We start from the raw sequence: 288,358 nt of genomic DNA on the forward strand, positions 1-288,358 counted from the left end.
GAGGAATGGGTTTCCCCTGCTCAGACCTGACCCAAACCTTAAGTGAGGCAGATCCTAGAGATACTGTAGCAAAGGAAACATTCCAGCCAAGTGCTATTGATCTGAGTTGACGGAAAATGGAAGAAAACATACCAGACTGGCTATTTTGTAGTACTAATCCAGAAAAGACAGAAAGGGGGTGGCAGTACACAGAAATCATTATTACCAGCCTGAAATTGCAAAAATCTACAAAAGTGAACCTCCCTAAGTGCCTGTAATATTAACAAAAGCACTATTACTAACACATATTTTAGGGATTTTTTTTTAAAGATCTGTATATGTTTTAACTAATTTCATCTTCACAACAGTCTTATGAATTGGGTGCTTATTTATATTTTATTGATGAGAAAACTGAAACAGAAAATTTGCCCAAAGCCATTCAGCTAGGAAGTGACAGTGCCAAGCTTTGAATCCTGGCAGGCTCTTAACCAAAAGACAATACCTCCCTTTCCTCCCATTTCCCCATCTCACCAATTCACCTCTTCCCCCAAACTGCTAAAAAGGAAATTCATCCTTTTGGACGGAACAGCAATATTTCTGCTTTGGCAGCATTCCCAACTGTGTTCAGTCTCATAGCCCAGGTGTAAAAAAGTTTTAACAAACGTTAAGTAATAAAAGGGAGCTGGGAGGGAAAAAGACCCAGTGGGATGGTGCTTTTATCCCCATCCCTTGAGAAAGGAAATCTGAGAAACAATCAGTGTGGAAGAAAAAGGAGAATAAAAGAATCCTTGGAAGGCAGGGCCAACTGGCTGTGTCTCAGTGCAGAGTTGTCCCATCCGGGCCTTGCCGCAGGGACCTGGGGGTCTGCTTTCAGATGATGGACTTTGGTTTATGGACCCAGGAAGAAGGGGCCCACATACGGCAGGGATCAAGTCATAGCCAGTGACTCACTCCACACAGGGGCCCAGAGATCCAGGAACACATCACAAGATGCTGAGACACGTCTCAAACACTTGCCAGCTGAGTCCATCTGGAACATGAGTTCTGAGCATGAAAGAGCAGGAGCAGGGAGCTGAGGGGAGGCGGCCTGAATATGCTGGTCAGTGAGAGCTGACTCAGAGATGACTTCCAAGGCCAGCCGGGACGATCCTGCCACGTCTCAGGACAAGTCCCAAAGCGCCGAGAGTGCTCATGAGAGTCGTGAGGCTGGACTTCGAGAGGAGTTTCCCAAGCAGGGAAAGAAAAAACAGCTCCAGGGTTGCCCAGCTTCTGCCCATGCCCTCCTCTAGGTCTTTTACTCACGTCAGGGATGTCTGTTTTCCCAGAACAGCCCAGCCCTACATGTGGGAGGCAGAAGGAAAGGACTGCCGTCACAAGCCCCTGGGGCAGTCTCCTTACTGCTCCCTTGAATCCTTCCAAAGAATTCAGAAAGGAGGCCATGAAATCATTCCCACTTGACTAAGCAGAATTTCACACTTGTAATTATTGACTTTGTGGAATTATTTATTCCATGTCTGTCTTTGCCCCTGAGCAGCAAATTTCACCAGAGTCCACTTAGTCTTGTTCACTAGTACCTAGAAGAGTGCCTCCTACACAGTTGGTGCTCAATACATGTTTAATGATTGACAATATATTAATAGGGCTTCCCTGTTGGCTCAGATAGTAAAGAATCTGCCTGCAATGTAGGAGACCTGGGTTTGATCCCTGGGTTGGGAAGATCCCCTGGAGAAGGAAATGGCTACCCACTGTAATATTAATAATAATGACGATGATGAATGTAAATAAGTACATGGATTTATTCCAGTCCTTGAGGATTAGTATGAGCAAAACCCTCCCCACACCTCTATTCAGGGACCAGCTTTCAGAAGCTTCAGATGCTCTTGGGCCCCTCCTGTGCTGACTAGGGCCTTATTTCGCATTTGCATAGCTGGTGGTTAAAGCTCCCCAGAGTTAGAGCCCGGGTCACTTGGCTTCGGCTCCAGGTACAGCTCAGGTATCGGGGTTGGGCTGTGGCTGGACTGGGAAAGCTGGATCTCTGGGAATCGGTTGGGGTCTGAACGGTGAAGAATTTGAGAAGTAGAAGAATCAGCTTTTGAAAGGAAATGTCAGTAACTTCTGGGGAAAAACAAGGAGAAGGGTGAGTTCCTTGGCCACGAGGAAGTATACTGGCTCCGAGTCAAACTGGCTCCCTTCCAGGTTTTTATTTCTGGTGTTTGGTGGTTAAATAAAAAAAGCTTATAAACTTAACTCCAGTTAGAAAAAAAATACAACTATTTCAAATATTGATCCCGGATAATCCCTTCAATCTTGGCGGGGGGAGACCACCCAGTGTGAAGTGGGGGGCAGTTGGGAGGCTGGAGAGGAGGAGGGGTGGGAAGCAGGGAGTCTGGGGCCAACCTAGGCTGGCGACTGCTGAATTGGAATTGCACATTTCTTACTGAACTGGGGTTTGTTGGTCACCTCCCCACCCTCCCACTGGAGTTTAAGGACTAAGGGAACAAAAAGTCAATTTGCAGACATGTAGCCTCCAGCAGTGATCCTCAACCTTTCCAGTGGGCTCACATCCTAATACTGACATGTGACATTTGGTGACTCTTTCTCTCTTGGCAGAAGTAATGTAAAAATATTTACTTTTGAAGTGGAATGAATTTAAAATACTTTTAATGGATCAATAAAAATATGATAAATCCCAAATATATTGGCAAGGGAGATGAACTGGCAGTTCATGAAAGGAAAACAAACACCCAATAAACACCTGAAAAGATATTTACCACCGGCCCCAATATTGTCAAAGAAATGCAATTAAAACAGTGAAGGACCATGTTGTGTCCTTCAGATTGGAAAGGACTGAAAGCAATACTGTCATTCATAAATGTTAACTATTGGAAAGCCAGAGAGACAACTGGAAGATGCAGAACTGAATCACCAGTCCAGTGACTGGTCACAACTTTCTCATTAAAAAGTATAAATATACAGGCATACCCACAGGAGATAGTGTGGGTTCAATTCCAGACCACTGCAATGAAGTGAATATCACAATAAAGTGAGTCATAGGAATTTTTCAGTTTCCCAGTGCGTATAAAGTTATGTTTACATTCAGTGTACGACAGCATTATGTCTAAAAAAGTGATGTATACATTTTAATTAAAAAAAACTTTATTGCTAAAACTGCTAACCATCATCTGAGCCTTCAGTGAGTCATAATATTTTTGCTGGTGGAGGTCTTGCCTTGATGTTGATGGCTGCTAACTGATCGGAGTGGTGGTTACTGAAGGTTGGGGTGGCTGTGCCAATTTCTTAAAACAAGACAACAATGATTGCCACACAGATTGACTCTTCCTTTCACGAATGGTTTCTCTGTAGCACGCAATCCTGTTTGATGGGATTTTCCCCACAGTAAAACTCTTTTTCAAAGTTGGAGTCAGTCCTCTCAAACCCCGCCACTGCTTTCTCAACTCAGAGTATGTAATATTCTAAATCTTTTGTTCTCATTTCAACAGTCTTTATAGCATCTTCACCAGGAGTAGATTCCATTTCAAAAAACCACTTTCTTTGCTCCTCCATAAGAAATACTCCTCATCTGTTAAAGTTTTACCATGAGATTGCAGCAATTCAGTTCCATCTTCAGGCTCCAGTTTTAATTCTAATTCTCTTGCTCTTTCCACCATACCTGCAGTCACTTCCTCCACTGAAGCCGAAGCCCTCCAAGTCATCCATGAGGGTTGAAATCAACTTCTTTCAAATCCTTATGAATGTTGATATTTTGACCTCTTTCTGTGAATCACTAATTCTTAATAGCATCTAGAATGGTGAATCCTTTCCAAAAGGCTTTCAATTTCCTTGGCCCAGCCCCATCACAGGAATCACTCTCTATGGCAGCTATAGCTTTATGAAACATATTTCTTAAATAAGACTAGAACGTCAAAGTTATTCCATGATTCATGGGCTGCAGAATGGACATTGTGTTGGCAGGCAGGAAAACAACCTTAATCTCATTGTACATCTCCATCAGAGCTCTTGGGTGACCAGGTGTGTTGTCAAAGAGCAGTAATATTTTGAAAGGAATCTTTTCTTTCAAATCAACAGTGGGATTTGAATATTCAGTAAATCATGTTGTAAACAGATGTGCTTTCTTTCAGGCTTTTTTATTTCCTTTAGAGAGAGCACAGGCAGAATAGATTAGCTTAATTCAAAGGCCCTATGGTAAATGAGCCTCAGCTTCAACTTCAATTAACCAGCTACTTTACCCCTAGCAAAAGAGTTGGGCTGAACTTTGAAGCCAGGCATTGACTTCTTCTCTCTAGTTATCAATGACCTGGATGGCATCTTCCTCTAATAAAGGCTGTTTCATTTACATTGAAAATCTAGGAATTCTCTGGCAGTCCAGTGGTTAGGACTCTGCCCTCTCACTGCCAAGGGCCCAGGGTTCAATCCCTGGTCAAGGAACTAAGATCCCACAAGCCACACAGTTTAGCCAAAAAAAAAAGGAAAATCTGTTGTTAAACATAGCCATGTTCATTAACTATCTTAGCTAAAGATAACCTGCTGCAGCTCTATATCAACACTTGCTGCTTCGCTTTGCAATTTCATGTTACAGAAATGGCTTCTTAAATCACATGAACCAACTTCTGTTAGCTTCACACTTTTCTTCGGCAGATTCCTCGCCTCTCTGTCTTCATGGGATTGAAGAGAGTGAGGCCCTGGCTCTAGATTAGGTTTTGACTTAAGGAAATGTTGTGACTGGTTAATCTTCTAACCAGACCACTAAAACTTTTCGCCATTATCAGCAAAAACACTGTTTCACTTAATTATCATTTGAGTGTTCACTGGAGTAGCACTTTTAATTTCCTCCAAGAACCTTTTCTTTACATTCACAACTTGACTGACTGACTGGCACAAGAGGTCTAACTTTCAGCCTGTCTCAGCTTTTGACGTGCCTTCCTCACTAAGCTTAATCATTTCTAGCTTTTGGTTTAAAGTGAGTGACGTGCAACTTTTACTTTCACTAAAACACTTAGAGGCCATTGTAGGGGCATTAATTAGCCTAGTTTCAACATTGTTGTATCTCAAGGAATAGGGAGGCACAAGAGGGGAGAAAAATGGGGGGAAGGGCTGGATGGTGGAACACTTAGAACACAAACATTCAGTCATGTCTGACTCTTTACGACCCTATAGACTATAGCCCACCAGGTTCCTCTATCCATAGAATTCTCCGGGCAAGAATTCTGGAGTGGGTTGCCATGCTCTCCTCCAGGGAATCTTCCCAACCCAGGAATTGAACCCTGGGCCCACATCTCTTATGTCTCCTGCATTAGCAGATGAGTTCTTGACCACTAGTGCCACATGGGAAGCCCTAGAACACACACCACATTCATCAATTAAGTTCTCCATCTTAAAGGGACATGATTTGTTGCACTTAAAAACAATTACAATAGTAACAGCACAGATCTGTTATATAATAAAACAAATATTATATAATATTTGTTATATTTATTATATAATAAAACAAATATTATCAAAATGAAAAAGCATGGAATGTTTCAAGAGTTACCAAAATGTGACATAGACACAAAGTGAACACATGCTGTTGGAAAAGTAACACTGTTAGTGCAATAAAATGATTTGCCCATCCTTTCAGTCCTTACATACTTCACACTTGCTGTTGTCTTTAGAAAATAACCATTTCTTCTCCTACCACCATGGACGGCCACATGTCCTTAAGGCTTGAGCTGAGAGGCCTATTTTAACCACTCTAATTCAAGGCACTCATTGCTCTTTAGCCCATCAGCATGTGCATTTCCTTTATAGCATTTAACAAAACCACATCTTATAACTACAAATGTATTTGTTCATTTGTGATACCAGTAGAGAGTTAGAACATAAGGGCAGCATAGGAAGATGCCTACCTTGTACACCAGCATAAAGCAGTACTTGACGCAGAGGATAGCATAGCCAGGAGGCAACGCACATTTGTAGGATGAATAAGCACTCCTCCAGGTGCTGGAGACATAAGAGAAAATGAGATAAAAATCCCAGACCCCTGGAGCTAACATTATAGGGATTGTTTGGTTGGTTGATTGATGTATGGATTGATGAATGAATGAGTAAGCTTGGGTAAGTCTTTCATGATAATGTTCTATAGGAATTACCTTACCTGATTTTTGCCTCTTTCAGGGACCAGACCTTGGCTTGTGGTGGGGTCCAATGATCTTTATCCATTTTAAATCGTACCCTAGTCAGTACCCACAAGCTCCACCCCAAGCACTGCTGCATTCAAGAAAGTAATGAAGAAATTATTGAAAAGGACTTTAATTTGTTCCTCATGTCTTGACCTTCAAGGGAGTCCAATTCATAAACCCTGCAGGACTTTTCATACTCTCTTTTCTCTACCCCAACTCTATACAGCTCCACAAGAATCTAGATCAATCTAGACATTTCTTTACCACCTTCCTCACTTTCCTTCTTTCCCAAGCCCACCCCTACCACATTCTCATGTTCTCCCCCAGCTCAGCTATTGTTAGGATCTAATCTCTTTCAAAATCTTTTCCTTCCTTCAGTCCCCTGGTCTTCAGAACTTCTGAGTACAACAGTCTCTACCAAAGTCTGAGTCATTCTCTTGGGAAGATGGGGGCAGGGATAGGAAAGCAATAATCTGGAAATTAACTGAAAGCTCTCTGGTGGCCTGGGGAGGGAGCAAGGGGAGAGAGGAGGAATCTCTCTATCCATCATCAATAGAATCCCTACATGCCCAGCCTCTTTGGTCTGTCCCTTCATGACTTGCTACTTCTGAACCCTGGCGGCACCCTGAGCACTCTGCCTCTCCTGGGTAGTTGGTCCTGCCACAGCCTGTTCCACAGAGCTTCAGCACTCAAGCCGTGTTTAAAGCCCTCCACTCTGAAGCTCTTGACACTAGATGATACTCCCAACCATCATTCCTTCTTGCAGCCTAGTTCCTCCCTCTCCTTTCTTGCAGCTCTCTCCTTCCCCACGTTAGTCCTATGGTAGACCCTGGCTTTCTCATCTCCTCAGTCCTCAGTCTCCAAATGTTGGAATGCTCTGGGGCTCAGTTTCTCTAACCCCTTCTTTATCTACACTTCCTCTCTAGGTGATGTCATCCAATCCCGAATGGATGGTCTGTACATCCATAAGCTGATAACTCCCAAGTTTCTATCTATTGCTTTGACTTCTCCTGAACTCCATACTGATATATCCAACTGCCTATTCACGTCTCTATATGAATGTCTAACAGATGTCTCCATTGATTTCTCCATGTTAAAAACAAGACAACAGACCCAAACTGGGGTTACTTATGCTAAGCCACACATCACCAAACTGAGACTTAATTGCAATTTCAGCTCTCCCAGAAGTGGAATTTTAAAACCAGTCAATCAAGAATCCCCTGATCAACACTAGTTAGGTAATCTGCCTGCTAGACCCCTGCCATCCCCTAAAGAAAACTAACCCTGTGATAACCAATTTGCTGTCTTGCCTAGAAAAACTTGTTCCTGCTCCCTTCTGCTTGTAAAAGTCTCTCCTTTTATACAGCTTCTCAGAGTTATTCTATTAATATCAGCTGGATCGGATGCTTTTTGACTCATGAATCATTGAATAAGCCAACATGATCCTTAAAATTTACCCAGCTAAATTTGGTTTTTTAACACCCACAAAGCTGTTTTTCTTACAGTTTTCTTCAGCTCAGTAAATGTACCCTTATTCTTCTGTTGCTCGGCCCCAAAACCTTAGAGTCAGCCCTTACTCCTCTCCTTTTTTCACACCCCACATTCAGCCTGTCAACAAATCTTGTCCAGAATCCAGCTACTTCTCACCACTTCTGCCCCTCTCTCCCTTGTCAGGCCACAGCCTCTGTAGCACACACCCAGCATCTTTCTCCTTCATGCATTATCACCTTGGTAAACACAGAGTCCTCCACGCCCCCTTGAAGAACAGAGCCGTTGGCTTTTCCCATTTCATATGAAGCAGCCCCTCCTGCATGCTTTGTAGTCTTCTTCCACCATCTGCCACAGCAGTGTGACATTTAACCTCCGCTTAATGTGGAACGTTGCTTTCTCTGAGCAGCGTGTTAGCACTGCTTCCCAGGATCCTTGCCAGGGTGCTCCATCCTGTATCATGGGAGAAGGCTATCAATAAACTCTCTGTGGCAAAAGACTTGCAGTGACCTCCACGATCCTGATTTCTGGTGCTCACACACTTGTGTAATCCCTCCCCTGGGTGTGATCTGCATGCTGAGATACGTGTGATTACTTTACACAGTATTGTGACATCTGTCTTGCTAGGAGTCTCTCTCCCTTGGTGACTTTGAAGAAGCAAGCTGCCATGTCATGAGCTGTCCCCAGGAAGGAGCCACAGCAAAGAACTGAGGCAGACATCCAGGAGCAACTGGAGCCCTCAGTCAGTCAGAAAGGACCTGAATCCTGCTGACAACCATGTGGATCCTTTCCCAGTCAAGTTTTCGGATAAAATCCCACTCCTGGCTGACACCTTGACTGCAGCCTTGCAGAGGACCCAGTTAAGCTGTGCTAGAACTCCTGAGCTACAGAAACTGTAAGAAAAAGAAATGTATATTGTTTTAATCCACTAAGCCCATGGGAGTATTATCATGCAACAATAGATAAGTAATATACTTTCTTTTATCCAACATTCTGTTCTGCCCAGCCCCCTGCTTCTCACCCCCCTGATCTAGGAGGTTCAGAATTCAGCCCTATCCACACTTTCTCAGTTTCTATCAGCACAGACTGGCCAAGTCCTGAAGCTCCTTTCTTCTCTTAGCAGGCCCAGCACTTCCCCAGGTGGGATTTATTACAACTTGACCCTGATTTTAACAACTGAGTGCTACGTATTGCCAGAGGCTATGAGTAGTTCATCTGCGACTAGTGATGGGGGCTATATATTGCCAAAGGCTATGAGTACTTAATCTACCACCATTGCTGGAGCTTCACAGCCAACCTGCCAATGAATGAGTCCGTTCAAAATCCCACTTTAGAGCCTGCTTCCTAAGACTACTTTCTATTCCAACTCTCATAGCCCAGGTACGCTGAGAAACAGATGACAAGACGCTGAAATTTGCAGGCAGGAGGTTAATTAAGGAGCACTCTCAGGCCAAAGAGCTGGGAGGAGTGCGGGAGGCAGGACTGAACGAGGGAGTTGAACTGCCATGTACAGTAAGCCCCCTACATACGAGTGAGTTCCATTCTGAGAGTGTGTTCATCAGTCTGACAAAGTTAGCCTAGGTACTCAACTCACCATGGCTTTCCTGGTGGCTCAGATGGTAAAGCATCTGCCTGCAATTTGGGAGACACAGGTTCAACCCCTGGGTTAGGAAGATCCCCTGGAGAAGGAAGTGGCAACCCACTCCAGTATTCTTGCCTGGAAAATTCCACGGATGGAGGAGCCTGGTAGGCTACAGTCTATGGGGTAGCAAAGAGTTGGACACAACTGAGTAACTTCACTTTCTATCACTCAACTAACACAACTGGCTATACAGTACTGTGCTGTAAATAGGTAGTTGTTGTTTAGAAGCTAAGTCGTGACTGACTCTTTTTGCAGCCCCACGGACTGTAGCCTGCCAAATCCCTCTGTCCATGGGATTTCTCAGGCAAGAATACTGGAGTGGGTTGCCGTTTCCTTTTCCAGGGGATCTTTCCCACCCAGGGATCGAACACACACCTCCTGCATTGGCAGATGGATTCTTGACCACTGAGCCACCAGGGAGTCCTACACTGTAACAGTACTACACTGTAATAGGTTTATAATACTTTTCACACAAATAATACATAAACAAACAACACAAGAAATACAGAAATCATTTTAAATTTTACAGTACAGTGCCTTGAAAGGTGCAGTACAGTACCATAGCTGGCATACAGGGACTGGCATTGAGTGAGCAGCAAGAAGAGTTACTGCCTGGAGGATAGAGAGGATGTGGAAGATGGCAGAGTTGAACGATTGTCAGCAATAGGAGACGGAAGGCAAACTGCAATTTTACTTATGCCTTTACATTGATGGCACAGGTTCTGTTTCCTTGCTGGATTCAATTCTAGCTACCCTCTAGGGAAAAAAAAAAGATCCAGTGATATCTGGGTAGCAGCTCTTTTTCTCTCGTCATTGGTGACAGTAGCGCTCTGAGCGGCTGCTGCAATTTTCATGCACTGTTCTACATTCAGGTCTGGCCTCAAAGACTAACAGTGCCTCCTGAAATAAAGAAAAGCCCCTTGCCGTTTCCTGCATCGTGAACCTCTTCGGTTCTTTAGTTACTTCTTCCTCTTTTTGCTGTACTCTCTCAATTATTTTCACTTTTGTTTCCATGGTTATCACTTGGCGCTTCTTAGCAGTACCAGCTATAGCACTTTTACTCTTTGTTTGTGGACATTCTGGGCTTGAAATAAAGGTACTGCACTACTGTATACAGTAAAGTACACAAAAGCGCAAAAGTAGAGGATGCAATGCATGTGACAATGTACACCAGACACATGAGCTAACTTACGTGAGTGGACATGCAAACACGTTTGCATCTTTGAAAGCTCGCAGCTTGAAGGTTCACATGTAGGGGACTGCTGTAGCTATAACAAATCTTTCAGCTGTTCCTATAGAGAAGCACACCCAGATGGCCCTTCAGAGCTGTACTGTCTGGAGGCCAGGGCCCAGGACCTTATACTGTACCTCTTCCAGTCTTTGCAGACTGCTCCCAGGAATGGGGCATGACCTTGGCAGGGCGTGAGGGAAATTCCCTAGAGGCAGTCAGTTAAGGGCACAGTCACGGGCAGGCAAAGTGGCTGGGAGATGGGTGCCTGGGTGGAGACACATTCCTGTACCCCTACATTCTCCCTAGTGGTCCTCCTTAGCCTATTTCTCTCCTGCCTCACACTTCTTCAGCCATCCCACACAGATACCAGTCTCTCATATCTTCAGGACAATTCTGTTGTCAGCTCTGTGAAATCAGGCTTTGGGTGTCCCTGTGAGCTAGCAAGACAACCAGCTCTCATGGCCACAGACTGATACTCACCATCTCAGAGCAGATTGAGAAATGATTCCATCTGGATCCATGATGTTCAGGGATGAGACCATGGGAGAAGTAGCCGTTGGGAAAAGAGAAAATTTCTCTCTCAGTGGGCTGCACAGCCGGACCAAACTTTAACTCATTTAACCATCACAGCTGAGAGTTATCTCTTCTCTACAGAAGAAGAGCCTGGGGATCAGAGACAATCAGTAACATGAGTGTTAGTTTCTCTGGAGTTACTGCTCCATCTTGGTCTACTTGCTGCATCCCCCTTTTGTTGTTGCTGTTCATTCGCTAAGTTATCCCCAACTCTTTGTGACCCCATGGACTGCAGCATGCCAAGCTCCTCTGTCCTCCGCTATCTCCTGGAGTTTGCTCAAATTCATGTCCACTGAATCAGTGATGCTATCTAATCCTCTCATCCTCTGCTGCCCTCTTCCCCTTTTGCCTTCAATCTTTTCCAGCATCAAGGTCTTTTCCAGTGAGTTGGCTTTTCGTGTCACATGGCCAAAGTATTAGAGTTTTGCTTCAGCAACAGTCCTTCCAGTGAATACTCAGAGTTGATTTCCTTGAGGATTGACTGGTTTAATCTCCTTGCAGTCCAAGGGACTCTCAAGAGTCTTATCCAGCACAATTCAAAAGCATCAATTCTTTAATGCTCAGCCTTCTTTATGGTCCAACTCTCACATGCATACACGACTACTGGGAAAACCATAGCTTTGACTATCTGGACCTTTGTTGGGAAAGTAATGTCTTTATGTCTTTTAATAGGCTGTGTAGGTTTGTCACAGTTTTCCTTCTAAGGAGCAAATGTCTTTTAATTTCATGGCTGCACTCCCTGTAACATCCTCTTTATCCTGACCCTAAATACTGGACTAACTCACTTACTAGGGAGCCTTGTCCCATTCTATGGCTTTCCATACCATCTTTATGCTGAGGGTTCTAAATTTGCATCTCCAGTTCAAAATGCTTCCCAGAACACCAACCCTGGATATATATTTGCCTTCTCAGCATCTCTGCTTGGATATGTAGAAATGAACCTGATATTCAAAATAGAATTCTTGACCTTCTCTTCCACCTCTCACTACCCCCATTCCATCCATTCCTACCGAGAAATGGCCCTGCCATTCTTCCAATTGCTCAGATGTCAGCTTTGATTTTGCATTTTCTCTTACCCACATCCAATCCATTAACACACATTGTCAGATTCTCCTTTGAAATGTCTGCAGAGTCTGACCCTTTCTTCCAGCTTTGCTGCTCTCATCCTGGTCTAAACCACTGCCAGCTCTCATCAGTACTACTGCAAGAGCGACGTCACTGGCCTTCTCACCTGTTTCTTCTCTACAGCCAGAGTGATCCTTTAAAAACGTGAGATCCTCTCCTTCTGCAGTTCACTCTCCAATGCATCCTGTCTCATCCAGAATAGAATCCAAAGCCCTTGCCCTGGCCTATAAGACACCCAATCTAGTGCTCTCCAACCTCAGTCCTCATCTCTTACCTTCCTCTCCTTACATCTCACCGTTTTTCAACTTCACTCTCAACATTGCGTCCTCCTTGCTCATCCTCCACACCTGTGTGATGCTGCTCCCACCTCAGGCCTTTGCAGTCCTTGTTTCCTCATAGATGTTTCATAGGCTCCCCTCCTTCTTTCTCTTGGTCTCTGCTCAAGTGTATCTTTCTGGGTGCCCCCTCCCATATCAAAAAGGCATTTCTTACCAGCCTCACCTGTTCCCTAACATCTTACCTTGCTCTCTCTCTCAGTACATCATTTGTTTATTTGATAGCTTCCCCTTAGAACATAAGTTCTCTGAAAGCAGGTATGCTGTCCACTGCTGTGTCGCCAGCACATAGAATAGTACCCAACATACAATATGTACTAGCTGCGTGAATAAATGAATAGGTGAGTGAACTGCCATCGACAAGACTTGACCTGGCAAGATTCTTTACAGGTTCTTGGAAAAATGATCTGTGAAAATCCAAGCCACAGAAACTGGTATATCAGCTCCACTTTTGTGCAGTCTAGGGATTTCCCATCCTGCATTTGTTATTGTCTAATCATCTCATTCAAAACACAGTTCTAAAACCTCATGGCTTCTACCCAAACCAACAAGGTTTGTGACACGGTACAACAAAATCCCTTGTTTCTTAACCATTTCCCAAACATACATCCATATCCACACCCACACTGAGCCTTAGCAAACAAATTCCTCACAGAACACGTTAAGCCAACCAAATATATAAAAATCTATATTTACAGAAAGATTAGGAGGAGTTCACACATTTCACAAAAGGATCTTTTGCTTTGGAAAAAGACTCACCACAGGAATTCTTTAAATAACTAGTTCAAGGAATGATTTTAAAATAGGACTTGACTTTAAGCACTCCAATAAGACAGAGAAGAACACAGTTATCAAATGCTCATTTATGTTCCAGTCACTGGGCCTGTACCGTTGGTCATTATTTTACTTAATCCTGACACCCTGTGACTTAGTGACTTACACAGGTATATATCCAGTTATTACATCAGTTTGCATCTTTTGAATTTCTTTGAACTTTATAAGCCATCATATTTTTCAAAAAAAAATATTTTAAAAGATATAGCACATTGGGGTCATTTTGTTTGGTGATGGAGACATTTTACATATCTTGAATACACTAAAGGAGGCAACTTCCATTTCTAGCCATTGTCATACCATACTAGTCTCCCACTGTAAACAACTCTTAAACTGGCAAAAATGTATAAAATAATTGTTCTCAGGTACAAAACAGGGCTGTGATCCTCAAGAGAAGGAAAACAAATGAGATAAATCCCTCAGTTGCCCTACCTTTCTGCCTGAAGGTCCTTTACCCAGTGAGGTACAGGGAGGGGCACTCGGAGCACAGTCCTCTTGGTGAGCTGACAAGACAGTGACCAGCATTCAGGGCTTCTGAAGTGAAGAGCATTCACGGGGCAAAGCACTGGACAGGAAGGAACCCTGCAGACAAAGAACTCTAGACACGTGCTTAGGGGGCTTCATGAATCTCTGGCTGATTATTAAGCTATTTTTTTGTGTGGGGCAAGACTCCACAAGGCTGGGCAAAGAACAACTATTAGAGCAAGAGCAACCACTGGGGTGCTGTGAACTAAACAACTACTGAAACTCAAATGGGACTATGAGACATTAAAGTTGTGACCAGCCAGGTGGAGCAATCTCACAAATCACTCCAGACAGTCAGTCGGTAGAGACCCAGGAAGGTCACATCTTAGGAGAAGATTGAGTCTAACCTTGAGTAAAGGCTACTCTAGACCCATCCTAACAAGGATCAAAATCATCTCTTGAAAAGACCACGTTGATCTACAAATAAATTAACGGCCTGTTAGAACAAAATTCAACCCTCTATCAAAGAAGACAACAAAATCCAGAATTCAACAACATAACATTCATAATGTACAACATCTGATCAAAGATTGTTAGTATGTGAAGAAGCAGGAAAATGTGAACCATAATAAGGAGAACTATCAATTAATAGAAACTAACATTCCCAATGTTTTCCTTGCAACATGGTACAATATTCACTTTTATGAATGAGAACTTTGGTTCAATAAGAAGGCAAATGGTGGTCTGTTTATTTTGCTTAAAAGTTAAAAAGGGTATTGTACTTTTTAGAATTTATGCCCATTCCAAGTGGGGAAAAAAAAAAAAAAAAAAACAGGGAAAGAGTTTGCACTGAGGTAAACTTCATCTCTTGGAAAGTCACTCATGAATTATATGAATAATTTACAACTTCATAGAATTATCATATTGTAAGATGCCACAAAATACCCCTTTCCTTACTTGAAAGGTGAGAAAACCAAAGCCCAGTGACTTGCTATGATGTAGCAGCTGGGTAATCACTGAGCCAGATTAGTTTCCCAGGCCTACATTTTTTCCATGCTGCCTCTAGAGCCATCTTGTTAATTTTTAAATCTCACAGGGTTTCTTGTAGTTCTGCTATTCTAGACACTGGACATACAGCCATGAACACACTAGATAAGGCTCCTTTCTCATGGAGCTCAGATTCTAGTGTGAAAGGCATGCAACAAGCAAGAAAACTAAGAATTTCAGATTGGGAGACGTACTGAAAAGAAAATAAAAGCAGAAAAACACAATAGAGAGTTGTTGGGGTAAGAGAGGTGCCTAATTTGGTTTGTGTGGTCAGAAAAGTCTTCTCTAAGGAGGTCATGTGCCCTGAGGTCTGAGTGATGACAAAGAGCTGGTTGTGTAAAAATCTAGAAGGAAATAATTCCAGACAGAAGGAATAGCAAGTGCAAAGTCCCTGTGGTGAGATTGAGCTTGACATTATCAAGATAACAGGGAGTAGGAAGGAAACTAGCAATAAAGACTCAGAGATTATAGATGTGCATCCTGGACCTACTGCTGATTTACTGTATCACTTAGTTAAGTGTAGGTGACCATTAAGACCCTTTCAGCCTCGGACATATTTTAATTCTTTGACTTATTGAACATGGACAATGTGCCAGTAACAAGTAGATACCATGCAGAAATTTAAGAAGTAAAGTAATGTCCTAGGTATAGTGTAATTAGAAGAGAATGGACATTGAAACCAACTGGCCTCATTTGGACTAGCATATATAATCCACAGGTTCTTGGAGGCTTCTTTGGGGCTTATTAGAGTCTCAGCTTAATAAATAAACATAATAAAAGGGAACATAATGCTGACTAGCTCAGAGTGACCAGAAGGATGAATTGACATGTATAATAAAACCAAGTCCAGTGTTCGGCACATATTGCTATCAATCTTCTTTCTAGGGAATAAGACAGGTGACGCACATTGTAAAAACATGTGAAGATGCCTGGAGAGAGGATGAAAGGATTCATTATTCACACAATCTGTCTGAAACATGCCTGCTATGTTTTAAGCTCTAGGGATAGTGTGATGAGCAAGACAGACCTATTTCTCTTGGAGCTTCCATTCTGGATTGGGAGACACTGATGATAAACCAAAGCAAATAAGAAAAAATACTCATTACAAGTAAGAGCTATGTAAAGAAGTCAACCTAAATGGTGCGATGGAGCAGAACTGGTTGTCTATCATAGACTATGGTCCAGGAAAGCCTTGCCCATCAATATTTCAGCAGAGCTCCGAGTAATAAGGAGGAGACAGCTGTGCAGTGACCTGGAAAACAGCATGCCAGGCAGAGGGACAGCAAATTTAAAGGCCTTCAGGCAAGAAAGAGATCACAGAATATTGAGGTTGGAGCGTAACAGGTGGGAAAGAGATTTACATTAGCTGAGGTCAGAGATAAGGTCAGATCCCTAGGGCTTTAAATGCCAAGATAATCACAGACAAAGGATTAATCTCCCTGATGTATAAAGAATTCTTAAAAGTTGAGAAAATAAAGGAAAACAACCCAATAGAAAAACAAGCAAAAAACAGAACAGACAGTTCACAGAAAGAAAACAATAAATAATCCATATATATATATATATATATATATATAGCACAATTTCATTCATCATAAGAAAAATGCAAATCAAATTAATATTGAGATACCATTTTTAATCCACCAGATTAGAAAAAAATACCAGAGTGTAAAATGGTACAATATCAATAGAATACAACTTGGTAATATTTGTTAGAAATATAAGTGCATTTATTCTTTGGCCTGGTATTCCTACTTCTGGGACTTTATCCTTGAGATCTGCCTGTACACAAACTAAAAAACCTACGTATGAGCCTACACAATGCAGTTTGCTTGAACAATAAGAGAGAGAAACAAATCAATTGTGCACTGAAAGAGGCAGGTTAAGTAGATCATGATACATTCCCTTAGAAGAACCCCACTGTTTAGTCACTAAGTTGTATCCAACTCTTTTGCAAGCCCATGGACTGTAGCTTGCCAGGCTCCTCTGTCCATGGGATTCTCCAGGCAAGAATACTGGAGGGTTGCCCTTCCCTGTTCCAGGGGATCTTCCTGACCCAGGGACTGAATCCTCATCTCCTGTGCCTTCTGCATTGGCAGGAAGATTCTTTACTGCTGAGCCGCCACTGGGGAAGCCCTTTAGAAACTTATAGAGCCATTTTTTAAAAAAGAAAAAAGGAATGAGAAACTGCCTTACATTCTGATATGGAAACAAAATACATCAGGTGAGAAAAGCAAAATTCAGAGCACACATAGTCTGCTACCATTGTATAATAAAGGAGAAAATAAGAAGCAATTCTTACTCATTAGCATTTACTTTAAGAAACAAGACAAATTTGTAAAAGTGGTTACCTGTGAGGAGAATAGAATGGATAGAAACAGGAGTAGAAGCAAGACTTGCTAACAAATTCTTTCTTTCTTATATCATTTGGATTTTCAAATAATGTAAACTATATTTTTATTCAAAATTGTAAAAATAAAAAGTTAAAGACAAAGATGAATAAGTAATAAAACCTATTGCTTGAGCTAAGAAAAAATAAAGGAATTTGGAACTTTTTCTAAATGCAGTAGGAAAAATTTGGAATTTTTCTAAGTGTGATTGGAAGTCGTAGAGCTTTAAACAGGCTTGACAAGACCTAGCGTATTTTGAAGAGAGTTGCTCCAGCAGCCAAGTAAGGAACAAACTTTTGTGTGTGAGACAAGAAGAATAGACGTGATAGTTTATGTCAGAGACCAGGATGACTTAGACTAGGATGAGGTGGTGTGGATGGGAAGAAACAGAATGTGTTTTGGAAGTAAAGTCAACAGGACCTGCTGCTGATGGGGGTGGGAGAAAATAAGAGTTTTATGTCTTGACCAATAGGTAACGAGATGGTGCTACTAGAGCTCCAAAAGTGATAAAGTAACCCACAGATGGGGCGGCTCCTAATGTTCCAGAGAGAAGTAACAGCAGAACTGTGAAGGATGTTAGGATCAGAGGAGATGGTGAGAAGGCAACGCAAATGAATAGGAGGAAATCAAGCAGGCCAGGGCACAGGACAGGGGGTGGGGTTGGGGGCGGGGTTAGATCGCTCTCCTAACTGTTCCTCTGGTTTTCTCCGTTGTGGCTCAGCTCAGACCCTCAGGTGTGAAAGGACTTGAACCCAAATCCTCCATTTTCATTACATGCTTCTTTCAACTGCTTTCTACACTTCCTGTGACTGTTTCCTTGCAGTAACTGAGGAGTTTCTATCACACACATTGGCATTCTGAGAAATATACTAAAAGAGGAAAATCAGCCAGTCAAAATGGGGACTGTCTGCCTGGGTTAAAAATTTGTTGGTTTTCCCTTTGCTGGCTTAATAACTGAATTACCTTCTCTTGGAATGTAATTGTAAACTGTAGTGAAATGGTGAAGTATGGTGCATTTCTCTAGAGTTCCGCTTAGACACTCCAACAGATGCTTCTACTTTTAAGGTTAATCGATAGGTTAAGAAACTTTTTGTTTTCACCTCTCCACTCCATTTAAGGAAAGGATTTGATCTAGACTCTTCAATGGAGAGATTCATCTGCAGATTCTGTACTTATCTTGAAAGCCTAGTAGCCTCAGAAATTTGTGTTTCTAAAGGAGAAGATACCTGAAGCTCTGGTTTCTAATTTTGGGGGCCGATTGTTAATATCTGGGTTGGGTTTTAACATCAACAATCCGGTTTTCTCTCTTTCTACTCTTCATCTCCACCAAACAGAATCCATGTGTTTTTCCCCTTTTAAAATTCAGTGTTATTTCAACATTCTCATGAAGTGCACTGTGTTCTTTGCAGGAACTATGTCATACACAGTTTATGAACTGGGACGAGTAACAGACCAGCAAAAACTGCTCCACCCAAGTTACTTATGAAGACTTTCAGCTCTGGATCTTGGGTTGGTCAAATGGAAGGAACTCCGTTGGTTTTTCAAACTGAGAAATTCTTGTTCTCCTTGCTCATCCTTCTTATACAGATGGTGTGCTGCGGTCTATGAAAGGATCATCAGTTCTGAGGCGTTTGAGCTGAAGAAAAGTATTGAGAACATGTTAACTGTTTTTTAAAAAATAGGAAAATGGTTGAGATGTAAGCCTGTGTGGGTGTGTGTCTGCATGTATGTGCATGCTCACGACCCTCGTTTCTCTTTAAGTCAAGGTAGAGTTAACTTCAGTCATGTAGTTCTACTTTGAAAGTTTTTCTTTTCCTTTTTTATGAAATCTTAGAGGCAATAAACGGAGAAGGTCATTAAAAATCAATTCAAGCTGTGACCTTCTGCAGAAGGAGAGATGATGTCATATGACCTTTATTTTAAGAGTGAAATAAAATCTACATAAAGTGCAGTACTCAGATCCTCTGACAGAGCTGAGGTTGAAATTTAGACATGAAGGCAAAAAATATGCAAAAACTCAAACTGTAGATTATCAATGACGTCTGTAAATCTTAAAACAGCCACTTGCCCATTTTCAAACATATTGTGTTAGGGAAGAGCAATACTATAGGTTTGGCTTGCTTTGAAATAATAAAGTGTCTAATTTTCCTTGAAATTAGCATCTGGTAAGGAAAGATATAAGCATCTGAATGCAGAGTTCCAAAGAATAGCAAGAAGAGATAAGAAAGCCTTCTTCAGCAATCAATGCAAAGAAATAGAGGAAAACAACAGAATGGGAAAGACTAGAGATCTCTTCAAGAAAATTAGAGATACCAAGGGAACATTTCATGCAAATATGGGCTCGATAAAGGACAGAAATGGTATGGACCTAACAGAAGCAGAAGATATTAAGAAGAGGTGGCAAGAATACACAGAAGAACTGTACAAAAAAGATCTTCACGACCCAGATAATCACGATGGTGTGATCACTGATCTGGAGCCAGACATCCTGGAATGTGAAGTCAAGTGGGCCTTAGAAAGCATCACTACAAACAAAGCTGGTAGAGGTAATAGAATTCCAGTGGAGCTATTTCAAATCCTGAACGATGATGCTATGAAAGTGCTGCAGTCAATATGCCAGCAAATTTGGAAAACTCAGCAGTGGCCACAGAACTGGAAAAGGTCAGTTTTCATTCCAATCCCAAAGAAAGGCAATGCCAAAGAATGCTCAAACTATGCACAATTGCACTCATCTCACACACTAGTAAAGTAATGCTCAAAATTCTCCAAGCCAGGCTTCAGCAATATGTGAGCCATGAACTTCCTGATGTTCAAGCTGGTTTTAGAAAAGGCAGAGGAACCAGAGATCAAATTGCCAACATCCACTGGATCATGGAAAAAGCAAGAGAGTTCCAGAAAAACATCTATTTGTGCTTTATTGACTATGCCAAAGCCTTTGACTGTGTGGATCACAATAAACTGTGGAAAATTCTGAAAGAGATGGGAATACCAGACCATCAGATCTGCCTTTTGAGAAACCTATATGCAGGACAGGAAGCAACAGTTAGAACTGGACATGGAACAACAGACTGGTTCCAAATAGGAAAAGGAGTACGTCAAGGCTGTATATTGTCACCCTGCTTATTTAACTTATATGCAGAGTACATCATGAGAAACGCTGGACTGGAAGAAACACAAGCTGGAATCAAGATTGCCGGGAGAAATGTCAATAACCTCAGATATGCAGATGACACCACCCTTATGGCAGAAAGTGAAGAGGAACTCAAAAGCCTCTTGATGAAAGTGAAAGTGGAGAGTAAGAAAGTTGGCTTAAAGCTCAACATTCAGAAAACGAAGATTATGGCATCCGGTCCCATCACTTCATGAGAAATAGATGGGGAAACAGTGTCAGACTTTATTTTTCTGGGCTCCAAAATCACTACAGATGGTAACGGCAGCCATGAAATTAAAAGATGCTTACTCCTTGGAAGGAAAGTTATGACCAACCTAGATAGCATATTGAAAAGCAGAGACATTACTTTGCCAACAAAGGTTCGTCTAGTCAAGGCTATGGTTTTTCTTGTGATCATGTATGGATGTGAGAGTTGGACTGTGAAGAAAGCTGAGTGCCGAAGAATTGATGCTTTTGAACTGTGGTGTTGGAGAAGACTCTTGAGAGTCCCTTGGACTGCAAGGAGATCCAACCAGTCCATTGTGAAGGAGATTAGCCCTGGGATTTCTTTGGAAGGAATGATGCTAAAGCTGAAACCCCAGTACTTTGGCCACCTCATGTGGAGAGTTGACTCATTGGAAAAGACTCTGATGCTGGGAGGGATTGGGGGCAGGAGGAGAAGGGGACGACAGAGGATGAGATGGCTGGATGGCATCACTGACTCGATGGACGTGACTCTGAGTGAACTCCGGGAGTTGGTGATGGACAGGAAGGCCTGGCGTGCTGCAATTTATGGGGTCGCAAAGAGTCGGACACGACTGAGTGACTGAACTGAACTGAACTGAATATTTCTTCACTTTACAAACTTGTTATAACATTCAAAAATGGCTGGAAGAAACCAGTTTATCAATATTTTATAAATGATGTTTGATTAGCTAATGTTAATTTTTCTATAAACATTTATGTGTAAGGAGGAAGAGGAGGAGTAGCAGCAAATCATCATGCAAATCATTGATTTCTCTCTTAGCTTGGGCTGCTACAACTACCATAGAATAAATGGCTTAAACAGCACACATTTATTTCTCACAGTTCTGGGAGGCTGGAAGTCCAAGAACAGGTACTAGAAGATCTGGTGTTTGGTGAGAGCCTACTTCCTGGTTGGTAGATGGCTGTCTTCACATGGTATCCTCACAGGACTGAGAGAAAAGGCAAGTTCTCTCTTGTCTCTTCTTCTATGAGCACTAATTCCATCATGAGGGCTCCACCCTCATGACCTAATTATGTCCTAAAGGCCCCCTTTCCAAATAGTATCACCCTAGGAATTAGGGCTTCAACATATGGATTGTGGGAGGACTCAAACATTCAGGCCATAGCATTTCACTCAGCCCCCAGCCACCCCAATCACGTCTTTCTCGCATGCCAGATACATTCTACCATTCCAACAGTCCTCAAAGTCTTAACTCATTCCCACATCACCCTTAAAGTCCAAAGTCTTATCTAATTATTATCTGATCGTCAGTGAGGTAGGTACACTTCATCCTGAAGTAACTTCCTCTTCAACTGTGAACCTGTGAAGCCAAACAAGTTAAGTGCTTCCAAAATGCAACAGTGGGACAGGGATAGGAGAGACCTTCTGAAGGGCAGCAGAACATGCCACCCCAAGACACGTCTGTTGAAGTTCAGGAGTCATACTACTCCAAGTTATGCAATTTTGGTATACTGACTGTTTTGATCTATAAGCACTTTGAAAAATAGCAAAAAAAGTTTAAAATAGAGAAAAAGTTTACTCTGCTCTCCCTCTTATCTGCCTGAAAACAGACTCTCTGAAAAGGAACTCAGTTGTTGTAAATCTTCTCCCTGGGAGTTTTATCAACCAGGGGAGATGACTCATCACAGGGAAGGAGAATAGAGGTCAACATCAATCTCAACCGTTATCATCACAGACTCTCATATATTCTTCTAAGGGCCCGTTTATCTTTCTTAAAAATTATTTAATTATTTTGCTTCTCTAAAAATTATTTAATTATTTTGCTTCCCCTCCTTTCCCTAAGATGGTATCTAACCCTGAATTCAGGCCGCCTCCTTGCATTACTCATTTTTCCCTGGGAGTCTCCCATGTACATATGAGGCATACATGTTAATAAACTTCTGTTTGTTTTTCTTTTGTTAATATGTCTTTTATTAGAGGTCTCAGCTAAGAACTTAGAAGGGTAGAGGGAAAACCTTTTCCCTCCCCCACAATTCTCATTCCAAAAAGGAAAAATAAGAAAACAGAAAGCATGACAGGACCCAAGCAAGTCTAAAGCCTAAAAAAAAACCAAACTCCATGTGATCTTAAGGATCCAAAACAATCCCTTTTGGCTTGATGTTCTGCCCTCCAGACCCAGCGAGGTGGCAACCTCACTCCCACAAAAGCTTGCTGCTGCTGCTGCTGCTGCTGCTGCTAAGTCGCTTCAGTCATGTCCGACTCTGTGCGACCCCATAGTCAGCCTCCTACCAGGGTCCTCTGTCCCTGGGATTCTCCAGGCAAGAACACTGGAGTGGGTTGCCATTTCCTTCTCCAATGCATGAAAGTGAAAAGTGAAAGCGAAGTCACTCAGTCGTGTCCGACTCTTAGCGACCCCATGGACTGCAACCACCAGGCTCCTCCCTCCATGGGATTTTCCAAGGCAAGAGTACTGGAGTGGGGTGCATTGCCTTCTCCGCACAGAAAGCTTAGGGTAGACCTAACATTAATTACATTTTTCTTTTTCAGGTAAATTTTTCTCTAGATTTTTTAAATACCAGGGGAATAAAATCAGATTTGGTTACATACAATGAAAATGGGACAACCTATATCTCATACTTTGGGTCTTGACTTTGTAACCGTTTTGGGGTCACGGAATCCTTTAAGAATCAAATGGGACTTCTCTAGTGGTCCAGTGGCTAAGACTCCACACTCCCAGTGGTGAAGGCCCGGGTTCGATCCCTGCTCAGGGAACTAGATCTCACATGCTGCAACTGAAGATCCCATGTGCCACAACTAAGACTCCATGCAGCCAAATAAATAAATACTTTAAAAATCCAAAGAATCAAATGACAACTGCAACTAGTTGTCATATGTTAATGAATTAGATCTCTTTCTGAATGCTCTGCCTGTTTGAGAAATCTATTTAACTATCCCTATGCTAATGTCATACTATTTTTATTATAAAATTTCATGCTAAATTCTAATATCTGCTAAGGGCAAATCATAGCCATCATTCTTTTTCAAAAATCTTAATTTAGTGGGGAATGGATGAACTTTTAAATAAATGCTCTGGTAAAATTGAGTAATCATCTGGAAGAGAACAAAATAGACCCCCTACCCTCATACCATCAAAAAATAATAAAGATCTAAATTTGAAAAGCAAATTAATAAAAGTAATAGAGTTTGTGTATGTCTAGAGTTAGAGAAACCCTAAGAGAGGAAGCCCAGAACCCAAGAGGAAAAGGTAGACATATTCAATTACACAAAAATTAAACAGTTTATCTTGGTGATATCCGTTATAAACAGAATGAAAGAAAAGATCATCATGGATTAGAAAAAAAATATTGGTCATACACAACATACAACATATAATGTCCCTAATATGGAAATTATTAAGAAACAAATAACTGAGTAGAAAAGTGGCAAAGGAAATGAAAATATACAGAAGAATCTGGAAAAGGCCAATCATTTATAACAACTTAAAACTCACTGGTTACCATGATAATACAAATTCAAATAAAGAGATACAATTTATCAACCATCAGACTGGCAAAATTTAAAACATTGTAACCTAATGCTGGTAACAATAATAGTAGATGATATTAAGTGATTAGTATATGCTAAACACTTTATGTGGATTATCTCATTTAATATTCATGATAATGCTAAGAAGTAGATTTATTTAAATTAAGGATATAGCTCAGCTAGCAAATGGCAGAGTCTAGATTCAAACTTGTGCAGTCTGGGAGGCCAAGCTCTGTTTCAGAATGCCCCATGCTGATAGGGAGATCTATAGCAATGTGATTTGTTACATACTTTAGAAAAAGAAATGTGGTAATAGACACTAATAGTTTAAAAACTTTTTCTCTTTGACGTGCCATCCCCAAAATAACCATTATGATCCTGGCATTATCCATGATCAATTGACTACTTGGTATAACCTACATAAAAACACCTGGGCTTAGCAGTATTAAAAAAATTTTTTTTTTAATTCTGTTTTGTTGTGAGTAGATTTTAATCCCCTGATTTTCTTAATGGTTGAAGATGCAGTTTCAATTTTCTGTTGCTGCTTGAAGTAGTTTTAGAAAATTGTATTTTTCCAGGAAATCATCTGTGCCATTTACTAAGTTTTTGTTTCCCAGATTCCCATCTTTCCTCTCTACCTTCCTGGGTACTAGGACTCTGCAAATCACCCCTAATTTCACCTTCTGACAATCCCCAGTCCCAGGGATGCAACTATTTCTACATTTACTAACTCTGTGTTATCTGAGTGTCTTCTCTTCACCTTTCAGCCATCCAACACCCGCTTAACCAATTCCTGTTATTGACATCTCTCTATTGAAATACCCAGTGTGGTTTCTGCTCACCCACAGGACCCTAACTGATATATTACCCAAGTTACCTAAGTTTTCAAATTTATTAGAAGAAAATTATGGTGAACCCTTATTTATTACAGTCTCTGTAGTTTCTGCTGATTTGTCCTTTTCCACTCCTAATTCATGCTTTTATTTTTACTTAATTTTGTCTATTTCTGGTAGTCTTTTAAAATAATTCATTTTTTGACATTTTTCCTAATTGCAATATTGAATACTCTTTCACTTTCAACCTTTCATTACTCACCAATAAATTTCTCATAAAGTACTACTTCAGTTGCATGTATGAATTTAGTAATTTAATTCTTCAACTCTATATATTTTCTGATTTCTAGGTACTGCTTTGAAGCAGGAATACATTTTTTAAATTTCCAAATATATTTAACTTTTAAAAATTACTCTTTGCTTATTGATTTCCAAATTATTTGCATTATGGAAAAAGGACTTGACCAGTATGACTAAGTACTCTGATATTTGCTGAGAATTCCATTATGGCCTATTAGTGGTCAATTTTTATAAATATTCCATATGTACAAAGTTCTCAAATTTGGGGTCACATATTCTATGTATGCCCAGTATGTCAAGCTTAATTGAACTGTTCAAATCTTCTATATCCAAATCTTTTTTACTTATCTGCTTCTGAGAATGATATGGGCTTCTCTGGTGGCTCAGCAGTAAAGAATCTGCCTGCAATGCAGGAGATGCAGGAGACTCACGTTTGATCCCCAGGTTGGGAAGATCCCCTGGAGAAGGGCATGACAACCCACTCCAGTATTCTTGCCTGGAGAATCCCATGGACAGAGGAGCCTGGCGGGCTAAAGGACTGCCAAGAGTTAGACATGATTGAAGTTACTGAGCATGCACAATTGAGAATGATATAGTAAAGTTGTCTACTGTGATGATGAATTTGTCAGTTTCTCTTTGCAGTTCTGTCACTTTTTTTCCTTTAAAGTGCTAGAATGCCAGCACACACATATACAAGGATATTAACTGCAGCAGAGTATCTCAGCAAAACTCTGAAAACAATATTTCTAAAATGTTGATCACACTGAATTGGCTGAATTCATTGTATGAAATATTCTATAACCATTAAAAAGCATGAATTTGTTCTATATCTACTAACTAGAAGGAGGTTCACATTAAATGAAAAAGGAAAGTTTCAGTGTATGTATATACACAGTGTAAACGAAAAAATGTCCTCTATTTGTGAACACGTAAGGCAATGGCACCCCACTCCAGTACTCTTGCCTGGAAAATCCCATGGACAGAGGAGCCTGGTGGGCTGCAGTCCATGGAATCGCTAAGAGTCGGACATGACTGAGCGACTTCACTTTCACTTTTCACTTTCATGCATTGGAGAAGGAAATGGCAACCCACTCCAGTGTTCTTGCCTGGAGAATCCCAGGGACGGGGGAGCCTGGTGGGCTGCCGTCTATGGGGTCGCACAGAGTTGGACACGACTGAAGTGACTTAGCATAGCATAGCATCAATGTTTGAGCTAAAATAAAGGCTGTCAACATCAGTTCTTCCAGGGAAGTGACTAGAGGGGGTGGGAAAGAGCATTAACAAATAACTTTGTTCTATTTCACTTCCTCTAATGGCCACCTTTTACTTTGGCAATTTAAGGAAAGTTTAGTGCAAAAGTGATAACCATCACTCATCTCATGAAGCCTGATAGGAAGATATGCCATGTGGAAAAAGCAAGTTAAAATGTTATAATGAGATCTTATTTATTGTAGTAACATTTACATGTTGATACAAATATAAGGAAATGTCTGGGAACACATTCACTAAATCAGTACTGTCTCTAAATTTGAGGATCATGGTACTTTTTCTCTGTTACATATGTCTATTGTTTGTGTTTATTTATACATACTAGATCTTATAGACAGAGTGCCTTATGAACTATGGACAGAGGTTCGTGACATTGTACAGGAGACAGGGATCAAGACCATCCCCATGGAAAACAAACGCAAAAAAGCAAAATGGCTGTCTGAGGAGGCCTTACAAATAGCTGTGAAAAGAAGAGAAGCGAAAAGCAAAGGAGAAAAGGAAAGATATAAGCATCTGAATGCAGAATTCCAAAGAATAGCAAGGAGAGATAAGAAAGCCTTCCTCAGCGATCAATGCAAAGAAATAAAGGGAAACAACAGAATGGGAAAGACTAGAGATCTCTTCAAGAAAATTAGAGATACCAAGGGAACATTTCATGCAAAGATGGGCTGATAAAGGACAGAAATGGTATGGACCTAACAGAAGCAGAAGATATTAAGAAGAGGTGGCAAGAATACACAGGAGAACTGTGTATCAATGCAGAAAAGAGCTTCACAACCCAGATAATCACAATGGTGTGATCACTGACCAAGAGCCAGACATCCTGGAATGTGAAGTCAAGTGGGCCTTAGAAAGCATCACTAAGAACAACGCTAATAAGGAGGTGATAGAATTCCAGTTGAGCTATTTCAAATCCTGAAAGATGATGCTGTGAAAGTGTTGCACTCAATATGCCAGCAAATTTGGAAAACTCAGCAGTGGCCACAGGATTGGAAAAGGTCAGTTTTCATTCCAATTCCAAAGAAAGGCAATGCAAAAGAATGCTCAAACTACTGCACAATTGCACTCATCTCACAAGCTAGTAAAGTAATGCTCAATATTCTCCAAGCCAGGCTTTAGCAATACATGAACCATGAACTTCCAGATGTTCAAGCTGGTTTTAGAAAAGGCAGAGGAACCAGAGATCAAATTGCCAACATCCGCTGGATCGTCGAAAAAGCAAGAGAGTTCCAGAAAAAACATCTATTTCTGCTTTACTGACTATGCCAAAGCCTTTGACTGTGTGGATTACAATAAACTGTGGAAAATTCTGAAAGAGATGGGCATACCAGACCACATGACCTGCCTCTTGAGAAACCTATATGCAGGTCAGGAAGCAACAGTTAGAACTGGACACGGAACAACAGACTGGTTCCAAATAGGAAAAGGAGTACGTCAAGGCTGTATATTGTCACCCTGCTTATTTAACTTATATGCAGAGTACATCATGAGAAACGCTGGGCTGGAAGAAACACAAGCTGGAATCAAGATTGCCGGGAGAAATATCAATATGCAGATATGCAGAAAGTGAAGAGGAACTAAAAAGCCTCCTGATGAAAGTGAAAGAGGAGAGTGAAAAATTTGGCTTAAAGCTCAACATTCAGAAAACAAAGATTATGGCATCCGTTCCCATCACTTCATGGGAAATAGATGGGGAAACAGTGGAAACAGTGTCAGACTTTATTTTTTTGGGCTCCAAAATCACTGCAGATGGTGATTGCAGCCATGAAATTAAAAGATGCTTACTCCTTGGAAGGAAAGTTATGACCAACCTAGATAGCATATTCAAAAGCAGAGATATTACTTTGCCAACAAAGGTTCATCTAGTCAAGGCTATGGTTTTTCCAGTGGTCATGTATGAATGTGAGAGTTAGACTGTGAAGAAAGCTGAGCACCGAAGAATTGATGCTCTTGGACTGTGGTGTTGGAGAAGACTCTTGAGAGTCCCTTGGACTACAAGGAGATCCAACCAGACCATCCTAAAGGAGATCACTCCTGGGTGTTTATTGGAAAGACTGATGCTAAAGCTGAAACTCCCAATATTTTGGCCACCTCATGCGAAGAGTTGACTCACTGGAAAAGACCCTGATGCTGGGAGGGATTGGGGGCAGGAGGAGAAGGGGACGACAGAGGATGAGATGGCTGGATGGCATCACCAACTCGATGGACATGAGTTTGGGTGAACTCTAGGAGTTGGTGATGGACAGGGAGGCCTGGCGTGTTGCGATTCATGGGATCACAGAGTCAGACACGACTGAGGGACTGAACTGAGTGCAAAAAAGAAAAAAAAAATTCAGTGGGCTATGGACACTTTCAACAAAGAAACTCAAAACCAGAAAAACACTCCAGACACATCAATGCAAAGCTTTACACGTAATTTCAGGTGATTAATAGACACTCTGAAGCTCATTTATGGATCACCTAGTTTTCTGCTCTAGCAAATACAGAGTTTAACAGCAGAAAAATTGGTAAGCTATCAATTTCTCCCTTTATCCCCTGAGGGCTGGCTCCAGGGCACACTCTGGGTACTGGACATTGGCTGGACTCTCTTCAATGGGGACTCCAACCTCGCTGGAGTGAGATGTGGCTTAAGCCCATCTCATGGCTCCTGCTGTGTGGACAACCTACCTGTGTGAGATGCGAGGCCTGGCCCTCTGTTCTTGATACCTTTTTGGGTCTGTTTCTAACCATGCATGCATGCTACGTTGCTTCAGCCGTGTCTGATTCTTTGAGACTCCATGGACTATAGCCTGCTGGTCTCCTCTGTCCGTGGAATTCTCCAGGCAAGAATACTGGAATGGGTTGGCATTCCCTCTCTCAGCGGATTTTCCCTACCCAGGGATTGAACCCATGTCTCCTGTGGCTCCTGCATTGCTGGTGGATTCTTTACTGCTGAGTCAGCCAGGAAGCCCATTTCTAACCATCCAGATCACTAATTCTTAAAAGGAGAGAAGGCAGGGATATGGGAGTGCAGTTTGTAAACATATATTCAGTGTTATCATTTCATCTCTGATAGTAAAAGAAAGCTATTCTTTTCATAATATAAATGCGTCTGGTTGGGGATATGCCACATTGGACTTGAGTTTTAGAGAGCTGAGAGAAGTAGGTGGGAAAGTAAGCAGATTATTCTCTTTCAACTATGCTAAGGAGGTTGAAATTTGTTCCGAAGGCAAATAGAGGAATTACTTAAAGGCTCCAGGCTGGAAAGCGACATGACTTGAGACAGCTCAAGACTCCTTTGGCTGCGTGGTGGAGAGAGAGGGTTAGAGGGGAGCAGGCCAGGGAGTGGGCTTGTGCAGTGATTCAGTTTAAGAGATAATGGGTCTTGGATGCTGGGTAACAGCAGAAGGAGCAAAAATAAGTCAGTGGTTTGGAGAAAGAGACATTCCAAAGGTAGAATAAGCTTGGATTTATTAATTTGGGGGTGTGGTAGCCAAAAAGAGTCTAGAGAGATTCCTAGGTTTCTGGCATGGGCAGCTGGTAGATGGTGATGGCATATTGATAGAGGATGCTGGAAGCAGCACTGGGGAATTTGGAGGGGATGGAAATAGTAGATCCGAAATACATATTATTTCTCTTTCCATGCCTCCAGGAGATTGACAGAAAGCCCTTGGATGGATGCCAGGGCTGACACCCACGTCCAGGTCTCCTGCCACGTTTTCCTGAAAAGAGTGGAAGCTCCACCATGCCCCACTTCAGTCTGTCACCCCTCCCCTCTGCTATGTGAGCCTTAGCCCTTCCCCTCCCTCCTCCTCAACAACTTGCCACCCCGTGGACTGTAGCCTCCAGCCTCTTCTGTCCATGGGATTTCCCAGGCAAGAGTACTGGAGTGGGTAGACATTTCTTCCTTCAGGGGATCTTCCTGATCCAGGGATCAAACCCGCATCTCTTGCATCTCCTGCATTGGCAAGTGGGTTCTTTACCACTGAGCCACCTGGGAAGCCCCAACACAGTTGTAGCAGATGATAAATTTAGGAGAAAGGCCATGAACAAGGGTTATATCAGCCCGAAGGGAGGATTTAATGATAACCAAGCAAGACACATATTAATAATTGATATATATCTTTTTATTATGCACAGATAAAGGATTTAAAACTGTGGTTATCAAAACTATACATCTAAGCATGTTCACAAAATTGTTGACACGTTGAACAGAGAAAAAGAGTACAACAGGGGTGCTCAAACTGGCCACAGGGATTTTCAGGGTACTCTTTTTACCCTCATAGATGAAAAACAGCAACAAAATCAGGCTCATTCAGGAAAAACCAGAAGAGAGAAGTATTGTATTTGGAAACTGATAATAGTCCTTTTTAGAAAAACATCTGTTGGTTTCATGAACAACCCCCAGCTAGAACAAACAGGAAAAAATCACACGCACGAGTCACCCAACAAAATGTGCTCTGTTAACACAATCAGCAGTACAACCATCACTCAAACCATGAGGTAGTTACAGTACAAAAGACCGGCACGCAGGTGCGCACCCCCACACACACTCACAACCACGCCCGCTACAGAACACACACAGGAAACGGGTTTACAATCTCATTACAGACAAGGAAAAGATCTTTTGTTTTGTTTAGAAAATGCTATAGAAACAGCTTTGACAGAAGGAATCCGACTTTTCAAATACAGAGTACTGGCTGGTACACACCACAAGGTAAAAGCTGTAGGGTATTACACAGACAATCTGCCTTGGAATTTAGAGCATTTCAACAACAGCTTTAGCATAAAACAAACAAAACAAAATGGCCTCTAAGAATGAAGGGTGTAACCTGCAGCAGTAACAAAAGAGTTTTCAGATAGAGAAATGTAACTGGAATATAAAAACAGTTTTAAAGAAACCTACAGGATGTGTTATAAAGTAGAGCTTATACTTTGTATTCATTAAAACTGTGAAGTATGAAGCAATTGGAAATGCTATAACAGGAAGCTAGGGAGAAAACACAGTATTTTTTAAATGTTCACTTTTTAGAAACATTTCAGAAATACTTAATGACATTCACTCTCCAATAACACAGGATCAGGTTTCATCAACATGAATTTTTTGATCTGAATAATACTTCTGGATAGTAAGACCCAAACACATAAAGGTTGACTTCTTCTCTTTTAAAATCTCTTGGCTTACATCCATAAATTTGTAAATTAATTTTAAATTATTTATAAAATCATTGGCAATGCAGCATCTCTCTCAAAAATATACATTTGAATATATTACAAAAAGTTTTAAACCCTGTCCATCTAAGAATTGAATCTTTTAATACCTCTTAATAGTTAATTTTCTTTTTAACAGGATGGATAGGGATTTTTAAAAAGCAAAGAACTGATCAAAAGAATTCACAGTAACTGAAATTAAACATTTCATATGGAGTAACTTAAATTTATCTAAAACACTTAAATATATCTTTATACACCGATTTTTGTAGTAAAATATAGCTATAAGTGACTTAAAGACTCTAGTCTTCTTTGAAGACATCTTTAAACTTTTTTATACATAGAATATGCTAAAACAATACATTCTGCTGAAGGTTAGGCAAAGCGCATTATTTTCAAACACAGGTAGCGTAATCTAAGTCCTCCATGCTGATACCTTTATGTTAAAAATATAGTTAACTGAAGGCAAATTTTTTTTTTTCTAATCTATCTTTATTTGTAGAAATCTGCAAAATTATCAATGTAGATAGCCTGGAAATCTTAGCCCTCAATCTGTTTTGGTTAAAATCATCTTGATTGAATGTTTATAACTATCAAATCAATCGGAACAGGACTCTATGGTGGGGCAACAATGACTGTCAATCTCCACCTCTTTGCCTTGTAGACACTGCCCTCCAGTCTCGGGCAACACCAACATTTCCTACTTAAGGCTCCATTCACAGAGAACCAGGCACAGCTTCCTTATTTTTAGAGCATTTAGATTTGCTTGTGAGTATTTTAGATGTAGAATCTAGCCTGTTCTATTTGTAGAGTTCTGAGTTGTTTGGGAGAATTCTGGTAAAAGAATAATACTTACTGGCAATCAAGTTATCTTCAGTAGTAAGTGATTTGGCATGGACGCTTTCCTCTGGCATTGTTTTTGTGTGTGTGTTTGTTTTTTTTAACATAGAGGTATCAGTTGAGCTTATTTTAGCTGCAAAGTGGCATATTATTGATACTCGATTTTAATAAAATTTACCTCAAATTCTTTTTGAGTTTGGTGATATATTTAAGGCAAGAAAACGAAAGCATCCAAATGAGTGCCTTTTTCCATATCTCATCACTTTCTTGGCAGAATTGGTGACACTGTTCAGATAACCAACAGAAAACCAAAAGAATCTGCCATACATTTGCAACTTATAAGAGCCTGGTGCTTACAAAAGAGTCTTTTCAAAAGGCTGACATGTTTTGCATGGAAACACTAATTCTCCCAGAAATGTTTAAGAATAAACAACTCTGAAGGTGTAGGACATTGTCCAAATGGGAATGAATTTTCTCTTCTTCAACTGAAAGAACCAAAGTGCCAAATGACATATAATATACATGTACTGGTGTATATATCACTGTGCAAATGCCTCCTGAGCTTTACAAGAGAATTTTGCCCCTGTTTACACATTAATTTAGTAGAGCACAGTGTCATAAATGAGCAGGAATCTGCAGTCCCAGATTTTGGCCATTTTCAATTTCTATATGCTTATAAAGAAATACGAACTTTGCATTAAGACATTTTTGCAGTTGGTGTGTGAGCCTGGGGGGAAGGAGGAAGCTGATAAGGAACTCAGCACTGGTTTTGGCCCAGGGCACAAGAAGGAATGTTGCCTTGATGTGTGTCAGGATGCAGTCCACGAGGGGAGCACCCATCAAGCTGACACAGCGGTCCCACAAGTGTGGCAGCAAGGTGAGAAGTGTGCATCCTGAAGGTGCAAATTAGACATGGAGGAACACACTTAGAAAGTCCTGAAGCATTTCTTTTGTTTTACATCTTGGTTCGGTTAGAAAATAATCTTTGGCCACATCTCCTCACTGGCTCTGCTATCTGGTTATTCCTTTTACCAACTCCTTGTATCTGGGTAAGAGGCAGGGCTTCAAATTATGGATGTTCTTACCTGGACAAAGCAGCATTTTAAAAACTGGCATGTGTTTCACATTGAAAACCCCTAAGCCTGTGAGGGGCTGGTGGAGAAGGCCACCACCTTAGCTTTCTCACATGAATCTAGTGTGTTACAGAAGTCCAGGGGGCCCGAGTATGTCAGCCCTGGGTGGGGGTGAACACGACAGGTGACGGTTACACTGAAATTCACTCTCTTTACAAGGGAACCGCAGTTGAGCCTTCTGGGCCTGGAATCTGGACACAGGTGTGGCCCCAGGCCTGCCCTGGTGGTGGGCGGGGCAGGCTAGGCTGTGCTGCTGCTGGAGCAGGGTGTGCTCTGCGTGCTGCCAATGCTGTGGGCTGCGCTGCTGTTCTCTGAAGCTGGCGGGGACGTGGGCACTTGCTGCCTTCCTGCTGTCTCTCCTGCAGTCAGTACAGAAAAGGATAGACGCATGTTACATGTATGCATTTCTGAAAAGACCATTTCATCTGGGGCTCTTTTCAACCATGGGCAGAGCAGCTAGATCAGAAGGCCTCCCATCATGATGCTGTTTCTGCTTGTTGCCGTTTTGTTTTGTTTTTAAAGCCCCTTGCACAGGGAAAAAAGAATGTTTTCAAGGTGATTGACAGACAGTTAATAGGGGCAAAGACCCCCTAATAGTTGAGGATGAATGCCCAGGATTTCAGCGCCTACAACCTTTGAAGAAACTACCGTCACCTGTACTGTGTGATCCAACTGACCAGCACCTGTATTCAGAGAACATCTCCTCTCATAAAAGTATCAGAGCGTTTGGAGAACGAGACCTTTAAACTGTAATGAGATCACCTTGGCAATCTGGAGGCCTTTTTCTGAATACACCTGGTCAAAATAGGGGTGGTGATGCTGAGGTTTCGCCCTAGCTGTAGCAGAGAATGCTGTGTGACGAGCACAGGACCCACACCTGAGAAATGGAGGTGGGAAGACCTGGTGCTCCGAAAAACCTTTTGAAGAAGGGGTTTAGCTGTTGCACAAGGGACGGCAGCTGCCAGGAACACCCCTTCCATCCTGAGGTTTGCAGCCGGAGTATCCCCTCACACATCAAGTGCCCTACTTTTCATCACACACCCCACTGCATTTTAGCTAAGCCCATTCCTTGCGCCAAGTGACAGGACTGTGGGGAGGGAGGAGACCTTGGGTCACACACATGGTTTGCATTTAGCACAGCAAAGAGCTCTAGAGCTATCTTTTCTTCAACAAAACTGGCCTCAGAGCAGCCCTCAAAAAAATGGCTCTAGGTAGGGAAAAGCAATCAAGGCTCTCCGATGACAAACACAGCATTTTCTTTGAAAAGTCAAAGCATAAACTTCATAAACTTCTGGTCAGTGGTCTCCCCGCTCCAATGTGGGAAGCCCCAGAGGGCCAGGTCTGTTTATGAGTGAGCCTCCTCTTTCCTGTCGGCCTGAAATACACAGCTCTCTGCCGGAGATAAGCAACCCTCTGGCCTCTTCGTTAAAACAAAACACACCAGCAAAGGCTCTGCCCTCCAAGCACAGGAACTCGGCCCTTTACTCCTCAAAAACCTCTGCCAAAACAGCAGTTGCACAAAACAGAGAAGCAGCTTGTGTGGTACAGCTTTCCCTGTCACCCATTTAGGAACCACCCAGTGACACACATTGAGGCTTCAACCTCTGGGTCTTCACATGCTTGTTGCATATTTGGCCCATGCTATATTTTCTCTGATTATCTATTCTTCTGGGATTGGAGGGATGGAGAGGGAATTCTGGGTCAATATTTCTCAGAGGCAGAGAAACACTGTATTTTCATTCTTCTTCTTTTTTGGCAATCTATATTTTGGACCCTTTCCAGCGCTGCCCTCTACCCTTCTTGTGTGCATTTAATTAAAGGCGGGGACGTTTGCCTCAATGACAGTGACTTTCTGCCAGAAATCCACTTTCCCCAGAGTGGGAACTTTCTTTCTAAAAGGAAATTAAATCTGTTAGCTATTCTGAATTCTTATGTCTATCAAAAAAAAAAAAAAAAAAAAAAGCCCCAAACCTCTAGAGACTGGAACAACTCGTGATCAACTTGAAAAATTCAGCCCCCTGCCAACCCACATGTGGATCCACACCCAGTCTCATTGTTATCAATTAGCAGGACTAATGTGACTGTTGTGAAGGACATTTTAAAAATACCTCTTCCCCATTTAAATAAAGGATACATCAGAAAAGCAGGAGGTAAGTCAACACACCACCCTCCCCACTTTGGCTCACCTGGGCTTCGTTTGGCCTGATAGCGGCTAAATCAGCAAGAAGGCCTTGGCTTGTCCTACTGACAGTGAACAAGTCTGTCTCATCCCACATGCAACATGTGCATGATTAGTCACATTCAGGAAAAGTGCCAGTACTACGCCCTGCCCAGGAAGTCTGAATATTTGCTTTCCGATGTCTATTTGCCAAATACAATTTGTTGCCATGTCAGTTTATTTTAATCATTACCCATTAAAAGGTCTTTCAACTTCCAGAGTTTTGGAAACTCTTGTGCTGCTGATACAAAACACTGTCCAAAATGAAACCCCAAGCAAAACAAAACAAAGAAGTCCCCTATACTCAAGATTGCAGGATCCATTTCACCAGGGTGGACAAGTCAACTTAACCCAATAATCCCCTGGCTTTGAGCCAACAGTGTGCCAAGGAGAATCTTTGTCTGACAATCTGCTTGGAAATGTTGAAAACATCCTCTTTAGACTATCCCTTCTAGCCCTGGGTCTATTTTCACATGTAAGATGAGAGATTTCTCATTATAACCAAGTTGTTAAAAAACTTTTACCTTTTGAGAAATCAAGAGAAGTTTTCTCACTGTCAGATGCAAGTGGCACTACAGAAAAATTCACCACGAGAAACAAAAGTTTAATGTGCAGATGTTTCTGCTTAAAAAGCCAACAGAGTCCCTTAGGTTTTCCGAGATGTGTCCTTTGGTTTTCTGCTCTCTAGCACAGTGACCTCTGATGTCTTGGAGCATTGACTTTCTTCAGAATATCCCTTGGGTGACAAATACAACCAGCTTCCTTCTGGAGAAGACGGGCAGTGAGGACTGCAGGGCTATGCAGAGCAGGCCCGCTTAGCGAATGCAAGTTCAAGGAAGGCCCCCTGACCATGGATTTCAAACTTGGCCATCAGAAGAAATGTGTTTAGTCTTCATGCTTTGCCCCTAAAATCTCAAACCACAGAGGAAGAGACCCTTGGGAAGGAGAGTGAGTAGGGAAAAGACACATCTGGCACATGTTGTCCTCAGGAAAAGGGTGTGTTACAACAAGGATTCATCCCACTCAGCTCACGTATTAGGCTGCGGCTAAGCCTCGATATTGCCAGAGACGTCCTTAGAAACAGAAAAAAACATATTTTAAGGGATAACCTGTTTCCTTTCTTCAGTTTAACATGGAGCTGTTCAGATCTGATTTCCTGCCACTTTTTGGCAGTTTACAACTGGATTCTTATCCCTGTGTTTTTAGTATGGCAGGTCCTAGGGGAGAAACTTTAAGATGTGAATAACACAGAGAAGCCCTATGGGGAAACAAGAATAGAAGAATTTTAAAGAAAAGTGAGAGGAATCTCGATTATTTAGCCCAAGGCAGATAGTTTGCAAACACTGGCCACAGAGAATTATTACCGAGAGGAGCAGACAGGTGTTCTTTATCTCCCTGGAGGGCAGAACATGAGGAAATGAGTTTAAATGGCAGTGATAGAGATTTAGGTCACACAGAAGGGAACTTGCTCATTCTGAGGACTGGCTAGTTATAGTGGGAATTTGTGGAATTTCTTTCTTAGGAGATATTTAAGCACTGGATTGAAGACCATGTGCCTGGGGGTGACTCATACTCAACATTACTTGACAGTGCAGAGAAAACAAAGATATTTCCCTCTTAGGCCTATGTGTTCGTTGCAGTTTTGTACCAATTGTCTCAATCTCTTGATATCCTAATTGTAACTATTTCACAAACTCACTCTAGTAAGGATACTGAACTAGACCAACCTTTAGAGAAGCTTTCCATCACTATTCACCATTTTCAAAAATTGCCCCTCCTTTTTCAAGCTAAAAGACTTTCCTTTTGCAGGCAAAACTTTGCAGGAGGGGTGAATTAGATGTTGTTATAAGTTATGGAGAAAGGGAGAAATGTTCCAAGGAAGGAAGCAAAATCTTTCAAAATATTCCGCTTCCCACTTTCTTTCAATATTACTGCAATGTGACCAGCCTGTTTCACACTTGCACTTTGGTTTTCCATGGGCATCTTATTTGAACTCAACCCGAGCACTTGGGTGAAAAGAGTGGATCCTGCCTTCTTTCCAGTCATACAGAGTTTCCATCTATTCCACCTGCATCTTTCTGATCCCTGTAACTTAGCCTCTTGCCTCCAACTTTAGTCACACTTTTGCTGATCTTCTTGCTGTTTCTGAATTACATTTGGAAGCATGGAGAAACTTCAGACTTCTAGAAGTATCTGAAGCCTCCAGAAACACTCCTAAGTAAAAGACATGATTCAGGTGGACCTGGGTATGTGTTTGACTTCTGCTTTAAGAATACACACAGTGTATTCAACTAAGGATTGTTGAACAGAAGCCTGTTAAACAGAAGTTTACTCTCTAAAGAGAATGAAACTAGGGTTCTGGGAACGACCAACACCAGCACAATTGAGGGTAGAGAAACACAATGACAGAGGAGAACAAAATTAACGCCTACATGCTGAATGTTGTGACCCCCAGAATGTTGACAGCCTGATCTATAACCTCCAAGAAGGAAATAGGAAAACCTGTTTCACAGAAAACATGACGAACTCAAGAGGAAAGATCCAAAGATGTGATATCAGGAGTTCCTCAATAAAAGGCCCAGCTAGATCACCCTAAGTAAAGTTCAAAATCAATATGTTCCACCCACAAGCTCAGAACTTCCCTATTCTTAAATAATTCTATATTAATATTCTCAGAGAGATAAGATATTGTACCCATAAGACAAGAGTAGGACATGTTTCTTTAATTCATGGGAAAAACTTCTTGGAATTAACAAACTTGAAGGCAATATTAAAAATGCAATAAGACTTCGACCACAAGAGACGGAGTAACCCCAACTTCAAGAACAGGCTGCGAGAATGAAGAAAGAAACAGAAGCTTGCCAAGGAGAGAGCTGGGCTTTCCAAGTTACCTGACCTTAAATATGCTGAAGCCGTTCAGAAATTCTTTGTAGAAGAAATACAGCTTGGTGAAGAATTACTAGCTCAAGGTGAATATGAGAAGGGTGTGGACCATCTGACAAACGCGACTGCTGTGTGTGGACAGCCACAGCAGTTACTGCAAGTATTGCAACAAACTCTTCCACCACCAGTGTTCCAGATGCTTCTGACTAAGCTCCCAACAATTAGTCAGAGAATTGTAAGTGCTCAGAGCTTGGCTGAAGATGATGTGGAATGAGAAACAAATGTCAACATAATGATCTCAATTAAAACATTTTTAAAATCTTAACTCAGAAGATGATCGGCTCTGGGGGAGTAATGGCAGATAAGCTTGTTATGGACTGTCCTCCACAGTGAAGTCTACCAAAGTTAATTTTTACTTTGTGTAGATCCATTTGTCTGTTTTATTTATTTTTCCCAGTGAAAAGTATATTTTGATAGAGAGCTTTTCATTTTATAAATACACTATGAATTACTGAAATATGTATTTTGTTTACTCTTAAAAATGTGTGATTAGAATGTACATATAACATCCCATTACTTACATTAAAAATACCCGGTGCTCAGTTTTGAAAGATAGGCCCCCAAAAATGTAGAAGAAAACTGAAGAATATACTTGTTTTGCTCTACATCAGAAAGTTGGCTGGAAACTTGTATTGATCAAAACTGAGCATTAAGAGATTATTTCTTTCCATTTAATCTCTTAAATATGTGTAATGTGCTGCTATGCTATAATAACAACTTCACCCCCTCCCTTGAAATGTTTTCTTTAAATCAGTGGGTTTGATGTGTTCTGGATATTTACCTCCTTGTATTTTAGATACATGTAGTTGCAGATGGCACCAGGAATTGGATGTCTATACATTCTTAATCTGGCTGAGTAAGCTTTACCAGTTAATGTCTGCCCACTTGCCTCATATATAAACTGAGGAAATGGGTGTGCTAATTCAGCTTCTAATTCCTTTGGTTCTGTGCAGCATTTTCAAATCCCTCTTTCTGAGGGAAATACCTGTTTGGGCAGCCAGCCCTTGCGTTTTTTTAACTCTGAATTTCGCATGCTTGCCTGACGTAGTATTTCTGGTTTTTTAAAAGGTATAACGTGTTGATTTTCACTGAAATCACGGTTCTGTCACTACTTTTGTAAATTAACCTGAAACGTAACCTTCACGGTAACTGGGACGATATGCTTGTAAAAGTGTTTGTTCCCTTTTGCTTTTATCCTCAGTGTACCTCCTTAATCCCCTACCAACCCTTATCTTGTATGAGAATAAGGTGTAACTTTGTGGCTGAAGACTTGAATGAAGATAATGGGACCTTTTATTCTCTAAATAGTGACATATTATCTACAGCCACAGATTAAATATCAGACCTAAGAATAAAGATCCTTGGTACTTAAAAAAAATAAAAATAAAAATGCAATAAGAAACTAAAAGATAAAAATGAAGAAATCTCCTAGAAAAGAAACGAAAAATATGGAAAACAGAAAAGGAGAATTGCAGCACAATTCAAGAAGTTCAACTCTGAAGTAAGAAGATTTCTAGAATAAGAGAACCAAAAAAAAAAAAACATGGGCAAGAAAAAATAAATAATTCTAAAAAATCTCAACAATAAAGGACATAGTTTCTAGACTGAAAGGCCTCAATTAATGCCCAGCATAATGAATGAAAATACACCTACATCAAGCACTATCATTGTAAAGTTTCTTCCAGAAAGAAAAAAAATAAAAGATTAGAAATCTGAATGACTTTGAATTTCCCAAAAGCAATCTTCAGAGCTAAAAGTCAGTGAGGTGTGCTTTCAAAATTCTGAAGAAAAAACACTTGAAGTCTAAAATTCTATACCGTGGCAAACTATCTATTAGTGTTTATATAAAATGAGGATATTTTCAGACATGCAAATGCTATTTTCACACATGTGAAAAACATTTCTCTCTTATGTTCCCATTAAACAAAGGAGGAGGAAGACACAGGAGCCAGAACACAGGACATCTACAACTCAAAAGTATTGAGGAAAATGAGTCAGTAGAATACCTGATGTGTGACCGTGTGCGTGTAAGAGGAGACTGAGACAACTGGAAGAGTCAACAGACAAATTCATGGCGATGGCTTAGCTGCTAAGTCGTATACCAGTATAATTCTATTTGGAGGATGATTTTGGCCTTTAAACTACGGACATGTTGTGATAAAGCTAAAAAGTTTACTGAAAAATAGAAATAAATGCTTTTGCTCCTCTCCTTAAAAAAAAACAAAAACAAAAACAGATATAATATTGCACACAACTTTTGGGACCTTCATGAGTCAGTTTTGGGACTCTGACCCTGTCAGGTCCCCAGGAGCACGAAGATTCTGTGACTCCATTCCAGCACCATTTCCACCCTCACTGCCCCTCCTCTCTGCACTATCTTAGTGGAGAATGTAAGTTTTAGGAATGGGGTTTTCCAAACAGTGAATATAGCTTTCAGAAGTATCCATTATTATACCGAAAGCTGACATATGATAAAAGCAGGGATACAGATTTTTTGGACTCACATGCATTCCATGTATGTAAGTAGATCACAGTTCAAACCTAAGGCTTGGTTCTGTGCTCTGTGCTGCAGAGTGGAAAGCACAAAGGGAAATATCTAAGCTGAGCACTATTTTAGCCACAGAGGCAGATGTTGCCTGAACCCCCAAATATACCATATAAGGCCTGAGTTCCACAGCTTAGATTATTGTGGAAATTGAATGGACTGAGTCAGTGTTTGTATAGACACATCTTTCCATTGGCCACCGCATTATGATCTTTTCATCTAAATTTGCTGCTGGCTGATCCAGGTAATAAACAAAGAGAGTTCTCAATAGGAAACTACCACTTGGTCCTGCAGTAAGTCTTTCTTTTTTGTGTGATGCTGGTATTCCTTAGGAGTGGTCTTTAAAGTGAACCAGAGGCTACAGCTTTTAATAAAAAGCCATTTCAAGCTGTGATGCTAACAGGTTTAGAATCCAAATGACTAGAGTTTAGAGTCTAAGTGTCTATAAAGCCTTTCAGCTTCCAAATGAGCCTAATTTATTTTGCTGGAAACCATCACAGGAAGGGCTTTGGATTTTTGTTTTTAAATCTACTTATAAATCTATTTCTATATTAACAAAACTTTAAAACTCCTTAAGTCTCTGTTTTTGGGGAGAAGGGAACATTAACAACACATCTCAGAATTCAATGAGCAGCAGCAATGCATGTCATAAAGCCAGGTTTTGCTCTTTCCCAGGTCAGTATATCTGTGGACAAGAATCTGGGATTATCAGAGGGAATTCAGTGGGGTTTGTTCCCACAGTGACACCATTTGGTTGCCCTTTTTTGCTTCTAGCTGGCTTCCTGGCCCTCCTGGCCTGAGATCAGACTTCAGAATTTGGGAGTGTAGCTCTATTACCAAGGCCAGTCATGATCAGCAGGTATGTGGTAAGCATCTGTGGGTGACTACCTTGTAGAAATCTTCAGGGCTACAGAGTCTTCTTGGAGTACTTTCAAGTTCATTCCTAATATATATAGCATAAGCTGCCAAGAACTCTAGAACTTACAACCATGCAGGAGAATGGGGAAAGTTGCAAAGAACTGTGAGTCTGAGATTTGGATGTGTTAGTACTCCTGTAACAGAATTATTCACTCAAAGATGCTCCTCTGCTAAACATTGTCCTTCCACTGCTTGTGTAAGCTATTCATGAAGAACAACATTCCTAAATGGATTCACAGATGTCCATATATCCTCAGTCTAACACTTAACAGATTTATTTCCTTTTGCTCACACGAAACAGACAGTCGACCCTTGGACAACGTGGGGCTTAATCTGCATATAACTGATAGTCTGCCTTCTGCATCCCAAATTCTTCTGCATCCGCAGATTCTACCAACCATGGATCACGACAGCAGTATTTACTCTTTATAAAAATAATCGCATATAACCCACACTGTTTAAGAGTAACTGGCTTCACTCAAAGATTGTTGATTAGGAACAATAATCTAAGGACTTAAAGCCCTACTGTTAAACTCCTAAAATTTGCTTTGGACTGTGTGACTTTCCTATGCTTGGCACCATAGGGTTCATTCTGCTTCTTCTGCCATAATTTAAAATAACTCAGAGAATGCAGTATTTGAAGGGAAGATTCTGATGAGGATTAAGATATGACTTCTCAAAACACCCTTCCATACTTCTCTTTCCTTGAAAGCAGTCATTGCTTCAGCTTGGCCAGTTAGACAGCCCAAGGTAAGGCCAAAGATGGTGGCATGCACTGGTTCAATGGAAAATAAATGAAACTCTAAACAGAAAGTCTGTGCCTGCCACTATCTGACTGATCAATTCAGCACCTTATCCAGGTTCACAGCGTAAATAAGCATACAAAAACAGACAATACCAACTAGGTTGCTAGACATGTCTCAAAATGCATGTCTTTCCTTCCCATATTTACAAGGAACCTAAGAAAGATGTTATGAATCAGCAATCCATTTGTTCCTTCCTCTTGCACTACAGACACCCCAAGCCTGGCTTGCATTCTGTCTTGGGGTCAGAACAAGTTTTCTTTCTGTTCAGGCCAGAATGTTTCTACCTTGGGACTCAGGGGTAAGGGTCAGGAAAAAAGGCACATGATAATTTTTAGGGGTGGAAGAACATAACTTGAAAACAAACTGCTTTGTTTTACTATTTCTATTTACAATTCATGAAAAAATACTTTAAATTTTTAAATAACTTTCAAGAGAAGAGAAGAGAATTCAGTGTTTATCAAAGAAGAGATGGTATGGGTTTAAAAAAGGTTGAGAAATTCTGGTTTAAGCCATTGATTAGGGCCTCTGGTGGACAGTGCTCAGCATCTTAGCAGATGTGGTAATAAAATCTTGGCTTCCTCACTTACTTCCTGTCCATTTATATGTCTATTCTGAAGTCCTCAGCTTTGGGTGAATGGTTTATGTTTCCGGTTTGTCTACATTAACTTTAATTAAGTCCTAACCACAAAATAGTTTTATTAGAAGCTAAACTTCAGCAACATCTCAAATACAATTAACGTAGTTTAAACATTCCTTTTCCACAACTGCTTAAAACAAATTATAGTTTTACAAAACCCAGTTCATGCCAAATACATACATGTGAAAATGGTGGGAATGAACTCTCTCTCTCTTTTGTTCATTATTTCATCCACTCATCCATGCAGAGAAACACCAAAGGTCTGCAGTGTGCCAGGCACACAGGATGTGCACCATCTGACAGGCAGCAGCCACACTCACCTGTGTGAGAATAGATGTACCACAAGGCCCCCGTCAGCAGCGCTCCAATCACAAAGGCTGCGAACGCGATGCCCATCACAGTTAGGGTGTCCAGACCATGGAAAATCTCTATAATGATAAGAAACCAATGCAGACTTTGAGTGAATCAGCATCACACGCTACAATTTTATATTTGTTTCGCAAGTATTATCAGAAAGGCTGAGAACCAACTAACAAACTCTGAGGATAAAAAGTGGATTCCAACAAAATACACTATATTTGTAACTTGCAAATATTTTCTCAAAAGAAAAATGAAATTCTCAGATTTCCAAGACACCTTCAGTTTGCAATTTACTTTGAGCGTCAAATTTACTAAAAAGTCAGATTTGTCAACTCTGTAAAACTTAGGCTTGTGGTTCATTGCCTCAGTCTGAGGACATACTATTTGAACAGTAAAGGGGCTTGAAAGTCAAAGCTCAAGATGCTTGGGAAAATAAGGTAAACTTCCATTATCAAAATCTGGCTTCTTATTCATTGAACATTGAGACCCTACACAAAATACAATGAGACACTACACAAAAACCACAAGCCAAATACTTTACAAATATACTTCCATGAACATTTAAAACATGAAAGATAACAGGAAGGAAAGTGGTGAGAAGGAGAAAAAGTAGAATATAACTTTCACTGATCTCACATTTAAACCTTCCATCTCAATAATTACCTATTGTGTCATTTAACACAACCTACTTTTTAACACTTTTCCAACCATGACCTTTCTATGAGGGGAACAGAAATACTCCTCAGCGGGGAGTGGGTTAACAATTTTATGGTTAGCAAAACATATAAATAGAATCAATTTGGCAAAGATTTTTACATTTGAAATTAATTCCAGGCCACAGATACAGAACATTTCCTTTCGTTTAAGAGAATTACTTTGAATCACTTATAAAAAGCAAAGATCAGTTTCTAAGAGAGACAGGTTTTCAGTGGAATAAAATTTCTAAAGTTTCTCTTTAAAAAAAAAAATTAAAGTACAGGATCCCTCTGTTACTTCAACACTGTTTCTGTGCTCCTCTCCAGTCAGAAGTGACTCCAGCTGATCTCTATGTAAATTCATTCACTTTGCCTTTCAACTCACTTCAGTGTAAGATACATGTGTAGATAAATGTGACCCTGGAGCAGCCCCAGCACTCAAAAGGGCTCAGGAAAAGTATGACATTGTGGAGAAGATTCTGAAAGATCCAAATTCCCAAGTTCTGGTTCCTACTCCTCTAGCCATGTGCCCCTTAGTGTTCATTTAACTTCTAAAAAATGGGACAGCATTATCTTATCTTCTGAAGGCAGGGGGTAAACAAAAGGAGTTTGCAAAGAGGCTGAGGATCCCCTAGGAGGAGTAAGAACTAGGAAAAATTAAATTAGCCATCAACCTAATTTAATTTAGTCTCTAGGACAGATATTAAAAGATGTCTTTTCATGCCTAAGGTGAAAAGTAGGGCGTGATTAAAAGTTTTGAGTGAAAATACACTAAAGTGCTAAAGATGGAGGTGTCATTTAAGAGAATCAGAGTAGGGGAGTATAGGAGAATGTGTCCATCTGCATCTCTTTCTGGGTTCATAATACTGTTCCATGATATTGTTAAAATAAATACTCTTAATAGAACGGTTTATAAAGTATTTAGCATAAACTCTCCAGGCTAATTCTTATGTATACGTGATGGAATTAGCCATGGAGACTAAATCTGGAAAGTCTTAAGGAGGAAAAAAAGTAAAGCTTCTCCCCACAGGCAACATTATCTAGATGAGTTCTGGGTGCACAGCCAGAAAGCCAAGGCTCTAGTTCTGCCTCAGTGCCAATTATAATTGTGGGGAAGTCACTGAAACACTTCTGGGTCAGAGTTTTCTTCTGTATAAGCAATGAAATCGCCCCAGATAATTTTCAACGTATCATTTTGTAGCAGTCGGTCTCTCTCTCTCTTTGTCTTCCAAGTGTTCTCAACACCCCTTGTCTAGTGATTGCCTTAATGGTATAGCAACTAGTTCCTTCAGCACTGCTTCTCTGAGCAGGAAGATACCCTTGATGATACAAAAAGCAAACCACTCCCATAGCTCTATGTTAAGTCTTTCAGATTACATCCACTAAAGGTAGGTAAATGATGAACTTCTCCAAAATTAAGAAGCTACTACATTGCATTAAGGTGATACATACCAATGGGTCAACAAATTCATATTTTAAAATGGCAACAGTAGAGAGGAAAAAAGAAAGGAGAATGCAGGGACGGAAAAGAAAATATGAGAAAAAAGGGGTGAGGGAGAATGAGAGCAGAAGTCTCCTTATCAAAATGCAGGGTCTGGCAAATGTTCTATAACCAACTCATTCTTATAAAAGCCCAGGAGGCTTTATTTCAAAACAGTTGCATAAAGACTTACGTGGAGTAATTGGAATCGGTTCCTTAATACTTGGACCTGTTTCTGAAACAAAAACATAAATCACGATGTATTCTACAGAGAAACCAAGTTCTAAGTAAGAGGTTATCAAAATCTCAGTAGAGGCTGACATTCTTCTATTTGTGAATACTTATTTTGTGAAAAGTCTGTCAATTATTCTATTTAGGTATCAAGACTGTAACATGGATTACTCAGAAATTTTAAGCACTGTACTTCATTAATGATCAATTGTATACTTTCTCTAACCTGAAGAAAAACTGAAAGCAAAAACCTAAACTTAAGAAATTTGAGTCTGATAATTCATGCATGTGTATATGCGTGTGCACACGCACACATGTGTATATACTTTTCTCTTTATTTACAAAAGGATGCAGTATCTTTAAGTATCATGTTTCTCCAGTGTATTTAATATCATTCCACTTTCAAAAAGTCTTTTAACATACAGTTTGTAAAAGCGTCTTTATTCCTCCTCCTAACATTGCTGTCCTACAGTTCAGCTCCTGTTCATGCATCTGCATTATTACAAAGCTTCTCTAACTGGTCTCCTGGTCTCCACTACTGCACCCAACCCAAATGTTTCCTCCCCGATATGTGCCCCCAGAATGACTTTTGCAGAGTCCAGGGCTGATTATATTATTGCCCTGATTAAACCATTCAATGGTTTCCCTTCATTTACGGGAAAAAAGTCCAAACTCTCGAGCATGGCATGGAGTGATCTGCCTTCCTCTCCCCACCTCTCTCCAGCCTCCTTTCCTAATTGTTCCTCACCCATGCTGGGCTCCTCGAAGTTAAGTTCCCCCACTTCTCCAGGCAGTTCCATGTCATCACAAGTTGCAAGCCATTCCCTCAAGTACCCTCCCTGCACGACCTGCTCTGCTTGCATTTTCAGGGGAGGCGTTCTCTGACTCTCTCACAGCCCCATACCCACCCCAGCAGGGAGAATCTCTCCCACTTTTACTCATCCTCTCCCTCTTTTGTTATAAAGGTGCTACATCACATCTAATTCTCTTAATTTTTTCCATCTCCAGGGTAGAGCCTAGATCTTATTCCTCTGCAGACCCTCAGGGTGCGGCCGGGAATAGAAGAGCCTTTACCAGAAAGCTTAGTGAAGGACAGTTAGAATGCTGCTGTACTTTTCGATTCATCAGGCTTCCCTGAGGGCTCAGACGGTAAAGAATCTGCCTGCAAATGCAGAAGACTTGTTTTTGATCCCTAGGTCAGGAAGATCCTCTGGAGAAGGGAATGGCAACCCACTCCAGTATTCTTGCCTGGAGAATTCCATGGACAGATGAGCCTGGCAGGCTGCAGTCCATGGAGTCGCAAAGAGTTGGACACGACTGAAGCGACTTAGCATGAACACACTGTTTTGTAAACCGAGGCAATAGCGGAATTTTGGAATAAGACTGAAATACGCTTTGACATTTCTATAATGCCTTCATGTTCAGAGAGTGCTATAGAGCCTGATCTCATTTGAGGTTACAACCAGCCCCATTAGGGAGGCAGAAACAGAATTCTTATCACTATCTTACAAAAAAGCAGCCTGAAATTCTTTATCATGTGACCAACCCAAGGTCACAGCTGGAAAGCATCAGGGTAGGGGCTGACCCAGGATTCCACATTCTGCCTAGCAGGCTAAATGACTGGTGAGTGTGGCTCTGTCCTTAGCTAGAGAAGCACTGATTAAGCAGCTGCTTGTGCACAGCTATGTGCTCTTCTCAACAGTGAGAGTATCACTGGCCACAGGGCAGCCTATCACAGTCCACCATTTATTTTTGTACAAGTGAACTAAAGATGAATTTTATATTTGTAAATCATTGAACAAAAATCAAAATGTTTCATGACGTGAAAATTATACACAATACAAATCTATTCGTAAAGTTTTATTTGAACATAACAAGGCTCACTCATTTATATACTGTCCACGGTCACTCTTAGGCTGCAACAGCAGTTAAGTAGTGAGGCAGGGACTCCATAAGCCACAAACTGGACATATTCACCATCTGGCTCTTTATAGAAAAAGTGTGTTAAGTCCTGGCACACAGACTCTACCCCTGTTCTCCAGAGTTTAAAAGTAACATGTTTAGTGCCTCTCCTCATCTCCACTTTTATTCAATAAAAAAGGAACACACACCTTGTTCTGGAATCCAAAGTAAGGCAAAAAAAAAAAAAATTGTGAAAAATTGACCAAAACAAGCAGCATTTGAGTTGATGTTTATAAAAATAAGAGAAGCTAGACAGGATTGTTAAATCTCAGGATTAAATCGTGAAGCATGGGGTATCACAGTCTAGCTCCAGGGGGAGGAATGCTATGGGATGAAACAAAGCCACTACAGTTGAAGGGTACCCCCTGGAGGTGTGCAGCATAGTGCCCCTGGGCTTAGGATATATGAGAAAGTTATACTTAAAATCACTAAGAAAACTAAAATAATTGTGTGTTTTTAAGAAAATGTATTTCAGTGTGCAGAACACATACCAACTACACAAGGCACATAAGAGACTGTCTCCTGGGAGGTTGGCCCCACCAGCCTTATTGGCAGCAATGAAGCAACAATGATGCCTTAACATCTGTACATTGTATAGTGTTTTACAGTCAACAAAAAAGCCTTCACTTATATTTTCTCATTTTAAATTCCCAAGGGTCCTATGAAGTAGGGGCATCTAACCACAAAATTCTCCTATTTGTAAAAAGTAGTGGTTTGATACGCTGAACTAAGTCCAAAGGCATTTAAAGGTCTCTATAGGGTTCATCATGCGAGAAATATACACACTTCTGGGAAGAGTTCCATCCAATCAACCACCCATGGTTAAACTTTGTCACTCAGAATCCCCAAAAGGTTTCAAATAATGATTCTCCCTTAAGGAGACCTTGTATGTGAGAATGTAGGTTTTACAGTGAAGCCTGTGTGATAGATGACACTGTTTGAAAATTCTTAATGGATTTACATTATTACCTAACCCTCTTACCCCACCCCAAATAGGGGCCTTCTCACTCAGCTAAGCACAAACAGTTGTTGCTCATTTCCCCAGAGGTGAAGTTCCTCCACGCTTTCTGCGCATAAACAATAACAAGCACAGGCTGCAGAACCAAGGTTCAAGGATTTTATCTTCTTACTTTTGTGTTCCAAAATTCCCAATAAACCCCGACTATAACTAAAATAGTTTGATCTCCACTGGAACCCTATAATTGAGTTGGCATGCTGAAAGGAAAAGAGTGGACCCAACAATATTTACTTTTGGTTTAAGGGTACGATTGCAAGAAAGGAATCCTAGCCATTGCTGTAAAGAGAAATGTTAACAATAAAGATTTCTGTACAGAAGAACAAACTATAATCAACATTCTGAATTAAATCTTTTCATGTACTCTGAGCAAACTTTGGTCTGCCTCTAGAACCAAAACTTCCCTCCTCAGTTGTTTAGTCGTGGTTTTCATAAAAAAGTTATTTCTCGGGTTATGCATGAGTAACTGACCACAACTTCTGTCCTCCCACTTTCAATTCAGTTCTCCTAAACATGGCAGGACTGGGCAGGCCCATAGGGAAATGAGGTGTGTCTAACTGGTACCCACATCTATTAGTATTTGGCACAGAGGGCAGATAAAGAAGCTTGTGCAGGCCACCAAAGATACAGTTTTTACTAACTTAACCACACTGTAAATTAATCCCTTCTCTGGCTTCTTTCAATATTTATGGCATTCACTGTAATTGCCTTCTCACTTCTCTGTATCCTTCTACTAGATCAGTGGTTCTCACCCGGGAGTGATTTTTGCCCACTAGGCTCTCCAGGGGACATTTGGAAACATTCAGACACATTTTGGGTTGTCAGAACTGGTGGTGAAAGGGTTTGCTAAGGACATTCAGTAGGCAGAGGCCAGGGGTGCTGCTTAACATCCCACAATTCACAGGTCAACACCCCACAGCAAATAGTTATCCAGCCCAAAACATCAGTAGTACATTAGATTATATCTTCATATTTATTTTAAGCTATAATGAAAGTAGGGAAAGTGTTAGTCGCTCAGTCGGGTCTGGCTCTTTTTGACCCCTCACCTGCCAGGCTTCTCTTTCCATGAAATTCTCCAGGCAAGAATACTGGAATGGGTAGCCATTCCTTTCTCCATGCATTAGATTGTAAAGGCATCAAACATAGGAAAATTTGTATACTATATGCCAAGCATATAGTAGATCCTCAATAAATGTTTTTGGAATAAATAACCATAAATATGTGGCTCAGCTGGTAAAGAATCCACCTGCAATGCAGGAGACCTAGGTTCGATCCTGGGTTGGGAAGATCCCCTGGAGAAAGGAAAGGCTATTATTAATAACACTCCAGTATTATGGCCTGGAGAATTCCATGGACTGTATAGTCCATGAGATTGCAAAGAGTCAAACACGACTGAGCGACCTTCACAAAAAAATCATATATTTTTTATTATTGCATACAAGCTCTAGCAACTTAACCTCCATGCAGCTTTCAGAGTACTCTTCCTAAATGATCTGATGCTCGGTTCTCTACTCAAGATCTTTTGATGGATCTCAGACTTTAGAGGTGCATATTGGAATATTTGTGAATCAAATGAAATGTCTGGGTTTCCTTCTAAACAATCCAGAGACAGGAAGTAATAAAACAAAATTGGCTATGAATTGGTAATTGTGGAAACCAGATGAGTGGTTTGTAGGAGTTCATTCTACTATTTCTTGTTTTTGTTTAGATTTGAAATTTTTGAAACTATAAGGTTTTCAAAATGTGAAGCACACTGAATAAAATTAAAAAAAAAAAAAAGAACCTATGATACCTCTCCCTTACTGAATAGACTGAATGTCTTGATCTGCTAACTAAGCATTTCTACCATCTTTCTCCTTGGCTTCCCCTCATCTTTACCTCTGCCTGAGGACAAAACCTGGCTGGTGCTTTAAAGTATATTTTTGTTCTGGAAAAATAAAATGTGTTCCAAAAAGCAACGCCTCTCTTGGATTAATTTCCAACTGACATTCACAACTTGCCCTTTCACTCCCCTCTAATCCCCTCAGAAAGCCTAGTATGGCTGAGATGTTAAGAGGAAGGAAAGGAAATTAACATTTACTGAGTGCCCATGATATGCCAGGTGCTGTCCTGAGCGTAGTTTAATATTTAAAAAGTTATGTGGTGGAAATATGGAGAAAATTCAGTATTTTAAACACTTAACTTGCTAAGAATTATAGATTGTACATAAAGCATGGCAAATTTGGGAATGTCCTTTTGTGCTCATTTTCCCCCATATATATATATATATGCCCTAAACTTCAGAGAAATGATTACTTTTCCCTTTCACCATTTAAAAAAAAAATCATTGCTGACGTGGTGTAATCATTTTCATTATGTAAGCCCAAGTGTTCTCAAATGCTGTAAAAAGCAGTCACAGCATCCAAAGAAAATAGCACTAACATGCCTATATTTCAAGATACTTCAGAAAATATGGTAGGATGGCACCACCTCAACTATTTTAATTGTTTTGCCATAAACCATAATATGCATAAACTATTCACGTTTCCTGGGCTTTTCTTTGAGTTACAATTCAAAGTCACAAAACTTGTCCTAAACTTTAAGACTCTTAAATAGTTTATTTGTTTCCTAATATCTTAACCCTTTGGTGGAACAGATGTTTTTCCCTAAAACTCTTCACCTTCTTTTCATAATTATTAGAGCATTTGGGTACTAACCTGCATACCAATGTGATATGGCATGAACTGGGGAAGAGGCCAGGAAGAGGCGTATGAAAGGACAGATGACTGTGTTGCTTGTAGATTTTATTAAAAACTAGAATCAACATAAAGGAAATCAGTCCTGAATATTTATTAGAAGGACTGATGCTGAAGCTGAAACTTCAGTATTTGTGAATCAATTGGGCCATCTGATGCAAAGAACAGACTCATTGGAAAAGATCCTGATGCTGGGAATGATTAAAGGCGGGAGGAGAAGGGGATGACAGAGGATGAGATGGTTGGATGGTATCACCAACTCAATGGACATGAGTTTGAGTAGGCTCCAGGAGTTGGTGATGGACAGGGAGACCTGGTGTGCTGCAGTCCATGGGGTTGCAAAGAGTTGGACACGACTGAGCAACTGAACTGAACTGAGAATCAACCTCCACCTAGGATAAGGCATAAAGATTTAAGAGCATAGGCTCAAAGTTCCTTGATTTGAATCCCAGACCCACCATTTATTTATGTGGTGTGACCTTGGCCAAGTTACTTACCCTTACTCTATAATAGACTTACCCACAAACAACATTTAGGACAAAGCCTTGCACTAAGTAAATGCTCAATAAATGTCAGATCAACATTATCATCATCTCCATCTTCATCATTACCACTAGCATCATCATTATTGAAAATTTAAGCAAAACAATTCTAGTCCCAGAGTTGGTTCCCAAGGGACTGAGAGATCAAAGGTGGCAAAGATGTGCTGTGAAACTCAGGAAAGTTCCATTAATAACAGTGCCTCCCCCCACCAAAAAAACACAACAGTGGCCCAGAGGAAGGACTCAGAATTACTTACTTACTTTTGATGGCCTATTCTGCTTGCCCAGAGAAGAAAGAAACATCACCTGAAATGAGCCCTTGCTACTGGCAGTGGTAGCCACAAAGCAGCTCTCTGGCTGACTGTGAAGTAGACAACCTCTATCTGCTGCCCCAGAAAAACCAAGTGTTGAGAAATAAGATGGACCAAATGGCCAGGGAGAGCTGGAACTTCGGCCAGGTCTCCAAAGAGTATCCATGTAGTCAAAGGACAGTAAACTGTCCCATTGGGAAATTTTTAGTCCCAAAGTTATTCCCAACAAGAGATCTGCCCACTTCCAGAGATACTGTGTGTGCTAAGTTGCTTTAGTTGTGTCCAACGCTCTGCAACCCCATGGGCTGTAGCCCACCAGGTTCCTCTGTCCATTGGATTCTCCAGGCAAGAATACTGGAGTGCTTTTGCCATGCCCTCATCCAGGGGATCTTCCTGACCTAGGGATCAAACCTATGTCTCCCGTCTTGGCAGGCAGGTTCTTTACCACTAGCACCACCGGGGAAGCCGACGGATACTGGGGTATTTGTTATCTTAATACAGTAACACATAAGGCTGTCTGGCAGGAAGAACACTCATGATCCTGTTATTTTTCAAAGAAACCAATACTATCAGGCAAATAGTCACATTCCTCTTATAAATGATTATTCCAATTCCCTGAGAGGTAGAAGGAGAGCACAGATTCTAATTGTCTGCACTGAGGAGAAGTGCTTCTAGAGTCAAAGGGAAATAAACATCAAAGATGAGTGGAGTCACTCAAACAGGCTAAAAACTGCCAGGAAACCTACCCCATTCAGTGTAAAGTTAGAAAGAGCATTTGCATACAGCCCCTGGGAAGCCAGCCTACAGCCTATCCTTCTCAATTTGTTTAACAAACCTAGGCAATGAACTTTCTTCACCGCATGCGTCTCCACTAAAACCTAGTCTCAATTAGCAAATCTCATGAAATCGCTTTGATATTTGGTAAAACTTTCCTCTTGAACTTTTATGTAAAGAAAACATTGAACTTTCAGGGTAATTATACATCAAGTTTAAATAAAGGTAATTACCTAATTTACAAGAGGAATTACTTAAAAAAATACCACCAGACTTAAAGAATGAATGAATGAATTACTGGAAGTTATACTGCTGCAATATTAATGCCTAATTATTGTCTGGCACAAGAAAAAGCAAGCTGCTGCCTTCAATTACGGGCAGAATTACCTCTCTCAAAATAGGTAAGAGTAACAGATGGAGTATGGGGTGGCTGTTGCTGCTGTTACACCATTTTCACAGTACAAAACAGAGCCAGCTGTTGCCCGATTATGATATGCTTTGCAACACAATTAATTTATTCTTATTTCTTTTCCCTTGGACCCAATAAACAAGGAACTACTTGGGCAATCCATTTATAGAAAGACTGCAGCTATTATAACTGCTTCAAATGGCTAAAAATTAATGAATAAAGTTAAACAAACAACAACAAAAACATTGATGAGAAACCAATAAACATCTAATACGTATATCTCCCACCAACTTGAGGACGGCTGGGAAATGAATGAAAAATTGTTTTGCCTCTTCAAACAGTACAGCTGAGTGGTATGGCTGAGAAGGCCTTTGGGAGTCATATGGTCCAACCCCCTCTTTCTCCAGATAAAGAAAATGAAACCCAAGGACCTGAGAGGAGAGCTCCAGAGTCCCACAGCCAGCTAGCAGGGAAAGCCTAGAGCTGTGCATAAAATTCTAAAATTGAAATGATAAAAACACATTTGAACAGTGGTTTTCAATGTCCTTCTGCTGTGACACCTAAGACAGATGGTGTTCACGTACATGGTACCCTCCCAAAGGCATCTGTGATCCCTGACAAAGCACTCTAATAGCTTGTAGCCAGCACAGCCTTTACCAGCAGGTCAAAGAAAGATGGGCTGTGGACTGCATGCAATTCCAGAAGGAACTCTAACCCTCTCCAACATGCTCGAGGAAGCATATCTGCATGCAGGGCAAGTGACAGCATCGTCATAACAGACTAACCAAGACTTTGCTCTAATATTTAAAGAGGAAGTCATTGGCAAAGGTATCATTAATGCACAGCAGCAGGAGAACCAACTAAACAAAAGACTCTGTGGGCAAAGAATTCTTTTCTAAAGCTACTAAATGGTCGTTAATTTATCTTTCAAATAAAACTGGGCTTTGATTTACAGTATTCCAGTCTGTGGGGTCGCACAGAGTCGGACACGACTGAAGCGACTTAGCAGCAGCAGCAGCAGCAGCAGCTTCTTTATGAGTAGCACACAGGTCGCTGTTCTCTGACCGAGCCTCCGCAGAACACACCTTTAAATGGTACTTCGTGGTGGATAACAGCGAGGGGCCTGGTGAACGTCTTCTTATTCTGCATCATGGCCCAGATCATTGAGGCATCCAGCGAGGTGCAGGCTTCATCAGGAAGCACACACTGCAGAGAGAATAGAGTCAGGGGGTCACTCAAAAGGGCCAGCATGGTTGTCCTGTGGCCCCTTATCAGACAGCTCACAGCTATTTACCCCAGAAAAACAGGGTACCAGGATGGTTTTCAAAGAACCACCAATAATCTGAGAGTTATGAGAGCAGCCTCAGTGTATTCTCAGTTGCACTTGAAGATGCAAACATTGCTGGATGGATTCCCAGAAAACAACTGGAGGTTTTAGTGTTATTTAGTCTGAAAAATAAAATAACTATATGACGAACATTGGCCCTTCATCAAGCTGGCTTACACACAAACGGTTCATGTTTGTGATTTGTGATGGTAGGAAACTTCATGTATTGCATTATGAGGGTGACAGATTTTACATCTGCTGTCCAAAAAGATAATCATGTTGTCGAGTGCATTTGATTTTTTTAATTACAGTATAGGCTTATGCAAAATGAAGCTTTCCAGGGTCATCTGCTTTTAATGTTCCAAAATGAAGTCCTAGGGAGTTGTGCCTAGGGGTGGAGGCCATGAGATCAGCTGTTTCCAGCTATTTTCAGTCTCCAAACTTAGAACCAGCATGCCCAAGCCTGGTGTATCTGTTTCCATTACCTTTTCCTTTAAAATAACTTTGGCTCCTTGTCTATGCCCATCAATAGGTGAAATGCTAATGTCAGTGACATCCAATCACTTTTGTTGGAAGGGGAAACATATCAATTATTTTTTAAAAATCTATATATAGCAAGGTATCCAGAAAAGTTAACTAGCTTCCAGATCTTCTAGTCACAAAAGAGCAGAGACTTGTGGCTTTATTGTCATTGCTGCTCTGAGCAACATCAAAGTCAGATACATGTTATACGACAGTTCCCCTCTCTTACAACCCCTGCCCCAAACAAACAAGAAAAGTCTTTACAACAGCCCTCCGGTAAAGGGAAACAATGGGTTTTTCATGGAGAGAACTTGTTGAGAAGATTTGCAGTTTAGGAAGAGCTTTCTTACTTTCCTTCTAGTTTCCTTGGTTAAGCAAGAGTCTACAACAAATTTCACTGCAAGATCCCGGGCAAGTCACTGAACACTCTGCTCTCAATTTCATCAGCAATAGGCAGGGCTGGACTCAACAGTCTTTGAGAATTCTTCCTAGAAGAATCTTTGGCTCGGTCTATTGTCATAGAAAGCAGTCATAGGAGTGTGAAAATATTAACCATAGGCCGTAAACAGAGGAACAGCGGTAACAGCTCTATAAATGGTCCACTGTCCTCACCTCCACTGTCTCACCTGCTCTTCTACCTAGGAAGGAAGGCTATGCTATTACTCCAACGGTACAGACAAGGACACGGAGGTTCTGAGAGGTCAGGAACTTGCTAATGTCCTGTTAGGAAGAATCAGGCCTGCCTTCTCGGCCCCCATGCTCTTTCCACTCTACCTTGCCTTGGATATAACCTTAGGCTTAGGGCCACATCCCATGTCAACCCCAGGTACTTAGAACTTTCCTTTAAATGTTATAGAAGGAAATATTAGGACTAATTTTCACAGACTGACACACTATGAAGCTGGGTTGCTACAGGCCAGGCTCACTGAAAGGTGAGTGCTACAGCTATCAGTAAAGACAGGGGTAACTGCCAGGCCTCCCCTCCTAGATCCCCAACTCCTAAAGTTATTCTCTGGGTCCCACAGCCACTCAAGAAGTTCTGCATGGCTCTCGACCACTGTCCACTATGGCCCAAGCTTGATGGCCACTGGAAGGTGGAGGCCCACAAGGCTAGGGTACCAATGTTCCCTAAGGCAACCTAAAGAACACAGCCTAAATCACTTTATATATATATATATATATATATATATATATATATATACACACACACACACACACACACACACACACACACATGCGCTCCCTGAGGACTAAGAGATCAGATTCACTACATTTTCAAATGTATTATAAAATTTCCTGTGGTCTAATGGAGAAATTGATGCCCAGGAGAATATAATAGTGCAAAGGATACAGATAAATGACAATCCATCTCATAACAATAATTTTTCCTTCTCCTTTTACACCCATCTCTCACAACCTATGTACCAGGTGAGAAAATTCTGTCCCTATGAGACAGTGTTAATGACACAGCTCAATTATTGGACTTTCAGACGCTAACTGATATGCAAGTGTAAAAGGATGAGAAGTCAGCTTACACTGTGTGAGATATCTAACCAAAATAAACACACATACGAAGTTATACATAATTACGGCAGATCACAGAAACAAAACCAGACAGAAGATACCCTTCATGCAAAAAGCCAAAACAATGAGGTCATTACCCTTGCGGATGCCCCCTACCATAGCCACACCAACAAGGTCAAAGGGTTCTGATTTCTGTTGTGGCAACAGCATGTACTAGTTCTATGTGGGGAGCAACATGAGGCAAACATGACGAACCACAATATGAAACCAAGAAAAATTAAAATATTTGTTAGTTTCCCTTAGAAGTCCTCATGAGACAAGTCAACCTTATAACTCACACAGAGAAGGTCAAAAAACAACTGCAATACAAATCTCAGCGGGACTTGGAAAAATTAATCCTCACGTTGAACTTGTCCTTCGGCTCTCTGTACTCTTGGCACTGTGTACTATTAGAATAGCAAAGATAAAGCCAGACCTCTCCTTCAATGGAAAACAGTCTTGATTTATCGTTCATAAGATACTACTGAATAGCATGCATGGAAAAAAAAAAAGCATACGGTCAGGACTCATTCTCCAAGACTCCATAAAACTCACAGTTCCCTGCTAACATGAACTTTATGACTTTGACTGGGCAGTCCCCAAACCAAAAACCTCAACCTGCAGCAAGCTGTGATTAAACCTTTCTGGTAGGTCACTGCCTCACCTAAAGATGTCAAAATAACAGGAGAAAATAGATGAAGGCCCACTAACCTTGGGTAGCTTCTGGGGGTCCTTTTCCTTTTTGGTACACAGCGTGAGCTCACACTGGAGAAAGAGCAGGGAGGTATTGAAGACAGGCTTAAAAACAAAGCTGAACCGTTTCTTATCTATCTCGGCTTGTGGGATAGGAAAGTGCACTCTCTTGGGATTGTAGAATTTCACAGATTCATCTTTAGGACAAATGTTCTCAATGATAGTATAATCAGACATCCTATCAGGGTTTGAATACGGAGAGATAAAGCACGTTTGGATGGCAAATCCCAGTTCTTGGTCAGCCTTGGTAACAGACACCTAGAACAGAACAGAAAGCTCAATTCAGAAGTGAGTTAACATTTCACGCTCACTGTAGGTACAAGGACAACATACCAACGTGGCCCTTCTGATGAGAGACATTGCGTGATTTGTGTAACACACCTATATAGTCTTCTTTCTAATCACAAAAGTGACACACTCATTGAAGAAAGAGATATTTTCCATTTAAATCTGGTATGGATGATGACAGTGAATTATTTAGTTTAAGTGCCAGCCTGGATTCTAATATTCTAAGATTCTAATACAAGATAAATAAGTCTCTTTGACTTCCTATGAGTCCTCTGGGAAATAAAAATAAAAGTATATCATGCACCTAGAGTAGACTTTCCAAAATAAATAAAACACCAACAGGTAAAAACCCTAATGTCATAATAGGATTATCACTTGTGAGGCAACCTCTCTTAAAAATTACTCAAAAAATAAAGGACAGAGCTAGATGTACTTAAACCAGGCAGGGAAGAGCAGACTTCTAAACTGCAGCAAGTCAGAAGGAGCCTATACACTGCAGTGAAGTTACTGATTCATCTAAAGTCCTGCTTCACGGTGAGTAGCCAGAGCTGGCTTGTGGGGCTGGATGTTGGGCATGGTGCAATCTGGTGGCGATCACGAGCCTGGCAAAGTGTCCCAGCTCTTCAGAGGTCCAAACCAGACCTTGCCAAGGACTCTCCCCTCAGTCTTTAAGCCCAAGGGTATTTTAAGGGAAATCTAATCTGGAAACGTTTCCGACTCATTTACACTTCCCTCTTACAAAACATTTGTATGGGCTATGTCCAAACCTTGTTGAGGTTCTTTTCTTTAGAAACAGGAAGTAGTGTGTGGCCAAGTGTAAACAGAATTCAAATCTCAACCATCCTGAACTCAGCTAAAATCTCCAAACCAGACTGGATTCTCCATCTGGTGACACATGGATCACTGTGTGAACTGCCTCTCCCCACTATTGCCTCATTCCTTGACTAAACTAAGAATCAAAATAAACTTAAACACTTTAGAAATAAAGTTGGTCCTTAACCATAAGCCAATAGCCCCAGAATCCTTTCAAAGGCATGAAGCTATAAACACACTTTGCATTCTGAGATACCCACGGGAAATCCCTGACATCACATGGGGCTTTTAGCCCACAGCACTATTTTGAAAGATCCCTATGTGGTTAACTGCAAGACACTCAACAGTGAAGATGATGAAGATGATAATGACATTTTGCTGTGCCTTAAAGCTTAATCCCTGAGAACAATCTTATAAGTATTTTCATCTTCATTTTATAAATGGAGGGCAAACGGAACACACAGGATAGATAACTTGTTCAAAATCATAGCTAGCAAATACTGGGGAAAACCAAGGCTTGAGCCCAGGTCTTCTGAACCCAAGTCCATTTTCTCTTCACTATTTCACTACAGCTACAGGGTCAGTTCAAGCTGCCCATGATGTGGTCAGGGAGGGTGCTTAGTAAGACATCTTTCCAGGAAGTAGTATTTAGTAGTCTGAAAATATTCACAATTCATTACTTTTACAGTATTTCTGAAAAATGAGATATTTAATCTTGGAAAAATGGCAAACTACATATACTCTATTTACTCATAAGTGCCCTTTAATATGAACTCAGAACCCACAATGCAAAAACGTGTGATAGAAGAAATGCAAACCTTTTCTCTAATCTCAATGATCAATGATCTGCAATGGCAGAATAGCTAAGGTACTCCAAAAAATTGTTTGAGAGGAAAAAAAGACTATTGTCAATAAGTCTTTTACTCTGAAATGGACTGGAAATGAACAGTGGCAGGACTCTGCTGCTCACTCGCCATGAGCACTGACCCTTGGTTTCTGCCCCCACAGAATGAGGGCACTGACTAGATACAGCAACTGTGACAATCTGTAAAGTCAAAATTATATGCATACCACACAGCTCTCTGATAGTTAGGAAATGCCAGCTAATACTAGCAGTACTAATCTACATTTACATTTGGGGGGTTATATTAGACATCAACCCTGAATATTCATTGGCAGGACTGATGCTGAAGCTGAAGCTCCAATACTTTGGCCACCTGATGAGAAGAGCTGACTCAGTGGAAAAGCCCCTGATGCTGAGAAGGATTGAGGGTAAGAGGAGAAGGGGGCAACAGAGGATGAGATGGTTGGCTGGCATCACTGACTCAATGAACGTAAGTTTGAGGAAACTCAGGGAGATAGTGATGGACAGAGAAGCCTGGCGTGCTGCAGTTCATGAGATTGCAAAGAGTGGGACATGACTTATTGACTGAACAACAAAAACAACATATAGACTTATATTTTTAACTTCCCAAGACAAATGAACTAAAAGAAAATGTGCCAACTGTGTGACCAACTATCACCCAAAGATGACCAAAGACCAAGTGGCAAAACTGGTAACGTCTTGGATTAAAGGAAGAGATCATGATCTAGAGGAAATAGGAGATTCTGGGAGGCGATGTGATAAGAATGGCCACAAGAGGAAACATGGAAATAGCTCTTTAGACCAAGTCAATGATTAAGTTTTACTTACTTTCCCCAAATAAAACATTTTCTTATCAGCGGTGGAGTCCAAAATGAGACAAAAAAGACTAGGCATGGCTACTATCCTATTTAGCAAAATATATACCAATTCTCTCTCATATTTTAGGTGGTTTAAAACAATTTTAAAATAAAGTAGTTTATAACAGTTCCCCCTTCCCCAAATTCTCTTCAGTGTATTATTATGTATTTGCCCTGGTGGCTCAGCTGGTGAAGAATCTGCCTGCAATGTGGGAGACCTGGGAAGATCTCCTGGGGAAGGAAACAGCTACCCACTCCAGTATTCTGGCCTGGAGAATTCCATGGACTGTATAGTCCATGGGGTCGCAAAGAGTTGGACACAACTGAGCGACTTTTACATATCATTTTAATGATGTTTAAAATGGCATAGCAAAAAGACTTGGTTTGTTTTTTTCCATCACTTTCACAATGTCTTTGATTCAATTCAATTATGAACAATATAATCTACAAATGGGAGAATAAGAATGAAAAAGAAAATATATTTCAAATAAGCCAGCACTGGGGGTTGGGGGAGGCAGTTGGGGAGGAGGGAGAAAACCCAAAACATTCAGAGTTGGATGTATGAGGAAGATTTAAGGCAGCAAAGCCACAAATTGGCAAAGCCAGGCACACATCTGGAAAAGAACAAACTGCAGTTAAGCAGCGCCCCTAAAACCTATAGTACAATAGTGCATCACTGACCAACCACACATGTGGATGGAGCAGCCGGAATAGCAAGAAGAAAACACCAGTGTTGGATTAGGAGAGAGCTCTGATCAGGGACAGCACATAGAAAGCAGTATATCTTCCCTAACAGAGAAAGGAGTACCCAATGAAAGAGAAGATCTCTCAGAAGAGGGAAATCAGAAAGCAGGAGATGATCCAAGAAAATGTCTAGAGCCTGTGGGCTCCGTCCCAGAATCAGTATAAATGTGAGTTATTTGTCTTTCTTAAATAGAAATATGTGTACTGAAGTCATTTTTAATATATGGAAGTATCCCATTTTGGCCCCTTAAGCTTCTCCCTCCTCCCATAGTAGAGAACACCAGCCTGCATCTTAGCACCAAAACCAGCTCGATAGAGGACGACTTTCCTGTAAGACCAGCAGACATTCTGGGGTCATGAGCATAATTATCTTCTCTAGAATCCACTCTGTGAACTTGGGTATTGGCACTGCAAAGAGGTTACATTTTCTCCCTCTTGAAAATGGCACTTTGAGGATAAATGATGGCATCCTGTGGACAACAGTGTGGTCTCTGGAGCCAGATGGACTGAGTATGAACCCTGACTCTGAACTCAACTAGGTACTAATTGTGCGACCTTAGACAAATTTGGGCCTCAATTTCCTCATCCACAAAATGGGGATATGTTGGGGCCCAGAGTGAGGTACTCCGCCCATGGCAAAGGTCATGAGGAAGGAGGCTCGACATACGCAAAGGCGGGATCGAGCCTCAGGAGTCCCCCTGGAAATCCTCAAGCATCTACCCCCATAACCAGAGCCTGCCTACTTTACTACTTTGTGCTCTTACCTACACCTCTGACTTTATGGGGGGCTGTCCCCCACCACCTCTTTCGGAGAAGGAGTTAACCTAGAGCTCCAGTCAATAAAAACTCTTGGGTGTGACAAGAGTGTTTTAACCTACAAACTCCTCTGAAGGTTCTCTAGCCTGCCTGACAGGCTCGTCCGGCCACATGTGATTGCTCACAGCCTCCCAACCGTGAGAGGCACGAGATGCTTTAAACCCTCTAAAAACAGGTTCTTTAGAGAAGTTAGAAAACTATAAGTATAGTGGGCTTATTAGAAATTGTGTTGGTGAAGGGTTTTTCATTTGTTGAGCCAATGTTTGTTGCTAAGTCTCCATATCCCCTGCCCTTACACCCATTAATGAATATATAGAAGGAATAAGTATTAACCTTTGATATTAATCACGTTAGACCTTAGGCTAAGTAAATTCTTTCCTTAACTAAAACCCACTACACCCTCACCCTGTAGGAATGTAACTTTATTTGGGTGGCGTCTGTTTTGAGAATAATCAGCCCTGGAAACATAAGTGTCCTGATTGACCGCTGTCACAAGGAGAGGGTCGTAAATTGTCAGCAGGCCCCCCTGGCCAGAAGATGATGTAACACCCCTAAGACCTCTGCATACATTTGTGTGAAGCACCTGACTTTAATAAAAGTCAGGACTGCTGTCCCCACGTGACTTTTGTATAACATCTCAGTGTATAAAAACAGACTCTGGAAAATAAAGAATTGGGATCAGTTTCTCGAAATACTGGTCTCCCCATGTCGCTCTCTCTCTCACTCTGGTTGAGTCTCCATCTGGAGCGCGGAACCCACCATGCTTACTAATTATGCCTGGGCTTCTAAGATCCGACCGGGGAGGCCTCAGTGTCTCCTCTCCTTCGGGAGAACGGAAGGATGCCTGCGGCCTACGTAAGTGGTGCAAACTTCTTGTCTTGAAGTTTTATTGGTCTCCCGCGTAAACCAAGCTACTCAGCCTCTTTTCTCCACTGAATTTTCCTACTGAGCTATCCTCATTCTATTACTCTTTATATCCTTAATTAACGTTTAATTAAGCTATCGTATCCTGATCCTCGCCTACGCCGTCTCTCCTTCGAATACCCTGGATCAGCCGGGGCTGGTCCCCGGCAGGGATATTAACAGTCCTGTGTAATAGAACTGCTCAGAAGAATACGAGTCCTTATAACTGAGAACTTATAACTGAGCTTGGCACAAAATAAATCTACAATAAACTTTAGCTGTTGTTATTTCATTATTACCACCACTACCTAAGAGTTCTGTAGTCACTCCACAGATTTACATTATGTCTGGTTATTACTGTTATACACAGGAAATAATTTTAATAAATTTATAGATACATTGGGGCTTCCCTCATAGCTCAGTTGGTAAAGAATCTGCCTGCAATGAAAGAGATCTGGGTTCGATCCCTTGGTCGGGAAGATCCCCTGGAGAAGGAAATGGCAATCCATTCCAGTATTCTTGCCTGGAGAATCCCATGGACAGAGGAGCCTAGCAGGCTACAGTCCACGGGGTCGCAAGAGTCAGACTGGACTTGGCAACGAAACCACCAAACCACCGCCATAGATACATTTAGATAATGATCTAGGAAAAAAACCAATTTTCATGAGCTATGGTAACATACAGTATTTCACTCAAAAGTATGCACAGTTTAAAAGATAGTCTCTAAGGGGTTTGAAATATTCCCTTGTTAACTCTGATACTGCAACTACTGAACGAATGCCCTTGGCAAAAATACAAAGGACAAAGTAAGGACAAGGCTTTATAAGAATTTATGCCCCTGATTAAAAAAAAACAAAACATTTCATCCATTCATCTATAAAATGCTCTCTCCATTTAGCATAATGCAATGAATCCTGAAATTTCCTGCTTTGGTCAGAAACCAATGTGGAAGCGTCTTTTGAGTGAAGCCTTCATCCAGAGCTGGTCAAGGCTGAGGAAGGCAGGAAAACATCTGCCCCCAGGGGCTTTCACTCATGTTCAGGAGCCACTAAGAATCTCCGCTAACCTAACAGCCCAAGGCTAACATACGGGTCTCACCTCAACATAAACGTGTCCATTCTCTGCCACAGAGAAGACCCCCTGGGAGGGCACGAGAAAGAGGTCAGTGTTGTACAGCTCCATGTTGAAGGTGACGTTCCTGTTGGGTTCGTCCTGGAAGGTACGGGGATTCCCTACCTGTCGCAGGCTACAATTAAACTGGAGAAAAGAAGAAAACAGATGGAAACAAATCACAGTCAAATGAAGCATGTAGCTTTAGAAGCTTTAGCCTTTAACATCTGATTTTATTTTCCAATGGTCCCCGACTAAAGCCAACCAAAAAGACAACAATCTCTACAAACTACCTCCTACAAACAAATACATACCACCACAATTTCAAGTCGGCTGAAGAAGGAAGTGTCCCCTTCATCCATGTCTCCTGGAAATCCATTATCACCAGACTCTAAATCTTCATAACCATCTGGCCAACCACTACTATCCCCAGAGGGTGGAATCTGAATCACAATCTAAAAGGCAAGGAAAGCACAGTGTTATGAAAACACCCAATCACATACTTTGGTTCCACCTCACATAAACACCCATGTAATAAATTCTGAGGTGAACTGAAAATCTGACTTAATTAAAAAAAAAAAAACTCCAAGTTTTTTTTTAGGATTTTATCCTCAAAGAAATGAAAAAGAAGAAGCCCAATGCATAATAAATTAAGATTTAAAATAAAATATGTATTTCAAATAGTGTGAAAACACCAGACACTGAAATGGGGTTGGGTGGGGTTTTCAACAGGCCCACCTGTACTGTAGTGGGTGGGGGAGTTTCTCCTTAGGGGCCTTTATACTGAAAACTCTAAGAAACACTGATTTGGCTAATCCAAGGAGTTCTTGTAAGCTGTGTCTGTCGAGATTTGATAGGGACTTCCCTGGTGGTCCAGCGGCTTAAGACTGAGCTCCCAGTGCAAGGGGCCTGTGTTTCATCCCTGGTCAGGGAACCATATTCCACATGCTGCCACTAAGAATTTGCATGCCAAGGTCCCACACAGCCAAAAAAAAAAAAAAAAGATTTGGTAAAGTTTGGTTTGAGTCAGAAGCAAAGAACCTGATGTTCACTATTGAACCATTCTTTCCTTACCCTTCTCCTATATGTGTCCATCTCCCCCACTATCTCCTGTATGAGGTATAGATGCAGGAAAGAACAACAAGTTCTATGCCATGAAAACCTATCTTAACACTGGTAGAAGGTTAGTTCTATGTAAGATGAAAAAATTCACCCAGGAATTAGGACTCCTTAACTCCTAATTTATTTGCATACATGGGATAGTTACAATTTTTGTTTGATTTTATGCTCCACCTCCTTAGATTTTGAATATGTTGTAAAATGAAAATAGATATTAAGTCTGAAAACTACTACAAACAATTATAACTAGAAGAAATGGTTAAAATAGCCACTGAGAGGAGAGCAGAACGGGAAAGAAATGAAGGAAAATTGCCTCTCTATTCTTTTCCAGGTCCTCAAAGAAATTAGTGATGCAACTGAAGCAAGTTAGGTTATTACTTACCCTATAATAATTTTTTTTAAAAAGAAGAAGAAGCAATATACTTTTCTCTCCTGAGGTAGATGGCACTTTTTTTTTTTTTTTAACTTAACCAGTTATCATGGCCTCTTATTGGCATTAATTCAAATCAAAGTTTAAAATTCCAGGGCTTCCCTGGTGTCTCAGTGGTAAAGAATCCACCTGCCAATGTAGGAGACATAGGTTTGATCCCTGATCTGGGAAGATCCTGCTTGCCTCAGAGCAACCAAGCCCATGAGCCATAACTACTGAGCCTGTGCTCTAGAGCTGGGAGCTGCAACTACCGAGCCCACATGCTGCAACTGCTGAAGCCCATGTGCCCTAGAGCCCGAGTTTCACAGCAAGAGACGCCCTGCAATGAGAAGCCTGTGCACTGCAGCTAGAGAAAGCCCGCACCGCAACATAGACCCAGCACAGCCAAAAATATATAGAAATATTTTTAAAAGAGTTTAAAATTCCAAAATCACGTATACCAGTAATATATGACACTCATTACATCTGGAAAAACTGGATAATTGCAAGAAAATGAGTGTTGGAATTGGCAGAAGAGTGTTCATCACAGAAGTCAAAGGTTAATAAATAATTTCAGTAACAAAGCGGAGTAGCTGCTCCAGCCTAGGGCTGGGGGAAGATCAGTGGATGAGAGGTCGGGAAGCTGGATTCAGTCCTGGCTCTCCCACTAACTCGTCTCTCAAATCCAAACAAGTCTCGTAACTCCCTGGAGTTCAATTTCCTCACCTGTGAAATGAGGACGCTGAATGAGATCATCTTAGGGTTCTTTCCAGCTCAAACATTCTAAAATTGTCTGAGGAACAATAAACTTGGCTCACAGGAGAGTCAGTCCCTACATGAGCCATGCTGACCAGAAAGCCAGTCTCCTCCCTGGCTGGGTCCTATCTGTGGACCAGGAGTGGAATAAACAGAGTAGTCGGGGCCTCCCCAGCCCATGCCGAAGCTGGGTAGGCCCTGAGCACAGACACACACACACGCGTCAAAGCTGGACGCGGGGATCTTGGAGCCCTGTTTCTATCATCAAAAGTACAACTCAAATTGCAAAATTATCACTTTAAAATCCTTTTGAAATTTCATGTTCAAATTCTTTTAACGTTCACTGTGTAGTATCCGCCTCTACACAAACAGATTTAATCTGAAAAGATTAAGGTGAACTTCCAAGAATGATGTCTGGAAAGTGAAGGGTAGCTACTGCAATGACTATCATTGGGGAATCTGGGTAACTTCGAAAGTAGGAGATGTTCTTCAATTTAGGGTCTTTCCTAAGGATGGAGAGAGATTTAATAATTTCTCAAAGGACCTTTTCAGACTTCTCTCTTTTGGTTCTTTTGTTCATGAGGGAAGGAAAAGTTCTCCTACTTCTAGACATGCCTCAGATGAGGCCATGGATCTCAGATGAACCATGGATCTGGTTAGCTCAGTTGTACAGAGGTGCTCATTCATAGCCTTGGAGTTTGTCCTCATGTGAACCAGGCCATCTGAGCCTGCAGCTTAGCCAGAAAAAGCCATAAGCACCTTGCCAGTGAACGCTTTGCCACCAGGAGATGGAAGGAAGGGTGGGAAAGATCATCACAAATGTTCCAGCCGAGAAAACAGGGCCTCCCAACTCCCACACACTCACCAACAAAACAAAAGTGTTCAGGGTCAGAGTACATCCCATTTTGTTGAGAACCAACACTGGGCTTCATTCAAGTCTGGGGTACATGGCCCTCCTCACTTTCATAGAAATCTTAAGACTAATTTTAAGGTAACACCCAGCAAGGCTCAGGCAAAGGGAAAGCTTTGTCCTGGAGAACACTCACGGAGTTGTAGTAAACCACACCATCAGGGGCTGCTCGCCGGAGCCGAGTCCCACAGCCATTCAGGGGAGACTCCAAAATGAAGTGGGTGTCATTTGTCTTGGCCTTGCAGGTGGGATCCAACAAGGTGAGCTCCATCCCAGAGTAGTCGCTGGCCTGAAACAACCACCACCAAAGACATAAAGAGGGGTCCACAGACCATTCTACAGCACGCAGTTCACACATTTTGCCTGGTCTTCCAAATAAAGGTCACTGGAAGCCTGCACTCCCTCTCCCCCCTTACCTCCTTTCAGCCTACCATCTCTCAACAGCCCCAGATTTGTGTTTGTTGGCCTTGGAAATTCAATAGCAAAATATTGACACACAAGGATCTGGAACCCCCCCTCACTGAGAACAACAGGAACCGGGTGAGACTCACAGCCAAGGGGAAGTGAGCCCATCCAACTGAGAAAACAGTATCAAATCTCCAGAGTTCAAAAGTGAAAGAGCTGGAAATAACTCACACAGACTGAGGTGAGATGGACAGCGAGGTAACCTCCCATTCTCTCCTTTAAGAAACTGCACCAACCTGAAAAGAATCTTTGTCTACAGCCACAGTCATCTTCTCATTGTCACACTTGACGGATAGGGCAACATCTGTGCTGCCCTGCACCTCCTCTGGCTCTCTGGGATCAGGGAACAGGATGCCAGGGATGACAGGGTCCTTTGGCCGAGGGATCCCATCTTCTCCCCCTTCCTTCCGGCCTCTCCTGGAGATGTCGGGGAAGGGAAAAGGGAAACCTCCATTTCGGCTTCCCCCTCCCCGAATGGGTGGGTTGTCCAGGGCAGGCAGAGTACCAGGGCCCAGCAGGATCCGTAGCTCAGGAGGGACGGTATGGACCTCCTCATCTCTCATCTCCTCTGATGGTAAGAGAAGAAGGCAGAACATCATCAGTGTTTGATGCCAGGTCACAATCATTATCATGAAAGGTGAGAATAGGAGGAATGAGCACAGAATGGGCATATGTAAAATTATCCCTAATGAGCAATGTATAAAGGAGATGTGAAGTCTGTCTCGAAGCCCGAATTCTAGTCCTGATGTTCTTTCTAACTGGTCTGGCAGCTTTGGGTAAGTAGCTTACTTCTCTGTGCTTTGGTTTCCCAATTTTTTTTAAATAAGAGGTTGAACTAGATCAGTGGTTCTCAACTTTGGCTACACACTGAAATCACTCTGGGAGCTTAAAAAAAAGCATCCCTATGCTCAGGCTGTACCCCAGCCCAATTAAGAACTGAACTCTCTTTAAATCATTATGTTTTAAAGCTCCCCATGTGACTCCAATGTGCAGCCAAGATTAAAAACTGCTGGATTAGATGATTTCTAAGGCCCTTCAAGCTATAAAAAAATCTACTCTTTGAATAAGTTATGTGGGATGATATTATTCCATTCAAATGCCAATGAAACACTTCCTTGAATCTAGAGATTCTTTAGGACAGTATCTAAAGATTTCTTGAAACAATACTGCTATTTTGAAATTATTTTGCTACCTCCTATTTCACTGCTAAATTCTAACAGATATCTAGGTACCTTTTAGAACCTAGTCCCCCAACAAAAAGAAAAAGCTGCTTAGCTTCAATTATCCCTTCAAAGTCAACTGATATATACTTGAGGTTAATCTATCCTGCAATGGGAGTTGGAAAAGATGATGACAGTAGACCTTAGCTCTCCTTCAATACCATTTTTTTTTAAAGGATGGCACGGTTAGTTGTATGGGTCCAAAAGAAGTAAGAGGTTTGGAGGTTTTTAATTTGTTAACAAAAAACCTTCACAACCACCCTGTGAGATGGGTCCTACTGTTTCCCTCATATGGCTGAGGAGGAATCAGAGGCTCAGAAGTTAAGCAACTTCCAAAAACAGTGATCAAATATCAGGGCTGGGACTTGAACCTGGACTCCCAACCTTCATTCTACCAACCCTGCACTCAGTTGTAGTACCATGCAATGAGCAAGAGATCTAGGGATCAGAAAACCTGGGGTTCGAGTCTTAGTAGCTATAAGACTCTGGAGAACCTCAAAGAACTTATTAAGCCTCTGCTTTCTCCTCCATCTAAGTGGGGTAATAACGCCTATATTCCCTCTGGGTGAGGATGAGAAAGCACAAGTATGAGTCCTCGTGACTTCCTATGAGATCTGGCCTGACCTAAGACTTCTCTCCTGCTGTCCCAACCCCTCTGTATCTCAGCCCAAAGTGATCACTAAGCTCCTCTGAGAAAAGAACCCAGACTAATTTATCCTTAATATATGCAGAGAGAAAGTGATCTATAACAAAGTTTTCTGATATGCAATTGACTCTATGTTAGTAAAAAGTCTGTATTCAAGATAGTTTCACCAAAATAATCTAGCACAATTCTACGTAACTTTAAGCTTTACAGTAAAAAGTAGTCAAATGAATTGTTAAAATTTGCAACAGAAAAACAGCACCATATGAGTTGAAATGAAAGTTCTTCATTGGAAAGCACATGGGGGGGGGTATTTTTTATACAAACAATAACAAAAAAATCATACTTACCATTGCTTTCAAGCCGAAGATGGAATCTATTAGCCATAGGAGCCACTGTGTATGATGTTACTGGACTATAGCCATTGTCCAAAGCCCACTTGACCAGACTCTCCTGGGTTGAAGGAATGTCATCTCTTTTTGATTTGGTCATTATCATAGATCTTTCACTTTCTTTCCCAAAGCCAATACTATTAGGAGCCTGAAGATAATAATAAAATTTCACTCATGAGTCTATAAAATTAAACAGTACCTTAATACCTGAAACAAATAGATTCTCTATTGTGTATGAGCAAACTATTTATTCTTTTGATCCCTACTTTCCTTGGGCTGAGAATGCTGATGTGAAAACTTGTAACAGAAGATTAAAGAAATATCTATTCATGCTGACTGGTCACATCATTTGGGTTGCTTATGTTGATACAAATAACAATCATTTTTGTTATTAGTGGATAATCTAATTATCATAAGCATGATTAGCACGTCACTAGAGTTAATGTTTAAATTAACACACATCAAATATGATACAAAACTTTTATTATTTTTATTTAAAATTATATATACAGTATTCAGAAATGTGTATTCTATATTATCCGAACATGCCTGTGTTCTGCTTTCTATGTTGTTGTTATTTCTATGTTGATGCTATGTCGCATCCAACCCTTTTGCAATACCCGCCAGGCTCCTCTGTCCAGGGGATTTTCCTAGCAAGAATACTGAAGTGGGTTGCTATTTCCTTCTCCAGGGGATCTCCCCCACCCAGGGATCGAACCTGCATCTCCTGCATTGGCAGGTAGGTTCTTTACTGCTGAGCCACCAACGAACCCCCTAATTCCTATATCCTAGATTTAAATGAAAGAAGGCACAGCCTAGTTACTTCACTGTGGAGACTATCCTCTTTGCAAACTATGAATGACACAAGGTGAAACAACCAAAGTCGATATTTCACTTATAACTTATGATCAATTTAGCAATCCTGTAACTATAGACACTTGCCAGTTCTATTAATGGAATATGGTTAGATTTTATGGTCTAAAATATTAAATTAAGCCACCATGCCTCTAAGTACCAATACTTTTATCCCACAATACAAATAACTCTTAAAATTAACTTTCATTTGGTAGTCAGTTAAAAATTAAAACTGAGTGATAAGAATCTTTCCAGGAAAGAATATTGAAGGACTCTGAGTACTAAGAACATGGAAGGTAAATTTCACATTACACTTTGATCCTACTGCAGTGCTCTCCTCAGATGGGGAGGGAAGCTGAATGCTGCAGGGAGCACCCAAAGGGAAGTCACCACATTTTCAACATCTGTTCCTACAGGGCTGGAAGGCCCTTCTAGCAAGTGGATTATGCCATTTCATGTCGTATAAAAATCACTTTAATTTCCATGCCCAATTATTTTCTTCTGCATAGATGCAGCATTTTTCCTAAATTCCCCATTTGTTTCCCATTCTCTTTGCCCTTAACATGACTAAATATTAATCCTTTCCCATTATAAAACCATAGAAGATTCACAGTCTCTGCGTTCTCTTGGCCTCTCTGGTTGTGGGATACTGGCTGAGGACACGCATTTTCAATTCAAAGCTGAAAGAACCTCACCCAGTATATTTTCCTACTACCCGAAGTGCTCATCAGAGTAGCAAGTCACAATAATGCACGCGAAGGGACCAGAAAGAGCTGTAACCAAGTTCTGTAGCCATTAGCAAAAAAAAAAAAAAAAAAACACCTCAGTTCCACAGATTTGGATTATTCTGCTCTTACTGGGATTCAGAAAACATTCCTTAAGGAAAGGGAAAGAAGAAAGAGGAGAGGGAGAGGAGGAGGACGGAAGGAAACTAAAATGAAGTAAAGAAGGATCCAATTAGTTCTTAGACCTTTTTACTCATTGAGTCAACAGCAGTTTTTTCAGCACAGCTCCTTCCGGGCTTTCAAGGCAGCCTGTCGTTTTGATTGGCTGGAGTTGCAACACTGGCCTAAACAATACTGTTTGGCCTCATCTGCCCTAGTCTTTCATGTTGTTGGACAGCTGAGAAAATACTGTATTTCCAGAATACTGTCATCGTAACTGCCACCTGTTCTTTTTGTAGCAATATGGAATGAGTTGTTTACACCTTTCCACATGAACACTAGGAGCTGTCAGCACAACTCATATTGATTACACCTCAGGATTTACAAGGCTAGAAATCTATCTATGCATTTGTAAAGCAGCAAGGTTTGGGACAATGGCAGGCAAGTTGGTTCCCAGCAATGAATGGGTTTCTTATCCTGTATTTCTGGGAGTTCCCAGGCTCCCAAGGCCTCGGTATAGCTACTCCATTAGGGAGTATTCAAGGAGGTCTCAAATACCACCGCCATCTTTCCTAGCCATATCTTCACGAAGGACAATGAGTTAAGTAGAGTCTGAGTACCTTTCCCTCTCCCCACCATCCACACACCTGCATCAAAACTGCTGGTATCTGGGAGGGCAGAGGCTGGAGGAAAAGTCAGGCAGAGGGTGCAGTCCATACTCCCAATGGGATTAAAAAATATCTCTTCTAAGAATAAACTCACTATTTGCAAACTTGAAGCCCTGAGGCCCTATGAAATCATACAACAGAAAATTTCTAACAAGTTATCTCCATCTATTTTATGTTTTGGAGTCTTTTCCAAAATGTGATTATGCATGGTCCATAAGGGCCCCGAATTAAAAGCCAGAGCTGGGCATGATGATGTAATGTGGACACTTGTAGTAATCCCATCTGGCCCAGCACAACCCTCTGTGCCTCTTTGGACCATCCTGTCTTTTAGAGGGTTCATTCTGCCCACGTCGTATCACACACACACATACATACCCGACCTATGTTTAATGGTGCTTTTCTTTAAATTTCCCCATCAAGTTCCACACAATTCCTTTAGTAAACATTTGTCATTATCTTCACTTTGTTAATTGTCCCTACAAACTCTTAAAGAATTGCTAATAGAAGGAAGATAGAAACCTACTCCCTACCACCATCCTTTATGGCAGGCACTGTGCTAAGTGCTTAATATATGTTTTCTTATTTAATTCTTCTCCAAAATATAAGGAGTAGGCATTACTATTCTTTTCTAGAGAAGAGGAACCCGAGGCTCACAGAAGTTTACTAGTACATGTAGCTGAGAACTCATCATGTGCAGGCGTATGCTGACTGCTTTAGATGAAATACCCAGGGCACACTTAACAAATATTTGTTGAATGAATGAATGGACCCTGCTAAACCTCATAAGAACTCTCAAGGTGAGTATTATCATTGTATCCATTTCACAGGTAAGGAAACAGACTCAAAGTTCAATGAAATTGCCCAGGATCAACTGGGATAATAGCAATTGGAAATAGGATTTGAATCCAGACCTGGCTGGCCTCAAAGCCAGCATTCTCTCCACTCCACCTTTTTATTAGCAGGTAACTTTCCCTCCCAGCACAGTCAGAACTCACATCTGAGACAGGAGTTAAGAAATCACAAAGCATGAAACTGATTGGGAGAATAGAAAGGAACATCATGAAACATTACCTAATTGTTTAGTAATGTTGTCATGCATTGTCCAAAATTGGCCTGGAACAGGAGTACAGCCAAGGAGAGCAATATAAACAGATCTTGCACTGAGATGAACAATCTCTTTTTCTAGCCTCTCTGATTCATAGGAGAAGTGGGGACCTTCAGAGTGAACTCCAGGACTGCCCTGGACCAGGCACACATGCTCAGGGAGAGAAAGAGCCATCGAAGGGTCAGGGCCAAGAGAACATTTACACAAGAACTCCAGCAGGGAATTAAAATGTACCGTATGTTTCTGCCTTTCAAAGCATGATTCCCTTTCCTGTTTTTGTTATTCTGAAATTAAAAACATTTGGCTGGTGTGCCAGGCAGCAAAGGCTGCAAACAGCCCAGGTCACCAACACTGCTCATGCCATGCCAGGGAAAGCATTCACAACAGCTCTGACTTCAGAAAATCACTGCTGGGCTTTGTGCTCAATACCAAATTGATGTATCACCACTACACATGATGGTTTATTGGGATCCCCTAAAAGTTAAAAAAAAACAAAAAAAAAAACCCACAGGAACCAGAGATGATTACTTTAAAATTAAGATGTGTGTGCTCATGGCTGTACCCACTGCCTCTGGCAAATGCTCATACAGGATGTTGCCTAGGGGACTATTGGCTCTGTTCACTGTGTTGTCACACAGAAGGTGCCATGAATGAATAATACTAATGCCAAAGGCATCCCTCTCCCAAAACATGAACCCACTGAAAACATAAATCCCACTCCAACTGATTCAGTGCAGGCACTGAAAGAGGAACTGGCCACAGTTTTTAAAAAAGACAACACACAGGACAGATGCAGATGCACAGGATGGAGATGCAGATGTACAGAAGAGACTTGTGGGTACAGCAGGGGAAGGAGGAGGTGGGGTGAACTGAGAAAGTAGCACTGACACATATACACTACCAACGTGTAAGACAGACAGCTAGTGGGAGTTTCTGTATAACACAGGGAGCTCAGCCTGGTGGTCTGTGATGACCTAGAGGGGTTGGATAGTGGAGTGGAAGGAGGCTCAAGGGGGAGGGGATATAGGTATACTGATGGCTGATTCACACTGTTGTATGGCAGAAACCAATACAACATGGTAAAGCAATTATCTTCCAGTTTAAAATTTTTAATTTAAATTTATTAAAAAAAAATTTTTTTAAAAGACAACGCACTAACATTTAAGCCCGCAAAAAGAGATGCTGAAGATGTAATTGGCTTCCCAGGTGGCGTTAGTGGTAAAGAACCCGCCTGCCAATGCAGGAGACGTAAGACACAAGGGTTTGATCCCTGGGTCAGGAAGATCCCCTGGAGGAGGGCATGGTAACCCAATCCAGTATTCTTGCCTGGAGAATACCATGGGCAGAGGGGCCTGGTGGTCTACAGTCCATAGGGTCACAAAGAGTTGGACACAGCTGAAGCAACTTAGCACGCACGCATGCATCCAAAGAGATAATTATCTTTTTAAAAATGAGGAAAGGGAATTCTTTAACTTTCAATATAATTTGCTGCAATATTCTGTCAAATAGCTATCTCCCTAAACATACTTGGAAAAAATGGATTCCACCAAATTTCAACATTTAACTTTTCGTGAAATGAGCTATTGTCTGCCCATCATGCCACCCAGTTAAACGTCTTACATATATTTCCTTCATGAAACAGAAGGCTTAGGAAACAGGCTGGGGATACTTTTCCAGCATCATCTCACTAACCTGTGCACAGCTGTAATTCTTTTATCAGGGTTTTATCCTTAGGAGCAAGCAAAAACACATGCCAATACCAAGTATTTGTCTCGAAAAGAAAAATCAGCTGGAATTAGCTCATTTCCCACATCTTTCGTAAAGACCCAACCCTAGAGTAAGAGCTGATATTCACAGCCATGACACTGAGGCCCCCACAGGATTCTCAGCCATGAAATGCTTGTGTTCATTGTTTTATATTTACTAAGACTGGAAATCCCAGGGACAGAGGAACCTGGCAGGCTACAGTCCAAGGGGTCGCAGAGTAGGATACGACTTAGCAACTAAACAACAACACTGGGATGACCCAGAGGGATGGTACAGGGAGGGAGGTGAGAGGGGGGTCAGGATGGGGAGCACGTGAACACCCGTGGCGGATTCATGTTGATGTATGGCAAAACCAATACAATATTGTAAAGTAAAAAATAAATAAACTGATACAAAAAAAAAAAAAAACACAAATAGACATTAACTGAAAAACAACAACAACAACAACAAGACTGGAAAGCACACTAATAGATTTCAGGAATTTCACAAATGAAGCTCGTGGGATCCAGAGAGGTGAAGGGACTTGCCCAAGGTCACAGTTCATAAGTGGCAGAGTCTGAACTTGAACCCAGGTCTGTATTGACCACAAAGACCTTTTTTAACTACCACACTGCCTGTCCTTGACAGGAGAAGCCAAGGAACAGCCTGTTTTATAAAGTGAAAAATAATGGAGAAAAACTTCACAAAAATAACACATACAAACACAGCTTAAATTACTGCCATTCATCAAAACAAAGAAATGCTTAACCAACTTACAATAGCTTTCAGGTTTCCCTTAATATCGAAAGATTTGATCACCCAGTTGACAGACTTTTTGCATTTCAAGATCAGGATCAGATTTTTGACAACCTCAGGATCCTTCCGAGAAGGTCTTATGTCAATTATGATATCCACCTGGAAAGCACTGTGAGTGGAAAACAAAGGCAGAGTTAGGACCCAAATGCCAGAAAGTTGCAACTCCCCTCTTCCAAGTCTTCATGTTTCCAGTGTCTGGCCAGTTGATTAAAAAGCTGGAGTGGATCCCAGGCAAATGACATGTGCAAAACAGATTGTTTAGTGCACACATAACAAAATGATTTTACATAACAATAGAAAAATACGCCTGTGGTTAATTAGCCACTAAACTTTTTCTCTTCATTGGGAAAAAAAAAAGGTGGTTATTTCATGTGGCCACTGTTTGAAATGGACTTGAACAAACCACAAGAGTTTACTTTTGAAGCAGAATTGTTGCTTCTTCAGGCTCAACACCTTCGATATGTAACATTCTAATTTGTTATACGCTCAAAATCCTTCAAACCAGGAGTGGGTGGCAGTTTGGTGAGTGGAGGGTGGCAGGGTGGACGCAAGAGGGAGGCAGTAAAAAAGTTAGAAAACTTCAGAATAAAATAAGAAGCAAAAGGCTAGAGCATTTCTTGACTTATATAAGGTTTGCTTAAGCCATCAACATTTGTTACAAAATCATATCTGCATAAACTTCCCCAAACTTCTGGAGATAGCTATTAAAATAAAAAAAACAGATGGTCAACCAAGTGATTATTGGAAAATTCATGAACACAATCCAAACTTCTAAGAATCCAGTACGAAAGAGAATTCTTACCAAATAATAACATCTCTGGCATTCTGGATTTAGAGGAAAGTCTTTATTTCCATCCTGGTTTTACACACTTGGAAAGCATAAAATGAGTGGTATATAGTACTCAAATGAAGCCCTAGGGCTAATACCGAAGTATACATGCTTCCATTACTTCTATCCCCATTCCCTTTCAATTTTCCACAGTTCTTCACATGGGACAAAATTTCCATTTTCAAAAACCAATCTGTAGTTTATTCACTTTTGAAATCAAAGTTTGATTAGAATTTTAACTGTAAAATCCTTCTATAATATAAATTAACAGTTTTACTCACTAGTCCCTATGAAATGCAAGTGGAAGTGGGAGAAAGGCCTACTTTCTCCCTTTTCTTTCTTAAGTAAATTCCCTAATCATTCTTGATAAAGAGAGTTAAATTTTCAGTCCTGGACAGGATGCTGAGGGTTGGAGAGAAAGGCAAGTATCTAATAGTTCTCTGATGTGTCACCATGAAGGGCCATTCCTCTGACACACATACACACACTCACTCACACATACACAGTCACACAGCTTCAAACAGTTATGAGCGCCTAAAGTGCTCTGAGGACACTATAAACAGAGATTTGTTTAAAAAAAATTTGTTAAAATGATAACTATGCTAATAAGGCACACTTTGTAATTTTCTTATCAGGGATAACCTCAGTCATAGGTGATAATAATGGAGTAAGACTGTCTGTTCTATAACTAGTACTGTCCATCTTCTGTGTCTCCAGGTTCCACATTTGCAGATTTAACCAACCACAGATGGAAAACATTGGGGGAAAAAATTCCAGGAAATTTCAAAAAGTAAAGTTTGAATTTGCTCCTTGCAGGCAACTATTTACATAGCATTTATATTGTATTTAATATAAGCACAAGCTGGATAAAGCACAAGCTGGAATCAAGATTGCTGGGAGAAATACCAATAACCTCAGATATGCAGATGACGCCACACTTATGGCAGAAAGTGAAGAGGAACTAAACAGCCTCTTGATGAAGGTGAAAGAGGAGAGTGAAAAACCTGGCTTAAAACTCAACATTCAAAAAACTAAGATCATGGCATATATGGTCCCATCACTCCATGGCAAATCGATGGGAAAACAAGGGAAACAGTAACAGACTTTATTTTCTTGGGTTCCAAAATCACTGTAGATGGTGACTGCAGCCATGAAATTAAAAGACCTTTGCTCCTTGGAAGAATAGCTATGACCAACCTAGATAGCATATTAAAAAACAGAGACATTGCTTTGCCAACAAAGATTGGTATAGTGCAAGTGGTGATCTTTCCAGGAGTCTTGTATGGATGTGAGAGTTGTACCATAAAGAAGGCTGAGTGCCGAAGAATTGATGCTTTTGAACTGTGGTGTTGGAGAAGACTTTCGAGAGTCCCTTAGACGCCAAGGAGATCAAACCAGTCAATCCTAAAGGTAAGCAGTACTGAATATTCATTAGAAGGACTGATGCTGAAGTTGAAACTCCAATACTTTGGCCACCTGATGTGAAGAGTCGACACACTAGAAAAGACCTGATATTGGGAAAGATTGAAGGCAGGAGGAGAAGGGGATGACAGAGGATGAGATGGTCAGATGGCATCACTGACTCAATGGACATGAGAATATGAGTTTGAGCAAGCTCTGGGAAATGGTGAAGGACAGGGAAGCCTGGTTTGCTTCAATCCATGATCATAAAGAGTCGGTGACGACTGAGTGACTGCACAACAACAAATATTGTATTTTCAACTAATTAGATAGCATTTACATTATAATAGGTATGATAAGTTGGAGAAGGCAATGGCACGCCACTCCAGTACCCTTGCCTGGAAAATCCCATGGACAGAGGAGCCTGGTAGGCTGCAGTCCATGGGGTCGCTAGGAGTCGGACACGACTGAGTGACTTCACTTTCACTTTCCACTTTCATGCACTGGAGAAGGAAATGGCAACCCACTCCAATGTTCTTGCCTGGAGAATCCCAGGGATGGCGGAGCCTGGTGGGCTGCCGTCTATGGGGTCACACAGAGTCGGACACGACTGAAGCGACTTAGTAGTAGTAGTAGGTATGATAAGTAATCTAGAGGCAATTTCAAGTATACAGGAGAATTCGTGTAGTTTATATGCAAATACTATGCCATTTTTATAAAAGACTTGAGCATCTATGGATTTTGGTATCCGAGGGGTATCTGAAAACAGTCTCCTGCAGATAACAATGAATGACTGTACCAAGAAGTTCAGATTATGCTTCAGAACTCATCTGGGATATATGAAATCTAGAGAGAGATCAGAAAATAAAATACGACACTGGTATCTTTACTGTTTTCTTCAAAGATTCTGTGAATAGAAGCTGCTCCCTCCCTCTCACACGAGGGAGGGGTGAGCCTCTCCCTGCCTCAAGTCAGAATTTTGTCAAGTCACATCATGTCTTTGTTTTCATCTCTTGGTTCAGAAAACACACACACACTCACACTCACTCACCTGTAGGGGTTAGAGTTGGGGGTGATCAACTCAATGATATGTACTTCCTTATCCTGGGGCTGGCTGGACATCACACACCCTTCTGCAGCTTTGGGCTGAAGGTACTCAGCAAGATAATTGAGGGAGAGAAAATTCTTCCCTATGTTGCACGTGGGAGGGAACACTTGATCTGAAAGTAAAAAAAGAAAGAAAGAAAGAAACACACACAATGAGCTATGTGGTAACCAGACTCAAAGGAGAGAAGGTAAGAGGGACCCTGGGCAAGTGCAGGACACAGGGAACCTCAAGCTTCTGCCCTCAAGTGCTTCCTCTGTGGTCATCAGTGGGCTCCTTCTGACCAACTCCAGTGGCCTCTTCTAGTCTAAATCCTCTCCCTTCCTGTTTTCTTTGATTCTGCTTTGTCCTCACCCATTTCCTCTGATCTGTCTTTCAGTCTTTCACGGGCTCTTCCTCTGCTCATCCTTTAAACATCTGTGGTCCTCAATCTTCAGTGCACATCAGAAGCCACCTATTTGGACTCCACCCCGGAGAGTCTGACTCAGAAGATCTAGGTGGGACCTAGAAGGCTTTCGTTTTGAAAAGCTCCACAGTTAACCCTGATATAAACCAAGGCTAAGAATATCAGTTGCTTCCTCAACTCTTTTTATTTCGTCTTCTTCCTAGATGATCTCAATCACTCCCACAGCTTCAACTTGTACCTAGACCATGGCTCCTGAGCTGCACACCTGCACAGCCATCTGCCTACCAAGCACCCCCCACCTAAAAACCCAACAGCTATGTCACTCAGCATACTCAACACTGAATCCAATGACCTATCCATCCTAGCCCCAAGGATGCTCCTCTTTGGATATTTGCTATTTCAATGAATAGAAGAACCAGAAACCTAATTAATTCTCTGGCCCATGCTGTAGAATTAATCATTCCTTCATATTTCTTCCTCAGAGTCATTTATACTCTAAAGACTGTTAGAGTGAGGGCAGACTTCCACTCTTTCTTATAATCTTGACACAGACAGCGAACGTTTATATGGCACTTAACAGTTTGCAAGGTGCTTTCACAAACATTATCTCATTGTGCTGAGGGCTGTTCATCACCTCTACCAGGGAAAGTGATGCACTTATGAAGAGTTCTAAGATACTCCCCCAAGAGCACATGCTGCTTACACAGCACCATGGCTGATGGGATTTCCATCGAGTGGTTTAAATGTTTAAACAGAACTTGAAACTGCTGGCAGTGTGACAGCTGGGACCGGTGTCAAGGAAGTTCTAGGTGCAGCAAGCTTTTTTCAGAAGGGGTAATTAATCAGAGACCTGGCACTTTAATGAAACAGACTTCTGCCTTTTTCATTTAATGGACAGGATGCCAGGGTTCAAATTCATATGCAAGTCTCACTTAGGAGTGAGGCCTCAGCCCAGGAGTTCCCCAGATTGGGTTGATACTGCCCACCCAACTGCGCAACGCCCCTGTGCTGAAGTCTACAACACACACTGTAGCTTTCTGGCTCCAGGCACCAGGGCATCCCCCAGTGTCACCCCTAGAACAGGGGGGACCCAGGGAGTTCACGGGGCCCCTGCTTAAAGGTTCACTTCAAGAAAGTGTTGGCTGTGCATTCTGTCTTCTTCCCTAAAGACCCCCTTAAAGAGGCCCAGGCTCTGCTGACTCTGGCTGCTGGAGCAGCACCCCCTCCACATCTGCTAAGGGTTTTGCCAGATGAGCAGATGAGGAATGCACACCCTGCAGCTGTAGCCCTGTGAGCGCCTCCCCCAGATCACAGGACAGAAAGTGATGTCGGGGTGGCAAGGCTGAAACTCCATCAAGCGTCAGAGGATGGAGACATGGGCCAGGGACAGCCCTGTCTGGAACTCAGGAGACAAGGACCCCCTCCTGGGACTCTGGCCTGTATTCCTAGTTCACAGATGAGCCTGGGGTGCATCTGGCACATACACAGTAGGCACGTGGCATAGGTTTTCGGAATTAACAAATACTGGTGTGAGATTTGAGACAAGCAACAAAAAGCTCACCCACACTGTGACCCTCCAAAGCCACCAGGAAAGGTTTAATTGTTTAAAAGTTGCTGCTATTAAGGGCTTAAGTCCCAGATGCCATTGTCACTAAGTTGAGTAAGCTGATCACTTTTTGTTGTGTGTGCATGCATGTATGTGGGGTTTTTTTTTTTTTTTTTGCCCCCAAATGACCTTCCGCATGCCTGGCATCAAAACTTATACCAACTGCCAAGCAGAGAGGAAACCACAAAGGGGAATCCCCGGGTAGAAACCTGGCAAGTGTGGGGGAGGGGGGAAGTCACATGCTTATTTGTATTTTAGGAAAGGATTGACAAACCACTGTGAGAGCTAGAATAACATACTCGAAGAACCTGAGGGGTAACGTAAAGACCTCATTTTCCTACTATGGAAACTGAGGCTCTGGTGGTAGGTAAATCAGAATGTTGCTTGAAGCCTTGCAGATAATAAGCCCAGCTGGGATAAGAACTGAAAGCCCTCAGTTCTTCCACTCTAAGCATATAGGTCAGAGCAGTAGTTCTCAAACTTTACCAAGTAATAGAAGCACCAAGGGCTTCCCAAGTAGTACAGTGGTAAAGAATCTACCTGCAGTGCTGGAGACACAGGAGACGGAGGTTCGATCCCTGGGTCAGGAAGATCCCTTGGAGGAGGAAATGGCAACACTCCAGTGTTTCTCCTGGGAAAATCCCATGGACAGAGGAGCCTGGCAGGCTTCAATCCATAGGGTCGTAAAGAGTCAGACACAACTGAGTGACTGAGCACGCAGAATCACTCTAGAGTGCCTGCTAAAACACAGATGGCTGGACCCTACCATCAGAGTTTTTAAGTCAGTTGGTCTGGGATGGGCCCGAGAACCAGCATTTCTAAAAGTTCCCAGGTGATGAGGATGCTGCTGGGGTGGGGACCACACTTTGTATAGAATAAGAAGAGGCCCATGGCCTAGGATCCCTAACTCAGCTGGGTAGAGACAGGTCAGGTTTTGGGAAACCAGTGGATGAGGTCTGCTCAGCAGAGTCTAATCCATGGTGACAGACAACAGCGCCTCGTGGTCCACCAACCTAGCCAAGGACCCTCACTTCCCCAGCTGCTCCTCTCCATGGTGTGGGCCAGTGATTTACACCTGACTGGTATCTGGAGTCAAGTTTTAGGATCTCTAAAGGTGTTTACAAGAAATTAAAGTTTTTATTGGGCAGGACACAAGGTCCTTAAAGTTCTTCCCTGATCCAGTGTGCAGCCTTGGGGAAATCATGGGACCCTTCACTCTTGTGCACTGAAGCTCATGCCCTCTTAAGAGAATAGAATAGAGCCCAACCTTCTACATGTTACCATAACACATGTTCTTATTCTAACAAATTCCAGGGAGGTAATCAATATCCAGTCAATATGCACTAAAATTCTGCTTCAAAAAGAGACCATGGTCAGGGCCTAGAACCTTTATTAAAAGAGATTTTTTGTTTGTTTTGTCCCAATGGGGCTTGACCTCTATGATTAGCGACCTGAATACCATGAGAGTTTAATAACAAACTTCAAGTTTTTGAAACTTGCTCTCCTTTAAACTCCTCCTCCCTCTATTCAACTAAACAAGCCTTTTCATCTAGGTAACCTACTTTTATGTTTGTTGTTGTTCAGTTGCTAAGCCATGTCTGACTCCTTGTGACTTCATGGACTGCAGCATGCCAGGCTCCTCCTATCTCCTAGAGTTTGCTCAGATTCATGTCTACTGAGTCAGTGATACTATCTAACCATTGTATCCTCTGCTTCTGTATTCTCTTTTTGCCTTCAATCTTCAATCTCACTGGGCTAAGACTTAAAATGCAACATCAGGCAATAAGCATTAGACTCAAAGGTCAGAAAACCTGAGTGTGAGTTCTAGTTTTGTCACTTGCTAATAATAATGTGGATTTGAGCAAGTTAGCTTAACCCTCCATTGACCCCTCTGCAAAATGGTCAAAATAATGGTTTCCTCCTAGGATTACTGGCAGGGTTAAATGAGGGTGCATGTAGAAATCCCCTGATACGGCCTCTGCACACAGCACACACTTAACATCAGTGTCCTGAGTCTGTCAAACATCCCAGATCCGGAAAAGGGCTGGGAACGAGCATTCAATAACTCACTCATGCTTCCACAGAGTCTATGATAGAGGAGACAACTGCTATAGAATTCAGAAGAAAGCAGATGGACCCAGAGGACCTGAAACGCCATTTTCACACAATCACCTGACTGTAACAAGGGCCCGTTCACAAGAGTTGTTATTTCTAGTAACTTATTTGGGAGTTCCAAATATACTCAACTAAAAATAATGATAAAGAAGTTATTTGAGAAATAATATACTTTCAAAATTGAATCACCAGATATTTATATCCCTCTGCAAGGCAAGGAAATTAAAATAGGCCATTTCTTATCAAGGCTAAACAGCTCCTTTCTCCAATAATTTGTCCTTGTAACAAGCATTCGTATTAAAAATACATTCAAACACTTGCTCTGCTATTGTTCAAAAGTAAACTGATGTCTCGAGGCCATAACACTGACACTGGCTTTAAATGTTTGCAGAATAACAGGTGGGAGGAAGCTCTAACTGCTGACTCACCACGCTAACTCTCCTTGCACTCCATCAGTTAGCCCTTCCTTTCCCACACCTCAGCTTGTCAGCTTCCACTCACCTCTGACTTCTGTGCCTGGGTGTCTTCTAAATTCTACACAACAACTTCCTCCTCTCTCAACCAGGCTACTCCCCACTTCTCCCCCATTACCAGGCCTATCTCCTCAGAAGGAAAAAGGGAAGGAGAGGATGTGGTGGGGAGCGGGCCCCAGCGATCTCTCAGGTCCTGCCAGCTCCAGCAATCTGTAATTCTCTGATTCCTTGCCCTAGCCACCTGGTCTCCGAAAAGAAAACAACTGACTGTCATAAATCAGTCATTAATTGAGACCACATAGAATTTACCTTCCCCCACTTTAATATAAATGTTTCTTGCTATCTTGAGTTCAGTGAATGAAGTGACCGCTCCATATTCCTTTCGGGCCCAATTTAACAGATGTTCGTTTCCATGGGGGAAGCTCCTTTCTTCTGTTTCTGCTGACAAGGAGAAGTTTCTTGATGAAAAATGGACCAGAGAACCTTCAGACACCTAGAAGAAACAGAGTTGCATATTTAATGTGGTGCAGTCCCCTGGAGCTAAATCATTATCAGAAAATGCTCTTGTCAGACAATTAATAAATATCTGTCAATCTAACCCCTTCCTTTTCTTACACAATGGCAACAGCTTTCTTCAGCAGCTCATTCAAGAAATAATCCCAAGCCTACCTTCTTCCAGGTAAGACATAACTGCAAACAACGCAGGACGGCCCTTTGAATTGTTAAAGAACTTTGTGACGAGACCACAGAGTGCTTTGTGAGGAATCATAAGACTTCTCAGCCTATTTTCCAGGTATCTAAATTGAAGCCCACCCTTTCAAATAATGTGTTTCAAGTCAAATAGGAAGCCTTGGTGAGTGTTTTCATGGACTTGTAATGGATCAGTAAAAGTGATCCCAAAGGCTTGACCTCGATGTCCACGTCTTCCACAGCTGCAGCCTCTGCCAACAGTCACCACCACGGGAACACAGCAAGAGTCCCTTCGGTTTACTGGCTTTTGAGCACTGAGATAAAATACGACCAGAGCTGGCTAGTCTTCTACCACTTTACACTGCTTTCCTCGCAGTGAGATGAATGTGTATTACAGTTTATTTTGTAAGACCCCCAAATTCCCATAGATAATGAAGTCAAGAGGCCGTTAGACTGATCCTCATAAAATGTCCGGGATGATTTATGCAAGACCCAATATTTGCTTGGATGTATTTAGACCACTGCTGACCTAGCATACCACGGTATATATAATTAACACAGACAAAGGGGGGAAATTATCATCTAGCTGCTACACTATAATTAAATTCATTTGCTGGTGAAAGTACGCATGTCATCTTTATTGTCCAGCAACTGGTTTTATCAGTGTCAGGGCGGAACCTCAAAATGTGAGCAGAAAGGCTCAAAACCTCCCAAGCCACAGGACTATAAACGTTTTGTACTGAATTTCACATTAACAACAGAACTACCATGTGATCCAGCAATTCCACTTCTGGGTATTTATCCGAAGACAATGAAAACACTAACTTGAAAAGATATATGAACACTGCAGCATTATTTACAATAGCCAAGATATGGAAACGGCCTAAATGTTCACCGATGAATAAATAAAGATGTGGTATAGATACACGATGGAATATTTTCAGCCATGAAAAAGAATAAAATCTTGCCATTTGCAACAACATGAATGGACCTCAAGGACATTATGCTAAGTGAAATAAGTCAGATGGAGAAAGACAAATGCCAAATGATCTCACTTATATGTGGAATCTAAAAACAAAACAAAAATCCAGATTCACAGATACTAAGAACAGACTGGTGGTTGCCAGAGGTGGGAGATAGGGAATGAGTGAGATGGGTGAAAGGGGTCGAAAGGTACACACTTTGGGATTTCCCTGGTGGTTCAGTGGTTAAGAGTCTGCCTTGTAGTGCAGGGAACACGGATTCCATCCCTGACTGGGGAACTAAGATCCTACAGGCAGTGGAACAACTAAGCCCGAGTGCCACAACTAGAGAGCCCATGCACTGCAACAAAAGATTCCAGTTCCCACAACTAAGACCCAATGCAGCCAAATAAATAAAATAATTAAAAAATACATATATATATAAAAGGCACAAACTTCATGTTATTAAAAAATATGTTATGGGGATTTAATGTATAGCATAGTGACTATGGTTAGTAATATTTATTGCATATATGAAAGTAGCTAAAGACCATAGATATTAAAAGTTCTCACTATAAGATAAAAACTTCTCTACATATGGTGACAGATGTTAACTAGACTTATTGTGATGATCATTTTACAATATATACAAATATTGAAGATTATGTTGAATACCTAAAACTAGTATAATGTTATATGTCAATTATACTTCAATAAAAAATGTTTTCATGTTAACTATCATTAACAACAAGAAGCAAGCAGTTTCTGAAGTGGTTACAGCCAGACTAAAAGCAAGTTGAGGGCAGGGATTATGCTTATGGCTCTACCCTTTCCAGCAGTGTTTTCAACCTCAACACGCATACAAAATAGTTGTTGTTATTGTTGTGTTTAGTCATTCAGTCGTGTCTGGCTGAACATGACTTTGCCACCCCATGGACTATATAGCCTTCCAGGCTCCTCTGTCCATGGGATTTCCCAGGCAAGAATACTGGAGTGGGTTGCCATGTCTTCCTCCAGGGGATCTTCCTGACCCAGGGATAGAACCCTTGTCTCCTGCTTGGCAGGCAGATTCTTTACCACTGAGCCACCTGGGAAGCCCCATATAAAATACTTCTTACCCTTAAATACTGTGCTAGGCATTAATATTTTCTCTTCAACTATATATACTTATTGGAGAAGGAAATGGCAACTCACTCCAGTGTTCTTGCCTGGAGAATCCTAGGGACGGGGGAGCCTGGTGGGCTGCTGTCTATGGGGTCGCACAGAGTCCGACATGACTGAAGTGACTTAGCAGCAGCATATATACTTTTTAAATGCTAGCAAAGCAGTACTTCACCCCATTGACTCCATCACCGACTCATGCTGTGGTCTCCCTCTTGGCTGAAAACCAGAAGCATCTGAGGAGTTTCTAAATATCCTGAGACCCAGGCCACCACCCCCCAATCAACTAGAATTTGGGAGTGCGAGCCAGGCATCAGCATTTTTTAAAGCTTCCTCGACAATTTCAATGTTCAACCACAGTTGAGAAGCCTGGCCTTAATGGGTACTGAGTGATCCACAGTTTGAAAAGCCCATCATGGGCACCTCACAGCTTCCTCTACACCAGTGGTTCTTACCAGGGGTCATTCTGCCCACCAGGGAACATGCGGCAACATCTGAAAACAGTTTTGATTGTCACAAACAGGAGGGAAGAGCTACTGGAATCTAGTGAATAGAGGCCAGGGACGCTGCTAAACATCCTAAAATGCACAGGATGGCCCCCATGACAAAGAATTATCCTAATCGTCAACAGCACCACAACTGAGAAATCCTGGCCTATGCTTTGGACTGACTGAATGTTACTGCTACTCGAAGAGCTACTGGATTCTCAAATCGGATCTCCAAATTGACAGCTCTTTCTATCCTAAAAACTGGGCCACTATGTACTTTACAAAGAATAATAAAAACTTTCTGGTTTGTATTGGCTCAGGAAACCCAGAACTAATCACTAAGAAGCTGGGTGTAAACTATGACCACCTATAACAGTGACCACTCATTACACCTACTATGTATCAGGCACTATAGAGCGCTACCAAATGTGGCAATGACACTTGCTACACGTCCCAATGCCAGTTATAAACAAAACCAGTGGGGGAGCATTTAGCTCTGACCTTGTTTTGACATCGCCTGCATAAGGAAAAGCTCCTGAGCCATCTACCTGCCAACAATAACCATGCCAACGTATTCATAAATCCTCTGAAGCTTAGCTACTCATCAACACTGAACTTCAGACAATGCTTATCTGATTTTCTGACTTAAGCACTGTAGTAAAATCACCTTTTCACTGAAAAGCACTTGCACTAAAAAGTCGCTTTTCTCAAGCCTGTCACCGCAAAAACCCACAGCAGCGCAGAGGCCTTTGTCCCACTGCCAGCACAGTTCTGAATGTTTAGGCAAGCCTCCCTGGATGTTCCGTTCTTTCCTTTTTTCTCATTCATGTTACAACCGTAAAATAAAACACTAGGGCTTTAAATATGTTATGCAGAGAATACATTTCTCCAGAGTGGAAGGTGGGATAGATCACCCTGGTGCATTCCAGAGGCAAGAATGTGAGCAGTGTAAATAAGAGAAGAAATGGGGAGCAACCTGGGAATGTATCCTGAAGTCATTAAAAGCAATGCCATCGTGGAGCTGACTCCTCGAGAAGGGGGAGCGCCCTTCACTCACCATCTGCCCCACTCGTCTGGCTTCTCCAGGGCCAGCAGCAGCACAGATCACACACTCAGGGCTGAGGAATTTGGAAAAGGAGTCAACTGCCACTCCTCAGGCGAATTCCAACGAGAAGAAAGCAAAGCTGCCAGGGGCAGTGAAGCGTCCCTGACTGCAGGTCAGTGGAAATTTTCTGCCGCAGCAAGGGGTTAGTCAGCGCTCCTCCTGACCACCCATTCTCTGACTTGACACAGCAGCTCACACACAAAGGCCTCCCCTGAGCCCCACCGAGTTTTACAAGGTATGGTTATTTCCACCTGATCTTCAGGATGACCTCTGATGCAGGCTACTCTGATTTCCACAGAGAGAAACTCAGAGAAGCTAAAGGCCTACCCAAGGTCAGAGAATCAGCACCCAGGCCGGATCAGAACAGGCGACTTCTGACTCCTGGTCACAGCTGGCCCTGCCTGCACCCTTCCAGAAAGGAGACTTCACTGGCTCTCAGAGCAGGAGATGTCCCTTCTTACTTTAGTTGCCTGTAAAATTTGCCTTCCGCCCACTTGTCTGAGCTGGGCTTTCCAAACCAAAGAATCCCTTCCTCTTTCTTCCATGAGACAAACCTTCAAATGTTTGTAGATGTCACTCAACCCTGACTACCACTTCACTTCTTGAGGGCAACAGTCCAACTCCCTGGACTCCTCCCCAGACACCACGGTTGTCATATCTTCATCAGCATAGTCTCTGGAATGTGGTGCCTGGGACGAGACCCGGGGTTTGGGGTGTGGTCTGATGAGAGTACTGTGAAGGTTAGCTTCAGGTGTCAGTGTGATTGGGGTACAGGGTACCAGTTATTTGGTCAAACATTATTATGGGCATTTCTGTGAGGGTGTTTTTGGATGAGATTAACATTTCTTTTTAATTAATTTATTTTTGGCTGTGCTGGGTCTTCGTTGCTGCGCGTGGACTTCAGCTGCAGCAATCAGGGGCTGTTATTTGTTGTGGTGCACAGGCCTCTTGTTACGGTGGCTTCTCCTGTTGCAGAGCACAGGCTCTCGTAGCTGTGGTTCTCAGGCTCAGCAACTGCAGCTCACAGGGCAGGCTCAGTATTCGTGGCACATGGGCTTAGTTGCCCCAGGGCATATGGAATCTTCCCAAACCAGGGAATCGAATCCATGTTCCCTGCACTGGTAGGAGAATTCCCAACCACCTGACTACCAGGGCAGTCCAGAATTAACACTTAGATCAGTAGACCAACTAAAACAAATTGCCCTTCCCAATGGGTGTGGACCTCACCCAATCAGTTGAAGGCCTAAATGGAGCAAAAGGCTGACCCTTCCCCTGAGTAACAGAGAATTCTCCAGCTGACAGCCTTGGAATTGGGACATCAGCTCTTCCTGGGCCTACAGCAGTCTGCTGTCCTTCAGTATCAAACTGAGATGCTGAGTCTGCAGAATTTGTAGCCTCCATAATCACGTGAGCCAATTCTTTACGAAATATCTTTCTATGGACACTGCATGAGGCCCAAGATCACATCAGCTTTTATATCAGCTGAACCCTACTATAATCTCATATCCATTCATTTATGCTTTAAACAAACATCCAACAAATATTTATTGAAAGCCAAGCATTGTTCGAAGAGCTGGGAATATAGTGGAGAAGGCAACAGACAAAATTCCCTGCTTTGTGAAGCTTACAGTCTAGCAAGGAAGTCAGAGGAACAAAATAAACAATTAAAATACATGTTAACAAGTGTGAAGGAATGATATAAATTAAGAGAAGAGAAGAGGGGCACTCTACTTTTAAGTGTAAAATCTGACTGAGAAAGTCACTGGGCAGGTCAAGAACTGAAGGAGATGACAGGCAGCCATGGACATCAGGGGAAGGGTGCTGGGGAGGAGACAGCAGCAAGTGCGTACGTCTGGCATAGAAAAGAGACAGCAAGGAGGCTGGCGTGGCTGGAGCACAGGGCTGAGATGGAGATGAGCAGGAGTAAAGTCAGAGAGGCCACAGAGGAGACCAGTAGGTCCAACAGGACCTTACAGACCATTGCAAAGGACTGTGGTGTTTAGTCTGGGTGAGATGGGCCGCCACTGAGGATTCATGAAAACATCTAACAAATCACTCTGGCTGCTGTGGCCAGTCTAGACTAAAGACAGACAAGGAGCAGGAGACTAGTAGTAGACTTCTGGAATAACCCAGGGGAGAAAGTACTGCAGTTCACACCAGGGAGGTGGAGATAGGGATAATAGTACCTCAAGTCTCAGGTCTTGATTTTATCAGCTCAAGGCTCTTCTCCTCCTTCCCCTACACTGGTGTATCTTTAATATAAATCAAGGTCTTTAGACTCATTTCAATTCTGTAGAGACCATATAAAAATCTATTCTGTTGATTGTCAAAAATCTCTAAACTTCATGTGTGTGCCATCTCCACACTCGTCTAAATCCCTGAGATGCTGACCCAGACAAGGCTGAGGTCTGTTGACTTGCAGGCACATTCCCACACTGACCTGAGCACATGGAACAGAACTTGCAGGAGCCCACGCTATTTTCCAGGGCTTCCCCAGTGGTGCAGTGGTAAAGAATCCACCTGCAATGCAGAAGCTGAAGGAGATGTGGGTTTGATCCCTGCGTTGGGAACATCCCCTGGAGGATGGCATGGTAACCCACTCCAGTGTTCTTGCCTGGAGAATCCCATGGACAGAGGAGCCTGGTAGGCTACAGTCCATAGGGTCGCAAAGAGTCAAGACACCACTGAAGTGACATAGCGTGCCTGCAGGCTGTTCACCAACTACAAAGTGATCTCATGGAATAGTCCACATCTCGTTTGCAAGGGCGTCATCCTAGGACCCCTTAACAGCTCTCCTGAAATAAAGACATGACCGGCCAGTGCCACTCCTCTGCCAGTCAGCACTCCAGTCCCTGCCTGATCTCCCTAGAGTGCAGTCCTTGCTAGAGTCTGGTTTGGACTAAAGTTTGTGGAATAAAAGAGATGTACAGAGAATAGCAAAAAAAAAAAAAAAAAAGATAGAGGGGAAAATAGTATGTTTCTACCATGACGAGGGGTTACAATCACTATTACAAGGATAATTATTACATGACTGAATATGGAATTGTTTTTAAAAATGTTAAGAGCAAGCGTTTTACATTTGGATAAAATGGCAGAAACTTTTCAAGGCAATTCATTCCATCCTCCACCTTATTTGCGGGTCCTTGCCCTGCTACCCACCCCACTGCTGGCTCTTACATCTCAACCAACCTCACATCTCAACCATTACAGTAACCTCCTGCTGTGTAAGCTGCCAATCCTATCTCGCTCCACTCCTCATCCACACCATCACCAAGGAGATCTTTCTAAAAAGTAAAACACATGATGATGGAGGATAGCACCTAAGCATCTTAACTGGCACACGATCAGAGAGGGCTTCTGCTCGCCCCACTTCCCGGAACTCCCCCAAGCACCTGCCCTGTGAAATCACTCACAGTGGCACAACACATCATGCTGCTTAAGATCTCCTGGGTCTTTTTACATTCTGCTCCCTACCTGGCTTGCTCATCCCCTACCCTGTGCTCACCTTGTAACTGCTCCTTGTCCTCCACAGGTATCACCTTCTCTGTAAAACCTCTCAGACTCCCTTTCTCTCCTGGAGATGGAGCTGCCCACGGCAGATGGAGCTGCCGTTGGCACACCACGAGCCCAGTCCCTCTCTCACATGAACTGCTACCACTGACCAGCAAACCTGCTGCCATCCTACCTGACAAGCACCACAAGGGCCAAGAAAGCACCTAGCTCGTTCTGAATCATCTCCTGGGCCTGGCAAGGTGCTTGGCACAAAGTAGAGACTCAGTAACCACTTGCTGAATGAAAGCTCAATGGTGTTACTTACAGGAAAGGCTAAGCCATAATATCTTTATTCTTATAAACCTTGCTTCCCTCACTGCCCAGGAAATGATCTTTTGCCAGGCTTTAAAACTAGTATTTGATTTTTCACCTACTAACTCCCCTAAAAACCAATTATTAAATCATTTAGTAGTTCCGTGCCTTCCTGCAGAAACCACTGAACTTTTCTCCTGCTTACTAATTAAAACCCAGTCCTCTGACATTCCAACATGACAAACGTTTTCCTGTGGGAACGAACAGAGCCCCAAGCTCTGAGAATCCTGAACCTTAGCAAGTGTCCACTGAAGGGATAAACATGAAGCACCGGACTGTCCAGCAGGCCCCAGGCTTTGAAATGCACTGAACCACCCCCTCTCCTGACTGCTCTTCCCTACTGAAACCATGCGCACCATTTGTATCTTAAATTCTGATTATGCTACCAGACTTTTTTTTGTAAAGAACATTACTCTCTCTGCCAGTGCTGGGAGTTTTATTACAAGAACTTACGGCTAGGCAACAAGAGCCAAGTTTGTTATTTTTTCTGGATCAGATTCAACAACCTTGTCCAAAGAGCAAGAAAAAAAGCAAAAGAGGCAACCAGCCCTTTTGTTTCCACACCTGTGTTTAAGCTTTAACTCTTAAAGTCCTAAGCAGACCCACTGAAGCCTCAAGATGGATCTCTCCAGGCCCAGTGAAGGGAAGCAATGCTGGTTAATGGGTGTGTAGACGTTATTTTCCTGGAACTGGGGCTCCTCATCTTAGCACTTATCTCAGCACATCAGCTGACTCAGAGGCCTGGCGGTTGCCTCACAGTCTCTCTCTGGCCTCCCCCAAGCTGGTGTGATCTCTTCAGTGTGGAGGGAGACAGAATCGTTGCTGAAGATAACGCCATATTTTAAGTCCCCACTCAGTCCTACCTGCCTTCTCCCACCTCATCCATGCTCCCAGATGAAAACGCAGGCTGCGCTTAACTGCCTGGGTGGCAGTTAAGTTTTCTCTGAAGTTTCCACCTTCATGTCTACTCACGTTACCATCTCAATGCGGCTTATATAAAATTACAATCCAACCACCCCGCAACCCCAACTCTAGCACCCAAACCTGAGTTACATATTCTTATTTCTAGAGTATAATACAGTAAGCTTCTAAACTACCATGTAAATTACTTATATATTATGCCTATAGCCCATCTCCTCCCATTAGTATGTAAGCTCCTTCAGAGGCTGAGATTTTAGACTGCTTTGCTTATAGGAATATCAAAAGCACAGTGTTGGATATAAAAAAGACACTCAATAACTATTTGATGAATGCATGAATCCTGAGGTCCCATTAACTGGCAGCGGCTGCCTAAAGCTCTGTGCTGGTAAGTATTCTGAGGTCATATTTAGGAGCAAGGGAGAGAGGGGAAAGAGTGCCATGGTCAATTTTGTGTCTGCCAGAGGGTCAAGCCCTCCTTGCTCTACGGCTGTTCAGTACAGTAGCCACTAGCCATTGAGAGCCTGAAATGTACGTAATTAATTGATCACTGTCGTAAATGTAAAATACACACCAGATTTTGAAGATATAGTAAAACCAGTGATAAGAAGATGTCTCAGAATTCCCTGGTGGTACAGTGGATAAGAATCTGCCTGCCACAGGTTCCTTTCCTGGTCAGGGAAGATTACACATGCCGAGGAGCAGCTAAGCCTGTAAGCCACTACTACTGACCCCGACTGTCACCAACTACTGAAGCCTGCGTGCCCTAGAGCCTCTGTTCTGCAACTAGAGAGGTCACCACAGTGAGAAGCCCATGCACCATAATGAAGAGGTGCCCTGGCTCGCCACAACTAGAGAAAACTGCAGCAATGAAGACCCAATGCAACACAGCCTAATTAATTAATTTTTTAAAAAAGGAAGACATCCACCTCTTTCAGAAGTGTGATCCTCAAACCAACGTATCACCACAGAAGTATGTTAACATGCAGATTCTGGGGTGGGGTGGGAATGTAGGGTCCAGGAGACTGCTTTATAATCATCTGCCTGCCACCCCATGGTGGCCAGGCATACTTGAGGATCACTGCTTTGGGCCATAGACAAAAACATTATGTAATCTTTGTAAAACATGAATAGGATTGCTTGGAGAACAAGCAAGAATTTTCTCCTGCACACTAGTTTTAAAAAAGCCAAGAGAGATACAGTAAAGCAAGTCGTTTTGGGAGCCATCTTCTTATATGTCAAAAAAGATAGAAATGTGCCCTGTGAAATGAGGAACCATAGCTCCCCAATGATAAAGAAATGCCTGCTGAAATGTCAGAGGAAAATCTGTTTCAAGAATCAATCAATCAATCTTTCTCTGTGTGTCACACACACACACACACACACACACACACACACACCCCCAATAGCTGGGCTGTGGTCCATTTGGAGCTTGAGTTATCACTTGGGTGAGTGCCTGCTATGCTATTCAGGTTACAGCTCCATGAGGCTGCTCTAACGCACATACCCAACTTCATACATTTACATGACTTTGGCATTGCTGAAAGTTCAGCACTTGCACAATCAGGGTCAGCTCCTCTCCCTCTTCTGACCTGCCTTACACGCAACCTTTACTACTCCTATTCCTTTTGCCAGACACTTGCACCAGCACATCTCTTTCTGGAGATGCCTGCTTAAGAGAACAGAAGAAGTAAAATAAGGAAAATAAATAAAGCAAAGAAAAATACACGGTCATTTCAGAAACACCTACCATGCCAAGAATTTGTTAGTTCAATTCTAGGGGGGAGAAAAAGACTTATGATAAAGTAGGAGAGGCATTTCTCTAGAATTTAGGTTTTTGCATAAGATCTATGCAGATCTGATCTGCCCTAGAACTCATAAGAGTGCCCACACAGAAAGGCACTGAGGAGATGATGCTTTGATGTATTTCATGCACCGAGTCCAGCAAAAACAAACTTACATAAAGTGCTGGAACAGTATTGAAACATTTACCTCCCAAATGAGGACAGAACCCTACATTCTGAAAGGAAAATCACACATTCTCCCTACTCCAATTCCTGGTAGGACTGTGTTTGCCTATTTCCTCCTGTCATGTGATTTGAAACCTGTTTTCTATTAACCATATATCATAACTTTGTGTTTTTTTCAAAGTTTTTTTAAAAGAAATAATAACTTCCATGTCCACTGAACCTACAGGCATAATTTACAAAGCTAAATATTCATGAGCCATGTGATTGTGATCTCTGCCAACAGTGCACTCAAGAAACATGAATCCATGTGACCACTTAAAAATTTTTGGATGCTTTAATTTTGTATCCACAACCAGATTACTCTGTCCAACAAAATGACTTAAAACATATTCAACAATTTTTCTCAAAACATTCATGGTGATCATCCTCTGCTTTTAATTTTTATTTCTGTTGAAATATAAAGAACTAAAGGATTGAAAGTACCCTCTGTTCTTAATGCCCTACATATTTACACATGTCCAAGAGGAAAGCTCTGAGATGCTACCCACAGAATAGAAACATGCACAAACTTGAACATGAGCCAGTACAAAAGCAATACTCTAATCTCCCATGGAAATGTTACAAAAATGAGAGTATATATGAACACGCACATATACAAAGACAAGCAAAATAACTCACTGATTCTGAAAGACGAACTCAGTCCCCACAGGTTACCAAATTAATGAAGTGCAAGCTGGTTTATAATATAGAGTTTTCCAAAGTAAAGCCCCAGGCCACACAGGGATCCTCGATGACCTTATGAAATCATCTCTCAAGACTCTTATATTTACCCTTTCCCATCTTCCAATATAGCATGATGTTAGAAGGAATGTGACCCAAAATTTAAAGTGTATTTATCATCTAGAGTGTTTTCCAGGAAGTAAACAAAATGCTGGCATCATTACCAGTCCTTGCCGTGATCCATAATATTCTGTGGCCCACCAAACGTGCTTCTGGGAAATTCCTCACTAAGAAGGATTCTTTCTTCTATTTTTCTTTTAAGGTATATCCAATCTGCCAATGCAGGTTCAAGGGAACAAACTGAACTTTTCAAACACTTGACTCCAAACAGGCACCTGTAATTCCCTCTACAGAGTTTTTCTTTATCAAGACTGGACAATCTAAGTTCGAAACAAGGAAACTAGGGTTCAAAGAAGTTAAAGAGTACGCCTGGGGCACAAAGTTGGTAGAAAGCAGGGTTGACAAAAAATCAAACACCTCTCTTCTCACTCTAGAGCTCTTTCTACTCCACCTCCCTGGAGTAGTAGCTACTAAGCTCAAGAAATCAGTAAAGTAAGGTAGATAGGAGCCCCCTGGGAGAGAAAATCATAAAAGCAATTACAGGTCACTCAGTGCACATTTCATAGATTCTGAATCCTCACATCTGACAACTCTGTTGTCAGAGTTCCTACTGAGAGGTTAGGTAAAGCCCCAGCTTACAGAAATTTAGCAAGGGACAAGTGCATGCTCAAACTGCACCTGCAGAACTCCAAAAGCTACTCAACACAAACCCAGGTTTGTACAAGAGTGACAAAGGAAAGCAGTGGGGCAGAGCTGGGGATCACGCCTTCTCTGCCTCTTCTACAGTCTCCCTGTCTGGTTATTTCCTTCTCTCTCTGTCCATCTCTCTGTCTCTCTCTCCCATTTCCCAGAAGCTGGAGGAGTCGTACTGGCAGCAGTGGAGGAGAAACAGAATGGAAGGGGCAGATAGAAAATAATAATGACTGATATGGAAGCAAAAAACAGCTTGGCTGAAAGAAGAGAGATCTGTTATGGTAAAAGACAGTGATAAAAAGTGCCACAGGATCTGAAAATGACTGAATAGAGACTCTAGTGGATCTAGGATGACAAGAACATCAGGCTGTAAAAATGTTAAATACAAAAGCCTCTGTGACATTCACTTTTATATGTCAGTTTGGCTTGGCTATAGTCTCCAATTATTCAATCAAACAATAATCTAGATGTGCTGTGAAGGTATTCTGTAGATGTAATTAAAGTCCATAACCAGGTGACTCTAAGTAAGGGACTATTTTAGCTAATCTGTGTGGGTCTGATTCAATCAGTTGAAAGGCCTTAACAGCAGAGCTGAGGCTTCCCTAAGGAAGAAGGAATTCCATCTGTGGACAGCAGCTCCACTCCTGCTGGAGAGTTCCAGCCACCCTACCTGACTGCCGGCCCTGTGGATGTCTGCCTTGCTTTGCCTGTGCCCACAGTGGTGCAAGCCAGTTTCTTACAATAAATCTCTCCCCGTATATACCTCCTACTGGTTTCCTTTCTGGATAACCCCTGACTGATACAGCTTCTGTTAAGGGCTGATGCAAGCTCCAAGAGAATGGAGCTGCATATTCTGACCCAGAAACCACAGACCTCAGAACACTTTGGGGAAAGGGGTTCTAAAGGGACATGTCCTTGGGTGCCAGGATGGAGTGGGGCCTTCAATCCAAACCACTGGCTGGAGCCCTCTTGAACTTCCTTCAGCTTAGCTTCTAACCAAAGGCAGACTGCATAGTTTTCCAGTGTACAGTTCACAGTCTCTGGAGAAGACTAAGGTGATCTCCTATGCCAAAGCTGGGAAGGCGGAACTGAACACATTTAACATCAGTGAAGAAATGATCCCCAGAGGGCTAAGGACAGATACAGATATTAGAGCCGGGCATCCTGGTGGGGTTGATCGAGAGAGAACAAGCGTAGGAACCCATGGACTTAATGTTGCTGGAAAAGCAGTCAAGAAGCAGTTTTTAAGTCGTTACCTGAATGATGCCCCTTAGGAGAGTCACCTTCCTTGTACTGTCTATGACTGAGGGACAATGGCAAAGGTGCCAAACTAAAGGGGAAAATATCACAGAAAGAAGGGCTCAAAACACCAGTAGCGGGGGCTTCCCTGGTGGTCTAGCAGTTAAGACTTCCCCTTCCAATGTAGGTTGTGTGGGTTCTGTCCCTGGTTGAGGAGCTAAGATCCCACATGCTTCTGGGCCAAAACACCAAACAATATTGTAACAAATTCAATAAAGACTTAAAAAAAAATGGGGGTGTTTCAATCCCTTTTAGAAGGCTTTGCTACTTTTAAGGTATCAGCCACTATAGCTCCCTTCCAGCCATGGGTAGAGCACCGGTAACACTATTTCAGAAGCTTCACACAGCATCTGAGAATACTGTTGTTATGTACAGTCAGACACAGTCAGGACAACCTCTTGCAACTACGTCTTGGGGAAAACTATTTATCCTACGTTTGGCTGCCTCAAATAACTCCAACGACTCTGCCTAAGAAGGAGTCAGAGTGTCCTGTGGTCCTTTTGAGAAACAGTGAATATCAGCTCCCTGTGGGGAACGCTTACCAAGGACCTCAATGTCTGCAGTTCATGAGAGGACCAATGCACGCCAATGAGCTTTCAAGTCAGCCTCACGAGTACTTCCCAGGAGACAGAGTTCCCCCAACTCATGACATGGAAAAAATATTCTTCAATCTCCCTTAACAAAATATTTGCTTTTTCTACCAAACAGCTCTCTGGAGGCTGCCTACCGCATTCACCAAGGGCACTGGAGATGTAACATTTGATACAATTGCCCAATGCTTGGGAAGGGCAGATTCCTCACATTACCAGATCAGCCTGAAACAGTAAAGCCTTAAAGGACACCATGGGATTTTACACAAAGAAACACCAGCCCTCTCCCACGCAGACATGGCACAGCAAGTCCAGCAGAGGCAGGAAAAGTCTATGTTTGCGTGAAGGCTTCAGGACAGGATGTCTTGATCAGGAAGAGTACACCCAGGCAAACCTCAGAAGGCCAAGGGGCCACTCACTGGCAGCATTCACCAGCTTTCATACAACGAGTTAGGGTAAATTCTAGGAAGTCTTTCAAGAACTCTTTCTGGACCAAGATTACTAGCTGAAACTGGACTCCTTCCAATGCTCTTAATTACCTCCGTGACATTTAGGAAGAGCTCTCTCGCCGCAAAAGGGCAAGAAACTCACTCCTAGGAAATATGGTAGTTGACCGACTCCAGTGCATGAAAGGACCAAGCCCCTTATAATTAAGGCTCTTATGGACAAGCCACAAAACCAGGAGATAAGCAGCCTCTGGAACAAAAGTGCCTGGTACACAACCACTTGGAATATCCCACAGGACACAGTGAGTCATTCCACAAGAGATATTTTTAAAAAAGAAAAAGGAAGAACCAATCTTGAAACATTTAGCTATTTAATCTGCCTTTAAGAGAGAATTTATTTGGGGAAAGACCTCACTGGAAAATCCAAAATGGCATATCTGGACCCCTAGTATATAGGGGTGACACTTCTGGCTTAAGCACTTCTGGTGCTTAGGTAGGCACCCCTAAGCCCTCAACCACACGCTACTCCGGGGTCAGCCTCACAGAGGGGGCTGCCTTAATTGCACTTGAAACAAGAGGATTCGCACATTCTCCAGTTTTCAGGATCCGACAGTGGTACTTCCCAGTCTCATAACCATCTTTCCCATCTTACTTGAGGGCAGGCAATCCACCCCATTTCTCTCTGGAGCCTCCACACTTAGCACAGTTCCCAGTGTCCTGCAGGCACTGAAAACTGGGTGTTGGATGAATGAACAAGTAGCTACAGAAACCGTCACACCAAGTATGCTAACACCATGTTTTTCTAAAGGTGGGGAGAACTGCCAAACAAGAGAAAGGAGGAAATTCAAAAAGAAAAAAAGAAATCATGTCCAGGTTTTTTAACTGCAACACAGTAGAGAATATAGAAATTTTTTAAAAGTTCCCTCCTCCACAAGCAAACTTGAATGTCTGAGCTACTCAGAGGGTATTTTTGGATGCTCAGGACTCAGTTACACATCACTTGGATTCAGAAGAGGAATTTCTGGACATGCGCTGTGCTACAGGCTGTGCGTGTCCCTTCCTAGAGCAACGCTAAGCACACATCTGGGGCTATTTAACAACCGATTGGAAATTTCGCCTTCTGATTTCCAGTTAAATACTGGGCACAGGAAAACAAATAGCACTTGTTTTTCACTGAGCCTTGTCAGTCATCCAAACTGCCGCGCAGACCAGAGAACTGCCTGTGGTTTGGTGGCAGAGCCCCAACATATTTGGACCTCTTCCCCAACCCCCCCCCCGACCAAGTTTAAGTGACAGGGATAAACCAATTTTGGCAACCTTAGCCTCTTTACCCAACCCCCGACCCCTGTCAGAAACACAAAACTAGGTTTTAAATATTAAGCATGGTCCTGGTATTAATTTACATTTTTCATTAGGGTTAAATTTTTATTTGTTTTTAATCCAAAGAGCATAGAATTTGGTTTCTCTCATTTATTTCAATTGCCCTGCCCTGATATTTACTTGGATTTGCTGAAGGGGCAATGTTCAGATTACCATTTTCTGTTTCCAGTTAAACTGGGATGTAATATTAGTATGTAGCAGTTGTACTATCATTCTTGGAGAGTGAAAACTGGGAGGAACTTCAGAGATTGACTAGTACCACCTCCTAACTTTAGAGGTGAGGAAACTGAGACCTGGGTAGTGAAGTGATTTTGTGTAGTGCTTGATGTATAATTAATTAGTGATGGAAGAAAAGATTAGTACTTGGGCCTCCTGACATCCAGGCCAGAGAGTGAACTAGAAACAAAAATCTGAGTTACTTCTGGATAGAACTGACAGATAAAATCAGGACACTTAGTTAAATCTGAATTTCAGACAAACAATGAATAATATTTTGGTGTTAAGTATGCCCCAAGTACTGGAAACTCTACCTTTAAGGGGGCCCCTTTGACTCACCACCTTCGTTCAAACACACATATTTACAGGCATTTCTTTCCTGATTTTACTGATAAATGGCTGGAAAAAACAAATCACAGCACTGTTATCCCAAGAGTGAATGAGGTTGGAAGAAGTTGCTGCTTATCTCTCTCAAGTACCCCAACAAAGAGGAGCCCCCACTCGCCACAACTAGAGAAAGCCTGTGCAGCAATGAAGACCCAGTGCAGCCAAAAATAAATAAATAAAAAACAAAACAAAACAAAGGCTGCAAAGACCCCTGGATTAGACATTTCATGTTACTAGAAACCAGGCATTTGAGAACGTCTGCTTGTTCTAGAGTTCTAAGTCTACAGACCTTGCAGGAGAGAATGCTCAGGTTTGTAATACAAATAAAGCAAGGTTTTTTATTTTTCTTTTTAAATAAAACTCACAGAATAAAGTAAAATGATTTCAAAGTTGGGTTCACTGATTTTACAGCATCATTTTGAAAAGAATTCTGTAGCAATTTTTTTTTCTAACAGCTTTATTAAGATGCAATTCAACCTTATTGTAATTCTATTCTGTAAATTACATAAACAAAATTATACAATTTACCCTTATAATTCATTTTATTGAGATATCATAATATTCCTCCTTTTAAACTGTATAAGTCAGTGTTTTAAGTATATTCACAACTGTGGTAATAATCACCATTATCTAATTTCAGAACATTTTTCACCCCAAAGAAACTTCATACCGTTAGTAGCCATTTCCTGTCCTCCTCTCCCACTAGCCTCTGGCAACTACTGATTGTCTTTCCATCTCTATGGATTTGCCCATTTTGGACATTTCATATAAATGGAATCATGCACTGTAGATTTTTGTGTCTGACTTCTTTTATGGAGAAGTAAATGGCACCCCACTCCAGTACTCTTGCCTGGAAAATCCCATGAACAGAGAGGCCTGGTAGGCTACAGTCCATGGGGTCGCAGAGTCAGACACAACTAAACGACTTCACTTTCTCTTCTTTTATTTATGTTTTCAAGGTTCATCCATATTGTTGTATGTATCAGTACTTCATTACTTTGGTCAAATAATATCTCAGGGTATAGATATACCACTTTTTAACCCCTCACCAGCTGATGAGCATTTGGGTTGTTTTCACTTTTTTATTACTACGAATTATGCTGTTATGAACAATTGTGGACAAGTTTTTCCATGCACATATATTTTGTCCAATTGTCTTCCAAAGCACTATTTTACCTTCCTACCAACAATGTATGGGAATTCCAATTCCCCTAAATCTTCAGCACCACTTGTTATTATCTGCCATTTTTATTAAAGCCATTCTAGTGAATGTGAGGTAGATTCTTATTGTGGTTTTATTTATTTATTTGGTTTTGTTTTTCTTGGTTTTCTTTTTTTTCTGTTTATTTATTTTACTTTACAATATTGTATTGGTTTTGCCATACATTGACTTGAATCCGCCGTGGGTGTACATGTGCTCCCCATCCTGAACTCCCCTCCCACCTCCCTCCCCATCCCATCCCTCTGGGTCACCCCAGCACACCAGCCCCGAGCACCCTGTATCATGCATCTTTGCATTTTCCTAATGACTAATGATATTGAGCATCTTTTCACACGTTCATTGGCCATTTGTGTTTTTTCTTTGGAGAAATGCCTATTCAAATTATAGCATGTTTTTAAAGATAATCCAGTATTGTGGCTCTGCTCAATCATTTTTAGCAAACTTAGATTAAAAGTTCAGACATTTATTGCACTATTTTGTCTTTGATGCAGAAATAATTGCATAAATAAAAATGTTTAGATGATCCTTCTAAGAGAGTTTGTACTTGTAGTTTCAACGTGACAGGTTGAGAAAGTAGGATTATTTTTATTTCAGGTTGCACTTAAGGATAACTCTAACCGACCCAATCTTCTCTGGGATATCCCTACACCTTGCAAAAGAAAACCTATAAGGCTGTGACAACTCGATCGTGTGTGTGTGTGTGTGTGTGTGTGTGTGTGTGTGTGTGAGAGAGAGAGAGAGAGTGACATACTCAAAGATCTACTACTTGACACTCAGCCTGAAATAATCACTCTCATCCACTCCCATTTCCGAGGTAACCAGAACAACCAGATAAAAGAACTGCAGTTGCAGAGGAAACTCAATCCCACTTTCTCCCTACCTGACACACTCCCTCTTGCCTGCACAGTGGAATCAAGAGGAGGACTGAAAAGATTTGACAGTAGAAAACAGATAAACAGATACCTTCTTAAGATGGCATTAAAATATAATGTTTTCAGTCACCCTCGTAGGTGTCTGAGACAGTCTGTGTAACACAAGATCCTGCTAACTAATTATGAAAGGTTTCCTTTTGTAAATTGGGCAGTTATAATAATGCAGACTTGACAACTTAAAAGGTCACCATGGTTGTAGATGAGTAAATATCATTACTTGAACTTATCTCACAATCCTGGGCTTCCCCTGAAGCTCAACTGGAAAAGAATCTGCCTGCAATGCAGGAAACCCCAGTTCAATTTCTGGGTCAGGAAGATCCCTTGGAGAAGGGATAAGCTACCCACTCCAGTATTCTTGGGCTTCCCTGGTGGCTCAGATGGTAAAGAAACTGCCTGCAATGTGGGAGACTGGGGTTTGATCCCTGGGTTGGAAGATCCCCTGGAGGACGGCATGGCAACCCACTACAGTATTCTTGCTTGGAGAATCTTACCTGGCGGGCTATAGTCCATGGGGTCACAGAGAGTCGGACACGACTGAGCAGCTAAGCACAGCACAATCCTACTTAAAAATAATAACTGTTGGGAATTCTCTAGCAGTCCAGTGGTTAGGACTCCGTGCTTTCACTGCTGAGGGTGCCCCAATCCCTGATCAGGGAACTAAGATCTTGCAAGTCACACAATGCAGACAAAACACACACACACAAAACTTTTAAAGTATTATAACTCTAAAGTAAAGACAGCTTTAGGACAGTAATACAAATCCATCAGCAAAGGACATGCACATCTTAGACTGAGAATCATGGGACCTACCCTCTCTCCTCAGCTCCCTTGAGCTCTCCAGGTAACCTGGGAAAAGAGACTGAAGGAGATGGCTAAGCCTCAGTTTCCAAAGATTCCAGGGACCTTCTGAAGTGTTTGGATGAAACACTTTATTTAAAATAATTTAGTTATCTTATCCCTTACTTCTAACTACAATGAATGAATAAAGGAAACACACCTGCAATTATCTATCCAGATCCCTCTGCCCCAGTAGCTGTCAAGTCATTCATTTCAAGTTACAGAGAACAAGAGAAGAGCTCGCCTTGCCTCCTTCCCTTCAGCACCATCTCTGTTAGGGAGAGTTGCCCAGCTTGTGAGAGAACTTGTACCCTTTCGTTGTCTAATGATCTAAGAACAGGAATGAACAACAGATGCTCCACCATCTCTTCCAGGTCACGAGGAAATGCACAGATAGAGAAAACCATTTTCCCTAAAGAAAGCCTGTTGGATAGCAAGGCACAGTTAAAGTGCCCCAGAATTTGAATCCTTGACTTCTCCCAATGCTGCCTCCCATGTGTTGGTAATTTGAGTTTCATCACTTTTCTACAATCTCCTTACATGGGATAAACTCCAGATAGGGCTGATGTTCAATTGTTTACTAAAACCATCTCCTGCGGTTTATTGTTAGCGTGTCATAAGCTGATGGCCAAAAAGCAGTTCTTACTGATGTTAAACAGAATTAAAGCAAATAAATAATAACTAGGAGTAAGATACTTTCCCTTAAAAGTCACAGAGAGGCAGTTTGAAGAAAGAATCCAGAAAGCGATGGGTGCAACTACAATATATGTGACCCCCACTTTTCATCTGGCCCTACAGCCCAAAGAAATGGGAACTCCTTTCAGTCTGGGGCCGGCCAAGCTAGTTGTTGTTGCTGTTCAGCCGCTGAGTTGTTTCGCCTCTTTGCGACCCCAAGGACTGCAGCACGCCAGGTATCCCTGGCCAAGCTAGACATTTCATAATTAGAAATGTAAATTCAACATCCTTCCCAAGTGGTCTTTACTAATGACTAATAATAAATAGCAACAAAAATGGTAGTAATGTTTATGAAATTATCCATGCCAGGTCCCACACTAAACATTTTACATGTAGTCGCATTTAATCAAGAGAACAACCTCATGATGTAGTGACTATTATCACTCCCATATTACAACTGAGGAAAGTCAAGCTTAGAGAAATTAAATACTTTTCCCTTGTTATTGCTTAGATTCAAACCAGTGTAGGCAGAAGTCCTTGCTCATAACCTGCCCAATGTAGTAGCTCCTGAAATTGAGCTCCTGAAATGGTTAGGGTGCTTAAGGAATTGTATTTCTGACTTTACTTCATTTAAATAGACATACACAGCTAGTACCTACAGAATTGGACAGCGCAACTCTGCACAATAAGGGCAAAATGCGTATAGATTTTATAATAATGACTATTAATCTTACTATCACAAATGCCTTTAACTATAGGAGACTGACAGTGCTTTTGAGTATGAAGGGAGCCAATTTAGTACAAGTGCTTGTAGAGTTAAGTCCTTTCTGGATTTGAATCTCAACTCTGCTAGTAACTAGCCAAGTGATTTGGGTCACTACTTAACCTCTCTAAATCTTATCTGATTCCTCATCTGGAAATGCATCTGTAAATATCCCCATCATCATGGGGTTATTGTGAGAATTAAATAAGAGAAAACATTAGAGCACTTATGCAATATCTGGAACATACTAAGTGCTAAATAAATGTGCTGATAACAAGGTGTGTATGCATGTGTGTGTGCTCATTTGTGTCTGATTCTTTGCGACACCATGGACTTCTCTGTCCAAGGAATTCTCCAGGCAAGAATACTGGCATGGGTTGCCATTTCCTGCTCCAGGGGATCTTTCCAACCCAGGGCCTGAACCTGCGTCTCTTGTGTCTCTTGCACTAGCAGGTGGACGTTTTACCGCTGAGCCACCCGGGAAGCCCAGTAATGACTAATTTTGACTTTTGGCCTTTTAAATTTAGAAGTAATGAGAGTTTAAATTCTCAGAAAAGGCTATAATTTAACTTACTAGTAACTCCTATCTTGTAAATGTACTTTGGGGTTTAAAATGTTCACATTTACAAAGTTGCAAATACAGTACAAAGAACTCATGTATATCTTTAACTAGATTTGCCAGTTTTCAATATCTTGCCATATTTGCTTTATATTCTACCTATATATGAATTTTTCTCTGAACTATTTGCCCCTTTAACCCTTAATGCTTAAGTGTATTATGTTTACTAAGAAGGATATTCTCTTGAATAAGTACTATTATTAAATTCATGAAATGTAACACTGATACTTTAATCTATAGGCTCAATTTCCATTCCTCCCGTTGTCATCATAATCTTCCTCATAGTGACGGTGCCACTCGTTACACAGGGATCACAGATGTCTTTTTAGCCTCCTTCAATCTGGAATGGCTCTTCAACCTTTCTTCGATGACCAACATTTTTGCAGAGTACAGGCCGGTTACTCTACAGAACGTGACCCAATTTAGTTGTCTTCAGCATTTGCTCATGATTAGACTCAGGTTATATGGATTTGGGGCTAGAATAATAACTAATTTAAGACTATGTAAATATACTGTTCCTCAAATACCCTCCACCACCGCTAGATTCAGCATCTATTGATGACTCCTGCCTAATCAGCTTTTACTATGACAGTCACAAATTGATGATTTTCTAATTCCATCATTTCTTCTATAGCTATTCATTGGTATTCTTCTATAAAAAGCTTTCCCTTCCTCCTTTTTAACTCATTTAATTATCTACTATATAATTGTATTGTCTATGGAGTCTTATTGTATTCAGTGGGTACCTCTGAGTTTTTAAAAGTACACTTCCTATACAAGTGATAAGAAACTACAGATCTGAATTAAGAATCATTAATTAGGCAAAATGTATTCATTGTGCAAGATGAACACCATTAACTGTGGACTCTTCTCGTTTTGATTGCTTGTAGGCAAGAGAGGTTTGGGAGTCTGAGGCTCTGCAGTTGAGGACATTAGCATGTATCCCCAGCAATAGACAATGTGAGTTATCACTGTGCAGTGTTGCTCATCATCAGACATGATATCATACCCCAAAAATTCTATCCAAACAACCCGTCAATTTCTCCACAACTAGCGAGCTTGGATGTTTCTGGCAAACTCAAAAGGACATGATTTACAAATAGTAGGTAATATTTGGATCCTTCCACAAGAGCTGGGTTCCAGCTTTTTTATAAAATACAAATGTTTTCATTTTGGAGCTCACTGTGTCACTTTCTCAACAAACAGATCCTACAAGCACTTACGCTAAACTGGCTCCCTTCATACTCAAAAGCACTATCAGCCTCCTATAGTTAGGCCCGTGTTATATATGAATAAAATGGGTCTGTACATATTTATTTTGTGGTCAGAGACCACACATCTAATGGCTACTTACAATATTTACAATCTCCTGGTACTATGGGGAGGAAGGAGGGGAAGACTGAGACCAAAGCTCAGGCCACACAGAGTATGACTACAGATCCTGCTCAAACATGCAAGCATGACCAGACTCTTCATGCATAGAAGAGGACATGTGAGTGTTTTCTGTGAATGCTTATCAATGCCACCCAAATATCACTAAGAGCAAAATCCAACTTTAATACACTGTGGACTCTGCTATTATTAACATTTCAATGAAATAAGCCTTTTTAAAAGCCTTGAAAAATTTAGGGTCATTATACCCTTATGCTCAAGGATCACGTTGGGAGGGTTTTAAGCACTTACCAAGAAAAGTCTGGAGACCCCAGCTGCCAGTCTCTCTGTCTTCAGATGCCAAACCAGGGGCTGTGGGGAATTGAGCAGGAACACGACAGGCTTGTGGTGAATGTGGACTGAGGAGATGGGATTCAGGTGCAGAGTGACCTAGGAAGAAACAGAAAGAGAAGTCTTAGCACTAGCTTTCCATTAAAACCACTCAGCACAGCACATGGCATACTGTTTCACAGCTCACCACTAACAGAAACAAGCTAAGAGCTAGTTCAGATGCTATAGATAAGATATATTAGGTTGAACTAGATGATTCTGCCAATATTTGACCTTTTTTAACTACAAAAAACAGCTGTATCATGTGGTTCAATCCATACTAATCTCAACAAAACATGAACCAGCTCCCAGTAAAAGCAGAATACAAGTAAACAAAACACTTTTTTTTATTTTTCCAGAGTTGGCAAAGGCAAAATAAAAGTTACCTTCCCTCAGGGCTGCCTTATCCTTCATATCAAATGACTAAATTTAAAAGTGGAGAATAGAATCACCTGGGGGCAGGTTATTCCTCTGAATCGTCAAAGAAATGACTTTGTTCTCTTCCAGGTAAGTTCCAATCTCTCTCTATAAAGTCAAGTGAGTTCTGCCAAAGAAAAGCGCCGAAAGCTAAGGGAGAGGGGCTGCCAAAGGGAGCTGCCAATGCTTTCATCATCCCAGCTATTAGCTCGAAGGGGTTTTCCAAAGAAATGAGGCATAGAGAACACACAGAATAAAAATTGACTGTATACAGTTCCAATCCCAAAAAAGAAAAAACAGAGAAGAAAACCACAAGTTTGGATAGGAAAACTGTGGCCAGTTTTGATAGCAGATCAAGGACTACTGTAGGGTTACACTGTCATCATTAGCATCACCCAAAAGCACCTGTGAGGAGATCTGGACACAGAGGGTTCAACAACACCCTCCCAGAGCACATCAGTCAAGGTCAGTCAACACGAACATGGAAAAGAAAAGGATGGATAAATACTGAACAGACACTTTCATATAAGTATGTCTCCACTGGCTTTCTGTCCAGAGGGGCGAGGCAAGACCCAAGAATTACTTGTATTTAAATAAATTGAGGTGGTGCTAGTGGTAAAGAACCCGCCTGCCAATGCAGGAGACGTAAGAGATGCAGGTTCAAGCCCTGGGTCAGGGAGATCCCCTAGAGGAGGGCAAGGCAACTGACTACAGTATTCTTGCCTGGAGAATCCCATGGACAGAGAAGCCTGGTGGGCTATAGTCCATAGGATCTCAAAGAGTCACACGCGGCTAAAACGACTTAGCATGGGTGCGTGCATGCGTGTTAAGTCACTTTAGTTGTGTCTCTTTGTAACCCCGTGGACTGTAGCCCACCAGGCTCCTCTGCCTGTGAAATTCTCCAGGCAAGAATACTGGAGTGAGTACACACACACGCAAACAAGTTGAACTCACCAAAAAGCACCCTAAAGTGATTAGGCAAAAAAACAAAAATGAACTGTAACTTGAAAGACACAGACTGAGAGATACACTGGAAATAATTTTACATCTCAGCCATAATCCTTATGAGGATTAAATGGGCTAGATCTATGATCTGAATCTATACCGTCATTAGGCATAGAGCTCTCAAAGCTGGATTACTTTACTCGATGTCTTCCCAATGGCTGCTGGACCACTCTATTTCAGGGTATCTCTGCCTTTCATTGCAGAACTGCCTAGGACACCAGTGTCACTTATTATAGTGTATCCTCAGGTCACTGATAATAAGACACTGAACTATCAATCTCCATGCCTTAGCACAGGGTAGGCACTTGGTAAATGCCAATTGGATGTTTAATTCTCTGCTTTTCAAGGCCACAAAAGTATCTTATTCTATGAATAATTTGCATTGTGGTATATAATACCATTTGGTTCATTTACTACTGAGAATATGTGTCTTGATTTTCAAAAAGACTATAAATACCCAGTAGGCAAAGATATGTCTTACATTTAATACTGTGCTTAATATAGAGTAGATAATTTTTAATGACTGATTTATCACAACAAATTCATCAATTTATGTTACCTAAAAAGTTTTTTTTAATCTGAATAGACTCAAAGGTATTTAGCTAACTAACTTACAGAAAAGTGAAAAAACACAGAAGCAAGACTCCATCATGAGCTATTGCAGCAACACTGCTACGGTCAGTTTAGTATCGGCATAAGCATAGTATTAAAAGCAGAGTACTAATGAACAGCGATGTTGGGTACAGCTACAGCAAAATAACATGTTTTCTGATTCTACAGAATCAACTTCACAGAATTTTGGAGATGTGTCCACGTCTAGAAACAGTCAGATTGATCACCCCTATAAACAGGAGAGGCGGCAGAGACAGAGCAGGGGCAGAGATTCATATTGCTACACTAACTAGAGAGAGAGATACCCACTACAGAAAGCACACACTATAGAGAGTGGGGAAAGGAGAGGTGAAATCATTCCTTGTCTAAGAGTACCTGACAACGGCAAAGAAACACTCTGTCACTACTAATGTGTACAAGTTTCCAGATTTATTCATTACAAAGCTGTTTATTGAGCACAAAGAATAGTTGCAGTCCTCAGGCAGACGATTCTTCTTGGAGTTCACAGATAAAACAGTAATAAATATATATCTCCAATGAACAAGAATTTAGGGGAAAAAAAAAAAACCTTAGGAAATGAAAAGAAAAATATGTATGAGACAGATACTGGTGCTCAAGTCCAAAATTTTCCAGATGGTCCAAAGTGTCAAGGCCTGGCTCACACCATCAAGGAGAGATTTCTAGGAGCCATGGCCCTCTGAGCTTTCCTGGAATCGGTTCCCTCTTCAATATGTGGCAGTGTCTGGCCAAGATGAATCCCCGACTCTGGCACATGGGGCCCAGGCAAAGCCCCAAAAACCATTTGGCAAAGAAGAATTGACACTACAATTGGGAAATTAAAAGAAAAATACTCAATACTTTTTAAAAAGATCAGTTGGCAGCAACAGAGAGTCCCCCCCCAAGCACCTGCTCACCTAACCCTGCAGCAACCTTCCTCCACTTGAATAAATCATGCTGAAGGGAAGATAGAGGACAACCAAAAACAACCAACAAAGAATGAAGGTAAAAAAGCTCCCAGAAATGTGGGGAGAACATACCGAGAATAGCTCTTAAAGAATTCCTGGCTAAGGTGCCTAATTTCTCTCAGGCTGAAAAAAAAGAAGGGGAAAAAAGGAGAAGAAAAAGAACGAGAAAAAGAAAATCCCTTTAGAATCAACTATAGATCAGGACAGACTATAGTTACAAAGATAAGAGCGTTGTGCTAAAGCTTTTTGCCCCCTGTGTAAACTGTCCAGGGATTACAGTCGGAAGATCAGAGGTGAGACAGGCTTCAGCAAAGAAACAGCAGTATATCCAATAATTTCCAACTTGGACGTCCAAACAAAAGTTTAGAGAGTTGACTCTCAAGCCTATATCAAATTTACACATAAAAATAAGGGTCATCTCTTAGTCCACAGGTTTCACATGTGTGTGTGTGTGTGTGTGTGTGTGTGTGTGTGTGTAAGGAATAACAAACTGAACCCAGAGGCCATGTGGTGGTGAAGGCAAATGGAGGTAAACTTAAAGGGGCTGCATCTCAAATAAGGGAACAGTGACAAATCTCTGTATTAGTGGCTTCTTTCTTAACCTCTTGAGAGCTTAATGTAAGTTATGAACCCCCCCCACATACACCCTCCATACATACACACACCAAAATACCCCACAGACACATAAAACTTTCTGACCGTGTAAGGGAAATACATCCATGCAGGACCCATGAACTCCAGGTTAAGTAACCATTAACCAAGGAAATGGCAACCCACTCCAGTGTTCTTGCCTGGAGAATCCCAGGGATGGGGGAGCCTGGTGGGCTGCCGTCTATGGGGTCGGACAGAGTCAGACACGACTGAAGTGACTTAGCAGCAGCAACCCATGTTAAAGAATATACTATAGAAGAGCAGGAAAATTCTAATCACAGAAACAGAAACAAAATTAGTCTCTCTAATCAAACTAGAAATTACACCTCTATTTTTAAAACATTATCCCCTCAGGGAAAGAACATAATAGTTTACAACTCAGAACTAAAAGAGGCTTCCCAGGTGGTGCTAGCAGTAAAGAACTCGCCTGCCAATGCAGGAGACATAAGAGACAGGGGTTCAATCCTGGGTCAGGAAGATCCCCTGGAGAAGGTCATGGCAACCCACTCCAGTATTCTTGCCTGGAGAATCCCACGGACAAAGGAACCTGGAGGGCTATAGTCCATAGGGTCACACAGAGTCAGACATGACTGAAACGACTTAGTACACATGCAGAACTAAAAAATTTTCACATGTAGCTTCTGTAATTTCAGTGACTTCTTGAAACCATACTTGATCACACAGCAGTCCAAAAAGCCCTGTCCAAGAGTTTCAGTGCTAATCAGGTTTGTCTCAAACAGTGCTGAATATTCAGTCTTCTGAATGTCATGAGAAAATACCAGTAAATCTGATCTGTCACATCTCTGATGTAGACATTGTTTCTCATACACTACTGAAACTACAGGAAAACCATTTAGTCTAATCTGCTCCATGACATCTGTTGATATTAGGTCTTATGAGGCTATCTGTGCACTTCAACAAACTATTAGATGTAAGTAATGTAGTTCTATTTTACAAAGAAATTCAAAGTAAATCTTTTTTGAATACTCTTCTGGGGAATCTGAACACAGTTTTGACCAAAGTCAAGGCCAACGCTCAGGAGCATAAAGCCTCCGAGTGGGAAGACAAACTTCCTGTTTCCCATTTAGGAAGTGTGTCCTTGCCACGTTATCACCAGAAAACAACAGGAAGGGCTTTCTTTGGACCTTGTTTGGGTGAAGACTCAGTTCTCCACAGATTATCTGTGATAAGCAAAAACCATACATTGCAGCAAACCCTGTAAATCACTTTATCTAAATGAATTATGTACTTTCTTACAGAAAAGAACACCACTCTCTTGATGGAAAGATGCCATATGAAAACTTGTTTTGAATTTTCCAGGATTCATGGCAGAGATGCAAGATTATTTCTACCACAGTGATTTCAAAAATTTCTTATTAGTTATATCCCCTCCTCTTGGGGTTTGTTAAAACAAACAAAAGCAAAGCAAGCGAAGAAACTGATACAAAAGTCTAACAGTTGTCTAATTTTGCTAACGTGTCAGTGAAGTTCCATTTCAACATTTCTGATTCTTGTAAGAGCCCCTATGGACCCATGAAACAGTGAAGTCATCCAAAACACAACCAGAGGGACTTCTGTTCTCTAAAATCAGACCAAATACTGGTCTGAAATGGATGATCCAACAATCAGTTTACACGAAGACAGATAAGAGAAGCACTCCAGCACTGTGTCTATAAACAAGACCCATAAACTCCCACCCTAGTGTGTGTATAGCCATATCTATGCCCTCTTTAGAAGTAAGCAGACAACCACTTAGCAACGGCGTTGGCAGTAACTGAAAACATCCTACATCTGATTCCCATCATCATTTACACAGCTGGACTCAACCTACTTCAGGACACCAGGGTAACTACAGCTGAACTCGAATTTCCCTTACATTTGGGCAATGGGACTTTCAGGAACTCAAATCTGACTCAGATGCACTTGAAATATGCAACCAGTTGCCGGGAGTGGGGAACGGTAGTTAGTTGCTCTGCTGTGTTTTAAAGGGTATTCCAATCTGAGGAACCCCTACAGCTGCCATTTTATTTACCATTGCTTGTCTTTTGCCATCTGGGAATTGGTATAAAAAGATTCCCTTAAAATATTCTTGAAGGATTGGATCTGGAACTTTAAAAAATTTCCTTATGATTTTATTTTTACATTTCTCTGAATTTCTAGAACATCAATCAGTTAAATGTTAAATTCAAGGAATTCTGACCCCTAGTGTCTCCACCCTACCCTAAGAAGTCAATTGACCATTCACCTTAGCCTCATTGGCATTAAGGTTTTGAGTTCTTTTGACTTCACCTCTATGACAAATGACATCATGCTCCTTCCCAATGGTTTTGTCTTGAGACATTTAACATGATGAGAGGGACACAGCCAGTCAATTCCAAAACTAAGTCTTCCTCCCCTCAGCAAGGACAGGATTCAGGATTCCCCAGGAGACTGTGAAAATAATCTAATAAAACCACAAAATAGGGAAGAAAGGCCCTCAAATGAAAGTCTGAAATATAATGCAGAAGTAAGTCTGCCTGTCTATATTTTGAATGCCCTGGAAAAACATTCGGAACTAAATTTGCATTGGGGGTTGAGAGACAAGAGCTCGTATAAACAGAGGAATATTTCTAAAGCTACAGGTCATGACCCTCTAAAGGAGTCTTGGCTGGGAGAGTTGCAAGGGGATTCTAGGGACCCTGGCCCTGCCTCCCAGAGCGGCCCACTGCTTAGTCACTATAGGAAAAAGAGGCTGAGAAAGGGGAGACTCCAGGTGTCCCGAGGTATGGATGGGGCTGACAGTAAGGCTGGGAACACGGAGAGTCACTTTCCCATTGTCCTTGAGCACTAAGCATCTGCCATATGAAAATGGAACTGTCTCTGTTACTAACACACCACAGTCTTTCAGATTCTCGCCTGCAGCACCCTCCAGCCAGCCCCTGGACCAACAAGTGCACCCAGCTCAAAATGCAGCCTGCAGTGAAATCCTCCCTGCCCCACAGACAGAGCCGGGTCCAGGGCCATGCCCACAGACCACGCTCCAGTTTCTACTCTGCAAGACACTGACTCCCCGCCTTACACTGTGAAACCCTCGGGGCACTCTTCAAGGGCAGAAACTAAGTCACACTCATTTCTGCATCACTGGGGCTAGCACAGGGCTAGATATCTAGTGAGCAGGCAACACGGTTTCTGAAAGATGAGTAAAAGGAAGCACCAATGATAGCCATTCATGAAATGTGACTCAAGTAATGGTTACAGAGTCAAATGGTTGCATTTTCCTGGCCAGAAAGTGATGGAGGGGCGATGCATCGATAAGGAGGACATTAATTTCACTATCAAGTTCTATTTGAACTTTAAAACACAGTCAAGAAAAGCAAACAGACACCAACTCATGCTCCCAAAACAAATGGTGGGGGCTGCCTGGAACATGTGCTGGACAGAATTTCGAGGCCATGCCTAGGCTTTGTGAGAATAAACACCCTGATTATCCTCCTCTGTTGTGTGTACAGGACAGGGCAGAGCACCACCTATGCCATAGAGGGGAATCACACTAGGCAAACAGTGAGTGTATGCCAAGAAAACAGAATGATTTTACTTATTATTTTTTATAGTTATGTGAATACAAATACATGAAACATGAAGAAAACCCTGGAGCATGTTCTCTTCTCAGGGATAGATAACAAAGACAAAAATTTGACCAAAAGTTCTACTATCTTTTACAGGCATAGAATTTTAAGTGATTTTCATTCAGGCAAGTCAAGTGTATTAGAACAGTTAGGAATTAAACTTCTAGAAAAACTGAAGGAACTTAATACTGGCAAAGTGATTAACATGAAAAAATGTTTGCTTAGATTGATAGATCGATTCCAAACACTCAAAGCTGCATATTGTCACCCTGTTTATTTAACTTATATGCAGAGTACATCATGAGAAACGCTGGACTGGAAGAAACACAAGCTGGAATCAAGATTGCTGGGAGAAATATCCATAACCTCAGATATGCAGATGACACCACCCTTACGGCAGAAAGTGAAGAGGAACTCAAAAGCCTCTTGATGAAAGTGAAAGTGGAGAGTGAAAAAGTTGGCTTAAAGCGCAACATTCAGAAAACAAAGATCATGGCATCTGGTCCCATCACTTCATGGGAAATTGATGGGGAAACTGTCAGACTTTATTTTGGGGGGCTCCAAAATCACTGCAGGTGGTGACTGCAGCCATGAAATTAAAAGACGCTTACTCCTTAGAAGGAAAGTTATGACCAATCTAGATAGCATATTCAAAAGCAGAGACATTACTTTGCCAACAAAGGTCCATCTAGTCAAGGCTATGGTTTTTCCAGTGGTCATGTATGGATGTGAGAGTTGGACTGTGAAGAAAGCTGAGCGCTGAAGAATTGATGCTTTTGAACTGTGGTGTTGGAGAAGACTCTTGAGAGTCCCTTGGACTGCAAGGAGATCCAACCAGTCCATTCTGAAGGAGATCAGCCCTGGGATTTCTTTGGAAAGAATGATGCTAAAGCTGAAACTCCAGTACCTTGGCCACCTCATGTGAAGAGCTGACTCATTGGAAAAGACCCTGATGCTGGGAGGGATTGGGGGCAGGAGGAGAAGGGGATGACAGAGGATGAGATGGCTGGATGGCATCACTGACTTGAAGGACATGAGTTTGAGTGAACTCCGGGAGTTGGTGGTGGACAGGGAGGCCTGGCGTGCTGTGATTCACGGGGTTGCAAAGAGTCGGACACGACTGAGTGACTGAACTGAAGTGAACTGAACACTAATATACAACCAAAGCTTTCTGTAATATGTACTATGTTCATTTGTTTCCTCTCAATGTCTGCTTTTTACAATGGGCTCAAAATTGTTTCTGCTACCTGTTTAGTAAGCCACTCCTTTGACATGTATATGTCTATAATTACAGGATGTCAGGATAGCTTGTTTGTCATTACTATGATAAATAGACTTGTACAATAAAGAGAATCATGGAGTGACCAGTAGAAGCCAACTTAAAAGGTAGGCATAGCAAGAACCCAGTGTCGACGTGATGTGAGTACTGGATCAATCATTTCCATCTTCAACCTGCAGTTATGAATCTCAATAAAAATTGCTGCTTACACACCCTCTTCAAGTTAGCACATGTACCACTCAGTGTGCAGGGAGTGATTAAATTTAATTTGATGCTCTAAATGTTAAAGAATGGGATTTGGATTTCCCTGGACTAGTACATTAACCTGAAGCTGGTAAGCAATTCTGAATGGGCATACAGTGTTTCCTTTCTAACACAAAAGAGAAATCTAGAGAGGAGTAATTACTAAGATACAGATGTTCAAAATCACTATACTCGGTTGCCGTGTTAATAGGAACAGTAGTGAGAGGCATTAGTATCATCTATCAGAGACAGTAAGCAGATTCATCGGTTTATCTACTGGGTTAAGATTTGCTATTCTTATCAAGAGTTACTTTGCATAATTATAGAGTTATCCCCATTTTAAAGATGAAGAAACTTGTGCTTAGAGATAATTTTGGCTAGATAATTTCTAGCCAAAGACATATGGCTAGAAAGTGGCAGTGCTAAGAAAAGAATGAACTTGTTTTATTCTTAAAAATATTCATAGTCTATTCATAAGAACAGAATGGAATGTTTGTCTCTTTCCTTCTCCCTACCTTCCCATCTCATTCTTTTTTTTCACAATAGTAAAAGGTGTTTATCAGTCTTCATAATCAATTGCCAAACAAAAATAGAAGGTAATTATAGTTTCAAGCCACAATGGAAGCATGATTAACCTAAGAATATAAAATAATTATATACAATTTGGAGGGTTAAGTAATGTTGTAAGTGGAACTGCATACATGAACATGTTTCTCATCCACCCAGCCAATCTATGTCTTGATTCCCACCTCATTCTTAATCTTGGGTTTGGCCATAGCGCAGAGGGGGTGATGGGGAATTGCTCTAAAGGAGTAAGAGGCAGGAATTATTTTGCTTCTGTAAAAGAGAGAAAGATAGAGAAGAAAGGAAGAGGATTAAGTTGTGAGCAAGACAACAGAAGGCCAGTACAAGCTGAGAGGTCAGTGAAATCCACAGGGATGGGTCAACAAGTATTTTTATGAATACTATCTCCTTCTATCTCCTCTACAAAAGCTTTAATAATGCTCACCATTCTCATGAACGAATGCATTATGGCAGTCAAGATGGTGTTGGTTGCCTTTCAAATCCAAGTGAATCAAGTGTATCTCAGACATGCCACATGTAAAGTTATATACCCAGAAAGTGGAGAGGGCCACGAGAATGCTAAGGCTCTGGACATCTGCAGAAATATACCCTCCTCTGGGTTTCTACAATCAGAATTAGCAGACAGAGGTGTGAGCCAATCATTCCTTGAGCTCCAGGGCCTCCCAGTTGATATATGGATTAGACCAAAGCATTCTCTACGGAAACTAAATTCTGGTCACTGTAGGAAAATCTTGGGAATTTTGTAAAGTCCGGTTTCCTTTGAAAGCCCTAGCAAACAACTCCTGAAAGTCACAGTACCTGCCCCCTAAGGTTATTCTGGTTTCATCCAGCCAGGTCATAATTTTAAATGGAAATGTTTTAGAGGAATTTTAGCTTCAACATTACATGATCCATCCTTGAGAAAGGGAGAACAAATAACTCAGACGTCAAAGGTGAGAAAACATGTTATCTCTGCCTTGGGAGTATTTTTCCTGAAAAAGCATTATTTTTTGACCATATGTTCTACTGTCTCTTAGAGGCACAGAATTTTAAATGCTTTTAATTCAGGCAATGAACTATGTCACAACAGGCTAATGCACAATAGAGTAAATGTGGTTTAAAGTGTTTACACTAGAGTTCAGTACTGTTTTCCTTCTCAGAGTTAAGTTTTCCCTAAGCCTTGCAATGAGTTTTCAGGGTAAGATCTATGATCACAGAAAGCAGAGGGAAGGTTGCCAAAATATGCATACAGAATTTGGCATGCTGTAGTTGATAAGTGTCTAAGATGGGATCACATCTTCCTAAAGCCAATATTAAAGGGGTTGAATTTCCTATTTTCTTCAAGCACCATTAAAAGTAGTTTATTACATTTGCTCTAACTGGAAAGGGACAAGCTACAGTAACAAGCTGGACCTGGTAACAAATTTATTATAGTTATGTTATACTCTTAGAAATAATTTCAGCACATATTAATAACCTGAAGGAAAAAGGAAAATAAAAAGTAAAATAAAGAAGCAGAAGACTAAGTTGTAAGAAACCTGAACAACATTCCTTATTTAGATCAAGAATGATCCTCTTGACATTTATTTACAGGTAAATCAGAATTGAGTGTCACGGCAGGGATTTTATCTCAAAATGAAACGAGGGCAAATTCTAACACAAATCATTTGACTTTCAAATCATAACTTACACACAGTCATTCATTTCCCAATAATGAAGATTCAATAATTCTGTCAATATCATACATATAGTCAACCAATTGAAACCCTGATAAGTCAAGTCACTCACTGGGAATCAGTGAGTTACAGAGCAACAGAGAAAAGGACATTCTTTTCCAAGTGAATAATTAAAACTGTCTCCCATATTTGACATTAGGAAATATGAGGTTTTACCTTAATATCTGGAAATATTAATTATCTTAACTATTTATGCATAGTCTCATTTTTATACATAAAATGACTTCTTAAAAAGCTTATAATCTCTGAATTTTACTGAGTACTTTAGAAACACAGAAGGCACAGCAGTATTACACTTAGTTTCCCATGCAAATAAAGCAGATAAAAGCAACTCTTCCATAATACATCTATGAAGAAAATTTCAAATCCTGAACAAAGTCTGGAAGGTTCTAAAAAAAATATCAGAATCAGACAGCTTAAGCTCTGGTTCATAATTCAGTGAAGATCCAAATGCACCTATTAAGTCAACAGCCACTAGTCTTCCACTTCTCATTTTCAGCAAAACCTACCATTCTGTCTTTGACTCATCCTTTGAAAATACCAGCACTAAGCAGTAAATAGAGCCAAAATGGGAAAAGGATGGGGTGCTTGCATTACAAAATATTCAGGCTTAGATTATAAATTTAAATATTCCAAAATAACCAGGATCTTGAAGAAATAATTAAGATTCTCTACCATTCATGATATTTGGCCAGAAATAAGAAATCTGACTCAGTGACAAATCTCTCCATAAAAACATGAAATGAAATAAACAAAATTTGGTATATCCATACAATGGAATCTTATTCAGCAATAAAAAGAATAAAGTTCTGACATACACTACAACACAGATGAACCTTGAAAACATGCAAAGTGAAAAAAGTCAGCACAAAAGGCCATATGTTGTATGATTCCATTTATTTGAAATGTTCAGAGCAGGTGAATCCATAGAGATAGGAAGTCATTGCCAGGGCTGGGACTGACTGCTAGCTGGCACAGAGCTTCTTTTTGAAGTGACAAAAATGTTCTGGAACAAAATAGTGGCGATATTTGCACTACATCATGAATGTACAAATTTCACTCAACTGCCTACTTTAAAATGGTTAAAATGGTACATATTATATTATGTGGCTCTTTTTTACCACACAATTTAAAAAAAATGTGATTTAAGCTTTCATGCAGGATAAACCTGACCAATTCTTGAGTTTCAAGTCTCTTCTAGAAAAAGCTTTACATGACAGTACAAGGAACTCAGTGTATCCTCGTAGGCTGGGTGCTTGCACCAGCCCTCATGACTCCAGATCTAAGGCAGTCAAAGCTCAGGAACACACAAAGCTGGCTTCAGATGGTACCTGTGTTTCCTGTGCACGTTTTTCATTTATTCAAACAGCATTAATTAAGTACCTATGATGTGCCAGGCACCATACCCATTCCTGAGCACAAAAATGGAATAAGATGCAGCCTATCTTTCCCCAAGGTGGTCACCACAATCCAGAGAAAGTCAGCTACATGAAGAGGTGATGATCAGTAAGTCCAGTTCAGTTGCTTAGTCGTGTCTGACTGACTCTTTGCGACCCCACGGCCTGCAGCATGCCAGGCTTCCCTATCCATCACCAACTTCTGGAAGTGATGATAATATTCAATATAAAACCAACCAAGAACTGCAATATGTCCAGGGTGTGTGGGGAGAGAAGATGTCAAGTGTTGGGGGAAGCAACACCAGCTTGGCTGAGCAGGGTTCCCAAGCAGGACAGATTAGACCTAAAGGTGTCTGAAAGAAACAGGCAGAATCTGTCAATGTGATACATTTTCTTGTTTCTTCTACTCCTTCCCAATTTTCTGAACAACTTGTATTGGCTGGGTGAGTGTCTGTCAGAGACATTTTAGAAACAAAAGACACACACAAGGATAAACTGGATTGAATGACCATTAAGACCCCCTTCTGATCCTAGAAGCTAGGGCTTCCATAACTTCATTACTGAATACTTTTCTTAAGACTTTCAGAATCACTTCACTCACTGATTTCATTTACTCTCTAAAGAAGTCTGCTAGATATTTTTTTAAAGTCTATATATTTAGCAAGCAATACAGTAAAATACTTGAGAATCCTTCTCAACAGTAATTATTTCTAAAGAAAATGATACTAGGATAAAGCAAATCTAATAGGGAAGTGATGACAGTTCATTAGTATCTCATAAAGAGCTCAGAATACTATCCTGGTAGGTTCAGGTCCCATCTGTCTATGTCTTAGTATATTTGAGTCTGTGGGAGCTTGTTGTCTCTTGCTTATAAGCCCAGATTCTAAAATTAGAACTAGCTTTGAACAAGCCATTATTCTTCCTAAGATATATTAAATTAAATCTCCTTTTACCTCAAAAGAAATCAGAGTAGTCACATAGGAGAGTTGAGAAGGTTAAATAATTTATATTATGACAAACATAATTCTTTGTAAACTCCAACATGTGAGGGAAATGTTATTATTCTCTGGAAGAAAGATGATGAAAAGTTAAAATTTTCAGACCTATTTTCGGGGGATAAAATTTTAAAATAACTTTGTTTTTAAAACAAGGAAACCTACTGAAATCAAAGTCACCATCAGATTCCACATCCTTAAGCAAACAAACTTTTCAAACCAGAGTTTAACAAGTAGCTAAACTCTATGATTTTTGTTTCTTTTTTCTATTAATTATCCACTTACCATGAAAGGTTCCCGGTCAGCACTGAGACATAAAGCATGATGTACAATGTGAATATAGTCCCTTTTAGAACAGTGAATGACCAGACGTTTCATGGGAAGGAGGGGGTCTGACATCAGCCTCAAGCTAAACTTAGGAATGCCTTAGCATCTAACAGACTGTTTTGATGAATACTTTATGACTTAAAATGAAACCCATTAAGTGAAATATGACTAATCAGAATCACATAATGATTGAGAGCATGGACACTTGCAGCCTACTTCTTGTGTTCAATTCCAGCTCCACTATCCTTAGCTGTGTGACCAGGCAAACTGCTTCACCTCTCTGTGCTGCTATTTCTTCATCTAAAAAACAGAATAGTGACTACTTTTTATGAGGAATAAATAAATACTTGTAAGCACTAGAAACACACTTGTCACATAGTTTAAAATTACATATTAGTTATAGACAGGCCCTCAATATATCTCGGGAACTTTGCACAGTCATTACCTGAGGCATCATAGGAACTTATTCCATACAAAGATGGATCTCCCAGGCCTTCTCAACCTTTTCCTTCTTATAAAGTGCTCTCCATCATTACCCTACAACTCATGCCTACCAGCACTGTTCACAAATGAGACATCCTGATATACTATGGTTTGGAAATTCTCAAGGACAAACCATATACAATCTCACCAGATTAGATCTGTCAATTCTGTTCAGAAAGAGGTTGTTGTTTAGTCACTAAGTCATGTCCGACTCTTTTGAGACCCGTATGGACTGTAGACCATCAGGCTCCTCTGTACATGGGATTTCCCAGGCAAAGAATACCACAGTGGGTTGCCATTTCCTTCTCTAGGGCATCTTCCCAACCCAGGAATCAAACCTGTGTCTCCTGCATGGGCAGAAGGATTCTTTACCACTCAGCCACCATGGAAGCCCTTAGAAAGAGGCAGAGGTATGTATTAACACACTGAATTTAACTACAGCTTCGTATTTTCAACTGGGATCAATTTTGTTCGCCTCACAGAAAAAATACCACACTCTTGAAGAAGGCTTCATGTCATCGGTGCCCCAAGAAGGAAGAAGGCAGCTCTTCCCTGTGGGTGCTCCTGACCTCTGTCCAGTTAACCCTTCTTACAGTATCTAGCACCTGCTGCCTTGTATTAAGTTAATATACAAATTATCTGAGAAGAGGGAATGGGACTTTTTTCTTATCACCCTGGAGTCTAGTCAAGTACCCTGCACTTGGAAAGCACTACATAATACTTAACAATGAATGAATGGACAAGCGAATGAATCAATAAACATATTCTAGAACATAATTTAATTTCTTCCAAGATCTACATTTTCTTCCAAGCAAGTTGGCCAGTGTCTCCTGTAATCCAATCCTTCAGGTCATTCTGCCTTCCTTCCTAAATTACAGGCAGTTTGACCCAGTGGTTAAGAGCAGTGACTCAGAGCCAGCTGGACTCTGAGCTTTCCACTTACCAGCCTTAGGGCCTTGAGCCTGTTAAGACTCTATGGGCATCAGTTTCACCAACTATATAACATGGGGATAATACGTGTGCTTATTCCATCAGATGGCAAAGGATTAAACATGTCTTGTGTATAAAACACTTAGAACAGTGACTGGCACTGGCACATAGTAAGTGCTGCTTGAGTACTCACTATCATTACTTCCACCCTCTAAAGCCATAGTTTATTAAAAATTTTTCTCCATTCCTTTGGTTCCTATGGAAGGAAGGTTTTGTCTTTATTGTCCTCCATTGAAGTTTAAAGTCAAAACAGTTTTTCTTACAGTTCCCTAAACATCAAACTGCTGGCCTCCCTAGACTCAGCCCGCTTCTCTTCCTAAACCAGCTTCTGTCTGGGCACACATAAGCCCCATTAAGCTTCTCCACTGCCACCACCTTCTCTTCATCTGGCAACTCTATAGACTTTATCAGTCATTTTCCCAAAGCTCTTGCTCATGTCATAATCATGACCAACAGCATCTCCATGGCTCACTAAACTCTGGGCTTCAGCCGGACTTGGAGATACTTCAAAGTCCCCATATGATTTGGGAGAAGGATAGGGAAGCTGTTTGCTTTGTCCAGAATGAGATGCCTTTTTTCCATGTATTTGTTTACCCTGACACAAATCAACCACTCAGGCTTGCTACAAGCTTGATGAAGACCTCCACCAGATATACCACCAAAAAGGTTGAGACAGCTGCAAAGGTTTCTGTTTCCCTGGAGAAGGAGTTTCATGGAAGGCTAAGAATCACCACAGCAACCAGACTACAAAAACAGTCCGTGGGCTGCAGCCCCATAACTCTGGTAAAGCAATTTGTACTCCGTGAAAAGGCTAGGGCACAGAAGTTGAAAAATGATCAAAGTAAACACTGCTCTTCAAGCACCATTCTGTTGTGCTGATTTCAAGGCATCAAGTCACAGCATCAAAGTTCTGTTATGAAAGATGCACGTCAAGTGCCAAGGATTTGCTCGGCTGAACTAACTGCTCTGGTGCGAAGGTCTAGAGATAAGTTCGTAGCACATTTTCCAAAACAACCATTTCAAATTTGCTCTAAGAGCAGACCAGGGTAAAAATGTACACCATTATATCAAGTTACCCTGCCCAAGCTAGAACAGTTGTTGATCCCAACCCTGGATTTAAAAAAAGAGAGAAGGTGATTTTTCTTATTTTGGCCACACTGCACTGCATATGGGATCTTAATTCCCTCACCAGGGATTGAACCCTTGCCCCATGCATTGGAAGCACAGAATTTTAACCACTAGACCATGAGGGAAGTCCCAGAAGGTGATTTTCTGATAAAATTTTAAATAGACTTTATTTCATACTGACCTTTCCTGGACTAATTCTGATAAATTTAAGGGAAATTTTTCTAAACTTCATTTAACACTAATGAAGACAATGACCTGTTCCAGGGTCTCTGATCCACTACCTCAATTTATGCTATACTTTAAACAGCAAATAAGAAACTATATAAGAATAAAAATATAGTATATATTATATCTATACTACATAGAAGCAGAAACTATAAAGTATAGGAACTTAGGGACAAATTTCTTCATAAACTTATAAGAGTCTTTGATTTTTATTAACATGATCAAAGTTAATTATTAACTATGTTTACTACAGCTTTAATACACAGAACATTTTTATTTTAAGGAACTCAAAGTGATGTACCTGAGTAGCCCTACAGCATCCTCAAAAGTTAGGTAAGAAAAATATACAATTCCCACGAGCAATAATTTATGGAAGAAATTATCAGAATCTCAATTACATTGGTGGTACATAATGAATTAATGAAACAAAATACTTATTAGTAGAGAGAAATCTTAATTCAAATTACCCTGAACAGAACATTTAGAAATTTGATTAGAACAATGGGAATGTGTACACACACATTACATTCCTCTTCTCCAGGTGCATCCCAAGCATAGTGCAGCTCCCTGGATCTATTGTGAAGAACGAGTCCACTTGCACAAGTTCTGGGGTTTGAGCAAGATGCTCAGATGTAAATGGGTCTGTGGGGAACAGAAACGGAGCTCTGGTGGAAGGCCCTGAGAGTGAACAGAGCAGAACAGGGAACTAAGGGGACAGGGCAGGAGGGCAGGGAGAACCTTGAGAGAAATGTCAAGACAGAGAAGGTAGTGTGGGTAGGCTTGGAGGGCATTTAATTCAGATAGAGCTGAGGAAATATATAAAAGAACATAGAAAAATAAAGTTGGAAAGGTAGACTGGGGCCAGATCTCAATGAGCCGTGAAAGCCAAGCTTAACTAATCGGTGAAGGCAATTGAAAGAAGAGCGTGTAATGTAATTCACTGAGATGTGACCATGGCTTGCCTCTTGACAAATAGTGGGTACGTCAACTTCTGGCGTATCAAGTGTGACTTAGTTAATCACATTAATACATTAATTTACTAAACTCCCTTCAATCACCTCAGTTATTTGCCCAACAGAATATGTATCAGTAATAGAAATGTTTTTAAAACCCACTTTGTACAGGATCCCATTCCAAATCTTATCCAGTATCATTATTAAGGAATTATCAAGGAGTATCTTGCAATGGGAGAAAAATAAATCTTAATCCTCAACCCCAAGTATCCTAGACCTGAGGGGTTTGTTCCCTTGCTTTATCCCCAGCTTATAGGCCCTCAATAAACACTTGTGGAGTTTGGGATATATTTTAACCATAAACAATGAAGAAACTAGGCAACTACTATGAGTTACAAGCCTCAAGCATTTTTACAAGGAATAAGTCATGAGCCTGATAATGCAGTCCTATTTATAATATTCTATGCAAGAATCTTTAAATCCCACCCCTAGTTCTCTACTCTGTAAGAAATGAACCAGACCATTTACTCCTAAAGTGAAAACAAGTCTTCATTCTCTATCCATTGTCTTCCTGAGATGAACTCCTAAATCTTCGCAAGACCTAACAATAAGTTTCCAGTAAACACCTGAAACAAATTTGGGTCATAATTTCTCATATCGTATTCTTTTCAAAAGAGAAAGCAAGTAAACAGTTGGTCAGCAATTTTGGAATGAAGATAAGATTGTCTGATTTACAGAAAATGACTTATTGCCTGCCCTTGTGGAGAAGTTAATTATCCTTGCCTGAGAAACAGGGAAAAGGTACTTTCACTATAAACCACAAACACAGTTGCTTCTCAAACTTGTCTTCTTCCTGGGATAAGATTCTGGACATATCACTCATTTAAAGAAAAAAAGTTCTGCTTTAGTTATCTTTCTCTGGGATTCAATTTCCCCATAAGTGAAGGGACTAAGCCAAAGCCTACAGTTCTTTGAGCAACCAGTAGAATCAGTAAGTCTTCAAGACAGAGCCCTAGGAATAGACGTGGCTAATGAAAAAGAATGGGCTGATGTGACTGAGTCATCAACTCACAAATTCCAGGTCACGCTAAGCGATTTGTGCACTCAATTAAAAGGAAAGAGTGACAAAAGTTTAAACTTGCCAAAGTGAATACAGAGAGTAAAACAGAAGATTTTTATTTAAGAACTGAAAATATTCCAAAATGAATTTATTGGACTTTTCAGACCAATGAGAGCATTTTAGAGAATCTTATTCTTTTCTTTTTAACTCTAGGTCAGTGTGTGCCTTATAGTCTTTTATGCTTGACAGAAACAAAATAAATCATAAAATACTCAAGGCTAATCCTAAAGGTAAATCAAGATTTACAGTGTCTTTTAAAATACAGAGTGTTGACAAGATAATAGTTCTAGGACAAGTTAATTTATTTGGTTTTGCTAATTTCTTTTAGATATACTTTTGAATAAGAGAGTTGCGTGGTTTATACTGAATTTCAGGAAGACTGGAAGATTTTTCTATTGTCTATCTTTCTAGTAAATCAAAATACGATTTAAAAACAAGAGTCAACAATAACTTTATTATGCTGCCAGGTTCTAAAACCACTATTTTGATGGGATAATATCCCTTAATAAAGACAATGGTTGCTCTTGGTTAAACCATAAATCAATAGGCTGAGAACAAGTCTTAGTCACTACAATTGACTCATTCAGTGTCTATGACCAGCTCTAGATCCAAGGTGTGAAGTTATGAAGTTCTCTCATTCCCCCCAACTCTTCCTTTTTACTGCCACCTTTTTGTTCCCCTAGTACTTCACTGGCTGTTCAAGAAGCAAAAGAAAAGGGAAAAGGGTAAAATTAGAACCAGTGGGCTTGGTTACTGTAAGCAGTGATAAAAACCTGAAAGAAGAGGATAAAACACAAAATGAAATTTGTGCATAATAAAATTGCTGACCTTTAGTGATACAGGAGATTTTAGACACAGTCTATTTTTTGTAGAGGAAATATTTATTGCAGAGGAAATTGAAGCCCAAAGAGGTGATGGCATGCCCCAATTCCACAGCTGGTTATGGCATCATTGGGGCTAGAACCCAAATATCCATACCAGTGATCCAGCTTTTACTTATCCTGCTAGTGGAACTTTCCATGCCTCTCCTTACAGAACCAATTCTCTGATACTGAAAAAGATCTCCCTGAATCTTTAGAGTTCAGGGTCAACCTCTTTAACCACTGGATAAGAACACAGAAATATAAACAATGCCAAGAAGCATCGTCTCTCCCTGCAAAGCATCATATGATCTGACCCTTGACTAGCTAATCCCATCTCTTATGCTTTCCTCCTTGCTCACTAGATTCCAGCCATGCTGGCCTTCTCATCCACCTCCACAAGTCACTTCCAAGCTCTGGGCCTTGACATAAGCAGATCTTGTATCTGGCATATTCTTCCCACGGATCCATGCATGGTTCACTCCTTTTCATCATTAGTATGTCTGTTGAAGTGTACCTCCTCAAGGAAGCTTTTCCTATCCACCCTAATGACCACTCCTTCAAGTACTTGAATACCTCATGTTCAAAACAACACAAGCATTACAAAGGCTGAAACTCTGCCTTCTTCACCACTACATCCCCAATCCGAGGGAAATGCCCGTACATGGTGAACACTCACATATTTTTAGAACGAATAAATGAATGAATGTATGAAAGACAAAGGAAAGATGAACCAACATATGGGGTGACTTCACAACATGGTGCTGGGAAATCTTTGCATTTATGTTTTTGTAAAATTGAAGGGAAAAAAGGTAGCTGTGGATATAGAAAAGTTACCAGAAAGCCTTTTGGCATCTATCTAAACCATATCTGATAGGCATTTCTGATAAAAGGCCATGGCCAAGAAAACAAAAATAACCAACTTTCAGCCTACTTCAGATAAGCAAGAATTCAAGATCAAGTCATAATATATCTCAAAGTTCACCTGATTCTGCCAGCAGGAGCCCTGCAGTACTAAATTTTTGAGCATGTGAATGATACATTGTTTTACTGAAATATTTTCCAAGATTCCCTTCCAAATTCAACTCCATGGTCTTTTTTCTCCCCTAAAGGGCAAAATTCTAACCTGTTTCCAAGCTATTTGGTAATATTTTGGCACAGATTATCCAGCAAAGAAAGTTGTTTGTATAGAACAGAGCTATTGGGAGTAATAGGATGCCCCAACCTGCCCCTCTTTCTAAGTGCTTAACCTATATATGACACTCCACCTAGTCACATGTAATTCTTACCAGGTGGCTATTTTATTGAAGCTCAAAGACTTATCTCCAATATGATTAAAGTTAACAAACAATATCGGGAGCCATACTTAAGCCCACAGTTAAGCAGAGCAAGGAGGTGAGATCATCTAAATGGGAGCAGGAAGAGAGGGAGAATTTGCCATCCACTCTATCTTTGCTCGGAGATGGCAATGGCACCCCACTCCAGTACTTTTGCCTAGAAAATTCCATGGACGGAGGAGCCTGGTAGGCTGCAGTCCATGGGGTCGCTAAGAGTCGGACACAACTGAGTGACTTCACTTTCACTTTTCACTTTCATGCATTGGAGAAGGAAATGGCAACCCACTCCACTGTTCTTGCCTGGAGAATCCCAGGGACGGGAAGCCTGGTTGGCTGCCCTCTATGGGGTCGCACAGAGTTGGACACGACTGAAGCGACGCAGCAGCTATCTTTGCTACCTTTGGTAGTTTCAAGCGGTGTCAAAGACTGCCTAGTAACAGGTGCATATAAATAGTGATGTAATGATCAAACAAGTGTCAAAACCTTGGGAAAGTCCACCTTGCCCACACCCACTCAACTGTACATCAACCCCATCTACAGGAGATGTATGCTGCAGATTCAAGCTTGGGCTCTACCAATCACTTCCTAGTCCATGATTTGGGGGAGAATATTTAACCTCTCTCAGCCTCAGTTTCGATGTCTGTAAACTAGTGTTTATGCCCCTTGCAGGGGCATTGATGAGGCTGACCAGAATGCTGCCTTTCTTCATCCTCCGAGAAAGCAGTTTACCTGCTTGTTTAACTGTGGCTCCAATCAATGTGGTACCATTACCTCCTGCCAATAGGTCCCTGGATTTTGAAGCAGGATGACAAACTGATTACAGCTGCAAACACAATCCTTGATGATGTGAAAGTCACTCAGTCGTGTCTGACTCTTTGCAACCTCATGGACTGTAGCCTGCCAGGCTCCTCTGTCCATGGAATTTTCCAGGCTTTCCAATAAATAATTAGTGGCTTTTCTACTATTTTCCAGCTTTCCCCTCAACTTCTGGGACTCGGGTCTCATCAGAAACCAGGTGGGAAAGATACAGCACAAGCAGCACATGTGATTGGTCATCTTCACCAGTTACTCCTGTTCAGAAAAGGGTCGAGGGGGTAGGCTCAAGTCTTGCTCTCCAAACTTCATTGCAATTTGGGGGAATTTTGCTCAGAATCCAACAAAAAACAGTCCTGAGAATGCCATATTCATTCCATGCCTGACCCCAACACCACATCTGCTCTAAGGAGACCCCAAATTTCTGAACCATGGGAAATTTCTGAAACTCCATCACCTGCCTTTCCATCCTGGAGTATGCTTTCCAGAGAAACAGGAATACAGGAAGTGCTAAAGCCATGAACTTCTTCCAAGGCAGCTGAAGTCACTGGATGAAGTAAAGCCACGGTTTCTCCCAATCTGTGGCTGCGAAGTTTGGGGACAAACATTTATCTTTAGAGGTCTACCTAAATTGCCCCTTCCTGCGTTTAAGATAGCCTCAATCCATCTGGCTCTGAAGACCTGCATCAAGACAGATAGATGAGCACTCATTCTCCCATGGTAAACACCAACAGGCAGCGCCATCAGACGCAAGCTCTCACAGTTGCCAGGGTACTTGCTGTCCTAACGTATTTCATACTCCTCAATTCGGCTGTGTTTTATTTACCAGCCTCCGCCCCCAGTCTTGGAAAATTTTGCCTCCAGCCCTCAGCCAAACCACATCCCTATTTCAGACCTCTCCAAATTCTCACCTCCAAGTAGCATTGCCAGGCTAGCACACCTGGCTCCAATTACTTCGGCAAGGCGCCTCCCCCGGCCCAGTCCCTTCCAACACGCCTGATTCCTTAGCACTTCTGTGTTTACCTCGGCCCAGCTGCAGTTGATTAAATCTATCTGGTTATGTTTCGATCATGGGTGTTTGGGGCAATAGTTTCGACGTCTCTGTCCCTTCAGTTCACAGGTGTTGTTCTTTCACAGGGTCTGCGCAGCGGTGCGCGGACTGCTGCCTTCGTCACTCCCACAATGCTCTGCGCTGGGGGCACAGTCCAGAAGACTTGCAGCCGAGGCTGTCCGGTTGCTGGTTCTAATTACGTGGGGAGGGAGGGGCCTTCGCTTGAGTAAACTGAAATGATTAGTTCCTCTAATCTTCTGTTTTTCAATAAATAAAGAGGGAGGCAGAAAGATGCTTTGTGTGTACTCTGTCCTGATGAAACAGTGAACTGTTAGGAAAACCAAGAAATTTCTACAGTGCGAGGCAGTAAGACCTAAGCAGTGAAACTGAAAAGCATTATCCCAAGCATTTGGAGGCCAGATTTGCCTCCCGGATCTGGAAATCCTTCTTAATCCAGGTTTAAAACACACACACATAAGAAGACATCAAATATTATTCGTTTACATTTCAGTTATTAGTTGGTTCCTAACCCACTGCACACTGAGGGTTTCTTTAAGGATATTTTCTAGTTTTAACAATTCCAGAAACCCACTTTCTGTTTTACTTTTCAATTGGTATTTTTCACTAAATGCAAATTAAGCTTTTTTTCTTTTAATTTGGAGGCCTGGACTAAGGTATTTTAAAAAACAAAACAAAAAAAAGCACTTAACTCTCAATGTACACTCAAAAAAAAACACTGGAAGAAAATATTATATCTCAATCTTCCCAACCTCTTCATATTGACAAATGAAGAAACTGATTCCCATGGGCTTACAGATTTGCTCAAGTTTAAATAAAAGCTTGATAAATGAAGAAATGATCATTAAGATGCACAATCCAGTGATCTATTTTTTACACCTTGAAACCTGGATTAAGAAACATCACTTGAAGGAGTTTCCTGACAGTCCAGTGGTTATGACTTGGTGCTTTCACTGTGGTGGCCTGAGTTCAATCCCTAGTCTGGGAACTAAGATTCCACAAGCTGTGGTGCAGCCCCCCAAACACACACACACACACACACACACACACACAAATTACTTTATGATTGAACCATATATACCAATAACCAGACTTTAGAGAAAACATAAAAAATTTCTAACTCAGTCCATTTAATAAAGCTAAGCGGTTACAATCATCATATGCACTTGTTCATTCAAGCATTTATCTCACGTATATTTATTGAATGCTTACTATGTGCTAGATATATTCTAATTACTGAAGATAGTGCAAAAAGTAAAACACCTCATGGATATTCTAATGGAAGTTAGTAAGTTCAGTCGCTCAGTCGTGTGCAACTCTTTGCAACCCCGTGAACCACAGCACGCTAGAACTCCCTGTCCCTTACCAACTCCCAGAGTTCACCCAAACCCATATACATTGAGTCGGTGATGCCATGCAACCATCTCATCCTCTGTCATCCCCTTCTCCTCCTGCCCTCAATCTTTCCCAGCATCAGGGTCTTTTCAAATGAGACAGCTCTTCGCATCAGGTGGCCAAAGTATTGGAGTTTCAGCTTCAACATCAGTCCTTTCAATGAACACCCAGGACCAATCTCCTTTAGGATGGACTGGTTGGATCTCCTTGTAGTCCAAGGGACTCTGAAGAATCTTCTCCAACAGCACTATTCAAAAGCATCAATTCTTCAGCACTCAGCTTTCTTTATAGTCCTACTCTCACATCTATAAATGACTACTGGAAAAACCATAGCCTTGACTAGACAGACCTTTGTTGACAAATGTCTCTGCTTTTTAATATGCTGTCTAGGTTGGTCATAACTTGCCTTCCAAGGAGTAAGTGTCTTTTAATTTCATGGCTGCAATCACCATCTGCAGTGATTTTGGAGCCCAAAAAAATAAAGTCAGCCACTGTTTCCACTGTTTCCCCATCTATTTGCCATGAAGTGATGGGACTGGATGCCATGATCTTAGTTTTCTGAATATTGAGCTTTAAGCCAACTTTTTGACTCTCCTCTTTCACTTTCATCAAGAGGCTCTTTAATTCTTCTTCACTTTCTGCCATAAGGGTGGTGACAGACAATAAACATGTTTAAATATAAATAGGTGGTGATATGAGTTATTTTTAAAAAGTAAAAACGGGTTTGGAGATAGTAGGGGTAAGGGGTATGGATATTTTAAATGGGGTGGTCTATGAAGATCCAGTGGATGTGACTGGTGATGCAAGTAAAGTCCGATGCTGTAAAGAGCAATACTGCATAGGAACCTGGAATGTTATGTCCATGAATCAAGGCAAATTGGAAGTGGTCAAACAGGAAATGGCAAGAGTAAACATCGACATTATAGAAATCGAGCTAAAATGTACTGGAATGGGTGAATTTAACTCAGATGACCATTATACCTACTACTGTGGGCAAGAATCCCCTAGAAGAAATGGAGTAGACATCATACGCAACAAGAGTCTGAAATGCAGTACTTGGATGCAATCTCAGAAACAACAGAATGATCTCTGTTCATTTCCAAGGCAAATCATTCAATATAACGGTAATCCAAGTCTATGCCCCAACCAGTAATGCTAAAGAAATTGAAGTTGAACGGTTCTAAGAATACCTACAAGACCATCTAGAACTAACACCCAAAAAAGATGTCCTTTTCATTACAGGGGACTGGAATGCAAAAGTAGGAAGTTAAGAAATACCTGGAGTAACAAGCAAATTTGGCCTTGGAGTACAAAATGAAGCAGGGCAAAGGCTAGTAGAGTTTTGCCAAGAGAACGCACTGGTCATAGCAAACACCTTCTTCCAACAACATAAGAGAAGACTCTACACATGGACATCACCAGATGATCAATACCAAAATCAGACTGATTATGTTCTTTGCAGCCAAAGATGAAGAAGCTCTATACAGTCAGCAAAAACAAGACCAGGAGCTGACTGTGACTCAGATCATGGACTCCTTATTCCCAAATTCAGACTTAAATTGAAGAAAGTAAGGAAAACCACTAGACCATTCAGCTATGACCTAAACCAAATCCCTAATGATTATACAGTGGAAGTGAGAAATAGATTTAAGGGACTAGATCTGATAGACAGAGTGCCTGATGAACTATGGATGGAGGTTTGTGACATTGTACAGGAGACAGGGATCAAGACCATCCCTAAGAAAAAGAAGTGCAAAAAGGCAAAATGGTTGTCTGAGGAGGCCTTACAAAATAGCTGTAAAACAAACAGAAGTGAAAGGCAAAGGAGAAAAGGAAAGATATACCCATCTGAATGTAGAGTTCCAAAGACTAGCAAGGAGTGATAAGAAAGCCCTCCTCAGTGATCAGTGCAAAGAAATAGAGGAAAACATAGAATGGGAAAGACTAGAGATATCTTCAAGAAAATTAGAGATACCAACGGAACATTTCATGCAAAGATGGGCACAATAAAGCACAGAAATGGTATGGGCCTAACAGAAGCAGAAGATGGGATGGCAAGAATACACAGAACTATACAAAAAAGATCTTCATGACCCAGATAATCATGATGGTGTGATCATTCACCTAGAACCAGACACCCTGGAATTCAAAGTCAAGTGGGTCCTATTAGGAAGTATCACTATGAACAAAGCTAGTGGAGGTGATGGAATTCCAGTTGAGCTATTTCAAATCCTGAAAGATGATGCTGTGAAAGTGCTGCACTCAATATGCCAGCAAATTTGGAAAACTCAGCAGTGGCCACAGGACTGGAAAAGGTCAGTTTTCATTCCAATCCCAAAGAAAGGCAACGCCAAAGAATGCTCAGACTACCACACAATTGCACTCATCTCACACGCTAGCAAAGTAATGCTCAAAATTCTCCAAGCCAGGCTTCAAAAGTACCTGAACCAAGAACTTCCAGATGTTCAAGCTGGATTTAGAAAAGGCAAAGGAACCAGAGATCAAATTGCCAACATCCACTGGATCATCAAAAAGCAAGAGAGTTCCAGAAAAACATCTATTTCTGCTTTATTGATTATGCCAAAGCTTTTGACTGTTAGATCACAAAAACTTGTGGAAAATTCTTCAAGATACGGGCATACCAGATCACCTGAGTTGCCTCCTGAGAAATCTGTATGTAGGTCAAGAAGTAACAATTAGAACTGGACATGGAACAACAGACTGGTTCCAAATCAGGAAAAGAATACATCAAGGCTATATATTGTCACCCTGTTTATTTAACTCATATGCTGAGTACATCATGTGAAATGCTGGACTGGATGAAGCACAAGCTGGAATCAAGACTGCTGGGAGAAATATCAATAACCTCAGATATGCAAGACACCACCCTTATGGGAGAAAGTGAAGAAGAACTAAAGCGCCTCTTAACGAAAGTGAAAGAGCTGAGTGAAAAAGTTGGCTTAAAACTCAACATTCAGAAAACTAAGATCATGGCATCTGGTCCCATCACTTCATGGCAAATAGATGGGGAAACAATGGAAACAGTGACAGACTTTATTTTGGGGGGCTCCAAAATCACTGCAGATGGTGATTGCAGCCATGACATTAAAAGATGCTTGCTCCTTGGAAAAAAAGTTATGACCAACCTAGATAGCATATTAAAAAGCAGAGATATTACTTTGCCAACAAAGGTCTGTCTAGTCAAAGCTTTGGTTTTTCCAACAGTCATGTATGGATGTGAGAGTTGGACTATAAAGAAAGGTGAGTGCACAAGTATTGATGCTTTTGAACTGTGGTGTTGGAAGAAGACTCTTGAGAGTCCCTTGGACTGCAAGGAGATCCAACCAGTCCATCCTAAAGGAAATCAGTCCTGAATATTCATTGGAAGGACTGATGCTAAAGCTGAAACTCTAATACTTTGGCCACCAGATGAAAGAGCTGATTCATTGGAAAAGACCCTGATGCTGGGAGTGACTGAACGCAGGAGGAGAAGGGGATGACAGAGGATGAGATGGTTGGATGGCATCACCGACTTAATGGACATGAGTTTGAGTAAGCTCCGGGAGTTGGTGATGGACAGGGAAGCCTGGCATGCTGCAGTCCATGGGGTTGCAGAGCTAGACATGACTGAGCGACTGAAGTGAACTGAACTGATGAAGATCTCTCTGTAGAGGTCATGGCTGGGCAGAGACTGGAGGAAAGAAAGGAACAAGTCCAGTGAGTAAACAGAAGAAGTGCTCCAAGCAAAGGATAAGAGGAAGGAACATGCTCTGCACTTTTAAAAGACATCTGGATCAACAACTACAGTATTGTGAAAATGGTGAGAGCAGAGGGGAGAGCATGAGAGTTATGCTGGGGATTGGGGATTTTACTCTAAATATAATGGGAAGCCACTGTGGCAAGCTGAGCTGGTGAATTTTGTGACTGGACTTAAGTTTTTAAAAGATCATTCAAGCTGCTATGTATTAGCTAATAATGACAGTAGCTAACATTTTCTAAGTGCTTATTATATTCCAAGTAATATTCTAAGCACTTGTCACATTTTAACTAACTGTCAGAGCAACTTATAAAGTATGTGCATGCTAAGTCACTTCAGTCCTGTCCCATTCTGTGTGACCCTATGGACTACAACCCACCAAGCTCCTCTGTCCATGGGATTCTCCAGACAAGAATACTGGAGTGGGTTGCCATTCCCTTCTCCAGGGGATCTTCCCAACCCAGGGACTGGACCCATATCTCTTAAATCTCTTGCATTGGTAAGCAGTACTTTACCACTAGGGCCATCTGGGAAGGCCAACTTATAAAGTAGATACTATTATTATCCCCATAAGAAGAAAATGAGGCATGGAGAAGTTAGATAACTTGCCCAAAGTCAGTTCATAAACAATGGAATCAGGATTCTAACACAGGCACTTGGGACTTGGGTTAGGGGTCCACTGAGCCTCAGGGGGTTCGAACCAAATGTGGTGGTGGGGGCAGAGGGGTGAGAGAAGTTGGGGGGGGGTCAAAGGTGTGCAGACTCAAAGTATATTTTTATGGTAGAATGAATAGGATTGCATGTGACATCTGATAAACATAGAAAGTCAGTGGATAATAACAAGGATTTTGGCCTTGGTAACTAGGTAGTAGTGCCCCTTATGGAGATGGAGAACACAAGCAGTGAACAAAATGGGGATAGGAGGGTTGCATAGAACTGAAGATAACCTCCCAAATTAAGGTGAGATAGGGAGTGTATTGGAGAAGGCAATGGCACCCCACTCCAGTAGTCTTTCCTGGAAAATCCCATGGACAGAGGAACCTGGTGGGCTGCAGTCCATGGGGTCATTAGGAGTCAGACACAACTGAGCGACTTCACTTTCACTTTTCACTTTCATGCATTGGAAAAGGAAATGGCAACCCACTCCAGTGTTCTTGCCTGGAGAATCCCAGGGACGGGGGAGCCTTGTGGGCTGCTGTCTATGGGGTCGCACAGAGTCGGACACGACTGAAGCGACTTAGCAGCAGCAGCAGCAGCAGCAGGGAGTGTATTGCCTGGAGAATCCCACGGGATGGAGGAGCCTGGTAGGCTGCAGTCCATGGGGTCGCTAAGAGTCGGACACGACTGAGCGACTTCGCTTTGACTTTTCACTTTCATGCATTGGAAAAGGCAATGGCAACCCACTCCAGTACTCTTGCCTGGAGAATCCCATGGACGCAGGAGCCTGGTGGGCTGCCATCTATGGGGTGACACAGAGTCGGACACAACTGAAATGACTTAGCAGCAGCAGCAGCAGGGAGTGTATTAGCTTCCTGTGGCTGCTGTAACTAAAAACTTGATGGCTTAAAACAACAAAAAATGTATTCTCTTATCATTCTCAAAGTGTCAGCAGATACACCAGAGTCTCCCGAAGCTCTAGGGGAGAAACCATTGCTTGCCTCTTCTAGCTTCTCACAGCTGTTGATATTCCTTGGCTTGTGGTCCCATCACTCCAACCTCTGCCTCCATGAATACATCACCTTCTCCTCCTCTGTCTACATCATATCTCTGTCTTATAAGGACACATGTGATTGCATTCAGAGGCCACCCAGATGATTCAGGAGAATGTTCTCACCTTAAAATTCTTCAGTTAATCATATTTGTAAAGACTTTTTCCATACAATATTAATATAGTAACATTCACAGGTTTGGGGGATTAGGATATGGGCATATCTATGGGAGCCATTATTTAACCTACAATAATCAGGAATATGTATAAGAAAAATAATAAAAATCAACAGGTGTGGACAAAGAGTTGGCAAAGTTTATTCCTTTTTCACATGAGAATTGGATCTTCTGCTAATTCTCTTATCTCTATAATCCTGGTACTCTAAAACAGTATGTCAACTATAATAAAAGGTAACTTGCTTATAATAAAAATTATCCCTGGGATTGATAAATTGTATGGAGATTGGAAAAATTTTAAATCTCTGATGAGAAGAGATATTTGGAGGCTTCTTCCCTGAGAACAGAGACCCTAGCAAACCAGGTATGTTTTTCATGGGCATCATGGAAACTATTCCTATAGAGCATAGTTGCCTATTAGTTCCTGGGAGGTATGAGGCTTCCAAACCAGAGCAACACACACACACACACACACACACACATACACACCCATGTAGATCTAGCATTGGAGCCAGCAACTGGAGAGCTCCAGATGGCTGTATGAACTCATGCATCCAAAGCCCCAGGCATCCAAATGAAGAGGAAGGCCATGCTGCCCTGCTCTATGCTGCAGCCTCTTCCCTGTATCCTTTAGCAGATTGAAGCCACCTGTGGCCTGTGATAATTTCTTGGGTCTGAATGTTTGTTTGAACCCAAGAAGACCCCCTGGATGTTTGCTGCCACATGTAATACAGATATCATTTCAGTTTAATTATTTCCATTCCTTCCTCCACCAGATTCTTTAACATAGTTGCCAGCAGGGAAAAGGAGCTGCACATTTGTTCCATCCAGTCACCCTCTGGTGGTCTCACTCATAAGCTGTAAAATGACTAAAAGGGGCAAGGAAAAGCAAAACCTGGAAAACACAAATTAATAAACGCACAGAAACTAACTTGACTGCTTCCTCAGGGAGGAGAAGTAAGTAGAACCTTAGATGAGTATGTCATGCTTCCTGCACTATGCCTTCAAGAGGCCTGTCCTCCAGGATTAGACACAGAAGTCCCAACCCACATCTCTGCTGGAAATGTGCAAGTGGGCTCATTACTCAGAGCCAAGATAAAGGATAAATCTTTATGAGTACCGTAAGTATGAGTCATAAAAAATAGGAAACACATGTAGGACATATACACAGTAATAGTACCAAGCCAGGGAAAGTGTTTAGGAAATGTGTGTAAGAACACATGGCAAAAAGAGAACTAAAAATTACCTCTGTACACTACTCCAAAAATGTTAAAAAAAAACCTCACAGCAAATCAGGGGTCCATATCACTCTGGTCTCTAATAAACACAGGTCATTTCCCTCCTTGGAACTAAGCTTTTTTTTTTTTTTTCAATGAAAAAAGAGGAGAACTGAATCAAGAAAAAGTAACTTGGAGTAGGCTTTGAAAGATTTTATGATTTGGGAAATTTGAACAGCTTCCAACGAAAACACTGGGAATTAGATATTAACAGCATTAAAACTGAACAAAAAGAAATCTTTTCAGAGGAATACTTATTTTCAATGGTGATATTACCATTTCATTTAGATTCTTACTATCTTAACAACCAGTGATGATAAGGGGGAAAAGAGTGTAATCTTCATTCCCTATGAAAGCAGGAAATACACGCATTAAGAACACAGCAAAAGCAACAAAAGGCTAGCAGAAAACCCTCTAACGGCCTCTCAGCTTGGCAGAGAGAGCTCACACTAGGGAACAGGCAGAACCCTCTGGCCAGCTGCACCAGATGACAGTCTGGGGGGTGTTCAGAGATCAAGGCAGGGTAATTGGCCCCCAAAATTCCTCTGGGACAGATGGTGGCGGCAAAATGCCCACACATGACTCCACTGGAAATTAAGTTCTTCAGTCGCCTTGGATTTTGGAAGACCCCCAAATTTGAGACTCAGCATGGCAAGCAAAGGAGACATATGTCTCACAGCAAAGCACACATGTCCATGTCCACGTGGACCTTGGGCTTCACTGGACTTCAGCCTTCTCCTTTATCTTCAGAAACTACTCTCTCCCAAGGAAAGCCTTGCCTTCATATCTATCCCCTTGAGGTGGAGAGGAATAGGCAAGAAATGTGTATTTTTTTTTAACTTCATTAAGTTTTAAATTTACTGAAAACTAAGAAAAGTCAGTATTCTTTAGGAGCTATCCTGAGGTAGGAATCTCATATAATTCCCACCTCACAAAAAAATCCAGCTGCAGACGACCAGAAAAGGCAACGGGAGCATGACTAGAGGTGGAAAATGTAGTGCCTCACTTTCCTCTGCCTCTCTATTCTCAGCCCTCTCAGCACCTGCCACATCTCTTTAGTCCTCTCTCCCAAGGCACCTGCATATGCACCCATGTCCCTAGGAGTGAGGCCTTGTGGGGGGCTCACCTCTTAAAATATGAAGGCAGCTTCCCTTTAAATCAGTGCATGGGTGCTAGGCACATGAAACCTACAGCCAAATCACCAACCTGCTATAGCAAACCAAAAAGAATCAGATGAGGGACTTTCCTGGAGATCCAGAGCTTAAAGAATCCTCCTTGCAATGGAGGGAGTGTGGATTCAAACCCTAGTCAGGGAACTAAGATCCCACACACTGCAGAGCAAGTAAACCCGTCCGCCTGCCTAAACCCATCCTGGATCCTACAGCTGGCTCTCCTTGGCTTATATTAAACCCAGTGACATCTAATTTAGTCTTCATATCTTCAAAAGAAGCCAAATCTTAGCTAAAATTTACCTCTCTTTTACCAAAGGATGTAAAAATTCTAGATGCAGTCAAAGGACTCTGTAGTTCAGGTAGAAAATGCCATAAATACCAAGCACTTATTGTAGGGTGTCTTGGACTAGAACCCAGATAATGCCAGATGATTGCAGGCAAAGAACCATACCAAAGAGTTAAAAAGTACAGCCATTTTACCTTAGTTTCAGCATCCTAAATCAGGAGTGCATTCGGAGCAAAATGCCATCAGGATACTAGAAAATAATGCTAAACTCATAAAAGACAATTTTTAAAATTAATCTTTTCCCTGTGAGTTTAAAAGGCTATCAAGTATCTGGACATTGATGTTTTAGCATGTCAGACAAGGCCAAGGAGTTTCAGGCAAAGAACTATTTCAATTAACCACCCGTCTAGCCGAGGTATCCAAGCAGCCTGGAAAGGAAAGCACAGAGCACAGAAGTGCAGTGGAAGCCAAAGCAGCAGGTTTTTCAAACAGATTCAGATTCCTGTGTCTTTAAGACCAGACCCTCATAAATGGATTGCTTCTGCTGGACACCATGCTCTAAATAAACAGACTCTTCTGGCCGACACACAACTTCCTGTAGGGCTCTGGTGGGTAAAGCTGGAAAAGGCTGCCAAATCCAATGACCAGCAACTTTTGAGCTGACTTAGAAAACAAGCTACAAAGACTTGAGTCCAGAGTAAACAAAGGAAAAAGCCACATTAAACAGGGAACAAATTACTATACAGGCAGGGATATTTTAAGTGCTCACTGAGCAAAAAAAAAAAACAAAATAAAAAAAATCAAGTTACTAAGTATTTAATGATATAGGGTAAAGTAAAAATGCCTTCTTTTGATTGGAGGAATCAAGGTTAATTAATTCCAGCAACATGAAGAATTGGCTGGGAATCATCCCCCTGCATCAGGACAGATCGTTCTCAATGGCCCAACTTCAAACCCGACTCAGATCAAATAAACTACCCAAGGGAGCAGCATGGAGTTGAAAACCATTTATAGCTTTTACCCAGCTGAGGGAAAAGACTAGCTGGTGTACTAATAGAGGACTAAAATCTATAAGACTAAAGAAAAAAAAAAAAAAAACCTCAGAAACCAGCTGGAAAAGTCTAAAACAGAGACCTGGAGAATATATAGTAAATTGCAGTAGTCCAGGTGGCGCAGTGGTAAAGAATCTGCCTGCCAATGCAGGAATCACAAGAGATGTGTGTTCGATCCCTGGGTCGACAAGATCCCATGGAGAAGGAAATGGCAATCCGCTCCGGTATTCTTGCCTGGAAAATCCCATGGACAGACAGGCCTGGCAGGCTACAGTCCATGAGATTGCAAAGAATCAGACACAACTGAGCATCCAGCATGTATGCACAAGATTTAATTAGGAAAAATAAATCAATGCAGTAATACAAAGCAGAGGATACCTGCTCTGCTGTAGCAGTTAAGGACTGGGAACAAAACACCAAGTCCACTGATATAATGAAATCAAATCAAAGTACACAGTGGGAAAAGGGAAGAATTTAAGCAGACTTATGATGATATTTTAAATAATATCCTCAGCACCATGCAAAAACCCAGAGTCCCTGCAAGGCGTGGATGGGAGGGGAGTTTGGGGGAGAATGGATACATATATATGCATGGCTGAGTCCCTTTGTTGTCCACCTGAAACTATCACAACATTGTTAATCAGCTATACCCCAATACAAAATAAAAAGTTTAAAAAAAACAATCCATGCAAAAGAGTCCAGTTTGGTTCCTGCCCTTAAGAAGTCCACTCCCCAGACTACACAAGATTAACACACATGATTCAGCAGCAAATAATACAAGAAAACATATAATTCCATACTCTGGGGAGGTGCAGATTGTGGGGGGTGAGGGAGTCAGAGCTACTTTAGAAAAGAGGGAGTTGGAGGAGGATAAAGGAACCAGGAAAAGACTTGCTGATGAGTTAAGACTCAGCACATGGTCTTCAAACATGACCCATGTTATGTTTGAAGGGTTAAGAAAGCAGTTCAGGTGGAATTAAGAAAAAGCTATAAGGCAATGGATTCAGCAGAAAGGTCAGGGGTGAGGCTCAGGAACATGCACTTAAATATTTCCAAGGGATTCAGATACAGGGGCTCCGCATACCATGTACACTGATCCATAGGATTAAGTCCAAATCCTTACTTGTGTGGCTTTTCCAGTTTCATCTTCCACTTCCAGGACCCAGCCCACCCCCACCGCTGCTCCCATCATTACCGCATCCTCTATTCCAGGGGTTGGCAAGCTTTATCTGAAAATGACCAGACTGTAGACATTTGGGGCTTTGTTATTCTTGTTACCCTAACTCAAGTCTTCCACTGTGGCAAGGAAGAGGCCACAGACAACAAGTAAACAAATGGGCATGGCTACGTGCCAATAAAACTTTATTTATCCCCCCCCCAAAAAAAACTTTATTTACAAAAATAGGCATCCAATTGATGAATGGATAAGGTGTGGTATAGCCATGTAACAGAATGCTGTTCAGAAATTAAAAGGAATGAAATAACCAATACATGCACAGCATGGATGAACCTCAAATGCATTACATTAAGTGAGAAAGCTAGTCATAAATGTCACCCATATTATGTGATTCGATTTATTTGAAAAATGCCCAGAATTTCAAATCTATAAAGTAGATTAGTGGGTGGGAGCATGGGGAATGAGGAATGATTGCTAATGGGCACCAAGTTTTCTTTCGGGGATACTAAAAATGTTCTAAACTTCAGCTGTCACGATAGTTACACTATAAATATATAAATATACTGAAAGTCATTGACTTGCATGCTTTAAACAGGTGAATTTTACAGTGTGTAAATTACATACATACAAAAATAGGCAAGGGTAAGGATTGGGCCCAAAGCCCATAGTTTGCCACTGCCTGATCTGTATGTACATCAGCCACACCATGCACACGGAAGAACTTTCCTCCACACGTGGTTTCGCTCTTCCCTCGGCACATGTTGAAGCCTTCCTTCCCCTCAGCCCAGTAACTTCTACTTGACTTTGAAGTCTTTCATCAAATGCTCTCTTCTGAGAATCGCTCCCTCTCCTGCATATAGAATTACCACTCCCGCTGCTAGGGACAAATAATGGTCATATTATTTGTCACACTGTATTAAACTGATTTTCCCTCAACCTGCAGCAATGCTCAAGACACAATGATGAGGAGGAATTCAGCAGACAGTCTATCTAGTACACAGTAGGTTCTCAATGAATAACTCATTGAATAAGTCTATAAATTAATGAACAAATGAATCAGTTATAAGAACATTCTTTAGAGAAAAATCATTTTAATGAAGAGGCCCACAAGCTGGACTGAAATAATCAGGGCCTAATGCTGATTAGGCCAGTCCCAACAGACTGGTTAAGGAGCTGCAAGGCAGTGGAGAGGAGCATAGAAACTCAGGAAATTTCAGTGGAAGGTCAATAAAACTTGGTGACTGAACAAATATAGGGTTTCAGTGAATAGGTAAGCCCAAGATGGTTCAAAAGTCCCAAGACAGAGGACTTCCCTGGCGGTCCAGTGATTAAGACTCCATGTTTCCATTGCAGGGGTCCTGGGTTCAATCCCTGTTTGGGGAACTAAGATCCCACATGCTGTGCAGAGTGGCCAAGGGGAGAAAAAAAAAAAACAACAAAATGAAACAAAAATACACTGAAAACACACACAGATGATTTGAAGGAAAAAAAAAAAAGAAGGTGGAAAAAACTGTCCCAAGACAGATGGTAGTGGTACCGTTGATGGGACAAAGAAGTTAGACTGATAAACCAGCATGGGGGTAAGGAGAAGACCAGCTTCGGAAGGTACTTGCAGTCCATTTTAAAGATAAATAGCTAGCATTTGATTATTTCTTGTGTGCTAAGCATTCGTGCCAGTCCTAAGGGGGCCATAGAGATGTCTGTCCATCCTCAGTGAATCTTCTAAAGAATTGCCACTATCATCTCTATTTTACCAAAGAGGAAACTGGGGCTCAGAGAATTAAGTAACTCACCCAGAGTCACATGCTTGGGAAGAGACAGAGCTGAGGTCAGCCCTCTATCTGACACCAGGTAGCACCACAGTGATAGCCACTGCTCCACAGCACACCTCAGGCGCCTGAGAGTCTGAGGTAAGACGTGAGAGGCACAGCGCTTTGGAGAGGAGACTGGAGCTCCACTTAAGAAGCCCTGAGAGAGTCTGGGGAGTCGTTGGCGTGGAGGTGACAATCCAAATCCTGAGAACAGACAAGCCACAACAGGGAGAGTAGACAGGGGAAAACCAGGGCCAAGGACTACAGTTCAGTCAAAACCACTGAGAGGAAAGGAAGAGAAGCTGGGAACGAAACAGAAAAACAGATGGAAAGGTAGAAGGAGAACCAAGCTAAGGCAATATCCTGAAACTGAGAGAGAGATGCTAGAAGAGGGGGCACAGAAAAAGGAGCTGACGTGGGGTGAAGAGTGGGGAAAGGGGTGGTGGTAGAAAGAACTCTGCAACAGGATCTGGGGTCCCTGGGGTCCAGTCCAGCCCTGACACCAAATTCTTGTTTGACAGTGAATAAGCAATGGCTTCACTCCCTGGCCCTGGAAGGTGGTTAAAACTGGGTTGTCTTGAGGGCATCTCTCCAGTCCCACCGTCCCATGAGTTGGTCAAAAGGGAATCACCAGAGACAAATTCAGAAGAGCAGAAGTCAGGCTACAGAGAGGAAAGAAGGGGAAGGCAGGAAACACAGACTCACTCATTCAAGGTGTGGGGTATACAAGGAGAAGAAATAAGATGGTGCAGAGAAGCTATCAGCAGAGCCAGGTTCATGCACAGCCTCTTCACTGAGAGAGAAAGGAACGGAGAGTAACTAAACACGTGTCTCATTTTCACAGAGATTAAAAAAAAAACACAGTGGAGAGTGGAACTCTTGAAAGTAATGAATACTTCTGCAGAATTTGGGTATTTAAGTCAGAGGTATTAGCCAGTAAATTGACATTTTCAAACAAAATGTCAAAAGAGCAAATCAGAAATGGAAAGAAAAAAAATACAAGTTGGATATCTGGACACTTGGCAACACACACAAACTGGGCATTTGCCCAACCGGCACATCTGGGTCTCAGATTTGCAAACCTGCTCTTTACTTTGGTCTATTGCTTTTTTAAAATACTCCCCAAAGAGTTCTAAAAGCAAAAAGTCACATTTTCAAATGTGGAGGGTACTCCCAGAAAACGTTAGAAATATTTCCTAACAATATTTTGGGGAAATTACACAATTTTTTAAAAGTCAAGAGCAGTTACCATGGCCACAAGGGTATGGGTTGAGGTCGTAACCCTAACCTCCATAAAGACCAAGACTGCACCGGTTGGAAAATGCTGCTGCTGGACAAATTTCAGAAGGAGTCAAGGCAGCCTCCCCTCCAGACTAGGGAAGAGGCAATAACAAGAGAGGATTTTTCAATCTGTCAGCTCCCAGCCAGCAAAAAACATAACCAGCATTACCTCATGCTAAAATGGCAGAGTCCAACCAGGCTTGGTCCCTCTGTGGGGCAGGGAGTGTGCTTTCTGAGGGCTACGTTAACGGCGGTTAACGGCAGGGTTTAAGCCATGTAGCTAGCCAGTGTGTCTTATAACTTCTTCACTTTTTGTGTCCTAATTGGTTTGCCAAATCCTGATATTTATTAACACCATTATCGCTCTGAATCTGCTTTCCCTTTTTCTAAAATTCCAAGATTGGGTTTCTGGAGAGTTCTCATTTGAGAGTTAGCTGTAGCTTGAGATTGAACATCTTGCCCCAGTGTGTTAGAAACCATCGTTGACTAGCGAGGCCAGTCCTACCTGGCCTGCATTGTCTTCTGTTGAAATAGCAGCCGGGCGTCTGGCTGCCTGGCTGGCCCCACCCCTGTTCCTCTGTCCAGTCCTGGCCTGGCACCTTCTTACTGCCCAGCAGGGTGTCATCATGTAACCTGCAATGGGTATCTTCAAGCGAAGGGGCGACTCATTTTAAATAATATGGCTGTCCTATTTATTTAGGGCCTCCAATTTTACGTGAAAGCCAGGTTCGGTTGTCTTTCAAGTTAATGAAATCATTTTCACAGCAAGGCTCAAATGAATGGGGGAAGAAAGGAGGAGGGAAAAGAGGGAAAGAAGAAGGGACAGAGGAGAGAAGAAAGGGAGAAGGAAAGAGATTGAAAAAAAAAAGAAAGAGGAAAAGGAATGTCTTTTGAGAAATGAGACCATTGTGGTCAGGGTAACTTTCTGATAAATCTGCTGTCGGTCTGTGACGAAATGGCCAGTTCAGAGATGACTTTACCTGTCAGGCTGGGGTGACTTCCAAAACAACTTCCATTTAAACAAACACCCAGCAGTGTTTACACATGGAAAGTGTTTGTTTAGTAACTGAATTTCACCAATATACAGTGTCTGTGTGTGAGGGTTTACTTTGATGCCTGCTTATTTTAGCACATGCTACATATAAGATCTCTGAAACATAAATAGCCTTGAGTTCGTTTGAGGTTTTTTCCCCAGCATAAACACAGGAGTAGCATTGGGAAGTCATTCACAAATAACAGCAGAGGGGAAAATGCCCTGCATGAGAGTAGGAATGTACCTAGTGTGCTAGTGTTCATTTGCTATTTCTGCTCCCACATGTGTACTCTCCAAAAAACAGTCCTGAAATTTTCTATCAGTTCTTTCAGTGGTGATATGTAAAGGTAAGAAACCCACACACTCCCCCAACCCCTGCGCTGTTCTGTCCATATTTTAATAACTGGAGGTGGGGGCCAAAAAGAAAGAAGTTGTCCACCTAATATTGCAGAAACAGGGGAAAGATGACAGACAGATAGATCGGTAAGTAGGTTGCTGCAGGGATCTCCAATTTAATTCCTAAACTGCCAGATTCCTCAAAGGAAGCAAAAAAGATGTCAAATCAGATGGCAAAGTCCACATACTGAAGCTACTGTACTTCACTCAGAGCAGAAAGAGTGCCTGAATGTTTTGTTTTCTCTCCACAGAATTCCAGCAAGTTTGGTTACAAGTCATGGACTACTAGCAGAAGACAGGTGAGTTACTGTGTGGAGGCAGTTAAAAGCTTTGTTTGGGGGGAGGAAAATGATCAACTGTGAAAAACAGATGGGAGGTTGGCATTTAGTGCAGGATTAACAGCCACATAGAGAGCAAGGGCTCCTACACTCAGTCCTGCATTTTCTAATTACTGACACTTGACATGATAATCTTTTAAGCCAGAAAGGAAAAGGGAGACAATGCTACACACAAAACCACCCTCCAAACTGCCCCAAAGACACAAGGAAGGGGAAGAAAAGGAGCTCTGAATATTGGAAAGAGCTTTCAGAAGCCTATGCAGGAAACGCAAACTTTCAGTGGGAGATCTGCTGGCTCATGGAGCAGGTTTAAGTGTGACACGATGGCCGGTTTCATAGCCAGAGCCAGGTCAGAGCTAAAGATGAAAGGGAAGTGGACTGCGGGGAAAGCCTGGACTGTAGAATCCAACAGAGTGGGGCTGCATATCCAGGGTCTGCTGTGTAACCTCCCTTCCGGTCGACAGTGAGAACGGGCAGAGACAACACAGGTGCCGGGCAGGTGGCTGGCCCACAGCAGGCACTTCACCATCACCACGATCACCGCAGTTACTGTTATCTGGGGCCTCAGGAAGCTAAGGGTAATGAATTAGAAGGGCTTCCCAGGTGACACAGTGGTAAAGAAATCACCTGCCAATGCAGGAGATGCAAGAGACTCAAGTTCAATCCCTGGGTCGGGAAGAATCCCCCAGAGAAAGAAATGGCAACCCACTCCAGTATTCTTGCCTGGAAAATGCCACGGACAGAGGAGCCTGGCGGGCTACAGTCCACAGGGTCACAAAGAATCGAACGCAACTAAGCATAGACACACACAAGGGAGCTGTTAAGAGGCAAGCAGAACAGTCCGCATTTTAGACAGGTTCACTTCCTTCTCTTTCTCCCAACTGTGGTCTTTTCCTGCCCTCAAAAAAAACAAACAAACAACAACAACAACAAAAAAAAAACAACAGGAAAGGAACAACTATATGCCACAGTCCTTAGAGAAGTTCCAAAATAAAAGTGACCTGGAGCCACATGTGTGATTAACTACACATCCCATTTGGCACTGCCTGCCTAGAAGCCTGGAGCCAAATTTCAAACTCAATCATGCCAATCACATTAACCCTCATGGCTATCAAACTATATCTTTCTAACAAACTACACTTCTTTGTCCTCATTTTGCATTTCTTCTTACACTGTTGGTATGTCTGTTGTTGTAAGCCCATCTCAAATCCCTTTTGGAATGAAACAGAATATTACATAAAAGAATGGAGGGTTCTGAGCTTTCTGACAGGTGTGTGTGTGCTTAGTCGCTCAGTCTGACCCAGTGTCTGACTCTTTGCAACCCCATGCACTGTCGCCCACCAGGCTCCTCTGTCTATGGGATTCTCCAGGCAAGAATAGTGGAGTGGGTTGCCATGCCTTCATCCAGGGAAACTTCCCAACCCAAGAATCAAACCCAGTCTACTGCATTGCAGGTGGATTCTTTACTGTCTGAACCATCAGGGAAGCCCTCTAACGGGTGAGGATAAATTTATTAAACTTGGCCCGTTTCCCATGACAATGGATCCTCCCAGATCCTCACTCCACCCTACAGCCATCTCACTGGCATGGCACGCCCATTAACAGTTGCTTCTTTGATGTCAAAACACATACATAAATTTAAACACCCATAATTACTCCCAGAATCTGTTATACACATACATATTGCTAACTAAGGGCTTTTCATAATAAGCAAGCAGTTAGACAAATGGGAAATAGAAAAGAGGCACTGCCACACAAAAAAACAGGTCACAATAAAAATTAGATGATAGGGAGCAAAACTGTTGCCATTCCAGCAACTAATGAAAGTATATCACTGTCAACAAGCAGCCTCTTAGTAGTGCCACAACCCTTCTTGGGAATCAGGAAACACCCAGAGGGACCAAACTCAGGGGCAGGCGCATGGGGTCATTAGGAAAGAGTTGGGGGAGAGGGGCAGTGGGCATGCCCGGGGCAGATTTTACTTTGAAGTTAAAGGGCACAGGGAGGATGAAACCTATGATTTGTTGTTGTTTAGTTGCTAAGTCACGTCCAACTCTTTTGCAACCCCGTGGACAGCAGCCTACCACGCTCTTCTGTCCATGGGATTTCCCAAGCAAGAATACTGGAGGAGGGTGCCGTCTCCTCCTCCAGCAAATCTTCCTGACCCAGGGATCCAACCCATGTCTCCTGCACTGGCAGGCGGATTCTTCACCACTGAGTCACCAAGGAAGGCCAAAACCTATGATACATCCCACTTTTTCTAAAAGACAAAACTGATCTCTCAGGCCTGTTTACCTTCTTCTGTCCGCTTCTGTCGCCAAAGAGTCTTTTTCCAATTTACTGTTCACTTCCAGGACTGCTATTTCCAAAGTCGATGATTACAAATGAGAGGTGTGGTCTCAGATGGAAAATACAACTACAGGTCTGTGTTGTCCTGATGAGAATCCAGCAGGGAAGTCAATAGCAAAACCATGCTTCACCACAGACAGCTTTGTATTAATCATTGTAGCAAGCATGCTTCTGATACAAATTCTCTGCTGGCCTATAAAATTGTTTATCTAACTTAAGTATAACTGTTTCCCCAAATCTTGTCAACCTGCTGCGGTTATTATTTTCAGGTGTAGGCTGTTATATCCTCCACAGAGGAAAAGCAGAAGCCTCTCCTCAGTTGCGGAGAAGGCGATGGCAACCGACTCCAGTACTCTTGCCTGGAAAATCCCATGGATGGAGGAGCCTGGAAGGCTGCAGTCCATGGGGTCGCACAGATTTGGACACGACTGAGCGACTTCCCTTTCACTTTTCATTTTCATGCACTGGAGAAGGAAATGGCAACCCACTCCAGTGTTCTTGCATGGAGAATCCCGGGGCCGGGGGAGCCTGGTGGGCTGCTGTCTATGGGGTCGCACAGAGTCAGACACGACTGAAGCGACTTAGCAGCAGCAGCAGCAGCAGCTCCTCAGTTGAGGAAACTTAAGGTGCCTGGGAGATAGGAATTTAGAAAAATGTTAGAGAAGGGATGATTTATAATAGATCTTAATGCTTATCTTCCACCAATAACAAGCCAGGAGGAGGGGGTGGGGATGGGGTTGATTTAGTAATTCCCTTGCATTTAAGGAGGACAGCATGAAAAACAACTACCTCGGTCATAGGAGTCAAAGTAATGATGGCTTGGAGCCAGTAGGGCATTCTTTTCTAATTTACAAGCAACAACATTTATCATTTCATCTTGAAAAATATTTGCCCTTAATATTTGGTAGAAACATGCACAAAGGCTGTCTCTGATCCTCCCTCCCATTATTACCACCAGAATCAACTGGCTGTTATTTTTAGCACAGACCATATAAAATAGCATATGTATAAAAATCAAGTTATCTTTAAAAACATCAGAAAGAGTTGGAAGGGCTTAGGTTGGAGGAGGAAGCAATCTTGGTGTTAAAAAAAAATAGATACAGTTAAGGTAACTTTTATTTAAGTTTACAGACATAGAAAGTAAGTTGGTGGTTGTTTAGGGCTGATTAACAGCTTTACTGAAATAAAATCCACATGCCATAAAATTAACCCATTTAAAGTACAACTCCATGGCTTTTAGTATGCTCACAATTTATTGACATTTATCAATGGTATTTAGTAATATTCATATACAACGGTGGAACCATCTGCTGCTGCTGCTGCTGCTAAGTTGCTTCAGTCATGTCCGACTCTGTGCGACCCCACAGATGGCAGCCCACCAGGCTCCCTCATCCCTGGGATTCTCCAGGCAAGAACACTGGATTGGGTTGCCATTTCCTTCTCCAATGCATAAAACTACAATTCAATTTTGGAACATTTTGTCCCCCTCAAAGAAACTCTGTACTCATACTCAGTCAGTACCCGAGTTCTCTCTTTTGCCCTTCAGCCCTAAACCACCACCGATTTACTTTCTATCTCTGTAAATTTGTCTGCCATGGACATTTCACATGTATGGAATCAGACAGTATATGTTTTTTGTGTCTTTCACTTAGCATAATGTTTTTAAGGTTCATCCACATTTTGGCATGTATCAGTATTTCATTCATTTTTATTGCTAAATAACTTTCCATCATATGGATATATATATCACATTTCATTTATCCATTTATCCATTGACAGGCATTCAGGTTGTTAACACTTTTGACAGGCATTCAGGCATGCAGGTTGTTCCCATTTTTTGGCTATTATGAATAATGTTGCTATGACATTCATGGACAAGTTTTCATGTGAACGTATGTTTTCTTTTCTCTAGTATATACTCTTAGGAATGGAATTGCTGGGTCACATAGTCTAAATGATTTTTAAAAGCTATTGGCATGGCTGCAGTAATGAATTTCCAGTGTCACACATGAAGAAGGTAAGAGAGACTTATTTTTCCTCCTCCATCTTATCGTCCATAAACAAACTCCCCTTCGTTGTCTCTTTGTCAGGGCCTTACTGCTCTGGATCATCCTCGACACTCACTCTGTAGACATAAAATACTCCAGGTCTACCCTATGAGAGCAGTTCAGAGCCAGAGAGAATTTCCAAAGATCACATATCCCAACATTTTGTCTTCTAACAAAATAGAATACAACCATCTATTCCTTAAAGTCCCCCAAAGACGGGAAGAATGCAATTTCCCTCAGCTGCCTACTCTCAGTAATACCTTCAAATCACTAATCCCAAATCATACATACAGTTAACATTTTTTAACCAAGTTTTAGAGACTATCCCCACAGGCCCTCTTTCTTTCCTTCCTCACTGAGCATATGATGTCCCTTGATGCCAGCTCATTTTACGTATCTTCAGGACAACCATGTCGATTTTTACCTAACACAGTAAATACAAGTGTGGGAGAGCTCTGCTGTCATTCCTTGAGGTATTTTTCTTTTGCTTCAATAGTCTTACGTGAATCTATTTTCAGAATCAACAACAGTACCGCACAATTTAACATGCAGAATTTCTGCTGTTGCTGCTCTTGTAATAGCTCGGACTTGTTTTTTCTGTCTTGGTTCTTCTGAGACAGCATATATAACATGAGTAATTATTGCTGCTAAAGAACTGCTGGAGTCAGCAGTACCTCATATGAGCTGCACTTCCTCCTCCCCTTCTTCCCCTCCCACCACAAATTCTCCCCCATAAGTTAAAAATTAAAGACGCATTACTGGGATAAAGAAATCTGACCTGAAATATGTGCCGCAGCAACAATGGCAAGCAACCAAGAGTATTAACAATAATTTCCAATGTAGCTGGGAAGGTTAGATGATTTGTCTTTGAAATGAGCCAACTCCACACACTTTCACATGATTAAAATCAGTTTGCTTTCCCTTCTGACACCTCGCCTCCCCTAGTCCTACTCCCCCCGCCCCCCTGGAATGAAGAGTGGCTGAGGCACATAAACAAATGGTTCTAGAAATTAACTTTCTTGATCAGAAACAAGCTCAAAGATAAATTCTGCTCTGCATGAGTTTTTCTACACTTCACTGGGATCGGGGTTTATTGTGGTTTCTCTCTTCCCAGAGAAATAATACCCTAATGATAACATTTCTGACACAGAAGCTTAAAAACAGAAAGAATGACAACTGTGTGTTATCTTCAAAGAACTAGCATGACCATTTTCCACAATGTGGGTCATTTCGGAGCCACAAGACAGAGGAGGCTATTTCGCTCGTACGATAATGACCTTGGGCAAGTGAGTTATCACTGCACCTGTCTATAACCTATAAATTGAGGGCAGTTATAGGACTTCTTGGAATAAGTGTTTGAGTGGTTCAAACAGTGCTGAGGACAGAGGAAATACTGAGTCACTACGAGCTTGGGTCATCATCACCACCACCAAGACCATCTTCATCTTCGAGAAGGTGCTTGGCTAACATAAGGAGCTACCCACCCCAGGGCTTTCATGTGAATATTAATACAATGGAATTAATATAATTCCATTTCCCCTGACACATCCTGCAGGAGCAGTAGGCTCACAAGACAAAAAGAAAGAAGACAGACAACACAGAAGGAGATGAGAGACATTCTACAACAACAGAAAAGTGGCAACACTGTTTTTTCACAACCATGTTTTAAAAGTAAAATTCTCAAAACATTCTTTCCAATATGGGGGCAGGAGTTGGGCAGGAAAGATGAAAAGCGGAGAAAGCTCTCTAGAGAGAAGAAGTTGCCCAGTGCAGAGAGCAATCCTTCTGGATTAATTGAAATCTTTCTCTCTCTCTCCTGTACTTTGTGCCCTCCTCCCCACTTATGTTCATACATGAATACATGAGCATCCTCATTAAACCCAGAATGGAAGAAGAGGACTCCACATCCAGAGAAGTGTCTTTACAAATTCCAAGGGGCAGTGGGTAGAAAGCTGGCACAGCACCTACCTCTCTCTGCGGCTGGCCGGGTCCCTGGTCGGCGGCACGGAGGTTCAGGACATGCACCTCCTGGGGCAGCCCCACCGTGCCCCTACTGGCACATCCCGACAAGGCGGTAAAGCTCTCCATCAAGGCCTGGACCGGATGGGAGGCGTTGACAGGTGACAGTTCACACTGGGCACGGGGCTCTGGACCTGCAGAGGGAATCACAAACACGAACCCTTCAGAGACAGCAGTTAACTGTGGTACGATTAAATTAACTGTTCTGGATGTACAAGCCACGGCCAACCCACCAGGGGTGCCTTTCCAGGTAAGTTGTTTCTAGAAGTGAAAAGTGAAACTGTTAGTCGCTAGTCATGTCCAACTCTTTTGCAACACCATGAACTGTAGCCCTCCAGGCTCCTCTGTCCATGGGATCTCCAGACAAGAATACTGGAGTGGGTTGCCATTTCCTTCTCCACAGGATCTTCCTGACCCAGGGATAGAACCTGGGTCTCCTGCATTGTAGGCAGATTCTTTACCATCTGAGTCACCTGGGAAGCCCAAGTTGTTTCTAGAACTAAACGGCTAAAAAAGCTAGTCTACTCTTCTAAAACCCCAACCTTAAACTCCTTTTGGATGATTTTGACGTGTATTTGATTAAATTCCCTTTTAGACACACAAGTCACAAATGTTTTATTCTGGATGGAGGAAACCTCCCATCTGACATCTGTGTTCAATTCTTCCTTCCCCTCTTAGAAGAAAACCAGAGATAAATGAATTGTGTAAAGTCCAATATTTAATAGGTGTTTAATAGGTATTAAACACCTAAAATTGCACCCAAAAAAGTATAAGAGGCAGATTCTACCTTTTAAGTGCTTCCTCTTCTTAGAGAAAGCGAAACAAACTTAAGAACATACAAAACCAAGAAGGAATGAGCAGAGGCAGTTGAAGCCAGAGTTACACAGCAAAGTTTGGGAGAGGCCAGAAAGACTCTCCCAAGAGAAGCGGGATACAAGCAGAGCCTCTGAAAGAAAAAGTAAAGGTCTGATCATCCGTGACTCCTGCTTCCTCATTCTCCCTTCCTCTAATCAATCAGAACTTAAATCCGAAATCCATCTATTCCTTCCTACCTCTACTTCCTGTAGCCGTCACTGTCTCTGTCCCTAGACAATGGATATTCCTAGAAGGAGCCTCTGGTCTCAAGCTCTCCAACCTACCTTCCACACAAGCATGGTTCACCTAACCCAGCGTGGTCCTCATTGCATTGCACTGTGTGTGCAATCAATTGTGTTCGATTCTCTGCGACCGCATGGACTGTAGCCCACCAGACTCCTCTGTCCATGGAATTTTCCAGGCAAGAATACTGGAATGGGTTGCCATTTCCTTCTCCAGGAGATCTTCCTGACCCAGTGACTGAACTTGCCTCTCTTATGTCTCCTGCATTGGCAGGCAGTCCTCAACCAAATGGTCATTCCAAATGCAAAGACCTGCCTCTCTCATCCCTGTAGGCATGTCCCATCCCTTAGAGAACTGCTGGCCTATGAATAAAGCCTGTGCTCTTTAAACTGGCATGCAAGGCCTTTCTGGATCTAGCCCCTTCCTATTTCTCCAGCCTTACCCCTCCCCCATCCAAGAACCCCAAATGGCTTAAAGGTCTCCAAACATGATGTTTCTCAAGTCTTCATTCAAGCTTGTTTCCTTTTCCCAAACTCGTCTTCCATGCTATCTCCACCCCTATAAGAAACATCCCAAACTGAGGAAGATTCTCAGTCACTTCCTCTGTGCTCCCATAATTTTTCTGCCTTTCTTCTGCTGTTTCTTTTCTATGCTGTAACCACCAGTGTATAAGTCTGTCTTTGCCAGTCCAGTGGGACCTCCCTGACAGCTGTGGATTATCATCCTTGTATCCTCAGCACCCATCACAGTGCCTCACATGTGTAAGATACAAAAAATATTTCTTAGATGAATCATTAAGCTTAAAGAAAAAAAGCTGTCCGCTCCCTGATCAGTGATTAGGGGACTTTATGGAGCTAACATGGGAAAGAGACTGCTACACTGATGGGACATGCATTAACTGAATTGCTAGGGAGGGACATCCAGAAATAAGGAGGAGTCAGTGACACTTAAACCTCACATACCTCCGTAAGATTGGCGCTGTCCTCAATGAGCTGAGGAGCCTGGGACTTGAACATACAGCATTCTAAATCACCACCTTCCAAATGGAACCAGATAAAAGACCTGCATGCACTTCATGAGTTCTTCCTGACTTCCATACAGTAAAAATACTCTCCAGGATTACAGCCCCAGTCTAAAATGCAAAACCAGGCAATCCTTCATCCCTCCTGCTATACTATAAGCAGACACCCTGCCTGGTGTGCCAAGTCTATTTCAGAACTCACAGAAATTATCTAGGCTGATAACAGTTATCTGGTCTGAAGTGAAGTATGTACCTTCTCAAATAATCACTGCCACCCTCTGTATTGCTCTCCTGAGCCCAGTCGTTTTCTGAGAAAGAGAGGTGGTGAAGGAAGACGTCAATGCAGCACAGTCAGGAGGTATTGGATGTGCAACTCCCTGAAGTCCCTGAGCAAGGCAAAGGGTATGAGCGGGTGCCCCCACCCCTCCTCCAGCCCTTACCAGCCACAGTGAGATGTCAGGTGCCTTTCACACCCCAGAGCTCCAGAAAGTCTCCTACTCCTACTGAACCCTGGGGACTTGCAGCAGCTATTGCTACCCATACTTGCTACCCTTCCGAACTGATTTCACGGCATCCTGCCATGAATGTGCCATTATCACAAATGAAGTACAAATGAAAATACTTCTCGGTTCCATTTTTGTATGTATGTGCAAAGCTCTGACTGAGCTGCAATTCCACCCAGAACACATCGGCCAAAGGCTTGCAGTCTGCTTGATTCGCCCTTCTCCTTACCACCCTCCTCCTTACACACCACCATTAAGATCTTCCTTCAGTCACCACACTGCTCATCTCCACAAAAAAAACTCACTGGCAACAAAAGAAAGAATAAGGTCTCGCCCAGAGAGGAAGGGAATCAGAAGAGGAATGCCCCCCGCACCAGGCTTCCCCGGTGGCTCAAATGGTAAAGAATCTGCCTGAAATGGGGGAGACCCAGGTTTGAACCCTGGGTTGCGAAGATCCCCTGGAGAAGGGAATAGTTACTCACTCCAGTATTCTTGCCTGGAGAATCCCATAGACAGAGGAGCCTAGCGGGCTACAGTTCATGGGGTCAGCAAAGAGTCAGACACAACTGAACAACTAACTTTCTGCACTGAAGACGATGCCTCACCTTAACAGTGTCTGTTCCCTGTCCTAACAGAGTCCAAAACAAGGCACACCCCCACTATATAGGCTGCAGCTCCAGTCATGAGTTATCCAAGTCAGTCCAAGGTCAAAGCAGAGAGAAAGCAATGCACAGGGCACACTCTGATCAACTGACAGGATAGCTGCACTTTACAGAGACCCACTGGGGTCAACATTTAAATACACTCAGTATACAGTATCCCTGACCATCAGACATACTAAAGTTGTGTTGGTTACTGACATGCTTTAATGAATTTTTTTCCTCCAAGTTTAAAAAGGAAAAATAGCTACAACATATGATTAATATATTTTTCATTGGAAAAGACTCTAATGCTGGGAAAGATTGAGTGCAAGAGAAAGGGATGACAGAGGATGAGATAGTTGGATGGTATCACCAACTCAACGGACATGAGTTTGAGCAAACTCCAGGAGACTGAAGGACAGGGAAGCCTGGCGTGCTGCAGTCCATGGGATTGCAAAGAGTTGGCATGACTTAGCAACTGAACAACAACAATTAATATGGATATATTAATCCATATATATGGATATATTAATCCAAAATATGGATATATTAATCCTTCCTTCCTTAAGGAAGGAAGAGAGGGATGGAGGGAGACAGAGATTGTGAAAAAGAGAGATAAAAGAAAAGAAAAATCAGAAACTATCTATCCCATCCTCCAAGGGTATGTAAGAAATGGTGTCTTCAGCAGTTCAACACACAATGTCAGTCTGGTCTAATTAGTAAGTAAGTAATAAGTAAATAAATAAGTAGCTCCCAGTAATTGCTCACTATAGGCTGGACAGTGCTAGGTGCTGTATATCATTCCAATACCACCCTAAGCAAGTGGTATTATCACCATTTTAAAGAACAGGAATGTAAGTTCAATGAACTTAAGTAACTCTTCTAAGCCTGCCCCAGTCACTCAAGGCCTCAAATTCACACCTGCCTCCCAAGTTAGTATCTCTGTAAAGTGAAAGTTTTCATTAAAACACATTGGGCCCACATGGGCTCATTGGTGAATTCTACCAAACATTTAAGAAATTACACCAATTCTCTATAATCTCTTTCAGAAGACAGCAGCAGAGGGAATACTTTCTAACTCATTACCTTAATACCAAAGCCAGACAAAGACCTTGCAAGAAAAGAAAACTACAGACCTGTATCTCTCGTGAACACAGGTACAAAAATTCTCAACAAAATACTAGCAAATCAAATCCAGCAATGGATACAAGGGATTATACACCACAATCAAGTGGGATTTATCCCAGGTACGCAACATTTGAAAATCAATTAATATATCCATCTCACCAACTAGCTAAAAAAGAAAAATGAGGAGAAAAATCACATGATCGTATCAATAAAAGCAGAAAAAGCATTTTACAAAATCTAACAATCACACATGATAAGGACTCTCAGCAAAGTAGGAATAGATGGGAACTTCCTTAACTGGATAAAAAACCTGTACCAAAAGATCTCACAGTTATCACTGTACTTTCTTGTACCACTTTCTCACTAAGATCAACAAGAATATCCCCTCATCACTCATTTTCAACATTATACTGGAAGTGCTAGCTAATGCTAATGTATGGCCATGTGATGAAATTCTGGCTAGATATAGCCTGAGGTGATATATACAATTTCTCAGAAGTTTCTTAAGAAAGGAAGGAGTTGTGTTCTTCTGACCTCTCCTCCTTCCTGCTAGCCGGAATACAGACTGTGATGGACAGAGCTAAAACAGTCATCTTGGGCCATAAGATGGTAGCAACGTGGTGAGTCTAACAAAGAATTAAGACAGATGCTGCCTGGGTCACTGATGAACGTGGCGCTGTTGCTTCAGCTCTGGACTGCTTTTTTTTTTTTTTTTTTATGAAATACATGTAGCTTTTCTCTTATTCAAACCAACATTATTTTGAGTTTTCTGCCATTTATACCTCGATCTACCTTAATTAATATACTGGCTTTATTTTACTTCATCAAAAATACCAACCTTCTTCCCACCAGAGCCCGCATGTACAAAGTTTCTTTCAGCAACACTTTCCTCACCATTCCTATCACTTACCCCTGCCCTGGTGTGATGAACCCCTATTCATTCTTCAGATCTCTCAAGGAAGCTTCTCTTAGCTCTTTTACATTAGATATACATTTTTTGGTACTCTCATGGTACTATTTCTCTTCACTGCATTGCATGTGGTTCAGTTCAGTTCAGTTGTTCAGTCATGTCCAAGTCTTTGCGACCTGCAGCACACCAGGCTTCCCTGTTCATCACCAAATCCTAGAGCTTGCTCAAATTCACGTCCATCAAGTCAGTGATGCCATCCGACCATCCTGTCCTCTGTCGTCACCTTCTCCTCCTGTCCTCAATCTTTCCCAGCATCAGGGTCTTCTCCAATGAGACAGTTCTTCGCATCAGGTGGCCAAAATATTGGAGTTTCAGCTTCAGCATCAGTCTTTCCAATGAATATTCAGGACTGATTTCCTTTAGGATGGACTGGTTGGATATCCTTGCTGTCCAAGGGACTCTCAAGAGTCTTCTTCCAACACCACAGTTCAAAAGCATCAATTCTTTGGCACTCAGCTTTCTTTATAGTCCAACTCTCACATCCATACATGACTACTGGAAAAACCAAAGTTTTGACTAGATGGACCTTCATCAGCAAAGTAATGTCTCTGCTTTTTAATATGCTGTCTAGGTTAGTCATAGCGTTTCTTCCAAGAAGCATGCAACGTTTTTTTGTGCAATTATCTGTTCAACATCTGCATACATTCTAGGACTACAAATACCACTAAAATGTGGAATACAATCATTCTGTTTCTGCTGTATCCCTTATACCACCATAATGTCCATCACATAGTATGCATTCAAATATTAATGAGGAAGGGGGCAGGAGAGGAAAAGGGAAAGGACAATGAGGTGATCCACGCACAAAGGATCATATCAAATAGGAGACTCAATCTTAGAGTCTTTCTTTGACTCTTTACCTAGTAGCCACAGCTCCAGTCTTTTTTGTTTGTTTTGCATTGGGGTATAGCTGATTAACAATGTTGTGATAGTTTCAGGTAAACAGTGAAGGGACTCAGTCACACATATACATGTATCCATTCTCCCCCAACTCCCCTCCCATCCAGGCTGCCACATAACATTGAGCAGAGTTCCACGTGCTGCCCAGGAGGTCCTTGTTGGTTATCCATTTTAAATACAGCAGTGCGGATGGACATGTCCATCCCAAACCCCCTAATCATCCCTTCCCCCGCAAAGCTTCAATCTTATGCTAAAGGGGGAAAAAAATCAAGCAGGACACTTTTGGTTGCTAAGAATCAAGTCCCCATCAGGGCTTCCCCACCCTCAAATGTCACAGAAGGCAGGAAACCCAAACCTGTTTTTGTCCTCTCTTCCCCAACACGCTCTGGTAAGACACTTCTCTCCAAGGAGGCATAACAATCCCCGCCTCCCATCAGCAAGGCACACCCCCAGCCTCATCCTGCCACCTCCTGCGTCAGCCTCCAGGCCTTCCTGCCCCTCTCCTGCAGCCACAGCCTGCCTCCAGCAACTGGTTTTCCATCCTTCCCCATCAGGCTGCCCACATGATGGCAGACTCATCTCCAGTTAGAAGAGTTTCCACCTGGGAAGTGCTAATCCCCTCCCCAGACTCTACCACTCGAGCCTGGAGTAGGAAGGTGGCCATGATTCTCACATGACCACCACGGGGCCCAAGCACAGCACCTCACAGTCACAAAGGCTCAGAAACCAGGAAAACATGCTCCAAAACCCTGTCTGACTCACATGCTCACTTTTGTGGTGACCCGTGAGCTCTGCTACTGTTGGCTCTCAGTGACTGCCTCAGAGAGCTGGCAGTTTCTCTTGCGGCCACTGCTGGAAACCCACAGCCCTTCCCTCCCTGAGCCATCTCTTCCCCAAAGCCCAAGTGAGCAAGTGAGCACATGCCCTAGTGGTGCTGCTGAGCGGCTCACCGAAAGCTACCTTACTGCAGTGAGAACCAACAGGGCACAGATCACAGCAGAAAGAAGTGCTTTTCACAAACAACAATCCTGTTAAGCTTGCACTGTACTTTATAGTTAAAAGACATTTTATGGAAATTCTATAAAGTGGGTAGAACAGATATCATTGCCACTGTCAGTATATTGCTGTAAGCCACAGAGCTGGGTGCGATTTCAGCGAATTGCTTCCCGAGAGTCACACACCCCCAGAGATGCTTCTGCCTGTTGCCTCCCAATCTGGGTATTTGTTTCTTCCAGACATCTAGTACATGACCCGTCCACAAGTCTTTGGGGATAATTTCCAAAAGAATCTAATTAAGCCAGACTCTGTTTTTCCTGCTCAGTACCCTCCTGGGCAACCAGGACAGACACACAGCCCCTATTCACCCACAAAATGCTACTTGAACTGAGTAAAAACATTTACGGACCTGAAGGCAACACAGATTCAAGTAAACCCTGTGGTAAGAAACTCCCCAGGTGGCCCAGACCAAGCGGCCTCCTTCAGCAGGCAGGGCCCTCTGTGCAGCAGCTGGGCCACCTGGAGCAGTGCTGTGAAGCATATGGTGAGACTCCTCAGCCTCCAGCTCCTGCGATAAGCCAGGGTTTAATTCTTCATGTGTAGAGTTATTATGCACCTTCTCTGAGCTGCATGCTGTATACATATAGTTTCTAATCCTCATAGCACAACTGCAAAGATTCTGCTAAAACCCCCACTTAAAACCCCCAGTAGAAACTGGGACTCAGAAAGGTTAAGCGACTTGCCAAAGGTCACACACCACCAGTAAGCAGCAGGGTAGGATTCAAACCCAGTACTCTCAGACTCCAGATCCAAGTTCTTCCCATGACAAGCCACTGCCTTCATCCTCCAGTCCTGCACCTCTGGACGTGATGAACAGGACAATGCCATGGCCAAACAGAAACATAATTCATGTCTGATAAAATAAAATGCAATAAAAGAATTGCTTGGATCACACTTGCAACCTTTCGGTTGACTTAAAAGGCCATATATTTAATGAGAAAGCACAAGTTCATTTCTCATTTTACCAAATGTCTTCCTCTTTCTCACTAATGCCTGCTTATCTGCACACATGGGAAATGTTCCTAGGTCTGGCTATAACATGAATATCTAAATTCCCAGTTCCACTTAAAGAAAAAAATGCAAACGGACTCACCCTTTCATTATATCCTTAGCTACAACACAGCATTCCAATCTCAGTTACAGAACCCCCACATCCCCACTGGCTGCAAGCCAGCCCTCAGATTTGACAAAACGCAGACAAAGCATTTGGGAACAGACCCATTTGCTGCACACACTTTAAATTTAATCTGTCCCCAAAGAAATTAATATCACACCTCATGCAACACAGAGTAAAATATTGGGGGTTGGGGAGGGGGAGAGTGATTATTTGGGGGAAGGGACAGTAAGTAATTTTCACATTTAATAAATGTGATCCTTAAGCATTCTAAATACCAATACATACCAAGTTGACACAAACATCTGGTACCTATTCCACATAATTTCCAACACACTGATTCCCCATATCACCCAGAGTACTAATGAGGAGCGTGTGTTCAGCTGTAATAAAAGTGGTAAAGATGCAGAGGGAATCAGCGGGTAACATTATAGCCTGGGACCAAGACACTGCAGTGGGGAGATTTTATTCCAACAACACCATTGGCTAATAAGGGTTTCTGTTATGGTCCCACAGGGAATTCCACAATGCTGTCAGCTGCGAAGAGGGACAAACTCCCACACATTGTGGGACTGGGCACTGCAGGATCTATTCTGTCCCTGAGTTAAAAATCCCTTCTACCCCCACAGGATGCAAGACTCTGTAAGAAAGGGCACGCAAGGTGATTTTGGTCAAAGGCACAGTCTGGCTCGAATGGAACTTTATGAGAGGGTACGTGACAAGCATCAGGATATGATGCAAAAACAAAGCTCCAAGAAAAAACACCTGGAAGGCTCCAAGCTCATGCAGTGTACACAACATATGTTCATGTTTATACCTTCTCAAATTACAACTCATTGGAGCTACAGCCCCTTGGGGATGGAGCTGTGGAATGCACCACCAATAAAATTCAAAGAGGGACCTTTCTACCACAGGACCCACCTGGGTTTTTTCAACAGCAAAACTTGGCTTACAACTAAAGCTTACCCTTGATAGGAAAAAGATAGGCAGAAGAGCATATAATTTTCTAAATCCTGTACTATGGATTTCTCAGGAAAAAACAGCCAGTTTTTTTTGTTTTTTTTTTTAAGAGAACAACTCCTCAGGCATATCTTATCATAGTTTCATTCATTCTCCAAGTGAATATCTAAACCCAAACCTTTCTCTTGACAAACCAGCACTCTTCCAAGAAGTCAACCCGCCAACTTCTTGGGCCAAAAGCCAGTGCATAGTTATTCGCACATTGTTGTGTTGAAATCATGGTGCATCTGTGTTGAAGAACTTCCTGTGTTCAAGTTGTGTTTTTAAATATTCAAAAGGAAACTATGGGCAGAGCTTCTTTAAGAATCTAAATTCTCAAAGTGTTGCCAAGTGCCAAGCCATCCATCTAAGCAAAACACCACTATACAACCTAGAAGTATCAGGGGATTTACCCAGCTCTGGGGGGTTGTTTCATTGTGTGTGTGTGTGTGTGTGTGTTAAACCTGAAGAGAAAAGGTAGCAGAAGAAGCATGTCCCAGAAGTCACCACTGAGCACTGCAAAGAGTCCTTGCATTAGAGACCAGGAGATCTGAGAGCTGCATTCTAAATCCAGGTCTGCCACTTATAGTTGTTTGATCTTGTCTTTAAGTTTCCCATAATCTCCCTTTCTTTTACATTATGACAGGCTCAATTCATAGATCAAATGAGACCCTATACATGCAGACACTTTACAGATTTCAATTACTGTTAGAAACATAAAGTCCTCTAGGGAGAGGAGAAATAATATGAATGCAAACATTTTCTTCAACTGAAAAAAAAAAGTTTTCTTTATGAACTTTTAGAATGATATTAATAAAATATCCAAGATAAGATGTTCTTATACTACTCCCTAGCCATTACTCCCCCAAAATTATTTATAAGAACTGCACTAAGAAGATTTAAAATAAAACTATATTCAGTATTAGAGTAAAAATTCCAGTTCTCTGAGCACAGTCTGGAAGTACAACTCCCAAAGGTGAGAACAGGTCAAGTTTCTGCCTCCAGGAATTCCCACAGTCCAGAATGAGAATAATCAGGCACCATCTTGGCCAACTTTCTTACTGTTTACTTTTCATCGATAAGATGGTACACTTGTTCCTGTTTTTCTGACAAGATCTAAAGGAACCTGGGAATGAAGGGAACATTGGCTACAGAATTCATTTATGAGGAGATTAGAATTTATGGAATGTTATTGCCTAAATGGTTCAGCACAGGGACCAAGACAAATTGAAGATTTGGAAGATGGAAGAAAACGGAATCTGTTTCCTCCTACTGTGTTTTTGAGATACACAAAATAATTTAAGTATACTTCTTTATTTAAAGGAAAATAATTGATCTGGAATCAAGATATTAAATTCAATTTAGGCATGCAACCAATAAAAATTATAATTTAATTCCTACTAATGCAATATTTTACAGTAAAGTGAAATTTGCAGGGCCGGAAAGCCACTCCTCACTAACCCTGAGGGATAACATCACCAAATTTGTCTCTCAGATTTCGACTTCCACTTAAGATAATTGCTAAACTAATTTTTTTTTCATCTCTAGCAAATTGGTGTCTGATGAGAAAGGAAAAATGGGAGAAATAGAGGTAAAGACGTGCATACAAACACAGAATTATAACCTGCTGCAACAGAATTATAACATGCTTCTCAGGGACGGCTGAGCCCTCTGTTAGGGCTGGGGTGCAGGGTCTGGGTTGGTGGCAAGACAAGAAGCTGTAAGTGGGGGGATGGTCAGAAAGGATGGAAGGCGGAAACCACAACTGCTGGGGAGGTGAATCACAGGCTGTAACCACCGGTCCTGATTATAAATAGGAGGTAAGAGATTAAAAAAGGAAAATCTACCAACTATTGGTTTGGCCATGAAAAATATTACTAATTACAGCCACATGTACAAACTGGGCCATGAACTAAAATACGTTGACTTTAAGGATTTTATATATAGATGGGGCACTCAACAATTGGTAGTTAAAGGAATGCAGGAAATGCTTAACAGGAATGCCAAAATTACCAAGCATCAATGATACATCAAATCCAATTACAATACTAAATCATAGTCCTTCCTCTTCAAACAAGGTAGGTCGCTGCTCAGGTGCTTCTGTTAAGAAACAGCTGATAGTTTGCAAAGAAATCTATAAAAACTAATGTGCTCTTGCTCCTTCCACAGTGAAGCTAAAAGGCTCAGGAGTAGAGATGGAGCTGGAATTTCCAGGGTTCAGTCAAACAAAGCCATTGACAGGACTTCTCAGTGTAGATGGAGGGACAACAGACCTTCGAAAGACAGATGGATATTTGTGCTAAGCAGCCCTGGACTGGAACCACATTTTCACACCTTACTAAATTCAGAGACTCCATAAGCCTCTTATTACATTTCTTTCCCTTATGGCTAGTAATAGCTTTTAGTTATAAACCTATTGTTTCATTTATCCTAGCTTGTGTCTGGGTGTCTTCTACTTAGTTGGAAACACTATGAAGGCAGGGACCATGTTTCTTCTGCTTACCTTATATCTACCCAAGTGCTTGGCACAGTGCTTAGCATGAGGCAAGTGTTCACAAGCACTTTTTGGCTAATGAACTCTTCAGTCAAACAACCAGTTCTTAGGATTAACTCACTTTTATTATCATTTAACTATAATTATTATTACCAACTCTCCAACTATAGTATATGTCCTAAAAAGGTACTTTTTAACCTGTCTCAACCTCCTTTTGCATTAGGAATCAGAAATATAGGAACTGTGGGCTGTGTAGTTCAATCACCTCACTGTCACCCACAGTGGTTGGTAAAAAGACCTTCGCCTCCAGTTCTTTCTGAATTTCAGACAAGTTTTTCCATGCTTCTGGTCTTAAATATGCAAAATTAAGGTACCAAGATAGGTCTGATCCAGAATCCCCCAGTTTTAATAAGTTCTATTCCTAGAAAATTCCTGATCCAACCAAAATGCCATGCAAAATATTCCTTTATTATTCATATACTCATCCACTTCTAGAAAGGAAACTGAGGGGCTTGTAATAAAAAAAAAAAAAGGAAATATAACAACAACAACAACAAAAAAAAAACGGGCCCAGAAAACTTAAACTGCCAATCAATTAAAAGTGGCTATTTAAAAAAAAAAACAAAACCTTATTGAAGAACTTCAGAAACAACTTTATTTGCACACCAAACCTAATTCTGAGCTTCTCACCAGTCAAGGTTAAAAAAAAAGAAAATGTGACGTTTACAAGATCTCAAAAGAGGAAACAAATCAGTTCTTTGGATAAGAAAATATTCTTCCTAAGTCTGAATTTAAGAGGCTTATAAAGCAAAGATCAGTGATTGCAAGAGTTACTTTACAAACAGCATAGGCACATAATTTTTCTTATATAGAAACTAGTGAAAGTCGCTCAGTCATGTCCGACTCTGCAACTCCATGCGCTATACAGTCCATTGAATTCCCCAGGCCAGAATACTGGAGTGGATAGCTTTTCCCTTCTCCACAGGGGATCTTCCCAACCCAGGGGTCGAACCCAGGTCTCCCGCATAGCAGGTGGATTCTTTACCAGCTGAGCCACAAAGGAAACCCTTTCTTATATAGCTTCATTACAAATAGAGGAAATACACTCTATAGTGAATTTCATTCAGGGATCCAGGAATTCTTAATGCACACAAAAACTCCTTTTCTGGAATTGGAAATTTGCTTGGTTCTTTTACTTTTAAATCAATAATTCATATTAATGTAGGTATGAAGGCAAAAAACAAGTGGCATTGGTTTGCTAAAGGTATTTAGGGAATTTTGTAATCTCAGTTTTTAAGACCATGTCTTTCTGCGTTAGTTGCTGAGTCATGTTCGACTCTTTGCAACCCCATGGACTGTAGCCTTCCTCTCTCTATGGGATATTCCAGGCAAGAATACTGGAGTGGGTTTCCATTTCCTTCTCCAGGGGATCTTCCTGATCCAGGGATCGAACCCAGATCTCCCACATTGGAGGGCAGATTCTTCACCATCTGAGCCACCAGGGAAGCCCCAACCATGCCATGCAATAAATCAGAAGTTTTGGGTTTTCCTGTGATAAGCAACTTCTGAAAAGATAAAATCTAAACAGAATTATCAATTTAATAAAAGACCAAAAGAGAGGGATTTGATTCAACCATAGTGCATTTAACCTAAAGATAAATATAAAATAATGTTCTGTTGCTTAATAAACTCTCCATACCCTCCCCCAATTTTAAAACTAGGATAAATGAGATACCTGTTCAGAAAAACAGCTACTGAGCATGCTCATGACAAAACTTCACACACAGTAAAGTACTGTAAAACACACAGCTGTATCTGACAAAGCAACCTTTCAAAACAGATGTGTCATATGATGTTTCAAAGTTCAGCTTTTTTTTTTTTTAGTTTGTCACATTCAATCAAAGCAATTTTTGTTTTCCTGAAATCTGTGTGTTATTTCGGGGAAAACTTTTCTTCGGTGTTTTTCCACTCTGGATCAACTTGCTCCCCTCTTTCTCTCAAGTGAACCTAAGGGAAACTACTCTACCAGAAGGAATTCACCTTTTCTCACGTGGAGACAAATTCTAATACTTTCAAATGGTCAATCTGAAAATAAAATCCTTTGCATGCCAATTCCTAAGACAAAAACAGCTTTGTTTCAAAATCTGCACAGAAAAGTGTACCAAAACTACACTAATCCATTATTTACAGTAGTAATTAATTCCTTCTCTCAGTATTTTATATCATTCCCCCTCCCTTCTTCCCACCTATTGCATCTGGCCCAAAGAACAACCGCACCACCACATCATCAATGCCTCATTTATTCAGCACTGACTAGTAATGAGATAGCCCACATAAGCAAATCTTCCAAATAACTAGGCTTTACTTCTTTCAAGAAAGAAAGTAACTTTACTCATTTCTAAGATAAATCTACCTAAAACATACTGCATACATAATTACTTCTTGGCCATCTTATACATCCTGCTGCTGCTGAGTTGCTTCAGTCGTGTCCGACTCTGTGCGATCCCATAGACGGCAGCCCACCAGGCTCCCCTGTCCCTGGGATTCTCCAGGCAAGAACACTGGAGTGGGTTGCCATTTCCTTCTCAATGTATGAAAGTAAAAGTGAAGTCTCTCAGTCATATCTGACTCTGTGCGACCCCATGGACTGCAGCCTACCAGGCTCCTCTGTCCATGGGATTTTCCAGGCAAGAGTACTGGAGTGGGTTGCCATTGCATTCTCCTTTATACTTCCTAAATATCACTAATTCTTTTTTTATTTCTTGAGGACATAGGGTCATCAGTATAAATACTAATGACAATTTATTAAACTTGGTATGGTGTTTTAGTTTTACCTCTACACCAAATGGTCCCATATTTCTCTGTTTTATAATTCTGCTTATACTTTTCACACTTCTGTTTCTCTCAGCTCTAGCTGAAAGCCTGTGTCTCTGCCTCAAGCCCATGACTACCATCTTTTACACTCGATTCTAAATCAGCAAGCTCTGGATGAAGGCCATCCCACTTCAGAGTAATTTCCATGGCTTTTGACAGCTATTTTCCTGATAACTCATGAAACATATTGGCTTTCTTCATGTGCTCCAGATACACAAGCCTGCTGTAAAACTAACATTGTATAATAATATGAATGACAATATTAACAATATTATAGACAGTGATCACACAGATCTAATTTGAATGGCAAGCATCATAAAAAGCAAAGCTTACGCACTAAGAGTGAACCATTGGGAATTTAGCTCTCACAAAAACCGTGCTAAAAGCCCTACTCTCCCATTGCTCTAGGGCTTCAAATTTTATCTTTTCAAGAAGAAGAGAAAGCAAATATATGGTTGGGTCTCATGTGTATTACATAAACATCTCATGATAGCTCCTCTTCTGTTCAGTTTTCATGATGAAGAGATATAAAAGCTGCTGCTGCTGCTGCTAAGTCGCTTTAGTCATGTCCGACTCTGTGCAACGCCATAGACAGCATCCCACCAGGCTCCACCGTCCCTGGGATTCTCCAAGCAAGAATACTGGAGTGGGTTGCCATTTCCTTCTCCATTGATATAAAACCACACGTCCCCAATTAATCACAATTTTAGCATCATGTGCACATACGTCACTGACATTCCTCAATGGAACATGTCATCACCATTCCTTCAGGCACCATTAGGGAGATCAGACACTGCTACCAGTGGTCCCTATTACCAGTCAGTACAAACGATCCATGGTATAAATACAGTGCAGGGCAGGCTATGTGCTGGACAGTGCCATTTCGCAAAGAAAACGCACAACAAAGCCCCTCAAATAGCCTCTCTACAGTACATGGTATCATCCTGCAGCTTTCTAAAATCAAGTCATGGCATGACTCTTCCCTACCTTCCCATGTTAGTTGGATTACAGGTCAGACTGAATTCCTTTCAAGACATGCTTACATAAGCAAAGGCATATACTGAGGACTACTGAAGTTTCAGACTCAGAGAGGCTCACTTTTTAAAGCTTTTTCTGAAATGAAATAGTTTCTTTGCTCCTAGAGATAACTCATAATTTATCCTCAATTTCAACCTTTTTTACTGTAAAAAATATAGGAAGTTCCGTGGAAACAATGAATGGAAGTGACCTTTTCATCAAATAAGAACAGGAAACTTTCAGTAGTTTATGGTAAAACCACATATTTGAGCCAAAGTGAAAAATTAAACTAAGCTCTTTTAGCATAACTTTTTATCTTCTCCCATCCAAAACATACACAAACATACAAAACTGACACCCATGACACCAATCTCAACACCAAAATTAGTATTTATAGACTTCAAAAACATATTTCCCCCAAATTACTTAATGAGCCTCTTCAAACAGGCCGACACCAACTTCTTCTATTATTGGGTGGCCAAAATGAGTCATAATAAAACTTTGGAATATTAAAGACAATAAGTGAGGAAATTCCAGAAAATATAAAAACTATTTCAGGGAGCCAAAACAGAACTATATTTATTTTTCTGTCCTAATGCATAGGAATGAATAAACCAGCAAATAAAACAGAAATTCACAAAAGTAAATCTATATCTGGCTGCAGTTCTATAACATAATATCTTCCAAATTTACACCCTCCTCCATACTAGAGAAATGATTTGCTTAAACAAAATTAACTCCCAGCACCACCCCACAAACTCTAAGAATCTCTGACATACTAAGACAATTTTTGAAACAGGTATTTTTTCTTTTTTTTCAATCTTTTTAAAATTGAAGTATAGCTGGTTTACAGTGTTGTGTTAGTTTTAGGTGTACCGCAAACTGATTCAGTTAGATAAATATTCATTCTCTTTCATATTCTTTTCCTATATAGGTTATTACAAAATACTGAGTTGAGTTCCCTGTGCTATACAATAGGCCCTTGCTGTTTATCTATTTAATATACAGTAGTGTGTACATTGTTACTCTCAAACTCCTAAAAACAGGTATTTTTGAATCCATGACATCTAACATGGCAACTGACACATGATAGAGGCTCCATGTATGTTACAGAAAGAAAAGGCTCACATTTAATTCTCCTTCACTTTAGTCTTAGTCCAACCCTGTCTGGTCTATGGCTTTAATTCAACTAATAACTATCACTTCGTTGAGCTTCAGGTGTTCTCACCTTTAAAGTAAGGATAATACTTGTCCTAGCTAATCTCCAGAACTGTTAGCAAAATAAATGAAAGGGTTTTTGTTTTTTTTTTTCCTAATTAAATCAGGAAGCTCTATACAAAAACAAAGAGATGACTAACAAAGGTAAGAAAAATCAATGGAATTGAATCTCCTTTCTCCTTACCATCTTATCTTTTCCTTTCAAAAAAGAAGCTCACAACATACAATATGGATGTAGAAACATAGAAAACAGAAGGTTGGACTTGGATTTAGAGGACTTGGGTTCTACTCTAAGCTCTGTGACTAACAGGCTGCTTGACCTGGGCCATCTTACTTAGTTTCCTTCCCTGTAAACTGCGGCTAATACTGCCTATCTTGCCAAAATGAATGAACATAACGGGTAGCACAGAATTCCATAAGCTTATAATTCTGTAAGAATTCTATAAAGTGAGATATCTATATCATAAATAATGACTTAGATTTGCCTATCAAAGAGTTTGGACTTTAATAGCTCTGTTATAAAGTCAACTGACAAGCAAAGAAGCTGACGGTGATCAGACTTCTCTTAAACACCTGGCACCGGAAGGCTACGCAAAGACAGAAGAGTGTAGAAGCCTTCACAGTGGAAACTCATGTATTTATTACATCAAGAAATGGTGGTGGTGGCTGGACCACCTTTCCTGGTGGTCCAGTGGCTAAGACTGTCCTCCCAATGCAGGGTACCAAGGTTCGATCCCTGGTCAGGGAAACTAGATCCCACATGCTGCAACTAAGAGTTCATTTGCCACAACTAAAAGATCCTACATGCCGTAACTAAGACCTGACACAGCCAAATAAATAAATATTAAAAAAGAAAGAAAGAAAGAAATGAGGGCTTTAGAAATTGGAACTTAGAGCAAAGAACTGGATTTGAACCCCCCTGAGTCCACTTAAACTTGCGAACTGAGATATCAGGTCAGAATGTCTCCATTCTTAGTTAAGACAGAGGCAGGCAAACCTTAATTCTACATGTGGACGCCGAGTGTTTCAGAATAAACAGCAGCTCATGCAGAAAGCAACAGAAAGAGAGTAAGAGGAGAAAATAGATCAACAAACTACAACAGATTGGTCTCTTAGTAATTAAAAAAAAAAAAAAAGAACCTATCTCTAAGTTCAACTCAAAGCTGAATTCCTATTGAAGAACTACTGGAAGCTAAAGCCTCCATGCATATAATTTAAATTTGAGGCTGGTCTTCGAGAACACATTTGACAAAGATTATCAAAAGATCAATTTTTCTTCTCTACTCATTTTTCTCAATTATTTTTCATACTTAACCCTTTGAGCTTCACTTATCACTCCTGCTTTCTCAACTGCCAAAAGCAAATAGGTATCAGTTTGGACTTACAGACAGTGTCTAACATATTCTTTTATATCTTTTTAAAAAATATTTTGCTTATGTCATTGAGTGAACAGCAAACATCCATACAGTCAACAACATGGGCTGGTGCACAGCAGTGATGTTGCAATTACTTCTGACAGTGATGAGATAATGCTGGATACTGTCTGAACTCCCAAATGTTCACTTAAATTGAACACACCACCTATTTCAGTTGTGGGGTCTCTTCATCTTTATGGGATTGTATTTTGGAAACCACTAGAGATCATGGTTCCCATCTATGGGCCACAATTGAAACTTTAGACTCAAGCTATAAGTGTTAACATTCAAGTATAACTCTACTTAGTATGTGCACATCACAAGCAAAATGAAGCATTAAGAAATTTAGTTACATACATTCTTTCCTATCTCTTTATATAAGCAGAATAAAAAGACTTATTTTACTTTTTCCCCCCAAATTAATACAGGATTTCAACTAGATTAGGATATGATTATTTTCAATCATTGTTTAGTCGCTAAGTCACTTCCAATTCTTCTACGACCCCATGGACTATAACCCACCAGGCTCCTTTGTCCATGGGATTTCCCAGGCAAGAATACTGGAGTGGGCTGTCATTTTCTCCTCTGGAGGATCTTCCCGACCCAGGGATCAAACCCAGGTCTCCTGCATTGCAGGCGGCTTCTCTACCACCAAGCACCAGTAATTACACTCATATAATGTATATCCCTATTAAAGAAAACATCTTCATGTTCCCACATATGAAGCCATCTAATCCCTGATTACCTTATCATTTATATCTTTGCAACTACACATCTGACAAAATCAAACTGGCCCTAAATAATGAGAATCACTGACCTCACTAAGTACTCAAAAACCCAGTATATGAAATAACTCTAGTTATGTACTTTCTGTGAGAATAATAAGAGGGGTGGTAGGAGAGGAAATTGGATGAAGACAAAAGGTACAAACTTCTAGTTACAAGATACATAAGAACTATGATGTTATCTATATCATTAATACAGTTTACACTGTTGTATATGTGAAGGTTGAGAGTAAATTCATCACAAGAAAAAATTTTTTTTCTTTTTCTTTTATTTTATATCTTTATAAAATGATGGATGTTCACTAAACATTGTGGTAATCGCTTCCTGATATATTTAAGTCAAATCATTATGCCATATACCTTAAACTTACACAGCACTGTATGTCAGCTTATATCTCAATAAAATTGGAAGAGGAAAAAAAAGTGCCATCTATTAAAGTGAAAAAATAAAAAGAACAATAACTTTTAACTCTGTCTTAGGTTTTGGACTCTGGCCTAATCAAAAAAAGGTACCATGAGGCCTAACTCCAGCTAATATTAGTAATGCTAACACAAGTCCTAACCATCTGACAATATTTTTACACACAAAGCATCATAAAGAACATACTGTCCAAAAAGCATGGAACTTGTGCTCTTTCCAAGGTCTGTATTTGACAGTCAGAAGAGGATTGCAGATTTTAACACAGTGTAATAAATGAGATGCAATCCCCTTTTCATGACAAGGTCATTTGCAAAAGAACAGTCTGACCTTGGCAGAGTTCTCAGAGGTTTAGACAAATAGGAACTGCAAGAAGTTTTTTGTTTGTTTGTTTTCAAATACCACCTGTTTTAAATCACCGCCTTGATTTTTAAGCCGGAAAGGACGCAAATGTCTGAGTTACTATAGTCACCTTCCTCCCACTGCTTTTAACAACCTATACAGCAGTCCCTGAGGACACCAAACTTACGCTGCCCTGGCCTTGCCAGGACAAATGCTGGCCCATATATTGCAGCAAGCTATGAGTATTCTGAAGGTCAAACAAAATATGGGATTATGTCCAACCAGAAAGGAAGTCTGTGCTTTCTGGAAGCACCAGTTTAGCCTTGACTTGGTGTGCTATGAGGCAAGTAAACCAAGAGCTGGAAACAGCCTTCAGTTTTAATCAGTATTTTCTGAAGGATGCTACTGATAACAGGGGAAAAAAATCTGAATGTACTTGATGTTTACATCTTCCTCTACCTTGGCTTCTCTCCTTTTACAGATGTATATATGAATGTTCAAAATAATACTTTACTAATAAGTCTTTCAACTTAAACTATTATTAAACTATTAATAAATTTGGATATCTGCACCATTCATGAAAAAGACTTGAAACATCACTTAGGCTTTTTCCCCCTATTTACCAAGTACTAAGTTTCTACAAGTCCATCCTACAGTAAAGAGTGATAAAGATGCTAAAATGAGAAAATAAGAAAGGGGATGGGGAGGAGAAAGCCTTTTGCTGTCTACTTTTTATAAAGGACTGCTGCTAAGTCACTTCAGTCATGTCTGACTCTGTGCGACCCCATAGACAGCAGCCCACCAGGCTTCCCCGTCCCTAGGATTCTCCAGGCAAGAACACTGGAGTGGGTTGCCATTTCCTTCTCCAATGCACGAAAGTGAAAAGTGAAAGTGAAGTCGCTCAGTCGTGTCCGACTCTGCGACCCCATGGACTGCCGCCTACCAGGCTCCTCCATCCATGGGATTTTCCAGGCAAGAGTACTGGAGTGGGGTGCCATTGCCTTCTCCGTTTATAAAGGACAAATCCTATTTGTTTTCAAGCACTAACACCTAAGAGCAGTGGCAACTGGCATACCTGGCCACAAACATAATCCTATCTTTCTTTGGCACACTGAAACAGAAAGAAATTTCAGGGGCTTCCCTGGTGGTTCAGTGGCTAAGACTTCGTCTTGCAGTGCAGGGGACACTGGATCAATTCCTGGTCTGGGAAGATCCCACATGCCTCGTAGTAACTAAGCCCGTGAGCCACAACCATTGAGCCAGTGCTCTAGAGTCCAAGAGCTGCAACTACTGAGCCCATGAGCTACAGCTACTGAAGCCCGTGTGCCTAGAGCCCATGCTCTGCAACAAGAGAAGCCACCACAATGAGAAGCCTGTGTATTGCAACAAAGAGTAGCCACCTTTTGCTGCAACGAGAGAAAGCCTGCGTGCAACAACAAAGATCCACCACAGCCAGAAAATAAATAAATAAATCCTTCTTTAAAAAAAAAAAAAGGAATTTCAATTGTCTTTTTTTTCAGAGGAGGAAACTGAGACCCAGAGAAATTAAAAGACAGTTTCACTTGGCAGTCATCTTCTATCAAAACAAAGCCCCACTTTCTCCTAGAGTCTGATCATCCAAAAGGCTACATGTTTCCCCAGCTCTGGGACCTAATTTTTACTCCCCACCGTTTAAAAGCCATCTGGCCTTTCGCGACCACTTCAGTGGTCTTCACGGCCTCTAAGAAGCCTCTTTCACTAGACATTTCCTCTGGATTCCTACAGCAAGCTGCTGCTGGTGCTGCTGCTGCTGCTAAGTCACTTCAGTCATGTCCAACTCTGGACGGCAGCCCACCAGGCTCCCCCGTCCCTGGGATTCTCCAGGCAAGAACACCGGAGTGGGTTGCCATTTCCTTCTCCAATGCATGAAAGTGAAAAGTGAAAGTGAAGCCACTCAGTCATGTCCAACCCTCAGCGACCCCATGGACTGCAGCTCCTCCGTCCATGGGATTTTCCAGGCAAGAGTACCGGAGTAGGGTGCCATTGCCTTCTCCGACAGCAAGCTGCTTCTTCCCAGATGGGCACACATCATCGAAGAAAGCTGCAACACTGAGCATTTCTTTGTGATTGCCCCAGTATCTAACTATATTAAAGTCAGAAAATTGATCTAACTTATCTAATCCTCCACAGCACACAGACATGGCCTCAAACATAAAAAGCATACAATAAATACTTGTTAAGTGGAACTACTTGATTAATGAATAAAAGTGACATTTCCAAGATTCCACAGCAAGTGGGCAGCAGAAGCAAAAATAAAACTAGTGCTTCATGATGACCAAATACAGCTTGTACCACCCCGCCGTGAAAACCCATGACTGCGTTTGTATTTACATGCGTGGTGAGGTGTGTACCATGTCGCGCACACACATGCAAGTCTTCACAACCCAGCAAAGAACAGTGAGATTTTTCACCATTGATTCAGTTTTGATTTTTTTTTAAATAAATGTCCCCACAGTCTGAGCTGCTATCTGATATTTCCACTTTTCACTATTAAGATTATTTTTAAACCAGATCATTTCCTCTTTTTTCCCTTTTTTTTTAAAGGAAAGTTTAGGACAGCGGGAAAACTGCTGAGCTGAGACACAAAGTAAAGCTGACTCTGCACATGCCTCATTGTTTTCTATTTTCATTCCAGCACAGTTGTGGCTGGAAACCAGTGTTTCAGATTCCTGGTGGACCCGAGTCCCTGGTATTTCAAACCATTATATTTTCACACTATGCAGAGAGGTGTGAGACTATGTTTCTTCGTATATAACATGTATCTTTAGGGAAGTAAACCAAAATATGTGTTTGAGGAAAGGAGGGGAAAAAGTGGACCAAGGGATTGTTCAGAGACGTAATTCCACATCCACAAGTGGGACCTTTCGTGGCTGTGTTTTGGAGGTGGGAGGCTGAATGTAAACACTGACTATATTTGGGCTTTTGACTTTTATACACATACTGCATCACCACCTACTTGACTATGTGTCTGTTAAAAATGCTGACACATTCATTCTAAGAATGTCATTTACTCTTATGGGTTTGTGTTCTGTTAAATTGTGCTTCATTTTCAGACTTCTGAGTTTTCTTCCTCAAATAACTCTGATGACATATTTTTGATTTTTTTTCATTGCCAACAGGCTTGATGGACACAAGTCACTTTGCCAGAGAACAGAACTGATTCCCCTAACCCAAACTGCTCAAATTCTACCTCTGTACTTCAGGGTCTAGGAAGAGCTTGAAACAACCCTTCAACCCTGACCATCACCTCACTCTAGTCCCTATAAAAGGGGCCACTTCTCAAGGAGCCAAGCCATCCCACAGGCTGAAAATAACCCTTTGATCTATATAGAAATTAAAACTCAAAGGAAGTTGAGACAATTCATCCACTGAAGGCCGGTCTCCAGTTGGGAGAGGGCCTCCAGGAGTCGGCTGCATTTAAGCACACAGCTTTTCCTGGTGGTGATTTATTTTTCTCAGCATGATAGTAAATCCACAGCTCACAATAGCAGGACATTGCTGTCAGAGCACCAAGGCCTCTTAGCAGTACCCCCCTGAAGTCATGAATATCACCTCCAAGCCTGATGACAGGGCCAGAGGTTTCCCCACCAACTCCAACCCCTAATCTAGAGATGCTTGTTCTTCCTTGTTCTCTTCATGCTATAACTACATTATTTCAGAGACATTTTACCTTCTATAATCTTTCTCCTTTTAAGTCTCTTAGGAGGGAATGGACTAGCTTCAGAACAATGGGGAAACAGACATGGAATTGGTAATCAGAAGATGAGGGTGCAAATTTGAACTGGTTTCTTTTAAAGCCATGTCACTTTTTTGCAAGTCACAATCTTTCTAAGTTTTAGTTTCAGAAAATAGTAAATAGTAGCACATTTTTCATGGGGTTAATAAAAGATTTTAGTGAGATAACACATAAGAACGTACCAAGCACTTGTGGAAAAGGAAATGGCAACCCAATCCAGTATTCTTGCCTGGAGAATCCTGTGGACAGAGGAGCCTGGTGGGCTGCTGTCCATAGGGTCACATAGAGTCGGACACGATTGAAGCGACTTAGCATGCGTGCATGCATTGGAGAAGGAAATGGCAACCCACTCCAGTATTCTTGCCTGGAGAATCCCAGGGACGGAGGAGCCTGCAGGGCTGCCATCTATGGGGTCACACAGAGTCGGACACGACTGAAGCGACTTAGCAGCAGCAGCAGCAGCAGCAAGCACTTGTTAAAAGTTTACTAAATTTTGCCTATAAAATGATGATAATGCTCAATTAATACTTTCAAAGAGTTGATCATTCAATTTAAAAAAGGCCAATAGGAACATTTTGAACCTGTTACAACCTTCTCAGATAGGGTTGGGGAACAACTGAAGTACCCAACACCCCTGTAAAGGCATTATACCATAACTGTAATGAGATCACACCAATAACAATTGGTATAATTGTAAATACACCAGAGACATACTAGAAATAATGTAAACATTCATGAGGGTACATCTGTACCATGAGATACATATGCTGCAGTTAAAATAGTCTATTAGTACTGATAAAATATCTTAATGTCATATTGTTAAATTTCTATAAAAACTGGAAAAAAATATGTAAAGAATGAGAGAATTTATTAACTCCCTAGAGATTTCCCTGGAGGTCCAGCAGCTAATACTCTGTGAAGCCCGGGTTCCATTCCCAGTCAGGGAACGAAATCCCACATGCACAACTAAAGATCCTGCATGCCACAATGAAGATCGAACATCCTGCCCACCTCAACTAAGACCTGGCATAGCCAAATAAATAAATACATAATATTTTTAATTAATTAATTTAATTAAAAAGAACACAGATTTGGGGCCAGACTGCTAGCTCTATGACTTACTGGCTGTGTAAGAACCATGCAGTATCATTATTAGTACTAGCATTGTTTGCAAGTGTTAGTCGCTCAGTTGTGTCTCTTTGCAACTCCATGGACTGTAGCCCTCCAGGCTCCTCTGTCCATGGGATTCTCCAGGCAAGAATACTTGAGTGGGGAGTCATTCCCTTCGCCAGGGGATCTTCCCAACCCAGGGATTGAACCTGGGTCTCCTGCACTGCAGGCAGATTCTTTACCATCTGAGCCACCAGGGAGGCCCTATTAGCATTAGCATTAGTATCCACATTCCAGCCACAAGGAAGAGCACCAGCAAATACCTACAGGTAAGAAACAATGCGGTAGTGTGGACACTATAAAACAATTTAGTGTCTTTGGAATATGAATTAAGAGGAAAATACATGAAAGAGATGAGGCCAGAAAGGTGGAAAGGGTCAAAGGTTACTCAGTCTTCTTACCTAATAGAGAGTTTCTGAAAATGCAATTTTTTTTTTTTCAATTGATGAACAAATACTGAGATACCACCTGACATCCACTTGGATGGTTATAATGAAAAACCAAATAATAACAAGGGTTGGCCAGGATGTGGAGAAACTGGAACCCTCAAATATTGCTGTGAGGAATGAAAAATAGCACATTTTGGAAAACAGTTTGACAGTTCCTCAAAAGGTTCAACATAGAGTTACCATATGATCCAGCTATTCCTAAGTATATACATACCAAAGGGAAATAAAAACACATGTTCACACAAAAACTTGTACACAAAGGTGCACAGCAGCATTATTCATAATAGCCAGAAACTAGAAACAACACAAATGTTCATTATCTGATGATAGATTAATGAAATGTTGTATATACATACAACAGAATATGATTTGGCCATAAAAAAGGGATAAAATACTGATACATGATAAATCTTGAAAACATGCTAAGTAAAAGAAGCCAAACACAAAAAGTCACATACTGTATGGTTCCACTTATGTGGGACGTCCAAAATAGAAACAGAAAGCAGATTAGTGGTTGCCAGGTCTGGGGGAAGGTGAGAGTAGGGAGTGATAGTTAATGAGTATGGAGTTACTTCTGGGGGTAATGAAAATGTTCTAAAATTGATTGTGTTGGTGGTTTGACAACTCTGTGAATATACTAAAAACCATTGAATTATACACTTTAAACAAGTGAATCGTATGGTATGTGAATTACATCTTAATAAAGCTGTTATAAAATAAAGAACAGTAAGATATCAGTGGTCCACTTATTTCAAGGAATGTTTAATAAAAGTTAAATACAATATTCACTGGACGGACTGATGCTGAAGCTTCAATACTTTGGCCATCTGATGTAAAGAGACAACTCATTGGAAAAGCCCCTGATGCTGGGAAAGATTGAGCAAAAGAAGAAGCGAGCAGCAGAGGATGAGATGGTTCGTTAGTATCACCCACTCAATGGACATGAACTTGAGCAAATTCTGGGAGATAGCGAAGGACAGAGGAGCCTGGCGTGGAGTCCATGGGGTCGCCAAGAGACTTAGCAACTGAATGACAACAATAAACACAAAGGAATTTGACGCATGCCTTTTCATTCAATGTGTTCAAACCCCATACTAAGTCCCTACGATGTGCCAGGTATGGTGACCACAATTATCAAGATAGACTTAGTCTTAAGAAGCTGTACTCTAAGAGAGGGAAGATAGGCAGGTCCACATTGTAGCACCACATTAGAGGGCCCCACAGAAGCATGTCTAGGGAACTGAGGGAGCACAGATTAGGGCCAGGACCTTCTCTCCATTACTTTGTCCTTGACCTCTTATTTCTCTGTCAGAGTCCCACTGAATTCACATTTCCTCTATTGCAAGATACCACCATATTTATTTTGGTAGGCCACTGTGGCCAGCAGTGTGATTGACTCTTCAATTTACCGATCTAAGTCAATCACAGCAACTCCATTACTCTTTGCCAGTGACTGGTTCACAGATGGGTGGGGCTAAGTCAATTCAGCCACAGAATGCAAAAAGAGGCATGCTGGGAGTTTAGGGGAAAAGGCTTTCACATTATTAAGAAAGCTGAAGGCAGCATCACTCTTCCTTGAACTATAAACAGCCCACAACCCTAAATACCTACTGTCAGCGATCCCTACAATCACCAGCAGATCCATCTTGAGTTACAATAACCCTTTGGCCAGGATAATGGAGATAAAACAATGAAATTAGTCAGGTTTCCATTTTCTCCTGTCCACTTTAAGATGCTCCTGAAAACACCACCTGATGTTTTTTCTTCCCTTGCTGGTCAGGAAGCACCTACAGAGCAGAGACTAGAAGCGACATCTCTTGTTTCATTTCCTCCCTCAGAATCTAGCACGTGGTCAAGCACTGCAAGTCACATCTTCTGAAAGAACAGAAACAATGAACAGAATTGTAATTCTGTTCTTGTTACACTCAAGCCTAGACATTTTAAAGGCAGAATTTAATAGAAAAATATTTTACCTAAATAAAAGCCTTCCCTATTAAAATAGATGAACACAATTCCCTTTATTGATTCAAGCAAGGACCACATTTCACAAAGGGAAGGTTCCTGTCCCGTCCCCTCGACCACCTCCTGTGTGCCAATGTGGGAAAGTCCTGGGCTTCTGGGGAAGGTAAGCTGCTTGGAATAGGGACCCTGTAGATGTGTTATAAAGTGGCGGACTAATGGCTGGCATTTGGTGTGAGGCATCATAGCAACAATCACAACAACAGAACCCGTGGGGCATGTATGGACTGGCGATTACAGCATGGAATGGCACTAGTTTCTATTCTCAGCACGTGTTACTGACTTACTGACAAGATGGTTAAACATAAAAAAGGCCCATTATCAGTGGTAACTGGGACAGAGTTCCTGGGCTAGAAGGAATAAGAAAGAAAACTCCAGCAGTAATCCCCAAACCTCCTATGTCTCAATAGTTTCAATCTCCTTCTCCAAACTCTTCTAAAACTGTCATTACCAAAGTAAACTAATTTAAGTTGACTTCCGCTTCCTTTCCCTGGTGTGAAGGCACCAAAGGACAGCAGGAAGAGACACACAAGATCCCAATTATCCTCCTCTTCTTAAGGCTTCTTTGTTTGCTTGCTGCATGAGGTCATTCATTAACTAAGAATAAGTTACTGGTTGTGATAACACAGCCCCTGGCACACAGTAGGTACTTGGTAAATGTTTACTGAATAACTACAGGAAACAAGGAGAAAACATCTGAGTGTGGGACAGGAAGAAACAAAGCCTTGACTCTTACAGGTTCACTTTTTTAGCCAACCTGTTAACAACAATAATGGTACGTGTCATCAAGAAGCTGAAAAGAGCTGGTTCTGTAGCTAAGGCTGCTGTTACTCACTGCTTGCTGAATGAATAAATCTATTCAGTTTCTCTGACCCCCATCCAGAATACAAGTGGGTTATGACCAGTGCAGGCACTGACTTCCAACTAACTTGCTATTAACCTCTCTGGCTAACTGTGAATAGACACTAGAGAAACCTGTTCAACTTCAGACTGTCCAGAACATCATTTTGGTTAATGAAGACTTTGTCTGGTCCAGGGTGCTGGCTTTTCAGCTCAGCCTGAGGTCTGCTGGTGCTGACAGCACGAGTGCAGGACAGCCTCTAACAATCCCCTTCGTTATCCTTTCCTCAAGGAACCTGAATGTCGTGATAATTACAGAACAAACATAGAAAAGTTTCCTTCTTCCCCTGATTACAATTACTTAGAGTGAAACACAGGATTCACCTGTACCAGTCTTCATGCCCATGATGATCTCTCAAACATAACCAATCAACCTATTTTAGCTTCATTGACCAGCCAGAGGAGAAAAGAGTTTGCCAACTGCAAACTCACAATTCACATATGTATCTCAGCCAAGACAGCTCAGAAACATCAAATCCACAGCTCTGTGTACAAATGTTCAGTGCTGACATGAATGAAAACCAACAGGATACTTGTAGTTATACGTTAACTTAAATCCTCAGTTAAAGGAAAACGACCACTGATTTGGTTTGGTTTATCAACAGCAGAGTTCATGAGGGATTATCATTGGCAAACAGCAGCAGCCACCCAGTAACTGCACAGGCCTGAGAACTCAAGGTGGCAAGGGTCTCTTTGGATGGGTCACCTTCACCAGGGACAGAACGGTTCAAACCCCAAGACATGCAGCCAAAGTTAGGGGTAAAGGGCTGCTGGGGCAGAGGCAGACCTGAATTCTAGGACAGAGCTCTGGTTTATGTCCACGTTCTTCTCACTGCCATCGAAATCTGTAGTACCCCCTCCCGGGTCCCTCTTCCTCTTTATCCCCAACTCCTTGTCATCAAGAAGAGCAGGTGAGGATCTCAAGGCCTCCTCGATGCAGCAAATGGGTATTTCAAAGTTTAGAGCTAAAGCTGCCTTACATGGATGTGGAGGAGTCCCTGTTTCTCTGACCATGTTTCTAAGCATCTCTGCTCTGTTGGAAAACAATCAATGCCAGCCCTCTCAAACTTCCCCACTCTTTTTCCTCCACCAGGACACCTCAGCTATTGTCATGCACACCCTCACCATGACAAAGCACAGAGTAGGGAAGGGGGCTCTGGAACAGCATCAGAAGACCCACGCACTGGCTCTGGCTCTGCCTAACTAACCACGTGAACTATATCCTTGGTTTAATACCTTTAAAATAAGGGAGTGTGGTTTGACGATTTCTACAGCTCCTCCCAGCTCCATATCTATCTACCCTTCAGCGAAGTAACCCAGTGAGCATCTAAGTGAGGCCAAAGGACACATATGCTGGACAGGTCCAGCCATGGAATCATAAAATCTAAGAATGCTAGCAGCACCCAGAACATAACAGTCCCCTCAAAGGAAGCTCCGATTTCAAAGTGTTCTCAAAGACGTCCACAGTGAACTCTCCATTTCCTATGGAGAGTTATAACCACAAAGGGTGCTTTGGACTCTGTAAAAGCAAGGACTCAAAGAGGACAGACTCCAACCTCAGTTGTTCCAGATAAGGGTCCATTCCAAAGGTGCAGACCCCAAAAATAGCTTTACAGCTTACATAAAGGCAGGACCTAAAATAAGTTTTTCAAAAAGTCAGATCCTTGGTTCTAAACACTGATTCCTTCTAAATCCACAGCTAGAGGCCAGGCCAGTGCAATGCAAGGATAAGCTCAGAAAACTGCCCAGACCAGTTCCAGGGTCTTAACCTTAGTCTTCCTCTAGCATAACCAAGATAAGCTCACTCTGGCATGGTTCTGCTTGGTAAGGGAGGATAATTAGGCAATTAAGCCATGGAGCATGTCCCCTGAGGGCTGAACACTTCCCTGGCTACTTTTGTTTGGTTCATCTTTGTTTTGGTTTAGCCCTGGCAATCTGGCAGGCAATGTATTTCCAGGGGGAGCTCTGTCCATGGTGTGGATGCCCCAGGCTTGAGGCCTTCATTCATTTTCATAAACAGAGCCCAGTTGCCACAGTGACTGGTGCTAGGAGCAGCTGCTAAATAGCAGAGGTCACCCAGAGCTTTCTTTGGGTTCTCCAGTCTGGGGCTATCTGTTCCTAGGCCTCTGTGAACAGAGGGTCAACAGGAGCTGCAGTCACGCCAGCCAGTATTTCAGACAGGAGTCCAGGTCCTGGGAGCGAACTGCCAAACAGGCTGCAAAATACAAATATGATTTGGGGTGGGGTCCTAACATTTGTCAGCCTTGAGGGGGGCACAAAAAGAATAAAGAAAATCAAGAATGGCAACTTCCTCCCGGCAGCTCCCACAGTCCCCTGAGCCAAGAAAGGAGGCAGGGCCAGAAATCAGGGTAAAGGGAAGGATCTTGGAAAAGTACACGCGGACTTCAGAAGTGAGGCTTCTGAATCACATGTGCCAATCAGAGCTTTGGCCCTTCCCGATGAGGGTGGGACACCGTTCTCCCCACCCCTACAGCAGGACACACATCCTACTTCCCACCTGACACACACAGATCAAAGAACTTCTAGACTGGAGTCCCAGAGGTCTAAGTTAGAAACCAATACTGTTGTGTTTCCACCTTCCCAAGGCAACCCTGTCCAAAGGCCACAAGATCTGCTTGGCCAGTAACACAAGTAGAGCAAGAATGAGGCACCACCTGTGTCCAGAAACACGTGTGCCCTGCCCACCTCCCTGGTGGCTGTCCATTGGCTAAGATCAGTAACAGCTATTTTTTACTCTCCAAAGTAGAGCTCTGTCTTCAAGGTAGATATTTTCAGATTGAAAACAGCTATAGAAAAAGAGTCTACTCTTTAAACAGGGCCTCCTTGGCCCATACAAACACAAGTCACCTTGGCCAGGGCCCAAGGAAGCTATAGAACAGAATTGGACATAAACCTCACTTAACGTCTTTCAGATCCACTCCCATGTTAACAACATGGAAGTAATAAACATTCTTTGGTCCCCGTGCCAGTTCCAGAGGCAAGTGATCATTTAAAACTTAAACAAATGACGGCTTACCTTTCCCAGAAACACATGCTTCTGTCTTTATCAACCAGGAGCCAATTAGACTGCTACAAGGAGAGGGAAATGGATGAAAGTCCCCTAATTCATCAGCATAACGCAAAGAGAAACCTGAAAATTTGGATCAAACGTGCTTTGCAAACAGAACCCAAATGTTTTACACATAGAATGTTTTTGTGTATTCTCACCCCTAGAGTTTATTACAGGCCAGAGGAAACCTAAACAGTTAAGAAGCTTGTCCTTAGGCAAATAGTTCAATAATTTAGACTTCAAAGACTCCATATTAACCTCTGTTTACACAAAGTAATGTGTTTCCTTTGCCTGCTGAACATCAAAATACTTCAACAATTAATTACCTCTATTTTAAAAAATATATAAATCCTGTTAAATATAATGCTGATATATTTTAAGGGGAAAAAAAAAGGCATGTTCAAAATTTGCTCCATTCTCTGCACAAAGTGATAATTAAGATTCAAAATGCATGGAATTTGATTAATGTAGACAGTTATTTTTTAAAATTTTGCCTTAATAATTTTTGTCCTTTGGGACTTCCCTGGTGGTCCAGTTTTTAGGAACTCCACGCTTTCATTGCTGAGAGTGTGGGTTCAAGCCCTGGTCACTGAACTAAGATCCTAGAAGCCATGTGGCATGGCCAAAAAAAAATTTCTCCTTGAGTTGTCTTTTTTTTTTCCATTTTGGCTATCAACACTGTGATTCCAATAGTCTTTTTTATCCCCTTACTTAGAAATTCTACAAAGTTCAAATTCCAAGTAAAGATATAGCTTAGAAAATTCAGTCCCTTCATTTTCTAACTAGTCAATACTTAAACTTCTTTTCCTCAGAGCACTCCTGGCTACTAAGGAAGCACCCTAGGAATTAATTCCACACCCTGAAAAGAGACGTGTGAATGGAACCACAATGAGTGGCCCTAAGTGCAAAATAACTTTGTGAAGACTAATCAATATTCCTTTGTATTTGTATAGATATTTCAAATTTCCAAAGCTCTTTTATCTACTTTCCACTGTGGCTCAGACGGTAAAGTGTCTGCCCACAATGCGGGAGACCTGGGTTCAATCCCTGGGTCAGGAAGATCCCATGGAGAAGGAAATGGCAACCCACTCCAGTACTCTTGCCTGGAAAATTCCATGAACTGAGGAGCCTGATAGGCTACAGTCCATGGGGTTGCAAAGAGTCGGACAGGACTAAGTGACTTCATTTTCACTTTCACCTTCAAAATATCCACACTTGACAACAATGATATTACATTACAATATCCCACATTCTCTTCTAAAGACTTTACATGTGTTTATGTATTTATTCCTTATAACAACCTTGAGATATAGTAGTATTACCTCCATTTTACAGATGAAAAATTTGAGGTAGAATCATGTCAAGTAACTCACTCAATGTCACAAAGTTATTGACTTCATAAATTACAGATTTAGTCAAATGAGTAAACCAAGACCAGCATGAGGGTAGGGAACCTGGATTAGAATGCAGGAAGTAGCCTTCTGGTTCCAAAATCAAAGAGTGTTTCTTCCCAGAGAGGATGCAGAATCAAGATATACCAAGGAACATGGCAATGAGTTTTGACTTAAATATGCATCCTCAAGCTACAGAAAATCCAGCTGCTCCCTGGTGGTTCAACTGGTAAAGAATGCACCTGCAATGCAGGAGACCCCGGTTTGATTCCTGGGTCTGGAAGATCCCCTGGAGAAGGGACAGGCTTCGCACTCTAGTATACTTGGGCTTCCCTACTGGCTCAGCTGGTAAAGAATCTGCCTGCAATGAAGGAGACCTGGGTTTGATCCCTAGGTTGGGAAAATCCCCTGGAAAAGGGAAAGGCTACCCACTCCAGTATTCTGGCCTGGAGAATTCCATGGACTGTGTAGTCCATGGGGTCACAAAGAGTTGGACACAATTGAGCGACTTCACTTTCACTTCTCTTTAATGTGCTGAAGTGAAGTGAAAGTCACTCAGTCGTGTTCAACTTTTCACAACTGCATGGACTGTACCCTACCAGGCTTCTCCATCCATGGGATTTTCCAGGCAAGAGTACTGGAGTGAGTTGCCATTTCCTTCTCCAGGGGTATCTTCCCGACTCAAGGATCAAACCCAGGTCTCCTGCATTGTAGGCAGATGCTTTACCCTCTGAGCCACCATTACACCCAAAATCCAAGGAGGGCACTCAGATTTCCTTAAATTATCTGTACAAAGTTTTCAACTAATATTATTTTAATTTTACATATATTTTCTACAACTTCAGATAGGCTTTGCAAATTACCTAAGAAAAAACTTAAAAGCCTTCAGAAAAAGGAACTACTTAGACATTATATGTTGGAATTTTCACTACATTTTTCTTCTACATTGTAATGTTTTGATGGCTTTTTACAATTCATGTGTCTGGCAAACTTGTTTCATTAGCACTCAGAGTAGAGCTAAGTTCATATAACATTGCCCAGGCTACACTATGAAGTTGCTATCCAGCTGGGCTGATTTAAAAACCCAATTCTCATAGCGCGGTATACCTCTGGCTTTGATAACATTATAAACCTCTATTTTGTTTCTAGAAAATCCTCACATATCAAAACAGAAAAGATATTTTTTTTCTGAAAATATTTAAAAGTTGCAAATAATAATAACAGATATCTTCCCCTCATGAGATCTCAATACTATCCTCTGTCAGTTTCTCCTTCAGCTCAGGCCCAAAGAATGGCCCATGACAGTAAAGAGAATATGACATTTAGTTTACTGTGCTAAGTTGAAAATAAATTCACATTTGTGTGTTCAATCTTTGCTTCCATCATTTGAATACTGAGCACCCACTATATTCCCAGTTCTTGGAACTGCTAGAGATAGAGCAGTGAACAAAGTAAGCAGTTTCTCTTCTGCTTTCATGGAGCTTCCATTCTACATTAGAGGAGGAACAGACAAAAATTTTTAAATATGGAAGATCAGGTTTTTAAAACACAAAGAAGTTCCACCTCCAGGAAAGGTCATGTACAACAATTCATGGGGGTATTTTGTACCGGGGTGGCCAGAGAACCTGGCACTGCTTTCCCCCTCTCTGGTTCAGAGCCCCACCACAGGATCAATGGAACAAACTTCTATGCCAAATATGTTCCCAACTAGCTCAGGGCAACTCCACCTACAAATAAATCCATTGAGCCCCCTCAACTTTGAACTACACTATCTGGTCAGTTCAGTTCAGTCGCTCAGTCATGTCCGACTCTTTGCGACCCCATGAATCGCAGCACGCCAGGCCTCCCTGTCCATCACAAACTCCCGGAGTTCACCCAGACTCAAGTCCATCGAGTCAGTGATGCCATCCAGCCATCTCATCCTCTGTCATCCCCTTCTCCTCCTGCCCTCAATCCCTCCCAGCATCAGAGTCTTTTCCAATGAGTCAGCTTTTCACATGAGGTGGCCTAAGTACTGGAGTTTCAGCTTCAGCATCATTCCCTCCAAAGAAATCCCAGGGCTGATCTCCTTCAGAATGGACTGGTTGGATCTCCTTGCAGTCCAAGGAACTCGCAAGAGTCTTCTCCAACACCACAGTTCAAAAGCATCAATTCTTCAGCACTCAGCCTTCTTCACAGTTCAACTCTCACATCCATACATGACCACAGGAAAAACCATAGCCTTGACTAGATGGACCTCTATCTGGTCACTTCTCGACAATCCTAAATCATCCAGACCCATTTGTTTCATAGTCACTATTTGGGTGGGTTATTTGTTAGCCAAATTCTATGCAGCTCTACTGTGCAGAACTTGGGCTGAAAGTGGAGGTTATAGCCAGGTGGACTGCATAACACAAGGAAGAACTTCCCAAGAGTCAGAGATATTTTAAACTCAAGCAAAGGCTGGGGGCTCAGTCAACAGGATATTAGAAAGGTGATTTATACATCAAGCTGAATTAGACCAGGTATTCCCTAAGGATCCTTAAAATACCAGCAACGTACCACAAATCTAGAACTCTGGTGTGCCCTATAAATGTAAAACTTTTCCAGGTGTAACTTATCCTAAAACATTTCTTGAGGATAATGTCACTAATGAAATAAAAATTCAGACGTCATGAAGAAATAAGTGACCAAAAATATACCATGTATTAACTAAGCAATAATTTTAAAAGCAGACAAACACTAATAGCTACAGCCTTCTTATTGGCACTTAGTAAATGCGAGGCAGTGTTTTGAGCACTTGAAGCATATTATCTCATTAAATATTCAAAACAATCCATTGAGATGGATACTATTATTAGCTCCATTTGACACGTGAACATTGAAGCAAACAAGCCTACACAGCTACTTAATGGCAGACCTGAGATTTGTACCCAGGCAGCTGGCTCTCAGGTCTGTGATGTGAAGGACTGTGCTCTCCTTCACTGTCTTATTGGGAGCTGGGGAGTGTTTTCCTCTTAGAGAGACATGAATATTCTAAAATAGTTAATTACTTAAAGGAATCTTTGAAAATTGATGAATGAAACTTTTCTGATATAAGATAATTATAAATTTATGTTCCTGATATAATACATACGAAATTCACCTTACTATGATTTACTAAATTGTAAAAGTGCTCAGAAAGTTAGCTCAGCTTCCAAATCTTATTTCCAAGTAGTAGCTTAAACACTAGAAGATTCTGGCTCAAAATCAGTCACAAAGTTTTCCTATGACTGTGTAACAAACACACATTGAATTGGATATTTATATTTCTGCTAAACATCAGAGATGCCCAAATTGGTGATTATGACAGAGCTGGCCCTCAAATGTGGCAGTTTCCATTACAAAATCCACTTCACAGGAATGCAGGATCCTGTTTAAAAACTGACTTACACTGATTGTTAATATGACAATTTACTATTGGTTTCTCCTTCCCTTTTGTTTCCTCATCTTGAAAAACGAAGCCATCAAGTCGCCTTCCATTTAAACTAAAAAAGGAAAGTGTTAGTTCCAAAGTTTAGGATTCTTAGTATATTCCACTTGGCATTTTTCTAAGTCTGTATTTATAAATATCATGATGTCTGAAGAGTCTGAATAATTATAGTTTTTAAAACCAAAGTATTAAAGTAACCAACTTCATGAAGACTATCAGTAAGTATATCATGGATATACAACTTGAGCCTGCTTCTACATAGATACCAGTGGTACATCAAGAACCCAAAACAATTAAAAATGATTTATGCATACTTATAAATATTTACACAAAATAAGTTTACACATATACAGAGAGAGAAAGAACATTATAGCAGAAAAATTCTAGAAAATCATGCACTTCTTAATTGGTGAGATACATAAACCAACAAAAATATTCAGCAATAACTTAAATCTCTCCTTTATTCATTCTAGGAAAATTCACTCATAACTACAACTAAAACTTTTTGCAGGGGACAATGAAAGAATTTTATGGGCCAAAAAAGTCAGAACAAGGTCCTCACAAATATTTATAGATCACATCCTGCAAATGAGATCTTTATCTTTAGCTTTGTGAATATTTAAAAATTACCTGTGTTGTTCCATAATGCTCACGCTGTCAGCATGGCTTCTTTAACAGCAACAGTGATTTAGAATCATAGTTTGGGAACTGAAAGAAACCTGGAGATCCTCAGGTCAATCTTCCTCATCTGACAAGTGAGGAAACTGGTTATACAGACACTACATAAGTGACTTCCCTCAGGTCTCCTTTGAATCTTCATTTGGGCCAGAAGATATGATCTGCCAGGCACTACTCACCTTCACCCCAAGACAGCACCTCTTTAGTATTCAGTCAACAGCAATTCTGAATTTTTTTGGTCATAGGATTCATTTATGCTTTACAATTACTGAGGGCTCCAAAGAGATTTTGCTGATATGAACTCTACCTATCAACAGTGACCACAGCAGAAGTGGGGAGGGAGGTGGGAGGGGCGTTTAGGATGAGGAACACATGTACACCCATGGCTGATTCATGTCAATGTATGGCAAAAACCACTACAATATTGTAAAGTAATTAGCCTCCAATTAAAATAAATAAATTTTTTAAAAAATAAAAAATTTAAATATCTATTAATTCATTTAAAACCAATAAACCCACTGCATGTGAACATAAGTGGTATCATTTATGAAAAATAACTATTTTCCAAAATAAAACATAATTTAGTGAGAATAGTGGCATTGTTTTACATTTTTGCAAATCTCTTTAATGTCTGGCTTAACAGAAGACAGCTGGGTTTTCAGATCTACTTTTGCATTCAATTTATTGTGATACATTGCTCTGGTTGAAGGAGATGAAGAAATCTGGCCTCACACTGATATGTAGTTGGAAAGGAGAAACAAATCTTATTAGTCTCTTCACATACTTGTGGCTACCTCTTCTTGTACTTTATACCTAAAGTACATAAAGTACATAGTAACACATAAACAGTTATTTCTTAGAGATTAATTTCAGAGTGTAATCTGAATCATATAATGAACTTTTCATATCTTGTTACAATAAAGTCCATGTTTTTCCCCAAAATACTGAGTAATTATAAAGGGAAAAATAGTAACTTTACAGTAGAGAATTCTAGTAGACACCACTTTAGTCAAGTGATCAAGACTAACATCACCAGTAATAAGACACACCAATATAATGTAACACTGACTTGAGGCCTTGAGAGGGGACTTTACCTCTGTTGCAAACTTCCCAAGAGCACACAACCTCAATGCAATCATAATCATATTAACTCAAATCAGGGGACATTTTCCAAAACTGACCAGTACTTTTGCAAAACTGTCAAGGTCACTTGAAAGACAGAGAACCATAATAGACTGGAGGAGACTAAGGAGACACGACGATTAAATGAAATGTGAGTTTTTGACTTGGGTCCTGAAACATAAAAAGTACATTAGTGGGAAAACTGGTGAAATTCAAATAAATTCTATACTTCAGTTAACAATATGATATCAAGGTTAACTTCTTCGTTTTGGTAATTGCTCCATGGGTATAGAAGATGTTATAAGATGAAGGTGGGTGAAGGGCTTATGGGAACTCTCAGTAGTATATACACAACTTTTCTGTAAGTTTAAAATTACCTCAAGATATAAAGTTTTTTTAAAAAATCAATCACTCTATCTTATACTATCAAAATGTGGGATCTTTTACTCACACATGATTTTATAACATCTTGTATTTGTCATTTGGAAAATAATGGTTCACTGAGTTATGCAAAAATGCCAAATGTTGAGGTATGTCTTATATGATATCAAAATATCACATTTGTTAATTTCTCCATTGACCTCATAAGAAAAGCATTTAATTATTAAGAAACTGCCATGGTCACAGTGATAGATCCAAATTACCAAAACTTTAGTTTTTGCTTGAAAAATAAAATTGTATCATTGGTAACAAATACTGTCAGTTGTTCTCCTTGAAACAATATGCTCCCTCTGTTTATTTTTGAATAATGTCTGCCAAATACCTAAGGTTAGATAACCATTATTTGTCTGTCACTCATTCTTTCAAGCAAAATGGTATTCGATGAAAAACAGACTAGTTCAGCTCACAGTTGAAGCAACTGCACAACTGCTTTTCCTCAAGACAACCACTATAGTTTGGGGTGTTGAAGTGCTACTTACTCACTTCCCCTTTCATCATACAGAATATGAAAAAGGTATTTGAAGGGTTTTAATGCTTCATCAAGAATATTCTTAAACAAAGCAGGTGTGTGGTAGTGAAGCACTGCCTCAATTCCTGATAAGGCGCCAACAGTTTTATCCAATATCGCTTTTATACCGCTCAGTCGGTAAAAGCATCTGCCTGCAATGTGGGAGGCCTGGGTTCAAGTCCTGGGTTGGGAAGATCCCCTGGAGAAGGAAATGGCAACCCACTCCAGTATTCTTGCCTGGAGAATCCCATGGACAGAGGAGCCTGGCGGGCTACAGTTTGTAAGATCCTAAGAGTCAGACACAACTTAGCACTATCTTTCTTTTTCTTTTCTACAACATTAACCCAGGGAAAAAGACATCTTAGAATCATTATAAAAACAGTCCTGACTTCACAGACATCCTGAAAAGATCCCAGATCCATAGTTCACACGTTGAGTACCACTGATTTCAAGAGTTAACTTTCAGCTCCTGAATGAAATATACCACTACTACTTTAGCCAACACGGGGGATCCTGGTGGGCTGCCGTCTGTGGGGTCGCACAGAGTCGGACACGACTGAAGCGGCTTAGCAGCAGCAGCAACGTGCTAAAAAGAATTATATGCTAAGATTTACAGAAGTTTTACCAGGAAACAATAGCTTCTTGATGTCAAAGACTCATAACAATCTAGTGACAGATCCAGCATCTGTTTTTAAATCAGTGTCCACACATCACTCAGACACTGTTTAATCTGAAAAGACAGTGACCCTTGCCCAGTCTTCATGGAGTAGCCTTCATTCCACCACTGCCTCTTTCCCCAAAAGCAGAATATGTACATTAAGATTCCAATTTATTATTTTAGCAAACTTGTTTCTCTTTATTGTACTTTATGAACATGAGTTCTAAGTATTAATTTATTCAATAAACATTAAGCACCCACCAGGTGCTAGGAACCAAGGGTTTATCACTGAACTGTCCTCATCTTCTTACTCAATGATCACATTCAAGCAGTCAGACAAAGACATAGAAATTCCTCCACTTGAGAATTTTCATATAGATGGAGAAGTTGTACCGGAGCAAAGGCAAACTAACCTGAGTACTTTCATGGAGCTTACACTTCCATGGAGGAAGATAAGTAATAAACAAAAATAAATCATAAACATGTTTTAAGATGATACTTGCTATGAGGGAAAAAGTGAAGCAAGGTTAGAAGAATGGGAATACCAGGAACTGGGATTATAATTTTAAATAAGGTGCTTAGGGTGGGACTGAGCCCACCCTACATGGATGGAGAAAATTACTGATAGGTAGAACATCATTTTCAATAGTTTCATTTAAATAAACATGACCCTCTGATTTGCATGAATTATATCATCTATAATGAGGACACAGTACAATGAGTATAATCAATATCTATTTTGTATACAGGGACACCGAGTATATCGTCATACAGCCTACAAATAGAAAAGCCTGGGCCTGAATCTGTGTCTGAATCCAAAGTCCAATGTCACAACTAAGATTCTGACTCTGACTTTAATACATCTCTGTCAAGATTAGACATTGTGGTAGAAAATTACTTTTCCTACATAAAAGTATAACAGGAATCCTCAGGCATTGCTCAAGTATTCCTGGTAGTTCAGCTGGTAAACAATCCGCCTGCAATGCAGGAAACCTTGGTTCAATTCCTGGGTCGGAAAGATCTACTGGAGAAGGGATAGGCTACCCACTCTAGTATTCCTGGGTGTCCCTAGTGGCTCAGCTAGTAAAGAATCTGCCTGCAATGCAGGAGACTTGGGTTCGATCCCTGGGTTGGGAAGATCCCCAGGAGAAGGGAAAGGCTACCCACTCCAGTATTCTGGCCTAGAGAATTCCATGGACTGTATAATCTATGGGGTCACAAAGAGTCAGACATGACTGAGTGACTTTCACTTTCACTTCTGCAAAATCCTACTTACAAGCAAAGCTTCATTGGTAACTGTGCTTAGTCCCTCAATTGTGTCTGACTCTTTGCAACCCCATGGACTTAGTGCCAGGCTCCTCTGTCCATGGGATTTTCCATGGCTAGAATACTGGAGTGAGTAGCATTTCCTTCTCCAGAGGATCTTCCCAACCCAGGGACTGAACCTGGGTCTCCTCCATTGTAGTTGGATTCTTTACCATCTGAGCCCCCAGAGAAGCCTTCATTGATGATTATGCTTCAGCAAAAATCTGCTGGAAAACCCAAAGGCTTGGAAATAGGGCACAACTTTCAATCTTTGGGTTCTGAGACTGTCTAAAGGAACAAGTATGCTCACTTTACCATAGTGAAGAGATGCAGTGGCTTTTCCTCTGCTCAGCAACACCAGTTTGAGTCAGCTAAAGAACGTATTTCTTATAGTATGCACTGAGCTCTGAATTCCTACAACAAAGAGCAAAGCTAGCAAGCCAATAATTCTTTATCAGATGGCCTTAGTTATTTGTGACTGAGTTCACTCTCCAGATGGCCAGGAGTATTAGTTCTTATCACTGTTAATCAAGAGTAGCTTAAAGAAGACAGAATTATATCTCTAAAACAGAGGTTCTCAAACTTAATCCTAATGAGACAGACATGCTTAATAAATACTGTTCACATTTGAATATACTACACAGTCTTCAAAATAAACTCCTGAAAACTCTGTACTGAAAGGAGTACTGAAAGAAATTAAACAAATTGAGGGGCATACCATGTTCATGGATGGCAAAACAGATATGTCATGCTACAGATTCTGTGTTCTTTTCATTCTATCAATGGCAATCCTAACCCCTCTCTCACACACTCAAATATATTTAAATGCAAATAACCATGGTTAGGGTAAACATGAATTCTGTCTTTGTAAAGTAAAATCACCCTTTAAAGTCATCAATTTAACTCTTAGTTGTAACATTATTCATGATCTTTTACAACTTAACTGGGATATACAGTAAGTCTTGACACTGTAGCATGACATTACTTTCTAAAATAAAAATGTAGTGAGATTGAGAAAAATAGAGCAGCAAAGAAAAATCAGTCATTTATTGGTTCAAAGGCTTTATTCTCAACTTTTTAAAATATCTTTCATGATTCCTCACAGCTCTGAGACCAGAATTCTTATCAACTCCATCAAATTGCCTGAGGACCATCTATAGAAAGTGTTAAGAGTCAAAGTAGCTACTTCAAGCTTGCTGGCTGTGGAGGAGGCAGGTTGCCCAGAACCTCAGGACAGCCAGCCTCACACAGAGTAAACACAGGCCGCTGTGCACTCAGTAATAAATTCCTCAACCAGCACATACTCTCCTGAGGTTTTCATGTAAGGTTTTTTTCCAATAGATTCCAAGTCGAGTAATAAACAAGCATAATAGATTTTCTTGGGCCCTCCTTGAATTCAGGAAGATCTGACAATATCATGAAATAGCTCAGCACAGTTCTCTGAAATTTTTCATTAGAATTCTTTTCTCCTGAATCATATTAATAAAGTACAATTTGGCCTCAGATTCATGCGTAACTACTTACTCACAAGCAGCTCGAGCCCAGAAGGACGGGGAAAAGATGCTAAAGCCTATGAGTAAGAGGCAGGGCCAGCCCCAGGCCCAGGAATTGCAAGGTTTCTAGATAGATGTTTTCCAATGAAGCTATATATTGCTTAGAAAAGTGCTCCTTTACACTTGACTGGCTCTGAGATAAGTCCGAAACACTCTTCTCTGCTTTCATCTTCAACTGCCTACACTGTTCTCAGAGTCAGAACTAGCACTTGATGCAGTAAGCCTCAAATCTCTCTCATCTTTAAGGGGCAGGGACTTCCATTATTTTTCTATAATTCTTCAGGCTGAGCTAATTCTAGATATTCTTATTCTATAACATATGTCAAATTAACTAAATACTGGAAGTCTATCTCCCCCTTCATACATACAGTATACTCTGAACTTATACTGTGTGCACTTGATTTCAAATTGAGATTTCTGAACACTATTTTCCAAACGCAGTGGCTATTTGCTACTCTGAGCCAGCCCAACAGAGGAAATGAGGAATCTGATTTGTTTTATTTTAAAAGAAAGAAAAAAACTACTTAAGGCCTGATCCTGGTGCCTTTGAACATTTAACACTCAGAACCTGAATTGTTTCATAACAAACTAGAGCTCCCTTTCCTCCCTCCAAGAAGAGGCCCTTGGGAAGTATTTATTTAGTTAATGAGAGTTAAGTAATTGTGTTTTTCTCACAAGACAAAAAACAAACAAAAACTTCTAGAAGATGCTCTTTGAGCTCCCTAGCTCTGTAAGGTCCATATGATCTCCATCAGCCACGAGCCTGGAGCAGTAAACTAGGAATTTAGGGAACAATGTGGCCACAAACACTTCTCCAAAAAGAAAAACAACTCCTCTCTTGGCCCAACTCCAAAAGGCAATTGAGCCGGGTAAGGTCCAGGCTAATCTCTAAACAGCCTCTCTGCCAACTTTCTCCTACAGTCATTAGGTTTTTCAGCACGGGCTTTGCAAATAATCTAAAACAATTAATTATGCTTTTGAATTCACCCTGTACCATTAATGAAACACTGCCAGACAGCCTTTGATAACATATTTCCAGAGCTAATTAAATGTGACAAACCAGAGGACACAGACTCCCCAAACACTCGAGAGGGCCAGGCAGAGACCTGGCTGGTGGCAGTGAAGCCACCCATGCAAACGATCCTGGGGTGACAAAGTGGGGGGCTGCTGGAGTCAGGCCCTTAAGGTCCTCACTATATGTCAGACCCTGTCCTCAAATTATATCATTAGCAGGTTCTTAAAGTTCAAATTATTTTTCCACCCTAAAGATATTTTTTCCTTGTAATGACTGGAAATTCTTAATTTGATACTTAGAAGGTTTTTATTGCTTCTAGTCTATACCTCCACACTTCTGTTAGTTGCTCAGTTGTGTCTGACTCTTTGTGACCCTATGGACTGTAGCCCTCCAGGTTCCTCTGTCCATGGAATTTTCCAGGCAAGAATACTGGAGTGGGTTGCTGTTTTCTTCTCCAGGGGATCTTTCCAACCCAGGGATCGAACCTGGGTCTCCCACATCTTGGGCAGATCCTTCACTGACTGAGCCACCAGGGAAGACCATACCTCTACCCCCAAAAATATGGGTTTTAATTTTTTAAAAGAGAGGGATGAATAATAGTTTTTAAAAGTATATATTAAAATAAATTTCATCCCCAAATTATTTTCTTTCAATCAAAGAGTTCTGCATAATTCAAGATTTCCCACTCCCATAACCTTAGTCATGTGGGAAATCTTTCTGTTTTTTTCTCTAATGCCCCACAGAATTCCAGGCTGCTCTACATGCATGGCCAGCAAGATAAACACACTTTGGGGAGGCCTAGAAAAAACCCTGCAGGGGGCAAGAAGTAAAACTGTAGTTGCATTCCTCTAGACTTTCCTGTTCCAGTTTCAAAAACAGAAAGACCACCACCTGGGGCTTGGTGAGCACAGGGCCGGATTCAAGCTGCCCAACGGCCCTCCCCCACCCCCCAGTGACAGTGATGAGATCTGAGAAAGCAAATCAGAAAACTTTATAAAAGTGGTATAATAAATAAATAGAAATTATTCTAAAAGACAACTTTTCAAGCACAGAGGTTAAACCTTCTCAGTGTCTTATCTCAATTTTTAATAAATATGATGTTGGGTACTTAATAAATATCAACAACAACTTTGGGGAATTTCTTTTCCCCTTCTAAAAAATGTTAATTTTTTAAAAGTTCTAGCCTGGAATCTGATTACAGGAATAAAATAGGAATCAGTGAGGAAGCCAGAGCTAAAAACTAGAACAGAAGAAAGTATGCTATAATTATCCAGCTCCTTGCTGACATCTAGAATGCAACTTAAATTTATAAAATGTATTAAAATGAATTTATGCACTTATTTACTATTCTATTTCTCTGAAACACTAGTTTTGCTATGAGAGGCAAGTTTGCAAAAGGTGATAAGACCCTCAAAAATTCATATTTCTGAAAAACAGACCACATAGGGAATGAAAAGGATGAGGTTTAGAAGTAAGTTGGGAAGGGAGGGTTGAGGCTTTTCAGACATTGATTTTTCAAGGAAAGTCATTCACAGTGCAAAGAAATTTTCTTTAGACAGTTTGGAAGGTTGTTCTGTTTTTTCATATTCAGTTTTCACTGTTACATAAAAGTAACTATCTTTACTATTAGGTTATGGCTTAGTATTCCACTGATAATGAGATATCAGTCTTTATCCTTTTTCCCCCTCAATGGGAACAAATTGAAAGAAAACCACAAAGTCATTCTTAATTTCACAAGCATTTCACTTCCAAGGATCTTTCCTTCTACAATCTGATCCTGACTACCATCATCTCTTGCCTCAATTATTACTATGGCCACCGACCAGTATCCCCAAATTCACCCTTGCCCAACAGTCTATTCTCAACACTGCAGCCAGAGTGATCTTGCTAAAATATCCTTCAGATCACATCATTCTGCTGCTTAATGGCTCTTTCTCACTAGAGTAAAAACTCTGCAATGGTTGACAAGGCTATATGCAACCCTACACCTGTCCCCAAGAAGTCTCTGACTTTCCACTCCAGCAGCCATCTGGCCTGTTTACTAAGGCTCAAGCACTTCAGACAAGCTCCCACCTCAGGACCTTTGCACATGCTCTTCCTCCTGCCTAGAATGCTCATTTCCCCAGATATCCACTTAGCTCACCTCCTTCCAATCTCTGCTCAAATGTCATCTTCCCAGTGAGGCCCTCCCTGGATCACCTTATTTTAAACTGTACTTCCCCACTAATAATCCCTAGCCCTGTTGCCTTTTCTCCACTAACCCTGCTAAAATGTGCATAGTTTTTGTTTGTTTCTGGTCTCTGTCTCTCTTCATTAAAATGTAAACTTCAGGTGCACAAGGATTTTTGACTGTTTTACTCACTGCTATATGTCTAACAGCTAGAATGGTATCTAGAATGCTCAGGAGATGCTTGCTGAATAAATCAATCAACATTTTAGGAAATTTAACCATGTAAGAAGGTGGTAAAAACTCACTGTTCACACTACAAAGTCTCCCCTTTCTGTGCCACAGAAGCTAGCAAAGTACCTGCGCCCTAGTATACACTCAAAACTAATTCACCAGACTACAAGAACCCATCTAAGCACAGCAGGATTTAAACACTGAAAGAAAAGGTGAAATGATAAATGGGATGAAGGGGCAAGTGGGAGCACTGTGGCATTTTGCTTCACCATGCAACAACACAATGCCAAAGTGGGCCGCACAGATGTGTCCCGCTGGAAACGCTCGTTGCAACGAAGTGCCCAGCAGCTCAGCAGCACCCCTGATGAAAGCAACAGAGAAGGAACTGACTCCAGAAGCAGGTGCTCTGCTCTCTCCTGAGGCCTTTGCTACCTGAGCATCCTTGCGGATGGGGCCAGAGGGCAGGAGGACAGGAGGTGTTACTCCTGGTGGCTAGTCTATCATCTAAGCCAGAAAGAAGTTATTCAGGCATGCGAGGACAAAGGGAAGAAGCAACACAAAGAACTCAGGGCAGTCTTACTGGAAACTTTTCCTTCTGCCATAACTATACCACTTATAACTATATGATTCCTTTCACTGCCAACAGAGAATATCTTTTTTTTTTTTAATCAACATTTTCCTTTAAAGGCAGTAAGCTTTTCCACATTCTACTCTAGTCTAAACTAGTTTGGTTTCTTTTTTTTCCTTAAGATTTCTAAGAGTTGGCAGGACAGGGCTGGAGAAGAGCTAGGCCTCCGTCCCCAGAGCACCTACTGCCTGGTCTTTGGAAGGAATGTTCTGAGAGCAAGCACATTGGTAAGCCCTCTAGAATGCCACCTGATTTACAGTGTCCTCTCAGAAAACAAAAATAAGACCACATTAGACTTCAGGGTAAATCTTTTTTTAGGCCACTCTGGCAGAGAACGTTTCAAAGAAAATGAAAGTCAGCAGTTCACATGGATGCAGTACAAGGTGGGCCAATCTCCTGAGACAGGCAAGCACCTCCATGCCCTGATGCCCACACATGCAGAGCCGGTCCTGGGGAAAGGCTTCACAGTGACACTGCTCAGAATACTCCGTGTTCTAAAACACTTCCAAAACCAGCACTTGGAGCTCTAGCAATGATTCAGGGTGGCCCCAGAATAGGAGGATTTAGTTATCAAAGCAAACAAGCTGAGAATGCCTAATTTCCCATATCCACAATGTGTGAAAACATAAGCCTTGTGCAATTAAACAGCTATGTGGTCACACATAGATAGCTCTGTCCTGATGGGAAAGTGGATCAGCATTTACAGAAATGCACCATGACTGGTATCCTAAAATAACCCAGATCAAGAATCCAGAAAACTGGGTGGCAATTATACAGTCTAAGATAAGGAGGCAAAGGAGAGAAATCTGGGTTCTGTGAACTTGTGACATCAAAGTGAAAATGTTAGTTGCTCAGTCATGTCCAACTCTTTGCAACCCCATGGACTATAGCCCACCAGGCTCCTCTGTCCATGGGATTCTTCCAGCAAGAATACTGGAGTGGGTAGCCATGACCTTCTCCAGGGGATCTTCCTGAACCAAGAATCAAATCCAGGTCTCTTACACTGCAGGTAGATTCGCACCCTCTTGGTAAGTATCTTTCTTAATCTATATGTACATCTGGTTACCCAACTATCTATTCTCCTTGCACATAAAAAAGAAAAAGGCTTTTTATTTGCTATCATATCATATCCCACCCCTATTGGTAGATTATGCAAGGCAAGGTAATCTTTGAGAAATAAACTCATCTTTCTTGCCTAGCTAACTGCCCCAACTCTGTGTGTGTGTGTGTGTGTGTGTGTGTGTGTGTGTGTGTATGTGTGTGTGTTGTTTCTGTGCAAAAACCTAAAGAAAGGGAAACAGGGACCTCATTACACTGGGGTGTGCGTGATCTCTCCAGAGGGATCACTACCTAAAATGCAGGCCATTCTATTCACTCTGTGTCTTTTAACAATAGTTCTTTGCTTCTTAAAATAAATAGAAAACTGGCACCCTGGTGATAGTTGGCATCACAACTGACAGTATCTTTTCCCTATGTGTCCACAAGTAGAATTAAACACAAAAGTGGTTATAACAACCACCTGAAAACTATAAAATCACTGACCAAATCAACTAGCTGTGTCCAAAGACTTGGGGGTTAGCAAGAGATCTTTTTGCATTTGTTTTGAACCTTCAAGTCTATTCCTCCTACGTTTACTTTCCCTGGTGGCAGCCCCCATTGGCACCCTCCCTACCCTCCTGCCATTATGAGTTACAGCTGCTGAGCCCTCATTTGGCAGAGAAGGGAAAACTGTGGCAGAACCACCTCTGCGGTCCTCAGGCCATTGATCTCAAGCCCAAGAGAAAGAGTGCCAGTTCCCTTTGGGCAGCACAATGGAAAGAACATGAACTCTGGGTCTGCTGCCATGCTGCCACACTAAATTGTCATATGACTATTATTACACAAAGGACCATTTCAACTTTTTAAAAATTAACTCTCATTATACATGACATTTTTCTTCCTTAAACCTCAGTTTCATCATTTGTAAAATTAGTATCATAATAATAGTGGTAGGAGTGGTGGCAGTAGTAGTAATTATAAAAACAGTGATAATGACGAACACCTACTTCACTGGGTTTCTGTAAAGATTAAATGAACTTACTGGTGTAGAGTACCCAGCAGAATGCCTGGCAGCATGGTTTCAAGAGCTGTTGAGGGGCGTGCTGCAGGAAAATCACCCTGACTCATCGGTGCAGTCTGTCTGCAGAAGTGTGCTGGGTTCAGGTTCAATCAAGAGGCAGACCAGCTTTCTAAACTAATTACTTGCTCTCAAGCCCCTTATTCTCATTCCATAAATGAAAAAAACAACCCTGCCCACCCAGGGACTGCTATGAGAATCAAATGAAACACCAGGCAGGAAAGCATTTGAAAACAATAAAAATAAAGTGGTATTATTATGTTTAGCCTCCACCCAAGGCTGTCTGCTTGTCCATTCCAAACCAAGTATTAACCAGCTAGTATTAAAACCTCTGCTTGCTGTCCTAGGAACCCCAAAAATTCAAAGCTTTCTTAGCAGGAAAATAGCTCCAACTAAAAACATCTCTATTCTCCTGTGGACTATACCTGGAATTCCAGGTACATCCAATAAAGATGAAAAGAAATGTGTTTGCTCAATAGAAATATGTGTTTGGGTCACGGGCAAGCCTCCAAAAGGATACATCTAGGCACCAAATGGCAACTGCGGAATGAGGAACATAGCCAACCCCTCCACACTCTGCTGGCACAGAGGCCAGCAGCGTCTCTGCAGAGCTCCCATCAACAGCACCCCTCTGTCCTGACACAAGGGACCAGTAACACACAGACAAGTCCATCTCTTCCTCCCAAACTGATTTCCCTGAGTTCTCCCTGCGTGCGCACTTTTTCTCGTTACCGAGGCTCCTGGGAACACAGCCCTACCTAACGCTGGCCAGCCACGGAGGCAGCAGTTAATATTTTTTAAAGATGTGTAGTGGAACAGTTTTTAAAGTGAAAACTTAGTGAAGCTTAAGCCCACAGGAGCAAGTATTTACATTTTTTAACTTTCCATTTTCTTCAGATACATTCTAGGATTGAAGATAAGATAAAATTGATGATAAAAGCCTAAGGTAATTTCTAATCAGGTGGCATTAGGGTCCCTACACAGCTCTTGTTCAGGACCATGGGCCTCCCTCCGCACAGTGCTGTACAAGAACGAAGGAACACGGGAGGGAAGGAAAAGTGCGAGTTTTGTCAAAGCAACCGCTAACACAGGGATGTGGCTTGCTTCCTTCACCCTCAGCCACAAGCAGAGAAGGAAGGCTTTCAATGAAGGCCCACACGCAGGCATCTACTATTCCAACTCAGGCTCATTTTATGTGCTGTGCTGTGCTTGTCTCCTCCCTGGCTACATATCTAAAGGAAGCCTTCACCACTTCTGCTGGCAAGAACTCTATAATAGAGCTTCACAGCCGTGTCCGCGGAATAAGAATACAAACAAAGAAGGCTCGTTACTTGAGGGTCCTTTCACTCTGATGAATTACATACGTCTCCCCTAAGAACAAAGGGGTTTAACCTGGTTCCAGGATGCCTCATTGGTGGCTACTCATCTGGTGTTGAATCAATCAAGTGAAGAGGTTCATTCATTCCACACTGAGGGTCTCCTACATAGAGTTCTAGTGGACTGGTGGATGGGCTGGATTTTACAGCCAAACCGCCTCACTCTGCCACTTACTAGTTACTGAGTCTCAGTTTTCTTGTGAGGAAAAATGCAGATGACGATAATAATATTAATACCACCTCACAGTGTTCTTTCATAAAGACAAAATTAGCTGGCAGAGAGCAAGCCTGAGCTAAATGTCAGCCTACGTGCCAGGCACCGTGGCCTTTGTGGCCAAGGAGGCCACATTCTTAGCCTTACTTTCTGAGGCTGCAGTTTGAATTCTAAGATTTAACAATGCATGCTTTTGACTACAGGGGGATGGAAGAAGAGAGAATCCAAACCTCAGAATGAAATCCACAGCTTTGTTCTGACATTTAAGGTCCTCTATAATCCACCCCCATCCTTCCTTCTAAACAGATATCCTCTACATACCCAAGCAGCTGTCTGGGTCATCTGTTCCTTAAAACAACATCAAGAGCCTTCCTGACAGTCTAATGGTTAAGACTCCACACGTTTATTGCAAAGGGAGCAGGTTTGATCCCTGATCAGAGAACTAAGATCCCATATGCTGCATAGAACAGTCAAAAAAGGCAAAAACAGACAAACAGAAAAAAACAATATCAGACACCTAAGTGCCACTGTTCTCCCCCTCTGCTCACCCTCAATGCCTTCCTCTTGCTTAAGTCATCCTGGTCTTCAAAACATAGCTTAAGACATAGACTTCTACAGAGCCTTCCCCAGCTCCTCTAACCCACCCTTCTGACCTCTCTGAGGTCATCTAGCTTTTACTCACCATGCACTGATTATTTTGTTACATGGTTATATTCTATATGCGTAACTAAAGTTCAAGCAACTCGAAGGATGAATCTTACATCTCTGTGTATATCCCTAAGTGCTCTGTCTCTGCAAACCTTTCAATATCACAGTAACCCAAGTCTATGCCATGACTAGTAATGCTGAAGAAGCTGAACGGTTCTATGAAGACCTACAAGACCGTCTAAAACTAACACCCAAAAAAGATATCCTTTTCATTATAGGGGACTGGAATGCAAAAGTAGAAAGTCAAGAAATATCTGGAGTAACAGGCAAATTCGGCCTTGGAGTACAGAATGAAGCAGGGCAAAGGCTAATAAGAGTTTTGCCAAGAGAACACACTGGTCATAGCTAACACCCTCTTCCAACAACACAAGAGAAGATGCTACAGAAGGACATCACCAGATGGTCAACACCGAAATCAGAGTGATTATATTCTTTGCAGCCACAGATGGAGAAGCTCTATACAGTCAGCAAAAACAAGACTGGGAGCTGACTGTGACTCAGATCATGAACACCTTATTGCCAAATTTAGGTTTAAACTGAAGAAAGTAGGGAAAACCACTAGACCATTCAGCTATGACCTAAACCAAATCCCTTATGATTATACAGTGGAAGTGACAAATAGATTCAGAGAATTAGATCTGATAGAGTGCCTGAAGAGCTATGGACGGAGGTTCGTGACACTGTACGGGAGGAAGTGATCAAGACCATCCCCAAGAAAAAGAAATGCAAAAAAGGCAAAATGGTTGTCTAAGGAGGCCTTACAAATAGCTGTGAAGAGAAGAGAAGCCAAAGGCAAAGGAGAAAAGGAAAGATATACCCATCTGAATGCAGAGTTCCAAGGAATAGCAAGGAGAGATAAGAAAGCCTTCCTCAGTGATCAGTGCAAAGAAATAGAGGAAAACAATAGAATGGGAAAGACTAGAGATCTCTTCAAGAAAATGAGAGATACCAAGGGAATATTTCATGCAAAGATGGGCACAATAAAGAACAGAAATGGTATGCGCCTAACAGAAGCAGAAGATATTTCTCTTTTTTTTTTCTACTACTTTTTAATGAGATTTTAATTAAGATCACTTTTAATGTACCAGCTAAAAGGCAAATAATTTTTCAATCATGAGACAAAGTGAAACTGCTGGTAGAGAGAATGGGCAGTTCAAATTCACACACCAGCATTCAAAAAAGCTTTCCCTCGAGATATTTGCAACAAGGGGGTCATTCTTTCTGCTTTCCAATCTGATAAACCAAGTTTTACAAAGTGACTTCCACTCAGTCTGCCTACATGTGACTCCTGGTCTGAGTCAATTGAAGCCTTAATGGTGGTCCAGCTTCTTCAGTATACCACAGAGGTGAATACCAGAGTTGTTACTAAGTGAGCTCATAAACTAAGAATATCCTTATTCATTGTTAATCTACAATTGTAGCACACTCAATGCATGCTTATTATTATCACTCTCATGCCGTCTCCGGGGTCACACAGAGTCGGACACGACTGAAGTGACTTAGCAGCAGCAGCATGTCATCTGTACGTGCAATTCAACAGTCAAAACCAAGAAGCTAATCATTTTTTAAGTCAATGTGTGTCTTCTCAAGGCCAGCCAGTTTTCAGAACTGGCCCAACAAATTAGCTCTAATATAGCTCATTACAAAGGAGACTCAAAGCAAATTATAACAAAATAGAGCAAATTAAGTTTCTAAATTTGTTAAGTAACCCTGACTGCCTACACTAAGATGTTGATGTGAGGGATCTGATACTCTTATTTAAGGAACAGTGTTCCAACCAAACCATTTGCTTCTTCTCATCTACAATCTCACATTCTGATGGCTTCTAGAAAGCACAGTATATTTCTGTACTTTTTAATTTTTATATTTTGTTTTGTTTCTGACCACACCACATAACTTATGGGATCCCAGGTCTCCAATCCAGGCCCTCAGCAATCACTGGACTGCTAGGGAATCCCCTCGGTAGTTTTTAAAAAGTTACATCCTAAAGATACCTGAAATAGGCAAAATTAAACATTTCCTAAGTAGTCTGTGCTAGCAGTGTCACCTCTATATAAAAGATCTATTTACTTTACAATAAAGAACCAAAGGGTTTTCTTGAAATTCTTACTTAGGACAAGAAAGTAAATGTAATCTCTGCATGTAACAAACTTAAGTGGGTTTAAACAACATATGTCTTCTCTAGCCACCTCCACACTGAAGGTTAGTTAGGTATCTGCGTCACCAACGTTCGAATATCTAGCACCAGTGTAGTAAGACATAATACAGACAAACACATGATGTATCTGTACAGGAGTCAAGTATTTTATTCCTTGAAGAATGTAAATGCTCAAGCTCTGCATAAATATCACATATTCTAAATTTTTCTAGACTGAGGAAAAATATACCCAAAAGAACATAATGAACATGCAATTTGTATTATGCAACTTACCTGCGGCTGCTAAGCAGGAACTCATTAAGGCAAACATGACAATCACACAATGAGAAGTCATTTTTATTTCTCCAAAAGTGTGTCCCATTCAGTCACCTCAGCCTGTAGTTCTTCAGATTATAGACAATCTTTGCAAATCAAAAGTGGCTTTAAAATCCTTCTTTCCAATTTTCAAATTGCCTGTAAAAATACAAATTTGAAGAAGAAAACTTAATGCAGGAATTTCTGTTCATGAGTACATATTGAAGTAAAATGAAGAATTCCTAAAAAGTATAAGAAATTTACCTTAAAAGATGACTAGACAGCCCTCAAGCAAACTGGTGGGGAGGGGGGAGCAGTAATTACCAAATAAAGATTTTTACAGCAAATACTTTTGCAAATACATGTTTGCTTTGATGTTTTAAATCTTTGGTTTTATAGTAAAGTTTCAAGAGTATAGAATAAAATCAAGGTACACCTAAACATAACATCATCAGTTATGTTGGAACACTAATCAATGACACTTAATAAGTGAACTTCAGCAAAAAAAAAAAAGACCAACTCTGGTTAGAACTCAATCTAAGATGCAAACCATTATATATAGCATAGATAAACAACAACATCCTACATAAAGCATATATAAAAATATATAATTTATATTTTTTAATTTTTATTTTATAAATTTTTTTTTATATTTTTTATCAACATCCTATGATAAAGCATACTGGAAAAGAATGTGAAAAAGAATATATATGTGTATAACCAAATCACTTTGCTATATAGCAGAATTTAACAAAAAATTGTAAATCAATTATATTTCAATAAAATTTTTAAAAAGAACTCAATGTAATGTTATAGTGACAGACCTATCATAAGGATCAAATTAAAACATTAATTTAGAATCAACCTGAAAACATAAGGAACCATTAAAAAGCAAAATTCTTATTTCAACTGTTCGCCAACATTTTAGCATGTGAAAACTTGTCTCTCAACTCCATCTGAGACTATCTGGTTACTTGACTAGAGGATCCAAGAGGCTTTTTTAAAACTTTTCCTATCTAGAGCCTTGAAATGACAAGTTTTATGAAGGTGGGATTAACTGGAATATCCTCTGATGACCCTAAAAATTACCTCATTTAGATACTGCAACATACTGATAAATTTTCCAACCTTATCTCCCTGAGTCTGGAACAACCCATAGAAGCTGCAATTCAACAAACATTTATTGAGCACCTACTATGTTCCAGGTGTTGCGTAAGGACATGATTCCTGGTGTCAGGAATAAAAACTATCTGACAACTGGATAAAACTATGAAAGACCCTGCCTGATCTAAGCTTTGGACACGGCAGTATCCCAAGTTTCTAGGATCCACCTCAAACAGCTAGAGACTGCAGCCCTGTTACCCAGAGCCAGAAAAATGCATCCCCAGAAACAGCATGCTACCTTCAGACACAAAGCTAGTTTGGGCACTTGCAGACACAGTACAAATATATTAAAAAAATGGCAAAACAAGTTTGAATTAAATGTTTTTAATTCACTGCATCAAGTGTGAAGAGAAAGATATTTTAAATGCATCTTAGCCTTGGAGAAGGAAAAAAATAGGGTGATTGGGGTACAGTGGTAGGAGAGGGCGGAAACCTTTTCAGTGAACTCCCTTTTGGGTTTTACAAGTATTACCTACCCAGCAATAACAATAATGTTCGAATTTCAAAGATAATTTTTATATATGCTTTAAAACTGAACTATTACATATGCAGGAGGCACTGTGGTCCAGTCTTCGTAGGAAAATGGTTTTAAAAACCTAGTATGAGTAAAATACAGATTAGAGTAGCAGTAAAAGGTCTGCACAGGTGTGAATCCACTCTGCCACCTCCCAAATGAGTGATGTCAACCTGGACACTCTGCATGGATGAAAATTCCTACAAACTATTGTGAGGATTAAATGAGTTAACATAGATACATTGTTTAGAACAGTGCCTAGCTCATAATAAGCAATGAATAAATGTTAGCTATTATTATCATTACTGGTCCATTCCCTTTGAGGTATATTTGAACCAAAAAAGCAGAAAAATTAGGGTATAGCTATTTGCATAATTTTTAGCTACTGAAAAATCAGTTTAACTTTTTGTTTACTGCAAAATAAACATTACAATGGACACCAAAAGGAATAAGCTAAAGAGCAGATCACTAAGAAAACAAAGTTATCAAGCAAAATGAGGCACAGTTCATTGGTGGCACAATGGTCTTATTTCAAAAACTGACTAAATTATAGACATAACTCTGGACACCATAAAATTGTTTCCAATCATTGCTTAAAGTGATTGCTACCATAACTCCACATCACCTCAGGTGTAATGGAAGTCTCCTCGGTTACCTTAAAAATCAATGACAAAAAAAAAAAAAAAATCAATGACAGCAAAGAGAATTTGTCCCTATTTTTTGCCCTTCAAAATATTAGATTTCCTGAATGGATGGATAAGGAAAACTCTAGAAGAACATGTTATTTCAACAAATACTAAAAGGGCAACTTTTATAAAGCAAAACCCTATAAGGAGATCTCAGAAGATGACTTCCCAGAGGATTTTTATGGTGCACACAAACTACATAACCAGCACGAGGCTTGTAGGAATATTTAATAAACTTGTGTCACCCCCTGCCTTCAGCTGCAGAGGGTCTGTGGGGCTGTGCACATTAATCCAGGGCTTAAACCAAGTCTGAATGAACCTGGGAAAGAAAGGCAAACAGTTCTATTAAAAATATAGACTGCAAATTGCTGACAAGAATATTGGGTAATTATTAAAATGCAGCAATTACAGATATAATAGAGCCAAGCTAAACAGTTTGATGCCCAAAGGCAAACCACAGCAAGTTTACACCGGATCTTAAAACATCTCCGAGGAAGTCCAAGACAAGTTGAAACTTACACACTGCTGCTTCGAACAAAGAAGGAGCTTTTCTTCTTTTAGCTTAAAAGTACCTCCACAATGTAACTTGTTCAAAAGAGAAAATAAACTGCAGAGAGTTTTTGTCTAATCTCCCCAATGTGGTGACAGGATCCTAAGGCAAAGGAGAATAAAAAGGGAAGTGTGTCATTCCATTCATTATAACTCCAGTTTTGGCCAAGACTTGCACATATCAGTGGCTGAACACACAACCTGGGGATCAGTTTCCTAACAGAAGAACACAGGATGATCAAAAGCTTCGAAAAAGTCACAGATCTGAAACAAAACTAGGGAATTACCGATTCTTTTCCTTTTCTGAGGTTATATACTCACACTCAATCTGAGGTCTCACACTCAGTCTGCACAGATCAGATACTCAACCACCCTGGTTTTCTGACCTCTCTGTATCTCTTTGGACTTTAAGAACAAATAGCTTTCTTTAGAAATATAAATAGGGTGCTCAAAATCTTAAAAGAACAATTTGAAAGATACTGTGAAACAGTCATTTTGCCCACATTTCAAAGTAATGTATTCCATTCAAAGGGTACCAAAACTTATAGTATCCACAAATGAACAAAAAATAATTCTGAGTGAGACCTTAATGGAGTTTTTTTTAAATGAATGTGATACTAATTCTTCTAATTTCCCCTGAGTCTATTTCTAAGGTCATTAAACTTATTGCATTGCCCCACATTCTCTAGTGATACAAGGAGTTCACAGGGAAAGACCAGGATAAGCTGAAAACCCCTACCCAAATGAGTCCTGAAATACATCATGGTTTTTTGAACCAATATTCAAAAGGAATTGGTTGGGAACGATTAGTATTCCCTGGGTTGATAAGGAATTTTTTTAAGTGCAAACCTTGCTCTATCTTAGAGGGAAAACGTGGTGAAACAATGCCTGGCAATAAGCTAACAGCCAGCAAAAAAGATTACTAACTTCCCCTTAGATAGCTAACAGAGTGGCTAAGAACATGAGATTATTCAAAATTGGAACCTACAATTAGCTTCCACCCAATCAGTTTCTCAATTAAAAGAATTAGCCTGCTAAAGATAACATGAACAGCTTTTAAACTTAGATGAGCTCAACAGAATTCATGGATGAAGAGAAGCCCAATCTCCAAGACCAGCACTTGACCAAAATATTAACAATAAGGCAGAGTCAAGACTAGAAACAGGGTCTTCCCATGACAGCACTCTAACTGACCTGAAGTTCCAGGTCAGTTGCCACAAACTAGGAAGCGTTTTCTCTCCCTCAGTGCTCAATCTCTGGAAACAGAATGTTTTCTCCAAGAGAGAGAAGCTTGCCATAGCTGCCATCAGACATCAGTACTTCCATGTTGACATGTGCACCTTGCACAAATCATTACTGATCACAAACTAAGACTTGACTTCAGGACTATGGGTGGTGGTCATAATAAATAAACAGTCCTTGGTGATGCTGTATGACTCAAGTTCTTTGAAGATAAAGCACAAATCTTTGCATTGTCATATCTTAACACTGTGACTGTTCAGCCCCCAATATGGAAAATATTCAACAAATGTGAAGATCTTAAAGATGTGTATATTGACTGGAATAAAAAATGACCCACTCCCTAAACCCAAATAGAAAATAACACCTGATTTTCTGGTCCTTCAGCATGAAAACGTTTTCTAGCAGATCATTAAAATGTTTCTAGTTTGCCATTTAAGTGAATTTTTTGGAGAAAGGTATACTGTTAAGTCTGCAAATGGTTAAATAAAAGCTGGTAGAAGAACTGCTCTGATGGATATTCAACATGTTATTCAGGGGATTTAGAAAAAAGGCAGGATGGATGACATCAATATATAGCTTGGCAGCCTGAAAAAAGGGGTGTACAGGATACAGAACAGATACTACTGTTTGATGATATTTGGATGCCCTTTAAGACCTGTACAGCATCGGACCTTGCTTCTATCACCAGTCACATCCACAGCTGGGTATTCTTTTTGCTTTGGCTCCATCCCTTCATTCTTTCTGGAGTTATTTCTCCACTGATCTCCAGTAGCATATTGGGCACCTACTGACATGGGGAGTTCCTCTTTCAGAATCCTATCATTTTGCCTTTTCATACTGTTCATGGGGTTCTCATGGCAAGAATAATGAAGTGGTTTGCCATTCCCTTCTCCAGTGGACCACATTCTGTCAGATCTCTCCACCATGACCCGCCCATCTTGGGTTGCCCCACAGGCATGGCTTAGTTTCATTGAGTTAGACAAGGCTGTGGTCCTAGTGTGATTAGATTGACTAGTTTTCTGTGAGTATAGTTTCAGTGTGTCTGCCCTCTGGGGAGGCCTTACTAATAGTTGTGAAAAGAAGAGAAACGAAAACCAAAGGAGAAAAGGAAAGATAGAAGCATCTGAATGCAGAGTTTCAAAGAATAGCAAAAAGAAGATGAGAAAGCCTTCCTCAGCAATCAATGAAAAGAAATAGAGGAAAACAACAGAATGGGAAAGACTAGAGATCTCTTCAAGAAAATTAGAGATACCAAGGGAACACTTCATGCAAAGATGGGCTCAATAAAGGACCAAAATGGTATGGACCTAACAGAAGCAGAAGATATTAAGAAGAGGTGGCAAGAATACACAGAAGAACTGTACAAAAAAGATCTTAACAACCCAGATGATGGTGTGATCACTCACCTAGAGCCAGATATCCTGGAATGTGAAGTCAAGTGGGCCTTAGAAAGCATCACTATGAACAAAGCTAGTGGAGGTGACAGAGTTCCAGTTGAGCTCTTTCATATCCTGAAAGATGATGCTGTGAAAGTGCCGCACTCAATATGCCAGCAAATGTGGAAGACTCAGCAGTGGCCACAGGACTGGAAAAAGTCAGCTTTCATTCCAATCCCAAAGAAAGGCAATGCCAAAGAATGCTCAAACTACCGCACTATTGCACTCATCTCACATGCTAGTAAAGTAATGCTCAAAATTCTCCAAGCCAGGCTTCAGCAATACGTGAACTGTGAACTTCCTGATGTTCAAGCTGGTTTTAGAAAAAGCAGAGGAACCAGAGATCAAATTGCAAACATCCGCTGGATCATGGAAAAAGCAAGAGAGTTCCAGAAAAACATCTATTTCTGCTTTATAGACTATGCCAAAGCCTTTGACTGTGTGGATCACAATAAACTGTGGAAAATTCTGAAAGAGATGGACATACCAGACCACCTGACCTGCCTCTTGAGAAATCTGTATGCAGGTCAGGAAGCAACAGTTAGAACTGGACATGGAACAACAGACTGGTTCCAAATAGGAAAATGAGTACGTCAAGGCTGTATATTGTCACCGTGCTTATTTAACTTCTATGCAGAGTACATTATGAGAAATGCTGGACTGGAAGAAACACAAGCTGGAATCAAGATTGCTGGGAGAAATAACAATAACCTCAGATATGCAGATGACACCACCCTTATGGCAGAAAGTGAAGAGGAACTCAAAAGCCTCTTGATGAAAGTGAAAGTGGGGAGTGAAAAAGTTGGCTTAAAGCTCAACATTCAGAAAACGAAGATCATGGCATCTGGTCCCATCACTTCATGGCAAATAGATGGGGAAACAGTGGAAACAGTGGCAGACTTTATTTTTCTGGGCTCCAAAATCACTGCAGATGGTGACTGCAGCCATGAAATTAAAAGACACTTACTCCTTGGAAGGAAAGTTATGACCAACCGAGATAGCATATTCAAAAGCAGAGACATTACTTTGCCAACAAAGGTTCGTCTAGTCAAGGCTATGGTTTTTCCTGTGGTCATGTATGGATGTGAGAGTTGGACTGTGAAGAAGGCTGAGTGCCGAAGAATTGATGCTTTTGAACTATGGTGTTGGAGAAGACTCTTGAGAGTCCCTTGGACTGCAAGGAGATCCAACCAGTCCATTCTGAAGGAGATCAGCCCTGGGATTTCTTTGGAGGGAATGATGCTGAAGCTGAAACTCCAGGACTTTGGCCACCTCATGCGAAGAGTTGACTCACTGGAAAAGACTCTGATGCTGGGAGGGATTGGGGGCAGGAGGAGAAGGGGATGACAGAGGATGAGATGGCTGAATGGCATCACTGACTCGATGGACGTGAGTCTGAGTGAACTCCGGGAGTTGGTGAGGGACAGGGAGGCCTGGCGTGCTGTGATTCATGGGGTCGCAAAGAGTTGGACACGACTGATCGACTGAACTGAACTAAGACCTTTACACAGAGACAGCAAAACCACCTTACTGAGTCACAGCAGCAACTCTCCCATATCTCTATAACACAGAGAAACTGGCTAATCCCAAATCCCCATTTTTAGACAGACTTGGTACAAAGAGGGCAAAAGTCCTGGATGTGGATAAGAAATCTTTGGAATTGCATCAAAGTATAATCAATATTCAATAAATATTTACTATGAGGAGCTGGGCACTGTTAAAGATATCAAAGATATTGCAGGGAATAAAGGAGCCAAAAATCCTGCCTTCATGGTGCTTATATTCTAGTAAAAGTAACACCATCTACTACATTAGGCAAGAATTCAATTTCCTGAGCCTCATTTCTCCCTTCAATAAATCTTTATTGCTTATTGTATGCCAGGCAATGGGAATATAATGGCCACAAAAAGAGACATATTTTTTGCCCTCGTAGGTTTAAAGTGTGGTGGGATAACCAGCAAATAATCACCAAAAAATGTAACTATAGGCTATGATAAGAGCTCTTTAAAAAAGTATCACCACTTGAAGGATAAGTAAAGATTTAAAAGCTCTGGTGAAGGATAACATTACAGATAAAGGAACCATTACAAGTCACTGATGCTGAAGGGAGCATGGCTGCAGAGTCAACAGGAAGGAAAAGGAACAGGTTCAAGAAAGAGTTTAAGCAGGAAAGTGCCATGATCCCAGTAGGTTTTTAAAGTTTCCATGGTACGGGCAATGTGGAAAACACTATGGGGGTTGTTTAGTTGCTCAGTTGTGTCCAACTCTTTGCAAGCCCATGAACTATAGCCTGCCAGGCTCCTCTGGCCATGGAATTTTCCAGGCAAGAATACTGGAGTGGGCTGCCATTTCCTCTCCAGGGGATCTTCCTGACCCAGGGATTCAACCTGCATCTCCTGCATTGCAGGTGGTCTCCTCCATCTCCTGCATTGCTAGTAGATTCTTTACCACTGAGCCACCAGGGAAGCCCATGTGGAAAACAGCTGGAGGCTTCTCAAAAAACTAAAAATAGAACTACCATATGATCCAGCAATTCCACTTCTGGGTATATATCTGCTGCTGCTGCTGCCAAGTCGCTTCAGTCATATCCGACTCTGTGCGACCCCATAGACGGCAGCCCACCAGGCTCCCCCGTCCCTGGGATTCTCCAGGCAAGAACACTGGAGTGGGTTGCCATTTCCTTCTCCAATGCATGAAAGTGAATAGTGAAAGTGAAGTCGCTCAGTCGTGTCCAACTCTTAGTGACCCCATGGACTACAGCCTACCAGACTCCTCCATCCATGGGATTCTCCAGGCAAGAGGACTGGAGTGGGGTGCCATTGCCTTCTCCGGGGTATATATCTAAAGGAAGTTAAATCACTGCAAAAGAGATATTTGCAACCCCACGTTCACTGCAGCATTATTTACAGTAGCCAAGACATGGAAACAAACTACATGTCCACAGATGGATGACTGGATAAAGAAAATGTGGTGTGTCTGTAATGGAATATTACTCAGCCACAAAAGAAGGAAATCCTGCCATTTGCAATAAAACTGATAGATCTCGTAGTCAAGATGCTAAGTGAAGTAAGTCAGAGAAAGACAAATACTATATGAGCTCACTTATCTGTGAAATCTAAAAAACTGAACTCTTGGGAACAGAGACCAGATTGGTATTGCCAAAAGCGGGAGTGAACGGTAGAGGAAATGGGTGAATGTAGACAAAAGGTACAAACTTCCAGTTATCTAAATAAGTCCTGGGGATAGCATGTACAACATGACGACTGTAGTTAACAATATTGTACATTTGAAAGTCAGTAAGAATCAATCTTAAAAGTTAACACAAGTTATAAAAAAGCTGTTAACTATGTGAGGTAATGGATGTTAACTAAACTTACTATGGTAATCATTGTGCAATATACAAATCATTATGTTGTATTTTATGCAATGTTATGTGTGAATTATATCTCAATAAAATGGAAAAAAATTAATTAAAAATAAATAAAGACTTTTCTGGGTACCATGTGGGGAACACACCAAGGGAGCCCAGAGTGCTAAGATGATCAGTTAAAACTCTGATAACAGTCAGACAAGAAAGGTGGTTTAGATTAGAATGGAACCTCAGTTTCTTCATTTGTAAGAAAATAAACTAAAGAAAGCTGAGCACTGAAGAAATGATGCTTTTGAACTGTGGCATTGGAGAAGACTCTTAAGAGTCCCTTGGACTGCAAGGAGATCAAACCAATCAATCCTAAAGGAAATCAGTCCTGAATATTCATTGGAAGGACTGATGCTGAAGCTGAAACTGCAATACTTTGGCCACCTGATGTGAAGAACTGACGTATTGGAAAAGACCCTGATGCTGGGATAGATTGAAGGCAGGAAGAGAAGAGGATGACAGAGGATGAGATGGTTGGATGGCATCACTGACTCAATGGATATGAGTTTGAGCAAGTTCCAGGAGTTGGTGATGGACAGGGAAGTCTGGCATGCTACAGTCCATGGGGTCACAAAGAGTCGGACATGACTGAGCGACTGAACCGAACTGAAACTAACCTTACCTACATCAAAGTGTGGTAACAAGGAATCAAATGAAATTGTACATGCAACAGCACAAAAGCTGTATTACTTATCATTAGCAGCTTGTTTCTACCAAAGGGAATTATTATCCTGGAGCCTAAGATTAAGTAAAGTCTCAATATTCTGTGCCTGCCAGTGGAAAGGAAAAAAGAAGGATCACTCTTGAGTTACCTGGGCTTCCCTGGTGGTTCAGACAGTACAGAACCTGCCTGCTAATGCAGGAGATGTAGGTTCGACCCCTGGGTCAGGAAGATCTCCTGGAGAAGGAATGGCTATCCAACCCAGTATTCTTGCCTGGAGAATTCCATGGACAGAGGAGCCTGGTAGGCTACAGTCCGTAGGGTCCTAAAGAGTTGGACCCAACTGACCAACTAGCACTTTTACTTTTCACTTCACTCTTGAGCTACCTATACTTGTAGGTAGGAATTCTACATCAGATCAGATCAGATCAGATCAGTCACTCATCATGTCCGACTCTTTGGGACCCCATGAATCACAGCACGCTAGGCCTCCCTGTCCATCACCAACTCCTGGAGTTCACTGAGACTCACGTCCATCGAGTCAGTGATGCCATCCAGCCATCTCATCCTCTGTCGTCCCCTTCTCCTCCTGCCCCCAATCCCTCCCAGCATCAGAGTCTTTTCCAGTGAGTCAACTCTTCGCATGAGGTGGCCAAAGTACTGGAGTTTCAGCTTTAGCATCATTCCTTCCAAAGAAATCCCAGGGCTGATCTCCTTCAGAATGGACTGGTTGGATCTCCTTGCAGTCCAAGGGACTCTCAAGAGTCTTCTCCAACACCACAGTTCAAAAGCATCAATTGTTTGGCACTCAGCCTTCTTCACAGTCCAACTCTCACATCCATACATGACCACAGGAAAAACCATGGCCTTGACTAGACGGACCTTTGTTGGCAAAGTAATGTCTCTGCTTTTGAATATGCTATCTCGGTTGGTCATAACTTTTCTTCCAAGGAGTAATCGTCCTTTAATTTCATGGCTGAAGTCACTATCTGCAGTGATTTTGGAGCCCAGAAAAATACAGTCTGACACTGTTTCCACTGTTTCCCCATCTATTTCCCATGAAGTGATGGGACCGGATGCTATGATCTTCGTTTTCTGAATGTTGAGCTTTAAGCCAACTTTTTCACTCTCCACTTTCACTTTCATCAAGAGGCTTTTGAGTTCCTCTTCACTTTCTGCCATAAGGGTGGTGTCATCTGCATATCTGAGGTTATGGATATTTCTCCCAGCAATCTTGATTCCAGCTTGTGTTTCTTCCAGTCCAGCGTTTCTCATGATGTACTCTGCATAGAAGTTAAATAAGTAGGGTGACAATATACAGCCTTGACGTACTCATTTTCCTATTTGGAACCAGTCTGTTGTTCCATGTCTAGTTCTAACTGTTGCTTCCTGACCTGCATACAGATTTCTCAAGAGGCAGGTCAGGTGGTCTGGTATTCCCATCTCTTTCAGAATTTTCCACAGTTTATTGTGATCCACACAGTCAAAGGCTTTGGCATAGTCTATAAAGCAGAAATAGATACTTTTCTGGAACTCTCTTGGTTTTTCCATGATCCAGCGGATGTTTGCAATTTGATCTCTGGTTCCTCTGCTTTTTCTAAAACCAGCTTGAACATCAGGAAGTTCATGGCTCACATATTGCTGAAGCCTGGCTTGGAGAATTTTGAGCATTACTTTACTAGCGTGTGAGATGAGTGCACTGTGCGGTAGTTTGAGCATTCTTTGGCATTGCCTTTCTTTGGGATTGGAATGAAAACTGACCTTTTCCAGTCCTGTGGCCACTGCTGAGTTTTCCACATTTGCTGGCATATTGAATGCAACACTTCCATAGCATCATCTCTCAGGATTTGGAATAGCTCAACTGGAATTCCATCACCTCCACTAGCTTTGTTTGTAGTGATGCTTTCCAAGGCCCACTTGACTTCACATTCCAGGATGTCTGGCTCTAGGTCAGTGATCACACCATCATGATTATCTGGGACGTGAAGATCTTTTTTGTACAGTTCTTCTGTGTATTCTTGCCATCTCTTCTTAATATCTTCTGCTTCTGTTAGGTCCATACCATTTCTGTCCTTTATCGAGCCCATCTTTGCATGAAATGTTCCCTTGGTATCTCTAATTTTCTTGAAGAGATCTCTAGTCTTTCCCATTTTGTTGTTTTCCTCTATTTCTTTGCATTGATCGCTGAGGAAGACTTTCTTATCTCTTCTTGCTATTCTTTGGAACTCTGCATTCAGATGTTTATATCTTTCCTTGCCTCCTTTGGTTTTCGCTTCTCTTCTTTTCACAGCTATTTGTAAGGCCTCCCCAGACAGCCATTTTGCTTTTTTGCATTTCTTTTCCATGGGGATGGTCTTGATCCCTGTCTCCTGTACAATGTTACGAACCTCGTTCCATAGTTCATCAGGCACTCTATTTATCAGATCTAGGCCCTTAAATCTATTTCTCACTTCCACTGTATAATCATAAGGGATTTGATTTAGGTCATACCTGAATGGTCTAGTGGTTTTCCCTACTTTCTTCAATTTAAGTCTGAATTTGGCAATAAGGAGTTCATGCTCTGAGCCACAGTCAGCTCCTGGTCTTTTTTCTGCTGACTGTATAGAGCTTCTCCATCTTTGGCTGCAAAGAATATAATCAATTTGATTTCGGTGTTGACCATCTGGTAATGTCCATGAATAGAGTCTTCTCTTGTGATGTTGGAAGAGGGTGTTTATTATGACCAGTGCATTTTCTTGGCAAAACTCTATTAATCTTTACCCTGCTTCATTCCATATTCCAAGGCCAAATTTGCCTGTTACTCCAGGTGTTTCTTGACTTCCTACTTTTGCATTCCAGTCCCCTATAGTGAAAAGGACATCTTTTTGGGTGTTAGTTCTAAAAGGTCTTATAGGTCTTCATAGAACCGTTCAACTTCAGCTTCTTCAGCGTTATTGGTTGGGGCATAGACTTGGATTACTGTGATATTGAATGGTTTGCCTTGGAAACGAACAGAGATCATTCTGTCGTTTTTGAGATTGCATCCAAGTACTGCATTCGGACTCTTTTGTTGACCATGATGGCCACTCCATTTCTTCTGAGGGATTCCTGCCTGCAGTAGTAGATATAATGGTCATCTGAGTTAAATTCACCCATTCCAGTCCATTTCAGTTCGCTGATTCCTAGAATGTCTACATTCACTCTTGCCATCTCTTGTTTGACCACTTGCAATTTGCCTTGATTCATGGACCTGACATTCCAGGTTCCTATGCAATATTGCTCTTTACAGCATCGGACCTTGCTTCTATCACCAGTCACATCCACAGCTGGGTATTCTTTTTGCTTTGGCTCCATCCCTTCATTCTTTCTGGAGTTATTTCTCCACTGATCTCCAGTAGCATATTGGGCACCTACTGACCTGGGGAGTTCCTCTTTCAGTATCCTATCATTTTGCCTTTTCATACTGTTCATGGGGTTCTCAAGGCAAGAACACTGAAGTGGTTTGCCATTCCCTTCTCCAGTGGACCACATTCTGTCAGATCTCTCCACCATGATCCGCCCATATTGGGTTGCCCCACGGGCATGGCTTAGTTTCATTGAGTTAGACAGGGCTGTGGTCCTAGTGTGATTAGATTGACTAGTTTTCTGTGAGTATGGTTTCAGTGTGTCTGCCCTCTGATGCCCTCTTGCAACACCTACCGTCTTACTTGGGTTTCTCTTGGGCGTGGGGTATCTCTTCAGGGCTGCTCCAGCAAAGCGCAGCCATTGCTCCTTACCTTGGACGAGGGGTATCTCGTCACCGCCACCCTTCCTGACCTTCAACGTGGGATAGCTCCTCTAGGCCCTCCTGCACCCGTGCAGCCAGACCCATTAAAAGAAGGCAGGCTGCACAGAGGGCACAAGAAGTACAGAGAAGCTGGGCTCTGTTCTCCTCTACCCCTCCAGGGCCTGGTCTACCCTCACTCCTGGCTAAGAGTGTAACCAACACATCTCTGGCCCCAGCAACCTTAATTTCCTAGGGACTGACCTTCAGTCAGTCCTTAAGAGCCCTCTGTCTATCCCAAGCACAAGAGATCTCACTGCCCAAGCAAAATACAGCATAAAGAGGAGGGTGGGCCTGGATACATCTCACGAGGTTGTAAAAGACCAGGTTTTGTTCAAGTTCAAATAAACTAGGACTGATATTTTTAACTCACCCTTGCAGTATTCCAAGAACTACCTTTCACATTTAATATTTCTGCATCTAAAGATTTCAGTTGCTTATAATTTTAAGCTAGAATTCACAGAGAACTATTCTTGGGGGTTCCAAATCTGGCTTACCCAGATGTATTACGTTGGACCAGTCATTTAGCCTCCATCACCCCCTCATCTGCAAAATAGGAATGATATTTTGATTGTAACATATGAGACAGAATATGGGCATGGTACCTAAAACAATATCTGGCCCACATAATACATTTTTTTTCCATCCAGTACTTTTTAAAAAAAGTAATAGTCATTGAAGTTTTTATAGTTAAAATACATCGTCTTTTAAAAAAAGGCAAACTACCAGTCACAGTATAATATAAACAGCAGTTTACATCAAAGTTTATATTAATTTTGGGATTAGACTTTGTCACCTAGAATTTCAGAAATTCCCTCCATCACCAAAAAGTAATGATTCTAAACCTAATACAAATGTCCTAAAGACAGTTATCATATTGCACTGCTGTTCCAAAAAGGCAGTAAAGCTACTGCCTCAACAGCTCTTGTATGAGTTACAAAGATCTGGCTGCATGGCCCTCCTCAGTTCTACCACAGGATTCCCAAATTAGCTTCAGGGGTTTAGCCAGGGGGCTTTGGAGCTCAGCCTGGCACTGCCACCAAACTAACCCAGATGCCTAGAGGGAAGAAACAGCTATCACCAAAGATCAGATCAGATCAGTCGCTCAGTCGTGTCCGACTCTTTGCGACCCCATGAATCACAGCACACCAGGCCTCCCTGTCCATCACAAACTCCCAGAGTTCACTGAGACTCGTGTCCATCGAATCAGTGATGCCATCCAGCCATCTCATTCTCTGTCATCCCCTTCTCCTCCTGCCCCCAATCCCTCCCAGCATTAGAGTCTTTTCCAATGAGTCAACTCTTCGCATGAGGTGGCCAAAGTACTGGAGTTTCAGCTTTAGCATCATTCCTTCCAAAGAAATCCCAGGGCTGATCTCCTTCAGGATGGACTGGTTGGATCTCCTTGCAGTCCAAGGGACTCTCAAGAGTCTTCCCCAACACCACAGTTCACCAAAAGGCTTTATTAAATCACAAAGTGGCAATCATTCCAGTCAAAGCACCACAGCTGAATATTCTCAGGTCCTAGCTTGCACCAAATCATTTAAAAAAGCTTTGGGATGGGACTTCTCTGGCAGTTGAAGGGCCAAGACCCCACACTTCCACTGCAGGCGGCGTGGGTTTGATCCCTAGTCAGGGAACTAACATTTCACATGCTGTGTGGCATGGCCGAAAAATAAATAAAAAGCGCTACATCTCCTAGACCTCCAACAGACTATTTTGTACAACATATATTAATTTACCAAAACATTTGATTCACATCTTTATATGCAGGGATTCTGCAAATATATGAATTCAGGATAAACACTCCAGCAATAAGGCTATTTTGCTAATCACAATTAAGCACATTTTTTTATTTCTCTCACTGGCTTCCAAGATAAAATTCTTTCTCTTGGGTGGGGATAATCCCTCAACAGATACATTTCTATTACTTAACTGATATTATTTGGTAAAAGGGTTCAGCAACCCAGGCTTGTGAAACATTAAGAATTAAAACCCTTTGATGGTTGCCCACTGCTGTCAGGATAAAGACCAAAACACTTTGCGTGGTTGCTGGATGTTGCCAACTTAGTCCCACCTCATCCTCTGCATGCTCCATCCACACTCGCCTTAATTTAGTTCTACAAAAGGGTCAAGTCCTTGCTTCCAGAAGTGACCTTCACTGTATTGGAATTCAATGACCCGCCATGGTTCCCCTAATTTCTAACATCTGCTGCTAAGTTGCTTCAGTCGTGTCCGACTCTGTGCGACCCCATAGATGGCAGCCCATCAGACTCCCCCATCCCTGGGATCCTCCAGGCAAGAATATTGGAGTGGGTTGCCATTTCCTTCTCCAATGCATGAAAGTGAAAGTGAAGTCGGTCAGTCGTGTCCGACTCCTAGTGACCCCATGGACTGCAGCCCACCAGGCTCCTCCATCCATGGGATTTTCCAGGCAAGCATACTGGAGTGGGTTGCCATTGCCTTCTCCAAATTTCTAACATCTAACATGGCCAATTTCTAACATCTTCAAGGCTTCAGGTCTCTGTATAAGCATTACTTCTTTAAGGAAGCCTCCTCTGATTCTCTTGAAATTAAACTTGGACACCTAGAATATAGTGCAGTCCACCCCCAAAGTAAATCTCCATGTAATTACTTCCTTCCAGGTGTGGCTTTCCTACTCATCTGTTCATTTCAGAAAGAGGGATGACAGTTGCCCTGGCTCACTTAGCATATAGAAGGCAAGCAGTGAAGGTACCATATGGATCTCAAGTATAAAATACTATCTTGTACATTACAATTAAAAGTAGTATTAAAAGAAGGTGAGTTATCAGAACATCTCTCAATAATAAATGAATGGTTTCCCTGGTGGCTCAGACAATAAAGAACCTGTCTGCAGTGGAGGAGCCTTGAGTTGGATCCCTGGGTTGGGAAGATCCCCTGGAGAAGGGAATGGCTACGCATCCAGTATTCTTGCCTGGAGTATTACATGGACAGAGGAGTCTAGCGGGCTACAGTCCAGGGGGTCGTAAAGAGTCGGACATGAGTGAGCAACTAACACTTTCACACTTTCTTTCACTTTCTAACTATTAAGAATTGTATTTTAAGAAAGACCCTATACCTCAGGCAGCCTCAAAGGAACAGCAGAGGCAAGAATTTGGATATCTACACATTTTACAAGCTCAGACAAGTCACTTCATTCTGGGCTTTAACTTTTCATCTTTAATATGAAGAGATTAAACAAGAAAATATTTTATTCTCTACCTTACTTATAATTGTCATTATAAGAGCTAAAAACTAATCCTGAATCTCTCCTATAAAATGAGACTTCAAATACACTTGTGCAAATGTGAAACACACGATCATGGAGTAGCTAGCAGGAATGACAACAAAACTGCGAAGTATTATCCTAGAAAAACATTCAACTTGACAATGTAAGTGTAAATAAAGTATTGATACTACATTTTTTAACACACAACTTATATAAACAAAAAATATTTAAATTATCTTCTAAGCAAGGCAAGAAATCACAAAACCTGAATTTTGTCAGATCTGCCTATTTCATCAAAATTGCCATTTTTATTCTACTCCTCAAACTCCATGAATTCTACTTGTTCTCCTCACCTCATTTCAAAAGTCACTTCTGATTACTCCCATCCCTCTGTAAACACTGTTTCCTTAACATTTTGTGTATAATTTGTTCCATGTTATCCTCTACTTAGAGCCAACTCAGAATGTTAGAAATAGATAACATTTACTCCAACCCTTTAATTTTGCAGATTAGCAAACCAAGAATTAAAAAGGCTCAATGACTGGTCCACTGATACACAGCTAGTTAGTAGCACAGCCAAGACTTGTCCACAGGCTGCTTTGTAATTATTCTGTGGTCATTCGTGTGATTCTACAACATTCGCCTTCCTATTAGAGGCTAACACCCTGCCCCCTTCTTTGGACCCTGCAAAATGTCTCAGTTACCATCTATGGGGCACCTACTCTGTTTTTCATAATTTCTCATTTCAACCTCTCAAAAACCCAAGGAGACAGATTTCTTTAACTTCATTTTATAGCGATACAAGTGAGGCTTAAGATGCTAAACTACCCCCAAGCTAGTAAATCCTGACACCAGGATTTGAGCCCAGGTCTGTCTGATTCCACAGCCTATGATCTTCACCACCAAACAGGAGCTTGTCTATTGTGGACACCAACCAAGTCCCACACAATCACTTTCTGATAGTGGCAGCTGGTTAGATCTGACATAAGGGAGAAGTTATTTTGTTTTGTAACCATGGAGGTGAGGCTCAATCAGCAGTTTATTTCATTCATTCATTATTTATTACCACCTACCAAGTACAAGAATTGCCAACATTCGCTGGATCATCAAAAAAGCAAGAGAGTTCCAGAAAAACATCTATTTCTGTTTTATTGACTATGTCAAAGCCTTTGACTGTGTGGATCACAATAAACTGTGGAAATTCTGAAAGAGATGGGAATACCAGAGCATCTGACCTCCAACAGTTAGAACTAGACATGGAACAACAGACTGGTTCCAAATAGGAAAAGGAGTACGTCAAGGCTGTATATTGTCACCCTGCTTATTTAACTTCTATGCAGAGTACATCATGAGAAACGCTGGGCTGGAAGAAGCACAAGCTGGAATCAAGATTGCCGGGAGAAATATCAATAACCTCAGATAAGCAGATGACACCACCCTTATGGCAGAAAGTGAAGAGGAACTAAAAAGCCTCTTGATGAAGGTGAAAGAGGAGAGTGAAAAAGTTGGCTTAAAACTCAAAATTCAGAAAACGAAGATCATGGCATCTGGTCCCATCACTTCATGGGAAATAGAAGGGGAAACAGTGGAAACAGTGTCAGACTGTATTTTTCTGGGCTCCAAAATCACTGCAGATGGTGACTGCAGCCATGAAATTAAAAGACACTTACTCCTTGGAAGGAAAGTTATGACCAACCGAGATAGCATATTCAAAAGCAGAGACATTACTTTGCCAACAAAGGTCCGTCTAGTCAAGGCTATGGTTTTTCCTGTGGTCATGTATGGATGTGAGAGTTGGACTGTGAAGAAGGCTGAGTGCTGAAGAATTGATGCTTTTGAACTATGGTGTTGGAGAAGACTCTTGAGAGTCCCTTGGACTGCAAGGAGATCCAACCAGTCCATTCTGAAGGAGATCAGCCCTGGGATTTCTTTGGAAGGATGGATGCTGAAGCTGAAACTCCAGTACTTTGGCCACCTCATGCGAAGAGTTGACTCATTGGAAAAGACTCTGATGCTGAGAGGGATTGAGGGCAAGAGGAGAAGGGGATGACAGAGGATGAGATGGCTGGATGGCATCACCGACTCGATGGACGTGAGTCTCAGTGAACTCCAGGAGTTGGTGATGGACAGGGAGGCCTGGCATGCTGCAATTCACGGGGTCACAAAGAGTCGGACACAACTGAGCGACTGAACTGAACTGAACTGAACCAATTACCAGATGGCACTAATGGTAAAGAACCCGTCTACCAATGCAAGAGACCTAAGAAATGCAGGTTCAATCCTTGGATTGGGAAGATCCACTGGAAGAGGGCATGGCAACCTATTCCAGTATTCTTGCCAGGAGAATCCCATGGACAGAGAAATGTGGTGGGCTACAGTCCATGAGGTCGCACAGAGGTGGACACGACTGAAGCAACTTAGCAGCACCAGCACCACGTACCAGAGTTTCCCTGGTGGCTTAGCGGTAAAGAATTCACCTGCCAATGCAGGAGACACAGGAGACACAAGTTCAATCCCTGGGTCAGAAAGATCCCCTGGAGAAAGAAATGGCAACCCACTCCAGTATTTTTGCCTGGGAAATGCCATGGACAGACAAGCCTGGTGGACTACAGTCCATGGGTCACAAAAAGTTGAATGTGCCTTAGCAAGTAAACAACAACCATGTACTAGGCACTATTCAGAGAGCTCATATGCTCTTAGTGTTCAGGAAACGGTAGCTTCGATTTTTAACTAGGTCACTGACAACAGCTCCATTCAAGACAATTTACTTTCAATTTTGATGGTTTTGAATCCCAGGGTTAAATTATGCTACAGCTTTGTATAGGGCCAATAACACCCTTCTAAGCCTTTGACTTCCTTGGCTGAGCTTCCTGTCCTGATGAGGCGGGCTCTGTAGAAACCATACTGATGTTATCACAAAAAGAGAGAGAGGTAAGTAACTCTAAAATGACTGTTACATTAATATAAATTAGCTCTATACTCAACCCAACCCCCTACCCCAAGAATTGGATGCTTCTTCAGAAACAGAATTTACTACCCCTTGGGTTTAAGTCATCGGTTTCAAAGGACCATACCCGCAACCAGCACTACTGACAAAAGCAAGTAGTAATTTCGTTTTTGTTTTTTTTCTTTTTGGCCACACTGCACAGCATGCAGAATGTCCCTAATGAGGGATAGAACTGGTGCCTTCTGCAGTAGAAGCGCAGTCTTAACCACTGGACCACTAGGGAAGCGTGCAAATGGTAATTTCAACTGCTGTCCTGAAAAGGGTTAAAACCTTTCTTCAAAATTAAGACAGTAATTTAATTTTTTCAAGGAGATCCAACCAGTCCATTCTGAAGGAGATCAGCCCTGGGATTTCTTTGGAAGGAATGATGCTAAAGCTGAAACTCCAGGACTTTGGCCACCTCATGCGAAGAGTTGACTCATTGGAAAAGACTCTGACGCTGGGAGGGATTGGGTGCAGGAGGGGAAGGGGACAACAGAGGATGAGATGGCTAGATGGCATCACTGACTCGATGGACGTGAGTCTCAGTGAACTCCGGGAGTTGGTGATGGACAGGGAGGCCTGGCGTGCTGCGATTCATGGGGTCGCAGAGAGTTGGACACGACTGAGCGACTGATCTGATCTGATACTCCAATGTCTTTTTTGTCTAAACTAAACAATTCTTTTCAAAGAAATTAGAACATCAAAGCAAAACTCAGGAGTTTGGCCTGGCAGTCTCAAGACCATTCCTTAGGGCATAGACCCGAAGCAACTCTAGAAGGTTCAGTGAGAGGCCCTGTGCATGGGCCCAGAGCCAAGGAGGATGTCAGGGCCACAAGGAAATTCGGCTCCTCTGCCCCCATACCCTCTCCCCCAGCTCTTCTGTTTAATGCCGTGTTTACTTTTCATCTTCGTAGTCCCATGGGTTAAAGGGCAAGCCACAGGCAGAGAGAAACCACAGCAAGCCCTAGCCTGTTAGAGGTAAAATGGGAGTCTTCCCAAACCACTTTAAGGCTGAGCAGAGCCCACTGTCACTGCTTCAAGTCAGACAATTAAAGAGGTCAGTGTTCTAGTCTGACAGGTCTTGAATGTGGATTTTTGAAAAATCAGATTCTCCCTCCAGACATACCTGATAGTGTTCCCTTTTCAATGCTGTAAGTGTACATTTAACTGGATCTACAAGAAACCACAAATCTTGCTTCCTCTCATTTACATATTCATCCAACAAATATTTATCTATTTGCCTGCTCAGTCAGTGCCAGGTCTGTGTGGGGATTCAAAGGGGAATAAAATATACAAAAATCCCTGACATTGTGGAGCTTACATTCTAGTCAGGGGAGACCAAAACTATAAACAAGATATATAATTACACATGAGGCAGAGATAAATGCTGAGAAAATTAATAAAACAGAGAAGCAAGACAGGAAGGTTTGTTTGTGTGCATGTTTGTTTCAAGTAAGGACCTAACCCTAACCCTAAGAAGTGAACAGTGTAGATATCTGGGAGAAAAACATTACAAGCAACGAAAACAGCACATGCAAAGGCCCTGAGACAGAGTGTGTCTGGTATGGGAAAGGGAAGGCAGGTCAAGTAGCTAGAGTAGAGTAAGCAGGCCAGAAAATAGAGGGTGAAGTCAAAGAGGTAACAGGCAAGGGAGTCATGGGCTGGTTAAGGCTTTATGGATCATTATAAGGATTGGGGGTTTTACGCTGAGAAAGACAGGAACAAGAGTGTTTTAATTAGAGAAATGACAGCATCTGACTTAGGTTTTATCAGGGCCATTCTGGCTACTGGGTGGAGACTCCTGGAGAGGGGCAGAGGGAAGCACTGCTCCCCGCCCTGCAATCTTGGGCAGACCACCCAAGCTCTCTGTACCTGGCTGTCCTCATCTTTAGAGGGGCTTGGAAAGGATTATTTCTAAGCCCCAATCTAATCCTAAACTACATGATTCTGAGTTGATTTCCTTTGTCTTTTCTACAGTTACAATTCATATCAACTGCAAACTTGATCTTTCCCTCAAGCTTTAACAGAAGTGGAACCAAGTTGAAGAATTCCATTTGACAACATATATGGCCATGCCCATGCCACACACCCAGGTTACAAAGATGGGAAGACTCAATCCTGCTCTAGGGAAGTCTGGAGAGGAAGAAAGTAAATTCTCAGGAGGCAGCAGGAGAAAGACTCTAAGAGAAATAAAGGGAGGAAGCAATCAACCACCTGCCAGGAAGAGCCACGTGAAACTTCAGCAGAGAAGGTGATGATGGAGTTAAACAGGGGGCCACTGGAAAGAAGGAAAAGGAGGGGATGCTAGAGAAAAGACCAGTACTAAAGGAACAGGGCATGAGAGCACAGGGTGTGCTCTGGAAAACATAAGGAGTCTTGTAGGAGCACAGTGAGGTTCATGGGAGAAGTGAAGGAAAATAACTAAAAAGTAGGCTGGGCTACGTTGTGAGTAACCAGACATCCCATGCCAAGGATAATGGAACAGCAGATATTTTAAATAAAAGAAAGGAAAACACAGATCTGTATTTTAGAAGGTACCAATCATAATGGACAAACATTTGAGAGAAAGATACTGAAACCAGGAAAACCAACTGGAATACATCTGTAATAATCCAGGTGAGATGATGATTTGGAAATAGAGAAGAACATGCCAATTGCAGGGCTTGACCTATAGACCTAGTTAGCCAATCTCTATTGTAGAGCTAAGATTGGTGTTTACATGTTAAAATGATGGAGAAAAGTCAAAGGAATGATAAAACATCATGATACATTGGAAATTATATGAAATTCCAATTTCTGTGTCCATAAATAAAGTTTCCTGCAACTCAGGGAAAATAAAGAAAATACCAATTGCTGCTGCTCCTGCTAAGTCGTTTTAGTCGTGTCCGACTCTGTGCGACCCCATAGATGGAAGCCCACCAGGCTCCCCCATCCCTGGGATTCTTCAGGCAAGAACACTGGAGTGGGTTGCCATTTCCTTCTCCAATGCATGAAAGTGAAAAGTGAAAGGGAAGTCGCTCAGTCGGGTCCAACTCTTAACGACCCCATGGACTGCAGCCTACCAGGCTCCTCCATCCGTGGCATTTTCCAGGCAAGAGTACTGGAGTGGGGTGCCATTGCCTTCTCCGAAATACCAATTGAGATCTGCTAAAAGTAAGACACCATGAGATTGGTGTGAGTCGGCTGGAGGAGGTAAGCAAAAGGAAGTTGAGTATGCCTGAGGATCCTAACTTGGAAACTGGTGCCACTTACTGACATGTGAAATACAGGAGTTAGGGGCTGGGGACCACAGAGAAATCGTATGCTGGGATTGGGACTTAGTTTTTTGGTTTTATTGTTGTTGTTTTCTTCTGTTTTTCAGCCCTCTCCAGGGGCATGTCACGTCTTCCCAGATGGCACAGTGGTAAATAATCTGCCTGCCAAAACAGGAAATGCAAAGAGACACAGGCTCAATCCCTGGGTTGGGAAGATGCCCTGGAGTAGGAAATGGCAACCCACTCCAGTATTCTTGCCTGGAAAATTCCATGGACAGAGGAGCCTGGCGGGCTACAGTCCATGAAACTGCAAAGGGTCTGACACGACTGAGCGACTGCACGCATACCAGGGGCATCTGGTATCTTAGTTCTCCAAACAGGGATGGAGCCCACACCCTTTGCAATGGAAGCAGGAAGTCTCAACCACTGGACCGCCATGGGGCTTAGCTTTAACAGAAAAACTGACAGAATAGCCAGGTAGTTGCTGGAAATAAGGAGACAGACGCATGAAACTGGGAGTTAGGTGACCACTGTGACCGAAAAATATGAGCCATTGAATGATGGAGGAGTGGAGGGAAACATGGAAGCTGGAAAACAACGACCTACACAGAAAAGCACTGAGAAGGAAACCTGAAGAGATCGGGCAGGAAGTGGGGGAAACCAGGACAAAGTAGTTCCAGGAAACCAAGGTAATAAAACGTGGGAGAGAGTAAGGCACCAGAGAGAGGACACTTAAGATGCTGACTGAAAACAAGCTCGGAATTTTGCACTTCGCACCTTCTCTGGCACCCGCCCATCTGGGGTGACGGTGCAGTGGGCGTGGGAGCCCGCCCGCTGCAGGCCGAGGAGTTTGCCAGAGGTGAGAAGAAAAGAGCCAATCGCTGAACACCACTAGCCCCGAAGGACGACGTTGTTATGAAAGATTCTGTACCATCGGGAAAGTTTTATTCAACACTCTGGAGGCTTAAGGTGTGAGAAACAGGAACCAAGATCTGTTGGTGATCTTCTGGCAGTAGAAAGGAGATTTCTTAGTTAACACCTGGGTCTCATGGGACCACTAATCCTGAAACTAGCAGCAGGCTGTATTTAAGAAAGGCTAGTTGCTTCCGACAAGTGCTGAGGACAATAGATTCACTCACACGTCACCCAACTCCCAGTTAGGCTTCTCACCTCCGACTGTTCTCACACTAGCAAACCTAGTCTTTCTCCCAGAGCAGCTTTATACTAATCCGTAGGGACTACATCTTCATTCAAAGCATAGTATGGGGAAAAGAAAGAAGTGAAAGTGTTAGTGGCTCAGTCCTGTTAAACTCTTTGCGACCTCTTGCACTGTAGCCCGGCCAGGCTTCTCTGTCCAGGGAATACTCCAGGCAAGAATACTGGAATACTGGAGTGGGTTGCCACTCCCCACTCCAGGGGATCTTCCCCATCCAGGGGTCGAACTTGGATCTCCTCCATTGCAGGCAGATTCTTTACGGTTTGAGACAGGAGAGAAGCCCACAAAGCATAGTATAAAGTGTAATAAATAAACCATAGCCCCAACCAGCTGGGATGATGCTGGAAAGCCATAATCTGGCACCATTCAGACAGGAAAAGGCTTTACCAGTAATACGAGCTGGGTCCCAAAACACGGGGACCAAGCCCCTCAGTGTCAGCAGAAGCTGCCTAACTGCTCCTCTATTTGCACTCTGAGAAACAAAAAGGAGCTGAAGGAGGAAATGTCTTTAAACCTAAAATTATTCTTAATTTCCAATACAGACTGCTTGAAAAAAAAAAAAAATTGAAAGCCAACAGAATAGCAGATTTTTTTTTTTACTGTGCGCCTATGGTCCTTTCTCCTTTACCCTCTGAAAAAAATCAACCCAACCCCCAAAATGATCATTTTTCTTGGCCTAATTTCCCTATTTTTGTGATTTATAATTGGAAACAGACTGCTTTTTCCTGGCTTCAGGGAACAGGATCTTCAGGGTCATAAGAGTTGCCAACTACAGAATCTCAACCTTAGCAAAATTTCTTTTGCAAACCTCTTACCTATGTAACTACTAGAAATATATATTAATCCCCCCCAAAAAATTTAAATTTAAATGCCTTATATTATGCAAAAGTGAATTTTCCCCTGACAAATTAGACACTCCCCCCTCTCTCCTAGCCCCCCTATTCAATGAAGCTAAGTGGAAGCCTGCTTTGTGTTCAGTTATTTCCCATCTGAACATCATCAAAGCCTTATCTAACAAGGTATCTATATAGGATACTTTCTGGAAGTGTTTTTTTTTTTAAATTTGGTAGAACTGCTTCTACGGGAAATCTCCCTGTTTGCCCACACACTGAATAAAATTAAAACCTTCAATATCTTAGACAGCAGCCATTCTAGAAATGAAATAAAGAGGCCACAAACTGAAAAAAGCATATGTACCCCCCAAAATATGAAATGTATCAAGTAGGTCATCATTCTCCTGGCTCCTGTGTCAAAAACATGATGCATCCAATGGCTGCACAGCTTTGTACTGGATGATTATGATGGATTCAAAACAAAGCAGCTGCTATGGATTTTTTCATGATTCAGAGGGCACATTATAAACATACAGCAAGTAGCTGTGTTGTTGTTGTTTAGTCATTAAGTCTTTTCTGACTCTTTGTGACGCCATGGACTATAGCTTGCAGGCTCCTCTGTCTGTGGGATTCACTAGGCAAGACTACTGGAATGGGTTGCCATTTCCTTTTCCAGGGGATCTCTCCGACCCAGGGAGAGATCTCTGTGCATCTCCTGCACTGGCTCTTTACCACTGAGCCACCCAGGAAGCCCTAACTATCTCTATAAAGACACAAAAATAAGAAACTAAGAGGACTGTCTGCTCAGAAAGGATTTGACAAATAGAGACCAACAATAGTAAACATACCCATTTGGAAGATCAGAAACTTCTCCCACACATATAGGGAAGACCTTACATGCAGTGATGCAAAATGTATGTAATGAGTCAATGGTGCTTTCCCTCAAAGTTGAATTTCATTTGCCAGTCAATTGCACAAAATGTAATATAGTAAAATGAGATATTTATTCTTTATGGACACTCAGAAGGAGAGTTTTGTGTTTGAGTACATTTTGTTTTAAAGAAAAATACCAGAAAAGAGATAACTCAAAACAACACAGGGGAGTATCACACAAAAGTATTTAGGGTACCACATGAACACAAGGTCTTGAGATTGGAATCTAAATATTTCACCTCAAATAACCTTCCAAATATTAAAAAAAAAAAAAAAAGCAACATTCTATTCCAGCAATCCTCATGCAGTTAATTATAAAATGAAATTTGCAAATAGCCACCAGTGTATTTTTGCATCCAATGAACAATTTCATATGTCAAAACACATAAATCACTAAAAATGCTAACGGAATTATACTCCCAAAAGGGAATCTTTTCACACACCAAATGGAATTAAGTATTCATCAAGTTTCCATTAATAAAATAGTATAATCAGAATTAAAAAACAGAAACCCTAAGTTCTGCTAGGCCGTCCACCTGGTCCACTTGGTGTTCTTACCCATCACTGGTGCTTAGCCATCACATCTGTAAACTCCAGACCTTTTCCCAGGGCAATCTGATCACAGGAGAGCTCAAGGACTAGTATCTGTAAAGATTGTTTTCTAAAGATCATTTTTTTTCAGGGACTAATCAACTTAAATGTGTTTTTACAAATGGCCCATCGGCAAATTCAAACAAAAAGCTGACCTTCAGCCTGTACCAGGGAAATGAATTATGAGCTTGGAAGCACAAACAAGCAGGTGCTTCTTCCTTCTTCTGCAAAAAGTACCCAACCCTGAAGTCCCCTTTCTCCCAGAGTCCAAGAATTAAGGGAAAGTATATGCCTCTGGATCACCATCCTTTTTCTTAAAGTGAAGACAGAGCTGACACTTCAGACTAGATTCTAAATTATTACTGTGGCAACAATTTAAAATTAAATCTTAAAAATGAACTTTGTCAGGCTAAAGGAATCACCAGCACTAGCAACAGACTTAACCTTTTTTTTTCTATAATTAATTATCTTAAGCAGGAACTAACAAGATAGCCTAAGGATGTGCTTCTGGAGACCATGTTTCAGACCTTGGGGGATAATCTCAATTTTAAATATGGTCTCCATCCCTTATACCTTTAGTTGTCAGCCTACTAAGTCTTGTTGTTTGACCTAGAAAACTGAAGAATAAAACATGCAGAAGAAGGTCCAAATGAGAGGGGCCCCATGCAGAAAATTTAAGAATGGTGCTTCAAACATTAAATACTGCACGTCTTGGTGGAGAAATAAAAACAATGTCCTCCTAAAAGAAAGCAAGAGGCTCGGAAATCTGTGCTAAATCTTAAAACTTTGCAAACAGAGAAAATAAATCTCAATGTCAGTTAACAAACAAATGTGCTATTTCAAAAGAAATAAAACAAGAAATCTAGAAATGGACAGAGCCCAGGAAATGGACCTAAATCCTTTTTTGTAAGGCACTTCGAAGCTGTGATTTATTTCAGCTTGACTAAAAACCGAACAAATCAGCAATAGCTTGTGCTTTATGAAACGCTACAAAAAGACAACGCTGTCATTCCAAGTGTTACTCTGAAGATGTGGAAGCCTCAAATGCCCTAGATTCACTCTTTTATATTCCAAACTATCCATGTTCCTAAAGGCAATACAAGATTGCTCTTAAGTTAAAGACCCCCAAATCACTATCTAACTTGAATCATGCAAAGTTCAAAATGTAGTTAACATTTTAAGTTTCAAAATTTCAAAAGAAGTTTAAAAATATAAGCAAAACGCTCCAGTGGAGAGACTGAAACAGAGATAAAATCATTTATAAAATAACTGTTGAATTAAAAGAAAAAAAAAGGAGAAAAGCCAGAGTGTCCTCATTAACTAATGAACCTGACAATTATAATTAGTTTTTGTCCAACAGCAATGAGGGAAGAAAAAAATACAGTTTCAAAATGGATTATCAAGAACAGGGGTAATTTAAAATGACCACGGATCAAATTCATCCAGGAAAAATATTACAGCAATGTTGATACTTACCAGTGATCCTCTAAATGTTAATGGTTCTACCTGTTATGCTTAAAATGTAAAGTCAGAAATTTCCACAAATTTATGATCCTGGGAAGTTGGTCAACAGTTAGGTATTAAAGAGTCTGCAGAGATCACCTTCTTAGTACTCAAAGGACATTTGAGTTCTCTGTGTGCTTAGGCCCAGAGCAGGCCCTCAGAAAAGCAAGAATCACTTGACTTTTACAAGATATAATCAAGTTTGCATGCAAAAAGAAAGATTAATTCCTTTGAATCTTCAAAAGAATGGGACAATACTTCTCTTTAAGCAAACCAATTTTGTCAATAATGGTGGTTAAAAAAACAAACAAACAGGCTTTCCTAAACCCTAGGAAGCATTAAGGCATCCTGCTATCAGAGGACTGGCTAACTCCAACACCAGTAACCTTAAGCCTATTAGGGACTTGGGAGTTGCTACAAGTTTGCTGAATAAGTAAACTAAAAGACCATGGAAAACTAGACTAAATAAAATGCTACTCTGAAGTGTAACTGCAGTACTGAGATTTAGAAAGAAAGGACTAAGTTTGAAAGTTACTTTAAAATAAAATCCACTTGACCCTAACTTGGTAAATGAAATAAAGTACCTGATACTCAAGAAGCAAGAAAGGAAACTGACCTACAAAATTGCAGAGATGAAAAACTTTTTTAAAAAGTTAGTGTAACTGCTTTTCCAAGCATGTTAATTCCTAAATATTGCTTATATATTTATCTGTAGACACACTGCATCTATACTAAACAAACATGTTATTTCTGAACTATTATCATACTAAAATATAAGCCTCTGAAGAATGTTCTGGAATAGAAACTCAATTTAACAATTCCTTATTGTCTTGCACTCAGATGTTAATGAAAAATGATAATGACAGGATTGTGAGAACACCAGCCTTCCTGAGAACAAATTCACTATATCCACTCTTCTACAAAAGACAAATGAGCTTCATTACAAAAGAACTCACAATGTATCTCTCTGGACTCCCAGTTCCCCTAGATAGTTTAAAATATTATTCAAAGTACACAAAATTATTTTACATATGCCTCTTAATGAAAACAAATGGAAATAAACTGTGTGTGTATTTAATATCTGTCCATACACCACAGAGTTCTAGACATATATCCAATACATAGGCCCTGTCCTCAAAGTTATTCTTACACTCATCAGTTGAAATTAAACCCAGTTCTCCAAAGTCAAGTCAGAAAGCAAGTTGGTTATTTTGCTAGATAAAGCCACAACATTTTCCATTCCTGAAATGTATGCTGAATACTCTAAAAAAAACTGGTTTAGGTGCCTAACAGACATCAATACATAGTGTGCTATGCTCCCCCTATTGGCTAATACTCAAAATAACAATGAATTCCCCAGGGGTTGCCTTTGAAGTGCTGGGGTTCAAAAGTAAGTTGGTGATTTTTATGTTTAAAAACATGAGCTGGGTCAACAGTTGTTAAGCAAAGGTGCCATGTAATGGTCAGATTCCATCAAAACAGGAAAAATTAAAGTTGACAAATGACAAAGAGAAACTGAAGGGCTGAAAACATGCTGAAGCCTTGAAACACTAAACAATGCAGAATTGAAGCCAAAAGCAGAGAACATCAAGAAACAGAGCAACATCCTTTAACTGACACAATGGCATGAAATCAATTTCATTTTAATAGCCCTTAAGGGGGTAAGAATTATTTCCCTGCCTCCTGTGCCAACCCCAAGCTGTTTCCTAAGGAAGCCAAGTAACCCTGACCAACAATGTCTAGAGAATTAATATGAGAAATGAAGTTTAAAGATCTAAATTAATTAATATAAATCAGAGTTCTATTTATAATTACTTGGAGCCAGTTTCAGAGAAGCTGAAATTTGGCACCCCCATGGGTAGATCACCTAAATTAATCACGGATACCTGATTTGTGTTTCAAGAGATGTGTGTTCAACTCAGTGGGAAGTTGAAGGATGGGAAAAGCTGCCCAGACTCACCGCACACAAATCTGACTGCACTTGCTGCTCTCTGCTGAGTGGCTAAGCTTGCTCTGGAATCAGACAGAACTAACAGTTGTGTAATAGCCTGGGCAAGTAACTAACTTCTAGTGTCTTATCTGCAAATTAGAGCTATTAATAGTGTTTTTTCCAGAGAGTTGGTGTAACGATTAAGTGTCCATAAGGCATTTAGGAGAGTGTCTGGCACAGAGTTTGGGCCCAATAAACGTTAGCTTTTATTATTTCCGGAAAGAAAGTAGCTAATTTCACACTGGAGTACCTGTTTGCAACCTAAAGTACTATTCCAGGAAAATTAAAAGGTCTTGACATGTGCTTTGCTACTTGTGGGAGACTTATCTCCTCCCAAACCAATTGCTTATTTCTCTTGGAAGGGATGCAGAGTTCAGAAAAAGTCTGGTTCCCCATCTTAGTCTGTCATTCCTACCATCCCTTACCCTCCACGCTCCGGTCCAGTCTCCACTGGGCTCAGGACAAGCACAGCTAATAGCGGTGCACAGGCACTGTTCTAGTACTTTACATATTTGAAATCATTCAATCCTCACAGTAACATTGAGGCCAATACTATTATTATTCCCATTTCACAGCTAAGGAAATGGAGTGATTTTCTTCTCTCAGCTCTTTTTGGTAGACACTAAATCCATTAAGTTCTATTCGGTCAAGGTGGGAGCCAGTATTGGTGGCTCAGATGGTAAAGAAACTGCCTGCCAAGCAGGAAATCCAGGTCGGGAAGATCCCCTGGAGAAGGGAATGGCAACCCACTCCAGTATTCTTGCCTGGAGAATCCCATGGACAGAAGAGCCTGGAGAGCTAGCCACAGTCCATTACAGTCCATGGGGTCGCAGAGTCGGTCATGAATGAGCAACTAACACACACACACTGTCAAGGTAATTCAAGTTTGACAAGCTGGTTCCCTACACTAAATGATTCTGGAAAGTGAAGCAAATGCCCTAATAAGAACAAGACTGCAAGAAGATTCTCCTAGCAACAGTCCAAGAGTTTCCAGATTATTCTAACCAAATGAACATGCTAAGGGAAGCCTTCAAAATAAACCGGGAAAGGTGGCTAGCAAGTTAAAGCGGGAGGGAGGATTCTCTGCGGGACTCTGGGCTGCAGCGCTCGGCGCCGCCCGCAGTGCACCCTGAGGGCGCGGCCCGCGGGGAGTGAAGCTCCTGTTGGTGCGCCAGTGCCGGGGCCGCAGCCTCTGCAATGGCAATTGAGTATAAACCCACAACAAATCTTTCCCACCGACGGTGTCACGCGCCTGGTGGGAAGTGGCCAGCGCGCCCCGCGGAGGTCAGAAGAAACCGCGGAAAGGAAGAGTGAGGGCAGGCGCGGAGCAGATGTCCTCCCCAGCACACCGCATCGCCCGGAGCGCTGCCCACCCGGGACGGTCGCTCCCCTGTGCACCTCACAGCGTAAACACCAACCGACCAACGCCGCCCCCAAGAAGCCCAGGGGTCCGGGCGGCCGGAGCGATCCCGGCCGGGAAACAGGCGCGGAACCTAGCGCAACGCCAACAGCCCCCGCGCAGCCTGGAGAGCCCTCGGCCGGCACGGGTGCTGGGCTAGCCTGGCGGCCAAGGGCGTCCCGGCGCGGGCTGCAGCGCCGCTAGGCTGAGCCCGCACGTACCTCGGAGGCAGTGTGTCAAACGGAGATCCACCCGCCACAAGTTGCAGGAAAGCAGAGCAAAGTTTCCCCGCCCAGCGCCCGGCGGCCGCGAGCTCCGGCAGCTGCTGCGCCGCGGCGCAACTACGCCATCCCGACCCGCCGGGGACTTTCTCCTCCTGCAGGGAGCTCAGGGAATCGCGCAGGGAAAGTGGCCGGGCACGAGAGCCGCCGACTTCCCTCCCTCACTCACTAGGAAGAGGAAAGCGCCACTCGGCGTCCCCGAAACCCTCGATTACCCCCATCGGGCCGACCCAGCGCACTCGCTCCCCCTCACACACGCGGGCGGGGATGGGCAGGACGCCACAGCAATCAGCGCGCGGGGGGAAGGGCGCTCCTCCTCCGCGGTCCCCACCGGAGCTCCGGGCCGCCGAGAAACTCCTCCTCCCGCCGCCCGCCTCCCCTCTCTCCTCCCCCTTTTCCTCTCGTGCTGATGGATGAACCCCGAGCGCGGCCGGAGCCTGAGTTTCCCTTCGGACCGAGGAGGGAGGGAGAGGAAAGGAGTACCGGGAACGGCTGGGGTGCTGCGCGCCCAGGTTGGGGCGATCGGCCGTGAGGGAGGGGGTCCCAGTCCTCAGAGAAGAGCCACATTGAGGCAGGGAGCAGGGAGCAGGGGTGGAACGTGGACGGGAGCTGCAGGGATTCCCGTGCTCCAACTAGGTGTTTCTAACTTTTCAGAGCTTTCTGGAAGAGTTGGGTTATTTGGTTCCCTCCGTCTTGATATAAAAATTCTAAAACCTCCGGTAAACCTCTTGCCTACACCCTAGCAAAGGCCCCCACGCGCACATTCTGTCCTTGCTTGTTTTTCCCACCTGCAGTCCTGCTTGCTATATATCAAGATGCTTTCTAATGGTGGGTCTTGCCTCCTCCTAACAGCTGAAAGTGCATAACGCAGCCAATACCCCCTGCTCACTAGATAAATTAATACAAAGGAGCTTGGTCAGCATTACTGGCATTATCCCTAGATTGACACGATGTAAGTGAAGGTGTTGACGCCGTGCAACTTCCTGCGTGCAAGTCCGGTTGAACTGACTGCTACAAGAGTTGATGAACGCTGTCATCAGAATACCACTTTGATACTCCTTCTTTACACCTGGTTTTTCTGTTGAAAGATATTCTTAAACCAAAGGACACTGTTTTACCAAGAGGCTGGTGAAATGACTCTAGGCAGACAGGTTTCAGAGACCAGACGTCCTGTCTTGACTCTGCGCTTTGACTAGATGTGGAACTTTGGACTATGGGCTTAAACTCTCCAAGTCTGTTTTCTCCTCTGTTAAATGAAGAGCTTGGCCTAGGAGACCTCTTCAAATTCTAAAAGGTTATGGTCCTAGGCTTTTAATCGCTAGAGAGTAGAATGGGAAAGTTTCTTATATTATTACTTCTGCAATATTATTATTTGGAAAGTTATTGGGTTTTCCTACTTTGGGAGAAGAGGAAGTGTTTCTCCTCTTTTTTCTCTTGTGCCTATACATAGAGAACTCACTCAGTTGGAGATATTTCCACAAAAGCCAAATCATTATTGAATCACCTGGATTACTGCAAAAATCTCTAAAATGAACAATTCATTCCTTACCAATATTTATTGAACACCTATTGTGTGAGAGGCTTCAGTGAGGCCTTGGAGAAATATATAGGGCTAATGCCCTGTAGGAGCCAACAGTCTAGGTAGAGTTATAGGTTCAAGGACTTACACTTCTCATAGACTCAAATTACAAAGTATTCATGACTCAAACTGTCAAGTTTTAGTTTCAAGAGCAGACATGAACACTTAAACTGGGTTTGAATGTTTAATCCTACATTTAAACATATCAATCATGTTAATTAAAGCTTTTTAATTTCTAAATAAAATGACGTAGAAGTAGAGACAGAGAAAAACCAAGTCCTAGATAACAGTCTTGTCTTTAGAGAGTAATGAAGTAACTGTTCACAATAATCAGATTCTCAATAGTGTAACCAATTATGTATAACTCAAAACTGGACAATTATTCTGTGCCAGGCAGAGTTCTAAACATTCTATATACATAAACACATTTACTTCTCAAGCCCTGTAAAGCTGTATACAAACTGAGGCCTATGTGCAAACCTACCTTAAAGCCTTAGAATTTCTAAGATAGTACATATAGTAAGTGAGAGAGTCAGAATTCAAATCCACATCCATCTAGCTCAGAGCCCAAGTCCTCAACCACCAGGACATTGTTGTTGTTGTTGCTATTCAATCACTAAGTCGTGTCCAACTATTTGTGACCCTGTGGACCGAGGTACGCCAGGCTTACCTGTCCTTCACTATCTCTCGGAGTTTGCTCAGATTCATGTCCAGTGGGTTGGTGATGCTACCTAAAGATCTCACCCTCTGTCCCCTCTTCTCCTTTTGCCTTCAATCTTTCCCAGCCTCAGGATCTTTCCCAATGAAAAGATCAAGTGACCAAAGTGTTGCAACTTCAGCATTAGTCCTTCCAATGAATATTCAGGGTTGATTTCCTTCAGGATTGACTGGTTTGATCTCCTTGGATGTACTGCTACTGCTGCTGCTGCTGCTGTGTTGCTTTAGTCGTGTCCGACTCTGTGCGGCCCCATAGATGGCAGCCCACCAGGCTCCCCCGTCCCTGGGATTCTCCAGGCAAGAACAGTGGAGTGGGTTGCCATTTCCTTCTCCAATGCATGAAAGTGAAGAGTGAAAATGAAGTCACTCAGTCGTGTCCAACTCCTAGCGACCCCATGGACTGCAGCCTACCAGGCTCCTCCATCCATGGGATTTTCCAGGCAAGAGTACTGGAGTGGGGTGCCATTGTATGTACTACCTGTCATCAAAAGCTTTACATTATTGGCAAAATGAAAGGTTTGAGGAGTTTAGTCCGTTGGGATTTTTTTTTCTCAAAACATCTTTAAAATGTAGGGCTATTTAATTAGTTTCTCTAGATGATATGGAAAAATCCAAGAAATTATATCAGTATTTGCAAAACTAACAATGTCTACATAGGTGTTTTTCTCTCAATCTTTATGCTAATAATGTGATATTATTTGCAGAAATACAGACACCTGAAGCATAGAGCAAAGGTTTTAAACAAAATTCTGGTTCCCCAGCAAAAGGGTTCTCCAGAAAAGGAGTTCCTCCTCTCCTTTGATTGGTCTCTTACAAATTAGGACTTCGTTCAAGTTACAGGATTTATTCCCATAAGATACAAACTTCCTTTGTTTCAAAGTGGTGTCTTAGTCATTTGTTTCAAATTTTTTCAAAAAGAATTGCAAGCAGAGGGGTGAGATAAAAAGGCGCACTCTATTACTTGCAAAAAAAAATGGTTTGACAGCAGAGCATCGAAATTTATGGAGACTGTGTTTCTTGCAAGGAACCACCCTTCCTATAGGTGTGGACCCACTTCTTTACAACAGTGGCATGTCCTTAGATTCTGTTGATTAGCAGAACTGAACAAATTCAAAATAACCTGCTTGTGGTCCTTACAGAAGTCAACACCTCAAAATGCTAAAAGACTGTATCATTAGAAAATCATTTGGTTGTTTTTCTTTTCTAAGTCCTCCTTTAGTACTTAGCATATGCTTTGCACTTTACAAATCGTAGCTCATTCAATCCTTATGACACTGTGTCATCCTCATTACAGATTAGAAAATGATGCAGAGAGTGAGGAAACTTATACAAAGTCACACAACCAGCAAGTGTAACTTGGCTGGTTGACCTAGAGTGTGCTCTGAACCTCCACTTTATGCTGCTACAGGTGAAAATAGAGCCCCATCCACTCAAAGCAGAGTCATATTCTTAAAGCTCAATTCTTTAAAAGTTTCAAAAGACAAAGTTTTTTGAGAAGTATTACCCTCCACCACCACATAAAAATTGATTCCTTTCACCCAGGAAAGAAAGGAGAAGAAACACTAACTTTAAAGTTTGTCTGAAACAGCCAAGATCTTAGAAGTAATTGCATAACTCCTCTTAAGAATGTGTGACAGAACATGAACCAACTGTTCCAAAATTGTTGTGACAGGAGACTGGTCTACAAACTACAGTCTGTGCTCCTATTTTCTGCTCAGCTGACCTATTATTACAGCAAGATTTACTACCTTATTTCTAAAATTTGCCCATAAAGATTCCAATTCATGCCTATAGGTGTTTTATATATCACCATAACCTAAAAGCCATAATCTAAAGCCACATTGTCTATATCTATATCCAAGATTAGAATATGATTTTCACTGATAAAATTTGCAGCTGGCAAATTTCAAATTAATGAGGAAAAAAGTACTCTCAGATGAGCCTGTTTGCAGAGCAGAGCCCAAAACAGACACCTGATTCAGGCCTGGCGGATTCCTCAGAGAATTTGGAAATAAAAATCCAAAGCAAATTCCCTTCCAGTAAGCCAGAGTTCCTGCAAACTTGTCATTTCCTGTGCCTGAGCGGAGCCTCCAATGGCAGTTTCCACAATGCACCTTCAATTTCCCCCTCAGCGGGTCTTCTGAAAAAGCAGGAAACCTCGCATCATTCCAAAGGAATAGCAAACCCCACTGAGATCCCTGTGGTCTTAGCTCCCTAGGGGATGGGGCCGAGCCTCTGCTCTCCCTGCCTCAGGTGCAGGGACTCCAGAGGGAAGGCTTCTCCCTGGCCCCCACCTCCATAGGTGCCCTGCAGAGAACTTTTGTTTTGGCCTAGAGAAGAGAAAAAATCACAAACATCTTATTTTGTGACAGGGGGACCAAAAAAGACCAAGAGCCCCCTGCACATATATTAATATCTGTGAACATTACAAGTCTTATTACTTTCATTTAATGAATATGAGAAATGCTGAAACACCACTTGTAAAAATACCAAAATTTAATGTTGCCATTGCTATTGATCCTCTGTTATCATTGTTATTATTACCCTTTACTGAGCACTCACTCTGTGTAAGCCCTTGTTACAAGTTTAGCCTTATTAAATTTATTTCCTAACATATTTTGAAAATGAATAACTCCATGTATTTGTTAAAATTACCTTTTATAACATTTCTTTATGTTACTCTCACAATGTTTTTTTTTTTTTCCATGTAATCTAAGGACGAGAGTTTCTCAACTGGGTCCTGTAGACATAGTCTTTAGAATTTAGTAATAAGTTGAATAAGAAATTTGCTTTCATTTTGCATTTTTGTTTTAATGATAATCTTAAAAAGCTGTGTTTATCCTTTTTTGGGGGAAGGGGGACAGGGATAATTAAAAAACAATAGACTTTCCCATAATAAAAGATTCTTGTTTCCCAGGTCAATGTTTTTTCTCTTTTGAAGTGGGAAATTCTTTTCCAGAGGTGCCAAAGAATTTTTTTAAGGGTCCTTAACTTCTTAACATTTGAAAAATTTGCTACAGAATTTTAAATTAAATTTTCCTTTACCATTTCCCCAGTTTACCCATTTAATTTCCGGAAGATGTTATCCTCTCTCATGAAAAACAAACCGATATTCACTGACATTTGCTAAGCCATATAAAGGGTCAAAAGATATATATAGAAGTGATATGAAATACAGTAAAAAGATAACTAAGGAATAGGAAAGTATTATATGTGAAGTATCAAATGTGACTTTTTTGCTAAAGAACTGAGATGATCCTTGGTCTGGGTTGATCTGAGAATATGAGAAGGGAGCCAAGGATGCAGCAGATGCAGAGGAGGGAAGGAACATTCTGAACAATGGCAAAGGGATGCTAAGGCTATAAAGCAGGAGCACCTAAGAGACTTGTCCCAAGAAAGAAGCCAAAGTAAGAACAGCCTATACACCTCCCCTAAAGAGACTAAGAGGACCTCTCATAGTCTGAAAATCCCGTTTCCTTCAGTCTCAATAAGAAATCCAAGCCTTCTTAGTCATTGCTCATCACCTGGATTCTTACCACTACATGGCTTTGAACATTTCTTAACTTATTCTGTCTTTCTCATTTTCTCAACCTTCCAAACCTTTCCAGTTTGCATCTGGAACTTATGACAAATTACCAGCAAAATCCCTTGTATATTCACCTCTGGAAAATTCAGTCACCAAAAATGAAAGTTATTTGACTGTCTCCCCTCCCGGGACCTGTTCTTCCATCCCACCTCAGTCGCCTGGAAACATGGTCTTGTCCAGGTCTTTTCCATCAGAAATAAGTGCTCCACCTCCCAAATCTCAATTCCAAGCATTCTTCTCCAAGCATCAGCCTCTATTGTTCCAATTCACTGCCTCACACCTTGATTTCAAACATGATTTGAGCCCATCAGGATCTCTAATCCATCATCCCTACTACTTTTTTTTTTTACCATCCACAACCATGATTGCTCTCACTTTAAATTACGACCACAATCCTCAATGGATTCTTAGCACTGTTCAGCAACCCCACTATATTTTCCTTATCAGCTCACTCTCTTATTCTCCAGGAGGTTTATTTTACTTCTCTTTCTCTTTCCTCAAATCTTCAGTACCTTCTACCCCTTACCTAATGATGTTGTTTCTTATTTCTTTTTTGCTAAGAATATCAGAGGCCTCTGAAGAAAATATCCCTGGCTTCCCAACACCTCTGCCAGTGTATCTGTGTCTATTCTCTGCTCTGAAGTTCTCTCTTCTTGGCCCTTCTCCCTCCTGTATCCTGGATTATTTCTTTAGCTACTCAAAGACTTTTACACTGTAGTAATTCCTTTTTCACTTGCATCCTCAGATTTCTTTCTTTCTCTCTCTCCTCCCTCCCCTCTATCAGATCATTCCAGTCAACTTATAAACATACTATAATGTTTCTCACCTTAGAAAATTTTAATTGACTCCACATACCCATCTTACTTCAATTTATCTGCTCCCTTTATAATAAAATTCCAAAAAAGATATCTACATTTGTTGCCCATGCCTCTTCACCCATCACTTTCTCCTCAACCAGATCTAATCAGATCGCAATTGTCAAGGTTACCGTGTGGCCAAACCAGTCGCCAATTCTGTTTTCATCTTATTTAGTCATGCAATAACTTATGACCCAGGAACTTACTCTCTTTTCACTGAGACATTTTCTTTGGCTACAGGAATACAGAGCACTAATAATATTTCTTTCCTGCCTCCTAGCTGAACCTTCTAAGTTTTCGATGCTAGCGCTTCTTCCTGTTCCCAGAATTTAAATGTTGACTTGTCCTGGGGCAGTGTCTTTGGTCCCCTTCTCTATTAAGACTCTCAAGGTGCTGTCAAGGACCACTCTCTTTAAATGTATCTACACATTGATAAAGCTCCTCTGGTGACACAGCAGTAAAGAATCTGCCTGCAATGCAGGAGCCACAGGAGACATGAGTTCAGTCCCTGAGTCGGGCAGATCCCTTGGAGGAGGGCATAGCAACCCAGTCCAGTATTCTTGCCTGCAGAATCCCATGGACAGAGGAGCCTGGTGGGCTACAGTCCATAGGGTCACAAAGAGTAGGACACGACTGAAGCAACTTAGCATACACACGAGCACACACTGACAATCCTCAAAATTCTGTCTCCAGCCTGGACCTCTCCCCTAACTCCAAACTTGTGTATTTAGTTGACATCTCATCATCTTCACTCAATGTGTTCAGTAGGAAAATTGAACGTTACATGTGAAAAACTGAACTCTTGATTCCCATGAACACATCTTCCATCTCCTCATCTCAGTCAATCAGTTGTTGTTGTTTAGTCACTAAATCATGTCTGACTCTTTGTGAATCCATGAACTATAGCCCACCAGGCTCTTCTGTCCACAGGACTTCTCGGGCAAGAATACTGGAGTGCCATTTCCTTCTCCAGGGGATATTCTTGACCCAGGGATTGAAACTGCATCTCCTGCATTGGCAGGTGGATTTTTTACCATCAAGCCATCACAGAAACCCAAGATCCCACACGCTGCAGAGCTACTAAAGCCCACGCACCTCAACCCAGATCCCAAGTTCAGCAGCTAAGACCCAACACAGCCAAACGAATAAATTTGCTTTTTAAAAAAATTGACTACCAATACTATCTAACCTATACAGTTTTTCTCTTATACAAGTATGATAGCTCTAGTCTTCTTGCATTTGTAATCTTGCTTCCCACCCACTAATATACACACATGTGCACACACATACTTATTCAGTACTTTCCATGTACAATTCATGTTAGTGAATAAAACCCAGCCCCTCTTTAGAGCAGGCTGTCTGAGTTCACATTAGACTACAAAAACCACGAGGGCAGGGATCATGGCTGTTTTAACGAACATTGTGTTCCCAGCTCCTAGCAGAGCACAGTGCTCCTTGCCTCTAACAAGTGTCCAATAAACATTGAATTAATGGACAGCTTCCAGATAGATACCCACAGCTAGAGACCAAGAACAGTGAAGTTTTATAACAATCATTGAGACAGATGCCACTCTAGAGACTCAACAAGATACTGACCCAAGAGCTTTGGGTTGGGTTAAGCAAGCCAGGATTCAGGGAGCAGCAGAATACATCTGACTTGGAAGAACCAGCACCAGTTTGCCCAGGCAGGAAACAAGTATGTGGTATAAGTAGCATGAATGAAGCTTCACCCGGAAGCCACAGGTTTAGCATGAGGAAGGGGCTTCCTGATCTTGGTCAGACCTGTTTAGCAAGGTGTAGGTAAACCAGGTGACCCGATTGAAGCAAATAAGGCTGCTGAATCCAGTTAGCTGAAAGGAGAGAAAGAGCCAGGAGCCACTAAGAGTAGAAATAATATGCAATGCCTTTGCATGTCACTCATATTTTATACTATGTTGATAGAGACTTTTAAAAAATCATATCCACACTACTATTATCATTGCTGGAAAATGCTGGCCCTCTTGAAATGCTGAAGGCATGGATACTAAGGGATAATGAAGCAGATCTTTGGTCTTTGGCTGCTCCTGAAGTGAGAGAGAAAGGAAGGAAGCATTCATTAACTTAAACAGTCTCCTCCCTTCCCACTCACTTTTCCCTTTGAGAAAGGACAACACACTTCCTTCTTTGCCTCTGCTCTCTGACACTACACAGTCCCACTAGGATCCCCTTCAGCTTTCTCTGTAGAAAGAATTTCAACACTGTTTTAAAAATCAAGTAAACCAGTTGTTCAGGCCCTGTTTGAAAATCAAAAGCTTCACAGGTTTTGTGCATTCTACATGACCTTTGTTCCTCACTCTTGTTTCTCCTTTTGACCAAATGTTCTCCTACTTTTCCTTAAACATAATTTCACTAAATTTAAATGCCAAGCATGAGTGGGACGGAGGTTCAAGAGGGAGGGGACACAATTTGTATACACATAGCTAATTCACTTCATTGTACAGCAGAAATTAACACATTGTAAAGCAATTATACTCCTATCAAATAAATAAATGCATGTATATTTTATGCACATTTGTAAAAATAAACATACAAATTAATAAATTTTATAGATTTTTTTCCTTCATATAAATTGTTTTCCAGTCTTTTGTTGTGGCTTTAGAATTTCAGTGGGTATTCTTTCAACTTTTCTCAAGGCCTGAAATTTTTCAAAATACAAAATTAAGAGGGAAGAAACCATTACTGGGAATGCTGAGTTATAACTTTGCATTTGACCTGAGATGTCAGTCTCAGATTTCATTCTCTTGGATAGAAACCCCTTTCAACTTTTTTTTTTTTCAGAGAGATAAGTGGTATGCACCTTAAAAAAGGGGGCGGGGAGGGGGGGCGCACTGAGACTCCCAAACTGGTTCTTCAAACATTTGACTTTTCTTAAATAGCTCTTCAGTTCACCTCAGCTGGAATTTTGAGTATCGCTGAGTGCACTTGTGTCCTTGCCCAGTTAGTTTTCTCTTTCCTGTGTTTTTTACTAACTGGTATTTCAACTTATGAGATTCCCTTTCAGAGGAGAATATAATGGTCATTTTAATAGAATTCTACAACCCTACTGCTTTAAAGATATTGTACTATCCAACTGTAGCCTGCCAAGATATAATGTGACATTTGGGTATTTATGTGATGGACATGCAGCATCAGTATTGAGTAGGGGGGATATACAACTTGGCTTGGAGAAGAGGTGTATTCATTGGAAAGGCTGATATGCCTGAAAAGCACGTTTGTTAACTTTAGGAAAACCTCACATAGAAACACCACATAGAAAACACCTCACATAGAAAACCTCACATAGAAACACCAGAGAAGTATCATGTCCCCAAGGGCTTTGACATGGCATAGTTCTGGTTACAGCATATTTTCCTTGTATATGTTGGTTCATCAACTCAGAGCAGCCTCATAATTATGTGATTGTGACACAATTAATTGATGGACAATCCAAAAGTCCTGAAGGTCAACAGAGGGACCCTCTATCCAACCCTACTTTTACTCTTCAGTTATTTTTAGGCTGGTAAAAATGTGCTAGGCTGCTATGCAGAGGATTACACACGTTTTGTTGCAAGACTCATTCGTAATCATTGTGTGGGCTGAAATGTGCCAACTTACCAAAATCTAAGCACAGAGTAGAAAATAAAATAAAAAAGAATACATCTTGTTTATAAGAAATTTTCAAAATACAGAAAAATACAAAGAATTTTAAAAACACCCATGTGTCAACACACAGAACTGATCATTTGTTAACATTTTGACAAATTCTTTATCTTTCTATACAAGAAATAAAATATTACATATAAAATCCAAGTCCCCTTAACCCTCCCACCTCAACTCCAGTCCAAACCAATTACCCTGCCAGTGTCTTCAGAGGAAACACTTTTATGAATTAGTGTGTATCCTTCCAGTGTATACCCTTCTAGTGCACTTTGTTATACTATTGCATAGACATATATGTGTGCGTGTATTTGTATAGTCATATGCATCTATGCAGGCTTCCCTGGTGGCTCAGTGGTAAAGAATCTGCCTGCAATGCAGGAGACAATGCAAGAAATTTGAATTTAATCCCTGGGTCCAGAAGATCCCTTGGAGGAGAGCGTGGCAACCCACCCCAGTACTCTTGCCTGAGAAATCTCACGGACAGAGGAACCTGGTAGGCTATAGTCCATAGGGTCGCAAAGAGTCAAACACAACTGAAGTAACTTAGCATGCACACTTGCATTCACATATACATACATATAGATAGAAAGCAATTCCTCATAATATGAGGGAACATATTTGTCCACTTTAAAATGTTACATGCTGCTACTGCTGCTAAGTCACTTCAGTCATGTCCAACTCTGTGTGACCCCATAGACGGCAAAGCATATAATCTACAACTGGCCTTTTTTATTCAACATTGTGATTTTTAAATCTATCTTTGTGGTATTTCGTCTAGTTGATGGATAATAGAATAGTCTATCTAATAGAATATCCATAGATAGTATAATAGTAGTCCACAGAATTACTATACCATTTTAAATTTAAGTTTCAAGTTTCCTTGAAGATGGTTATTGGAACCGTTTCTACTTTCCGTTGTTACAAGATTTCAACAAACAAGGATTGTTGTATCTGCCTCCCACTTCACACATGTGACAACTTCTCTAGTCTATGATGCATAACTAGAAGTGTAATTATTAGGTTGAAGGGTATAAACAATTAAAATTTTATAAGTATTACATTGTATACTCCACAGGGAGTATATTAATTTAGATTCCCACTGATGGAAGGGGCCATGGTGCTTGTCCAAAATTTTGCCAATAGTTAATACTATTAAACTTTCCAATTTCTTTTAATCTGAAAAGTGATTTGTTTTGCTCTGAATCCCAGTAAAATTGAACATGGGTTCATATGTTTAACTACTAGTTATCCTCCACTGAGATATATGTTCATTTTCTAGACAAGGCAAATCTGAAAAGAATTTGAAAACTAGTTTCTCAAAAAGATATCATACTAAAATTTTGATATATAGGTAGTTATTGTTTAAACTGGCATTTAATATATTTGTCTTCATTTTATTACATCATGGAGAATAAGGTGATTTAATTTTTTTAATACAAATAAAAATATGCTTCTTAGATATGGTAGCAAAACAAATATCTTCAGTGCTCCACCCAATGTTTGGCAAATAGTAGGTGCTCAATAAATATCTGCTAAGTTGAAAAATAAAAGGAGTAGGGCAAGAGGTAATTTTAGAAGGAGTATTTCAGAACGAGTGCTCTAAAGATAAAACTATACACTTAAAAAATAAAAAATACACAGTTTATACTTCTTTCTACTAATCACACTATCTCTTGTAATGATTTAGATTCATTTGGTTCCACTTTTCAGGTTCAAAATCAAATGCTTCTAATGCTAATGTCTTAACCAAGGTGACTTACCGTGGACTTATCATCAAAGGTCTACACACAAGGCTTCCCTGCCCGCCCTCTGATGGTGTGTCCTGGCTTTGACTACAGATAAAACAAAGAAAGTTGAATGTAGTTGTAGCAACTCTGAGTTTTCAGCTGAAAAAGTAACACATGTAAGGACTCTGATAATATCAAGAAACTGCTTTGACTCTCTTCTTGCTCACTTGACTCGGATTTTATATGCAGATACTGGTAGTGGCTGTTTAAGATTTTGCAATATCCTCCCTCTAGAGATTAGTCCAGTCATATTAAACTCGGTTTTAACTAATCTGTTGACTGTTAAATGGGCCACTTCTGAGCTATCATCATTTTAGTAAGTGAAAGTGAAGTCACTCAGTCGTGTCCGACTCTTTGCCACCCCGTGGACTGTAGCTCACCAGGCTCCTCTGTCCATGGGATTCTTCAGGCAAGAATACTGGAGTGGGTTGCCATTTCCTTCTCCAGGGGATCTTCCCGACCCAGGGATTGAACCCAGGTCTCCTGCATTGTAGGCGGACAGTTTAACCTCTGAGCCACCAGGAAAGCAAGAGTCACATTTAAAATCTCTGTAATGAGAATTCAATATAAGCCAACTATAACTTCCTAATGCAGTAGCTAGCTTTTTCTTATAAAACAAAAAAGTACCTCATTGAAGAAACCACACACTTTAACCATTTTCACCTTGCAATATGTAGTCTTCTTGCTCACTCTTTTCTGTTGACACCCTTGCAAGATTGTCCAATGTTAATGCTCTGTTTGGAAAACAGCCAGTTAAAGAAAAGTTGAATCATCATATAGCTTTCAGTTCAGTTCAGTTGCTCAGTCGTGTCTGACTCTTTGCGACCCCATGAACTGCAGCATGTCAGGCCTCCCTGTCCATCACCAATTCCTGGAGTCCACCCAAACCCATGTCCATTGAGTCCGTGATGCCATCCAACCATCTCATCCTCTGTCATCCCCTTCTCCTCCTGCCCTCAATCTTTCCCAGCATCAGTCTTTTCCAATGAGTCAGCTCTTCGCATCAGATGGCCAAAGTATTGGAGTTTCAGTTTCAACATCAGTCCTTCCAATGAACACCCAGGACTGATTTCCTGTAGGATGGACTGGTTGGATCTCCTTGCACTCCAAGGGACTCTCAAGAGTTTTCTCCAACACCACAGGTCAAAAGCATCAATTTTTCTGTGCTCAGCTTTCTTTATAGTCCAACTCTCACATCCATACATGACCACTGGAAAAACCATAGCCTTGAGTAGACAGACCTTTGTTGGCAAAGTAATGTCTCTGCTTTTCAATATGCTATCTAGGTTGGTCATAACTTTCCTTCCAAAGAGCAAGCGTCTTTTAATTTCATGGCTGTAATCACCATCTACAGTGATTTTGGAGCCCCCCAAAATAAAGACAGCCACTGTTTCCACTGTTTCCCCATCTATTTGCCATGAAGTGATGGGACCGGATGCCATGATCTTAGTTTTCTGAATGTTGAGCTTTAAGCCAACTTTTTCACTCTGCTCTTTCACTTTCATCAAGAGGCTCTTTAGTTCTTCTTCACTTTCTGCCATAAGGGTGGTGTCATCTGCATATCTGAGGTTATTGATATTTCTCCCGACAATCTTGATTCCAGCTTGTGCTTCCTCCAGCTCAGCATTTCTCATGATGTACTCTGTATATAAGTTAAATAAGCAGGGTGACAATATACAGCCTTGACGAACTCCTTTTCCTATTTGGAACCAGTCTGTTGTTCCATGTCCAGGTCTAACTGTTGCTTCCTGACCTGCATTCAGGTTTCTCAAGAAGCAGGTCAGGTGGTCTGGTATTCCCATCTCTTTCAGAATTTTCCACAGTTTATTGTGATCTACACAGTCAAAGGCTTTGGCATAGTCAATAAAGCAGAAGTAGATGTTTTTCTGGAACTCTCTTGCTTTTTCAATGATTCAGCAAATGTTGGCAATTTGATCTCTGGTTCCTCTGCCTTTTTTAAAACCAGCTTGAACATTAGGAAGTTCATGGTTCACGTATTGCTGAAGCCTGGCTTGGAGATTTTTAAATATCACTTTACTAGCGTGTGAGATGAGTGCAATTGTGCAGTAGTTTGAGCATTCTTTGGCATTGCCTTTCTTTGGGATTGGAATGAAAACTGACCATTTCCAGTCCTGTGGCCACTGCTGAGTTTTTCAAATTTGCTGGCATGTTGAATGCAGCACTTTTACAGCATCATCTTTTAGGATTTGAAATAGCTCCACTGGAATGCCATCACCTCCATCAGCTTTGTTCATAGTGATGCTTCCTAAGGCCCACTTGACTTCGCATTCCAGGATGTCTGGCTCTAGGTGAGTGATCACACCACTGTGATTATCTTGGTCATGAAAATCTTTTTTGTACAGTTCTTCTGTGTATTCTTGCCACCTCTTCTTAATATCTTCTGGTTCTGTTAGGTCCATACCATTTTGGTCCTTTATTGAGCCCATCTTTGCATGAAATGTTCCCTTGGTATCTCTAATTTTCTTGAAGAGATCTCTAGTCTTTCCCATTCTATTGTTTTCCTCTATTTCTTTGCATTGATCACTGAAGAAGGCTTTCTTATCTCTCCTTGCTATTCTTTGGAACTCTGCATTCAGATGAGTATATCTTTCCTTTTCTTCTTTGCTTTTCACTTCCCTTCTTTTCACAGCTATTTGTAAGGCCTCCTCAGACAGCCATTTTGCTTTTTTGCACTTCTTTCTCTTGGGGATGGTCTTGATTCCTGTCTCCTGTACAATGTCACGAACCTCCGTCCATAGTTCATCAGGCACTCTGTCTATCAGATCTAGTCCTTTAAATCTATTTCTCACTTCCACTGTATAGTCATAAGGGATTTGGTTTAGGTCATACCTGAATGGTCTAGTGGTTTTCTCCACTTTCTTCAATTATAGCTTTACCGTATCTCAAAACAACAAATACTAAAACTGCAGCTGCCCTGCTCTCTGGGTGTTTCCCCACTGATGCTTATGGTGAAGGAGATGGGCTTCACAGCAAACTCAGGAATAATGAAAGAAAGTTACTATCTTAAAGGAAAGCAGATGACAAAAATATCATGACTTGTATGATGCAGGGGAGTATTCTCACAATGGTGTGCTGAGGACTGCTCCCTTGGTCATATGGGATTAGACCATAATATATTAACATGGAATATTGTAAAGTAATTAGCCTCCAATTAAAATAAATAAATTTAAATTAAAAAAATATATGTTAACATGGATATTAATCAATACATTAACATTAACCTCAACCTATTTAATAATAAATATTAACTTCTAATATTTAATATTGGTGTAGTAACATTTGGCAACCCACTCCAGTATCTTGCCTAGAGAATCCCATGGACGGAGGAGCCTGGTGGGCTACAGTCCACAGGGTTGCAAAGAGTCGGACACAACTGAGCGAGCAACTTAACTTAACTTAGTAACATTAATATTAATGTTAACATAGTAAAGCCTTTGAGAAGTTCTGGATAAAACAGAATCACATTTTTAACTCTTTAACCCTTCGTTTTCCAAACTTTGTGACCCCAGAACCCTTTTTTAAAATGTGATACCCATAGAACTAATGTTCCACAGAACACAGTTTGACAAACTCTGATACACAATTAAAAACACGATTCATTATTTAAATAATACATTTCATCAGTGTTTTTCATCAACAAATATTTCCTTTATTGATGACTGGCAACTACTAACATGAGGTCCTGGAATGCTTCCCCAGCTTACATGCTTCAGAGAAAGCGTTCTGGGCCAAAACTCAAATCCTTTTCTCTCCCTACATCTTCCTTTCCCCTCTACAAATGGCCTTGGATTTAGTCCTTATACACGGATAAGAAACTGTCTGACCTGGGACCCCACACCTATCCGTTGTTGTTTAGTCGCTCAGCGTGTCCAGCCCTTTGGGACCCCACAACTGTAGCCCACCAGGCTCCTCTGCCCATGGGATTCCCCAGGCAAGAATACTGGAGTGCATTGCCATTTACTCCTTCAGGGGATCTTCTGTCCCTCGTAATCTGACACAAATATCTAAGCTGCTTCTCCTGGGCCCCCATGTGAACATGCATTCCCATCAGGCCTGAAAAGATAATAAAGGAGCATTCTGAATCACCTCCTACATTAAACTGCATTCATATACAGTGTGTGTGTGTCTGTGTGTGTGTGTGGTAAAAAATACTTCACATAAAATTTGCTGTCTTAACCACGTTTGAGTTTACAGTTCAGTAGTATAAAGTACATTCGCTTTGTTGTGCAACAGCTCTCCAGACCTTTTTTCATCTTGCAAAACTGAAATTCTCTACCCACTGAATAACATCTCCCCACTTCTCCCTCCCCTCAGCCTCTGACATTCACCATCTTACTTTCTGTTTCAGTGAATTTGACTACTCTATATTCTTCACAAAAATGAAATTATACAGTATTTGTCTTTTCATGACTGGCTTATTTCACTTAGAATAATGTCCTCAGGTCCATATATGTTGTAGTATGTGACACGATTTCATTCTATTTTAAGACTAATATTCCATTGTGTGGACTATAGTTTTTTAATTCATTCATTCACTGATGTACATTTGAGTTGTTTCCACCATTTGGCTGCAATGAACATGAGTGTGCAACTATTTCTCTGAAATTCTGCTGTCAATTCTTTTGAATGTATATCCAGAAGTGGAATTGCTGGACTATACAGTAATTTTATTTTTTATTTTTTGAAAAACCTCTATACTGTTTTCTGTAGGAGCTGTACCATTTTACATTTCCACCAACTGTACACAAAAGTTTCAATTTTCTCCACATGATCACAGCACTTATTTTCTGGCTTTTTTTTCTTTTAGATAGTCACATATAGTTTTATTAGGTGTATTTTTATTGGTTCTAATTTTGAGAAAAATATTTAATAGCTCTTCATTAATCTAAATATTTAATCACCTGGAACACATACAAGGGGTCTCTAAAGAGAAATAAGTCATTTCTCCAGCATGAAAGAAAAGCACAGTAAGAACCAGTATCTACAAATATGTAATCAAGGGAATCTACACCCAAAACTCAGGATAATTTTCCAATTGCTTGATCTTTCCTATGTTTAAGATGATGAGGATTTAAATGTTTTCACTTAGCTATTTGTTTAAACAATAGCATTGTATATTTTAACACCACAAACACTATTGTATTCTGCATTGTAATGTGTTTGTTCTAAGTCACTTCAGTCGTGTCCGACTCTTTGCCACCCTATGGACTGTAGCCTGCCAGGCTCCTCTGTCCATGGGATTCTCCAGGCAAGAATACTGGAATGGATTGCCATTTCCTTCTCCAGGGGATCTTCCTGGGCCAGGAATTGAACCTGGGTCTCTTGCATTGAAAGCAGATTCTTTACTGATTGAGCCATGTAATGTGTTTAAAGATATTAAATTTTAAACTGACTTTTTAAACCGTTCATGAGACTTTATGGAAATAAACATATCAAAATGAATGGTGTGTGTTCCCTAATGTTCCAGGGATTTCTAGGAAGTTTTCCTGTCAATATTAACTTGATCCTTCCAGCACCTTTATGGGCTAAATATCATAATTGGAAAACTGAGATACAACAATCTGAGCAAAGATATATATTTAATAAGTGGTCAAAGCTAGGTGTTCTCGCTCCAAATCCCTACTTCTTCTCATTCCCCCATTAAAAAACATAATTTTGTTTGAATTAGTTCAATTTTGGAATTTCTTTTTGCATAATTTTGGGGTCTCTAAATACACAAAACACATCTTTTCTGTAACTAAGGGCTCAATTAATTACATTTTGGACTGGGTGTCTGTGTGGAAAGTGAAAACAAACATGTGGTGCCAATACAGCTCCCAGCTGGGGAGAGTCAACATGAAAGCAAGGCGCTGTCACACATCCACACACGGGACTTGGATCAGGCAAGAAGGTTGTGACCAGGGCCAGGGCCAGGCTCTCCACTCCCTCCTTCCTGCCTCCTATGCCTCGGATCCCATCAGACCGGCAGAGAGGCCCTCCAAGTCTTTCAAAACCACCAAAGGTTTGTGCTTTCTGGGAAGAAGCAGCAACCCCACATTCTGATAGCAATCTACTGGATTGGTTGCCTGACTTTTTTTTTTTAAATGCCACTCTGGGTCTCTTTCTCTCATAACAGGAAGAATTTAAAATTCAGATATTGAATTGTTGATAGTAAATTATGATTTATTCATAGAGTTTTGCAGTAAGATTGCCATGTGAATTTGTAATTCTTATACCTGGCTCAAGGTAGACTATACATATGTTTTATATATGTCAGTTATGTCCAACTGTGACCCTTAGACTGTAGCCCATCAGGCTCTTTGGCCCATCCATGGGATTTTTCAGGCAAGAATACTGGAGTGGGTTGCCAATTCCTCCTCAAAGGGATCTCCCCAACTCAGGGATCAAAGCTGCATCTCCTGTGTCTCCTGCATTGTATAGGTGGATTCTTGACCTGCTGAGCCATTGGGGAAGCCCATATATTTATATATATATATGTGTGTGTGTGTGTGTGTGTATTCATAAGAACTTACATCTACTATATATTATGTATTATATCTATATAGATATGTCTACCATTAGCCATGTGTCTCCAAAATGTGTTGAAAAAATCAACAACGAACTTATGAACTTTGGAAACTTAAAGAGAAAACAGTGGTTAAAAGCACAGTCTTTGAAGTTAGACAAACCTGGGCTTGAGCACATTTTTTACCTTCTCTAAGATTGCTTATCTGTAAAAGGAAAACAATAACACCTACCTTTTAGACTTTCTGTGAGAATTAAACAAAAAATAATGACAGGTTTTGCACACTTCTTGGCACATAAAATGTCCCAATATGTTGTAGCTGTTATTAGCACCAAGTTTTGGATCATTTCTCATGGCATTAATTCTTGTAGAATAATCCTATTAATGTTGAAAATGTAGGTGATTAAGTTGAATCTATAATGGCACTCTGACATACCCTGAAATTACATCTTTGAATAATCCTTGGGATCAGTTAGTTTATTTAACACTTGTCTCTAGGGTACAAGAAAATGTTAGTTATTTGAGCTTTCTAAATTTAGGATCCCAAACCAACAAACACTTACTACTTATCCAAAAGAGATTTTGATAGGATTTTCTATTAGAACTGCTGGCAAGTTACTTTTGCTTGTACCAAGTTGATCATTCCCACCTTTAGATGGATAACAACATCCAAAGCTCTTTTGGTTGAAAATAATAGAAATATAACTCAAAGTAGCTTAAGCCAAAGGGAATGTACTGGCTCCAGTAACTGGACACTTTAAGGGTTGATTTAGCTTCAGATGGTGCTAAATGCTACCAGAGCTCTAGTTCTCTCTGTGTGCTGGCAAGCATTCTGCAGAGATCTTCTTCCATGAAGCCTGGGGTTAAGACCATAAGCTTCAGGCATATGTGATTCTTTCAGCTTGAGAACCCAGAGAAAAAGAACTCCTCTCTCTCCTAGCAGCTATAAATCTTATAGAAACAAATCTTGGAGAAGATTCTTCTTGTTTCAGAGCAGGTGGGACACGGTAGTCTTTTCACTAGGACCACATGGCCTAGGGAGAGGTGATTTCCAAAAGAAAATCAAGACCTGATTCCTGACAAATGAAGGTGGTAGAATGAGTAGGTAAAAACAATAGATGCCCACAGCAGAGAGTTTGAGTTGGATTGTCTGAGAAAGACTGCAGCATGGCCATCATGGCAACTATTAAAATATACGCTATTTCATGGAACCACTTAAAAATGTTTCAAAGGGATATTGGGGTGGGGCATTCTTGATTCATGCTTATTCTTTGTGCTAAGCTCCACATGTGGTAAACATCTGCAAAAAAAAAAAAAAAAAGGATAGTTATCCGCACATGTTCTCCATTCTAAGGGGTATAGTATGTGTAATTACATGAAACAAGGGGAGAATTTACCTTTCTGTATTGAAAAAGTAAATAAGACCATTAACAAATAATAACCATGTACAGTTTTGCGAAAAAGAAGAAAAGGGAAAAAATTTCACTGTATCAAAAAAGCAAATCAGACCACTATTAAATAATAGTCTAAAAATTTGCCAGTTTCAAAATAACATTTTCTAAGCAATTTATGTAATACTAAAAACAAAATAAAAGGAAGACATTAGCATTGTTTGCATCACCAAATGACTATTAAGTCAATTTTTCTAAGTGAAACAGAATTGTATTTGCAACTGAAATGAAGTTGAGTATTAAAAAAAAAAAGAAAACTCTACCTCCTTTACTTAGTCCGGATGCTGAAAATAACTTTTAAACTCCTGATTTCATTCTTTATTTTTTCAGCCATGAGCGCGTAAAATACTGATGCCTCTCAAATTAGAAGATTCTTGCTGAGACCTCAGTGTGCACTACAAACATGATCTCATCTTTCAGCTTGGTCATGTTTCAAATCCAGGAGTGAGAGCAAGTTTATGATCAGGGAGGATAAAAAGGAAAATATTTACATAAGCTCCGTAATACAACTTTTTTAAAACCCCAAAGAAATCCACACTATATTTATATATGTACTCTCTGAACTTCACATATAGGGGTATACAATCCAAATGGGGAATCGTCACAGAATACAGGGAGTTAGAAAAAAGCAGAGATGTCTTTTGCAATGGAAGCAAATAAAGAATGAGATGAGCTATCTGAAGATATTTTCCCAAGAGCGACACACCCAAAATTTGAAACTTTATTCCTGATAACATTAGAGTATATTCCTAAATCACCAGGATATTGCATAAAAAAACCTCATCTGATGCCAATCTCTTAACTTGCAGTTGTGTTGAAAACTGTTATGTTATGAAAGATCTTCTTTGGGGAATTGAGCAGCATGTAATAAAGTCTATGTTTATATTTTGCCTTAACAACAACAACAAAATCTCATCTGGAAGGCATCAAATTCAAACATTAACTAATTAATTAATATATAATACACTGGCATTCAAGAAATGAAATATTGTCAAGATTTTTTGGTTTATATCCAGAGCCCTTGGAAAGGAGAATGGACATTGTATGTTGTATTATATGTGGTAGTTTACTAGAATCACTTTATTAAAATCTAGTTTTCCCTCTAATATTTCAAAGTATTTACTAAGCTCTAACATGAGAATTTCAGTAACTTACCAATGCCATACTAAATTACCTCAATAGGGTATAAATGTAATATCTTTCAGTGATGTTATCTAAAAGATATAATAAGAAAGGTTGTGCAATCTATTCAGTCAATATAATTAAGTTAGATATTTATTCTATCCTGGATAATTCTACATTAAATCTGTTGTTTGAATTATCAAGTTTCTTCTCTAAACATTCTAATTTCATTGTAAACTCCCTGTTTCATTTTTTATTTAGATTTTTTAATTCATTTAAATGTGGACTAAGGTTAGATCTGTTGTAGCCTTTTTTCACTTCCAATTTCCTGCAAATTCCTTTATGTCCTCCAATGTGTAGCACAGAGCCACTTCTACACTAGGTGTTCAGAAAGTATCCTTTAGCAAATGACTAAAAGCCCTGAAAAGTTAACAAAAAAGAGAAGTTACTGTCCCCAACACATATTTTCAGCCAGAATTTACACTGCTGCTAACTCCCATTTTGCTGTGCAAATGTGAGGAAACCATGTCTTATTCTTTCACTGGAACATTTAGGAAATGCTCATGACATACACAGAGAACTACTCCTTTCTGTTACCTTCAAGGTAAACACATCATTGGCCTTCCCTGGTGGCTCAGTGATAAAGAATCCACCTGCCAATGCCGGAAACATGGGTTCAATCCCTGGGTCGGGAAGATCCCATGGAGAAGTAAATGATAATCTACTCCAGCGTTCTTGCCTGGGAAATCCCATGGACAGAGGAGCCTGGCAGGTGACAGTCCATGGGGTTACAAGAGTAGGAAACAACAACAAAACACGTTATAGATCGTCACTTCACCCATCCAGTCTACCACAGCCAGTCTCCAGCTGGAGCTTCCTTTCTTTAAGTCTCCTTGAATCAGATGAACGAATCCAAGGGCTGGAAAGAAAGGAACAGTTCATCTCACTGTGCATCCTATTGCGGATCCGTCTTTTTACCTATTATCTATTTGTATTCAGAAAAGTCTCCTCCTTTAAGAATTGTGTCTGATCATAGCTGCTTCTCCATGTATGTCAAGTACCTGGCTCATAGTAGATGCTAGGTAAATGTCAACTCTCACTCTCCAATTCAAAACAGATCACTCTAACAGGATTCTAAATTTAAAAGGACTAATAAGATCAAAGAGTAGCAGAGAAACATCAAAATCTATTACTAGCTCTGCCACTAATTGGGTAACAAACTTTTTGGCTTTCCTTTGTAAAGTACAGAGAAAAGCATAAATTTCCAAGATGTAGACAAATTCAGTTATTAAGTTATCAACTATATAGTAAACTTTAAGTGAGTTAACAGGATGAATCTCATAGTTTTTTAACAGAAAAGCAATATACTGTGGTACATTTATTCCATAGGTGTTTTTGAACTTAATCCATGATGAAATCTAGAGATATTTTCATAACATGTGATTGATTATTAGATTAAGACGTGGTTAAATTGAAGTATTTCACTTCTACCTACCAGAATAGAAGATCCCTAAGGCTAGATTTACCTCCTTAGTTCATTCATTTATGTATTCTCAACAGCTTGAATGGTGGTTGATATGTAGGAAGCACTTAAATATTTGTTCAATAAGTGAATAAAAGAGGGATGAAAAATGGTTCTTTATAACATGGACTCCTATTTCAGATTGCCTGATGTTTGAAGTTGTTGTCTTTCCATTTCTAGGCATTCTCTTCAATCCTTAAATGTTAGGGTCTATGTCGTTATAAACCTAAGTAGTACAGGTGAGATCTGTTCAAGTACACTAAAAAAAAAAAGTCTGTATGTGCAGATTATAGTATGATTTTAACAAGAAACAAAGTCTGAGGCTTTGATTCTGCAAAGTCAAAAATAACTAATTAAAAAATGTATTAATACTTTTACGGACTTCCTTGGACTTCCCTGGTGGCTCAGTCAGTAAAGCGTCTGCCTACAATGTGGGAGACCCGGGTTCAATCCCTGGGTCAGGAAGATCTCCTGGAGAAGGAAATGGCAATCCACTTAAGTTTGCTTGCTTGGAAAATCCTATGGACGGAGGAGCCTGGTAGGCTGCAGTCCACGGGGTCACAAAGAGCCAGACACAACTGAGCGACTTCACTCTCACTTTCTGGCAGTCCAGTGGTCAAGACTCTGCACTTCTAAAACAAGGGTTATGGGTTCAGTCCCTGGTCAGGAAACTAAGATTCCACATCAGTTCAGTTCAGTTCAGTTCAGTCGCTCAGTCGTGTCCGACTCTTTGCAACCCCGTGAATCGCAGCACGCCAGGCCTCCCTGTCCATCACCAACTCCTGGAGTTCACTCAGACTCACGTCCATCAAGTCAGTGATGCCATCCAGCCATCTCATCCTCTGTCGTCCCCTTCTCCTCCTGCCCCCAATCCCCCCAGTCTTCTCCAATGAGTCAACTCTTCGCATGAGGTGGCCAAAGTACTGGAGTTTCAGCTTTAGCATCCTTCCTTCCAAAGAAATCCCAGGGCTGATCTCCTTCAGAATGGACTGGCTGGATCTCCTTGCAGTCCAAGGGACTCTCAAGAGTCTTCTCCAACACCACAGTTCAAAAGCATCAATTCTTTGGCGCTCAGCCTTCTTCACAGTCCAACTCTCACATCCATACATGACTACTGGAAAAACCATAGCCTTGACTAGACGGGCCTTTGTTGACAAAGTAATGTCTCTGCTTTTGAATATGCTATCTAGGTTGGTCATAACTTTCCTTCCAAGGAGTAAACGTCTTTTAATTTCATGGCTGCAGTCACCATCTGCAGTGATTTTGGAGCCCCCAAAAATAAAGTCTGACACTGTTTCCACTGTTTCCCCATCTATTTCCCATGAAGTGATGGGACCAGATGCCATGATCTTCATTTTCTGAATGTTGAGCTTTAAGCCAACTTTTTCACTCTCCACTTTCACTTTCATCAAGAGGCTTTTGAGTTCCTCTTCACTTTCTGCCATAAGGGTGGTGTCATCTGCATATCTGAGGTTATTGATATTTCTCCTGGCAATCTTGATTCCAGCTTGTGTTTCTTCCAGTCCAGCGTTTCTCATGATGTACTCTGCATAGAAGTTAAATAAGTTGCACTGCGATGGCCCAGAGGGATGGTATGGGGAGGGAGAAGGGAGGAGGGTTTGGGATGGGGAACACATGTATACCTGTGGCGGATTCATTTTGATATTTGGCAAAACTAATACAATTATGTAAAGTTTAAAAATAAAATAAAATTAGAAGAAAAAAAAAAGAAAGAAAGAAAAAAAAAAGAAGTTAAATAAGCACGGTGACAATATACAGCCTTGACGTACTCCTTTTCCTGTTTGGAACCAGTCTGTTGTTCCATGTCCAGTTCTAACTGTTGCTTCCTGACCTGCATACAGATTTCTCAAGAGGCAGGTCAGGTGGTTTGGTATTCCCATCTCTTTCAGAATTTTCCACAGTTTATTGTGATCCACACAGTCAAAGGCTTTGGCATAGTCAATAAAGCAGAAATAGATGTTTTTCTGGAACTCTCTTGCTTTTTCCATGATCCAGTGGATGTTGGCAATTTGATCTCTGGTTCCTCTGCCTTTTCTAAAACCAGCTTGAACATCAGGAAGTTCACGGTTCACATATTGCTGAAGCCTGGCTTGGAGAATTTTGAGCATTATTTTACTAGGATGTGAGATGAGTGCAATTGTGTGGTAGTTTGAACATTCTTTGGCATTGCCTTTCTTTGGGATTGGAATGAAAACTGACCTTTTCCAGTCCTGTGGCCACTGCTGAGTTTTCCACATTTGCTGGCATATTGAGTGCAACACTTTCATAGCATCATCTTTCAGGATTTGAAATAGCTTAACTGGAATTCCATCACCTCCTCTAGCTTTGTTCGTAGTGATGCTTTCTAAGGCCCACTTGACTTCACATTCCAGGATGTCTGGCTCTAGGTCAGTGATCACACCATCATGATTATCTAGGACGTGAAGATCTTTTTTGTACAGTTCTTCTGTGTATTCTTGCCACCTCTTCTTGATATCTTCTGCTTCTGTTAGGTCCATACCATTTTGGTCCTTTATCAAGCCCATCTTTGCATGAAATGTTCCATTGGTATCTCTAATTTTCTTTAAGAGATCTCTAGTCTTTCCCATTCTATTGTTTTCCTCTACTTCTTTGCACTGATTGCTGAGGAAGGCTTTCTTATCTCTTCTTGCTATTCATTGGAACTCTGCATTCAGATGCTTATATCTTTCCTTTTCTCCTTTGCTTTTTGCTTCTCTTCTTTTCACAGATATTTGTAAGGCCTCCCCAGACAGCCACTTTGCTTTTTTGCATTTCTTTTTCATGGGGATGGTCTTGATCCCTGTCTCCTGTACAATGTCACGAACCTTATTCCATAGTTCATCAGGCACTCTATCTATCAGATCTAGGCCCTTAAATCTATTTCTCACTTACACTGTACAATCATAAGGGATTTGACTTAGGTCATACCTGAATGGTCTAGTGGTTTTCCCTACTTTCTTCAATTTAAGTCTGAATTTGGTAATAAGGAGTTCATGATCTGAGCCACACTCAGCTCCTGGTCTTGTTTTTGCTGACTGTATAGAGCTTCTCCATCTTTGGCTGCAAAGAATAGAATCAATCTGATTTCGGTGTTGACCGTCTGGTGATGTCCATGTGTAGAGTCTTCTCTTGTGTTGTTGGAAGAGGGTGTTTGCTATGACCAGTGCATTATCTTGGCTAAACTCTATTAGTCTTTACCCTGCTTCATTCCATATTCCAAGGCCAAATTTGCCTGTTACTCCAGGTGTTTCTTGACTTCCTACTTTTGCATTCCAGTCCCCTATAATGAAAAGGACATCTTTTTTGGGTGTTAGTCTAAAAGGTCTTGTAGGTCTTCATAGAACCGTTCAACTTCAGCTTCTTCAGCGTTACTGGTTGGGGCATAGACTTGGATTACTGTGATATTGAATGGTTTGCCTTGGAAACGAACAGAGATCATTCTGTCGTTTTTGAGATTGCATCCAAGTACTGCATTCGGACTCTTTTGTTGACCATGATGGCCACTCCATTTCTTCTGAGGGATTCCTGCCTGCAGTAGTAGATATAATGGTCATCTGAGTTAAATTCACCCATTCCAGTCCATTTCAGTTGGCTGATTCCTAGAATGTCTACATTCACTCTTGCCATCTCTTGTTTGACCACTTTCAATTTGCCTTGATTCATGGACCTGACATTCCAGGTTCCTATGCAATATTGCTCTTTACAGCATCGGACCTTGCTTCTATCACCAGTCTCATCCAGAGCTGGGTATTCTTTTTGCTTTGGCTCCATCCCTTCATTCTTTCTGGAGTTATTTCTCCACTGATCTCCAGTAGCATATTGGGCACCTACTGACCTGGGGAGTTCCTCTTTCAGTATCCTATCATTTTGCCTTTTCATGGGGTTCTCCAGGCAAGAATACTGAAGTGGTTTGCCATTCCCTTCTCCAGTGGACCACATTCTGTCAAATCTCTCCACCATGACCCGCCTGTCTTGGGTTGCCCCATGGGCATGGCTTAGTTTCATTGAGTTAGACAAGGCTGTGGTCCTAGTGTGATTAGATTGACTAGTTTTCTGTGAGTATGGTTTCAGTGTGTCTGCCCTCTGATGCCCTCTTGCAACACCTACCATCTTACTTGGATTTCTCCACATGGCATGCCAAAAAAAAACTTAGATTTAAAAGATGTAATTACATTATTTCAATCAAATGTTTTGACTTTTAGTTCTTCTAGACATTATTTTGTTTGGGCTGCATTAAAACTACCTTAGTTATGTCTTTTTGAGACTGTTAACCCAAGAATTCCATTTTGTTTGAGTTAAAATCTCCTTACAAATTCATCCAGAAGACAAGACATATTGCTTTTCTGTTTTTCTGTTCAGGCAACCACTGATAAGTAGCCTGCTGTTTATCCTCCAAACACTTAGGCCCCAAACAATGAGATCTATGAAACTGGAATAAGCCTTTTAAAAATGTGAATAATAAAGACAATTATGATAATAGAGTCCCCCTTTGTTGTTGTTCAGTTGCTCAGTTAAGTCTGACTCTTACCAGAGTCCCTCTAGTAAGCATTCAATATTTTCTCATGCACACTTTTATTTTTTAAAGTACTCTACCAAAAACACGTGCTTGAAGTTTCAGCTTGCTGATTCAAAAATATCAATTGAAACACAAAAATAAGCACTATCATTTATTTACATTTCTATATTCACAAATACATAGAAAATACAGCATCCATATACAGAATTTTTTAAAGGAAAGAAATATGTTCACAAAGGAATGTCTCTGATGTTTACATTAATGAGTGCAGATACTGATCTCTCAAAGGTTCTCAAGACTTCCTTTATGTCCTAGACAAAGAAGAATCCTCTGATTTAATATTTAGTTTGTTCATTAATCATCACAGTTCTGCATTTTTTTTAAGAAGGCCAATATATTTTAAAAGGGAAGAACTGCTCGCCTCTGGTTTACTTAAAATATGGCTGAAACAAGAATGAATGAATCACAGAAAATACATTTTAGTGATAAAAATATGGAAGATTAAAAACATACTCTGGCTACATTAATAAAACTTTCAAAGGATTGTAACCAATTCTGTTGCAGCTTCAGAAGTTCCTGTTTTGGCAGTTAAAAGAAGAACATGAAACATTTTGTGAATCTTTTTTCTTTGTGGATAATTAAACACAAGCCATGAGAAAACAAATGTACAGATGCACACCATATTTTCATCCTCTGTGGACTAGAGCCACGCACTGGAGACTTAATACTCAAAAGAAAAAACATTTAAACCACATTTGAGATATTACTGACTTTTCCCCCCTAAATTAATAGGTTTTGGTAGTTTTATCAAGCTTAGTCCCTGTGTTTTTTTTAAAGTGATTGAGTTTGGTTATCATCTTCTTTCCTCTTTCAGGGAGGCCAAATACATTCTCAAGTAATTGTTAAGGTGTGAGTAGGGGTGGGGGTGCCTCCAGAGAGGGAGGGATATTACCCTTCACTGGGGCTTTCTTTTCATTCATAAATGATTGCTGGTTGCTATCAAGAATTTCTCTTCTTCCCTTTGGGGGTAGGAACTGCTCATAAGTGAAAACTGATAGGTAGCATTATTCTCCTTCCTGCGCTCTGGGAATGAGCATTCTCCAAGATCAGAGAATCAGACTCAATATCACTACTAATCACTTTTCAAACTCTAAAGAGCCACATAGAAAGGACCTAACCTGATCATTCCTAGAATTCATCTGGCAACTCAACTATTAGTGGCAATATATGTCCATTCATTTCTCTTCAGCCAACGTACAATGTGACTATGTCACAGGCCAAGGGTGACCTGACACCAGGGAGGCCACCAAGAACAGGACAGAAGATCTGCCCTCATGAAGATTGTAAGTCCAGTAGGGAGAGACATTAATCAAATCATCTCACTAACAAAAATACAGATATATTATAAAAAGTATTATCTATACAGTTACAACTATCAGAAGGAATAGGCAGAAAAGGTATATGGTGCTTTAAGGCCAAAAATAGGGGGATTTGCTATGGTAGGGGGGAAGTCAGGACAGTTTCCCTAATGAAGTTTTGATGCTGTGTACTGAGGGCCGGGGTGGGAGATTGGTGGGGGAGGGGGAGAGAGGAGGTGGAGGCAGGGAGAATATTCCAGACTCAGGGAGCAAGGAGAGAGATATGGAGCTGAAAAAAGAGAGAGAGCTACGGAGCTGAATGGAGGTCCCTGTGGCTGGATTTCAGACAGCAGAGTGGATAGGAGTGGGAGATGGTATGAAGCCATAAGTAGAGGCTTTATAATCTTTATGCAAGGAGCAGTGGGAAGACTGAAGGCGGAGGAGCGTGCTTTGTGTTAAAACCTCTCTCTGACAGCAGAACTAGCAGGAAGTTCTGGGGCAGGTGGAGGGTCTGCAGGGAGTCCAGCCAGGCATGAGCACCTTGGAGGTCCCAGCAGGCTGATGCTGGACTGATGATGGTAGCCATGGAGACAAGAGAAGGTAACATCAACAGGCCAGTGGAAGTAGCCTTCACCTTGGAGAGAACGGAAATGTCAGAACAGTCCTTATCTGAAGGCTGCGGAGTCCATGCAATAGCTTTATTTCCTCTTGTCATTGTGGGAAACCATCTGCTGTGTGCCACTGGTGCTTCTCTGACTTTTCTCTTCTTTCTGGAGAAGGAGACGTCAGCTCAGATTCCATCAGTGGTACTCCAAGGGGTGAAGGAAGGAAGTCTGAATGTGAGTTTGGGGGCAGAGAAAGAATTTTCTTTCGCTGCTCTCGCCCTCCCTGGCAACACAATGGAGCAGGCATGGCCAGGCTTCAGGGTTTCCCTTTTTCTGGTTGCCTGTTTCTACTTAGCTAGCCCAGCTTAAGCCCCAGGCTTTATGCTTTTGTTCTCTCACACTTCTGTCACCACCAGATCATAACCTGCTCTGACTAAAGCATCTGATAAACAAATGCTCATTGAAATAGATGTAAAGGAAAAGGTGGCACATGACTTCTTCGAAAGATTCTTTTCATTTCAAAACCTAAAAAAAATCTCTAATGATGAAAAGCCACCCATCTGTCAACAGATAAATTATTTGGGAAGGTAGAATGGCATTGTTTTGCCCTGAAGTTACACTGCCTTCACAGTCAACCATGCTCTTTCTATCATTTGCCTCTCTTCGAACCTATGGGCAGCAGAGGTGAGGGAAAAAAAAAAAAAAATGAGGCAAAGGATTGAGGAATTTCCCACAAATGGACTGAAATATCACACACAGCCATTCACAAATCTTCCAAGATTCTATGGTTCACTCTCTAAGACAATGCATCAATTCCTGTGGTTTAAATTTAATCTGTATGCTGACAATGAGTTTATACCTTCCCTCTTGATCCCTCCTCTGAGCTCCAGACTCCTCCATCCATCCACCTACATACTGACCTTTCTCTGCTTAGACATCTTGCAAGCATTTCAAATTTAACACATCCAAATTAGAACTTTTTTTGATCATATGATAATTCTATTTATAATTGAGGAGGTACCATACTGTTTCCATAATAGCTGCACCAACTTTACATTCCCATCAACAGTGCACAAGGTCCCAATTTTCTACATCTTTGCCAACACTAGCTATTTTTTCTTTTATTTTTTTTTTAATTTAAATTGAAGTATAGTTGATTTACAAAGTTGTGTTAGTTGCAGGTATATAGGAGAGTGATTCAGTTGTATATACATATATTCTTTTTCAGATACTTTTCCATTATAGGTTATTATGAGATATTGAATATAGTTTCCTGTGCTATACCTTGTTGAAAGACCTTGTTGTTTATCTGTTTTACCAAACTTGAACTCTTGATGCCCCTCGAACAACCTGCAAGCCCATACTCCCTCAACTCAGTAAATGACATCAAACACCCAGAAACCCGAGGGTCACCCTGGATGCCTCCCTTTCTGTATTAGTTTCCTGTGGCTGTCTTAACAAATTGCCACAAACTTGATGGCTTAAAACAACAAACTTAGTTTCTTACTACCCTGGTGGCCAGAAATCTGAAAACAAGGTGTCAGCAGAGCTGCTCTCCCTCTGGAGGCTCCAGTGAGAATCCTTCCTTGCCTGGTCCAGCATCTAGTGGTTCCAGACATTCCTTGTGGCGGCATCACTCTGGTCTCTGTGACTGTCTTCACATTTCCTTCTCCTCTTTTGTCTGTGTTTATTATAAAATCACTTGTCATTGGATTTAGGGCCCATGCAGATAATCCAGGATGTTCACATTTGGAGATCCTTAATTATATCTGCAAAGATCTTTTTTTCCTAAATAAAGTCACAATCTCAGGCTCCAGAGATTAAACAAACTGTGGAAAATTCTTCCAAGAGATGGGAATACCAAACCACCTGAGCTGCCTCCTGAGAAATCTGTTTGCAGGTTAAGAAGCAACAGTTAGGACTGGACATGGAACAATGAACTGGTTCAAACTGGGAAAGGAGTACATCAATGCTGTATATTTGTCACCCTGAAAATTTAACTTATATGCAGAGTACATCATACAAAATGCCAGACTGGATGAAGCACAAGCTGGAATCAAGATTGCTGGGGAAAATATCAATAACGTCAAATATGCAGATGACACCACCTTTATGGCAGAAGCCAAAGAGGAACTAAAGAGCCTTTTGATGAAAGTAAAAGAGGAGATTGAAAAAGCTGGTTTAAAACTCGACATTCAAAAAACAAAGATCATGGCATCCAGTTCCATCACTTTATGGCAAATAGATGGGAAACAATGAAAACGGTGAGAGACTTTATTTTCTTGGCTCCAAAATCACTGCAGATGGTGACTGCAGCCATGAAATTAAAAGATATTTGCTTCTTGGAAGAAAAGCTATGACCAACCTAGACACCATATTAAAAAGCAGAAATATTACTTGGCTGACAAAGATCTGTATAGTCAAAGTTATAGTTTTTCCAGTAGTCATGTACAGATGTGAGAGTTGGACAATTAAAAAGGCTGAGCACCGAAGAATTGATGCTTTTGAACTGTGGTGCTGGAGAAGATTCTTGAGAGTCCCGTGGATTACAAGGTGATCAAACCAGTCAATCCTAAAGGAAATCAATCCTGAATATTCATTGGAAGGACTGATGCTGAAGTTGAAGCTCCAATACTTTGGCCACCTGATGCGAAGAACTGACTCATTGGAAAAGACCCTGATACTGGGAAAGATTGAAGGTAGGAGGAGAAGGGGATGTCAGAGGATAAGATGATTGGATCGTATCACCGATTCAATGGATATGAGTTTGAGCAAACTCTGGAAGATAGTGAAGGACAGGGAAGACTGCCGTGCTGCAGTCCATGGGGTTACAAAGAGTCAACTGAGCAACTGAACAACAATAAAGCTTTTCAAGGGCCCTCATTCAACCACTATACTCCCATTGTCCCGCACAGCCAATTCATCAAGTTCTGGAGCTCCTAACTTCAAATCTTCTCACTTAGCCAAGTCTATCTGTCTTTATTGCTTTGAAGATGTCATACTTCATGGCCTCATTGCTATGACCCCAATTCAAGATACCTTTGTCTTTCTTGAGAATTTCTGCCATGGTCCCCTAGTAGCACTGTTTCCTTGTTTCCATTCTTGGCTCTAGGACAAGGGCTCAGAAGTTGTGGATCACAGGCTTAGTTGCTCTGAGGCATGTGGGATCTTCCTGAACCAGAGATCAAACCTGTGTCCCCTGCTTTGGCAGGTGGATTCTTAACCACTGGACCACCAGGGAAGTTCCATATTCCATATTATTAATCTACCTTCCCTCTTTGATTTATACCATTTTCTCCTTCTGCAATATCTATTCCTGTCTTCTGTTTCCCACATCTTAGTTGTTTTTCTACACTCAGTTCAAATCTCTCCTCCTCCAGGAAGCCCTCTGACACCACCTCCACCTCTGTTGTTCTCTCACCCCTCTGCTCTCTTCCACAAGTTCACTGCTACTCATTCCTCCAACCTGTCTAAAAGATACAAGAATAATTCTGTTTTTCACTTCACTGAATTGACATTATAGGAACTGAGACAACAAAACGTCCTGGAAACCAGCCACTGGCTATTTTTCTAGTCTCAGTTCCACCTACAACTAGCCATGTGCCCTGGAACACTTTACCTCATCTCGTGAGTTTATTTTCTTCATGGATAAACAAAAAGGTAGAGCACATTAGTTAAAGTCTCCTCTAGCTCTAAAATGCCAAGATGTTAATAATCAATCAATTTTAGCAAATCTACTTTAGAAGTGAATGTAGAGATTGAGTCAGTTAGTATGTAAGGAACTTAGACAAGTGCTGGACACTTTGGAATTCCTCAATAAATGAGTTACTGGTTATTTTACCCGTCCCCACAAAAGCGGAGGTTCAGCAATTTGAATAAAGTAACCACTCAAGTTCAGCAGCTAGTAATGACAAAGCCCAAGACCTCTAGCTTTAAAAAACCAAACAACAAAAACAGCATGCTCCCCAACTCAATCTCACTGATAAAAGCAATCACTTTACATATAAGGATTTTAGTTGTACAAATATTTTGCATAACTACTATCTCATTTCATCTTTATAGCAACTCAGTGAAGCAGGTATTATTTTACTCATTTCCCAGACAAGGAAAGTGAGGTTCAGAGGGACTGAATCACTCACTAAAGATTACACAACCACCAAGTGGCTAAACTAGAACCACAATCCACAGTTTAGCCTTGTTGTTTAGTCGCTAAGTCGTTTCCGACTCTTTTGTGACACTATGGACTGTAGCCCACCAGGCTCCTCTGTCTATGGGATTTCCCAGGCAAGAATACTGGAGTGGGTTGCTATGTCCTTTTCTAGGGATTTTCCCAAGTCTCCTGCATTGTCAGGCAGATTCTTTACCACTGAGCCACCAGGGAAGCCCAAAATTTAGCCTTAAAACCTGTTATTTCTAAAATGCCACATGGCTTATGGTACTGTTCAGTTCAGTTCAGTTCAGTTACTCAGTCATGTCTGACTCTTTGTGACCCCATGACTCGCAGCACGCCAGGCCTCCCTGTCCATCACTAACTCCCAGAGTTTACTCAAACTCACGTCCATCGAGTCAGTGATGCCATCCAGCCATCTCATCCTCTGTTGTTCCCTTCTCCTCCTACCCCCAATCCCTCCCAGCATGAGGCAGGATCTTTTCCAATGAGTCAACTCTTTGCATGAGGTGGCCAAAGTAGTGGAGTTTCAGCTTTAGTATCAGTCCTTCCAATGAACACCCAGGACTGATCTCCTTTAGGATGGACTGGCTGGATCTCCTTGCAGTCCAAGGGACTCTCAAAGGTCTTCTCCAATACCACAGTTCAAAAGCATCATTCTTCGGTGTTCAGCTTTCTTCACAGTCCAACTCTCACATCCATACATGACCATTGGAAAAACCATAGCCTTGACTAGACGGACCTTTGTTGGCAAAGTAATGTCTCTGCTTTTGAATATGCTATCTAGGTTGGTCACAAAGCAAGGTGCAATTAGTAAAGTTCATTTTGTTACATCACAATTCTGCCAATAGAAAATATTTTTACCTGTACTAAAATTACACCAAAGAACATCTAAGGCAATATTTAATGAATTTAAGTGATAGTTTTTAGGTGCAGGTGATATCCCTTGAATGTTCTTCCAGATCAAGCACACACGCAGTTCCCGTTGATACTAATGGGGATCACACACCCCAACCCTTCACAGAAAACACACCCAAACTACCAACCATTTAGGAGATGAAAACTTCCAAGAATCAGGTTCATGTTGTCATGTGCCTTGGCACCCTGCTACCCACTGAGACTATGTGCTAACACAGTGTGGAAGCTTCATAACTTAAACTATTTTCCCATCAAACATATTTTTAAGTCTGGGGAGACCTCCCTCCAAAAAAATGATACATTTTAGGATCTATCCCAAGCCGAAGGGGAAGGTTAGGAAGCTTTCTCATTGACTTATGAGTGCTAAGTCATGTCTGACTTTTTGCAACCCTATGGATTGTAGCCTGCAAGGCTCCTCTGTTCATGGGATTCTCCAGACAAGAATACTAGAGTTGGTTGCCATGCCCTGCTCCAGGGTATCTTCCTGACCCAGGGATCAAACCAGAGTCTCTTTCATCTCCTGCATCAGCGGGCGGGTTCTTTACTACTAGCAGCACCTGGGAAACATATATATATATATATATACTTCATTTATTTGTTTGTTTTATTTTTGTTTGTGCTGGTCTTTCATTGCTGTCTTCAGGCTTTCTCTAGTTTCGGAGAGCAGGGTCTACGCTCTAGTTACAGGCTTTTTACTGCACGGACTTCTCTTATTGGTGGAGCACTGGCTCTAGGTGTGTGGGCTTCAGTAACTGCAGCATGAGGGCCCAGTAACTGTAGCTGGCGGGCCCTAGAGCATGCAGGCTTCAGTAGCTGTGGCGCACAGGCTTCATTGTTCTGAGGCACATGGAATCTTCCCGAACCACTGATCACACCTGCATCCTCTGCATTGGCAGGCAGATTCTTATCCACAGTGCCACCAGGGAAGTCCTCATTTACTTTTTAAAAGCTTAAGAGGATTTGTATTTTCAGGCTCTTTCATCACAGCAAGTTGAGACTCAATAGCAAATTTTCAGGAGGGCCACTTTCTCCCTCTTTGAGTGGAGTTATAAGAAGAGCCCTGGACTAGAAGGCCCAGGATATGGGTTCTAGGCTGTCTTTACTCCCTTGGGCAAATCCCTTAAACTCTGAGCCTCAGTTTTCCTATTAAAAATGAAAATGGATTAAAAATGAACAAGAATAGCAGCAACAAAAATACTTATCTTCTCCATTTCACAGGGGGTTCATGAGATAGTTTTTGTGAAAGTGTTTCGTCTTCTATAAAGCAGTCTTCAAACATAAGTGATTAGTATCTCTGCTCCAAAAAGGTGAATCTGAGACAAAAGTCCATTTTAAAAGTATGTGTATATATTCTGCCACCTAGTGGGCACACAAAGAAATTATTTTAACTATACCATTATTGATATTAAGATAAAATTAACGAAATAAATTTTGTTAATATTTTTTAATTTTTGAATCAGTTCTCTCAGCATATCAAAATTTTATAAGCTTTTACTGACTTGATCAATGTTGTATCACTGAGGCAACAGAAAAAAAATCACCAGCAACATAATTACATAACTGTTATTTACTGGAACTAAATTTGTGATCTAACACATTTTTTCAAGTCAAATCTGTTTGTTTGTTTTCCCCCCAGTACATAGTCATTTACCCTGAGAGTAATTGCTGGGTTCCACTTTGTGCCAGAAGTACAGCCAAAAACCAAGTTCCAGCCGCCAGTGGAGCCTACATTATAGTGAGGGAGAAAGGCAATCAGTGGATGAATATGGAATATGTTAGTTGATGATGAATTCTATGAAGAGAAACAAAACAGAGTAGGGGTACTTAAGAGTGACCAGAAAGGCAGTATGTGCTCCACTTCAGATTTGGCAAAACTAATACAATTATGTAAAGTTTAAAAAAAAAAAAAAAGCGAAAAAGGCGGAGGGGAAAAATCATACTAATATCTGGGGGTCAAGAGTATTTCAGGCCAAGAGAATAGTACAAAATCCTAGAGGTGGAATATACCTGATGTGATTGAAGAACAGCAAGCAGGCCCACGGAGCAGAGTAAGGAGAAGGTAGGGGTCAGGGTCGGAGAGATGGTAAGGATGCCAGTTCAGTATAGGAATTCACACTTGGCATTGGGATCTCTGAGTGAGACGGAAGGGCATTGGAGGGTTTTAAGTAGTGGAATGACCTAATAATTCTGAGTAACTCTCTAACAGCATAAAATACCAAATAACCTGACAGACAAGTCTAATGGAATGCCTGGAGAGAAATGTTTCCCATAAGAACATAAATTTTTCAAAACATTTATAAAAACAGCTCTTTACTCACAAGGAGGGTTATAGAGGAAGAATGCATAGCATCTCTACACTGAAACAAGTTAAGTCAGGCAAGCCAAAGCTATGCTACTTTTATTTGATTGTCTCAAAAAAAAAAAAAAAGCTTTTATAACAATGGCACATAAATTCCCAAGACACTCTTCAATGAAGAAATATTTACTGAATGTCCACTATAGGCAGGTGACCTGAAAAGTTCACTTTGGGTTACAAGTCAGGGCTCTAACCTTAAAAGCACTTAAGATATACCTGAGGAGATAAAATGCATGCACATAAAAAGGTAACACAAGGTAGTATACAAACGCAGAAGAGCTGGAGCCAAGGCCACAGCATTGTGAAGAAGAGGCTGTGTTCATGTGTGAGCCACAGGAGGACACACGCCAAGCAGGAACTGAGGCAGGGGAAACGGTATGGGCAAGGTCCAGGAGAGGTGGTCTGGCTTCAGGACAGTACCCCAAAAGGTCCAGAGGTTATGCCTGGAATTGTAGATTCTGAAATTAAGTTCTGAAAGGAACTCATTACAAGAAAAAAATGTTTGTAATGATATACAGTGGTGGGTATTAACGAGACTTATTGGGATGATCATTTTGCAATACTTACAAACATTGAATCACCATGTTGGATGGCTGAAACCATACATATAATATAATGCTGCATGTTGATGTTTTTTTTTAAAGGAAAAGAACTGGAAGGAAATTTGGACATGATTGAATCCAGTGCTCTTGTTTCACAAAAGGAAAATCAGATCAAGATCGCAGTGGTTAGTGACATCTAGGCCTAGACCAGAGGCTTCTGTCCCTCACTTTTGCATACCACCATCAGGAAAATGACAGCGAGCCTATGGATTTGCTAAAATTACTAACCAAGTTAGGATGGAGCCTTGTGGAACCATGAGACCACGGAGAACACAGCCACTGTGGTGGTTAAAAGGATACAGGCCCAGGAGTTAGGTGATCAGCAAGGCAGAAAGAAGTAACTAGGTGGGAGATCCTGGAAAATATGTATCCGTCCCTGTCCCCGGTTCCTGACACAAGGCTCCTGAAACTCTTGTAACTTCCTGAGTGATGGAAGTGTCTTTCGTCCTAATGAGGCAACCCTGGTGGCTCCTGGACAGCCCCCTGAGTGGGGACTGGTCACCAGAAAGAACAAGCCATGACTAGGAGCTTGGAACTTTCGGTCCCACTCCCCATTCTCTTGAGAAGAGAAAAGGGCTGAAAAGGGGGTTAATGATCAATCATGCCTGTGTCAGAGAAACCTTCATAGAAATCCTAAAAGTATGGGGTTCAGAGAGCTTCCAGGTTGCTGAACACGTGGATGTGCTGCAAAAGGGGTGCCCCTGGGAAAGCTCCACACCCCTTTCCAGGCACCATGGGTATCTTTTCCATCAGAATGATTATCTGTAGCCTTTATCCCCATGCTTTTTATTTAAAAGTAGGTAAAGAGTAAGTAAACCATTTCCTTGCATTTTGTGAGTCACTGAAGCAAATTTATCAAACCTAAAGGAGGGGATGGGGGGAACCTCTGATTTACAGTCTGTCAGAAGTACAGATGAAAACCTGGACTTGCAACTGGCATCTGAAGTTGGAGACGGGAGTTGGGGGTCAGGGGATGTGGGGGTAGTCCCATAGGACTGAGCCCCCAACCTGTGGAATCAGATGCTGTCTACAGGTATATAGGATCAGAATTAAGTTAAATTCTTAGACTCCTCACTTATTGGTATGAGGGAACAAAAGCCCAACCCCTCACACTGGACTTAGGCATAGAACCCCTTTGGTCGGCCTCCAGATAGTAACTGACCAGTACTGTGAGGCATCAGTAATGATGAACAAGGATGAGGAATCCTGACCCTGCAAACATGAGCAGGAGGCTCAGAGACTGAGATGGAGAATTCAGACTATTACAAGAGGCAGGAGGAGCTCAGATGAGAAATGACAGGGGAGGGAGTCATTTCTCCCTCCCCAGGGGAGGGAAAGGTCTTTGGGGGAAAGGGGAGGAGGTAAATTAATATGCTTTGGACTTTGTTCTCTCATCGGCTACAATTCCTACATGGATAATGCTGGTAAATAAAAGATACAAACTGGGGATATCAAGATGTGTCATCTTTATAAAGTAATACCGAATAGCTTCTAAAAAAAATACACCTGTCACTTTTGCTCTAGGAAGAAGTTGGTTTTTGATTTTTCCAGTTTTACTGAGATATAATTGACATATAACATTGTTTCAAGTTCAAGGTGTAGAACGTAATGATTTGACATATGTCAGATCAGATCAGTCGCTCAGTCGTGTCTGACTCTTTGCAACCCCATGAATCACAGCACGCCAGGCCTCCCTGTCCATCACCAACTCCCGGAGTTCACTCAGACTCACGTCCATCAAGTCAGTGATGCCATCCAGCCATCTCATCCTCTGTCGTCCCCTTCTCCTCCTGCCCCCAATCCCTCCCAGCATCTGAGTCTTTTCCAATGAGTCAACTCTTCACATGAGGTGGCCAAAGTACTGGAGTTTCAGCTTCAGCATCATTCCCTCCAAAGAAATCCCAGGGCTGATCTCCTTCAGAATGGACTGGTTGGATCTATCACCACACATAGTGCCTTTTTTTTTTTTTCTTGTGATGAGAACTTTACAAAATTACTCTTGGGCTTCCCTGGTGGTCCAGTGGTTAAGAATCTGCCTTGCAATGCAAGGGACACTGGTTTGACCTCTGCTCCAGGAAGATCCCACATGCCTCAGAGCAATTAATCTCATGTACCACAATTTCTGAGCCCACGCTCTAGAGCCCTTGAGTTGCAACTACTGAAGTCCAAGTGCCCTAAAGCCCGTGCTCAGCAACAAGAGAAGCCAGTGCAATGAGAAGCCCTAGCACAGCTGTGAAGAGTAGCCCCTGCTGACAGCAACTAGAGAAAGCACTCTCACAAAAACAAAGACTCACCACAGACAAAAAAAAATTTTTAATCTACTCTTTTGATAAACTTTCAAGTAGAAAAGGTTAATGTGGGTTTTTTTTCCCATTCCAGACTCCGCTGTTTTTTCCACTAATGTTCTTTTTCTATTCCAAGATCCGCAAAATAATACATTACTTTAGTAAAGAATCTTTTGACATCGTTCTTAATTTTAATATCATCTGGTTTATTTACATTTTCTTTTCATAGGTTTTTTGTGTGTCAGAACGTTTTTCCCTCAGATCACCTATCAGTTCAGTTCAGTTCAGTCACTCAGTCATGTCCGATTCTTTGAGACCCAATGAATCACAGCACGCCAGGCCTCCCTGTTCATCACCAACTCCCGGAGTTCACTCAAACTCATGTCCATCGAGTCGGTGATGCCATCCAGCCATCTCATCCTCTGTCGTCCCCTTCTCCTCCTGCCCCCAATCCCTCCCAGCATCAGAGTCTTTTCCAATGAGTCAACTCTTCGCATGAGGTGGCCAAAGTACTGGAGTTTCAGCTTTAGCATCCTTCCTTCCAAAGAAATCCCAGGACTGATCTCCTTCAGAATGGACTGGCTGGATCTCCTTGCAGTCCAAGGGACTCTCAAAAGTCTTCTCCAATACCACAGTTCAAAAGCATCAATTCTTCAGCACTCAGCCTTCTTCACAGTCCAACTCTCACATCCATACATGACCACTGGAAAAACCATAGCCTTGACTAGACGGACTTTTGTTGGCAAAGTAATATCTCTGCTTTTCAATATGCTATCTAGGTTGGTCATAACTTTCCTTCCAAGGAGTAAGTGTCTTTTAATTTCATGGCTGCAATCACCATCTGCAGTGATTTTGGAGCCCCCCAAAATAAAGTCTGACACTGTTTCCACTGATTCCCAATCTATTTCTCATGAAGTGACAGGACCAGATGCCATGATCTTAGTTTTCTGAACGTTGAACTTTAAGCCAACTTTTTCACTCTCCTCTTTCACTTTCATCAAGATCACCTATATTTTCTATTAAAAATTTTGAAGTATTGTTTTTGACATTTAACTTCTTAACCCATCTAGAATTGATTTTCAGTTCAGTTTAGTCACTCAGTTGTGTCTAACTCTTTGCGACCCCATGGACTGCCACACACCAGGCTTCCCTGTCCATCACCAACTCCTGGAGCTTGCTCAAACTCATGTCCATTGAGTCAGTGATGCCATCCAACCATCTCATCCTCTGTCATCCCCTTCTCCTTCTGCCTTCAATCTTTCCCAGCATTAGGGTCTTTGATGGATTTGATTTGATGGTGCAAATTAAAGATCCAGTGTCATCTTTTTCCAAATGGACTTATTCTCAGTTTTATCTGAGAATATATTTGTTTATATATTTTAGTATCTTCTTATTGAGTTCTATAAAAATTTTTTTGAGATATTGATTGGAATTTCATTGAAACTTCAAAACAATTTGGAAAAAAGTGAAACCATTACAATATTGAATCTTTCTTCCTTTCTTTGGTCAAATTTTATCTCTACATTTATTTGAGTCTTCCTTCTTTGATGTATCCTAGTTAAGTTTTATAAGTCTTATATGTCTTCCCTAAGTATTTAATATTCTCTGACACTATTGAAAATGGTGTCTTCTTTTGGAAACATTTTCTAATTGTTTGTTGTCATGTAGAATCTGGTATTCAGCCACCTTGCTAAAAGCTGTTACGAATAATGACAGACTTACTTCCTCCTTCCCAATCCTATGCCTCTTATTTCTTTCTTTTGGCATCTTTCACTGACTGTGCCCTACAGTCGAAGTGATGATGAGAGCATTATTGTCTTGATAGGGTTCAGGACACACTACCACAAAATACAACTCCTTGGCTCTTTGACTAACTTAAGCTGAAGAAGTTTGAGAAAAAGACAGAAACTGGAAAGTCATGGTAGCTTCATCCCCTTGCCCTTCTTCCCTGAAACTGGTCTTAAAACTTCCAGGTGAGTGATACACTCCCTGTACCAGGAGGAAGGAAGAAATTCTTTTTTTGTTGTTTTCAAAATAAAACTTCAAAAAAAATTTTTAATTACTTTTTAATTGGAGAATTACAATGTTCTTTAATGAGCTTTACAATGTTGTGTTAGTTTCTGTTATACAACGTGAATCAGCTGTAAGCATACATATATCCCCTCCCTCTTGAACCTCCCTCTCACCACCCTAATCTCATTGTTCTAGGTTATCAGGGAGCATCAAGCTGCTCCCTGTGCTATACACCAGCTTCCTGCTAGCTAACAATGCCAGGGTAGTGTATATGCTACTCTCTCAATTTGTCCCACTTGCTCCTTCTCCTTCTGTGTCCACAAGTTCATTCTCTACATCTGTATCTCTATTCCTGCCCTGTGAATAGGTTCACGGGTACTATTTTTCTAGATTCCATATATATGCATTAATATAAAATATTTGTTTTTCTCTTTCTGACTTACTTCACTCTGTATGACAGACTCTAGGTTCATCCACATCACTACAAATGATCCAATTTTATTCCTTTTAATGGCCAAATAATATTCCATTGTATATATGTACCACAACTTCTTTATCCATTCATCTGTCGATAGACATCTAGGTTGCTTCCATGTCTTGGCTATTGTAAATAATGCTGCAATGAACTTTAGATACATGGATCTTTTGAATTATGGTTTTCTCAGGGTATACACCCAGTAGTGGGATTCTTAAATCATATGTTTATTCTTAAGGAATCTTCATACTATTCTTCATAGTGGCTGTATCAACGTACATTCCCACCAACAGTTCAAGCAGATTCCGTTTTTTCCATACCCTCTCCAGCATTTATTGTTTATCGATATTTTGATGATGGCCATTCTGACCAGGGTGAGGTAATATCTCATTGTAGTTTTGATTTGCATTTCTCTAATAATGAGTGATGTTGAGCATATTTTCATGAGTTTGTTGGCCATCAGTATATCTTCTTTGGAGAAATGTCTGTTTAGGTCTGGAAAGAAGAAATTCTTACCACTAGAATCAGGGAATTTGAAACCAAGAAATTTATATAAGCAAGATTTTGATAATCACTACCCTCCTAGTCACTTCTTCACCACTTACTACCCTTAGCTCAAACCCCTTTGTCTCATCAATTCTTCACAGATTTATTATTTCTTTGTTTAAAAGGTACAAAAGCTTCCTACTCTGGTCACTTCTTTGGGTTTTAATTCCCTTGTGAAGTCTCCCACATACATTAAAAATTCAGTAAAATCTGTGTGCATTTTCCCATTACACTTTGTTATTTTAATTTTCAGAGCAGCCAGGGAACCCTAATTGTGGACTGAATTGCATCTCCCCAAAAGGTATGCGTAAGTCAGAAGCACACACATCCCCCATATCTGCAAGTGTGACTTTATTTAGAAATAGGGTCTCTGCAGACATAATCAAGATGTAAGGTGGCATATCTATAAGACAAGGAATGCCAAAGATTGCCAGAAACACCAGAAGCTGAGAGAAGAGCATAGGGCAGTTTCTTCCCTGGAGTACATCCCTCTGGATGCCTTCATCTCAGACTCCAACTCTCTGGAACTGAGAGAACACATTTCTGTTGTTTTAAGTTACCCAGATTGGGGTACTTGGCTACAGCAGCCCTAACAGACTAATACAGCATCTCTTAAGAATAACGATCTTAAAAAGAGTAATGAGTCCACAAGACAAAGACAGAAGAATTTTTTATTTACTTTGAAATTATCATTCCTACCATTTCAATTTGTCAAATTGATTATTTGTCAAATAAATATCACATAATTATCCTTAAAGATCAACCAGAAAAGAGGAAAGTATCACCTTGATTTATGGCCTCACAACCTAAATTTACTCTTTCTGTGCGTGCTAAGTCACTCCAGCTGTATCCGACTCTTTGCGACGCTATGGATCGCAAAGGACCCTATGATCCTGCCAAGCTCCTCTGACCAGGGGAGTCCCCAGGCAAGAATACTTGAGTGGGTTGCCATGTCCTCCTCCAGAGGATCTTCCCAACCCAGGGATCGAACCAGGCATTATCTCCTGCAACTGCTGTATTGCAGGCAGATTCTGTACTACTGAGCCACCAGGGAAGCCCTTACTCTTTCCAAGGAGCATTTTAATCTACAGATAATGGCTTTATAAATGGTCTACCATCTTAGAAACTACTATTGCTTAGTCTTTTAATCCTAAGATGATGTTTTATATCCTTCTTCACTTTAGAAAACTGTTATGTTAATGGACCTTTGTTAGCCAATGACTGTTCATGGTAAATCAGTAAAGCACTTCTTTTGATCATGGTACATATAAAATATTCATTCTGCTTTTTTTCCCCTCTTTTCCTTTTTCTGAAATTGAAGTACAGGTGATTTACAATGTTGTGTTAGTTTCAGGTATAGAGAAAGTGATTCATACAAAAATATGTTGAAAATGTATTAAACAAATATAAAATATATATTAATATATATGTATTTTATATTTTATAATATATATAAAATGCTGCTTTTAAAATGAACTTTGCTTGGATAAAAATTTCTGAATCATTGAAAGGCAGACAATCAGATCACTAGAGTTGCAGTCTCATGTTACATATTCACTTGTTAACTTTCACACCCAATAAGAAAGATAAAGTTTAGAGGAATACTTTTAATTCACAAAATCCTGGCAAATTTTGTTTTTTTTTTTTAAGTGAGATTATGGTATAATAAAAATTAAATACTTGGTCTTTGTTCCAGGTCCTGGCACAGATATCCTAAAACCCTTGGAATCTCTGGAGTGTGAAATGTCTTTTGTATGATAAAGAGATGATTCGAGTAGGAGCCCCTAGATAACTCCAAGATGGGATCCTCATCAAGAGAAAAACCAACCAGGTGGCAATAGGATTAGAACTTTTAGCCCTACTTCTCTGACCTGTGGGAAGATGAGAGGGACCTGGAGTTTGAGTTCAGTTATCAATGGCCAATGGACTTACCTGGTGGCTTAGATGGTAAAGCATCTGCCTACAATGCAGGAGACCCAGGTTCAATCCCTGGGTTGGGAAGATATCCTGGAGAAGGAAATGGCAACTCACTCCAGTATTCTTGCCTGGAAAATCCCATGGACAGAGGAACCTGATAGGCTATAGTCCATGGGGTCACAAAGAGTCAGACAAGACTGAGTGACTTCACTTTCACTTTCTTTATCAATGGCCAAAGATTTAATCAGTCACGCCTGCAAAGTAAAACCTAGCTTAAAATCCCTAAATGATGGGACTCTGGGAGCTTCTAGGCTGGTGAACACAATGATATGCTGGGAGAGTGGCATGCTTCCCACCTTGCCCTATGCATCTCTTCATTTGGCTGTTTCAGGGTTGTGTCCTTTATGATAAACTCATAAACATAAGTAATGTTTTCCAGAACTCTATTATTTAATAAGTGCTCTTCCTAGTTAAATTAGCTAGGGTAGATTCTGTTCTTTGCAATTAGAAACCCTAACTGATGCAGTGAGGTATCCTGGGCATAAGTAGGAGCTAACAATAGTACCCTTACTCCATTGTTCACTTTAAGTACATCACAGTTGCAATTAACATGGGCCTGGTTAACAGCCATATAGAGTATTATGTGGTATAAAATATATACATATATATTTGGTCTTTCCCACCCCTGGTGGCTCAGTCAGTAAAGAATCCATCTGCAATGCAGGAGGCCCAGGTTCAATCCCTGGGTCAGGAAGATCCCTGGGTTGGGAAGATTCCTGGGTCAGGAAGATACTCTGGAGAAGGAAATGGCAACCCACTCCAGTATTCTTGCCTGGGAAATCCCGTGAACAGAGGAGTTTAGCGGGCTACAGTCCGTGGGGTCACAAAGAGTGGGACACAAACCACCATTCCTAACACAGAGCTCCTAAAAACCTTAGAATTTCTTCAGCAACTGAAGTGCCTTTTGTTATTCACAAGAGGCCCCCCAGGACCACACCTGAATTTATGCTAACAATGTGGCTCAGGGTAAGGCTCCTTAGATCCACAGCAGCTGGTCACCAGAAAGACCAAACACTTGATGAACAAAACACTTCCCATATCTCACCCTATGCATCTCTTCCTTGTGAGTGTTCCTGTGTTGTATTTTATTTATTTATTTTTTTGGCCATGCTACACAGCATGTGGTATCTTAGTTCCCTGACCAGGGATCAAACCCATGCCCCTTGCTTGTATTAGAAGCTCTGAGTCTTAACCACTGGACCACCAGGGAAGTCCCTGAGTTGTATCCTTTACGAAGTGAAGTGAAAGTCGCTCAGTCATGTTCAACTCTTTGTGACCCCATGGACTGTATTCTGGAATTCTCCAGAATACTGGAACTGGTAGCCTTTCCCTTCTCCAGGGGATCTTCCCAACCCAGGGATCGAACCCAGGTCTCCCACATTGCAGGCGGATTCTTTACCAGCTGAGCTACAAGGGAAGCCCAAGAATACTGGAGTCGGTAGCCTATCCCTTCTCCAGAGGATCTTCCCTACCCAGGAATTGAACGGGGATCTCCTGCGTTGCAGGCAGATTCTTTAACAACTGAGCTATGAGGGTGTATAATAAACCTTAAAATGTAAAGGTTTCTGTGAGTAGTTCTAATGAATTACAAATCTGAGGAGGGGGTGATGGGAACCCCTAAATTTGTAGCTGGCTAAGCAGAACTATGAGTAGCCAAGGTAACTCATTTATGGATGGTGTCTGATATAGAGGCAGTCTTGTGAAACAGAGCCCTTAATTTGTGGGGTCTGTGCTAACTACAGACACTAAATGGCAGAATTGAATTAAATTTTTGGAAATACGGTTGGTGTTGAAAAATTGGAGGACTGTGTCAGAAAATCCACACAGTATACTATCTGGTTTGACTTTAAAAGTTTTCTATGAAGGAGACACATATTAAAAATAACAATAATGCAAACAAAAAATAATAATGTTAATAAAATGACAAAACTGACATAAACTCAAGCTTTCCATTAACCAAGAAAGAGTATGGTTAATTAACCAACCAAGACAGACTAATTAGATATTATAAGCAGTCATCCAACAAATAAGAAAGTAATCTGCTTTTTAAAAGAATTTCATGCTATTGAAATAAAGCTTGAAGATGGACGTTTGAAATTATTTCCATTGTTTGGTAATTTTATTTCCCAAAACATTCACTGAATATTCATTGGAAGGACTGATGCGGAAGCAGAAGCTACAACTCTTTGGCTACCTGATGGGAAGAGTCAACTCATTAGAAAAGACCCTGATTCCAGGAAAGATTGAGAGCAGGAGGAGAAGGGGACGACAGAGGATGAGATGGTTGGACAGCATCCCCGACTCAATGGACATGAGTTTGAGCAAACTCTGGAAGACAGTGAAGGACAGGGAAGCCTGGTGTGCTGCAGTCCATGGGGTCGCCAAGAGCTGGACACTACTTATCGACTGAACAAAAATAACAAAGTTCACCTTTAAGGCATAGTATCAATAAAAAAGACTTGGAGGCATAATTTATCACTTGTTTAGAAATTTCAAATGAGTTTTGAACCTGTTTGTTAAAAATATTAAAAATGCAAAATCTCCCAATTCACAAAAATATAGATTTCCACCAAGAGAGAAAAAAATTTACTAGCCAGATTTAACAAAACCTGCAAAATTGGTGGACTGAAATGAAGAATGAGTATCAAGATTCAGAAAATACAGACAACTGTGTATTTCCATTTGACTCTATATCTTGGTGAGATAGCTCTATCAGCTAGGGCTATCCTTAAAACCAAATACCAAAGCAGACTGAAAGTCAGTTAGTTAAGTCGCTCAGTCGTGTCCGACTCTTTGCGACCCCATGTACTGTGTAGTCTACTCCATCCACGGGATTCTCCAGGCAAGAATACTGGAGTGGGTTGTCATTTCCTTCTCCAGGGGATCTTCCTGATTCAGGGATCGAACCCAGGTCTCCTGCATTGCAGGCAGATGCTTTAACCTCTGAGCCACAAACCCTCTTAAGCAGACTGAACTAGATCTTTATCACAAAGTGTTAACCAAGACTTTAACTAGTAAATGTGTGTAAATATGTCATTGCTTTCATTTTATCACTCATTATGTTAAATATTGTGGGTGTATGCTAAACTTATTGTTTTTACTAATGGAGTATTTGATCATGCCAAAAAATTTTAGATGTGTCTAGGTCAGTGTTTTCCAAAGTATGGTCTATAGACCTCTACATCAGAATCAGAATCCCACACAGTACTCTTCAAATGCTGTTGCGAGTACTGTTCAAGACAAACAGCAACAAATGGAGATATTCTCCCTGGGTATATTAAGAGGGACTGAAAGAGAAACATGGAACAATTTTATCACCATATGGATTCCCTGTAATTTAATGGTTTGTCTTTGACGAATTTCAAGACACTGGTGAAATGCTTCCAAAAATTAATTTAAATTTGCAGCACTTCAACATAGATTTCATGTTAAGTTAAAATTGGCATTAGTAAGAAACATGGATGTTATACAACCACCAACTTCATTTAAGGGGTTTTGTCTACTTAGTGAACTGGAAAAAGAAACCAGAGACAGGGAAGTCATGGATGGAAGGAAATGAATGAATGTGGCCAGAAGGAGAGCAGCAGAGATGGTCCTTCTACAGGATCTTCTTGCTCCCGGTTTCTGAAACTCCTAAAAAGAGACTTTCATTTCCACTGCCTTTTATCTACCCACCTTGAGTTACTGAACCAAACTTGGGTCCATTTGCCCAAGGCACAGCAAAGCCAATCGATTGACACCAAGTTGTGGTGAAGGAAAGTATAGCATTTACAAAAAGGCGCCCAATATGGGGCCAAGCATGGAGAATGAGCAGCTAATGCTCAAAAGATGGGAACTCCCTGGTGACTTTCAGGGAAGGATTTTTAAAGACTGTGAGGGGAAGGATGTGTGATCAGCTT

At 41.2% G+C, this 288,358-nt stretch overlaps 1 protein-coding gene and 1 long non-coding RNA gene across 19 annotated transcripts; both read right to left on the bottom strand.

The window, feature by feature from the left end:
• Positions 1 to 3,117: 3,117 nt before the first annotated feature.
• On the bottom strand, positions 3,118 to 12,516 carry LOC147375791 (uncharacterized). Of its 3 annotated transcripts, none has more exons than XR_015160468.1 (5): positions 12,324 to 12,515; positions 11,000 to 11,182; positions 7,886 to 8,099; positions 5,886 to 5,979; positions 3,118 to 4,131 (listed from the first exon to the last, which is right to left on the bottom strand). It is a non-coding gene; the product is annotated as an uncharacterized LOC147375791 (long non-coding RNA). The 3 variants fall into 3 exon arrangements; XR_015160469.1 differs by lacking the exon at positions 12,324 to 12,515 and adding an exon at positions 12,169 to 12,311; XR_015160470.1 differs by lacking the exon at positions 7,886 to 8,099 and having other exon boundaries at positions 12,324 to 12,516.
• Positions 12,517 to 30,679: 18,163 nt separating this feature from the next.
• Positions 30,680 to 239,994, bottom strand: TGFBR3 (transforming growth factor beta receptor 3). Of its 16 annotated transcripts, none has more exons than XM_086391099.1 (18): positions 239,735 to 239,994; positions 210,967 to 211,099; positions 208,063 to 208,242; positions 154,640 to 154,824; positions 108,564 to 108,701; positions 85,133 to 85,316; positions 80,170 to 80,338; positions 76,850 to 76,997; positions 70,773 to 70,962; positions 68,796 to 69,127; positions 68,231 to 68,383; positions 65,215 to 65,355; positions 64,889 to 65,047; positions 58,463 to 58,762; positions 55,425 to 55,545; positions 46,554 to 46,589; positions 44,146 to 44,253; positions 30,680 to 34,117 (listed from the first exon to the last, which is right to left on the bottom strand). In XM_086391099.1, the coding sequence occupies exons 3-18, from the start codon at positions 208,148 to 208,150 to the stop codon at positions 33,999 to 34,001; spliced, it is 2,571 nt and encodes an 856-aa protein (XP_086247225.1). In that variant the 5' UTR covers positions 208,151 to 208,242; positions 210,967 to 211,099; positions 239,735 to 239,994; the 3' UTR covers positions 30,680 to 33,998. The 16 variants fall into 16 exon arrangements, with proteins under 16 accessions (XP_086247225.1, XP_086247222.1, XP_086247223.1 ...); XM_086391096.1 differs by having other exon boundaries at positions 46,554 to 46,595; XM_086391097.1 differs by lacking the exon at positions 210,967 to 211,099.
• Positions 239,995 to 288,358: the final 48,364 nt, after the last annotated feature.

The sequence above is a fragment of the Bos grunniens genome, chromosome 3, assembly GCF_055505025.1.
Source record: "Bos grunniens cultivar Pamir isolate PY7600 chromosome 3, Bosgru_T2T1.0, whole genome shotgun sequence".
Classification (NCBI taxonomy): Eukaryota; Metazoa; Chordata; class Mammalia; order Artiodactyla; family Bovidae; genus Bos; species Bos grunniens.

Bases quoted from the DNA above. Each gene is read 5' to 3' on its own strand.
- TGFBR3 (XM_086391095.1), bottom strand. From the start codon at position 208,150: ATGGGACACACTTTTGGAGAAATAAAAATGACTTCTCATTGTGTGATT. The intron at 58,763-64,888 runs GTGAGACCCGTA...GTTCTGTTCTAG, and splicing joins ATGGACACGTTTATGTTGAG to GTGTCTGTTACCAAGGCTGA. The intron at 34,118-44,145 runs GTGAGTGTGGCT...TACTGACTGCAG, and splicing joins GTACATCTATTCTCACACAG to GAGAGACAGCAGGAAGGCAG.